A 229,257-nucleotide genomic window follows, 5' to 3' on the forward strand; every position below is an offset into this window, starting at 1 on the left:
CTGAGTTCTATCGAAGCGCGTTGTGGTCGAGGGGGAAAGAGAGAATCTTCGCATATGTGTACATACAAGTTGTCACAGCCATGGCCGTGGATCGAAATAAACGTGACATCGTACGCAGGGACCTCCGACACGACACAAGCTACATACGTTCTCGCGTATGTGCTGCGCGGCGGCGGCGGCGGCGGCTCGTGTGTGGAATGAAGCTACTTTGACTCTCGAACTTGTACGAAGTTTTATTCCTCTTTGGTGTGTGCGTTAAAACGTTGCCATGCTTCTCGCAAGTGCGTACGACTCTTGAATATTAGTTGACGCACGATTTTCGTTTGTTTTCGTTCAGTGCTTTCAGTCTCGGAGTATTTTCGTCGGTGGACTCGTGATCTTCTGACCCGTTGGTTAATGCGATCGGGATTTTAAATGAGATTTTTCTTGCTTCGAACTTTCGTGGATTTTCACGCGAGTGGAAGTTCGAGTTAATTTTTTTTTAATCCATCACAGTTCGAAAATAACAAAATTGCAAATATATAAATTTGTGCTGAGAATTTTTTATTCACTCACGAACCATGTTCGGATTCATCCCCCTTAAAATATGAATCGCCCCAGTCGAAACGTCTCTTCCCAAATGAAATGCAAAAATCGCGATCCCAGTCGCCGGAAATGAGCTGTTGGATTCGTTCAAATAGCCTAGTGCCGGAAGTGAACGGTTTCTATACGAAACAGCATTGCGATGACACCGCTTAGCGATTGGCTCCCAAATACGGTTGAACCTCCGCACTGTCTATTCACCAACAAGCTAATAAGGACACGCGTAACATAAATCTACGAGTGTCTCGATTCTGTACCAGGTTCGTTGACCCTTTGACATGGGCATGGTTAGGAGAGCGAAAAAATCTGGTCATTTCGTACGTCGGTAAACATTTGGAAGTGAATTAATCCCAGAAAATTTTGAGCCTTGGTAGAAACTGGAAAAATTCGCTGATTTCTCGTTTCAAATTTTCATCTTTTCAGTCAGTCAAGTTACTAAAAAAAAAAGCTTCTCGCATGCTTCTGTATGTGAACTTTTCGTGATTATTAAGGGGTCCATCCTGATCAGACGGGCAAAAAAAAAACTTTCCACGATTTTTTTTGACCGGTATAAATTATAAATATGAATATAAATAATGTTAGGCCTAAAAAATACATTCTTAGAATACACAAAAAGTTCTTTTTTTTCTTTCTTTTTTTTAATTTTTATTTTATTCAATTTTCGTACAAAAAAAATGTGTGTGCGCTGTTGATAAAATCTCTGGAATGGATGATCGGAGAGAAAAAACAAAAATGGCTTTAGATTAAAATCTTTCCAAAAACTACGAAAAAGCACGTTTTTTTCATAGTTTTTTGCAAAACAAAAATAGTTCCACTAAAAATTTCAAAATTCAAACGTGGGCAAAATTTTGGTAAGGATCGGGCGGTGCGCATCAGCGCGCTCAGACAGCCACGCATAAACGTCGCTCAAAAGTACACTTGCTCGGATCTTTATAAAATTTTAACATGACTCTTTTAAACATGCATACTTTCGAAAAATGCAATAAAAACATAGATTTTTTGAAAATTCCAATTAGGCTTGAGCCCTTAACGAAATTCAGGATTTTCAACATTTCACATCGAACTTTCTCGCTGCCAAATGCAAGCGCTCCGTGCAAGTCGCGATGTTCCATCGCGCATTTCGTAGGTGGAAAGCTCCGTTGTGTTGCGGAAGTGAGAAATTAATGTAGAGCACATAGCACACGCCGTATAAAGATGAGCAACTGTATGCGAGCCCTGGAAAATTTATTCGCTTTCACGTGCTGCTGCTACGCAACTCTATGCAAACTCGTTGTCCTCTTGTCCATTACCAGAACAGCGATTCCACGATGAACGTGAATAAATTAAACAAGCGGATCAAGCCGATCAAATTTTCCGTGCGGGGCTTTGGAAAGCGCGTTTTCCTTCCTGGGATCGATCGACGAAGGAAAACGATCGGGAAATAGAGAAATCGAAGACGTGGCGGAGAGCGCTAAATCTGCTGAATTTGCGGGAGTAAAACTCGAGAACAGTTCCGTTCGACTGATATTGCAATTTCGCAAAAAACTTCCGCCGTCGTGATTATACAAATAAATTCTCAGAATGATTTTAAAAAAAAGTGAAAATCCTGTAAAGAAGCACTAAAATTCAGCGTTTTCGTGCTGGAAATCGGTTTTGAGTATTCTCCCAGCTCGTTCGCCAGATGAAAAAAGGTGTACGCGCCGCATTAAATATTCATTAAATTACGGTACTTTTTCGCAGTTGATAAAATATATATACGGTATAATTTTCCAATTTACGATCGCGCATCGTCGATGGTGCTTGCCAAGCCGGGAATTTAATTTGCACCCCACAGTTGTGCAACGTACTTTATCTTCATGAATAAAAAGTCGATTAGTATCGATATTAATCGAGTGAAATTTTGCGGGAGTCTCTTGGTGTTGAGAAGAAGAATTTTTTTTCCGTCCACTTTTTTGCATTTTATGATTTACGGGATCGTGTCGGCACTTAAATGCACGTTGACGCGATACTTTTTATTTTTCACTCTCGTGCCTGCGCGGAGGCATCGAGCGTTTTTTATCACGAACTGAAAAAAGCTTGACGGAGTCAAGCGTTTTTGTAATCAAATTACCAACTCGATATTCAATTATTTACCATTTTCCTCGACAAATAAATCGATAAATTTCGTTTTTATTTGCCCTCTTTCGCCTCCTTTTTCGTCTCCACTTCTCCGCGCGCTGGGCGTCCTCGTACATGTGAGCTCTTCGATAGAAACGCCTCACCATAGAAATTGCTGAGTGCGCATTGAAGACTCGAGGATCCGCCTATAAATAACACTCGTTGCATCACGATCATGGGATGATTTACACTGATTTATATACGCATTATTATTCCAAGCGTTTAGCATCGATGATACGGCTGCGTGGTGAGCTCATTTTTTCAGCGCATACCATTCGCTGTGCAGCGAAGACTATCGCTGGCTCTTTTATCCATTCGCCAATTCATCTCTTTTCGTTAGCGCAACCGCAGACTGCTTATAAATTTGTGTCGTTGTTCGAAAAAATCATTCGAAATATTCGTGCACGACTCGATTGGCTTTAATGAGAATGGAAAAAAATAATTCCCAATTCCCCTGACTCTGCAAAGGGGTCGGAATCGAGTGCGGCCTTCTTTCGAGCACAGAATGTTTCTCGCACGCGATAACGAAGTTCGAGCACGCATCGTTTTCTTTGTTTTTTAATAACGAAGAGAATGATCGACGATAAAGTTGTTTTCGTTATAAATTGAAGGATGGACGCACTCCACGAAATAAATAAAGGCGAAAAAAAAAGTTTTTTCTCAATAAATTTTTTAAATTCGTAATAAAAGTTGTAAAGACTCACGATCCGTGTCACAGAGAAACAATAAATATTTACAATAATCGCTTTTTCTAAAGAGCATGCCAAATTATTTTTTAATCATTATCACTGATAAAAAATGATACCGCGATTGATTTTAGGGAGAAGGAAAGTAAAAATGTTTAATTTTAATATATAATTTAATACGTAAAAATAATAAATAAATAAAAAATATAAAAATTAAATTAAAAGTGTGTAAACTTCTCGTTAATTTTGTTTGAAAAATTGCGATATTTTTGTTTTCGCAGACGCGGATCGTACTCATGAGTATTTTAATAATCGTCGTCAGTGAACGTCGGTAAGTTATTTGTCCGAAGCTGAGACAATTTGCAAAATTGCCCCACCGATGATGTTCGGCCGCATGTATACGCATGCATGAGAATGATTATTCATCAAGCGTTTGAAAAGGCCTGCGTGGCGAGTGACTCGATCGGTAGGAAGGACGAGGAGAGACACGGAGGAGGATTTTTCTTCAATGAGATTCAAGCTGGTAAATCGCGCGCGCTGCGTGAAAGGCCGCTCTTCCACATGCACCTTTTTTTTACATATACTTATACACACATAAGTACGCACGTATGTGGTCCCCGTTGCAGTCATTATCGTTATTGTTTGTGCTTGCGTGTGCCGCACGATGCCTCGTTGCGAATGCGTACAAGGGCTTTCCTATAAACGCACGAGGCATTTTGCTTCAGACGCGTCAAAACTCAATGAAAAAACTGCGAATTCCATTATTTTTCCATAAAATTCACGAAATTATGGGCTAAACGTAATTTTCTTCATTTTTTTTCGACAAGAAAATTTCTCAAAATGGCGCAACTCCAGCTGTATTCCAGTAGCACCTTTTTTGAGCATCAGTTGCAGTGGACATGATAACTAAAAAACTATTAATCCGATCCGTATCAAATTTGTAACACTTATTAACTATAGTAGCTTGGGCCTGGACGAAGGATTTTTAAAAAAATTTGACTTAAAAAAAAATGGCGACACTTTTAACAAAAAATTCATTTTTTGAGGTGCTAAATTTTTGGTTTTTTGTTACTATTTTGTTTTTCCAACAAAATATGAAATCCTTCGTCCAGGCCCTAGCTATTATTGTAACAAATAAGTGGTATAAATTTCGTAAGGATCGGATTAATAGTCTTTCAGTAATCGTGTCCACCACAAAGGTATTTTCCAAAAAAGACGATTCTGAGATAATCGGGTTTAAGGAGTTTCGATACAGAAGTCTGAATATTAAGAAATTGATGAAATTTGGTGATAATGCTCTTCAACATCAATTGCGAAAACAGAAATTTTTTCAAAATTTTCTTCTACTTATTTATCGAGTAATTACGCATTAAAGCAGATTTCTTATGCGCGGAATGTATATCTATACATATGAAAACGCTATGCTTATATAGGTGAACTTTAGTGATCGATTACTCGATAACTGTGCAGAAGAAAAATCTTTAAAAATTTGTATTGTCAAATTTTATAAAATTCTGAACTTTTTGAAATTTTTTATGTTTTTAGCATGGTTTAACATGGCAACATTGCATCGCCTGTAGCGAAACTCCTTAAGGAAGTTGAGGCTGTACAGTCATTTTTTTTACCCAAAAGTGATGACCTGTACCTTTCAAAAATTAGGCCAGTTTACAGTTTGGCAATGTCGCATACACTTTAAAGAAAAGTTGGGGAAAAGTAGACGAAAAACTGGTGAAAGCTCAGTCGAAAACACGAACAGTGACGATCCTAGCCTCAAAAAACTGCACGGAAAACAGATTATTATTAATATAATCTCAGCAAATCTCCTAATAAATCTGAAAAAAATTGACATTATTCGGCAAGCCTTGCTCATGTTGCCCAAAAAATTTCATATTTTTAGCATCATTTTTAACGGAGATATCACTGAATGTGTCTTGACTTCCATAAGATTACATGTTATTTGGCCCAAATTGTTATTGATTTTTCTCAGCAACGACGCTCCTAAACTGTCTGAAAATTTAACTGATTTTTTTTTTTACACTTCACTTTATAAGATGCAATCGGTTTAAAAGCGGTGACATCATTTTCATTCTAATGCCTCAACTTCCTTAAGGATTCAAGTATATACGAGACGGCCGCGTGCACCGGGCGATCGGTTGAAATACCCATAGCCACGAATCTAATGCTCCGATCTTTATGAAATTTATTGGTGAGAATAATCTTCAGACATTGTACTTGAAGAACATCTAAAATAAAAGAATGTTGATTTTTTAATTCCATCACAAGTGTATATAAGACCTTAAAGCTTTCTCGAGCCCACTTTTGTTCGTGGATCAATTGAACCTGTGCGAAAATATAACTCTAATCCATTCGATTCGATGTTTGACGAATGAAATTGTCTATCACGAGAAACATTTTTCCTCCGAAACACGAATAATAAGTTTGCAACGTTAAACTGTTGACTTTAAGGAATCTCCGCGTGAAAAAGCTCGTACAAGTGTGCTTGTGACTTTTGCCATTGACGCGTGTAACAGCAGGAAGAAGACCAAAAGAGAGCTATCGGTCCCTTCAACGAAGCTTGAGTAAAATAAATTGCCGAATGACACGAGAGTGTACCTGACTCATCCAGAAGGGCGGAGGAACAGTCATTTTTCTAACTGTCTCTTTTACGATCACGCAATCGAATGTACCACTTTAATGCGGAAGCTTAAAAATGTCGGAGTAAGCTATTTTGGAGTATCGAAGTGGTCGGATATGGAACCTCGTTGATTTCGACCGAGTTGGAACTTGTTTGGAGAACAATTAATCGCTTTGTGAGGACGAAACAATAAAAAATGCATCGAGTCGGATGTTTCTCGAATGCACATCAAATGACTGTTTTGCTGAAATCAATTAACAAAAGCTTGCCAGTGAGCCCCACTCGCTGAACCGTAGTCGCACTTTGCAGTTGCCTCGCATCAGTAATTTCCTTCCAAAGCATATTTCCACGAAAAACCAGCACGCTCGGCCAACTCTCATACAAGTTTAGTGCTCCAGTTGCACCGATGACGGTTCAAACGCGCGCGAGGAAATGATTTGTCGCAGTCCCGGTCCCATCTCCCATGGGCTCGTCCAGCGCAACGTTCGAAACGACATTTTCTCTCTCTTTCTCTTTCACTCCGCTTTTCTCTCTTGTTCAAATGAACTCTCCGGGCCATTGTGTCCATTGCGGAAACGCGTCGTCACTCGATCCACAATTCCCAATCGTTGTTCACTCAGCCATGAAACACCAGCAGAAAACACGTTTCGAACGTTTGTGCTCACTAACAATTATCAGTTTTCTCTCGATGAGCGAGAAATGCATCAAACGAAACGAGCAACAATCGCATTTGTCATTTATACACTTTGATCGACATCCGCTCGCCAGAGGTCCTTTTTACGCTGCGAGCTCACATTCGACCTCGAAACATGGAAAGCCTCTTCGTCTTACCAACGTGAATTTAGTTTCTGCTTTTCAATTTACATGAAAAAATGATAATTGTGTACTTTTAGATGAATAAATAACTGTTCCGCAATGATAATGTTCCTAATTTTGGTGAACACAAGCTTCTTGTTTCATATTTCAAAATATCAAAAATTTTCTTCGACAGCACCAATGCGGGGTTGTGCTTTCAGTTTTTGACTGTTGGCTGTTCTGCTCAAGCTCGAGGACAAGCTCCAAGTCGCACTGTTTATATATAGCTACACGAGAGTGCGTCGACGCGGCGGCGTTGCCGAGTTTGAAGCTGTGTCCGCCAGAAAAGAGAAACAAATTTCGTTTATTACTTTTTCATCCTATAGGATTGACAGGAAAAACGGTTTTTAAGGCTTTTATATAAGACCCAATGTAAAAACTAATTCAATTATGTCAGAAACGGTATGGTCGGACCCGTTGAAATTTTACAAATAGTTTACACACTTTCGAAAATATCAATTTATTGCATAAAAATCCCTCTTTCTTCATGTATGGTAACGTTCCACCTTAAATGAACTCCCGCAAGTTTTTATCTTTATTTATTCATTCAAATCTGAATCACGATCCTTCATAATTTCTCGTGAACGCTTCTCTATACATATTTAGAGGTAAAAACGTTGAAGGTACTTTCGGAGGACTCATTGTGGCTCGGATTACCTTCGTTAGTAACGCAGACCCATGCAAAATCGAGTGGAGTGCCTCTCGCACGGCGTTTATTGCTTAGCTGCACGTGTGTGCGACTCTTTTTACTTTTTTCATTATATTTTTTTTGAATTCTTTTCTGAAAGGCTAAAGTGCCAGCAGTTGGAGACTCGTGAGTTGCTCAGGTTGAAGTATCGTGTCGAGGCACTCCCCAGCAGAGATTTGCATCGAAATTTAGATTTCTTCTGTAAATAAACACGCTTTATGTTTGGCAGAAATTTTAATTCGAATGTCGAGGACTCGAAACGTAGGAAGCTGCTAAAACAATATTTATATTGTATTTAATTACAATGGAGTTCGACAGCGAAGTTGAGGGTTACGTAAAAATTCGCTGGAAATCGATGGCGAAATCTTCGCTTCAAATTAATTATGGGGAAGGAATCTCGTTGTGGGGTTATTTGATGAGTACGGAACGTAATTGATGCTCTTTAAAATGGTTTCGCTCGATAATATCGTCGAGGATAAATTGCTCGCTCCAATCTGCTAGAAGCATCGCCGTTCTAGCAAAATTATTTCTATTAAAAGTATATAAAGAAAATAAAAATACAAATCGAGCTCGTTTTAACATAAAGAGAGTCTTGTTTGCGCTGCGGGCTGGTAAAATCAACAGATTTTTTTCAATCTTTTGATCCTCAAAAGTAGGCTAATATCGTTTCTCTTAAAACCATCACGTGCGAATCTATCGAGGTTGCCAATCACGATGGGAGCACCCCGCGGATGACGAGGAACATTCGAATTCGCACCGCTATTGTAGTTTTTACCACTTGCCACACGTCCCGGTAGCGTAGCAACGTTCCAACGTCTACGAATTTTCACGATTTTCGTTCATCGTTGCCTCGCCTTTTACAAGAATCGATCCATTCGCTTTATTTTTAGTTCCTCATTGAAGCTTCTGCAGATTTAAATTCCCGACATATTCTACTCCGCAATATTCCGCAGGGCACATGAATAATTACGAGATTAAGGAAGTTCATCTGTACTCTCTATACACAGCTGTTATTGACAAAATTTTTCACACGAGTTCATGTCACAATCAGTGGTCAAGCTTTTGGCATCGTTAAAACAACAAAAATGTCAAAAAAAAAAAAAAAAAAAACATGTTTTGATTAATTACATCAGTATTTTCTCACCCGTCCTTAATATTTTATTGCAAGTCCTTAGTGCGCGAGATGTGTCGATCGGAAAACGTATTCTCCGGTCTCAAAAAGCGCGCGGTTGCAACGTTGCCATCGTGAAAGTAAACTATCGGTTGACCTTCCAATATACGCCATTTTTCGATAAAAAAATTATTAATTGCGAACTTTATAAGCATTGAATGGATTTTGCGAAGCTGTAAACATATTCTTCAGATATTTTTCTATCACTTATGGAAGTTTCTGCAAAAACTGTTTGCCAATGGCTGCAAATTTTTTTATCGTATATAAAGATGGGAAAATCACTGCAACCCGGAAGAGACCGTGTTAATTTGGAAAATCCGTTTCAATTTTGTTTCTCACGAACAAAGTATCCTCGGGCCTTGAAATTTGGAGAGGACATTTTTTTATTTTTCATTGCAGTGTTCAAATTTTTAATCGAAATCTCTTCGTCAATTCTATTACCAGATGAACTTCCTTAAACGGAGGTCGGTTTTATATCGAACAGCAGTTTTCTCTTTTTTCTTTGATAACTGTTTCACCATTTTCACCATTTTTCGATTAAAAAATCATCAATTGCGAACTTTATAAGTATTGAATAGATTTTACGAAGCTGTAAACATACGCTTCAGATATTTTTCCATCACTTACGGACGTGTCTGCAAGAGCTGTTTGTCAATGCCTGCAAAATTCATAAATGAAGACGGGAAAACCACACTGAAAAAAGGATCAATAAATTAAAAGAAAATTGAATTATTTCGACCCAAAATTACGATCACGAGTGGCGAAACAAATATGAAATTGTTTCAACTCACCAACTTGATTGATTTTGAAACGACAGATTTTTTAAATTTGCACCCACATTTGATCAACCCAACAAAATATTAAAGAATTTTTATTGTTTAATTTACGCATTTTCGTTCATCGCATTTACTGAGTTAAATTTACCAATTCTTTTTTTCAGTTAAAAAAAAATTGATTGTAACAATCGAAGTGTGATTGGATTGAAAAAATATGAAGTAATTCGTATAAATAAAACCATGTAGTTACATTAACCAAATCGGCTTTATTAGATCAAACCTTACACGTGTTCTCAAGTTTAACTAAATTTGATAAATTTTAACACATTTTTGTTGATCGCATTTGATCAGTCCAATTTGCCAATCTTTTTTTCCAGTGCACTATGACAGGACATTTTTTTATTATTCATTACTGTACTCATACTTTTAAATCGAAATCTCTTTGTTAATTTGATTACCGGGTGGTGAACTTCCTTAAAGATCTCGCAATCGATTCAAGAGTTCCGGCAACAAGAGCGAGTTTCGAAACGTCTCTCAGATGCTACTCGTGACGCCACCTCTCAACGAACTGAGCAAGCCTCTTGAAAACCTGACTTTACCGACTGAGCATCAAAATCGATTTTTCACTGAGGAAAAAAAAACACATTCGCTGAATCGATGCTGCTTTTCAATCCTTCACGGCCAAACTTCATTCAATCGTTGATTAAATCATAACCAAGAAGATCGAGGAAATGAAAGTTCGTCACGAATAATCAGTCGCATTGTAGCATTACACGGGCTTTAATTTATTAAAAAAAAAAAAAAAAAAAAAACCTCATTATGGCATTCTTTCAACTGATGCTGAAGGCCAACAGGCTCGACCGTGCCAGACTCACCTATCAAGACGAGAAGCTACGTTCGATCGAAATATCGAAAGGTGCCAAAGTGCATTACACACTTTCGCAGAAAATTCGACGAAGAAAAATCATGTAATTGAAGCACTTTTAGTTCAGCCGTTGAAAAAATCATTTTCATCGTCAAGACCGAGAGTTCATCGGTTCCCGGAACAATTGTATTGGCCTCAATTAAGATGATGGATCAGTCGGTAATCACACCTCGAATTTTTGAAATTGAAACTCTTTGACATCGTTCGTCCGATTAAAATAATAAAAATGTCATCGTACGCAGCACGATCACAAAAATCCGATGACATTTTTATTTTTTCGATCAGACGAACGATTTGGAAAAATTTCGTTTTCAAAATTTGCAGCTATCTCTCTCGCACTCACGGTTGTGATTACCGACTGATCCATCATCTTAAGGTCGACTGATTGAACGATATCCCGCGCGGTAGTTTTACAGTTTTTGCAAAGACGAAGGAATTTCCAATCGCGAGTTCGCTTCTGCCATAACCGATAAAACGATCCGCGATAAAATCGATTTCATGAAACGTACACTGGAAAAAAAACGGATTTTTGTACCAAAGAATTCATAAGATCGAGAGAAATCTTTGACCCCGGGAGTTTGGTGTCAAAATCATTAAACGGAGATTAACTTCAATCGAGTCAATTCCAGTGGAACGAATCAACGTGACGATCTATAAAGCATTTAATTTGTCCTCGAAATAATAAAAACGAGACTCCAATACTGATTTTTTATCATCGTTAATAAACTTGCTTCAGGTGTAAGAGAAAAATGAGAAACTGCTGCAAGAAATGCATATCCTGTCCGAAGGATTCGTGGTTCCATAAAAAATCGGTGCTGTTAAGAGCCGAAGGATCCTTCGAAAATTTCGTGGTTAAAAGCGTCTTCGGTTTCCTCGGTGGCATGTTTCTGACGTACTTGTTTTTCATGTTCTTCGTCTTCCAATTGAATTTCACGCTCTCTTCGGCGACCATGCTTTGCTCGCTGTTCGGAATAATATTGACTATCGGCCTGGCTTTTTCTTATCGCGCGAGGTAAAATGAAACGCCCCAAAAGAACCGTCGCCCAAATCGTCCGGTTTGGAATCGCTCTGAACAATTGATTCTTGCTGTTTCAGATGCGTCGTTTTCTTGCTGTTGCCACAAATTTTTTCTAAGCGCGGACGTCAAGCTCTCATGGCTTATGCTTTCGTATTGACGCTTACGGGACCTGCGAAAAATACTCTCCACAATACGGGCGTGCTCTCCGAATCCCTGGCGTGTGGACAGGTCCGTTTAACCTTATTCGATAATAAAAGTACAAGGAGAAACGAGGTCACTGTAAATCATGAGAAATTGGAGTTCTGAGACATTGATTTTTATTGTCGAGTAGAAAAACGAGTAGAAAATCATTGTTTTTTTCGTAATTCTGCGAAATTCCAGCAGAGTCTGAAATGTCGTTATTGCATTTGTTTCTTTTTTTTTTTTTTTTAATTGTCTTCGTAACATTACAACGCACAATGAATCCGTAAATTTGTCGTTCATGAAGGAACAACTGAAGGAAGCTGTGCAAGCGATAATTGATCTTGTAAAACGTCCGTTCCATGCGCTGCGCGATGCATTAGCGAAGGTAATTAAATCGGTGAAGGTCGTCGTTGAGAAAATCAAGAAAGCAATACTCGCGATAAAGAGACTGATTCTCAGTATTCGTGAGTATTTAAAAATAAAGCTCTCTTCGTTGCTCGACGAAACTTTACGAAATGATTGTGTGGCCGGTCGAGTTCTCCGTTCGTTTCTCATCCAATTTTTATCAATGGTACGAAAGTTCGGGTTATCAAAGCTGTTTTCGAGTGGCTCGGAAGCGTCATTAACATGTGCAATAAGAAACTGGGAACTCCCTTCGAGAGATGTGAGCGCGCGTTCGACGGAGCCGTTACCGATTGTCACGCGAAGCTTGGACCGATTTTCGGCGCTGTTTGCAGCCTGGCTTACATCGCCGGGGCGGTTTGTTACGTTGTTAAACCTTTGGACTTCATCTGCATGCTCGTGTCGTTCGTCGCCGACGGTGTCGCCAACGCGGTTGGGAAAAGTAATCGAGGATTTTCTCATTTCCTTCGTTTAATCTTCGTTCAACGAGAATCTTTATTTCATTTTTTTTTTAACAGGAATAAAAAGATTCACGAAGCACATGAACGCCATGTTTTACGTCAAACTCAAATTCTCACATTCGTTCAAATTCGAGACCAACAAGAGTCAAACACTCTCGGACGTATCGACGGGAATAGTTACGGAAATAAGATCGAGAACCGACCGATTCTTGACGGTTTTCGATTGGATGAGCATCGTCACTAGTTTCTTCATTTTTATTACTTTGCTCAGGTAACTTCAGGAAATTCTTTTCGAAGCGAACATGGAAATTTTCGTCGAAATCCATCTCTCCAATATTTGACACTCGATTCATCGAAATTTGTTCCAAAAATCATTCAAATTATCGTTAGTGATCAATAAATAAATATGCGGTTACGATATTTTACTAAAATTTCATAATTGCTCGTGACTTTGGAATTTTTATTACAATCATTTTTTTCTCAAAAACTCGACGGTAGATCACGTTTGTTTTTTTTTTTTTTTAATTTGTTCTTCAGAAGATACTCCAGCACTGTGTTTTTTCAATAAAAATCGTAAGAACCGTTTTCGAGTTATTTTGATACACATTTTTTGTTTAACGATTATCACGTTTTCAGATGAATAAACCATAGAGCTTTAACTTGCAATGTCTGAAAAACTGTACGGTAAAACTACTTTTATTTTTTTAAAATCGTTTCGTTAAATTTTTCTGCTCGAAATATATTTTTTTCAAAATTTCCGTAAGAAATGAAGCTTTGGGTATCGAACAACCTTAAATCGAGAGTAGGTTTGCTTCGTTTTGTCATGTGGTTCCTGGAAGACGTGTCCGAATGGTCGAATCATCGAATTATCATTGAACTAATGTAGAAAAAGTATTCGAAAAACGTTTGGCAAAATGACGTTTACCGCGCTTTGAAAGTTTCTCAGATTCGTTGAGTTCCTCTGCAAATTTCCTCTTCTTCTTTCATCACTCGAGTCCAAGTAACTTCTGCGAAGCATTAATGAAAAATATTCTGCGCAGGGTGATTTATTACCGACAAAAGTGGCTGACGAACGAGCGTTTCGACAATCGATACCTGACGAAGGACCTGCGCCAAATAGATTTGATTAGAGCGAAGAACGACAAGGAAACGGTGCTTCCGTTGAACCCACGAGAGAGAAACAAATACATACCGTTGACGTCGATAGCACTAATCAAAGTTGAGAAAGTCCAGTTGGCCAAATCTGCTGTATTTTTGGGGCTGACGACCTTCAAGCTTTGCATCCACATGATGGCCGACTACAGCCTTTATTGGGTCTTGAGTACCATTCGATATCACGGTCGGTTCGAGACCAAAGTACAACGCCACGATTCCGTCAGTGTTTATGTCTCCGGTGACGGTTATCTTGCCGAACTTTATCGCAGTATCGTACGTGCTTTTACTCCGTATGGACCGGAAGTGGAAATGGACACTGTTCCATGCCTCCCGGATCCGATGCCGCCAGATCTTGACAGATACACTCAGATAGTTTCCTTAATTATTTTCTGCTGGATCATGGCCATCTTCGAGCCTTATGGCCTCAGACTCAGACAAGTCGTTATGACGTATTACCATCCCCAGAGAGCTCAGCAGCGAGCTGTTTGGTTGTACAATTACATCATCAGGTAAACCATCACTTTTTCCTGTTGGGGCAACCCCCAATACCATTTTTTCATTTTATGCACTTTTGCTTGGTGCATAAACTAAAACATTCGGACCAACAAAAAGGGGACGGCCAATCAAAATGGGGTCAATGCAACGAAGTATCGGATGAGTTGATTCGTTTGCTCATCCCAGCGATTACAATTTGGAAAATCTAATCCCGCAACGCTTCCAGTTTTCCAAGCGTTCAGTTCCAGTTTCTCACCCCGATGAGTATCATTTTGAAAATCAAATCGCCGAGATCCGGACCTTTCACAAAGTCTGGGTATGGAAATCGACGATTTGTCTTCCACGAAATCATTTGCCTCTGACCATTCCCACTCGATCCATTCTCGTTATGTTTTTTACGATTTCCTCGAATTAACTGGTCTATTCGTCATGAGCACAGAAAAATGTTAAAATGAACGAATTTTTTTACCAGTTCGTGATTTTCTTCTTATCTCGTTGAAACAATCAATTCAAATTTTTCTCCTTACCACCTCGCCTCGTCAGTTGCCCTCTCTTCTTTCAAAACCAGGCTTTTCAAATTTCTCTTTGATTCTGATTTATGCCACTTTTTTTTCTCAGCAGTTTTTTTCACCCCATTTGCTCTCGCTACTAGCTCGTGACATCTTCGCTAATACTCATTAATTGTACACACATTTGTATCGTATATACTTGCCCTGTGCCTTAGCATTGTCTCTTCTATCGCTACGTGGATTAAGGCTGTTACCCCATAAAACTGCATCGGTCAGTAAGCTCGGGGTTCCAACTGCCTAGTTCCATCAAGCAAGGTTAGATTGCACCATAGATACTCCTAAACCAAGAGATAAATTGCTTTAACTCATCGAAATATCGATGTGAATCCGGCGTGTTGAGTTGGCGCTGTGTGAAACCGTGCTTTAGTTATATCAAAAGAAAAGTGAGTACGCATTTGCTTTTCATACTCCAAACGTTGAATCCTTTCAAAGGAAAGCTAATATGATGTTTTAAGGTGTTAGGTGCTAGATTAATTCGTAAATTTTCCTGATTTTACCCCCAAGTACCTGATGCGCGCACCCAACATTCAAAAATTCGTATTTCCCAACAAAAAAAAACTGAAATGCTTCAATGGATTTATAAATTATAAAGTATTTTGAGATTGATGAAGTGAATAATTTTCCTTCAACGTGAAATGGGCCTCGGTCTGGGAGGGTCAATATTAATTAGTCATAAGTATTATCCTTGCTCTGTACTCTTCTTAATTTCTCTCTTCATTAGTTGCTGCATATATTCTCTTTGTTTTATATTATTTTTTGTAATCTCTTGAGTATGTGCCCCAAAGCTCTGCTAGGGCACGAATATATCTAAGCAATGAATCAATTCGTAGACCGATTTCGTTCCGGCTGATTATTTTCGAAATTCTAATAATTTCGAATTTGGGTTACAAGATCGCGAGGAAGTTTTTTGAAGTATGCGAGGCGTCAGTTGCGGAGGCAATTTGGTTTGAACCATGGTAAACCAATCGAGCAAGTTACGTGCAAAGAACGCATGTTCGCAGTTTGCCCGAGTCTCCGATATTGTTTTACGATGCAAGAACGAAATTGTCTGCTTTGCGGAACGGTCGAGCGAGAGAATCAACCGCCCCACGTCAAGTGCCCGACGCCAGGCTGCATCGGTTTATTTTGCACTCAGTGCTTCACCGACTTGCAAAATCTTTGCACGATTTGCATGTCTCCGATGGACTATGGCGATTTGTCGGACATGAGCGAGGAAAAGCAAGTTTCGAATCGAAGACGATTCTCATTTTTACCATCGCGATTATCACACATTTTTTATTTTACTATTTTGATAAATCGCGAATCATAATCCTGTAGAAAAAAAATAAAACGAGAAATGATATTATAAAACGAATGAAAAGTTGGAAAAACGGAAGTTTCATTGATGAGAAATTCAAATATTTCGTGTTACCGAACCTAGAGATTCTTCGGACGATCAGCAAGCCACCGCTCGAAGAAAAGCTCCAACGACGATTGAAATTATCGAGGAAATTGAAGTGACTGATGAATCCGAGCCGGAAGTTAACGAAACGGATAAATTTCTACCGAAAAGTAAAAAAATCGGAAAAGAATTTGTACCGGAAGTTGAAAAGCCGACGAAGCCCAAGTCCCTCCAAAACAACGAAGAGACTGCGGATTTTTCCTCCTCAACAGAGTACAGTCAATGTAAGATTTTGTTATTTTTTTCCACTGATTATTCTTCAACAGCGTCGTTGCTCATGGCAGGAAATGGTTGAACATTGGCGGCTCATACTTTGAGCAATCCTTAGATAATTTAATAAATTTGAACTTTTTTGTCCGAAAATGAAAGCTTATCAGGACGAAGAGCCCGGAGAAATTGATTCGAGGGAAGGAAAACGAGTTCGTTACAGAGACGTCGAAGCTCAGAAGTTGCGGGACGACGTGACGATCCAAGTACACGAATTTTTATTCTTAATCGCTCATGCGTGATTCGCTTCATCGTATCTCGAGGTCGCCGCTGTAATTTAGTCGTGAGTTCTTTTCAATTATTTTTTTTTCTTCTTCATATTGATATGGTTTTTTTGCTCTACTCCTCAAGATCTTTAACGAGCCATTGAAAGGCGACACGACTTCCGGCGACGAGAGCCCAACCTCCTGTTTCCTCGTACGAGCGCACAGAAGACTCAGATCGAGATTAAAACGAAAAAGTCGATCGTCTCCCGGTCGTGATTATTCCTCGAGCTCTCCTTCCGACTCGATCGCACGCACCGAATCATTCCACTCCGGAGGAACCGAAGACGACGATATTACTCATATTAATATCGAAGACGACGACGGTGCAGCTCAACTCGCGCCACGAACGAGAAAAAAAACGAGGAAAAAACGGAACAGCGTCGGAAAAATCGACGATACGTTCGCCAGAGTTCCGTGGCTCAGTCAAACTTCTATAATGGTTTTAATTTTTCTCATGTTTTAATTAAAAAATTTTTTTTTTTTACATCAGAGCAAAGATAATGGTGACGAACACGATCGAGTCCGCGGCCGTCCTCGATCGAAAGAGTCGGAAAAATTTTCGAGGTATCACGAACACTTGGAGAGTTGGAAAAGCGATGGTGAACAGTACGAAGATTGTCTGTGTTCTTCCGAGTCCTTGGAATATTCATCGGAAGATGATTGCGAGTGTCCTTTGATAAAAGGGAGCACCGAAGATTGGGGCGAATCATCGAGTCGGAGACGCGGCGATTCATCACTGAGAAAAGAACGACCACGGGAGGATTACAAGCGTGAATCTAGCTGGGAATATCATCGTCGCAGCGGCGACGATGACGCATCAAGTTTCTCGCAAAACTACGATGGGGACCGATTTTCCAGACGCTTGAGCGCGTTGTCTAGAGACACTCGATACTCGGAAATCAATGAAATTCGCTTGAATAAATTATCCGATGGAAAAAGTTCTCCGGAGACCGGAAGGACCGAGGAGTCCTCGAACATTACAGACTCCGAAGACAAACAAGTAATTTCAATCATATTTTCAATGAAATTCAATTTTTATTCATCTTCAATCTCGGCTTGTTTACAGAAAAAATCCTCCAATTCTGTTAAGGAGGTTGAAGCGTATCTTATGTTAAAACTATTTTCCAACTTTGCACATTGAAATTTTTTAAACAGAAAGCTTAAGACAGTATTAAACTTCTGGCGGGATATGCCGATGATTCACCGTCGTGAAATTGAGATATTTATTGTTGAAATTTGCAATTTTCGTAAATTTCAACAGATTCACGTAAATTTTCAATTCATTAATTTGGAATAATAAAATCTAATGTATTTTTCGTATGATGTCCTATATATATCGCTTCAACTTTCTTGAAGGCTTATTACGTACACTTGTGGTGGACGGGTTATCTCAGAATCGTCTTTTTTGGAAAATCCCTTTGCGGTGGACACGATTACTAAAAAACTATTAATCCGATTCATTCGAAATTTATACCACTTATTTATTATAATAATAGCTAGGGCCTGAACGAAGAATTTTGTATTTTGTTGGAAAACCAAAATGGTAAAAAAAAAACCGAAAATTTAGCACCTCGAAAAATGAATTTTTTGTTAAAACTGTCGCCATTGTTTTTTTAATCAAAATTTTTACAAATCCTTCGTCCAGGGCCAAGCTACTATAGTAAATAAGTGGTACAAATTTGGTATAGATCGGATTAATAGTTTTTTAGTTATCGTGCCCACTGCAACTGATGCTCAAAAAAGGTGCTACTGGAATACAGCTGGAGTTGCGCCATTTTGAGACATTTTTTGATGAAAAAAATTGCACAAATACATGAGCATATGTACTAACGAACGTTGTACACAGTTTTTCAATAAACATTGATTTTATTGTAGAAAAAAAATCAAGAAAATCACGTTTTTTCGCCCGCTGCGAGTGTACGTAAGGCCTTAATTTAGCGAAAAAATGTAAATTTTTCAGAAATTTCCTCCGTAATATTGAAAGCATGCTGGCACTGCGAACACAAAAAAAATAGTTTAATTTAATGAAAAATAAAAATAAAACGAAATCGAAATCCTTTCTTAAATGTTATTTGAAATTTCAGGGCACAAGTTCTGAGTATTCGGGCAAAAGTCAAGAAAATGACGCAGACAGTAATTTTTATTCAGTGGGGATGAGTACAATTAACGAAGATAGTAAAGAATTATCGAGGACGGACAACGAAACGGACGACACCGGGAGTAAGCAGGCGTTTGAAAGAGAGTCTAACGATTACGTGGACGTGACGGGTTTTTCGAGTACCACGAGTGACAGCCCGAAGGAAAAACGAGCAGAAACGAAAAGGCCAATGGCCGTGATGGAAAAAGAGATCGAAAGTTCGCGTCCTGCGGCGCGTAAACGAAGAAAAAAAATTATCAGAAAAATAAGAGAGCAACGAGACGAAGCTGCGAATGTTGCTGACCCGATGGCGGGCTTGGAAATTTATGGTGTTCGTGGGAAAAAGAAGCAAAAAGCAAGGTCTTGGGTGAGGGAAGAAATCGTCGAAATATACGAAGAAGACTCCGGAAAAACTGAAGATGCCGATAAATCTGTGGAAACCGGCGAGTCCGGGGAAACAGAAAAAACTACCGAAACGGAGAACCCCGAAGAGGGAGAAACTTCCATGGAAACGGGAAAATCCGATCAAGTTTTCACCGCATCGGAAAGAATCAGAGGGGGAGGAGTGTTAACGGAAATGGAAAAATGTACGAAAACCGGGAGATTCGAAGATGGAGAAAAATCGAAAGGCGGAAAATTCGAAGAAACTTTAGCAGAAATGGAGACGGAATTTTCGAGGGAAAAAACAGTGAGAGGAAGAATCAAACCGGAAATGGGCCATTCCAAACAGATAAAACCGAGTGAAGTCGGTCCAAATTACGAGGAGTATCGATCGTGCATAAAAAAAAAGAAACAATACGAACGTCGTTATCGACGGGAGAATCGCGAACCAGAGAAGTGCGAAAGACCCAATCGAAGGGAGTCCGAGTCGGATGATCGCTTCCGAAATGAAATTAATCAAGAAGAATGCTTCCACGCTGAACAGCGGAAACTCTGGGAGCAAATGTGTGCCAAAATGGCGGAACATTCTCACCGCTCTGGCTGCCCTAATAAATCGTGCGAGTCTGCGCAAAACTTCCCACACGACGGTTGCACCATTCCTATGTACAATCCCAATCTCTTCCGCCCACCTATTCAAGGTCATACTCGTCCCAGGTGAATCGAGAGTTGAAAGTGATCTTGCTCTTCGTTAAGAGGATGGATCAGTCGACTTATCGCAGCGGTCAGTGCGAGGGAGACAACTGCAAATTTCGAAATCTAAATTCTTTGAGACAGTTTGACCGTTTGAAAGAAGGCTCTGTCAGCCGATTTTGCCATCGTCTTGCGCAGGCTGACAGAGCGTTTTGACAATCGGTCAAACCGCGTCTCAAAGAATTTCGATTTCGAAAATTCCAAGTGAGCTCAGTCGACTGATCCAGACCCTTAAATTCGCGAATAAGTAAAGCAATCGATTAATAAAAACACAATTATTTTTGTAAGAAAGTGTTTATTCTCTTTAGATTTCCACGGAGGGTGTCCAGCCAGGAACAAAGCCGAGAATCCGTTTCTCCGGTGTCGAGAAGAATTTTGCCTTGCAACCAAAGGCCTGACAGCGGTCAAGAACTTGAATTGCACGACAGGGTGAAATTGATCGGGGAACGAGACGAGCGTAGACGAAAATGCGATTGTGAAGAAGAGTCAGGGTCAACGATGGATCGAGATGCATTCAGCAGAGGAATCCTTCCGAGGCCTTCGGTGATAGTCGGCTTTTGAATTAAAGTTTTTCTGCTCACGAGTCAATTCCTGCGATCTCGGAATTATTTAATAATTCAATTATTTATATTCTGTACAGCCTGCTCAACTCACTGGTGTGATTCCCTCTCAGGGAACCGAGAGTTTCGGAAAGCTCGGAAGGGATTACAAAACAGTAATGATTCCCAATAAACCCGAGGAAAGCTCGAGAGAAGGAGACGAAGTCTCCCATTCACTTTTAGTGAATGACAGCGAACCCCTCGTTTCGTCATCAAATTTCAGCAAAAGTGCGAGCCAAATTTTAACACCAGAGCAGCCCAGAAAACGTTCGAGCATTTTGACTCGAATGAGCAGCACAATAGCGTGTGTTTTCAAGGTGAAACATTTCTCTTGTCCATTTGAATCGATGCTACAAACGAATAGAAAATTCAGTTCAATCACTTCAGTAAAGTAAATGTAAAGACTCGAATTATCGGATTATTTATGGAAGCAAATGCGCTGCCAGAGACCCTTTACAGAAGCCATTGCGGTTCTATTTTCGTTATTAATTTTTTTAAGGTAGTTCATGCACGAAACTATTTTCTTGAGAAAGTCTTGAAATTTATACAGAGTTTAGACGAATAGTCGAATGACACGCATATCGAATTTTAAAGGGTTCGTCTTATTGGTTATTGAGACAAAACGTGTTCAAATATGAAGAAAAATGCACATTGCACATGCAGGGTTATAAAAGCTATGCTTAAAAAATCGTTTATCTTTCCATATAGCGAATGAACGCTTTTTACAAAGTTTATGAAAAACGTACACAATAATGATAAAGTTTGGGGAAAAATTCGAGACGATTGTCTTACTAGTTATAAAGATATATTACCTTAAGAGTATGGATCAGTCGACTAACCTCACTTGGAATTTTTGAAATTGAAATTCTCTGACACCGTTTGACTGATTAAAAAAAGGCTCTGTCAGCCTACGCAGAACGATGGCAAAAATCGACTGACAGAGCCTTTTTTTAATCAGTCAAACTGTGTCAAAGAATTTTGATTTCGAAATTCGCAGCTATCTCTCTCGCACTCACGGTTGTGATTACCGACTGATCCATCCTCTTAAGATGATGGATCAGTCGGTAATCACAACCGTGAGTGCGAGAGAGATAGCTGCAAATTTTGAAAAGGAAATTTTTCCACATCGTTCGTCCGATCGAAAAAATAAAAATGTCATCGGATTTTTGCGATCGTGCTGCGTACGATGACATTTTTATTATTTTAATCGGACGAACGATGTCAAAGAGTTTCAATTTCAAAAATTCGAGGTGTGATTACCGACTGATCCATCATCTTAAAGATTGAAATTGGTAATGAGCACCGGTATAACCTTCATATTTGCTTATTTCGGCATTTTGTTTATTCTAGGCTTAGCCCATTCCTGTCATAGCCTTCCGTCTTTTTATTAATCCTTTTTTTTTATCTATTTCCCTTGGCGCTTTCTAATGCAACTTTTTACATAGAAAACTAGAGTATTTTCGCCAGGGACGAACGAAATTTCGGGTTTAGTCAGTGATGGGTCCCCGATTCATTCGCCAAAGATCAGTGGGAAAAATTTATTTATTACAATTTTGAATGAATAACTCTGACATTAATTCAGAGTAAAAATATCTTTAATTGGGGTGTAAAAATCAACTAAATTCAGCTCCGATAAAAGACGATTCTTCATCTACCTTTATTTTTTTGTATATCTGTTGCCAAAATGAAAAATTTGCTCGAGTCCTTCAGAGTGAAGAGAGCAGCAATGCTCCAACGTTTTCTACTGTTTATTTTCATTAGTGTGGTGACGTTTGAAAAAATTCTAGTTACCTTTTTCAATGTACTGTCTCGTGTCGAAGTTTCGGTGATTTTGCAAAACATTGAAGTGTTCATGCGCCAACACTGCAGGAAAATCGATTAGGTTAAAAATAAGAGTGAGCCGAGTGCGCGTCTGCCTAATGATATTCGATCTACGCATTTCTGTGACACTTTAGAAAGCGTTATTTTTTGGGATGAGCTGATGCAAGTTCGTTCACAGGCTGACACATGGAGGAAGCGGAAGGACGCGATTCCGGATGCCAAAATAGCTGACACCGAATCTTCGAGTGAAATGTCATCCATTGACAAAATACTTGTGAAAAGATCCAGTAGAATTTCGTATTCTGAAGAAACTACGGATAACAACGAAACTACCGAGTGAATTGTTCAGTTTGAGTGCACCGAACGATTTTTTCAGAGCCATGCCGAATTTAATAGAGCGACGGAGAATGAAAAGGCGGTCGATAACGATGAGCCAACAACCAGTTTACAATATTTATTACACCGACGCCCAGGCGATTCCACAGTTGCCGAATTTCTCACGCAACCTCCTCCGAACTTATCCCCAGTTGGAACAATCGATTTATCCCCTTCAGAGGCTTCAGGATTCTTTTGCCATCCCTCAAAACAATCGGAATTACATTGCCGCCGATAATAACGGCCAAGAATATTTCAATGCCCCTCGAAGCGATGAAAACGTCAAGAGAACCGAGAAAAAGCCGTTTTTTCCTGAAGAGAGCCAACGTCGATGTAAACTAGCGTTGAAAAACCGATCCGCCGAAACTCCTCGTTGTCTCCATCCACAACCGAGCTCACCGAAGAGCTGTCGGGGCTGTAAATCTTCTACGGAGCGTCGAGACACTTGCTTCGTCACGACGAGCGAATCACGAGGAAGCTGCAATCGCGTAAATTCGAACAGTCCACACATAACACTTCCGGCCCAGGCAATCGGCTCCAATCACGGTTACAGTATGAAGATCCAAGTTCTGACAACTCCCTTCAAGGCTAAAGAAGTTGGTGAAAAAAAACGTTCCAATGGTGTTGAATCAACGAGCGAATTCGACAACGATTCCTATTTCACTAAACAGGAAGTTCCGCTCGAACTTGAGGATAGACAAAATCGAATATGTCCACGTACGAGGGAAGCTAGGAAACGTGATTCCATCCTGTCGAAACTGAAACGTAAAATGAAGAAAAAACGGTCGAGAACGATCGTTGACGATCCAGGTGACAGTTCGAGGTCAAACAGTGCTCTGGAAATCTTGAGCCCCAGGCAGCTCATCGAATCTTCTACGAATGTGTGTTCATCGATTGGAAATTCGCAAATTGAGCCAGAAAACTCGAGCCCCGTGGCTATCAACTTCGAAGAGGCACTGAAAAATCTCGAGGAAACTCTCAAGATCGATACGGAACCGACGGAACTGAAGAAAACATCGAACCATCAGTTCTCAGGCTCGTCGACACCTTTCGTTTGCGAAGCCTGCAAACTCAAAAATCATTTTTACCTTCGAGATCGATCTTCCCTCGGAAGAGTACGAAATTCAAGCAGATCTTTGCACGACCATTTCCAAGAGGTTTCCCACAATTCTGCCCTGCCTCGGAACTCGATTCCTCCTGAAGAAACACTTGACAATCGTTTACTCAATGTTCATTGTAATAAAACGAGACGAGACAAACAACTCTTCAGGGATCATTCACCACCCGAGAGGGACGAACCCACAAGGTCGTTGGGAAAAAGCACTCATTCTCAGGGCGCGAACCATCACAACGGCGCATGTCGTCACTTTCCTGATTCTAATCTTGCCTGTTGTGGACTCGTCATGTATGGCCAAGAACAGCCACTTTTTAAGTACGATTTCAATAAAAAAGAAATCAAATTTCAGGCAATGAATTCCGCTACAGTAACTGTTTTCTCATGTTTCGATCGAAATGAGTTGAAAACCAATGATCATTGATTCTCAACTCGCTCAAAAAAGGCTCCATCACGAGTCAAGTGCTTTGAGGTACTTTTTTTTCATAGGTCAACGAAGGAACAATGTTGTATGAAAACCATTCCTGTCTGCGGCACCGTGAGCCAAGGACTTTCTCCAGGGTTCGATAAAACTGCATTTCCTCTACGACAATTTTCAAATCTTCCAAATTTTACTCTGACCAGTTGAAATATGTTGATTATTCGTTGTAAAGATACGAACTCAACCATTCACCTTCTTATCATAATCGGGAATCCCTGCGTTGTCATCAACGATATCGAAAGAGATTTGATCCTGGAGCACAACACCGACTTCGACGTGATTGCAACAATTGTAGAAATCGGAATGAGCAGAATCTGGAATTCCCAACATCACCGGTTCTCAACACGCTGGCAAAAGCTGCGAATTTGATGCTTACATCGATCTTTGGAAGGACGAAATCCAGCGTGGTTCGTATTTTCAAATCATTCGTTTGATTACAATATTTTATAATTTTTTTTTAAGTTTCGTTGCTTTTTCGAATAAAACAGCATCGTCTCGTTCGTTCTGAATATTTTTCGTTTCCTTTGTTTTTTGTTCATTTATTCATGGGACAAGCGCTGTCAAAGTAACAAGATTCTAAATCATGAGACGGTTAACCTAAAAACCGAAATATTGCGTTGTTTTATTAAATTTTGAGTGTAAAAAATCTCGGATAATTTTCATTGTACTTTCGCAGTGAGTGACGTGTCCATGTTCGATTCTTTCGACAGCACAGGAAAAAGTTAAATCTACAAAATGTTGGTGCCAACGGAGACGAAGAATTTCATGAGAAGAAATCTTCAGTGATGAATCGAGGAAACCGAAAACCCTCGATACGTTAATGTTTGTAATTTTTCGTTGGAAATGTCAAGCGATTCTCGAAAGTTGGCTGGAGTCAAAGAAGCGTGGTTTCGAATGACAAACGACTGAGTTTTATCAGTATAAATTTTTCTCCTGGCAGCCATGTTCAAGCAGCGATTGAAAATAGTGAAGAAACACTGAACGGAATTGAATAATTAACGAAAATTTTCAACACGAACGTTTTCGTTGATATGGTAGACAAAAGTGGGGATAAAAAATCCGATCGAATAAACGAAAAATGGAAAATCTCTGGCGAAAAATACGGAAGACGAAGAAACATCTTGAGATTCTGGCTCGTGCCAACAGATGACGTGGGTCAAATGAAGATAAAAATAACTCGTTATTCGACGAAAGAAGCTTATTTGCTATCGGTCAAGAAGAAATGATGTGCTTCGGCGGAGCATTCAGAAATTCATAGAGAAAAAGGTAGGCGAAATTCCATCAGCAAATGTGTCGTTATCATTTGCAGTATGAGTTCGGAAGAAATCGGAAGCTCCTAATCGTTAAGCTTGTAATCGCGAAGCCAGTCCTCGTGCAACGAGAGAAAAAAGCTTCTACGTTCGAAAGAAAAAATGGGAAAAACGAAAACTGCGCGTCAAGCAAAACGCAGCAGATGCTATGAAACGGATCAACGGCAGATGACAGGAAACGTAAATATTTACATTTGTTCAGAAGCGAACAATAAAACAAATGATTCAGAAACGAGGCCTCAACAGGGGAATCCTTGTGTCGAGGATTACGAAACGGAAACAAACAGTTTTGGACAGTGCAGAACGGAGTCAGATCGATCTTCCGATTCCATGTATGATTCTCTTGAAATGAGTTCGAATCCGGCTCAATGCTCTGATGACATCGATTATCATCGTGGCAATGAACTCTTGTGTTGTCGCGGTACAGACGACGAATTGACTTCGACCGATTCCCCGACACTTTGCAGCAGTAACGGCTATTGTTATGGTAACAATAAGACGCGCAAACTGGATTTTCTCAGGCCAATAAACGGAAAATGTCTCGGTTTGGAAAATCGTTACTATAAAAATTGCAACAGGAACCAGAATCGGTTTATAGCGAGGAATGAGAATTGGAGTTGTCGGAATAAGATGGCACAACCCCAGCAAATCTGCTGTTGCCACAAATATAATCGTTCTCCAGATCGGAATTATAAAACCTGGCCAGAACGACCCTGCCAGCAAGAATCTGGCGTCAATCGATGTTCCCGGGTCACTGAAGAAACAGAAAAAACAGTTCACGCAGATGACAATGAAGTTGAAGAAAATATGGATATTAATGGGGATCAGTTTACCGATGAGGGGCTCATTTGCCAGGAAAAGGAAAAACATGTTGAAGACGAATCTTTAAGATCTGATTGTAGCTCTTTAAAACAAGACCCAGCCGGTGAAGACATGGTTGAGAACGATAATTGTCGACCACGGCAAAAAAAATGTTCGAGATCTGATTCTGGTTCTTCACAAGAAGAAGCGGTCAGTGGAGAAATGGTCGAAAACGAAAATGGTCAACAGGAAGAAAATAATTTTTCGAGATCTGAATCTGGTTCTTTAAAAGAAGAAGCAGTCAGTCGAGAAATGGACGAGAAACAAAATTGCCCACAACTGACTGAGGAGGTTGTTCGAGATTCGAGATCTGAGTCTGGTTCATTAAAACTAGAAGCAGGCAGTCGAGAAATGGTCGAGAAACAAAATTGCCCAGAACTGACTGAGGAAGTTGTTGAAATTTCTTTTGCTCCGATAGAACAAGAAAAATACAGTGATAAAAATTCCGAAAACGAGATTAATCAACAAGAGAGAAAAAAAACTTCAAGATCTGTTTCTCGTTCTTTGAAACAAGAATCAGCAGACGAAAAAATGGTTGAAAACGATAAAGAGCAAGGATGGAGAAAAAGGTTGTCAAGGTCCATTTTTGGTTTCTTAAAACAGAAAACAGCGAGTGAGGAAATGCCCGAGAACCAAAATGGTCAACAGCAAGAAAAAAAGTTCTCAAGATCTATTTCTGGTTTTTTAAAGCCAAAAGTAGTCAGTGGAGAAATGGTCGAAAACGGAAATGGTCAACAGCAAGAAAAAAAGTTTTCAAGACTTTTTTCTGGTTCTTCAAAACAAGAAGCAGTCAGTGCAGGAATGGTTGAAAACGGAAATGGTCAACAAGAAGAAAAAAAGTTCTCAAGATCAACTTCTTATTCATCAAGACAAAAAGCACTCAGTGAGGAAATGATCGAGAACCAGAATGGTCGACAGCAAGAAAAACAGTTCTCAAGATCCATTTCTGATTCTTTAAAACCAGAAGCAGTCAGTCGAGAAATGGTCGTAAATGGAAATGGGCAACGGCAAGAAAAGAAGTCTTCAAGATCTGTTTGTAGTTGTCCAAAACAAGAAGTAGTCAGTGGAGAGAAGGTCGATAACCGAAATGGTCAACATGAAGAAAAAAAGTTCTCAAGATCAACTTCTTATTCATCGAGACAAAAAGCACTCAGTGAGGAAATGATCGAGAACCAGAATGGTCGACAGCAAGAAAAAAAGTTCTCAAGATCTATTTCTGATTCTTTGAAACCAGAAGCAGTCAGTGGAGAAATGGTCGAAAATGGAAATGGTCAACAGCAAAAAAAGAAGTCTTCAAGATCTGTTTCTGGTTCTTCAAAACAAGGAGCAGTCAGTCAAGAACTGGTTGCGAATAACAATGGTCGACAACACGGAAAGAAATCTTCGAGATCTGCTTCTGGTTCTTCAAAACAAGAAGCATTCAGTGGAGAAACGGTCGAAAACGTAAATGGTCGACAGCAAGAAAAGAAGTTTTCAAGATCGATTTCTGGTTCTTTAAAACCAGAAACAGTCAGTGGAGAAATGGTTGAAAACGGAAATGGTCAACAGCAAGAAAAAAAGTTTTCAAGATCTGTTTCTGGTTCTTCAAAAAGAGAAGCAGTCAGTCAAGAAATGGTTGAGAATAACAATGAACGACAACAGAGAAAGAAATCTTCGAGAACTGCTTCTGGTTCTTCAAAACAAGAAGCAGGCAGTGGAGAAATGGTCGAAAATGGAAATAGTCAACAGCAAGAAAAGAAGTTTTCAAGATCTATTTCTGGTTCTTTAAAACCAGAAGCAGTCAATGCAGGAATGGTCGAAAACGGAAATGGTCAACAGCAAGAAAAAAAGTTTTCAAGATCTGTTTCTGGTTCTTCAAAAAGAGAAGCAGTCAGTCAAGAAATGGTTGAGAATAACAATGAACGACAACAGAGAAAGAAATCTTCGAGATCTGCTTCTGGTTCTTCAAAACAAGAAGCAGGCAGTGGAGAAATGGTCGAAAATGGAAATAGTCAACAGCAAGAAAAGAAGTTTTCAAGATCTATTTCTGGTTCTTTAAAACCAGAAGCAGTCAATGCAGGAATGGTCGAAAACGGAAATGGTCAACAGCAAGAAAAAAAGTTCTCAAGATCAACTTCTTATTCATCAAGACAAAAAGCAGTCAGTGAGGAAATGGTCGAAATCGGAAACGGTCAACAGCAAGAAAAAAAGTTCTCAAGATCTATTTCTGGTTATTTAAAACCAAAAGCAGTGCACGGAGATATGGTCGAAAACGGAAATGGTCAACAGCACGAAAAAAAGTTCTCAAGATCGACTTCTAATTCGTCAAGACAAAACGGAGTCAGTGCAGGAATGGTCGAAAACGGAAATGGTCAACAGCAAGATAAAAAGTTCTCAAGATCGACTTCTAATTCGTCAAGACAAAACGCAGTCGGTGCAGGAATGGTCGAAAACGGAAATGGTCAACAGCAAGAAAAAAAGTTCTCAAGATCAACTTCTTATTCATCAAGACAAAAAGCACTTAGTGAGGAAATGGTCGAAATCGGAAATGGTCAACAGCAAGAAAAAAAGTTCTCAAGATCTATTTCTGGTTATTTAAAACCAGAAGCAGTGCATGGAGATATGGTCGAAAACGGAAATGGTCAACAGCAAGAAAAAAAGTTCTCAAGATCGACTTCTAATTCGTCAAGACAAAAAGCAGTCAGTGCAGGAATGGTCGAAATCGGAAATGATCAACAGCAAGAAAAAAAGTTCTCAACATCGACTTCTAATTCGTCAAGACAAAAAGCAGTCGGTGCAGGAATGGTCGAAAACGGAAATGGTCAACAGCAAGAAAAAAAGTTCTCAAGATCAACTTCTTATTCATCAAGACAAAAAGCACTCAGTGAGGAAATGGTCGAAATCGGAAATGGTCAACAGCAAGAAAAGAAGTTTTCAAGATCTATTTCTAGTTCTTTAAGACCAGAAGCAGTCAGTGAAAAAATGGTCGAAAACGGAAATGGTCAACAGCAAGAAAAAAAGTTCTCAAGCTCAACTTCTTATTCATCAAGACAAAAAGCACTCAGTGAGGAAATGGTCGAAATCGGAAATGGTCAACAACAAGAAAAAAAGTTCCCAAGATCTATTTCTGGTTATTTAAAACCAGAAGCAGTGCATGGAGATATGGTCGAAAACGGAAATGGTCAACAGCAAGAAAAAAAGTTCTCAAGATCTTTTTCTGGTTCTTTAAGACCAGAAGCAGTCAGTAAAGAAATGGTCGAAAACGGAAATGGTCAACAGCAAGACAAAAAATTCTCAAGATCAACTTCTTATTCATCAAGACAAAAAGCACTCAGTGAGGAAATGATCGAGAATCAGAATGGTCGACAGCAAGAAAAACAGTTCTCAAGATCCATTTCTGATTCTTTAAAACCAGAAGCAGTCAGTCGAGAAATGGTCGAAAACGGAAATGGTCAACAGCAAGAAAAAAAGTTCTCAAGATCAACTTCTTATTCGTCAAGACAAAAAGCACTCAGTAAAGAAATAATCGGAAACGGAAATGGTCAACACCAAGACAAAAAATTCTCAAGATCAACTTCTTATTCGTCAAGACAAAAAGCACTCAGTGAGGAAATGGTCGAAATCGGAAATGGTCAACAACAAGAAAAAAAGTTCCCAAGATCTATTTCTGGTTATTTAAAACCAGAAGCAGTGCATGGAGATATGGTCGAAAACGGAAATGGTCAACAGCAAGAAAAAAAGTTCTCAAGATCTTTTTCTGGTTCTTTAAGACCAGAAGCAGTCAGTAAAGAAATGGTCGAAAACGGAAATGGTCAACAGCAAGACAAAAAATTCTCAAGATCAACTTCTTATTCATCAAGACAAAAAGCACTCAGTGAGGAAATGATCGAGAATCAGAATGGTCGACAGCAAGAAAAAAAGTTTTCAAGATCTATTTCTGGTTCTTTAAAACCAGATGCAGTCAGTGGAGAAATCGTCAAAAATGGAAATGGTCAACAGCAAGACAAAAATTTCTCAAGATCAACTTCTTATTCGTCAAGACAAAAAGCACTCAGTAAAGAAATAATTGAAAACGGAAATGGTCAACAGCAAGAAAAAAAGTTTTCAAGATCTATTTCTGGTTCTTTAAAACCAGAAGCAGTCAGTGGAGAAATGGTCGAAATCGGAAATGGTCAACAGCAAGAAAAAAAGTTCTCAAGATCTTTTTCTGGTTCTTTAAGACCAGAAGCAGTCAGTGAAGAAATGGTTGAAAACGGAAATGGTCAACAGCAAGACAAAAAATTTTCAAGATCAACTTCTTATTCATCAAGACAAAAAGCATTTAGTGAGGAAATGATCGTGAACCAGAATGGTCAACAGCAAGAAAAAAAGTTCTCAAGGTCTATTTCTGATTCTTTAAAACCAGAAGCAGTCGGTGGAGAAATGTTCGAAATCGGAAATGGTCAACAGCAAGAAAGAAAGTTCTCAAGATCAACTTCCAATTCATCAAGACAAAGAGCACTCAGTGAAGAAACGGTCGAGAAACAAAATAGCCGACATCTGACTGAGGAAGTTGTTAAATTCCCTTCTGTGTCCATGGAACAAGAAGAAGCCAGCAAAAAAATTTCCGAAAACATGAGTGGTCGACAACAGCGAACAAAATCTTCAAAATCCTCTTCTGGTTCATTAAAACAAAAAACAATCGGTGAAACGGAGGAAAAAAAATTCGACATGCAACCGAGCGACAAAAAATTTTCAAGAGTAATAGGTTTGCAAAACCTATTCAGTAGAAATTCTCGAAAATCTTATTGCCGTAAATTTTGTGGATGTGAACATCCTAGCATCCTCGAAGAGGAAAGCAACAATCATGGTGGTGACGAGAAAACACCCGTACGAATATTAATTGCTGTGGTTAATCAGCCTATCCTTGAAAATTACACTTCTCAGTTACATAGAGAGCAATCGGAAAAAAAGCCTTCAAGATTGACTTCTAGTTCAGGAGAACAACAAGCGGTCAGTGAAAGAACAAATTCCATCTTCCAGCGATCTATGAGCAAAGCCATGACTATGGTGAAAATAATGGGAACTGATAACGCAAGAAGTATCTCTCGTGAGGAAAAAAATGAAGAACCGATTCTTGCGGAAAGAAAGCTCAATGAAAATGATAATGATTCAACGAGCTCGAGAAAAGAAAGAAACATTGACGGTTCTACGGAGATGCGGCCATCGTTGATCGCACCTCGTGGAAGTCCAACGATTGCGAGGCCACCGGAAACTTCCGGTTCCACAGCTGACCAATCCTCGTTAGTCCTCAAAAAAATAGGAAAAGTTCCGTGGCATGACACTAAGGAAAGTCGATCCAAAACAAAATTGGCTATAGCCTTAACGCGCAAAAGACATTCAGCAGGAACGAAAAGGTGGCCGCAGAAGGTTCGATCGAGCGAACATGATACGGAGTCAAAAGAGGATCAATCCGATTACGAAACATCGAAACAACGCACCTCATCCGGACTTCTTAAAAGTACAGAAGACTTGACAGAAAGAGATCCTGACGCAGAAGGAGGCGAACCAGAAGCGGAAGAAACAGAAGCAGAAGAAGCGGAAGCAGAAGAAACAGAAGCGGAAGCAGAAGCAACAGAAGCGGAAGCAGAAGAAACAGAAGCAGAAGAAACAGAAGCAGAAGAACCACAAGCAGAAGAAACGGAAGCAGAAGAACCACAAGCAGAAGAAACAGAAACAGAAGAACCACAAACAGAAGAAATAGAAGCAGAAGAACCACAAGCAGAAGAACCACAAGCAGAAGAACCACAAGCAGAAGAAACAGAAGCAGAAGAATCACTAACAGAAGCTCCAAAAGCAGAAGAACTAAAAACAGAAAAACCAAAATCAGAAGAACCAAAAGCAGAAGAACCAAAAGCAGAAGAACCAAAAGCAGAAGAACCAAAAGCAGAAGAACCAAAAGCAGAAGAACCAAAAGCAGAAGAACCAAAAGCAGAAGAACCAAAAGCACCAGAACCAAAAGCAGAAGAACCAAAAGCACCAGAACCAAAAGCAGAAGAACCAAGAGCACCAGAACCAAAAGCAGAAAAACCAAAAGCAGAAGAACCAAAGCTTCCCACTGAATATAAAAGTGCTACGACCGTGCGCCCCAAGATGGAAGAAAATTTCTACCCACAGGGCGGTTTTCGACAGCAAATTTATAATTGCTGTTGTTCAAGAGAGTGTGGAACATCATACCAGATGATGTCGCCAGACTGTCCCTCGCCTTCAAAGATTCAATCATTCCCCACGCCTCAAACCCACACAGTTTGCAACGGAGAAAGACAAAAATCAATGATCTGCGTTTACTGCGACAATTCACGACGAAATTGCGTCTGCAGCGTCCCCATTCGGAAGTGTTCCCAATGTGGCTTTGCAACTGTTAGTAAAGAAAATCTAGCATTTTCCGTAAGCACGTGGAAACCCAGACGAAATGTTGCACAATGTTTTTCAAGGTCACCCGAAATCGTCAATGACTTTTCATGCCAAAATTCCTCTTGTTGGGAAAATCCCCAACCGTGCGGGATGAGCGCACTTCCTTACCAAAATACCAAAGTCTTTTCCATTGTTTTGGACGAACTTGAACAGAAAATCAACGGTCGGGGATACTGCAACGTTTGCAAAAAAGCTCCGTGTCGATGTCCCTGCGACGTGAGACCCTGTCTGAGGTGATTTTTTCATATTTTTCAATTAACCTTTCTTCGTGGTCGCCTCCGAGACTCATTTGATCTCAATTGATGATTTTTTTCCAGTAAACTTTGTAATTGCAAATTCAATATTGACCCCGAAATTTAACAGGACAATCTCGGAACACCATAGTTGCGAACGGTCTCGAGAAAAGTCACGACAAAGATTGAGAAGCCGTTCACCGATCTGTGGACGAGTCTCGAAGAGGATCGCTAGCCGACGAAGGAGTGCGAGAGAATCGAGACGCGTGAAAATTTGTGGCAGGTGTGAAAGCTCCCCTTGTCGATGCGGCAAAACTCGTAAATCATCGGAAAATAATCGACGGTCACAGTTTTGTCGCTGCTCAAGATCGCCCTGCATGTAAGTCATTAAATCGAGACAATGATTCTCCAAAATATACCAATTCGTGCTCCACGAAATGTTACTAAATCAATAGAAATCCGCGAAAACGTACTTTGCCATGAAACCCATGAAATTTTCCAATTTTTAAAGTTTAGTTCGGCCGCGTTCTATGACTTGCCAAGTTTACAACTATTTCACGTTTATTAATTTCAAGTCTAAATTACTGATCAAATTAATTAACACTTTAATTGAGAATATTTTTATCACAAAATTGTAATAAAATGCTTTAAGAATATCATAAAAGATCAAATTTATAAATTCATTTGAATTTGTCAATTCATTAAAAAAAGCGAAGCCACTTTGAAGAATGAAAGCACGTGAGTCAGTCTCAAAAATAAATTTGATGAAATTCGCACGATTCCCGAATTTGCCCGTAGTTCAATCAGCTGTTACCAGCAATCCAACATAAACGGACTGACATTCGCTTTCGACGCGTCAAAAACTCGAGTTTTTTCATGTTTTCTTTCTTAAAAGTCCCGCGTCAGGTAATGTTTTTTTTAAAGAAACGGAATCTGTGATAAATTTTCTTGGCGATACAAACTTTTCCGAAGCTCCAACACCGTAAAATTTTTTCACAAAATATTATTGTGAATTTTTCCATAGGCTAGCGTGTTAAAAACTCAAAATTCTAAATTAAATAATTTGTGTTGATTTTTATCATAATATTTTCTCCAATTGATTGCATTGAGCTCGAGTCATTGTTGTGACGTGCATGCACCATTATCGTTACACAGCTGCAGATCGGTGAACGAAGTCAGGAATTCGCGGCCATTTCGGAGGTGTGATTCATCGAATCGAGGAAGAAAAGATCGTTCGAGGGAGAAAAAAAACAAAAGAAGGATTTACGGCGAGGACAATGTGTATGGCGCTACTGGGTCAAGCCGCTTTGTGTCTAGTCCAGAAAGCCATCGACGAAGTAGGAAAAGCTGTTATCTTCCGAATCGAAATGCCGGCAGATCGAAACCGAGTGAACGATTCCGTTAAGGAAGTTCGCATTATTCATTCTTTCTTCGCTCTTCCGTTATTCCAGCAGGATTTTTATTTCCAATGAAACTTCAAAGCTGCAGTGAATATAGAGTAAAAAATGTAGGAATTTGTAGCGTCGTAATTAAGTGTAATTAAAAAAAGTGTGTTTCAAGTTTATCAAAACTCGTCAACTGAAAATGCTATTAAATCATACGCAAAAGATCGCCCGTGTTCTTACACTTTTTTCACAATCCCACGACTCCGATAGACCGACTGAAATGTGAAGTAGCCAACGCCAATATAATGGAGCCAACTTTTTAACCAATCGTTCGAATCTTCATGCTGGATATTTCTTATCAGTTTATTCTCTCTCCCACATGTAGCATGGTCGTCAAAAATATGGCAGCACTCGTAGAAATTAGTGAGTCGTTCCACAGATCGATGAGTCAACGTTTTCGTGCACGTGGAAACTAGAGCAGGTAATCAAATCGAAGGTCGTTAAAGTCTCAGAGAATTCTGGAAACGAGCTGCGAGCACTGCTCTTCATATTGCTTCACCTACAAAAGAACAGCGCCCCCCGGAACTAGAGTGGAGAAATTTCGGTGAGTGCATCGAGGAAAGTGAGAAGAGAGGGGGAAGGGAACGTTCTCGCAAACGATAATCGTCAGTCTTTGATAGTGCTTTGTACACGAACGTACATAACTTAGACAAAATTCTCTTGAGCAACAACACTTTCCTCCGCGAGGGGGAGAGTAGAAGGGGCTCCTCACTTGCTCGCCTGCCTATAAGATGCTGTGTTACACTCTTGTGCTAGACTTGTACGAACTGTAGACGTGTGAGCACCTTAAGCACTCGCTCTCCGACAACATCCTGTTGCTCTTTCCTGTGACAATCTTTTGTGCGCCTTTTTGTACACGGGAAATCGCAACTGCGAAATCCTAAACATTCAATCCTGCCTGAACGATTCGCCGATCGTGCGAGTTCGCCGAACTTTTGAGACATTCAGAATGGAAGTGTGTAATCGCGATTCGAACACCCTCGAGCGCAACGAACCTCAATCCTCTTTGGTGCATCGAAAAGTTGACAACCTCGACGATCTTATAAAACAACTCCATTGTGCTTTCGCTACCGATTTTGTGGATATCGATCACGTTCGATCGCTCATGGAAGCTTACAGAAGCAGCCCACAGGACTGGAAAAAGTATGCCAAGTTCGATCGTCACAGGTAAACGAGCGACTCACTTTTTCATTCACGTTTTTATCGAACTCTCGATCGAACAACGATTCTTCAAAATATTCGTCAAAAGAAAAACGTGATAATCAAGATTTAAACGGTGCCTAAAGCCCAAAGAATTCGCGTGATAAATCATCGGAAATTGGAGCAGAGATCGAGAAATTTTTTAAATTATATTAAATATTTATTGTCCGGGAAAAAATTTCGTGTCGACAGTAAATGTTTTATCGAGTTGCTCATTTAAATATGTTGTGTCGAGGATCGGGGAAGTGACCGAGAGCAGAGAACAGCGACTTTTTCATTTATTTCGGAATATTTTATGGTTCGATCGTTAAATTTTATCGATCCAAAGCCATCGAAAATTAATACTATTATGATTAATGAGCATAAACATTTTCTTTATCTCATTCGGTCGTCGATTTTTGACGAAGAGATAGAGAAGCATTAATAGTGTTACGAAAATTCGACCGGTGTCATCCCGAGGCGAGGATAAATCGGTAGGGAAAATGACTTTTCAATGATTTATCTTCGCTCGCGAAACGGTGCGATCGAACGAGTCGTTTCAGTCTTCGTTTTCAAGTGCGCCGGGCTTTGTAACCGTTGAACTTTTGCCACGTGTTCGTGCACAGCGAAATAACGGTAGAGTTAAGCGAGATTTACTTCCGAAAAGTTGGAGTAACGCCTTGAAGGTTGGAAAACCAGTTTGAAGGAACAAAGCGTTGGAGAACAATTTTCGGGCTGCGCAATCTCGAGGAGACGAATTTTAATCCGCGCGAGCGACCAAAGGTCGCGAAGGGTTATCACCGCTCGCCGATATATTTCTTATTTTTCCAAATTTCTTAAAGAAAACTAGCACGATCTGGAATGCCAGCAGCTGCGAGATAAATTCGATCGAAAAATTTCGGAGTCACTTTGGTGAAGCACTTATTGCGAATGGGGCGAGAGACTTTGTCAATAACTATATTATGATTAATTTCATTAATGAATATGGACCGAAAGAAGGAAACGGCTGGAATTAAATCGCGTTAAAGTTCTCGACTCTTCTATCGACGAGGTCGTGTGATACGAAGCTTAATTGAACGGTGGGGGGGGGAGGCTCTCAACAACTCGAAAACAAAGCGTAAAAGTGTGGCAATAAACTCTTCGATAACGAACGATCGAAAGAGCGAGAAAGCACGAGTGGAGAATATTATGTTAATGACTCCAGATGAAAACATCAACAGGAGCGACCAATCAGCCAATCAGTGACCTCTTCCATTAAAATATTCTGCAATCCCAGTGGAATTAAGTAAACAATCGATCTATTGACTCGATCGGCGCGAGATCAGAAAACTTCATGATGGCATGATCGGCATGAGATCAGAAAAAATTCGATTGAAAGTCATTGCTCGATTCAATCGTGACGCTTCCGTTCGAAATTTACGAGGGGCAATTTAAAAACATAGTCTCAGTCGGTTTAGCAGTATTATTTTGAAAGAAACGTTGCTTTTTATGGCCCGAACATTCCTTACATTGGAAAATGTTAAAATCCAGCTGACTCGAAGCAGAAAAATACAAAACACTAAAAACGACAGTTCTGTGGGATTTTTAGGGGGAAAAAGTGGTCGAGAACTCGATGACATTCGAGTAGAATTGAAACGAACAATGTTTTTTATCACTCGAAAAAAAAAATCAATTTTCTCGATGAAATTGACGAAGTGATTGTTATTCGAAGAATTATTCCGCGTAAATGAAAAGTGCGTTGAAACTGCGCTGCACGTAGAGCCCGCCGAGTCGAGCGCAGCGAACGTCTTATACGTGGAAACGTTTATTTTTCAATTCCACTATTTCTTCTCCTCTGCCCTCTCTCCGGTTTACTCCACGGCGATATTCCCTTTCTACGCGTAAATTCTAGACCATTCAGAACATCACCTCACTTCGCGCTCATACTGCAAACGAAAGCTGACGAAGAAAATAAAAAAAAGAAAAATAATGCACGAGGTGAAAAAAAAGGAACGAGACGAAATGAGTGAAACTCCACAATTATCCGCGTGTCCGAACACACCGAGACTCGATACTGCTCGAGAAAACTTCGCTCGCAAGAGCACCGAATGCAGCTTCGATTTTAGGTCAATAAGAAATTTCAATTCAATCAATCGAGGGGTCTAATTAGACGAGCAAAAAAAAGACTATTTTCACGAATTTTTAAAATTGGTATAAAATATAAATATGGATACAAAAAGTGTTAGGCCTGGAAAATACACTCTTGAAATACACAAAACAAAATGTTTTATATTTTTTATTTTACTCAGTTTTCGTACAGAAAAATGGAGGAGCAGGCAGCTCCACAAAAAATGCGTGTGCGCTGTTGGATAAAATCTCTGGAATGGATGATCGGAGAAAAAAAAAAAAATGGTTTTAGATTCAATAGGCTGTAGCGCGTGTGATACGATTTTTCATTTTTTTCAAAAATGACAAAGTTACGGGCATCTTTCCAAAAACTACGAAAAAGCACGTTAATAAAAAGCACGATACTCTTAAATATGTAGAATTTCGAAAAAAAGTCGATTTTTTTCAATTCTGATTAGGGCAGACCCCTTAACTGATTCCACTTTTTTGTCAGTTCATCATTTTTATTTTTTCCATTGAAAATCTGATTTTTTCACTTACGAAAGGTTTTCACAGCGCTACATTTCGTCCCACGAAAATTTGTATCAAATTCTCAAATTAATAAGAAAATGAATAGTTTTACTTTGAATTATCGGAATGGATTTTAATATTCAGCTCTTCTGTCGATTCGTTTCAACAGGTACACGAGGAATTTGGTTGACGACGGTAACGGAAGATTCAATCTGATCGTTCTTTGTTGGGGCGAAGGTCACGGCTCTGCTATTCATGACCATGCCAATGCGCATTGCGTTATGAAAGTCCTCCAGGGAGAATTGACCGAGGTAAAGTTTCCAAAGTGATGCAAATAACAAAAAAAAACTGAAATCTTAAAAGCGCGACTTCAGCCGCTCGTTAAATAAAGTAAACTCCTTAAGTTACAGAAACGCATCGAGATTTTCGAATTTTCCTGATTCTTACGAATTTTCCTAGAAAGAAATCAAAATATTTTTTCATTAAATTTCTATGAAAAATCTTTTTTCTCGGACAATCGTTAAAAAAAAAAAATAATAAACATCTGCATTTGGTAAACACAAAAAAACTCTTTTTCTCCATTCTATTACTGCACGATGAGCGTTCGATATCAATTTTCCCGCTACCCATTTGCTAGCTATTTATAAGAAACTTTTACCATGAAATGATAAAAAGAAAATTATTCACCCAACTCTCTCAGTCTTCTTTATAAAAACGATTACAAATATATCATTAAATTTGAATTGACACTCGACGAAGATTGAATGATCAATGATTTATTAATGAAAATCTCGTTGTCAGTTGAATAAATGTTTGCCAACATTTGTGCCACGTTGCCTCTCACAATTTATTCGAATGAAATCATAATTTGTCGCGATTCATAAGACAAAGTTCTAACAACGAAGTTTTCCAGTGCTCGTAAAACGTAGAATTTCTGTGTATAATTGTTTGCGAATTCAACATCAGACTCGATACGCTTGGCCCGACGAAAGTGCGGAACCGAGAGAAGACGGTGATAAGCTTCAGGAAACGAGTAGAAGTACCTTCGGCCTTAATGACGTTTGTTACATAAATGATTCGTTGGGGTTGCACAGAATTGAAAATCCGAGCACGATTAATCCTGCTGTATCGTTACACATCTATTCACCACCTTTCGACATGTGTTCGGTCTTCAACAAACAAACTGGCCAGAAAATACCGTGCAAAGTGACCTTCTGGTCGAAACATGGCGAACGTCGTAATCGGGTAAGTATTTCGTCGTTTTGACCTTTCATGATGTTGATCGATTGTAGGATCTTGAGAATAGAGAAATCTTCGAGGTTAATTAATCGCTCTTTCGTTTGACTCAACAGGAAATCCAAGATTCGCGATCCCCCGAGGACAACTGAGCGACTGAAAAGGAAAAAGCATCGAGTGTTCTTATTCCTTCGTCTCGGAATGAAAAACTTATTTTATTACAATTGTATCCGTAGGTACTTAATTTATGGAAAAACTTGATGAGCGAATGCAAGTTCATCACGCGAGAATATTTGAGAGTACAGCGCACGTTATTGCGGAATGATAATTAAAGAAATCGCACTTTTTAATGTTCGACGGGGTTATCGGATTTATCGCTGGTCCCTCTCGGGTCAAACGAGCTCTCAGATAAATCCAGAAATGTTTATCTCGTCTTTCGACTGTACGAGCGAATCTCATTCTCCGAGTGTTTGCACAGCGCGGCAATAACGATTTGTCGACTCGCCAATTTTTGTCTCGACCACATCCGACCAATTCGCTCCCAGCTGTTCCACCTCCCTTTCTTTATTCCAATAATTCACATTTTCAATAGAAAATGAAGAATTTTCCAAGTTTAACCAACTGTTACGAAACTTCACGGAAAGAGGAATAAATTGTTTTCGGTTACAGCGATGATTGCGCGCAATAACGAAGGCACTTTCGTAACAACGTTTCGTTATTCAACAAATCGTTGAATCTCCGTACATCTAACAACTCCAAACCAACATCGCCATGGGCAGTCTATTTACAATATTTACAACTAAAAATAATGAAACTCGTCGATTCTTGTACGTAGTACGTGAGCTTGGCGCGATTTTAAAATCCCCTTTCCTCAGCCCCCCTAAAACTGTGCCCTAAAAATCCGTTTCTACAGACCTTCCCAAATCGCGAGTAAAGTTTCGAGCTTTTTGTAAAATTCCGCAAGATGTTTTGTTCCTCCCGAATATCATTAGAGCTCCAGCCAATTTTCGGGGCTCGGTTATTCTGTAATCGTGTCCAAAATCCAACGAACGTAATGAGCAACGCTCGTGTAAACGCCGGGGTAACCTTCGACGCCGCAGCCGTGTGGTCCGAAGCTGACAACGCCGTAGAGCACGTAACGCGGCTGTCCGTTATAAACAGCGGGGGCTTGGAGCGGACCGCCGCTGTCTCCGGAGCAAGAATCCTGTCCGTTGAGACCGCCGGCGCAAATTTGTTTCTCCCATATTTTAACCCCTCGAAAGCTGTAGGCCTCGCTGCACGCTTCGGTGTCGACGAGCGGGAGAACAGCTTTGAGCAGACGTTGGCTGCGCGTGGCGAATTCGGTCGAGCCCCAGCCCGTCACTGTGACTTTGTTCGATAAGAAAACCGTGTCGCCCATCGGCAAACATATCGGTCGAACACTCGGCGGCCGCAGGTCTGCTGCTCGTGACAATCGGACCAGTGATATGTCGTTCAACAGCTTACGTCGCATAAACTCGGGGTGAACCTCCACACGATCGACCCCAAAATCTTGATGCTTTGCAGCGCAGTTGTAGCCCCTCCCGTTTTCCCACGACTCGCAATCGACCTCGCTACTCAAATCGTATTCCCCAAGACGAATTGTCCTCAGCGTCAGACCTGAAAGGACAGAAAAATCTTTAGGGGGCGCACTCGCGAAAAATCAGGCCGCTGGAAACTTGGAATTAATCTGGAGTGTGACACTGCACATGCGGGAAATATAACGACGCGGTGCGTGAAAACTGAATATAACCGGTTTCAATCACATTTGCTTCTGGAGAATACTGAAAATTGGAATTTCAAAGTATAAAAGCGTTGCAGAGCTTGGCACTATCTCGACTCGTGTTGAACAAATTGTAAACATTCGCGAAAATGGAACAAAAGCTTTTTCATTTTTTTTCTAATTCACATTTTTCACGAGTCAAAATAACAAAAGTCCAATTCGAACGACGCTAACTTCAAACTCACTTTTACCCATCAATCCTTCCAATTCGTCTCTTTTCGTGTCATACGATCTATTGGGATCTGACATGGAGGCGTGGCTTAAATTTAATTAGTTATATAAATATCGAGGATAGATAATGCTAGTTTTAACAATAAGTTTAACAACTTCTAGTCATCGAAACTTCTTTTTTCTTCTTTTTCTCTTTTTGTTATTTTATTATTATTATTATTATTTTAATTTTTCGCGAGGTGTAAAAGCAACTACTTCCATTTTTTGCTTAATTTTGGGCAAAAACACATTAATGTTAGTTGATATGTTGAGCGATGCACCCCGGTTATAGGTTATAGTTTGAAAATTCTACGCCAGATGTCTCACTAATTTTGTCAGATCCGTCAGATCCGAATCTTGGAGGATGAGGAGCACAAACGAGTCAAATATTTACCTTCCGGAAGCTCAGTAGTGCAATGGGCAGCGGTGACAACGTAACGTTCGCTGATCAACGCTCCTCCGCATCGAAATTCGTCAGTTTTTCCACCCTCGTTGTATCCCAGCATCGCCATCCACGGAAATTCGTAAATTGAGGTTACGTTGCCACCGTAGATACGATTTTCATAAACGGGTCCGCACTCTTCGTCACGAAGAAGCCGACGATTCGGGTGATTGTGAATTGGAAGTAACGGCTTTGGCGCTGCGGTCGTTGTTGTTGTTGTTTCGGTTGTGGGCTCGACGTAGTCGTTATTATGATTTTTATTCTTGTGAGCATTATTACTTACGTCCGAAATACTTCTCAGTGGATATCGTTCCAAGTCCGAGCTGTGAGCGTTCGTTAGACAACAAACCTTTGGATCAAGGCCCTCGAAGCCACACTGAGATTTTCGCAAAATACGTAAAACCGGCGGCAGGATTGGACGCGGTTGCAAAAGTCTTATTAACGGGTTGCACGATTTTATGTTTACACATATTCCCCGCGTGCCCCAGGCTGTGTAACAATACCCTTGGATTTCTCGGGTCAGCGGAGTTATTAATAAAAACATTAAAATCCACTTGAACATTGTGTTTTATTGAGTATTTCGTTCATTTAAGATTTTTAACGAATAAACTTTTTTCATTGGCACATTTGATGGAAATAAAAACTAATTTATTCTGGGTTTTATTTGATTTGAAAATACTTTTTCGACGAGCCGGGACGTTAAATTTCACGCTTTTACGAAGTTCGGACACGACGATCGAAACGTTCCGCTCGAAGGACTGGAAAGAACTCGTTTAAATTCTAGGAATGTTTCAACAGGCCACCGTAAAACCCCATGCTTCGAGCCGCGACTTGCAAGTATTTTCAATGTCCCGTAGAAATAACCTGATTGGTCGATCGATGTGACAGCGAAAGGGATTCGCAGCTATGTAGGGGATTAACGCGAGTTAATTACCTGCGCACCCGTATTGTTTGCTTCCAGGTTCACGCGAGTCGACTGTATCGTTTTTTCTCAGAGTTTATTGTGAATACAAACGAACGATGAGCCTTTTAAGCGGTCTACATTTTCCCAGATGTCATTTCGAAACGATTTTTTGAGTCCTTTGAAACGGATTGCAAAACAGCGATTTATTCAACCGGTAAAATTTTGGGAAAGCATTTTTCGGCAAGCCAATAACTCAGGAAATAAGGGATTTGATTTTGACAGAAGTCCTAACAGATAAAGACAACACACTAAAAATTTCATGTTTCTTTTTTTATTAACAAATTAGAGGGGGAAAAAAATACTTTTTTGATTTTTTACTTAAAAAACGGATACTAATGAAGTTATGAAAAAGCAAAACTCAGAGACGAAATGTAGAGAATAAAAAATGCGAAGAGAATGAGCCCTTGGAACGTCAATATTCGTTTTTCCTTCGAATGTTGAAAAATAGGTAAAAGTTAGGCGAAAACATGAGCAAAGACGGTCGTGCATGAGCAAAAAAGTGCGTTTTTCACTAATTTGTTAATAAAAAAAAGAAACGTGAAATTTTTTGTCCAAAACTCTGAACTCGCGTGACTTTGTAGCTTCTCGTTTCCTGGCCTAAAGCAGCACTACCGAGGAAAGAGCCCGCGTGACAAGGGAGGAAAAAATAGTTCGTCTGCTAAATTTGAAGTTGGACGTTGTTGTGCGATGTCAACAGAGTTGTTCGCACTGAATTGTAGTGAAGAAAACGGTGAATGATAGTGTTGATAAATTGTTGATATTCGAGTTTAAAGATTGTCCTGAAGTAGGTGAAAAAATCATGAAAACATTGTCACACCTGCAACGGGTGAGACTTTTGTACAAAACAATTTTGAGGTTACATCGCGGTATGCCAGCTGAAATAAGAGATTTAGGAAACAACTACGTTCGTGACGAGTTCAAGCGGCACAAGACGTGTAATCCTGCTGAAGCACATGTTTTTATGAACGAATGGACTGTAAGCATTTTCAGAAAAACAAACAATTCTTTTAGATATATACACTGGATTAATGCAACGATCCAGCCATAACCTCGAATTCTCGTTTGTGTATTTCTGTTTCACGACCACTGAACTCTATTATTACTGAAACGCGCACTCCGTGCTTCGAGAGAAATGTCTCTCCAGGCCCAGTGTCTCCGTCGGTACAGTTTACTACAGAAATAAGTTGACAGCAAGAACTAACCACAAATATATGGAAGCGTTGAACGCCGGAGAACCATTTTCTGTTTCAGCTGTACAATGAAATATGCGCGTGCGCACAAGCATGCGCAGATTTCAAAGAGAGAGAGATGGGCTGTCCTCAAGAGCCTTTCGCTGGCATAATAAAACCTAATTGGAGCGCGCGATTCAGTATTATTTTGATTCAATGCTCGTGACTTTTGTCAATTGCTGAATAATTGTGTGGTACGTTCGTCTGATAAGGGATACGCTACATCATTAGCCGAACAACTCGGACTTCGAGGACCACGGACCGCTCAACCACTTGGGGAAAATCTTGAGATTGAAGATTTAAATAAATTAAAGGATGAACAAGTTTACCAACTCTACGAACTTATGATTGCAGCTACAGGGAAAGACGATAAAATAACAAGAAAATAAAATGACGGATTAATAAAAATAAAAATTCTCAATGATTCTTCGTTATATAATTTCGAACGCAATGGTGAGACTTTAGCCAATATTTGTTTGTGTTCGATAGAATGCTTTTTAAACCCTGAAGTCAACGATTGAAAAACGGACAAGTTATCAAGGAATCGTACCTGAAAAATCGTAGTGATTTGTAAAAAAAACCGGCAAAATCACAACTTATGCAACACCTAAATTTTTAGTGCTAAATCTACTTTTATAAGTATTACATCAGAGAAATAAAAAGAGCGCTCTCTCATTTATAAAAAATGAAAGCTTGGAGAGATTCTGCTACTGTCATATTGGCATCTCGTCAAATACAGAAGCGTAATCCCAGTTTATCAAATTCTGTGGTAAATAAATTCTTGAAATATATATTTTAAAAAGAACGATTCTTCATTATAATTATTTAATTGAGAAAATTCAGTTTCAGTATGATTACAAATTGCTGAATTTGAAACGGCACGGACAAGCGTCATTCATGCCAGGAGCATATGTTTTTCCTGGTGGAACTGTGGAGCCGTCGGACGCGGATTTGAAATGGAAGAACTTATTTTCCTCGTTTGGTTTTAATGACAAAAGTTTTGCTTCTCTCTTGAATCCAAATTCCAGTCGACCACCAATTTTTAAACCTCGAAAAAATGAATTGCGAAGAGAAATTTCTCTACGAATCACAGCCATTAGAGAAACTTTTGAAGAATGTGGCATACTCATTTGCAATAAGCCTGGGGACAAAGGAGTTTTAACAGACTGGGCCAAACATCTTGTCATGGACGAAGCTAAAAGTTGGCAGTCTAGAGTACACAACGATCCTATGAAATTTTACAGAATGTGCGAAGACCATCAATGTTATCCTAATATTTGGGCACTCCACGAATGGAGCAATTGGCTCACACCCACGGTTTTTGCAAAACGATTCGACACTGTTTTTTTTTTCGTTTGTATGCAGTCTCAGCCCTTGGCAGAGTTTGAGGAACAGGAGATGGAAGATTTAGTGGTAAAGAAATGACAGAATTTCTACTCATACAGGAGAATTTGACAATGATAATACAAAGTAAATGATAGCAAATTCAAATGGTGATCATTTTTCTAGTGGCTGGATCCAAAGTCGCTTTTATCTTCTTCGAAAGAGTACAGACTCGAAATTCCCCAACTTTATGAATTGGGAAGAATAGCACGATACGAATCCCTCAACAATTTATTAGATTTTACAATTGCTCGAAGCAAGCATGGAATGCATCGAATTTTTCCAGTAAATATTAATAAAGTAACCAGTACATTCTTTTAGAAGGTTAAAAACCAGAAATGATATCAAGCACTTGTACAAATTTACGTCCACAGGTGAGAGTAAGATTATCGGATGGTCATGTGGTCCTACTCCCGGGAGATTGTATGTATCCCAAAAATCCAAGTTACACTGAAAGGCAAGAATTTGACAGGACGACAATGACTATTGCGGAATTTCATGAACAATCCTCAATTAGAAATCGTATAGAAGTTTATAGTCTTGATGTGAAATCGCTCTCAGTCGACAACATGGAAAGTCTCGATGGACATTTACCACCGTTGTGTATTGACAATGTACAAATTAAATCATCAAAATTATAAAAAAAAAGTTTTGAAGGAATAAAAGAATTTTTTTTTATGACTTTACTTTAGTGTCGATAATATGGCGCAGCGTCTAAAATGATTAGAATTTAAACTCCTAATATTTATTCAAGAATAGGTTACTCCAGTCGGTAATATTTATCAATAGACATTTTTGATTCATTTCAACATCGCGTATTTTAAAATAAATATTCAAACATTTTTTGACGAACTTTGTGCAGTGTGGTTGGCAAAATCAGAGAACATTGTAAATCTGTTCCTTGGCGAAATAGTTTAAATTCCGGAAGTATGCGATTCTAACGCCGTGAGTGAAAACTAAAAGAACGAAGTGGTGTAACGGCAGCGTTGCGTCAAGTTGCGTGTCGGTCAGAAATCGAATCACATTTTCATGTACGCTCACATGTCAATCTATTTTAACTTTCACCGTGAATTTCTTGGTTAACTGACGCAAGAAATGTTACATTGCGCTAGGTCAACGATTTTTTTTTCGTAAATAATTTAAATTATTCAAACTAACGCCGGTTGCGGTATTATCTTTAACGAATATTCTTTAAAGTTCTGCTTTTAATATTTAATAATTAGAATAACTTATTCAAGTGAAAGATGGTTGAAACAAAGAGTGACTTAGCTACTGAGGAGAATGCTCCACCAAAAACTGCTAAGCAATTGGAGAAAGAGGCTAAAAAACTTGCTAAACTAGAAAAGTTTAAACAAAAGCAGGACAAGAAAGAGACTAGCTCCGAGGTGACAACTAAACCAAAAGAAAAAATTGAGGTACTATCTTCTTTTGTCTTTCAATAATACCTGACACGATAATGACAGTCGGAAGTCATTCTATTGTCCATATGCTTCTTAATATAATAAAAGTCGTTTATGATCGCAATTACGCATCATTTTTATCATGAACAAAAAATCTTCAATTCGCAAGTTGAAACTGTCATTTCTGATATCATTCAATCGAAAGTTCGTTTTCACTAATAACAGCTATTTTCCAATTAATCGTCAGAAATAAAACGTGTTCAACAATTTGGTTAGTAAATTCGGAGAATATTTTGATAAAAAATTGATTATTATACTGGTATTGATGCAATGATTAATTCAAAGTTTCCATCTACTAGAAAATTGAGAAAAAGAAAGAGGCTAAGGACTCGGCTCTGTATACTATCGAGACTCCGGTGGGCTCTAAGAAAGATGTCTCCTGTTCCATGCCTGATGCTTATAGTCCGCAATATGTCGAAGCAGCCTGGTACTCTTGGTGGGAAAAAGAGGGTTTTTTTAAACCAGAATATGGAGTAAGAATCTCCCTATTATAAGTTGAAGGATGATTGAAAGAATGATCAAAAATTGTTTCAACAACAGACGGCAAAATGCTGTTACAATTTTTTCTTTGATATTTTGCTGTATTAAATTTTGAAGCTCGATTACAACTATTTCATTATTTCTTTGCTATCAAACAAAATTATTAACATAAATGTGTAATTAATTCGAAAAATTCATTCAATTATTTAACAAATATTAAAAAACATTGTTTGTTTAAAAAATATTTTTTTTACGATTATGGATCAATGATGTGCTACGAAAATTCAATAGCATTGATTTTCTAGAGAAAATCGATTTTGGAAGAAAATCCAAAAGGGAAATTTGTCATGGTTATTCCACCGCCCAATGTCACAGGAGCTCTTCATCTTGGTCATGCATTAACAAATGCTGTGGAAGATGCCATAACAAGATGGTAAACTGAGTAAACAACAAAATTGTCAAAACCAAGTGATCAATAATTTCATGAGTTCAAATGAAACCAAGGCTATATTTGTTCTAGGAATCGCATGAAGGGACGCACAACCCTTTGGAATCCGGGTTGCGATCATGCTGGTATTGCTACTCAAGTGGTTGTGGAGAAGAAACTTTGGCTCGAAGAGAAAAAGACGAGACACGATCTTGGGAGGGAAAAGTTTGTTGAAAAAGTCTGGGAATGGAAGAACGAGTGAGTACTTATATTCATCATTTTTTTGAGAGTTGAGCAAGTATTAACCCAAAAAAATGATCTAATGTGAAATCATTCAGAATTATAAATTATAAATTATGAATTCAACAAAATTAAACTGCGGTACAACGAAGGTTGTGAATAATGCTTTCAAATTCTTATTTTTTAAAATATATTTTTAGAAAAGGTGACAGAATTTATCAGCAACTAAGAAAACTGGGAAGTTCTTTCGATTGGGAAAGAGCTTGTTTCACGATGGATCCAAAACTGTGCCGTGCAGTGACAGAAGCATTCGTTCGTTTGCACGACGAGAACGTGATTTACCGTAGCAATCGTTTGGTGAATTGGTCATGCACCTTGAAAAGTGCTATATCGGATATCGAAGTTGACAAAGTTGAGTTGACAGGCAAAACAGCGTTAACGATTCCTGGATATAACGAGAAAATCGTGTTCGGTGTTTTGGTACATTTTGCCTACGAAGTCGAAGATTCTGATGAAAAATTGATCGTCGCTACGACTCGTATTGAAACGATGCTCGGTGACACTGCCGTTGCTGTTCATCCAAAAGATTCTCGCTATTCTCATCTCGTTGGAAAATACGTAAAACATCCATTCTGCGAGAGAAAAATTCCTATTATCGCTGACGATTTTGTTGAAATGGAATTCGGCACCGGGGCTGTGAAAATAACACCTGCCCATGATCCCAATGATTATGAAGTCGGCAAACGCCACGATTTACCTTTCATCACTATTTTCGATGATGATGGAAATATTACCGGAAACTGCGGCAAATTCACGGTTTGGATTTTTTTATGAACGTTTTCTTATAATCATTAAAATTCATTGAATAATTGTCGAGTCCAACTTTTGGAATTTTATTCTTTACGTTCCGAGCATTTGTCTCGTCTCTGGTTGTTGTCGCTATGGGTCTTTATGGCCCCGAAAACTGTGAACCTTTATAACTTTTGTTCATTTTGATCTGAAGCCAAACATAGAAAAAACGTCTAAATTTAAAAAATTAATTACCAGGGTATGAAGCGATTCCATGCGAGAAAGGCTGTATTGGAAGAATTGACAAAACTGAATCTTTTCGTCGAAATAAAAGACAATCCAATGGTAGTGCCAATCTGCAGTCGTTCCAAGGATGTTGTCGAGCCACTGATAAAGCCTCAATGGTACATAAAATGCGATGACATGGCTGCTAATGCAATGGATGCTGTGAATACCAACGAACTTAAAATCATACCGGAACAGTACAAAAAAACTTGGTTCCACTGGATGGAAGGCATTCGAGATTGGTGCATTTCGCGGCAGTTGTGGTGGGGTCATCGTATTCCCGCTTATTACGTTTATTTCAACGATAATGCATGCTTCAATGGCAAAGATGACGATCGCTGGGTTAGTGGGCGTAACGAGAATGAAGCCAAAGAAAAGGCAGCAAAAAAATTCAATGTCGGCGTGGATCAAATAAGCCTCAAACAAGATCCAGACGTTTTGGACACTTGGTTTTCCTCGGCGTTATTCCCATTCTCTATTTTCGGATGGCCAGACAATGTGTGGATATTACATTTATACTTTTATTCAAAAATCAATCTTTCATTTCCTCGTTTGTAATTCTGAAAATGTGGGACTGAATATTTTATAAATTATAGACGGAAGAGCTCAAAGCCTTTTACCCTGGTACTCTGTTGGAAACTGGTCACGACATCCTCTTCTTTTGGGTTGCACGAATGGTATTTTTCGGACAAAAGCTACTCGGAAAATTACCTTTCAAGTAAGGACAACGTAAAATCACTTTTCTTTTCTAAGTTGGAAGTTCGTTATAATTTCCTAGTGAACGTATGATATATATTTTCAATGTTTTTTTTTTATTCCCTGTCTGTGAATTTGTTACAATTTATCTTTGCTGCACCAAGTTTTCCTCCGGCTATTTTCAACCCACTTTTCTTTATAAACGCTGGAACCTGTGAATTTATTTAACGTTTCACAGGGAAGTATATCTTCACGCGATGGTGCGCGATGCACACGGTAGGAAAATGAGTAAATCGCTCGGGAATGTGATTGATCCGATGGACGTGATTCGGGGCATAAGTTTGCAGGTAACGATTTTCCAACATTTCGTTTCGTCCAAGTTTGTTAAATATTTTATTGACACTGCTAAATTTTGAATGAACGAAAACCTTTTACGATTCATTCATTTTCTAAAAATTCTTTTTCAGAATCTTCACAAGCAACTGGAAAATTCGAATCTCGATCCCAAGGAATTGAAACACGCGATCGAAGGACAAAAACGAGATTATCCACAGGGAATTCCCGAATGTGGTAGCGACGCATTGAGATTTGCACTTTGTGCTTACACGAGTCAAGGACGTGACATCAATCTCGATATAATGCGCGTTCAGGGATATCGTTTCTTCTGTAACAAAATTTGGAATGCAACCAAGTTTGCGCTCATGTATCTCGGCGATTTTCAGTACGATGGCGACACTGAGGTGAGAAAGAATTTTAATTTTTCACGAAGTAAAATCATAAAAAATTTATATTATAGCATTCCTTTCGAGTATAATTCAATTTCCGTCAACTTTTTTTTTATCGTTGGTTTCACGAAATATTTACACTTTTCAAATAAAAAAAATAAAATAAAATAAAATAATAAAATAAACAGTGAAATTTCCTTCATAATTCTTTAATAGCAGTAAATAATGTGAAAATTATTTTGAATACGAGAGACACTTTTTTACTCCCATGATGAAAAATTGAATGAAGTTCCTTGTATTCAGTTAAGAGTAACTATTCACAATTAACCATAAGTGTATTGGTATTGCGATAGAGAACAGACTTTATGGAAAAAGAGAATATGAGAGTTGGCAGTAGGGAATGGTATTCGTCAACATTGAGCGAAGCCTTCGTCCAGGAAGCGGTGAACGATTATTTATCGGATTATCCGTATTTGGACGGTTACACGCCGTCACAAGCGGATGTAACGGTGTTCAAAGCTATAAGCAAAATGTCGATTGATTTACGGCATAAGCCGCATTTACGGCGTTGGAAAAATCATATTAGCACGTTTAGCGGCGTTGAAAAAATGGCTTTCCGACCGGATAATGGAGAGTTGTTCTCCCGTTGTTCTGACATTACGAATGGAAAACGCAATGACGATTTTTGCGCATTTCAGGTGGGCAAACTCGGCAATGATGCTTGGGTTCCCCTCTCCATTCGTTTATCACACTTTTTCGTTGATTTTTTCCACGTTTTTCCCATAGTTAGGACAGAATTTTTGCAAGCTTCAAATCCCTAAATAGTTTTTAGTCTCTCTGCGTTCGGTTTTAATTTGTGCTCGTAAGCACTTGATTTTTCATTTCGACAATAAAAATTCCATCAAATGTAATCCAAGATCGATTTTTAAGGACTTTAACAACGTTTACAGCTCACTGGGAACGAAACAAACGTTGACGTGTGGATGTTGTCAAGAGTTAGCCACGCAGCCAAAACTTGCGACGAAGGAATGGCTCAGTACGACTTTACAGCAGCTACGACCGCTTGTTATAATCTTTGGCTCTACGATCTTTGCGACGTTTATTTGGTAAGTTTTTTAATTGGGCATATGCTTGTATTTTTTATAAAAATAAATGAAATAAAATAAAATTACACTTTATATGACCATCATCGCAACCAAATTCTCTATTCGTTTTTTTATTTGTCAGGAATATCTCAAGCCCGTCTTCCAAAATGGTACTCCAGAGCAGAAAATGGCAGCAAAAAGAGTTTTATTCCAGACGTTGGACGTTGGTCTTCGTTTGTTGAGTCCTTTTATGCCTTTCATAACCGAGGAACTGTATCAACGATTGCCACGCACGAAACTCAATTATCCAAGCATTTGCGTGAGTCCTTACCCTGAGGAAAGTGAGGTAAGAATTTTTCACTGTCAGTTCTAAACCAAAAACATTATCCTCGCGATTGGTAAACGTAAAAAATATTGATGAAGTATCAAATTCTTCTGTCACAACCATCGGAGAAAATATTTCATTAAAAAAAGTTTTATTTTATTAGAATTTATTAGAATGAAAAAAAATTCTAGAAATTTTTTTTTTTTTCATTAAAAAAAAAACTCTTCTTGCAGTGTCCTTGGAGAAATTTGGAGATCGAGAAAGACGTCGACTTTGCACAAAAAATAATAAAGAGCATAAGATCGGCGCGATCGACTTACAATTTACCGAACAAGACCAAAACCGAGGCTTACTTCGTGTGCACCGATTCGGCGATTCGAACAAAAGTTGAGAATTATAATTCGTTGATCGGAACTTTGGCATATTCGGTGGTCCATCTGAGCGAGGCTCCTTCCGGTTGCGCAATTATCACAGTCACCGATAAATTGCAAGTTCATTTGGTGCTCAAGGGTCTGATTGACCCGGTAAAAGAACTTGAAAAACTTAGCAAAAAGGAAGATTTGCTCGCTGGAGTTATCGAGAAGTTGAAACAAGCCATGTCGACCGACGATTACGCTACTAAAGTGCCGCTCGACGTGCAGACGAGCAATAAAGAAAAACTCGAAAATAGTGAAGGCGAATTGGAACGATTGACCGAAGCTATGCAAGCTCTACGAACGCTAATTTAGTTCCCAACATCATTTAGTTTCCACAATGATGTATACGTTTTTACGATAATAAAAACATTCATGAATTTACTTATTTTATTAACCTCTTCGCAGTGAGGTGAAAATGGGTTTTTTATAGATTTGTCTTTAATATGCCTCAGTATGAAGGATCGAATCGATGGAGTAGAAATACGTTGTTTTTTAAATACTCCTATACGTGTCAACACAAAAATGGCATGACTTTTTTTTGTCCCTATGCAATAAAGGAGTTAATTATAATTTTTTGGACTATTTTTAAAAGCCTGGTTGATAATGTGACCAGCTGTCCAGCGGATTTCTTCTAAAATGCTTGTCAAATTTGTGGCCTTCGTTTCGATAAATAAGGAAATGTTAAACTTTGGAGGGTTTCAATTGGAACTACGTTTTGGTAAAATCCAAGTGTTTCATTGGGTTGCTATAGTATAACGTTGAATGTTTTTAATTTTTCCACAGTTTTTCTTTAAAAATTCTGTTTTTCATTTTTTTTCTAAGATCACTCATTGTTTTTCAGATATTTTCTGTTTGAAATATATTATTGAAGTATACACTATATTAATTGCAATTATGGTCAAAATAAATCATATCGTGAAACTGTCTTTCATTACCGCATGTAGGTAAAGATGTACTTTATTTGAATGGCGGCTTTCGATCCCGGATCCACGGCGATCAGACTTGCGAATGCTTGCGAACGACGAACACATGTTCGTTTTGTTTGTTGACGAGTGCAGACGAAACAGTGATTGAATTTTCTCACAGATTCTTTCTATTCAGTCTGAATTAAAAAAAAAATAGTGAATTGCACATGAACTTAAATGTGCAATACCATTTGAATAGTATAAAAGATTGTGGGAGCATGAAAACTTGTACCTATAAATCATAACCTACAAACAAGTGCGAAGGTTAAACACAACGAAATTTCTCGATCATGAAGATTTCGAGATTAAAAAAGGTCCAAAAAAACTTAGGTTTTTATGTAAATAATTATAAATTTCGTGAGCCTTATCAAGTGCTTATAGACGGAACATTTTCATTTGCCGCTCTTGAAGTAAGTAACCTGAATCAATTAGACTTTTTATTTTTATTTGAACAGAAACGAAAATACAGGAAATAATAGATCAATGTTTTCACCAAATTTGGTACTTTTACTAAAGTTCAGTGTTTATCTTTTCAGAATAAATTCAGTATACAAGAACAATTACCAAAATATTTTCAAGCTGAGACAAAACTGTTAACAACCCAATGCGTTATACTTGAAACTGAAAAATTGGGACCCAAAGTCTATGGGGCCATGCTCATAGTTAAGCAATTCGCAGTGCATCGATGCGGACATGAAAAAAATCCAACTTCTGGAACAAAATGTTTACTCTCCATGATAGGAAAAGACAATCCTTCAAGGTTTGTGGAAAGCATGTGAAACTCATTCAAGTTTTTCATTAAATTTAATAAGCATACACAATGATTGCTTCTTTTGCATAGATATCTTATAGCAACCCAAGATCGCGAGTTACAAGATCGGTTGAGATCAATACCAGGGGTTCCCTTGTTGTATTTACACGGCAAAGCCCCAACGTTAGATCCACCATCGCATACAAGCAGAAATCATGCAGGTGAACTGTTGAAGAGAATATTTATGAATTCGACGCAGGAAGAGACAATTAAATCATTGAAACAAATATCTGGTTTGGCAACGGAGACGGAGACAAAACCTAAGAAAAAGCGAAAAAAGGGTGGACCGAATCCTTTGAGTGTAAAGAAGAAACAGAAGAAAGTACCGGAGAAGGGTATAGCTCAGAAAAAAACCTCTGGCAAAGTACGAAAAAGAAAAAAGGTGAAAATATCGAGTCATGTAAAGGAAGCACTAAAAATGTCACAAAAGTAAATAAAGTACGATAATGGCTGTATGAAACTTGATTATTTATTATTTATAATACAATGAGTGTTTCTCGTTTTTTTTATATTTTTTTATTTTTCGTTATTTAATTCTTAAAGGAAAAATATTTTCCCCACGTTATCGTCCGCTCGAAATGTCTGCCTCTCATTTACCAAGAATTACGTTGACAAAAAAAAAATAAAGAGAATAATTCGATCATAGCTCATGAACATCACTAAGAATGAAAACGAAATACCAAAAAAATATCAAGAATAACACTGTGTTGCCTATTTTTCCGTATAATTGCTCGACCGAAACCAAAATGTATGTTCACGTTCTACGAAAGAAAACTAAAATAATTAAACGTTCCAATTGGAATGCTAAGTAGCAACATTTTGTTGGAATCAATAATTTATCAACAGTGATAGCAGAGACTTGTCACAATGTTTTTGCAATTGCGAAGTAGACAGAGAAATAATATGAGCGGAGATTATGGCATTGCCAAATACTTTCGTGAAGAAAGTCGTATTACTCGCGTTTGTGTTTTCATTTTTTTTAAATAAAAATATTATCATCTACTAAACCTAATATACACTTGTGTTTTAACATATAGGAAAAGAAGTATGAAGGGAGGGGGGGGGGGGGATGACGATGAAATAAAATCCACGGATGGGGTCGACTTTTGAACTTGCACTAGGTTTCGATTGGCAAATGCAATTTGATGAAAACTATAGTGTGCCAGTCTTTTGACTTGTTGACGATCGACGTTGATTGCCAGCGAGGTCATTGCTTTTTTTTCAATTCGTTCTTCAATCTCTCGGTTTTCTCTAATATTTCTTTTTTTTTCTTACGATATCTTGTAGTCGAATTACGAATCAATCAGTCAAGGATGCGGATTTAGTAAAGCACGAGCCGCCATTCCCAACATTTTCATGCGTTTTGTAGAACGATGGTTTGGATTCGCCGCAACAAATGCCGCGAGTTGGGACTGCAACGTTAATAATACAGTTCCCATATGCTCCCGTGTCACTGGATCGTTCGTGTCCAAATTCAGTATCGCCTCTTCAAGCCACCTGCGATTCAAAGTTTTTTCTCATCAATTTTTCCCTATTTTTCGTTGCGTGCATCTCATTCCTTTTACTTTATGACAAAATTGAGTCGTTCTGATTTCATGTTGCTGATTGCGCGAGTGCACCAGAAATAGCTGCAAATTTTGAAAGTAAAGTTTTTCCACACCGTTCGCCCGATCGAAATAATACAAATGTCAGCCCATTTTTGCCATCGCCCTGCGTGGGCTGACAGAGCCTTTTTTTAATTGGTCAAACTGTGTCGAAAAATTTCAATTTCGAAAATTCTAAGCGAGGTTTGATCGATGGATGATGAATAAAACTTCAATTTGATCCAATTGATTCATGACAGAAAAATCCAAAAATTTATCCTTACCTGTGCTTGAGCTCTGTGCGGTGCCCTAAATCAGCAGAAAGTTGTTGCACGAGCGACAAAATAACTGGCTGTTGCAGCAAACAACGTTGTCCTTGACCCTGTGGCCCTACAGAGCTAGAAAATACTCGAGCCGGTTCAGTCTTCTCGCAAACCAGCACGACGAGTCCTAAATCGCTTGCGCTCAACGCCTGCTGAAAAGCCGCGTTCAGTTGGCCACGTTGAATTAAAGAAAGTACTCGAGATTGAGTATCCGCTACTGCAGGCACAGAAATGCAGGGCGTTGTCGCACGAGACCTAAAAATTGATCATTTCAAATGAAATTTGTGTAAAATTTGACTGCATCTGGTTTGACATCATTTTTCTCTGTCTTAATTAGAACAATCAAATGAAAACTTGCCGAGCTCCAGCTATGTCGATCAATTGTTGGTTAAGATTATCTCTGACGCATTCGCGGATATTCCTCACAGTCTCGTCTTGAAAAGTGGCGAAAGTTTTCATCATTTCGTTTCGTAAATCCTCTCGAACGAGATTCGAAGTACTGGTCAAAAGTTGAAGAGAAGCTTCATTTTGTTGTTCGTTTCGCTGTTGACATTGTTTATCCAACAACGTTTCAACGTTTTGTAAATCTGCAAAGTAAAGAAAACAGTGGGTCATGTCCAGTCTTTTAATATTCAAAAATATTTGAAGTGAGTACACCGAATAGTTGCGAGAGAATAGCTCTAAATTGAATAAAAATTGTTACTCCGTAAACCTTAAAAATATCGGATAAATAAAAAAATTGTTCTTACATTCGTGTGTACCTCTCGCGAAAGCGTCTTGAACCTGCCGAAACATGGATTGACATGCTTTTTCCATTCTGGAGAGTAAAACATTGGCAAAAGCTTCTTTGAAGGCATTTTCAAGAGCGGGTTTGGCAGCGTTGGTAGCGGCAAGAGCGACAGTGTCTCTAATATGAGGGCCTCCTATGAGTTGTGTCAAGTTGTCTCTGACGAGAGCGTCGATTCTGGAGACGTCAGTCCTTAAATGGGCTTTCAACGGTTCAACAACATCGCTGACGACTTGCGGTAGAGCAGTTTCGATTTTATTGGTAATGTTGGTTTGGAGTTCGTCAAGAAAATCGTTCTGTCTTGCAATGCGGGCGTAGAGAGTTTGCTCCATGGAAGCCAATTGTTGTTGAGAGGCGCGAGCAAGAGCAGATTCGACTCTTGTAGCGATAGGAGTATCTTGTCGCAGCCTGGTTACTTCAGCACGAAGTTCCCGAAGTTCTTGTCGTTGTTCTTGCATCGTTTCTAGAATGCTCTCCAACTTTTGGCTCAATTGAGCGATGTTATGGTCAGGAACGACACGAGTTTCCGGAACTTCGACTTCGTCGTCTTCCTCGTCTTCCTCGTTGGCTATTATGTCCGCTGCATCATTTTCTTCCTTCGCGATACTTCCCGGGGCATTCGTTTTTCCCTCCTTTTCTGGGAATTCCTCCGATTCGCGGCCTGATTTTGACGCAGGAGGATGATCTCGTCTCCACGCGTACGGAACTTCCGTCCAATTTTCACGTGGCACTTCCGACCACTCTTCACCTTTCAATTCCGCTCGTGGAGTTTCTTTTTTCGCTTCGTCCTCCGGAAATACGAAATCTTGCAAAGCTCGTGCGCCAACATCCATCAATGAAACTATCGGAATATCGCTCCAATCCAATACTTCTTCCTCTTTTCCCTCTTCCTCCAATCCAGCGAGGAACAAAATTTCACGCACTTCTCGAGATGTGCTGCTGCCACCGCTCGGTGGTGCTTGCTCCAGTTCACTCGTTGCCAAAGGCGGTTCCGTTGCATTGAGAGCTTGTACTGCCTGTGCCAACGACGGACTCGCCGATAGCACCGTACCGAGTTCCGGACTCGCTCGATTAGATTCTGTAAAAAAAAAAAAAAAAAACAAAGGATCGGTTATAATGATACTGGAAATCTCTATTTAAATGGTTCTAGTCAATTCCAGAAGTAATTATTCACTTTTTTGGCGATCGAACATTTCTAAATCTGTTTTTGGTTAGCGTTTTTTCTTTACTAAACTTTTCTCAATAGTTATTTTGAAACAAAAAATTTCGACTGTACCACTGTTTTCTTTTTTAGCTGGTGAACTGAAGGCATCAGGCGTCATAAGATTCAAAGCGCCGTTGACGTTTGTCGCTCCTTCGATAGTGACCGAGCGTTCTTCTTCTTCTTCTTCGCCATTTTCCACCGCAATTCCATTTTGATCGTCGTGTCTAATGTGTTGTTGCAAGTCCTCGTTATAATCGAGAGAATCGTGTGTCAATGTGTCCATTAAACAATTATTCGCCATTTGATGAATCGGCCGAAATGCGATGTGACATTCTTGCAGAGATTTCGGTTGTACGAGGTACATTCTTATGACGAATTGATCCTCGTTCTCGTCTTCGCAAGGACATAGATCTTCCAATGACTCTCCAGTCGGACGAACTTTCCTCAAACCGGCATCGACTATTCCAAAACTCAATATCGGATATGGCAATAAAAATTCCGATATTGTACTCACACAAGCTATCCCATCATCACTGTCCTTTGACAAATACAATATGTACAAGCCTTTGTTACATATGTCCGACAGAAGCAAAAAACTTGCGCTCAAATCCAAACCAGCTTTCAGTACCGGTATTTTCCCACTTATTGGCGATGGATCGAATCGTATCGTTTGCAGGCAAACCCATTTTTCACACGACCAAACTTTCAATTCAGAATTATTGTCACAGCCTGTTATTGCGAATCGCCAAAATTGAGCACTGCAAATTTTTACACAATATTTTATATTTTCAATAATAAAATTGTAAAATGTTATTGAAGTTATTCGTCATTTCAACTTAAAGTCTCATTCTATAATTATAATTTTCTCGAAGTTTGTAAGAAAAAAATGAATAAATTATTCACAGTAGTTTCTTATTGCGTTTTTTCATTCCGCATTTCATTGAGAATATTATGATTTTAGTCAAACAAGAAAAAATCATGACAAAAATGTTGTACTTACTCCGGTTGATAGTTTTTGTGGTCATCGAGGAAGAACATGGATGATATAGGTCTGCCCTCGTGAGGTCGCCATTCATGCAAACAACTCGGTTGTTGAAACGCATTACCATGGATTATCACTTGGAAGAATTTTATTTCACCGTCAAGACTAGCCGTGGCTATTGCTGTGCCGTCAGGACTGAGAATTGCTTCTACTATCGCTCCAGAGTGTTGACAAATTTCTGTCATACCTCCGCAATTACTCACCAACGGATCTGTCAACTAGGAAAAAGAAAAAATTTAATCGCACTGCACTGAATTTCATAAAACTGACGATCTATAGAATAAATGCCTCCTGATACAAAAACTTTCTCTCAAAATTCAAAGGTTTAAAAAAACTTGTTTGAGGATTTCAAATTGGAAAGGTTTTTTGTTCAATTTTGAGAAGAATTACCTTGATGGGTTCCGGTCCTAGCACGCTCGAAACGTTATCAACTGACCAAAGTTCAGCTTTAGAGCCTCTTGTAACGAGTAGAAATTTGGAGACGTCGTCACCCTCGCTGACTTCGTCCTCAGGTATGTACGGACACCAGATGACTCTGTGGATTGTTGGTGAAACTTCTTCCGTCTCCACTTGCAGTATCAGTGTACATACTAGATTGGTGGGCGTGGAATCGATTGTGTGGACAAACAAACATCCTAAATAATCTATGCATGCCAACACAGCCCCAGAAACTCGAGCGAACGCGAGATCTTGTATCGTGCCGCGCATTCCTCTAAGAAGCGCTCTTTGCTCTCGTTCTTTGTATACCACGCGTACAACACCTGCACCGCTTCCAGCTGCAGTTAGAATTAATCGAATTCGTTAAAAACTTTATTCAAGATTATTCAACCTGACATTTGATTAATGTCAATTTGAACATCATGTAATCCAATATTAAATTTCTGAGGGTTCTTAGCCACGTTATTCATATTTGTATATTGAAAATGGTAGACAAGATTAAAAAGTAATAAAATGAAGTCGAAAGTACCTTTGATGCCATAAGCCAAGTATTTGCCGGACATATGAACTGCCAACAGTTGACCCGCATAGAATTGAAATTCCCAAGCAAAGTCAACAATACTTTTGAACTTCACTTTCGAGCTGCCATGATCATTCCCACCAGCAGAGGGAATAATCGTAACATTTTTGCTGACGAGTTCAACCGAGTTTTCGTCATCTTGTCCACTGAATTTTCTGCAGAGTCAAGAGAATGCAAAGTTAAAAAAATAAAAAAATTGTGTTGCATTCTTAACGAGACTCAGGAAATTTTAAAATATTGTAATTGAAAATAAAAAATAAACTAAACGGATCAAACGACACGAAAACGATTAAACAGAATTTCGGAAGCATCGATTTTTACGAAGCGTCGAAATATTGCAGGTGCGAATTGAACTTTGATAACGAAAATCGATTGCTTTGTTCGTACTTACACAGATTGCGGAAAAACCCTAAGGTTTTCTTCCCCGGCTTTGATCATCGTCAAATGATAACGGGCGGTCTCCTAAAATTCGTTGATTATTTTGAAGTCACGAATATCGAGGAAAGAAAGAAAATAATAAAAAGAGAGAGGAAAAGTTGTTGGACCGGGTCCGACAGTGAATTCTAACCTAAAAGAGCCGGTGGCACGCCTGCGAAGGCAGCCTCCCCCCTTTCCTACTCTCTTTTTTTTCTTGTAAAACCACGCAAGTTCCACTGTTATATTTTATTTTTATTTACCTGGAGAAATAGTATTTCTCCGATCCTCGGGAGATCGCTCTTATGAAAAGGAAAATAAATAAATAATAACTGACCGGCCAAATTTATTCGTTCGTTTGACTATCGCGGCATATCGAGGTTTTGCAACCTTTTGTTCAAGAATTTTCTAAACCAAACACTGCACGCACAGCGCACAGACGCACACACATGACACCCACACATTCATACATACATAACTAACAGAAACGAATTTTACGCGCGAGGGGAAGGATTGGAAAAAATGTATATCCACCGAAGAAGGGGAAACGTCGGAGGAAGGGATTAACGAACATCCACTGTGGCCAATTGTGTCAAGTTAGTAAAAAAGTGAAGAATCCGATGAAATAAAAAAAAAACCCTAACCCAACGACGGAAGTCAAAGGGGAGTAGTGGAGATTTTCCACCAATTTCAACACTTCCGATATCCGCTGAAAATGACAAACACAACAAAGGCACAAGATTCACAGATAGATTAATCGTGGTGGCTCTTGGGTAATGGCGGCAAAAGACGCGCCGCTATACCGCAAACACCCGATATTCCCAAGTTTTTAAAACGTTTATTGGACAAAGTTGATAATAATCCCAAATGAATCGATATTTTTTAATAAACATTTGAAAGCATATGAGCGTATAAACAAGTGAAAATGTGATTTTACTATTTCTATGTTTGACCGAAAGTTGACAAACTTCCGGTCAACTTTCGGAAAAAGCATCGGACAGTAAAAGTGTTGCATATATGCTGCATACTCGAATCTTCTGAACGGTTCATTTTTTTAAAAATTCAATGCAAATTAAGATTTCTGTCCTTGATAGTTGAAGAGAGCTGATAAAATCATGCATTTTTGATACTCAGTGACAGGAACTCTCAATAATAAGAGCTATCAGCAAGAAGTTGACAGTGCATTATGTTTAACGTGTATAGTTAACCGGATATTTCTGTTGTTCAATCCATCAAAATTATTATGTGATATTTAATGTGAAGGAAAATTCGACATTTTCAACGCACGTTTTTGAGTTAAATTCATGAAATATGAATATCGTCGACTTTTTCCCCTTCGTGCTCCGTGATCCGTGATTTCTCGTGTCGAACTTGGAAAAATTCGTGTTTTTCGAAACAGTGAAATACGTTCGGCGGCCACGTTCCGAATTGTGCTCAAACGGTACGAGCCTGACCCGACGAGTAGTGCGTTACGAGCGAGCGCTGTACATTGGGACCGCGGTCTGCTGCGAGTGTACAAAACAAAGGTGAGAAATCTGTTTTGCCACGATTTATTGAAAAATCTCGATACACACGAGCTCTAAATATATATAGTTATATCTAAATGAATCGCGTACATGTTTAATAATAATTTTTTTGCTGTCGATCATAGTACACCGCCAATACGCTATATTTACAATATATAATTTGACCAAAAATCATAAGTACGTAATAATAAGGAAAAAAAATGTCGAGAATGTATCGTTACAAGAAAAGTAAGGTTACATTAGCTCGAGTATTTGGGAACAGCCAGGAGGAGAAATTAATATTTTTACGAACTCTTGTGAAAGGTTCGGTTTCACGTTTGTAAATTCTCTTTTTTTTTTTTTCGTTCTTTCGACAAATATTATTTAATCCTCACTGGCCGTCAACCGAACGTGACATTTTCATTGTTTTTCTTTCTTTTCGTGTTCTACTCACATGTTTTTCATTAAGCGTTTGATGAATTCTTCTTAATTAAGGCATGAGGCGCAGTCATGCGTTTTATACTTAGAATTATGATTTTAATGATTGTTAATAGAAAATAAGAGAAACAAAATAATAAAAAAAAAACCCTACAAAGTGCGAAGCGACCACGCCCATTTTATGAAAAATTCTCTCCCAACGAAACTGCTGTCACGTTTTTCGATATTATATGATTACAATACTCGTATGAAAATATTTCTGTCTATCGGCCTCGTCGTTTCGCACGTGGATATTGTCTATATTGTCCTTTAATATTTTTTTTTTATTGATTACGCTTAGTGAGATTATGAGAACATTATTCGAGAGCCTTGTTTGGAGAACGTTGCAAAAACTCGCACAAATAAATTGTTTTAACATCGTAAAAACAATATTTTCAAAGTTTTTTCGATTCGTCGAGAAAACAACTTTTTTTTTTTGCTTTTCCTTTCGTTTTTACGTTATATTCGTACTTTTTGAGCTAACGATCGTTTCAAATTTGATTATCAATGTTTTTCGCTCTTTTTTTTTTTTTACAGAGAATTAACAATGATTGGCGATACTTACGATCGATCATCGTTTTTTTTTTTTTTATTTTTTATTATTATTAAAAGTCGTACTTTTCGAGCCCAAAATCGAGAAATTCGTAGGGCAACCTCTTCTCGTTTGCAACTTAAGTAATTTGAGGAAAAATGACTTTGATTAGAGCTGAAATAGCGAAAAATTGAGTTTGGGGACTAAGCTTTTTGTGGGCGCAACAAATTTTCCCTCACATCCGAGACGCAGACTCGTTGGAGTTCGTAAAAATTACGATAAATGGAGAACCTCTTGATTTTTTCGTTTTCTTTTTTTTTTTTTTCATGAAGGCTCTCTGCTAATTATAAATGAACGTAAACGTCCCGCGTGCTCATCGGAAGGGGTGAAATAAGCGACGGCAGTCGGTGCGTTTGTCGATGTTTCGTCGACGGCGATCGTCCCTGAACGGTACACACGATTGCCGGTTTCGAATTATTTGTTTACTTCTCTAATGTGTTTCCTTCTCTTCGCAGGACAAACCATCCAATCGGTGGCCTTAAAAATGAGCGGGAGAACTGAAAAATCTTGCACTCAGAGTCGGCTGAGCTTGACGAATTATCGAGGACTGCCAGTCGGCGGGTTCGCCCTATTCTCGTATCGACCGCAGGAAAAACGGGGAAAAAACGTGGCGACACGGCCTCTCACTGCCGCCGGAAAATTTGAGACGAGGATCTCGATTCTTGTTGCTGTTGCTGTTCCCTTCCTTTTCGTTCGTATTATATTCATATTTATTTGTTTGGATTTTTGGGCACGGCCCGAGACGCTCCCCCGCGCACCTCTTCCTCCAAGTTTGAAATCCCTTGCAGTAATGTGCAGCTCGAGGATTTGGCCTAATTGATTCTTCCCTTGTGAGTCATGTAATCGATACTGTCCGACAGCAGTTTTTCCCTCGCAGCTCTTCTCATCCGAGAACACACTGCCAGTAACGTTCCTGCCATTATGCAGACGATTCCACAACCCAAACCGACTATCGTGCTGACTAACGTTGACTTTAGGCAGACTCGATCCCCTGTCGGACTCTCCGCTGCGCCTGGAATTGAAGAAATATTTTCATTTTTTCCCCGGAAGCTTATTTTCCTTCGTAAATAATAAAATTTGATTGGCTTTTGACCATTCTTTCTTCGCGAATGTTTCAAGTGAAGGCACTTTTTGAATTCTCTATTTAAAAAATGATTGCAGAACGAACGAATGGAATTACCGTTCTGCGGTGCGACTGTCGAGTTCGGAAACAGCTCGGCCTCGGCTTCACCCTCCTGGAGAACTCTGAGGGATTGGAAGAGGTTGACATTCTCTGATAAACTTGTTGCCGGCGTCGTTGGCCCCCCGATCGCACCGGTCACCGAACGCTTCGCCACGCTTTTCGAGTTCCTCCAATGGCAGGGTTGACTCTGAGCGAACGAGGAAAACGCGGATCAGTCGAACGCATCGCAATGAAGAATTTTACGATTTTTGCCTCGGCTTTCACGAGAAGAAATATCTTCTGGAGACCGAGGTTACGAGAATAAGCGAATTTTGAGCTGGAGACTCACCGGACATCGGCCGTGACACATTCGGACGTCACACTCGATATAAAGTGCCGGAGAACCCGTGAAACGGAAGGTTTTCATGTACGCGAAAACCTGAGTCTCGAAAAGTCCGCTCTCCGACCACGAGCCACGGAATCGACTGATCAATTTGTCGTCAACCGGACATCCGTATTGATCTATCAATTGAATTCTCTTGTTACCACCGTTGTGGGCGTAGCAATCGTTCACCACGATGTCGAAGCCGTCTGTTGAGAGAGAGAGAGAAAAAAATCCCGATCAACCCATCGCCAGAAAGGCCAAATTTCGGTTATACCGAGTTTTTGCACGACTTTGGATCGAAAAACAATATGTTTGCAGTGGTAAATAAAGGAAATATTTGAATTTCAAAACAATTACAATTCTCAATCTATAATTTGTCAAATTGTCGAATTTCACTTAGTTTTTTCAAAGGAAAAATCATTTTTGACCAGCTTTTGATTAAGGAACGACAAGTTTTCATCGATGAATAAGCAAAATTAAATTTTAATTAAGGCGAGCAATCTCCCCTTTAGATTTTTGAAAAAATGGATTTCTTTTTTTTTAATATTTCGAAGGTATAATACCCGAATGAGCAAAGGACAAATCTCGAAACTACTTTTTCAAAAACTGCTCGTGTCGTAGCTCAAAAAGTCATCGACCGATCTGGATGAAATTTTGGGAGGTTCCTCTCAGTAATATTATCGGAAGGTAGCTAAATTTCAAAAGGTAGCAAGTAAATAAATCACTATTTTGGGGTCAAATATGTCGAAAAAATGGTCGAAAATTCAGGCTTTTAGGTAAAAAGGCTCCTAAATGTTCAATTTTGCCTCGGTCATTATTTTTAAGGTACATGCATCCCCTTGACACGTCGGTAAGCGAATGACACTTATTAAATAATTTTTAGATTAATAGTAAAAGAGTGACAACCGGAGCAGTTTTCGATGTCGCGGAAAACGGGCGTCCGAAGACCCTTAATAACCCCGCCATTTTGTTGGTCGTCCCAAAAATAATTATTTTTTTCAACTTGACCGTTACAACAAACTCGTGTCCAAATTTGAAAATGATCAGATTATTCTATCCCCTCTAAAAAAAAAAAAACCCGAAAAATATCTGCCATTTTTACGCTTCTAAAAGGATTGCTCGCCTCAAATTCTCACTTCAGCCAATAAGAATGAAAAACCGTGAGATTTCACTTCGTTCAATCTCTCATCAGTCGAAGAGACCGTTTAATTGTGCGGTGTTTAAGAAGCGTTAAAAAGACTGTTATAAAATGAAAACATAAAAGAATTGGTTTGAGATAGTAATACTACGAAAATAATAGTTCAAAGAGCGTCGGTCGATTCGAGATAAGATTTAATCGTCAATAATGACCATATTTGCTGCGCATATAAATAATGAGTGTCAGAGGATCTCCGACTCGTACGGGTCCTGCAACTCTGGTCCCCGTTGTGCCGTAACCGTATCTGATTTCCATATAACACTCTGGTGGCTGGAGAGTAAATACTACGGGATTTCCGGTTGCAACCCTGAAATCACATGGACAAACGCGTTACGTGAATACGTTGAAAGTAATATAAAAAGAAACAAAGCGAAGTAAAAACTAACTGGCACGGTTAAATCTCGAAAATAACGAGAAACATTTTTATTTTCCCACGATATTATAAGAACTGGGAAAAGGATGGCAATCGTTTGAGGAATTTAGCGACAAAAATGCGGAACTCACTCGACATCCAGAAACGGAAAGGTCACAGTCTTCCAAAAGTCGTAACCGTATTCGCAGGTTACTTTAAAGTGTTCGTCAAATTCTTCCTCTATCATCGGATTGTATTGTACAGTCACTGTGTTCCACATGAGATTTTTCTGCAACCAATCGCCGGAATCTCTCATAAAAACTTATGAAATCGCAGAATTATTCAATTCTCTTGGTTTTTTAAATAAACTTTAAATCAATTATAACAAAATTTGAGAAAAAAAAGCATTATAACGATCTAAAACGTCGCTGCATATCCATTTGCTGTCCAATTTGTGTTGACTGACTTTTCGAAAAGATTGAAGTAATACGAAAATTGGATAAGAAAATGATGAAAATTCTGTCGATGCTCTGATGAATGTCGAAATACCTTGTGTTAGTAAAATACTAAAAAGAATAAATGTTCGCAACATTTCTAACGCAATAATTTTCCTTTTTTTTCTTTGCAGAGGAACAGATGACTTGAAAAACTTACGGTGGGATTTTTCCTGCTGTCCTGGTGATGAGTATTCTCTCCGAGGGTACCGCATCTATTCAGCTGTATGTAAAACTCGTAGTAATCTCTACCGGTACCATTAACGTACATGCAATCGGGATCGTAAGAGTAGCCTGCAATTAAGTATCGCATTGTACGGATTATTACGTCGTTGTAATAATACGAAATAAGAAGAGGTGATCGATATTGATCGTTATTCCTAATAATGTTCGAGACTCGATCCCGCATCGAGGGAACGGCTCCTCCCCCACGTGGCTTTTCATCGACTCGAGATTTTTATTTTTCATTAACTGCTTGTTAGTCCCATTGAAGTTGTATCGTAATTAGTTTCGGACAATAGGAATACACGCGGTGTTCCTATAATCGAAGCTTCTTACCTGCCGAGTATAATAATCCAGCGAAAGACCCATTGAATCCGATTCTAATCTTCATATAATCGTCCTGACACTCGGCCTCGATATCTGAAACATCAATTAATTCCTTTTATCAATATCACATCCGATAAATAACAATTACATTGTAACGAGTATTTCAATGACATTCTTTCAAACATTCTTTTCACTGCTTTTTCATTCCCCGTACGATTCAAACGTGATGCAACATCCTATAACGATCCCGCCCTTCTTGAATGGAAGATTTCCGTTCGAGAATCCCCCCGCGATGCTGCCTTCGGATAGCCACTGAGTGAAAGTGGAAAACGTCGAAAAGCGTAACACTTAGGACTCGAGGATTTTCAAGAGCTGCATCGAACCTCGGGTCATCGTCATTTATTATTTCAATTTTCTGTTTCAGCTTTACACGCACCGCTCTATGTCAGCCAGAAATCAATTATGGAAGGAGGAAAAATTCTCTTGGGATTTATTTCATCGTTATGATCGGTGTTAAATGAAAAGTTTTTTCCACTCGAACGTCAATCTCCCCGTACAATGGCAGCTTTTTGGTAAGTCGAAGAACAATTTTCCGAACAACATTTTTTATTGCACTAATCGCTCCAAATTTTGCCATTGATCAGGCTCTCAAGATCTTCAGAAATAATGAATGGCCGGAAACTTCTAAAAATAAATTGAAAAATCAATTTCTGGCACGTCGCAAGCAGTTTTTCAGCCAAGAAGCAAAAGCACACGATTAATCGTCGTTCGTGTCAATAATCTGCATCGATTGGTATAAATAGTGGAAAAAAGTTCGAATAGAAATTGAAAAATCGATTTTTCGAACCTCTCCGTGAAAGGATTGATTTTCCAAAATATCACAGCCAATCTAGCATCCGGTACAGAACTCACGTCCCCAAAAGAATCGAAATGACGTGATCGATTTTTCTTCTGGATCGAAAAGTTTTTATAACAAGTTTCCGTACGTCGCAATTCACTTGTACATAACGACGTGTCCAAATGAGCGTTAGGCATAGATCGAGACGAGGATATTCACGCTTGGCGAACAGCCCCGCTCGGTATGATACAACAGCGATTCTTGTAACGATTCATTTTCATATATTTACTATTGTTAAAAAGATTTTATTAAATCTTTCGTTGTATAAATACACATTGAAGATGTCGAAAATTGATGCAACGTCGGAAAGAGAATTTTGTGAAATTCTCTTACTAATAAATAGAAAAGATAAATTCGTATGAGAAAGCGAGGATCAGAGACTATTTTCGAAATGGAAAGTGCCTGAGACGATCTCGAGAGGGAATCGCACGTTTATTTACATAAATTTGTGAGCGGAAGGAAAACCCTTTATTGTTAGTATATATTCTTCCTCGATGATGAGCCGTGCTGTAGCGAGTGTAGAAAGAATGAATAGAAAATCTAATTAACGAGATTAAGAAAGCGAAGGGGATTTCTATTTTCGTTATGCTGCGCGAATTAATTGATCTCCATTTGCTTAAGATTAATTGACGTTGGGTACGAAATAAAGTGGTGGGGAACCGTGAGATAAATTAGTCAATGGTATGCAACATAAATAATTAATCGTGTACCCAACGGATCATTCATTTTGTGGGACTGTATCGAGGAATGCGATCCGTAGGAATGTGAATTATCGTGAATTCTATTGTGATGGCAGTCTCAATATTTTTTCAGGGCAAGGTCAAGGGAAAAGTTTTTAGTTTTCCTAGGAGCGATTCTCGATGAATTTTTTCTCGTATTTTCTCTCTTCCTCATTCTGTATACATATATATTTATGGATGGCGCGAGTATACGAGCGTGTAAAACAACTGACGTTAGTAGAGGAGCATTGGAGAGTAGGAATTCGAGTCTCTTCCACCTTCGTAGAGCGATTTATGGGAATCGGCTTCGAGAATGCCGTACCTAGACCTATAATCGTTTGTTCGTTCGCGTAATTGACGATTCCACGGGTGGTGCACGGTGAACGCGCCCGTATTGGCCTTCCGGGGGTCCGTCGTGGTTGCTTCTTCGCGGTATACTAATCTGCTCTTCCACCGCTTCCACAGCTTCAACGACTGTAAGCAGAAAAGCATATTTTCCTTTTTCTTTCATCTTTCTTTCCTCCTTTCTTTTCCCTCTTTTTCTTGATGCGCGCACATTGCAAGCCTTTTCAACGTCGCCCAACATTTTACGCTCTTTTTCTCGTGCACATTCGTCTTTGCCGGAGAAGTTTTCCAACACAGACACAGAGATGCGAGGATGAGCTAGCTCTCCCCGGCAAAAGGAAAAAGGCGACGAAACAAAACGCGATAGAACTAAGTCGATTTTCACGCTGAATCGGTTCCTCATCCTCCGTCTCCTAGAACTTCCGGAACATCTGCGATTTCATTTATCCTCAGCTCTGAGAAAACCGATAAACTTCAAACTCCAACGCCGAAAAACAACGAAACTAAGTACGCAGAGGTCTCGAATCGAGAGCCAAAAATTCACGATTAATTCTCGTGGAATTACAAACTTCTATACCCTTCAACATTAAATACTGTGTTCACTTTCAAATGAAAAAAAAAAAAAAAACAGTATATTGGGAGACGCAACAAATGCTCGGGAACAGCTGCACAAAAAGTGAGACAAAGACGTTGACGCCAGCGATGAAGATGCTCGAGATACAATCGAGATTCAGCGAACGTACGTTTTCATTGAAGCCACTATTCGCAGCAGCTCCTTCATAAATAACTCGAGAAAGAGAGAGAGAGAGAGAGAGAGAGAAAAAACAATCGGTGGGAATATGGGCCCCAGTCGAAACGATCCTCTAATTCATCAAAATTTCATCCTCAACAAAATCATCATTTTGCCACTCGATTAGAAGCAATCACATCTGACAACAATTAGAGACAACGAGAATGAACTTCATCATCACATTATGGAGCATCGAACCTTCCATGTCGGCAGAGTAAAAACCATCCTTTTTACGCCCCTACTCGAAAACAACTCTGCTTTTAAAATCTTTACTCTGAAATTCATAACAACTCGTCGTCTACTCGTGATGAGATTCCTTCTGAAATCATCATGAGTGGGGATTAAATATCACAGTGGAGTAGATATGTTAAGGTGGGCAGACGTTCTCTACGTAGATCCGCAGTTATTAAGGAGGGTGGATCACGAAATAAAAATAATCAGAATTTTATCAAATTTCGTGATAACATTCTTTGGCATCAAGTACGCAAATACAATTTTTTTCAAATTTTTTTGCCACATGGTTATCGCATAATTGAGCGTTAAATCGAAGTTCTTATGCACGAGATGTATAGTAAACTCTATGCTTATGCACGTGAACTTTAATGTTCAATTACTCGAGAGCTATGCGGTAGAAAAATCTAAAAAAATGTATATTGTCTTGTACATTTTTAGAGAATACATTTACCAAATTCTATTAAATTCTTATAATTTTGAAATTCTTTATATTTAACATTCTATCGTCGCGATCCACCCTCCTTAAGAAGTTTCGGTACAGAAGTCTAAATATTAAGAAATTGATGAAATTTGGTGATAATGTTCTTCAAAATCAAGTGCGAAAACACAAATTTTTTCAAAATTTTCTTCTACCTAGTTATCGAGTAATCAGGCATTAAGAGGATGGATCAGTCGGTAATCACACCTCGAATTTTCGAAATTGAAACTCTTTGACATCGTTCGTCCGATTAAAATAATCGTACGCAGCACGATCGCAAAAATCCGATGACATTTTTATTTTTTCGATCAGACGAACGATGTGGAAAAATATCCTTTTCAAAATTTGCAGCTATCTCTCTCGCACTCACGGTTGTGATTACCGACTGATCCATCATCTTAAGAGGATGATGTATCAACAAATTTCGAAATCGAAATTCTTTGATACAGTTCAGCCGATTAAAAAAAGGCTCCGTCAGTCGATTTTTGCCATCGTTCTGCGTAGGCTGACATAGCCTTTTTTTAATCGGTCAAACGGTCTCAGAGAATTTCAATTTCGAAAATTCCAAGTGAGGTTAGTCGACTGATCCATACTCTTAAGATGATGGATCAGTCGGTAATCACAACCGTGAGTGCGAGAGAGATAGCTGCAAATTTTGAAAAGGAAATTTTTCCACATCGTTCGTCCGATCGAAAAAATAAAAATGTCATCGGATTTTTGCGATCGTGCTGCGTACGATGACATTTTTATTATTTTAATCGGACGAACGATGTCAAAGAGTTTCAATTTCAAAAATTCGAGGTGTGATTACCGACTGATCCATCATCTTAAAGCAGATTTCTTACGCTCCGAATGTATACCTACGTATATGGAAACGCAATGCTTATACACGTGAACTTTAGTGATCAATTACTCGATAACTGTGTAGAAGAAAAATCTTTAAAAATTTGTATTGTCAAATTTGTCACCAACTTTTATAAAATTCTCAACTTTTTAAAATTTTTTATGTTTTTAGCAAGGTTTAGCATGGCGACATTGTATCGCCTGTATCGAAACTCCTTAACTAGCAGCTATGCACATCTATATTCATGACAGTTCTACTCGATGACAACTCCGCTCTTTGAACATGTATTTATAGGAGAGCTGTTGTTGAATACATTTAGCGAAAGTAGAATTTTCGTCTTGCTCCAACGTAACTCGACTCTTATGAATCTACTCGATAACATTTCCACTCTAAAGATGTTTATTTTATGCTCTAATACCGTCTCTGCTCTTTAACTTGTCTGGGTGGATAACACAGATTATTAATGACAAAAGAGGATAAAAATTGCATTGTATTGATTTTGCAAATTTGAGAGTAGGGCTGTTTGGAGCAGCGTTGTTCTTGAGTGGAGCCTCGATGTTGAGAAACGATGGAAAGTTATTGAATAAACCGGGGTCCGTATTAGCCCGAATTCCCTGATGTAATACAAGTTTCTTAGCTCCTCGCTCGTAATTCTTCCATCGGCAATTCCTCTTTCGCGGTGTGCTGGGGGGAGCAACGTCGGTATATCGTCACACAGTTTCTTTCTCATTGGCCGTCACGACACCGAGGCTTCCTTCTTTTTATACGCGAGCTAAACCGGTGGTCGTTTTACCCTCGTACACGAGTTGCTCGGTTCGAGAGTCAACAACACAAATATATAATATATAAATTTCTGTATATCGAAGGGCACGATAAGGATAAAACTTTGACACTGAATATCCTCGATGTCAACGAAAGCGACAAGACCTCTCCGGTTGTGCAGCTACAAATAAATGCTCGTGTAATATCCCTGTTTTTTTTTTTTCTTTTTTTTTTTTCTAATTCTCGGATCGATCGAAAGATCTCCCGGTTTGATTCTAACGCAATGTCGCGAAGCAGACCAATCAGACGTCTGCGTCGCATCCTCTCTCGCGTCCCCGCGCACCATCTTTCCCATTATTTTACTCTTTTTCTTGCTTCCTCCTCGTCTCGTTCTTCCGCTTTCAACGCCTTGTCGCGTGGCCAGCAACGGAATAACGTAATGACGTTGCAATCGAGCCTCGTACTTTGCTGTGTGTGTTATTTATATTCGTGAGAGAAAAACCGGGAAATATGGAACTCTCGGGTAAAATGGACCCCTCGAAAGATCACGGCTCCGATGTTTTCGCGTTCTGTGGCAACTTTGACGAGTGCCAGGCCCCTGGACACGTGTCATCCTCATGATCCGTAGCCAAATTTTCTGATTAATAAATTTTCCACGCCGATCCAGCCATCGAGCATCAACCCGGGGTCCATTTTACCCCACTTTTCATCGATATCCATCCACCTATAGCTTTATTACGTATAGTCGCATAAAAGTAAGAGACGTCTGTCAGCGACGTGTGGAAAGAGAGAATATCGCTGCTGCAGTCTCCGCGGCAGTGTCAGATCCCCAGAAGCCGAGCCTCTCGCATACGACTTCCGACGCACCGTTTTAATTGCTCCCGTAACGGTAAAGAGGCATCCCATACGTCAGGATATACGCGTCTCTCATGAAGCAATATTGAAGCCTGAGGATCCACGGGAGAGGGAACGAGGGACAGACTCGGCAGCCTCCGGGGGCGGATTTACGAGAAGCTTGGAATTCGCGTTATAATAAAATGTGCGTACACGATTCAATTAACGCCGCGCGTTGTCAGAGGTCAAGTCTGCGGAGCTCTGATCTCGAATTTCGTCGAGTTTTTACTACTTTTTTGCACTGGGAGACTCTGGAGAAGTGTGGTTTCTCGGTTCATTCAGTGTCCGGGAGGAAAAAACTGCTCGATTGTGTGTTTTCTTTTGATTTGGCGATGAAACGAAAATAATACTCACGCTGCACACGCGTCGTGTTCGGTCTGTATCTTCGGTGCTCGCGGTCCCACGTCTCCGGATGTCTCCCCCATTCCTCGTCGGCTCCGGTGCCTCCGGTACCGCCACCCCCGACTCCACCGCCGCCTCCTCCGGTGCCACCCCCGGCCAAACCCTGCAGACCCTGAAGCGTCTGCAGCGCCTGAAGATTCGGACTGAGAGGTCGACTCTTCAGGGAGGGCACAGGCACGTAGGCGGCTCCTTCGCCCACGTAGACCACCTGGAAATCATTTATTAATGTCGCCGCTTTTTTCGTCTTCGCCCAATCGTTTTCTTATTTTTTTTTTGTTCTTCATCCTCCGCTTTAACCTTCGCACTCGATTCGACTTGGGAACATCTCCGCGGACATGGGACGCGGAATTTATGCGGCTCTTTCATCGACCTTTCCGGGGCTTTGATCACGCGCAACTGGAGATTCGATGAGGGATGGGAATCTGCTCCACTTTCGCGTTAGCAAACGTACTTTTAGCTGGATTTCAAATTCTCTTGGCAATCCGATCGGGAATAATAATAATTCACAAATGGGAAGCTGGAAAAAATTCTTCAGACTGCATAAAAAACGCCCGGAATTATTGGACGGTGTGCTCTGAAAAAGCGGAAAAGTTGAGCACGTTCCGCGGGAAACTGGCACAATAAGAAGGCTTTTTGCCTGCTCGAGTACGAGAAGCGCGGTAAAATAGCGGAAAGGAATACCTCTGGCTCGTCGGCGTGCGGAAAAACTGGGAGAAAAAAGTTGGTCGCATAGCAGCACGCGCACGGGTGCTGAGCCTTTTTCTTCCCTTTTACTCGAAGCACTCTCACGCACGTCCGGGCAACGCGTGTGAAAATGATGAAAAAAGTGTGACGACGTGCGCCCCTCGTGCACCCTTAATTTATCGTCGAAAACGAAATTAATCGAAAAATATGATCGTACCGCGAAGAAACGTAAAAACGTTTCGAAAACGAAAACGATTATGATTTTTTACAATATAATTACATCAAACTTTATTGTTCAAGCTATTCAGCAAAACTCGATGGAATTTTTTGGCAAGTTTGACCAATGATAATATTTATTCGAAAAAGCTGTTGGCATGAAATTTTAGTCCCACGTGAATTTCTGACGTAACTGTTCGTCGAGCTTGTCATAAGTCGACGACTCGTCGACTACTCCTTGCCTAGGTGAGTCGAGCCTGAGGTTAATTTATTGCGCTCGTATAGATATACGGAGGAGGTACGGAGCCGCTTGTAAATTGGAATCGCATCGCCGACTCCCGCGCATTCATGCGTCGATTAACGGTCACGCGGTCGCAGCGTCGAGAGTCATTAGTCGAGTTACGAGATGTATCTCATCCGGATCCCTGGCCCCTCGCTCTCTTCGATATTCTTTACTTGCATTAGGTTTACCGCACCCGGACATATCATCGACGAGAGTTTGATGCAATACGAATCTTTCGCCACTTGTTCGTCTTCGCCATCATTTTTATCGAGCTCTTATAACGTTCGTATTGAAAGGAATGAAAGCCCGCATTTATTCAGTGATTTTTCTTACCATTTCATTCCCGTGTTTTCGCTATTCACTCAATTTTCCTTGACAATTAGTTTTTTAATTCAATTTTTAATTAACCGAGGGTTCGATTGCGGAGGCGAATCTTCGGGACTTGAATTTATTGAAAAATTTGTCGAAAGCGACGATCTGAGTGGGTGAAATTTAACACGAAACATTTCAACAATCGGTTAAGAGGCGAGAAACGCATAATTTTTCCTCACTTTTGAGCTTCGTCGTTCGACGAACTTCGACGGAATAATTTCTGTTACTTCCGTGTTGAAAATAAAAAAAAAAAAGAGAAAAAAAATATTTTTTTTCAATGATTAGATAATTTTGTGGACTTTCCCGAGTATCAATTAAACCATTAAATCGTCTATTGCTCAACTTAATAACTGTTTCTCGTTGAGTGCTCGCGCGGACTCGCAAATGGAGGGTTTTTTGTCGTCGCTGTTGTTGTTGTTGTTGTTGTTTTTTTTCTTCGGTTGAGAGTAAATTTTTATGCGAATTACTGAGGCTGCGCCAACTCGGGCGTAACGACGTTCCTATACCTGCGCCTATCTCTATGAGCGCAGCTCTCGCTCGCAGTCTCCTGCCTCATCTCACGGGTTATATGACTCGATGATCGGCGACGTGAGCTCGGAGAATCTCTCATGCTGTTTTTTCTCCGCTATGTATATATTCGCGTGTACTCGCTTGTTTGTATTCATCGAACAAAGACCAACGGACGAACACAGACGCGATATATTTCACCGTTGATCGATCAAAGGATCGAAAGATCGCCGGTTCTAAAACCGGAAGATAATACGAGACTTGGGAATTTACCGTAGTGATAGAATCCCCCGGAAGTAGTATTTTGGCATATCTTCTTCACGGATCACACGTCCGAACTTTATTTTTACGGATCGAGCATTTCTCGTGTCGAATCATTTTTTTCATGAGTTCAAGGTACATCGTGCCCGAAGGATCGTATTTTATGGGTGTCTAAATTGGACCGATTTTTTACTCCCCAATTAAAGATATCACTTTAAATTAATGTCATAGTTATTCATTCGAAATTTTTTCAACTTGTCTTTTGGCGAATGAAATTATACAAGCTATTAATTAATCGGGGATCCATCACTGACCGAATCCCAAATTTCATTCGTCCCTGGCTAAAATATTGTAGCTTTTCATGTAAAAAATCACATCGGAGAGTGCCAAGGCAAAACACAACGAGAAATGGATCAAGAAGAAAGTATTTATTAATAAAAAGAGAGAAGGCTGGAATGGGCCAAGCCAAGAAGTAACGAAATGTCGAATTAAGGAGATGTGAAGTTACGAGTGCTCTCGTTACCAATTTCGTTCAATCTTTGACGTAACATATCTTTATTACTAGCAAAACAATCGTCTCGAATTTTTTCCCAGATCTTCATTATATACTTCATTTTTATCGTGTACTTTTTTCATAAACTTTGTAAGAAGCGTTCGTTCGTTATATGGAAAGATAAACGATTTTTTAACCATAGTTCCTGTAAACCTGTGTACTTTTCTTCATATTTGAACACGTTTTGTCTCGGTAACGAATAAAAGACGAACCCTTTGAAGTTTGATATGCGTGTGAATCGACTACCCATTTAAGCTCTGTGCGAATTTAAAGGCTTTCTTAAGAAAATCCTTTCGTGGATGAACAACTTCAATATTTTCCTTATTTAACCGAGTGGAAAAAGGGGAAAAAGAATTCTTACAGCATCCTGATCACTGGCTTCGTGCGTCAAAGATTCCCTCGTCTCGTTTCGCAGCGAATCTTCGTCCTCGGGCCCAGAGCCACTTCCGGCCCAATAATCTTCTGTCGCCTCATCCAGGATTGTTTCCACTCCTGTTTTCGCCAATACTTCCGGTGCTTCGATCCTCGTTGACTGTGGTGGAAAGATAAATGTACGAAATTATGACAAATCAATATTCCAATCGGAAAGCCATTTCGCCGAACGTTTCTTCAGACCCCGATCATTTGGTCTTCGATCCAGCAAAAAAGCACGACGAACGATTCGTCGCCAAATATTCAAAGGCGCCGAGAAAAAAAATCATGGAAATTTCGACGAAAATGAGTTTTTTTTCTCAAATTATGGTCTAAATAACTTTCTGGATTTAACGTTCGCTTGAAGATGAGCAAAAGGACTGACCTGATAACCGTTGATGAAGCTCAGAGCAAATACCCATGCCGCAAAGTATCTGTAAATTGAAAAGAACAAAACAAACGTTGAGCATCCGAGTGACGTAAGTCAGGGAAGTAGGAAAGAGAAAAAAGAAGCGTGGGATAGAATGCAAATGGAAATGATGGACGAAGGATGCATCGGTTACGGCCTGCATCGGCGCGTCCGGCATCAGGAGAGTGTAAGATAAAGAAACATTCACAAAACGATAACAAGAGTGTAGCGAAAAAGAAGAAGAAACCGAGTGATCGAGACCATAAATGTGTTTGCGAGTGAAGCGAACTGAGTCCATCGTGCTATCGATTTATAAAGAGTGATTGATCATCCACGAGCAGCACGTTTCCTCCTCGAGTCATTCGCCCCTTTATGCAATCTCTTTCAAACTTCATTCCTTTCTGTTCACCCGCGTCTTGCTCGCCTTTCTCAACTCAATTTTTCTTACTTCTCCTCCTTTTTAAACTCCCGATCCTCTAATTCTTGATGCGTTAACGAGCAAATGTCACGAGCTCTTGTTTCGTCGGTGAAAAAATCGCAAAACTGCCAACTCTGCACGAGACTTTTCGTCCTAACTTTTCACAAGTTCTATTTTCTATTTATTCCCGACTCGCGATTGGATTATCCTTTATCAAAGAATCCCACCTTAGCGTATTTTCACCTGTTTTTTATTGTTGCGAGGATTGCCAGAGAACTTCGTGGATCGTTCGAACTTTCGAAAGGAATTATTTCGGGGGTGGAAACCCTTTACAAAAGCTGGGACGGTTCGGGACCTTCACCTCTACCGAAAAAAGGGAAACTGTCCGGGACTCCGAAAAGCCCAGAGTGGCAATAAAACATGTGCTGCACACTCGCGTTCGTTTTTTTGGGCCGAGCGCGTTTGAAGTGGACTCATAAATTTAAAATCAAATTAGAAGCAACTCTTTATTTTTGGTTTTTTTTTGGCTCTTTTTGCCTCTTAAGCTGAACAATTCGTCTTAAAATCTCAATCCATCTAGGTCTTTTATCTTTTTTTGTTAGGAGCTAGCAGGATGCGACAAATTTCTCTCCCAAGCCCGCTCAGTCGGAAGCTCGACAAACACAGTCATTTCATCCTTGATTTCAAAATCATTTAAAAATCAACAGAAACGTTACTGAGACCCAAAAAAATGTGAACGTTCGGACGCAATAATCGCACCTGAAACGCCGCGTGCTCGAGAGCAATTCATATCGTAATGATCGCGCACATTAAGATAGCCGTGATCGCATTCCCCACCGCTAGACAAGAGTAACGATCGGCAGAGAAAATGAATGAAAACAATAAAAATAGAGTTGAAATACTCGTTCGTGACTTTGACCCAGTCATGATTGGCGAGCAATGTGATTAGAGTTTACGGGATTGCTGTCGATACAGAGAACCCCGGGGGCCCGAGCGTACGCAACCTGCGAGGACACGCCTTAAACATCACGTGCGCCGGTCCCGATCGACCGGTACGAAGGCTCGAACCTCGAGAAACTCTCCGCGTACACGTACAAGCTGATTTATTAATATTTGTGAATATTTCTATGCAGCAAGAGCGTAGAATGTCGCGTGGAGAAATGCACAAAATGAATAGCCAACTCTCCCTCGTGTAAAACACGATTTCCACGTATTTCCAGAACCGGAAGTGCGATAACGCTCCTCGGTGTAGGCCAGTAGATAAAGTGGTCAGACGGTTGCGACGTAGATTTAGTGATGTTTGTGGGAGGACGCGCGACGACTGTGATCTCGATGGAGCAGGAATTCGCTCGGAGCTCATATTCAGAGGGTATTTTTATGAGTTTCGAATTTATGGGACTCGTTTGAATTTTCGTTCGGTGATAAGGTTCGCGGGAAGATTCATTGGAAATGATTTATTTTCAGCCTACAAATCGGGAGAATGTTAATTAATGGTAAAGAGCTTGTCAGGATGTGGCAAAAATTAGTTTCGTTGCTCACGATCGTTAATCATTGGAAACCAATGAAACGGTAATTTTCGTTTATTTAATGATTCGATTGATCGATACTAATATATCTTACTTTTGAATAAAACAAAACTATTATTTTTGCGCTGAGCGCGGAAGAAAACTTCTTCAATCGGAATGTCACTCGCGCAGTTGTTGGCCTAAAAAGATAAACTTTTATTGGGGATAAGAAGTCCATTTTTCTCGGTTCGAAAGTCCTTTCCATGCAGGGCTGGCGTGCAATTTACGCGGGCATCTCCGCCTCTCGCTGCGTTTAATAAATCAGTGGCGATTACCCCGGCTCGTACTCTCGTATAACTAAGTGAAATAAAAAGAGGAGAAAAGAGCGCTAAGAATAATGAATGTTGGCGCGCACTTGACCCAGTAAAGCTAGAGAGCCCAGCGTTAGATAAGGCAGCAGACGTGCCGAGAGTGTCCCTCGCATCAAACACGAGCAGTGAGAGCAGCCTGTTGCCTACCATGCGCATTCGCCGTTGCGATTGTCAGAGCTGTAATTATCGCCGTTATAATATATTTGTGCTTTTTTACGTTTCTCGTTTTTCCGAATCTTCATAAAATCAAATATTTTGCAGTGTGCTTCGCCTGATTCCGGTAACGCATGATTGCGACGAGGGAATCATTGAAAATGGCTCGAGCTAAAATTCCAATCATTTCTGTACACCGAAGCATTCGCGATCATTTTTAAAAATCCGAATGGTCTTCGAAGTGAAAAAGGACTTGGCAACTGAATTGATCGGAGGATGCATTATGCTCAAAATAATACGAAATCGAGGCTGCACCTACACGTTCGTTGTGCAGCAGAGAATCCTCCCGCAATCGCGTTTCTGTTGAGCCATCGGTGCATACTTTGTGTAATGTGCACTTGGCTACATGTGTTATTATGTAATCGTGTAACGAATCGTCGTAGTAGCCACGTACAAGTGCACGATGTAACGTTGAGAAGAAAATAGAAGAAATAGGGGGGAAAGGGAGAGGAGGAAAGGAGAAAATAAATCATGGCGAATTCCACGGAGCCTCTCGTCACGCTCCAGCAATTGTGATATAAGTAATGATTTCGAAGTTTCCATCATGGAAATCGAGGCAAAGTTACTTTTGCGAATATTTACAGATATATAAATAAATTGAATGTTGCGTAAAAGAGGAATAAATTCAAGTATCCATTGGCTCAAAACCTGCCCGCTTCGTCTGTCTTTGCATTGATTAATCCTAGAAGGCATGACTGGGGTGTGAGCACACCCCACGCGAACTTCAAACTACGCTCCCGTCCTAACAAGCGACATTATCGACTGATTATCGACGGATTTTTTTATATATAAATTCAATTGAAATTAGTTTTATCGAACATCATTCTTTTCGTTATAAAAAAACGAAGAAAATGGTGTAGGATAAAGTCAGTTTAGCATCGTAGGACTGGATTTATAAGCAGAAAAAGATTGGGGTGCGTTCAAACCCCGGTCATGAGGTTGAGGGTATGAAAAAAGGCACATGAGGTGTAGGGTTAATTAAACTTCTTACGACATGCGTAATATGCGTAAGCCAATGAGACATATTCCATTGTAACGTAACATCGAAGCTCTTTCAGAGTTTCAAAGTCTCATATATTTTCTGTCCACAAATACTAAATGTAAGACGATGACGCTTTTTCAGTCCGCTAATGACTCGTTTTAATGAGAAGACGCAAGAAGATTGCTCGCCATCTCATTAAAAAACAAATAAGCCACGAGCGGGTTTTAATGAAAACTGCAGACGCGAAGGAGAAAGAGATACGAAACAGTCGAGTGCGAAGCAGGACTTGGTCGCAAAAATTTTTAATTAAACATGGAAAATAAAGCTCGACGTAAAGCTCATAAAAATAAAAACAATCGTTAGATCGACACCGAGATTCAAATGCGATTCAAATGATGAGAGTAAGCAAAGAACCGAGGATGTACAACTGCCACAGGCTGAATTCTAACAAGCTTAATTAACTCGTGGAAGATCGACGTGAACCGTAACCTTGAAATTTCGATGTTAAAGTGTTGCTTTCGTTCCCGGTCTTGGATGAGCCGGTGAGTTCGTACAATGCATTCATAATTAAAACACCTGGTGAGAGGTGATTTTCTCTCTCGAGTGCAAAGCACGCTCGCGCACACAACACACGACCAACAACGGATGATCGTTCTGACCTACTGAGGAGAATTGCCAGGTTGCACGCGACCGTGCGCGTAATAATATGTAACTTCTTTCTTTCTCCCTCCATCGCACCTCTCTCTCTCTCTCTCCTTTTGCTTCTCTTCTCTTTATATAAGTGCGAACTTTAAAAGTCGCGTGGAAGAATTATACACGCGAGTGTGAATACGCGAGGAGCCTCCGAGGCGATCGACTCGGGAGAAAATGAATGAATCCTTAAGGGGATTCCCCTTTCGTGTGCTGCACAATACTCGCAACCTTCTCAAGTACGACTCGAGTCTCTTTCTTTCTCCAATAGGAAGCCAGCGGTCACTGATTGTGCACACACGTTTTATATTTAAGAGAAACGAGAAAAAAAGCAAGATCTCGCCTCTCGCGATATTCAATTATGGCTGTAAATGCACCGAGGCAAAGAAGTTTGCTTGTGTTACCACCTGTTGCCTCTCTTGTTCCTCAGACCGAATGATGACTCTGTGCTTTCTCTCTTTTATATAAAAAGTCCACGAACCCGAGACATCTTATGCTCTCGCGTTGTTAAGGCTGCACGTCCGAACGAATTTATTTTTCAATCGTTCGCTACTCTTTCTGTCACGTTTTACAACATATTTTTTTCATACGTTTTAAAGTTGCTGTCATCAGTTCAATGAACCCGTAACACGCCTAGCAATTTTCCACGCCGGTATCAACCACGAATAAACAACGGAAGGAGAGCATTTATTCGTAATAAATTCATTAATAAAACATACAAACAATCGTTTGAATATTTAATCCAACGAATCGTTCCATCAGGCTCGAAAACCGTTTTCCAAGCTCTTTTCTCGGCTCGAGCACACATGCACTGCGCCAAAGTGCAACGGAAATAATGTGCCAGGCAGAACAAACACGTTCTCAAATTACGTTGGTTATATACGAGCGCAAGAACGACACGAAGTGTGTGAAAAATGGAATACTCGAAGAGGCTTCTTCGCTCCTGTGAAAATGAACGTCTCAATGTCGGCCAGGAACATACACGAACGCGCTCGTGTGGAGTCTTCGCGCGAGAATCGCTTCATTGTACGCGGGCTCCAGTTAATCGGGTATAAAGAAGAATAACGCGCGCGTTATGTAGTTATTACAGAAGGAAATGCTCGAGCGTAACGAGTGACTTCGCCACGAATTCACCGCCCATTATTTTCTCAATTCAATTCCGTTATCAACAATTTAACATAAAAACAAACTAATTAACAAACGTTTGCTGACGAGCGAGCGAGGAGACGTCGATTGAATCGAACTCCGTGCTGGTAAATCCTTGACGTCGAAAATTTTCTTCCGCACTTTCTTGAGGCCATTCGCATCCTCGCGTTGACTCCTCGGCCTCTTTCGCCGAGTCGGTCGAATAGGCCGGAGGACAAAAATATCGACCAACCATTTAATTTATATCGATACGAAAAAAACGTTGCTCCAAACAACGCGCTTTCAGAGCAGATTGGAGGTCGCGGAGCAAAGAAAGAGCCGAAGATGGACGCATCGTCGTAAGATGAGTTTAATTCGAAGTTGTGCAATTTAAGGAAGTTGAGGCATTAGAATGAAAATTATGTCACCGCTTTTAAACTGATTGCATCTTACAAAGTGAAGTGTTAAAAAAAATCAGTTAATTTTTCAGACAGTTTAGGAGCGTCGTTGCTGAGAAAAATCAATAACAATTTGGGCCAAATAACATGTAATCTTATGGAAGTCAAGACACATTCAGTGATATCTCCGTTAAAAATGGTGCTAAAAATATGAAATTTTTTGGGCAACATGAGCTTGCCGAATAATGTCAATTTTTTTCAGATTTATTAGGAGATTTGCTGAGATTATATTAATAATAATCTGTTTTCCGTGCAGTTTTTTGATGCTAGGATCGTCACTGTTCGTGTTTTCGACTGAGCTTTCACCAGTTTTTCGTCTTTTTTCCCCCAACTTTTCTTTAAAGTGTATGCAACATTGCCAAACTGTAAACTGGCCTAACTTTTGAAAGGTACAGGTCATCACTTTTGGGTAAAAAAAATGACTGTACAGCCTCAACTTCCTTAACGAGTATCCCGAAATACAAAGAATCTCAGATTACAGAAACATCGTTCCGAAAGAAATTGTCATATAAAACTATGATTATGAACGAAAACAGAAATTAACAATTAACACTTGCGCCCTTGTGTGCTTAAAATCATCAACCACTTAACATACGAAAATGAATTTTCGCACATAAAAAAGACAACCGAGCCTTGCGCATAACACAACGAAAAGAAATAATAGTTTGAGAATCCCGTGAACGCCATAGATCATCTGGTGAACGGTAACCAAATCCTCTTTCTGACCTAGTGACGCGAGAAAGACAAGACGCGAAGAAGATGCAGCTTACGGTTGCAGCACGCAACCGTTGAGCTCACGTAATAACATCCACATGCGTACATATACCCTCAAACCCAGGTATGTATACGTTTATGTACATACGTACGTAATACGACTGTAAAAATATGTTCCGAGTACTCGTATATACGTGGAATAAGTATATATAGAGATAGTGCATTAGAGGCGAATACAGTCGAGAGTAAGAGAAGAAAATGAATGACCAGTTCCCCCATATATGGATACTGTAACTTGTACCGCGGAGAGACACAAGAGTGCGTGCGGATAAATATATTATACATGCATATGTAACAACCATGGGCGAACACGTCCGAGTACCCTAGTCCAAGGTGAAATTACATATTTATACTTGCGCGTGTCTTTGTGCGTGTGTGTGTGTGTGTGTAAAAGGGAAAAAAGGCAGGGTCGCGAAGTTACGTTATTTCCGCGATACGCGATGAAAATTGGGTCAAAAATTAGCGCTTCTTTCCGAGTCGAGTTTTGCACGAATTTGGAGTGTTTTTTTTTGTTTCGCGGATAGAATCAGGCGTGGGAATGACGGTGAGTTTGTGGAAACGGGGCTGGGAATGGGGAGGCGACAATTTGCGATTCGAAGAAGACGGGAATAGATTGGTTTTTGGAAACCGGTGGTCGGGGCTCGATCGAGTTTTTTGGATGATTTTTCCCCGGAATTGAAATTCGTTTTGTGGATAATTGTTGAATCGTGATTTTTTCAATGTCGATAATCTCCGTGTCTGGTTATACGAATGATGAAATTCGTGCGTGGATTTTTGCCGCGTGCGAGATTAGAGTGGATTTTCACATGAGTGAGTCTCTCGAGCACGATACTCGGTGAGGCTAAGGTCGCGGCGTAATTTGCGCTGTTATTCCCGTTTGGCGGGGATCTCACAGCGAAACTCTCGTGTCTATTAATTAGATTTACGGGGTACAGTTGGCTCTCCTGCACTTGGGCTCGGCTCGGCATTATAAAATATCCGTATACACATGAAACCTGTGCTTTGTAATTTCCTGTGGGGGTTCGCGTGTGACGGAGTTTTACACCCTCGATCATTCTTCGTATTGAATTTCATCGCTTCTGTTTTTCCGTTTCATCTCCCGAGCGTACCCGAACGGAGATGCGAGCCGCGTTCAAGTTTCCTTCCTTTTCTTGTAGTTTTAACCTAGCAGTAATTATTATCCGAATAATTATGGCGCATGAGCTGGCTCCTCGCCCAGAGAAGATTCTCCCCCCGCCTTCAATTCCTTTTCTTCATTTTTTCCTCTCTCTTTCTCTCTCCGCATCTCTCTCATTCGACTCCGCTCCGTTAACCACACTTTTCTTAAGTGCGAGCATATACTCATACGCTCGGAAGATATTTGTACGGCGAGCAGGAAACATTTTTCCGGTAAATTTATTTACCTCGCGGGCGCAACACTAAACCAAGAGTGAAATTGTTGTGCCACAGAGAAGAGAGAGATACCGAGGTGCACACTTTTCAGGTAGATGCTCCTCTGAGCGATCGCGCCTGGAAGGCTCTCGCTCGTTCGATTTTTCATTGAGCGATAACGCGGACAAAAATTCGACAGAGCCACTGAATAGTTGGGATTTCTGTGGCTCATTTTGCTTCCGAATTTTCCTTTGTTCGACGATTCGAAGACTGCAGCCCAGGACAGCAGTGAACAGGCGTTAGCTGATGAAGAAAAGTTCAATAACTATGAAGAAAGAGATCGCGCGAAGTGGCGCTGCAAACGATTCCAAGGCCCTTGTTTCCCCGCTGCCTCTCATGCCGTCAGACTAACGAGAAAGGTCCGTGAAGCCTTATTCGCTAAGTAAAAAAATACTAGTTGTATGATTCTCGATTAATAATGCCCACTCTGTGACGTACCCCGATACATAAAAGCTCAGAGCGCCCTTCTGATGAATACCCGCTCATCAGTCTGCCCGCGCACATAAAGGGCGATAAAAACATGACGAATAAATGCAAATTCCTTGACATATATGCGAGCTCTCGAGGAGACGTTTGAGCGCCCAAGTCCAAGGATTTTTTCTTCACGGTCGATCAGTCGCGTCTCTTTGAGAATTAATACGCGTCACGGTGAGCGAGAGGTCGAGCCGTTACGATTTTTCGTTAGTAACATTGACAGTACTTATGCGAGCCGTCCGCGACGACGTTTAGAAGGAAAAAGAGTCGGTAAGTTCATTACTCATTCCATTAAGCGAGTCGAATGCTAGTTTCTCGTATGGCAGAGGAAAAAATGCAAAAAATATAAGTAAATTGGCGGAGGATGAAGAGGCTGCTGAGGACTCGCATCATCAGCTATTCAAATGAAGATCAGTGTTCACCTGACGCGCGACCTCGGTGGCGATTGATCGTTACTAGCCACAGGCTTCGTATAACGGCCTGCAATCAATGACAGCCGCTCGCGCTCTGTCTATCCGAGCAGTTTTCATCTGTTATCCAAGCAGAACCCCGTAAAATATACTGTTTTATTCCGGAGTTGGATGGGGTGTCCGACGACGAATGAGCGTCTTTCGGGACTTAGACAAAGTCCCAAAGTCGGGGGATGCTTTTTAACGAAACATTGTTTTTATCAGTCCATGAGTTTGCAGGCTTTCTTTTCCTCGCTCATTCTGACTAAACGGTTAGAGATAGAACAAAAGTTCACGAGACCATTTCTGTAGAGGATGAAATCGCCTACAAAAAAGCTTCCTGCAGAATTTTTCTATTTCCAGTAGTTCAGTCTCGAGAGTCGCTAGTGTCCTCGGTTCTTCAAAGGTCAGATTTGTATGGCAAACCCTCTTCGGATGTTCCGTTTATTCGATGATTTTTCTTTCAGTTTCGTCATGAACTGAGCATACATTTCATACGAACGGGTATTTTGGACCGGAGTGCACAAAGATCGCGGGAGCTTGATACGTGTGCGCAGAACTTGACCGTGAATAATGGGACTCGTACATATTTCGCTTTAACGATCCGCACGTACGTGTATTTGGTCTCTCTCTCTCCTTGCGTCTCTTTCCGTAGCAAGAAACTCGAGCAGAAGTGCCCTCGTAGCATGGGAAAAGAGGAGTTGGAAGTTGAGCGTACTTGTGGAGTCGTGCCTGTGGGGCGGGGTCGCGAAGCCACCAAGGGAAGAAAAGGCACGTAATCTGTCATTGTTATCCTTAACCTCAATCATGTCGCTCCGCTATTTCCCCTCTTTATGTTTCCGTGTGTACATTATCGTGGGATAAATTTATCAGGTCGATTATAACTCGCGAACTATGAAGATTACAAATTCATCGTTTAAGAGTATGGATCAGTCGACTAACCTCACTTGGAATTTTTGAAATCGAAATTCTTTGATACAGTTTGATCGATTAAAAAAAGGCTCTGTCAGCCTACGCAGAACGATGGCAAAAATCGACTGACAGAGCCTTTTTTTAATCAGTCAAACTGTGTCAAAAAATTTCGATTTCGAAATTTGCAACTATCTCTCTCGCACTCACGGTTCCGATATACCAACTGATCCATCCTCTTAACCATAATTCGTTGGTTGATATCTCGTGCGTTTATTTCAGCTGAATTCTCAGCTGCTACTCCTTAAGATGATGAATCAGTCGGTAATCACACCTCGAATTTTCGAAATTGAAACTCTTTGGCATCGTTCGTATCCGATTAAAATAATAAAAATGTCATCGTACGCAGCACGATCGCAAAAATCCGATGACATTTTTATTTTTTCGATCGGACGGACGATGTGGAAAAATTTCCTTTTCAAAATTTGCAGCTATCTCTCTCGCACTCACGGTTGTGATTACCGACTGATCCATCATCTTAAGATCATCCTTCTGATATTGGATGAACTTCCGATTGACCTGGGGAGGAAACAATCAATAGAAAAATCCCAATAAACAGCGTGTACGTGGTGCGCACAGCTAATGATTCGATTCCCTCGCGTATTCGCTTACACGTGCTTCGATACAAGGAAGCATATAATACGTAAATATGAGCACACATGTGCGTTCACGTCTGTAGGAAAGATGAAAATGCTCGAGTGTTAGCGGGCCAGGAGACCACAACCGCAACTAATGTACAATCTCGGAGTCGTTGCACGTAGAAGCGCAGTTATATATGCGAAACTGATTCCCTTGAATACAACAGTGGCGTTTTATTCTCTCTCTTTCTCTCTTCATTTCTCTTTCTTCTTGTTTTTTTTTTCTCTCAGAATTTTCGCACGCGTCGCTAAATTTGCATCCAAATGTAATTAAGCTTAGCGTTAACTTTAACGACGACAGCAGATACTGAGGAGGAAAATGCACGTGTAATTAGGTGGCTTTTATTACACGCAGTGGATGCGGAATGATGGAAGAACTGATCTCGGGATCATTCGTTGCTTCCATGCACGAATATCCACTGCCCTCGGGCTTCTTTTTATCTTTCCCAATCTCTTTGCACACGTGTCCACAAATGTGCCCACAGAGGAAACGGATTCGTTTTTTATACCGAGGAATATATTATTTTTCAAGAATTTTCAAAGTATTTAACCGCACCGATTACAAGCAGCATAGTATTTTCTGAATTTTACAATTTTTCCTCCCTCCGATTCTATAAACAGCTTTGTGTCGACAGCAACAAGTGACGCACCTCAGAACTATATTTCGTTTTGTTTTCGAGTCTTATATTCATCGTGTCAGACTAGCACTTACCGATAAGTCGAAATTCATTGTAAATCACAAATTTTCACAGTCAGCATAGTAAATTCGGGTGGGGCTCAATACGTCGAATAACTGAATTGTAAAACGGTCGATATTTCGAAATTTTTAAAGTTGTGATATCAGTTTGAAGAAAAATAAATAATTCGAAATTCTTATTCCCGATCGACTATTCAGCAGATTGCGTGTTTAATCAAAAATTTCTTCTTTGAATTCGTATTTACTCGAAAATATATATTTCGAAAGTTTTCATTTCGAATGCAATTTAAACAGACCATCTGAATATCAAAAGTTCATATTTTCGAATTCAAAATGAAGAGTAATTGTTTTACAGACAGACCAGAATATAGAGTAGCAAAAAATCGAAAGTGAATTTTTCGAGCCTATAAAACTTAGACATGCAGAATAGCGATGGCTCGAAAAGGCGAAAGTTAAAATGGCGATGTTTAAAATTGGAGATCACCGGTCTGAGTAAGTGAGTGAGTGAGACGCGTGTATTAGGAGCTCCGCTGCATTTCTTTATTTTGATCGATCGACTTTCTAACATTTCGCTATTTTGACTATTCGACTTTTTGGTGTTTCAGTATTTCAACCTCAGTAATATTTGATCTTTCGGTATTATATTTTCAAAATTGTAAATTTTTACAGTATCACTGACTGTAGTAATTTATGAATCGAAAGAGTGATAGTCGAATTTTCGAAGAATCGATATTTTAGTCGTCGCGTTCCATGGGCGATTGTTACATTCTATTTCCGCGATGTAAACGTGCTTCGAACCTTGCAGTTTCTGCTTTATTTATTTTCGGCATTCAAAGCTCTAGTCGAATCTACCTGTCTCCATATTATCATTTGAAGTTTATAAACTCGAGATTTTAGCTGTTCGAAATTTTAGTCATTCCTCCAACATTTGATCCTCGCCCGTACTTTCCTCCATAATTTTCGGCCTCGTTTTCTCTCTGTGTGTGTGCACGCATAACTGCACTGCGTATAACTGCACTGCGAAGGAAGGGAAAGAGATGCGCGTGCCGATCGAAAGGAATCGCGATGGGGGTATAAAGAGGTGAGTTTGCCTCGCGCGGCTCTTTATGGAGTGTGTTAAGAAATCTATGCTGCGACGTTTGGAGATCCACCGAAAAGAGACCGGACCCAAAACTCGTAATTCTTTCCCTGGACGATGCTCTCATCGACGAAGACATTTTGTTTCGCTGTTAAAAACTTGTGCCAAATTTTCCTCAGATTTTTCCACTTCGCCCTGGTTTATAGTACAGCTATGGATGTGATGCGCGCACGCGTGTGCGCGTGCAGCGAATTACCGTTGCACCTAAGTGCGCGGCCCGATACGAAGCCAAGATTAGGGATAAAAGGATGGACCGTTTCTTATGGGCGTGCACGAAAGAGTGCGCGCGTATAGAAGTTTGCTAAATAAACGAGTCGGAAATTCATAAGTTAAATATCCTCCGCGTGCGTGATGATCCTCAGATCTCTCGATCGTTCTATTTCGCATCGGTGAAATTGAAGATCGATGTGGAGATGGATGAATCGAAGCCACGACGCGAAGGGGGCACGTCGTAAAAAGTGTACAGCTAAATGGTGCGAGCATTAAATAAACTGGAAAATATAAGAGGAGAATGCGTTGATATACATGCGAAATGTAGCGAAATAAATGTTGCGGAGAGTTTACGATCGAGTAAAGCGATCCCGTAGTTACGGTAAGATTGCGTTTTTCTCGAGGAACCGAGGCTTTTAGCCAGATTCATTGAAAACCCGAGTTGTCCGCCTTCGATTACGCGGACTCTTTATGAGCGAAATCTTATCAATTTTCCGTTACTTATTTTTCGAATTAAAGTATTCTAATCTGCACCGCTCGAGGGTTATGTCAGAAGGATCTGAGCCAGGTTGGAACGCGTCGAGTTTGCGGGCGCTCCGCAAAGAAGCCTCACTTTTTTCGTCATCTGCTCTTTGAGAAAACCGGTGGGACCGGATAAATGAGAAAGGCCGAGTCCGGGGGAGCAAAAATGAGAAGTGATTCGGTACTAAGGATTTCTACACGCGCGCGGTATCTCGCGTGAAGGGAATTTTCAAGCTCAGGTGTTCCTTCCTCGCTCGTTCGATATTTCTTATGCTTTAGTTTCCCCTTATTAGTGGAGCATACCAGAGCGTCGCACCGGAGCGAGGCAAGCAAACGCGAGAGAAAACGAAGCGTTTTATAGATTCCCCTCCTTCCCGGCCCATTACTAACGCACTCGAACACTCAAACATTCCCGATGGAATAAGACGCGTTTTATATACGGAATAATAAATACAACGGGAGGGATCGAAGTCTCCGCAGCCACCATGAGCGCGCGGCACAGCACGAGGAAGAGTTTTGCCGGAGATAGATTGCAAATGGTAGATCCACATTTATATATCTCCGTGTTAAATATGCATATATATGACTCGGTACGTACACGTGTACGTCCGCGAGTGTATTCGCGCAATAGAAAAGAGGCAAAAGACAGAGCGGAAGTGAGCCAAGAGTATATGGTCACGCGTGGTTGCACGGATACTTTGGAACGGGAGCCAGCCCAAGAGTGGAAATACGGTTTCCTCTCGCTTCTGCCACCTATTGGTAATGATGTTTGATTTACGCGTCCTTACATATACTCGTTTTGCCCTTCCTCCCTGCCGTCGCTCCTTCTTTCATAGGCGCGAGAGCTCTCGCGACTTTTGCCTTTTTACACTTCGTTCCATCGGAGAGGCCAAAAAATAAACAGCATCATCAATGCTCGAGGAGATGCGCTCGCGCTTTGTAAAAAAGGCGAATGCGAAATCTATGCAACGATTTTCTTGTCTGATCATCTCGCCACATTTGTCCGGACAATTGCTAGGGGCCCCTTCTTTTTCCTCCAACCGCGCACGAACGAACCTCGAGTATCATCTGCGAGAAATTTGTGTCTTTGTGTGTGCTCGTCCCTCGAGATTCGTCGGATCCGCGGACGCCGTGACCGCAATGAGATGTAGAAACAACCCTTGAAATATTACGATGCGCTTGATACGATGGACGATCGAAAAAGTTTTTCAAGGCTCGATAAAAAGTCCAATATTCGATCTTTTCGTCCTCGATCCTTCGACGTTCGAGCCTTAGAATCATATTGGACAAAAGATTATTTCAATAAATATAGATCGGCAGAATAACAACCGCGTCCTTTTTACGCCTCTACTCGAAAACAACTCTGCTTCTAAAATCTTTACTCCGAAATTCGTAACAACTCGACGTCTACTCATGATGAGATTCCTTCTGAAATCATCATGAGATATCGGGGATTAAATATTACACCGCGGACCAGATACGTTAAGGAAGCTCAGGGCATTAGAAAGAAATAAATGATGTAATCGCTTTATTTAAACCGATCGCATCTTGTAAAGTGAAGTGTAAAAAAAAATCAGTTCAACTTTCAGACAGTTGCGATGTTAAATGATAAAAATGATACTAAAAATTTGAAATTTTTTGGGCAACACGAGCAAAAGGCTTGCTGAATAATGTCAATTTTTTTTCAGATTTATTAAATTTGCTGACATTGTATTATAATAATAATCCGCGTTTCCCGTGCAGTTTTTTGAGCCTACGATCGTCACCGTCCGTGTTTCGACTGAGCTTTCACCAGTTTTTCGTCTTTTTTTCCCGACTCTCCTTCAAAGTGCATGCCAAACTGTAAACTATAAACTAGCCTAACTTTTGAAAGGTCATAACTTTTGGATAAAAAAAATTACTGTACGGCCTCAACTTCCTTAAGGAGGGTAGACGTTCTCTACGTAGATCCGCAGTTATTAAGGAGCGGAGTCGTTATCGAGAATGCTGGCTACCGACAGAGTAGTTAACTAGCAGCTATGTGCAACTATACTCATGACAGCTCTACTCGATAACAACTCCGCTCTTTAAACATGTATTTAGAGGAGAACCGTTGTCGAATACATTTACTGAAAGTAGAATTTTTGACTTTCTGCAACGTAACTCGACTCTTATGAATCCTATACACGATAACATTTCCACTCTAAAGATGTTTATTTTATACACGAATAACGTCTCATCTGCTCTTCAACATGTCCGGGTGGATAACGCAGATTATTAACGACAAAAGAGGAGACAAATTGCATCGTATTGATTTTGCAAATTTGAGAGTAGGGCTGTTTGGAGGAGCGTTGTTTTCGAGTGGATCCGTAAAGAGGACGGTTGTTATTCTGCCAATGGATGCTGAAATTGCATATTCGGAGAAGGAATTGTGCGAATAAAGAGGTATTTTCTTATCGTCAATCATGAAAAATTCTGTGCTATGGATCGGGGTTTCCCATGATTTATTATATCGCCACGCGTTAAAAATCGTGACTTCTCGAGGATCATTAATTTGAGTAAAGTATTGAAAACCACTATGCACAGTGTTGTGAGCTCTGATTAAAATCGCATTATGTTTTTTCGTTCATTAGACATTTCAATGAGACGAGAAGAGCATCCATTATCGCAGCAATCTTAAACTCCTTCGATGTGTTCTCGCGAGATAGTCTTCAACAAAATCCTCCCACTTCCTGTGACATGGAAGCGAAGAATTTACACGACGTTGCCTCGGAGAAGACCGCAGGGACTCGTTCCTCGTTTGTAGGCAGCCGTGCCAAGGGATAATTTGATCATAAAGCTCGTTCGACCGCGATTCGACGACGCTGGCACGTGTAATCTATGCTCTCTCCAACCTACCCACATTCTCTGTTTATTCTCTTTTACTAAATTGCGAATAAGAGCAAAAAATCATCTCGAGTCCGAGAAAGATGTATTTTGACGAGAGAGTTCTTCGCGATCTTGACGATACACGCGAGTAAGAGGATCCAACCTACGTAATCATAACGGCAATACGAGACTCTCTCGTCGATATAAAACGATCCAGTTCTGTGTACGCACATCAATCAACTGCTCCTCCTTGGACCTTTCGTACTTTACTGCTTGTTCGTGCATACGCGTTTATGCATGGCAACGGACACTTTTGATAAAAGAATTATAATTACGACGCTCCTTCGTTCGTCATTGAAACAATAACAAAACGTCCGATAAACTTTCGTTTTTATAATAATAAATTTAAATAATCAAGTGTTAAATGAAACAAAAGTTTTGAGCTTTTAAAGCACACACGCTCACAAGCTTCCCGATCCAAGTTGCGCACGATGGAATTCTCTATTCTCATATCACAATCCGACGATCAAGATTATCGCGCGTTGACACTTGAGAAAAATTGACCTCTAATTGAGTCATTAGAGTGATTGATAGCTCGCCTATGAATGATGCAAAAAAATCGAGAAATTTACTTCGTTTTGTCAAGTTAACGTGTTTTTATCGTGGACGAAATGAGATATAAACGCGATGCCTCGAGATTCCGATCACATAACATCTTCGGTTATGAGCGTCTGCTGTGCGCGTGGAGTGTGTATCGTTAACACAGAAATATAGGATAACGATCCCACGAGACTTTTCCCGTTGATATCCTGTCGACCGAGTGAAACTCATGTTATTCTCCAAGCGATAAATCCTCGTTTGGGAGGAGGATAAAAAGGATAAAAAAGGAGGCGAGGGAGAAGAAGTTGCCGTCGAGTAACGCCCTTTCCTCCGTACCTTTCCGCATCCATCACGTTTCGAAGTTGTCCAGCGAACAAGATTCGTAAGATTCCCACGAAAAAGTAACGTGCTCACTATATGAGAAAGTAATTCTCAGCTATTATAGGATGAGCTCTCGTGTTTACCAGCACGCACGAGTCGCGCGGGCGCGCGCGACTTTTTCCCCGTGCAGCAGCAGGGCTTCCGCAAAAACCGTTAATGAAAAATAAGCGGAATGTAGAGAAATAAAGAGTAGTCAACGAGATGCAGAGAAAATGAGAGAAAAATAAGCGGGAAAATGCAGAAAAATAATGACCCCGGGGAGAAAAACGAGAAACGCGATTAAAGTGCATCATGCGCGAGCCGAGCGGGAGAGTGTGCCATCACTGCCATCGTGCGCATATAATCAGTCCTTGAATATGTTGGCGCGAGAATTAAGAGTCTACGGAAAAGCGCGCTTGGCCGTTATCGCGCCTGCGAAACTCTCGAATTAATTTCCACCGCGTCCTCTTCGTCCCTTCCCGTCGTCCGCCTCGGCGGCTGCATTTTTTGTTATTCCCCTTTTTTTCTTAGCCCAGCACAATCCAGCTCTGTAATCCGCCGCTGCATAATTAGCCTCTTAGCTCATAACTACGTAAGATGTAATACACTCGGCTAAATTATGCGAGTTCCGTGACGCGGATGCTGGGCCGCGATCCTGAGGGGCGGATCATTGATGCGTTTCACCTGTACGACTTATCTTCGTCGAGTGATATTTCATGGATATGTCTGTTCGTGTATTACCGCGCTTCGAAACACACGAGCTAAAGGTAAACAGCAATTTTCCGTCCGAAGCAGAGATTATTCCTTCGCCTCGTTTCTCATTCTTACTTAACATTGTAGCTGTACTTTTACTTTGCACTCGAAGCCCTGTCGAACAGTTTTTCACAAGCTCGTTTTACCAATTAACTCGCAAGTGCAATTATTTACGTAATGTCGAAAAATTGCTTTCCCATTTGTGTGTTTTTCTCCGGTCGAAACGATCCGATGGCACTTTTTAGGACACGCGCGCGTTCGAGTTTCTTGTATACTCGTGCGATCGGATTTCGAGCTGCTTCTCGGAATCGTCGTTTCGTCAATTTTCAACAATTATCCTGTATAATTGTCCAATTTTCTTAACGCTTGTACGTTATTCGACGTATTTACCGAATCGCGGAATAATCCGTTTTATATACTGTCACGACCGTTACTCGACGCAAATGCACTAAAGTACAGCCGCAGAAAAGCTCCCGAAACGGAATAAACGCGCGAAAATGACAATTGTTCCACGCGAGCTCCTCAGCATTTTCATCTTTAACGATCTCATTATGAACCGTACCATAGGAACATTACGTACAAATTATCGCCGCTCTTCATTCATATAATTATTTACATTTCATAAATATTCAAATTGACAGGTAAACGCGAACGAATGAATATGCAAATATAGATTACAAAATAATAGAACAGCGCCGTGGCCATTATTCTGACAAAGAGCTCTTTTCACACTCGCACACGTGGACGTTATACTCGGTACTCGGTAGTGAAAAAGAGCAGTTTTGCGCCGCTACTCCAGTTACCGTTTCCCCAACAGATCGTAAATAATCCTTAAGCTCCGAAGTTCCCCGCTTATGTGCACATCCTCCGCGCATTTATTCGCCGCGCGGCGTCTCGAGTGACCTCGCCCCAAGAGCTCTCAATTACCTTGCCGCATATTATCTGGAGCAGGGGTGCGTTTGAAAAAGGCGGGATAAATCGACGATAACTAAGGCGTCTCTGTAAAAATTGCGAAAGAACGGGCTTAAAGAGAGCAAGCATCCGATCCAGTTGCGATACGCAAACTTCCCAGCACAACCATCAAAGCCTTCGCCCCATTTCCGCATCCTTAAAGCTTCCTTGTCCCATCCATAAGGACGGCGAGTGCAAGCCTCGAGGTCGCCTCGAGACCGGCATCATAAAGCTTCGCGAAGCTGCTCTGGACACGAGGAATGCTCCCGCCGAGACAGCGGAGATATTAGCTACTTCGCTAATGCGAATTACCCAAGATCAAACGCGACTGCAGCTCCTGTGAGAAACTGAGAGTCTCTCAGCTCTAATACTCGCCCGGAGATAATAGATCTGGACTTGCTAAGGAAAGTCGCCGATGAGTCATGCCCACCGGGTTTATTAGCTTCACGAGGCAGAGCCGAATATTACGACGAACCGGGAAGTCGTATCTCGCCGTCTGACAAGGACGGTTCACGCTCCGTTGTAGCTACTCGGACACAAATCTTCGTACGTATGCAAGCTCTGTGTACGCGCACGCATACGAGCGTTCTCGCATCGCGAGGACGCGTCGTCGGAGTCTCTTCCGTGGTGAACGCGTTTCCTTCACGCCCGAGAGAGCTCTCTTTCTCTGTGCATCGCTCATGTTCCTCGGGTGAATATATGCGCTCACCGGAGGCAGTTGCTCTCCCGCATGTTTGTCCGCGATTTTTTCTACGTTTCGGCACACTTGATTCCTTTGATTTTTGCACTTCAAACTTTGGGGCGGACTCGCCGGCGGATAATTTCTCTTCATTTTTCAACGAATCCCATTGAAACTTTGTCATTTTACGAGAAATTGCAGCAGAGCTCGCGATCTTCGGGCTGATCCAGCTCACTTTCCAGCAGCCGTTTCAACTTCGTCAACTCAACTCTGCTCAGCTGCTCGAAGAGTCGCAAGATTTCCGGGGGTTTTTATTAACCAAAAACTCGTCAAAACCTTTCACGAGTCTGAATACTCTATGAATAACTGATTTTAAATAACAGTTAAAGTTAAATTGCATGCGAACAGATTGGCCAAATTTCAGGTCAGGTTATCGAACGTTTAATAAAGAATTAAAACTTCGAAAATCACAGATATACGAAAATTCAAGGAATCCATAGCGACGATAAAAATAAAGGGCAACCCTTAAAGACGTGTTAACGATAAAAGTTGGAAAAGTGTCAGCGCAATCGTGGAATGCGATCGTCACGCGGCAGATGAGCCTCACAGGCTCAAATGTTTATGTAACGATGAAAGAGAGTCGCGACAAAAGTTACAAGATATATCCGAAGATTGAACAGGCGGGGATACGCATGCAGATGCGTCCTCGAGGCGACACCGTTACACGAGGATAAATATGTATCGACATGTGCAGCCGCATTCTCGAAATGCGTCTAGCGTGTCACCCCTAATCCGAGGATTTACCATCACGCGTAAATCATCGGTCACGAATAAAATCGTGGATCAACGTCAGCCAGTAGAAAAAGTCGATTTTTCTGAGAGCATCATCCCGCGAGTACAAAGGTGCAGTGGAGTAAATGTTTGATGAAGGTCGTAAAGGAATGGTATGCAAGAATTAACGATCGGGCGTAAATCACGAGTAAAGTATAAACAGCGGGCGCGCTGTGAGTGAGAAAAATCTTGATATTTCATTATTTTTCGTTAATCGATATGCACCAACGAGTTTTCAGGATGAAAAAGACGCGCGTCTCGAAGCACACGATATTGTTCGGAGATGAATTTTTGTGGAGAATGAAAAACGGGGGATTAATAATTGTGAGCTGTGGTAATAGTCAGTAGATAAATCAAGCGGAACGATAATGGAGGGTTGTAGAGAAAGAAAGGCCGAGGGGGCGAGCGAGCCGGTTGAGATTGGAATACTCAGGGCGTAACTGCCGCGGTTTAATGAGAAAAGGGTTAGGTTCATACCGGCGTTTTGTTTGCTCGAGGTCGATACGCGAATGGCGATGATCGCAGGGCACACGGAAGCTGCATGCACGATCTGAGCTCCAGGGGCTCTTTTGCTCTCTCCCCCCCCTCGTATCTTTCTCCGCGCTCACGTATATCGATATACATCTATATACATAAATAACTGCGCTATAGTTTAATCAAAAGTCAAGCGCACGATCGTCCGGGCATTGTACCGAGGTTGGCAAAGATTTGCCGACGTGTCTGATGTTCGTGTCGCGCGCGCGCGAGAGAGAGAGAGAGACAAAGACGGAGCGAGCTCTCCCGCGCCTCCCGTTTCCTCTCCGGCGCTCGCTCTTTCGCGGTTATAATATACACACTGTTGCGAGGGAACTTAGGGTCAAAAGGGATAGCCGGAGTGGAGCAGAGTAGCGTCGAGGATCAAAGGAAAAGACGCCGCGCGTCCGCGGATGGCCAAGACCCTCGAGTTTGTACGTACGAGGGAGCAGGCTGGGGCGAGATGGCACGCGGCTGAGAAATGAAACGACGATGTTTTTGGAAGGAAGCGAGGTCGAGCCGAATCTTGACGAGGAAACATTTTCTTCGAGTTTATTAAAAGCTGCGAGAAAGCTTGGACTTTGAGCCGACTCTTCGGCCGTGCGCGCGGCCTCACTTCGTCTCGCAGGGGTCCGTTTCGCCCCGTTATCCTCGGGATATAAATACAAGTATACACCGAATGTATACATATAGGAATGCGTCGCACCGAGAGACCGAGGAGATAAAGGATCCGTCTTCAACGAGGAACGCCTCCGCCGAGGAGTTACATTAAGCTCATAGGACGAAAGCGCGCGCGACGACGCGGAGAGCCTGGAAAAGGTCGTGGGAACAAAGACCGGGAGCGAAATAAAAGGGATCGGAGGACTCGGAGGCGTTTATGGCTCAGAAACGAGACGTTAATCGATCGAGGAAGTATTGCGCACGAGAGATCGATCGATTTCACACGGGGCTTGAACACATATGTACGGAGTGTACATCCTTAAGGGGCTGTCTCTCTCACTGCTGCAACAATCACAACCGCACTCCCCCCCTCCTCGGAAATCAATTTCCCCTCGGGGAACAATTGACGCTTCGCACTCCGACGACGCTGACGTGTAGTTCCGTGGCGTCTCACCAGGAGGCGGGCTTCGATACTTTACAACCACCCTCTTTATTCTCTCTATTTCTTTCTTTCTGTGCCGCGGTCCTACGCGGCACTTCTCATGCTTCGTCGAGCGGGAGACACGGACTCTCTTGTGCATTATATATCTAGTACTGGTGGATAGTTATTTTGCAATTTTCATTCTCCTCATACACGACTGTACAGCAATTCCGTGCTCCGACAGTCGTGCATTCGTACGGAAAATACATTTTATTCCTCTCCCGGCGAGACAGGACGCGAGAATGAGGAGAAATACGATAACTCCGTCGTGCTTCTCGCTGCACACACTCCGAGCACAGCAGTTCGAAAAATTATCGTAATGGGAAGGAAATATACGAGAACTAAAAATACCCTGGAAATACCTGACCATTTTAAATTCAATTGGCACTGCTCATAAATGCGATTTATCATTACACCTTCAATGCGGATGTTGTTAACAAAAAATACAGCAACGTGTGTCTTTTTTATTTTCACGTTACGAAGCACCGACTCCTTGCCCATTGGGGCTTTCAGTTTTTGGGGAAAATTCGTTTCTAACTGTTGTCTTGCAAGTTTTCAGGTGTCGTCGCAATCCTCAGTTGACGAATCGATTATTTTCGTTGATACGAAAAATTTGTTTTTCCTCCACTATCACAGCCCAGTTTTCAAGTTATTCGATACTTTCGGTAACCCAGAATAAGCGATAACTGCAAACTATAACAGTGGGCTAAATCAACGAACAGAAATTTGAAGGGAGAACTTGCCACAGCATTTTGCAAAAGTCGCATTCGCGATTAGCGTCGATAGCGCTCCCTCCAAAAAGGGAGTAAAAAGATAAATATTCACAAAATATACAGTATAGCAAAAAATAAAAACATCGAGAGAAGATTTGAAATAAAAACTATTTGCGAAGAAAATATCTCAGAAAGCCGCCTTTCTCGGCACTCCTATTTTGATGCGTCGTCGTCCAATGATCGGTCGCAAAAGTCGCTTTTTTAAAGTGTCAACAAAACTGGCGCGGACGTACGAAGAAAATCGTCATTAAAGCATCCCGATATTTCACTTCGCAGAGAAACGACGATCCCTCGAAAGTCTGACTTCGAGTTAATGACAAAGTTCGTTTGCAGTCTGTCATAAAAAGTGTTGGGCGCGTTAAAAAACGTATAAAAATCGGAATTGTGGTCAGACGGTAAGATCGAGTGCTCGCAGCTCGCAGCCTTGAGAGTGGTCGCTCCATTTTGTATTATTCGTCTGAATCCTGCAATATCGGTGAATGATTCAATAGCAGTTGATCAGGCATGACTGTTCCAGCCGTGCTTCGCCCGTCGTTCCATGACCTACGACGCAGCATCTCCGATAAACCGTGTAACACTGATATATCTATAGATGCATAGGTAGATTGGTGAGTTTTATGATTTCTAAGTCTTAAATAAACCGTACAAATCGAATCAGGTGCGAATAAAATGGATTCACGGTTAACGCGGTCCGCTGATTTTTCAGCGTGCCTGCTTTTTCTATCCTTTTATATTTCCGTGCTCGCGAGACCGAAAGATGTTGCAATCGTTGCGCGCGGTTCCGGCAGGTGGATCATTCTCCACCGATGCATCTAATTTTTCCTTTCGCCCGGATATTGGCACTTCTTTATTTAACACGTCAATCAACCGGGTGTCTTTTTCTTTATTAGAAAAAAAAACAAAAAAACAAAAATGCGTAAGAGAGCTCACGAATTAAGGCGTTTATATATTCATGGAATCTCAGGCGTTAAACGATCAGGAATATCGCCTCCTTTCGTAATTAGCCGAGCTGCCCCGAGGGCGAATGAACCGCCGGAGTTGCGTGTTTCATCTTCGATCAAACACCTTCATACGAGTGGAGAGGAGAAGTTGGGGCAAATCGGGATCTCAGATCCGAATAAAAAGTATTTTCGAATAAAAGTGACTGCGAAAATGCGCTCGCTGAGTTGGAACAAGTATTATTCACGTTTCGCATACTTGCCTTCATTCTTCATGAACTTTTTCTGTTTTTCCGCGGTTCCCCATTCTCAAGCTTGAGTCCCATTTTGCCCCGATCGCTTTGACGTTGTGCGAGAGAGAAACGGTTAATTGACGGCCGTCATGAGGGCGCCGTTAACGTCAATCGCTGTCAAACGCGTTCGTCTCATACGAGAGCAGCGATAGGATGATTTTCATCAATCAAATCGCGAAGAAGGAGAGGCGCGAGGAGCGAGAGAAAGAGAGAGAACGGGAGATGCTTGATCTTGAGAGCCGCTGATCGCAACCGATTCACCGGATGGTGATGTCTCGCGAGTACGGAGAGGCAAACTAGTCGTAAGCCGATATCTTCTCGGCCACGGTCGCATGCAGGATAACGCAACTTTTCTTGTGAATCTATAGTCCGTTTTTCAACATTGTCCGCCTCCGTACGTGTGTGTGTGTGTGTGTGTGTGTGCTCGTACGAAGCGATCGAGAAACATAAGGACGTAATTTGCTTGGATAATAAGGCAGAGCCTCGAAGATTCAAGACCTTAACATTGTTGTTAGTCGATATATTTGCATGCGTGCTCGACCACCGGGTTCGCTAGCTGCCTCCAGAGAAACGGCAGCTTCCAGCTTCAGTTTCAACTCACCAGATGAGTCGTTGTCCTGTTACCTCACGTGTATACATGCGCGAATAAATACACACACACACGTACATTCGTTTGATCCGCCTCGTAGTTTCTCTCCCGATCCCTGCGGGGCAAGACACGACCGTCACGATTTTGCGGGAAGGTCGGCCGTCGATCTCTCTCGTGCCGGGACCGAGGCGTCGACCAATGATTTTCTTATTCACGTACTCCTCCGCGTACCTTTTCGTAAGTAACCAAGAGTTATGACTTCCCCCTCAAAACGGCTTCCCGCGAAGCATATTCAATTTTCCAAACTTTAATTATGTAACCTGCGCGCACAAAGTGAGTACAATTGCCCACAGATTTATCAAGTTTGAAAAATCCTTGTTCCAATTTGCATCTATTCATGTAGATTTATCCTCGGTCTCCTCTCTCTCTCTCTCTCTCTCTCTCATTTCTCCAACTTCTATCATATATACGACCGGATAAAACTCAACGTCGAAATAAATCACGGTTGAGGCGCTCTATACTTCTGGTAAAAAATCGTGATTTATCGCGCGCAGGAGTGCATACATCGTTTGAGATTAATTCGCTTATGTCTTCCAGAAGCAATTAATAGATCGTTAGGAATATACAGTCCAGCGCGGTGGTCTTTTCTCCCTCTCTTTCCCTCCACATTCGACCCCGCTCGCTGGAACGTATGTGCATGCCTCCATTAAAATATCATAGTACGCGATAAAAGAAGCTCGATATACTGTAATGCAAATAATATCAACAATGTCGGAAGAGTTAGGATACGCGTTAACGTATATAATCACGTAAGCGTATTATTAGGTATGGGCAAGGGATCACAAACGCGATCCATTGCCACCTAATAATTATGTCCACGCTTATAATGATATATTTGAGTGTATTCCGAAGATCGGAGAGAGACCGGGCCGTGAAACGATCGGGCTTAATAACAGTAATAACAACAACAACAACAATCGTAACAGCGATAATAATTCAGAGTATTTTTCAATAGTTATAGCTTCGCCAAGTTCAGATACAATTCAGCGCTAAACGGCAGACCGCAGTACGTATATTATTGCCAACTGTGCGTAATGACGCGATCGTAAACGTGGTAGGCAGTAGACGTGACGTAATATATTACGGAGGTCGCGCGTTCGCGTTGCAGAAAGACATAATAAAAATGAAAATAAAAGAGTAAAAACGCGAAGTATTAAACGGGCAAATGGTGTCTCGGAGTAGGACGAAAAATGTTGAACTGTTCCTGGTCGTTGATGAGTCAACGACCGGATGCGTAAGCACATATATAAATCGAGTTTTTCCTCGTTATTCATTATCGGGGATAGGTTTGTGCAAACACGTTAATTATTTTGACTGATTAATCGAGAAAAGAGGAAAGCTTTTCACGCCGTTAGAAAATTACAGAAAATAATCATCGGCGTCAAGGTCGTTCGGGGATTTTTTATGGGATATTTCGAAAGCTTGTTAGACTGGGGAAATTATTTTGAGGACGAAGTCAGAGGGGAGCTGTTCGATTGCACTCGAATTCCTCACGCGAGCGAGAACCCTCTCGTTGGATCGATTAAAAATATATGCTGGAAGATAATATAATTAGTGCGAATGAAACGCGCCAACGAAGTTTTGAGACGATTAAGGTGCACGCGTGTGTGTGTGTGTGTGTGTGGATTATTCTCAGAGGGAAAATAATCCCAGAGATTTTTCTCTCGGCGCGAGTGTTACGTCAAAAAGTAATACCAACGGTATTCACCAACAGCGTGTAACTGTCATTAAACGGATGTTCGCGCTGTTTTATCGTAAATAACGCGAATGAAAGTACCGCGGGAGAGCGGATCTCTCGACAACCGGTTCACGCGACTATATCATCCTCGGGATTTGCAACACTTCTTTTCATCAGACTTGCCCACATGTGTGAACATACACACATGTACGGAAGCGCGTCCATTAAATGCCAACTCGATCAATGGCTTGAATCGAATAAAAGATAATGAGGCTGGCCTCATCAACTTTAATGAAATAAATTAATTTTTTTAAATCATCTTTCCACCTGCTCGCGAGTGTAGTCTCATTTGAGCGCGCGAACCGTTATGCTTCGTTTTATTTTTCAAAATATATTCTTATGAAAAATTGAGCCGGACGGTAAAAATAAATAAAAAAAAAAAAACTCTGACGAAACAGTGGCATTCTTTTCATAAAAAGTCTTACCGTTTTTTTCCTTTTTGCTGTTACTAATTCTTTGTTATAACTGTTACGGAATTTCATTAAAATTCCATCCTCTTGCCGTTCATTCGATTCACCCTCATTTTTATCGTTGCAATACCATTTATTTTTGTATACGCTCTAATTTTTGAGAAACCGTTGTACACTTTCCGTCTGTCGTTTCATAGAAAAATAATCGAAAGATATGACAAAATCATTGGAAACGAGGAGGAAACGGTTTTAAGGAGGATCCTGCTGCTTTAGAAAGTTTTCCGGAATGTTTTCAGGAAGACGCCAATAATTCGCGACAGCAAACTTTTCGGTATAGTTTCAAGGACATTTCATAGTACAAAAACATTTTTTTAATGTGAGAAATAATAATTTTTACATGGTTTGTACGCCGCAAGTCTGATTGTCGAAGTTTCTCAGCTGCGTACACACAATGCGTGGAGATCGTAATTGTTGCTCCGCAACAAAAATTCCAAATTCTTCTTCCATTTTCATGTATTTTTATTGCATATATGAACCTATAAGAATTCGAAAAAATTTCGAAATTCTATATTTGCAGGGCGTTCAAGTGATATTCTTCTTCTTTAGAAGCGTTTTTTTCAAACTCACTAAAAATATAGAATTTCGTAATTTCTTCGGGTTTTTATAGGTTCAAATGGTAGGTAAATATATGAAAATGGGGAAAAAAAAAATTGAAAGTTTTGTTGCAGACCATGATTCCGATCTCCACATTGCTCGGAGCTGTGAAACTTCGACAATCAGACTTTGCGCATAAACCAGTACAAATTAGTAATCCTCGCGTTAAATAAACGTTTTTGTACTTTTGAAACATCCTCGAAGCTATACCGAAAAGTTCGCTATAGCGAGTTGTTCCGTCTATCCAAAAACATTCCCGAAAACAATCGACTTTTTCGACTTTTTATAGCAGGACCCTTAACGTGCATTTACGAATACAATTCGAGCCTGAAACCCAAGAAAATTGTTAACCTTCCAAAGAACGTCTCATAATATCAAGTTCTACCAAAAGCAAAAGAAGAATGACAGCAGCGTGGAGACGTTATGAGGCCGGAGGCTGTCTCGAATCAACGGAAACAGCACACCATAAAATGCAGCGCTTCGCAGCTGCACAGTTGGACATTCGCAATGAGATATAAACATATTTATATCCCATGCATCGTCACACATAAGCACGTGAGTAAGTATATACATAAATAGGCATTAGATGTGTATGTATGCCATACGAATTCCACGAAAGCCGGTCGCCTAGCCACGGGCAAGGTTATTAATTATCACAAATACCTTAAGGCGTCTGCAGGCAACGGTTTTTCTTACATCTCTTTCCCTCTGTGCTGCTGCCTCATTTCGCTCATCTCGACTTTCGCCCATTTAAAATACGGGCTAGATATGATGGTCCTGTCTTATCTTATAGCGTATATCAGAATTTCTGCCCCAACTGGAATAATAATTTATACGAGAAGGTGAACAGGTACGGGTTCGAGTGTTGGTATGTTGTACATTGGCAAGTTTATGTGTGGGTATCGAAGTGGATAAATTGTAACGCTTATAGAGTCTGAACCACCGGGATGCATCAATCTTCGTCTCTTCTTTATTTATTTTCGTCATTTCTTCTCTCTCTCTCTCTCTCTCTCCCTTTCTGTTTTTCTGCTTCTACGATTACCAGAGTGCCACGAGCAAGATGCGATTCTTGCTCGAATCCTCGGTACAATATAATGAGAAAGAAATGAAAAATAATAAAAATCTTAAGAGCGAAAGAGCAGAGAGAGAGAGAGAGAGAGAATACGCGGAGGAGGGACGTTTACTCGGGGCGCCACGTGGAACGGACCGTTACGCGCGAGAACTTTTTGTCCGCGAGCGTTCGCCAGGGCGACCAAGTCTTTGCTCCATAACGCTACATATACATGTATGTGTGTGTGTGTGTAGATAATATTAGAATCTTCCTCAGGCTGCTCCTTTCTCTATCTATCCATCTGCCTACGTCTTCGACTTGGTAGATTCGCTCGCCTGGTCCTTTCTTCCATTGGCCAACAGCCGCAGATAAATACACCACCCGATCGCGAAAGCCCCCGCGGCTTTTACCATATTCCGCATCCACATATCCACTTATCTGCACTTTGAATAAATTCATATCATTTCGAGAGCTTTATGCATACATTCGTAATACGAGCGAGTGTAAGTCCTTTTTCATGGCTCTTTTGATTCCTCTTGGAACGGGGGAGCCCGACTGTTTCCCGTTGGAAAATCATACAAATTCCAGTTTGATATTTTTGAATAATATGACGAGGAGTCGATCGATTCAGGATTTTTTTTTTTTTGTAATTCTGTTCGATCAATAGAGTCCCACCGAGTGGCGAAACAGCCTTAAACCTCTTTTACATATACGCATTTGCGGAGACCGTTCCATCGGAAAATTTTCGCTGCTGGAATCGCGTCCCATTTTTCCCTCTTTACGAGTTCGATTCCGCATTTTACGACGGATTTGAAAAATAAATATCTTCCCGAGGAGTGTCCGTTAGTATAATGTATGAATCAGGCATCATTAAAGAGACTGCTGAGTCAACAAAGACACCTATAAATGTCTTGTGCCCATGTGCTTTTCGAAGAATTATCAAAAGCGAGGCATTAGAATGAAAATTATGTCATCGCTTATTTTAAATCGATTGCATCTTATAAAGTGAAGTGTAAAAAAAAAAAAATCAGTTAAATTTTCAGACAGTTTAGGAGCGTCGTTGCTGAGAAAAATCAATAACAATTTGGACCAAATAACATGTAATCTTTATGGAAGTCAAGACACATTCAGTGACATGTTCGTTAAAAATGATGCTAAAAATATGAAATTTTTTGGGCAACATGAGCAAGGCTTGCTGAACAATGTCAATTTTTTTCAGATTTATTACGAGATTTGCTGAGATTATATTAATAATAATCGACTGAGCTTTCACCAGTTTTTCGTCTTTTTTCCCCAACTTTTCTTTAAAGTGCGTATGCAACATTGCCAAACTGTAAACTGGCCTAATTTTTGGAAGTTACAGGTCATAACTTTTGGGCAAAAAAATGACTGTACAGCCTCAACTTCCTTAACGCCCTGGACACATTCGCAAATCAACGGCCCCGACCATTCACTCCGCTGTCAGTGAACCTTTGAACGGAAAACTGCAAACATGAACTTCCTCCTCGTCAAATCGTATTTCATTATAGATATTGAAAACCCTCGAGAGCAATTCTTCTCTTCTGTTCGATAAAGCACTTTTTTGCGGTAAATGATAGTTCAAGGTCCCCTGATAACGATAAGCACAGTTCCGGGATCTCTTACGCGGCAAAATGTTCAATTATTTCATTTAAAATTTTGAGTTTTTAACACGCTACCCTAGGGAACAACTCACAATAATATTAATTGTGAAAAAATCGTACGGTGTTCGAGCTTCGGAAAAGTTTGTATCGTGAAAAAAATTTATCACAGATTCCGTTTCTTTGAAAAAAAAAGAAAAAAAAAAAAAAAAACATTACCTCACGGGGTTTTTAAAAGAAAGAAAACATGAAAAAACTCTAGTTTTTGACTCGTCGAAAGCGGATGTCAGTCATCACGTCGGACTGCTGGTAACAGCTGGGATCGAACTTCGGGCAAATTCGGGAATCGCGGGAATTTCATCAAATTTATTTTTCAGACTGGCTCACGTGCTTTCATTCGTCTAGTAGCTTCGCTTTTTTAGCATATCGAGCGTTCCTTTTTCTCGGTGTCATTACACCGTTGTAAACTTCATTTCGAGCAATAAAAATGTGTATTTGAAGTGTCGCACCGGTACCGACTCAATCATCAACTATTCCAGTTGAAGCATAAATTTCATCCTTTATGGTATTTTAAAATCTTTTATTACATTTCCGTGATAAAAATATTCTCAATCTTTATGAATTTCATTAATTATTCAGACTTGAATAAAATCAACGTAAAGCAGTTGTGAACTTGATTAGTCACAAACCAACCGAACTTCTTCAAATCAGCCCTCGCATAACTGAAAACTGAAACGCAGTGATCGAAAATTCACTGAAACGATCGCGGAGCCATCTGCGCGGTCCATTTTACCTCCCTGTGCCATCTTGCCTCAGCCTTTTCCACGTAACGAATGTAACACCGCTCGTTGCGGACTTCGGTTTATCGGTATCGAAGGATTCAGAGAAGAGACGAGTCTAATTATCTCGTTGTGGCTGGTCTCACCCCGGAACGTCTCCGGATAATCCTCTATGGGCGTGACGCCCGCTCTTCTCTCGCGCGCGGTACACCGGTATGTTCCGCGTTCCTGGTATACCGGAGAATATCGCTATAGCAGCATGCCCTCGACTATTCTTATACACGTACTACATACAAAAGTATATAAATGTATGTATTCAAGAGGTAGAACGAGCGATTCTCTTGCGAGGAACTTCGAGGCAGTATCGCCAGGTGCAGTAGCAACAAATTGCTCCGTTTGTAGGTCTCTTCTCATTGTCAGACAAAAAGGGAATAAAAACATGAGGAGGAGGGAAGAATTTACGAATCCTCGGATTCCTGTGTGCTCCGAGAACGGAAAGTCTTGGAAACACAGATACTTATTCGTTGAAGAATAGCGCCATTAGTGAGAGAAGATTCTACAAGCGAGTGCCAAGTCAATTTTTACGTAGATTTTTGGTCGAGGAATCGAGGGCGTTCGGTGCTCGCTTTTCTCACTGTTTACCGTTCAAAGGATTACATTTCCTGCTCAATGAATCCTCCAATTATCCAATTACACGATGGAGATCACGATGGTCCTGTTATCCTTCGGCTAACAATGCAATCAGGCCCATTTATTTATTCATTCTCGATCAATCATTTTTCATTCCCTTTCCATAGTCGTTCAACATTCGAATTAATTTCCATTGTAAAGCTCCATTATAAGTTTGAATTTTCATACGCGATCATCAGAACTGCAATCTCCTCGTGTGAGAAAATCTTCATTATCTTCTCTCCCGAGTGATGAACACCGAACGTGAGAGCATCGCGGGGTGACGACACACCGGAAGAAAGGCTCGCGCATGTGTACAGATATGCACATAATACACGTGTGCATGGAAACGATATGTCAGCCGAGCTAATAAGCCAGTGAACTCGAGTCTTCGTCTCTCACATTCCACTGGAAATACACATCGCTCCGTACACGTTGCTCTACTACGATAATCTACGTTCGATCTTAAGTGGGCGTAAGGCTAAGGTGCGTATTAAGGAGTTTGGTATATAGATCGCGGTTCAATGAATGGTTCACATGTGCTTCGTCGGAGCTGTTATAGCTTCCTTCGTTTTCCGTCTCCTTCGCTCGTTCCTTCTTCGTCCTTTTTCTCTTTCGCCTCCCCGTAGCCGTCTACTCGATTCATCGTGAATGAGCGTTTTCTCGAAGCGTATGTATTTCCTCGAGGTTCCGTTGTAAAAATCGAGCAATCTCGCGCCCGGAGAGGCGACTCGAACCTCGCAATTATTCGTGCTCGTGAATCGGCTCGCGCCGAGGCCTTGCGATCTTTTTGTAACCGCGCGGGCACGGCGCGGGCGATCGACGCCCCGAGAATTCGAACGAGACTGTGAGAGATAATATATGGCTCGATGGCAGTCCAAAATGACTACGAGGGCAGCTCCTTTCTTCGCGTGGACCTGCGAATTAACCAAGCCGCTCACCGCGGCCCGAACAATACTCTGCTCTTTTTCTCTACTTCGTCTTGTTCCATTCTCTTATTAAACTCATTTTGGATGAGGGAGAAAAAAAGCGCAGCGGCGGCGTACGTTCCATTCGCAAAACTCATCTACGCGCCGGCACGGAGTAATCAAGGTCAGCGTAATTGATGGCAACACAATCGACCGATCTACTTATTCTTCTCTTTCTTTCGTATACGCGCGCTCCCTACTGCTCGTACGACCGCTTTGCCTTGCGCGGATTGTTCTAAAGCCTCGTCTCGCAATCCGAGCGACTTCTTTCTCAAACTGCCTTCGTTACCACGAAATTACAGTTTAACAAAAAAAAAGCTTCATTAAAGTAACGAGATGTGATCAGTTTTCGAGGGCAACACAATTGACGCTGAATATTATAAACTGGAACGTCGTTTTCCTCAGCAGCGATGCTCGTTCTTCAAACATTTACAGTGTCCCAAGCGTCTTGTTTCAGTTGGAGGATTAAAAAATATTCGAAAATCGCACATTCTTCCGAAATCCCGCATTCAAATCGGATCGTGGGAAATTCAGAGACTGATGAAATCAAAATTTTACTTAATTCCCACTCATCAGGCACGAGGAGACGAAAAATTCTTCGAAATTCCGGCTCTCCGGTAGCGGAACTTTTTTCAGATTAAGCAATTATCGACCGTCGAGCGTGTCTGACCAATACGCGGCTTGTACCACTCGCTACACGAGTTCGTTCGTCTGCTACCGTTCCCGTGCCAAAGCCGCAGAGATGTGATTAAATATGGACTCGAGTGAAGCAGCGCGTAGTCTCATCGTATCGCGAGTTTTCACTGAGCGCGCGAGTATAATCGATTTATCAAATACGCGTGGCCAAATTCAAAGGCCAACCTTCTTTGCGGAGAGAAAAGACGAAGAAAAGGGAAAAATATACGCTTGAGAAAAGCTGCTTTTCGCGCGATTAATCAATTTCAATCGAGTCTACACATCGAGCGTGTGTGAAGCCTATAAGCGCTATAAGCAGAACAGGACCCCATCATCGAGTAGAACACCTGTGCTCGCGGAATCACGAACCGTACCAAGTGCCGTGGCTTTTCGAATTCCTCGTATTTAACCACATACACGCTGCGTAGGTTCGATATTATAGTCCAGATAATGAAGAAGACGAAGAAGAAAAAGGAGGAAGAGAAGCAGCTCCGCCGATGTTCTGTTACCACCAATCTACGATTATTTCTCCTTTATCCAAGTCAGAGGCCACGGGTAGGCGCTAACACAGCTTATCAATGTTATAACGATACCGCGTTTGCAGTTAATCAATGTTGAGGCTTCGCGCAATTGCTATAGTTCGTTAAGTACCAAACCTCCTGGATTTAGCCTCGGATTGAGCGCGTAGGTTAGCGGTTAAATAACAACTAAACTACATAAGAATGTTGATGGATAACAGATGCGAATGTTGCTCGGATTGTGCGAGATTATGCCGATAGGCGAGGGAACTCGATGGCGAAGTGTATCGCAGTGAGCACCTGCTGGCATTCACCACTTTTTTCAACGTCGCGCTCGACTTTTCGCCGCAGCCGCATCTGCATCTTGAACGTAGAGGAGAATGAAGCAGGCCGGGAAAGGTGTGCGAAAAAAATGAGAAATTCCTGTTCACACGTGAAGGACGGTAGTATCAGGTGGAAAATAAATCGACAAATGTTATGAGAAGTTTTGAAACGACGAGGATTCGATTCGCGTTCGAAAGTGTTGATCCATTTAGCACGATTTTCTTAAGCACGGAACAAAAGTTGTGATCGTTAATCTTTAACGCCGCTCCGTTTCGTCGTTACTTCGTTCTGTGTGACCCCTTCCCTCGCCCACTGGCTTACTGCCGCGAGCGCTCCTACCGGCGGCGTCCCTGTAGCTTCGGGAGGACGTGTAATACGCGCCCGGCAAACGACTCTGGCCTCGAGTCTTGGGCGCAAGCCAATTTTGAGTGCTGCTGGAATAATGACACTGCAGATTCTTTGAATACTGCTTTTATACATGTAACTGTGCTTCATTTATACGTTTATGAATAACGCAGGCTCCGAGGCAAAGAGGGAAGCGACTTTTGCATGGAAGTAAAACGTAAAAAAGCGCACGCTCATTTATCCCGGGCTGTATAGGTGATGACGGCTACGTTAACGTCCACCTAATTCTCCCCTCGTTTTCTCGTTCGGTATATTAGTTTCCCCTCTCGTTATTTCTCGATCCCCGGAAAAGGAGTCTTTCTCTCGCAGCCCCGCGAAACGCGGCGCGGTCTTTATAATAATATCGAAATGCAAAAATGAAAAAGGCGGATTTCTCGTAGCCGCAGCGGAGTGTTGTCGTCTCTGGTGCAAAAGGAAGAATCGACAGGAGGAAAAGAGAGGAGCTCGCAGTACTAGGGCCGAGCGAAGACCCGTTAGAAACGACTGGCACGTTCTTCTCCTATACATATACTCATGAAATATATCTCGGATTCACTTTAACCGCAGCCACGATATCGGCCTCTCTTTCTGCATGCCCGGCTCTTCTCACTATCCTCGCCACAGTAAAAACGACCTAATGAATGCATCGCCCATGGCTAAACTACGACTGTAAAACAATTTAAGGGGATAACCGCATGTGCTGTTTCGCGATATTAAATTCAAGCCTCCTCCACTTATCTCACTCCCTTGCACTCCCGTACACCTTCGCGCTTCCAAGGATCCAAGGACTGGACATTTCGTTATGGAATGGAACAATTAAATGTGGCGGTTCGAACTCAATAATGCGCGCATTGAGAGCACAGGGATATGACTATTCATCGCGAACTTGATGCGCAGGAATTGTGCCTTTATCTTCGGACGTCTCGAGAATGAATGCACTTGCAATGAGACGAAAAGTGCACTGAGATAAAAAATGATTGAATTTGAGAGCATGTATTTACTTATTAAATCAAAGTATTGCTTCGATTATTTATTTGTTGAACCAAGCGAGTCACTGTTTATTTGAAAACATATTTTCATGGATCTATTGCTTCATTATATTAAACTCTTATTTAATAGTATCAATTAGATGCATAATAGATTTGATTAAATTTTTATTGATTGGATTTATTACATTTATCGTATCAAAAATATTATTAGATTATTTGAATCTACAACACGACTTCAACACGAAATTGCTTTTTTCGAAAAAATTATTTTCTCGCAATGAATTCATCATTGTTTTGTTTCGAAAAATATTTTTATTCAAATAATTAATCTAATTGTTACTATTAAATAAGAGTTCAATATAATGAAGTGATAGATCCGTGAAAATATGCGTTTTCAAATTAACAGTGATTGTCATGGTTCAACAAATAAATAATCGAAATAATACTTTTCGCAACTTGTATAATTCCTTTTTCAGTTAATATCTAACAATGTCGTGGTAGTCTAGTGGATAGCAAATATGTAGGTAGGTAGGTATCGAATCCCCATGCAGGTAGGAATTTTTCTTCGATTAAAATGGTTTCAGAGATGTACCACAAACTGTGATGACCATCACGGGCAGTGAAAAATAATTTTGCAAATGCATAACATAATATAGTTAAAATACACAAACAATATAATATAGTTAAAATCATGGTTAATAAAAAGAATAAGTGCTTCCTTCAAAAACATGCACGTTTTGAATGATAAAATGTGTTATCGATTCAAACTACATATAACACATAATTGATGAAAAATTGTTAGATTAAAGCAACTACTGTTATTGAAACAAAAATTTGTGAAATTGATCGAAATAAATAAACCAAGTATAAATATATATGAGGGAATGAAAATCTAATATGTTTTGGCGAATAATGAAATAAATAATTATTTCGCTTCAAAACTACGTTTCATTGGTTCTAGTAATATTTTCTCTCAGTGTGCGGTGTGCTGCGGACAAACCGACTCGATATTCGAAGAGAACTCGCGGGAATATTCCACGCAGCCCAAGTTTCTCGCGTACGCGGAGGACCCTCTCCTCAGCCCTTGCACCAAATAAATCCACATTTCTGGTCGCGCGACAAGTGACGTCGTCCATGGCCGTCGGAAGGAACGGTGGGCGGCGAGGCCTGTCCTCGAACCGTTAAGTTCAATGTACAACGGGCGCCGGCGACTGCGAGTACTCTTCCCGAGAAGTAGCGACGAGCCGGTCGCGTTCCTCTTCGGGTACGAGCGTGTACCCGGTGTTTAGGGAAATGTCGATACTCCGAGACGATATCTCGGATTCCCGAATTAAGGAGGCAGAGTCGGAGAATAAAAACGAGGAGGAGGAGGAGGGAGGAACAAAATAAATGAAGAAATCGCACGAGACTGCGGCGTCGTTGACGTCCCTGCCGAAGAGGAGTGCGCTCGGAGGGAGAGAGAAAGAGAGACAGAGAGTGAGATGTAACTCGGAAGGTCGACTCTCTCGCCTTGGGGCCTTGTGTTACTGTTCCCTTGTAAATAGCAACGTCGTGAATCAGCCGTTACGCGTCTTCGAACCGTAAGTAGAAAGAGACGAAGAGGGAAGGACGAAGAGAGCTTTTACAAGAGCAAAATCAGGCTTGAGAGAAAGGAGAGAAAGAGATAGAATGTGAGGATTACATAATGCGAGGGAGGGAGAGACTCCGGTAAACCGCTGAGTGTCCATCGTCTCCTCGCTACCCATCATCTTCACCACTTCGAGAGAATATGAGCATCCTCGCATCATACGAGGCTTTATACAACACTTCACGTGTAACGATACATCCATATGTACTCGTACCCAAAGGTTATGTATACCGTACGGCCTGGTAAAGAGTTTTCCCCGTAATTCGGTCCTCGTCGAGGCCACGTTTGTCGTACTTTTCTCAGGTCAAAGTTCGAGCTGGTCGACAACGACGCACGTTGGAACGGTACGGGGGTCATTTTCCCGAGGGCGACCTTGAGCCGGCGTCGGGAGTTGCATTTTCGTAATTTATCAGGCTCCTCAAGCTATTTTTGAGCAATTTGGCACGTAAGTTCGACGAGCTCGAAGCAGACGTGAGGGAAAAAGGGGTTTGAATATTAATTTAACGATTGTGCTCTCCGTGATGCTCGCTGCGTTCGAAGCTGCACTTGACCGCGCGACTTTTTATTGGCGGTTTCTGGTTTCCAGTTTCCTAGCGATTCCAGCTGGTCCTTAAAGGGCTTTGATCCTCGGAGCGCAAGTTTCGAATCGCTCGCACTTTGAACCAGCTCGGTTGATAATTAGCGAGGAAATTACAGCGAAAGCTGTACAGCCTACACCCTTCGGCGCACTTTTAATGCTGGGTTAAACAGGCTTCTGGAATTACGAAGTTGCGTAAAGAATGCGGCATTACGCGTCTTATATGCCATCGAATATAATCGCGCACGACCTCTCTCATGAAACTGTTCCACGGCGAGCAATGAATTTTCGTAACGATTACCGGCTCTCGTAATAATCGGGCATGGCTTTGTATCTCGACGATGATCCGCTGCATACGCTGCACTTCCGCTCGTCGTGGGGCATCCCGCAACACGCGTCAAGCTCCGTCTGCGGTTAATTTTGAATTCTCTTCACTCTCACGGATTACCACCGGGGTGAGAGCGTTCCTTCGATCAAAATTGTTCGTTCACCCATAGCTGAACGCAAGAGCGAGAGCGATAGGAGAGGCGCGAGCGAGGGGAGAGCGGGGAGACCGTTTAAGCATATTTCCCAAGGCCGGAAATTAGCAAAAATTGCTCCTCAACATTGGAGGAAAAATAATAACTGGCCATATTTTGTAGTCTGTGGTACTGGCAGCTCGCACCCCAACCATGAGATACCGAGATGGAGAACAATCATGGAGAACAATAAGAAAATCCCTGCCAATTAACTTCTCTTTGCAGCTTGAGCCACTCCTCACAAACGAAAGGCCCTCAATGCACTCTACAAATGTTACGAGCTTTGCCTTTCTTATTTCAATCGGAAGAGTCCGCGTGTCTGCGCGTTGCATAGAAGAAACCACACGATGATGAAAACGACACACAGGCGCTCGATGGGCTTGCGGTCCGTGACGCACGAGACCAAAGTGCCTCGTAAAACTTGAAAGTCTTTAATATATGTACCGCTCGCTCTTCTCCCTTGTACTGTGTAATAAAAGCTTCTATTTTTCCACGCGTATATGTATTTCCAAACATCCGTGTTACCTCTCCTAACGTCCTTTTATTAGCAAAACCGCATTTATACGATGGGCTATGACTCCGGATTAGACAGCTGGTCCTCGTCCGGTCGTCTATTGAAATTTTCCTCGGCATTCTCATTAGCGCAGTTTCCTAAGAAAAGTCACATACTTTTTCCTCGTCCGAATGAACGTTTCGGTGACAGGAAGCGTGATTTCAAATTTTCTTGTTCCTTCCATTGGAGAGGTTCGTCACTCGGCTCGTGAGTTTTATTCCCTCCGGGTAAGCGTTTCTTCGAAAGGTGTTTTGAACACGACCGGAAACGAATTTCCCTCATGGAACTCGGTGGTCTCGTTCGGAGATGGAAAAGCGAGAGTGATTACGCGGAGAAGTGAAGCGTTGAAAAAGCTGCTTGGAAAATATTCAGCTACCGTGTGCGTGAGAGTGACGGAGATCGGCCGATCGAAAGTGTGCAGCAACAAAAGGCATGCAGTAAAAAAAACAGATGAGAGCAAGAGTTATGATTGAGAGTAAAAGCTGTTGGATGTTTCACAATTACCATGCCCTTTTAGATTTGGCACAGATATTTTACCATCGCTCGATACAGAGGCTCAGATTCATCGGGAAGGACGATGAAATATTGAAGTTGCTCAGTAAAATGGCTTTCATGAACAATAATTAAGGACTTTGTACAAAGACTCGAACTGGAGAAGCTTCGGTGCCAAAGTAGTGGGTTAATCTCATATAAACGAGAACAGTTTTTCTTTCCACTGATCCGGAATTATCTAAGATTGTCATTCCAAAGAGTTACGAAGGATGCCGACGAAAGGGACGGAAATGATTTGAACTTGTATCCTTTGAAAATGCGGGCAGCACCAAAGTAGAAGCTTCGCACGAAGAGTGGAGGCTGCACGGCTACGCCTCTTCGCGGGAGCAACCCTTCGCCGCGTGGTACACCAATAATCTTGCCTTCTTTTGGCCCCGGATGATGGAGAGTGAGAAAAAGGCGAAAAAATGTTGAGATAGAGACTCTTCCGGTCTCGGGAAGCGCTCTCATCGCGAAATTGTTGTGATGCCGCCGCGTATTCGCGCGGGGGCCGTAAAAGTCCTCCCCGGGAGGCTTTACGAGCGTTCGATTACGCGGTCCTCTTTCTAACTTCTCCTATCCGCGGCGGCCTCAAGTCCTCGTGAGAGAGGAGCATACTCGGATAGGGAGAGCGAGAGATGAATGAACGGAGAGGCTCCGTAGCGAAACGCGGGGAGTATTAGCCTCGCACGGAAAAGAACCGAAGAAATATAATTATCGTGTATATTTATGCTCCTTTTATACTACGTATTACTTCGCTATTTTATATTGCTCGGGGTGTGCTGCTTCAAGATGTATGTCGCTCCCTCTCTTTTACTCCTTCACCCATAAATACAAAAATATATACGTGCTACTTCGAAGCTAATGGTTTCTTCCTGATCTTCTTCTGTGTGCTCTTATTCTCCCAGAAGTAACAGCGTTACCTTTGTTTCTCATTTTTAGTGATAAAAAGTGGAGAAAATGATTAGAAAAAAGAAAACTCAAGAAAAAAGGCCAGCTGTGTTACTACGAAAGTATGCAATACGTTGATGCTCGCTATATTCTTGCTGCTCCTCTCTCTCTCTCTCTCTCTCTTTCCCTCCCATTCGACGACTGTCCCACGTTCTGTCTCCCTTTCTCGCTAATATACACGGGCTCGGCCGCGAATATCCCGCGGAGAGTCTTCCCCGACCCTCCGTGAGTACTCTCTTTTTTTCATCGTTTCTGTATACGGGCCGGCCCAACTACCACAACCCTCTTTATGCACTTTATCCCTTCGCTCGTACTGTCGGGGTCGTAGAGACTATCGGGGAAGCTTCTCGACGTCGATTACTCCTTTATACGAGGCCATTACCGCGCCAAAGCCCTTGAGATATCCTGTGCACTTATAATGTATACATAGATATGTACATTCATCCGCAGATAAACCCTACCTCGGTTAGTAGCCACCCGCGAGCCCTTCTCTTTACTCCTTTGTGGTCCTCGCTTTGTTTCCATTCCCTCCCCCCTCCACTCTCGATCTCGCTCTCTCCTTCGTTTTTTTTCTTCGGGTAGTCTTAAACCCTGAGGAATTGCCATGAGAAACATCTTTATTGTTGGATCGCATCGCTCGCTTCTAAACAGGAATCTTCCTATAATGTTTTCCTCGACTTCCTGGCGGATAATTCACTTCCAGCGAACAAACTGAATAGCCTCGACACTGTGGATCATTTGAATGCCCCCTTTAAAGGGGATTTTGGAAACTCCCCAAGGAGGGACGGTCAACTCTTGTTGTTATTCTGGAAACATACTTCGGAGGATCGCAGCTTCTTTAAGGAAGTTGAGGCTGTACAGTCATTTTTTTTACCCAAAAGTGATTACCTGTACCTTTCAAAAGTTAGGCCAGTTTACAGTTTGACAATGTCGCATACACTTTAAAGAAAATTTGGGGAAAAAAAGACGAAAAACTGGTGAAAGCTCAGTCGAAAACACGAACGGTGACGATCCTAGACTCAAAAAACTGCACGGGAAACAGATTATTATTAATATAATCTCAGCAAATCTCCTAATAAATCTGAAAAAATTGACATTATTTAGCAAGCTTTGCTCATGTTGCCCAAAAAATTTCATATTTTTAGCATCATTTTTAACGGAGATATCACTGAATGTGTCTTGACTTCCATAAGATTACGTGTTATTTGGCCCAAATTGTTATTGATTTTTCTCAGCAACGACGCTCCTAAACTGTCTGAAAATTTAACTGATTTTTTTTTTTTTACACTTCACTTTATAAGATGCAATCGGTTTAAAAGCGGTGACATCATTTTCATTCTAATGCCTCAACTTCCTTAAGGCGGGCTAACGCGACTAGTCGGTGAAACAAATTTTAAGGATTCTTTTAGAGGCTATATAGATATAATACGAATTTAATACGAATATATGAAGAAAATGTCCTGAATTTTTGAAACTCGAATATCAATTGTTAACTCGGTCGTTGGATAAGCACTTGGGAAATAATTTGCTCACCGGTGAACAGTGCGAATCGAAATCTTCTTTAGACAACTGACCAAGCATCTGCGAGAGCTTTTCCAATTTTTCATATTTATCAATTTTACGATAACAAGCAGGCTCATTTTTTAAACGAAAATCAGTGCTTTCACGGTTAAGTGTCACAAAAAGTGGAAATATAATCGAAAAAAAAATCTTGTAAATACCCGGTCAATTGTGTAAGGAAGTACGATGCCAAACAAATGAATTGGTCGAGTAGATTTCGATTTATACCGTTCACTGATGGACAACTTTTTTCCGAAGTGTCTCTGCTGGCGCATCGAGCTGATTATTGACAGTCGGGCGCTATAAATTCAGGAAATATTGTTCACATACCGTAATACGATGTCACCACCAATAAAATTATTTTTTTATTAGCTGTAGAGTCGAAAAAAGTACTTAAAACTGATGGGCTTTTTACACCGAATATACGTTACCCCCCTTAATGTTTGAACTCGATGCAGAAACCTCATTATCGGATCTTACTTTAACGAATTTTTCTTTTCTATTGGAATACATGTTCGCTATTGCAGTTTCACTTGAGTATACACTCGGTAAGATTACCCTTGCACTTTATGCCCACAAACTGGTAGAACCGCATGCCCCTTCGCGAAGTAATCTTTGTTTTTGTAATCTACGTCGATACTCGGTAATCACATTCGATTCTAAATCGAAGTCTTGTTTGTAACGTACGTATCGACGAATCGCTTTAAGGTTTTGATTCTTTTTTTCTTCGTATATATACAGCCGAGCTATCATTGCTGTATTGCCACCATTAATTAAGCTACTAATGGACTTTTCAATCCGCACGTGCGACCCCCTATCGACACAGGCTCCCATTAAAAGATACCCGAGCGCCGCTCGAGTTAACTCTTCTCGCTTTCCATCTTTCTTTCTCCTCTTCTCGTGCTGGTGGCGTACCATCGCGATTATCTTCCGCGGAATCGATCGAGGAGCGAGCGCGCATGTTCGGTGGAGCTCGATTCGCTATTCATAATCTGTATGAAAAGTACATCAAAAGGCATCGCGTTATCTTCAGCGAATGTTCTTTCTTCATTCATTCGTGATAAGAAAAAAACGTTGCCCTATTGCCTTGGTTTTGTCTCGAGATATCGTAAATAAAAATTATTTCTAAAGATGCTGTCGGTAAGGCGAATCTCAAGAGAAATCGAACAGCCAAAAATCGCATTAGTTTGAAGGTGATTTTTTTAGTGGTAAGCACACTTTGATCCAGAGCCCCATAGAATTCAAAATAGGTGCATCTGGACCGTCGTGTGTACCAGTGCGCCACATCCGAGCTTATAAAACGAAGTGACGTTAAACCGGGATTCATGCATATTCGCGATTTTAATAACCCAACGAGGAACGATTATGGTTACCGTTAAAGAAGCACGTTTCAAGAATATAACGACGAAATGAGAGAATGGCAGTTGGTACGACATGTTGTTTAAGTGAACAAGAAAATGGGAGATCCTTCAAAAATCTGTTGAGGTTGATCGTGCCCGAAGGATCGTATTTTATGGGTGTCTAAATTGAACCCGTTTTTTACTCCCTAATTAAAGACATCACTTTAAATTAATGTCACAGTTATTCATTCGAAATTGTAAATACATTTTTTCAACTTATCTTTTGGCGAATGAAATTACAAGCCAAATTTCATTCGTCCCTGGCTAAAGTATTATAGCTTTTCATGTAAAAAATCGCATGGGAGAGTGCCAAGGCAAAACACAACGAGAAATGGATCAAGAAGAAAGTATTAATAAAAAGACAGAAGGTTATGAAAGGAATGGGCCAAGCCAAGGAGTAACGAAATGCCGAAATAAGCAAACGTGAGGTTACGCACGAGTGCTCATCACCAATTTCGTTTAATCTTCAAAACAATATATTTTCATTACCAGTAAGACAATCGTCTCGAATTTTTCCCCAAACCTTCACTGCACACTTCATTGTAATTGGTGTCCGTATTTCATAAACATCGTAAGCAGCCTTCGTTCGTAATACGGAAAGATTTATCTTCCCATTAAAACACGTTTATCTCAATAACCAATAAGACGAACCCTTTAAAATTAAGCTCTGCCCAAGTTTCAAGACTTACTCAAGAAAATCGTTTCGTGGATCAACTGCCCTTACGCTTTTCACCTGATGATTCGGTATTTCGTCCTCATTCAAAGTTAACCGGAAGCGGAAGAATCGGTTGCGCCCCCAACTTGCTCGCACATATCTATCCTTCCACATAAATATAAAGTGAGGCAAAGTTTTCTCGCTACTGGTAACAAACATCGTGGAAGTGTAAAGCGAAAGAAGGGACCAGTTACGGATATAGAATTCTCCACTATATCCCACAGAAAGGATGGTTTATGCTTTCTCAGGAGTTTTATGGGTTGACAGAGAAGCTGCAACTCCATACAGCACCACCCCGGCTGTCAGCGGCATCGAATGGAACGCATAGAAACGGGCGAGAAGCCCGTTTTTCCATTATATACCTATACATAGAGGCGCAAGTACACGGCTCGATCCTTTCTCCTTTTTTCATCTCTTTCTCCCCATTTTCCAGCTCACTATTATTCCACAGAATTCCTATAGATATATTCGTCCGCATCGCCGCGATTCCCGGTAAAGCTTTTATTCGCTCGAGAAGGAAGATACGCTGCTCTCTTATGCCATTTGAAAATTACCGTTGACCGATCGCTCTAGCGCGTCGAAGCTAAGTTTGTTGCGGATTGCATTCGCCCGAGCATCGCCTGCTTCGCCTGCTATTGCATTTTCCGAGGCGCGGAGTCCTGTTTATACACTCGCTTCTTCGTCTACGTGCGAATCTGCTCCTGCGTGTGCGATCCATCAGTGTGCGTGTGCACATAAAAGAGCTCGCGCCAATTGCTCGGTATGTATAACATTCCCCTGCTGCGATGCTTACCAATTCGATGTGTACGCAATGAATATCACGAGAATATGCATCCACTCAGAGTCCCCTCTCGTTACCTGGCACAGCGATCTTCTCGCGGACGCGAACGTTTTTTCTTCTCCGCGAAGAAAAGGAAGAAAGGGAAGCTGAAGCTTCCGGTATAATGCGCTGCATTTGTGCGGTCTGTAACGTTTCGCTAATTGCGTAGGTGGTTTCGCAGGGTTATTCGAGCCCGATATTGTTTTGTCGTTGTCGCAGAATCGCTGTGGAACAGCCCGAGATCGTATCGGCCGGAAATCATTGATTTTTTATTGAATTTGTTAAACGAATTGTCGAGCCTCGCGAAGCCAATTGCGCCCATGCTGATACGAATCGCTTTGACAAATCGCGACAGATCGCGGACCCCCTCGATTACGCTCTTGGCCTCAGAGAGACTCGTGAACTAGCCAATTAATACGAATTCTCGAAATATCGAAATGTCCGAATAAAACACCCGAGGTGCGCCGCGAAGTGCGGGTACGTGCGGAATAACACCTTCGTGCGCGGTGAACGTTAATTGCAATAATTAGTTTCCTATTACGAAGCGAGAGATAGAAAGACAGAGAGACTGCGCGGACGAGGCAGAGCTCGTGCTCAGGCTATTCGTTATACAGCGATACGTTCTGGCTTCGAGAGGAAAAAGCATTTCGTGTCTTCGTGTCGCGCTTCGTCCATAAGTATTACAGTGTATCACAGTGCCACATACATATGCGGGACCATAGAGCCTCAATTAGTTTATTAATATCGCAAATTTTTTAGCCTCCAGTAAATAATAGCTGCAAGCCAAGCGAATAGCGTGTCAAGTGAATTTAATGGTGTTGAAATGCCCCATGTAATTACGCAATCTTTTACGTACAATTATTCAACTGATGGCTCTCGCATGATTTTTCAAGTCATTTTCGTTAACTCTAAAAACAGTTTTAACGGAGTGTAAAACGTTAACGATGCGCGCAATATTCGTGCGAAAAGATTGTCCAAATCATCCGTAAATGCTCGTTGCACCATTCCAATTGGGAATAACAGTGACGAGTACAGTTGGCGCAATGTCGGCCGTTTTTAAGTGATCCATTTTACCCCGCGGAGGTTTGTCCCGCTGCTCTCCTTCGTCATTCGTACTTTATAAGCGCACTGAAACGAATGGCGCAGGTCTCTAGCCGTCAGGCGCCCCACGAAAATGTCTTGTTCTGTTAAGTCGAAAAATGAGTTTAAAAACCTCCGAAAAATGGTAACTCACACGAGTATATATACGCGGAGAGGATTCCTCGTAGAATGTTAACGGAACAAAAATGGGAGGACGAGGGCCGCGCGGAGGATGGCTTTAGTGTTTCCCTGGTGTCGAGCACGGCGTCCCGGCTAGTTGATCGCGTTAATGGCCTTCTCGTGTTAAGTTCGTGACTTCGAAGTCCGAAGTCACGAAGAAGTGCTCGCGAGGGTGAGCGAAGAGCCGCACGGGAGTTGCGGCTTCTCTCTCTTTTCCCCATATTTACAACGAAGTACGTCACAAATGTAACAAAACTCCACATACCTCCATCACATTTTCCTCCACTTATCAACATTCTCAATTCCTTTAAATTCCTCTCAGTTAAATTAAAAAAACAAAAGACCAACAGCTTCGCTGTAAAATTCCGCTAGTCACGATAAATCTACGCGACGATATATAAATACGATGGTGAATTTGGACTTTTTTTTTCATAAGACACTTCGTGACGAACTTAATTGAATAACCGTCAAAACGCTAAAGTCAGAAGCCAAACAGTGTGATATAAGAGAAGCTCCGATATAATAGCGTCCTCGCCGCTGGCTAGCGGACAAAAGAGATTATCCTTCCTCTCTCTCTCTCTCTCTCTCTCTCTCTCTCTCTCCATCTATCCTCTATCCTCTATCTATATGTATACTTTGCTCGCGTAATGTCTTGCGGTGGCATAGACTCCCGATCGTCGTGGGATCATATTTTTCCGTTGGTTTTTCTGTTATTTCCTACAGCGGGAATGTTCCTCGTGTAATCGTCCCAGTATCGCCAACGCCCTCGACGAAGACAACTAATCGTCTGGAACGCGTGGTCGATTCGCTTCGGGCTCTACTATATATACAGATTATATGTACAAGCCCTGACCAAGAATTTATACGAGTATATACAATGGATCAACATAGAGAAAGGGAGAGAAGCGTGGCGGGGGGACTCTTGCGAGATCGAGGAACCACATGGGTTGACGATGACGATGCTTGCAGCGATTGGAAACTGGAGGCTCGCGACGATATTAAGGAAGTTCACGCGGAAATTCCAACTTTGAGAGGTGAAGTTTGAAAATGTGCTAGAAATATAGAGCGTGCATCTATCCTCGGAATTATTATAGGATCTACCGTCCAGTTGTCGAGAAAACAACTAACGAAAATCACATTTTTTTAAGGGTTGTACGCGCAGGCTCTTATGCGGCAGGGACACTCCCTGGGCGACGATTTCGATTTAATGGAATAGGATCCTCCCAACTTTAGAGAGCCGAAAACGAGAATAAGAAAATTTCATGTTTTTAGATATCAATGCGATGTCTTGAGAAGGCCTTGTTACCCAAGTGAAAATCACTTGGGAATGGAAAAATAAGAAAAACACTTGTTTGAGATCAGCGAGTAATGACGACACAAACGGTGGAAGGTTTTACAGCACCATGGGCCAGGTGGTTTGAAACATAGATACTCGTTTAAATATAAAATGGCTGTTGTCGCATTTTGCTTGACGATTTTACTACGAAAGTATTTTAAGGAGTTTCGGTACAGGCGATACAATGTTGCCATGCTAATCCATGCTAAAAAAATTAAAAAATTCAAAAAGTTCAGAATTTTATAAAATTTGGTGAACTCTTTAGTGCCAAATTTGACAATACAAATTTTTTAAGATTTTTCTTCTACACAGTTGTCGAGTAATTGATCACTAAAGTTCACGTGTATAAGCATAGCGTTTCCATATGTATAGGTATACATTCTGGGCATAAGAAATCTGCTTTAATGCGTAATTACTCGATAACTAAGTAGAAGAAAATTTTGAAAAAATTTGTGTTTTCGCACTTGATGTTGAAGAACATTATCACCAAATTTCATCAATTTCTTAACATTTAGACTTTTGTACCGAAACTCCTTAACCGCTATTGTTATATTAAAAATTGTTCAATCTCAAGATATAAGTTGCGGACTGAATGATTGCGAGAATAAAACAGAATCGTTTCTTCGATCATGAAAAGGGCAAAAAAGTTGAGTTGCTTTTTTGGATAAAAAATGACGCATGATCTTCCTTAAATCATTTTAAGATGATCGAGATTCGTGCTTTTCCGTTCTGTGCCACTTTCTTCTCTTTTTTATTTAGTTTTTAAATCAATAAAAGCGTTGCGATTTATTCCAACGTACCTAGCGGCTGTTGACGAAAAAAAATGATAATTGATTAAATTCATTCGCCAGCGGATAGAATCTGCGAGTTTCCTCCAAGTTCTTCATCACGCAATAAACTTTTCACTTCCCTTCTTCGGCTTCCGTTATCGTCGCACCTTCAAACGAGACGTTATGAGCGATTAAACGATTCTCATGTTCGACTCTAAACTTTATCGGATATTCACCACGAGATAATCAAAGCTTTAATGGTCACTAAACCTCGCGCAGGAATGTCCGAGTATGCAAACCCGGTGGATGACTAATCGGCTAATAAATTCTGGCTCCTCCAGCCTCGTTTTTCTCAACCAGTGATATAACGAAATTCTCAAAAACTCGCGCGTCCCCCAAAACAGTTAGAATGGTAGCAGAACCCTTGAAATGATGACAAAAGCGTGCAACCCTTTCCCGATGCATTCGAAACAAAAGTCCTTGTTTCGAACGACAGTTAACATCAATTGCTTCACGCAAAATCAAGGCACTTTCCGGTTAACGGCCCTACGCGCGGTCTTAAATTAGTGGATAACAAGTACACGAGGTGTTGGCCGCAGCGTGTCGGCCCTGAGGGCTCTTCCTCATTTCACGCATGGGCCGACATCAGCACACCTGAACACATTGTAATTTGCTTCGACACTAAAAATGAGTTTTCCGCTATTCCTAAGTGATTCAAACTTCGAATTTTCCTGTCATTGCGCAACCGACGACGTGCACAACAAACGACCAAGTAATAAACTACCATTTTTTCTCTTGTTGTCTCGTTGCTATCGTCTTTTCTGAACCCTTTTACATGACTAATGTTCCATTTACGCCCATTTCTCATATAGCGTTGACTGCATTCCGTTACAACACCTTTAGCAACGTGACGTAGCGTTGATTTTCTCCATTTATGCCACACTTCGACCCAGTAGCGAATGGTTAATCGTTGTTCGAGCGATCTCGAGAACTGGGAAAGAAGATCGAGTGTTAAAACGCACGAATATATCCGTGCGTATGAAGTACGAAGTAAACGCGTCCATTGGTACTCACGCGTATGCATCGGTGAAGCAGCGATCCTGACCGGACGCGAGGGTAGTCGCACGACAGCCGGGAGGCAATGCGCGCGAGAAAGCAACTGTAAATCTTCCTACCAGGATCTCTTTTGCACGAGGCGTTTGCATGTATATACACGAGGAGGAAGATGCTGCGTGTGTATTCTCGAGAATTAATGCGATATTAAAGTACATTCGCTCTTTTGCGCCTTTTTCTTCTCGAATCTCACCGATCCCTGGCCATTTTCGCTCCGTCCAATCACTTTAGCATCAATCTCGTTCCAGGAAATTCCTCATAGGCTCCGCGCGCGCCTCAATATAAATCACGTCCAATTTGACTTCTCGCATAATCACGGCGTAACTCATCGCCATTTTTTCACTCGCGCAAAAAGACGCGCGAGTGGACGCCATTCCCAGTCGGCTTGAGAAACCTGGAGATATGACTAATTTTTCATAGCCTTCTTGCATAGCTCCCCGAAAAAGCAGTAATCTCAACGAGGAGCATTATCGCGAGAGCGATCAAGATCGCGATATCGAACGATCCACAACTCCCGGAAAATAGCTCACTCGGCTCCCCCTGCTGTCGGTGCGGTTAAACTCCAGAATTTGTTAAGTTCGAGAGTCGAACGTGTAATCTGGAAGATACTAAGGAGATACCGCGGACACAAGGGTAGTCGTGCGACACGAGCCCCTTCTGCTTCGTCGGACTAGCTGTAAATCAGCCGCACTCTCGCAACGAGATCCACACACACACACACACACACACACACACACACACACACACACACACACACACACACACACACACACACACGAGATATCAGTCATCGCGTGTGTCGCGTATCCTCTGCCTCTGTTCTCGCTTTCCATCTCTTACCTCATCTTGCCCACGACTCCCTCGCCATCTCTATATCTGTATACGAATCTGTTCTACTGGTAAGTACACACGATGTCAGTACACTCGATCTACCCACGTTACTTGGGATCGAGGGAGACGAAGAAAGAAGAATGAACGACACACGAGCGTGCATGTGTGCCTGTCTGCCTGCCTGCCTGCCTGCTCGTATCCCAGAGAATAGCTCAGACGAGGAACGAGTTAGCATACAGTGGAGAGCAGCCCATATAGACTTGACTGCGGAGAGCGAGGTTCCTCGCTGTGTATATCGTGATGCACTCTATATATATCGGCCACACGGGACCGTTTCCTTTCCTCCGTGCTGCATACCCTCCTCGTATCCTCTCGCTTACGGAGCACGCGAAACCGGTGCATCTTTCTGCGAGGGAGCGAGACACATGAATAGTGAACATGCACAGTGTGTGTGTGTATGTGTGTGTGTGGTTAATGTCCCGTTTGATCGGTCGCCGATCCTACGAGCCCGATCTTCTCCCCTCGATGCGCGAGAGAGAGCTTGCGGCGCTCTCTGCTTCTCCAGTTCTTTTCCCCGTTTTCTCTCCCATTTTTTCCATTCATCTTGCAACGTTTTTATCTTTATTATTCATATGGCAATTTTCAGCGGCGGATAACAACATCATTTCTGCACTCTAACCACCGAGGCTCCGGCGCAATATCGGCCAACACCTTCGGAAATTGAGATCGTAAGCTCTGAACGGTCCACTCACAGCTCTTCGGACGAGAAACTCACGCATCTACTTGTCCCATCATCTTCTAGGAGGCTTTTTATTCGGTTGACTGAAATTTTGCAGGGGGATCTTGAACCATTGGGGCTTGGAATATTCTTAGACACACTTTTCCCTCGTTTTTTATTTCGTGGGCTTTTGTAGGCTTGCTTTTTTAGACTCTCGAATTTCGTATTCGTTGAGGCCAATCGATGGCGTCAATGGATTACGTTAATGGGGCTATGAGTAATCCAGTTTTTCATTAATCGAGTCACGGGCCAACAGAAGTTTCTAACAATCAAGGGAAAGTTACTTATTGGTGTTGATTGAGAAAAAAGACAGTTTTTTCGGTTCTCAATCGTTGGGGTTCTCGAAACGGTCATTCGAATGATCGGTCCGATGATGGAATTGTGGATCGTTACGTTGTGGATTACGTTTTTTTGGAAGACTATTTTTTACCTCACATGTGCGAGTGACGAATGCGAGTGAAAATGTTTCACAACGCAAGAAATGAAAGATGTAGGAAGAGGTTGCTGTTTATTATTGCTTCGAAACGACAAACTTCCTCGTACTTGAGCACAGGGAATAAAAGTTTAACGAATAATTGCATTACTCACGATTTCCAGTTCGGATGTTTTCTTGCTGCGACGATCATGATTCCGACGATAAGCGATGAACAATATCAACGGTTTTCCTCGATTCTTCACAGAGCACTGTCCACGTAGAGTAAGTAAAACAAAAATAACGATACGAAAAACCGGCGCAGTAGTTGAAAAAAAAAACTGTTCCTCAAAGAGTCCTAGATGGAAAAATCACTTGTAAATAATCACGAAAGTGCTCACGGCGACGGTGAAACGTCCTCGACCTTTTCCCCGCAGCTCTCTTTCGTGCGTCCTTGAACCTCGTTCACGATATTTAGCATAAATGAAAATCACCGGTTGAAAAATCGGCGGTCTTTACGTCCCGAACTTTTTCGCGCTCCTGTAAAGGCACTCGGAGAAAATAGAGGATGAAAATAGCGAAAAAAATAATACTGCAAGTCTCGTGTCCACGGAGAACTATACTTGTTGCCGTTGATCTTGCTCTTGCTAGAGTGGGTGTACGAATCCACTCGCGGCGAGGGATATAGTACGAAGTAACGAGCTTGAAACTTCCACCAAGAACGTCGTCGTAGACACGGAGGAGTGTAACGATGAGAAGTGAACGGATGATGACGAGGAGGACGAAGTCGACGACCACGACGAGGACGACGACGAGGATGAAGACGAACCAAGACGACTGTTTTACTAACTCCGTGTGGGGAAAGCCGATGGTGGAGTAGAGAAGGAGTAGGTTCCTCGCAGAGTGGAGCACAACGCCGTAATGACATGGTCTAGGAGATGCCGGTCAGTTTTGTAATAGGTCCCGGTAAAAAGTGAATTTTCCAAGGTGGGGAAACGGCCCCGGAGCCAATCGGACGATGATCCAACGTACCGTCAGCCAACTCCGAGACCCAATCAGAGCGCGACATTCCGGAGCGAATCTTCACCGGATATCCTCTCCTCTCAACCGATCCATCGTCAATTAACTCTTCTCATTTTTATAACGTTGAAATGAAAAATTATGTTTATTACGCGTTACGATTGTACAACGAGATACTCCCTCGTTTTCATTTTTTCGTATTTCCTAATCATGCGTTTTACTGATGGTTCATCCTTCTTCGCAATTCTTTTTTCGTTTTTAATTTTTTTTAAAATTTTGTTTATTTTATAGCAATGGTTTGTATCGCCGCCACGAGACAACGGTTGCTATGTCGGAACAAAATTTTGTGGGCTCGAAAGTTTCTGAAATATTGTTTTTTGTAGAAACTCGGATTGGAGAAGAAAAAAATTTTTTCAATGTGAATGTTTTGTCGAGAATGCTTTGACATAAAAATAATGGTAAATTTTGAGTTTAACGTGATTCGATAACGATTTTCCATGCTTATGGAACAAAAGTTTTGAATTTCGGGAAATAAAGTTGATGGAATAATCTCGAATTTTTCAATGATATTTATTGTTTTTCCAACGTGGAGGTTAATAACCGTGAAATAAGTTGCCACTGCTGGGAGCGTGTGTACGAATAATTTTCGATCCCACAAGAAAAGTTGCAAGTTCAGTTAGCTCCGGAACATTTCTCGTCTCCGTTGTTGTTCTCTCGCGGAGAAACCGTAGTGGAGAATGTCGGGAATCGGTTATTCGTGAATCCGTTGCGTTGTTTGGATGGACAGGTAACCATTACACAACAGCGCGATACGACGGGATTCCTCAAACGATCTAAAGGTACTTTGAATGAACGAAAACGCCGTGTACGCCGTCTACTTTCTCGTGCATCAAAGTTCGAGACAGAAATAAAAAAAGAGCCAATAAAAAAAGGGTTTGTTGTTTGTGGACGTAATTCGCGGAGGCGCGCGTGGTTGGGGCTTCGCGCGAGGGATCGATAAACGCCCGAAGGATTTCCGGGTCTGCACGCGTCTGTAACGGTGAACGGAACGATATTGTATGCAGGGAAAAGGAGAGAGAGAGAGAGAGAGAGAAAGAAAAACAATTCGCGGTTCCGGGACTTGAGGGAAACTTTGGCGGGATCCCGGTCTTTTCTCTTGTTAAACGAATCGCGCAAACTCTTCTCTCCGAGAGAGAGAGAGAGAGAGAGAGAGAGAGCAACCGATCCATCCTCCGGCTATAGTTCATCGTGATCACGGCTACCACCTTTTTTATTTATATTTTTATTCCCAGATTATCTTAGCCTCCGGTGGAGAACGATAGCGCGTTCGATTCCCACAGGGATTCTGCGAGAAAAGCTCTCGGCTGGCCAGGATTTCCTTGAGAGAGAAACGAGCTTAGATGCGCCGAAGATGAATCATGAAACTGCACGAATTTAATGTATACGAACTATGCACATATATATATTCGCGATATATACAAAAAACGTTTTGCCAATTGATGAACGTAGATTTGTATAGACGATTTTGCGGGGGCAATGACTGGCAGAAAACCATAGGAAAAAGAAAATAAAAAGAATGAGAAAACAAATAAGTGTCAGCGCTGCAGTTTCATCGTTTCACATTTGATCGGAACAGTTCGATATTCGAACCAATAATCGATTCCGAGTCACTGGATCGGATGCACAACTCTTCACTTTAGAATCAAAGAAAGTCAACGCAGGAGCAACGAATCGTTCGTTGTTTCATCAAATTTATTGAAAAACGTCAAACAAAACATTTGTTTGATCATGCAATTACGTTCCCGTACACGGAGAAAACCGATTCGTTTTGTATAGTGAGAAAAATATTATTTTTCAAGAATTTTCAAAGTACTTAGCCACCGATTACAAAGCGCATAGTATTTATTGAATTTTACCATTTTTCCTCCCCTCAATTCTAAACAGCTTTATGTCGATAGCAAAAAGTGGTGATGCACCTCAGAATAACCATATTTCGTTTTGTTTTCCAGTGTTATTCAGCGTGTCAGAGACTAGCACTTACTCATAAGTGGAAATGCATTGTAAATCACAAATTTTGACAGCGTAGTAAATTCTATAATAAATTCACGAATGTACACCGAATACGTGTGACATTTTACCATCCAATAGTTTTTTTTCAGGGTTGCCTGAGCATACTTTACAATATAAACATTTGAAGTGACTGAAAACATTTTTTACTATGCTTAAAGAGAAAAAGACTCTTGAGTCTTTTGAATAAAAGGTCTTTTTACTATGGTGGATGGAACAGTTTTTATTACTGCTTTTCTATATTCCTAGTACTTTCCTCTAGAATTTTCGGCCTCGTTTCCTCCTTGTATTCAAGAACGCTTAACAGAGGCATTGATTCACGTGGATCTTGTGAATTATCATTGTATCATGGCGAGCCCTGGACACGTGTGTTACGGGTCTGACTCACACACAGATACCGTGTAGCTTGGGGTAAGATGGCATCGAGGGGCAAAACGACACACGATTTTCTTGAGAAATATTGTTTTGGCAGCTGGAAAAATGAATTAATTGAACTTCAGTTTTCTTGGCATGAAAACGTTGAATTTGTCGTTGACAGTGTCTCGTTTCTTTTCTCCTCCTTTGTTTTTCCTGCGTGGGTCCATATTGCCCCCACGTATTCGAGCTACCTCAGTTGCCTCTCCTGCTCGGCTCTCGAATTAATAATCTCCTCTCCCGTGTATGTTATTCCAGGGAGAATAATAACGCCGCGAGTAGGTGACTAAGGTTTCAAAGAACTTGAGTAAAAAGTTCACATATGCTGCTCCGGAGTGTAATAATCCCCGCAGAGTTTTACTGATGTTGCGGATCATACTGCGTGCCCCACGTATACCGCACGTACGCTCGTCCTTGCCCAAGTGTATCGTCTTTCTTATTTTCTTTCATTCGCAAACGCCCCGTGACGTTTCAGATGGAAAAATGTAGGTGCGCTTATATGCTTGTGGCAAGAATTGTGCTCATGATTTCGAGAGATAGGTTTATGGACTCCCGGGGCTTCTCGCGAGGCACCCCCTACCAGGAGATCCACGAGCCTTTCTTCCTTCCGAAGCTTTTCGCTCACCGAAACATCCTTCCCACTCGTAATCGAAGTTAAAACACAAAAAAAAAATATTATTTCGTCCATCGAATTGAGATCTTGCGATCATTAATGCAAAATTAATTGCAATTACTCGCCGAATCATCGTAGCCTTTCGTTTAATCATTTTCATCGATCTAATTAAAACTGCGTGCCTTTTATTGATCGAGTTGGTCAGAAAAATGAACCCAACTTCCCATTGTGCCATGAGAATGGTCTTCATAAGCCTCCAAGACCTTTTGTCTCTTTAAAATTTCTCTCCATGCACGGTATTTTCGGCTTCGTATCTGCCAGCGATAAGATTCGTGTTGATAAACACTCTTCGGGGCAGGCTGTCTTATCGAAACCGGATGCCTCATAGTTTAAGTTCGTGCATACACACGAAGAATTGAAATTCTTTACACTTTTGAAGGCGCGATGGGGTAAAATGGAGCAGGAGCTTGTCCCATTTCGCTACACTCTTTCAAACGACTTTTCATTCTTCAATTGATCCTGGTTCAATCGTGTTCCATCTAATTCCTATGATCCATAAGAAACAAGCTGAAAAATTGATGCGCGCGCAAGAGGAAGAATGGCTCCGGAGATTCAACACTGCTCGCGATACATCGGCTCCATTATAAATTGCAACAAATAACAAGACTCCGGAAAGAAATATATCTGTATACGACCAGCAGGGTTTTATGGACTGGAGGAACGGCTGGCACCACCGCTTCGATAAAGCTTTGGGGTCAAGGTATGGAAAATCGAGTAGCATTATCTCATAACATTCGAGACGCAAAAGGAAGCGGAAGGAAAAAGTGAGAGGGAAAGAGGTGAGGATGTAGAAACAGAAGAAAGAATGAGTCCTCGTCCCCCTCCCTTATCTATCCTTCTCTCCTTCTCTCCTTCTCACTTCGGCTCCTTCCTCTTGTTCCAAAGTTGTAGTCGGGTAACGCAGATAAAAATTGGCTCGGTGGAGAGCGTGGCGCACGGAATCACGTTCGGCGTGCAGGCTCACTCGACTATAAATAGTAAATGCCTACCAATCGCTGTCAGATGAGTGGAGATTCCATTGGCCTATGCTCTCCTTCCATTAAGTCGAAGGATATCTTCTCGCTTTCCTCGCCCTGTTACAGCACCCGAGATTTCTGCACACGACTCTACACGTATACGTTATATTTCTATATCCATATATGTTATTCTTTTAACATGTATATACAGCAGTAGTAAAATAGAATATATACGGAATGAGCACAGATGCCCTTCCTGTTCCTTTGTTCCCCTTCTGCACCGAGATGCAACAGCTATAAGACTAGTTGGTGCTAATTTGGAGCGTCGTGTTGGTTTCTATCTGTTATCGGGTTAACAAATTCGTAAGGAAGTTCACTGTTTCAATGGCATTTCCACGCCGAAAAATGACGCTCCTAATTTTCGTGGACGATTAATTGCGCGTGCCACGAGGACGTTTCGGATGCCGGCATCCGAATGCGTGCTTCCTCAGCACGTTCGATTATAAAATCGTCTCTGTTGGCTTTGTCACATAAATTCATTCTCTCATACGAGTCTTTTCTCCGCAACAAAACACTCATATGCGTTCATAAAAGACAGATGTGAAATCCGATCCTGAGAAAGACATAAAAATCAGCTGGACTTTGATGGGATCCATATTCTCACCAGCGTAACAATCCATAGCGGAGAATTCTCGCCGCATCCGCTTCCGCACAGCGGGTCCATAGTGTTCGATCTTGCGAAAGACTCGTCCGCGTTTTCGCCCGCTCTATCGGTCCATGGCATAAAGCTCGACTCTTTTCCCGATCACACTGCTGCGCGAGAGAAAGAGTTGCTGTCGAGTCCGCTATACAACGTTCTTTATCTCAGCCTCGCCTGTTCTCTCTCTCTCTCTCTCTCTCTCTCTCTCTCTCTCTCTCTCTCTCTCTCTCTCTCTCTCTCTCTCTCTCTCTCTCTCTCTCTCCAGCACTCTGCGAATCTCTGTTTCTCGCTCAGCGGACTCTGGAGGGATGCGATAGGATGCAGCCGTGTCGATTCCGCGGAGATCCGTGGGAGAACTCGACCAATTTCATGGCCGTTTACTGTCACGGTACGAGCCACGGTTCTTTGTTATTTTCTTCTTCGTGGCACCGTACTAATTGCATTAGTACAAGAGAGCGACTGACAAGATTGAGGGAGTCGGTGTGACTTTTGATTCACAAACATTCAACTTCTCTTATCTCTCCCGGCCAGTCTAAAGATAATCGATAAAGTGCAACCACCAATTACCAACCGCCTTTAAATATCATCATCTCGAATATCCCACTCGAAGAGGGGTTGGAAGGGAAAAGCATAAGATATTGAATTGCAATACACTCGGGGTTGGCCTTTCGTCCGAAGAAAGTGTTGAAAAGATTTGCTCTGATTCCGAGAAGCTCGCATCGACCTCCGACCCCAAAGCGATATCTTTCCTCCGCTGAAGAAAACTAAAATGACGTTCCCCTTAAAGGCAACTCCACCGAGCACCAGATACTAATAGATTCTACAATGAGAAAATGAACAACTTCCCTCGCGGTTACTACCATAAATAAAAAACGCAACAACTCTTCTCGAAGCGTTCCACATTGCAAATTCCGATGATCCGACTCATCTCGACTCATTACCCCACTATTTTCCATCTCACACTCAATAAATTCGCAGTTTTCGGCTTAATTTCACAGAATTTTCAATCTTTCGTACTTCCCGGTGCACCACGATCAGAGATCATCAAAAAAAAAACGATCGGAACACGCGTCCACTTGTTTCAATGCACTTTTTCAAAAACTTGCGAAAAGATTTTAGTTTTATACAAATTGTTGGAATGCCGACTGTGAGCTAATGTACACATTAATCTTATATTACGGTTATTTTACACCCCATAACTATAGGTGTGTTATGTACAGGCTCGTATATATATGGAATGGGCATTGTATACACGTGTGTCATGTGGACTGGATGCCTCTTGGCTATAGTGCAACGGTGCAGCTCCGGTGTATATCAACTACTACATCGATTCTCTTCTTCTCCTTAGAGAACACTTCTCGTGTAATATCGATGATATATTCGAGCTCACGAACGTGGCTTGAAGATCGATACAGTGAGTTCTCTATAGCCGTGGCAAGAAACATTTTCTACGTCTAAATAGTAATTATTAGCGGTAACGTTATTACGAGAAATCCTTTCACAAGTCCGACGATCGTATCGTTATGCGAGAGATTTTTCCATCTTTTCACTTTTTCTTTTTATTCTTATCGATAATTTTCAAACTTCCTGGATGGCATAATAAGCCAGCGGGATGTGCGCACAGAGCAGACCTTTCGAGTACTCTCGCTCGTATGAGTTCTGAGAGGCCTCAAGATTCATGATTTTCAGTAGTTTTCACGAGCGCCACCAGTCTTGTGAGCGCGCGGCAGGAAAATTCTGCTCTACCGAATTTCGTCGGGAATATTGAAAATGTCAAAAAATGTGATTTATCTTATTCCGGCTGTGCTCCGTATGCGGACACCAGATTTTTATCATCAACGCAAAATGAGTAAATGGAACTATGAAGCAGTTTGCGTACGTCATGGCACCTTTTACGCCGGCGTTACAAAGATTACGTTATCATTGAATTGGTCACGCGAGCTCGATGACTCTTAAGATAATTCTGTCGCCACTTCATAAGATTTAATAAAAAAATTGCATGCTGTACTCAAACATTTAATGAAGGACTGTGTAAAATTTCAGGGTCGGTTATCTACCTGATTTCAGAGAAATTAATTATTAAAATTGGGTGGTTTTCGTGAAGGAACTTCAAAACGGCATGCAAAAACCTAACTCCCGGTTGCTATAAAAGGGTATATTTGCATAGAAATCCATGAAATCATCCTAGAAAAAAATTGCATTTCGTATACTTAACAATTGTAGTAATCTAATACTCTCAAAAAAAGTTGCACTATGGTCGCGTAGAAAAAGACGGAGAGAAGCGCTGTTGGCAAACGTAAGCCTAGCCGTACTACGCGAATCGTTGGACTGTCGTTTTTTTTTTTTTCATTTTTATAATTCAGTGCAAACATTCATGGAAAATTTTACTTGCTAGAAATAATTTTTTTCCATATGTCAATAACATTGATTACTTCGAGTCTCAACAATTAGCAATGGCATGACTAGACTGAAGCGGTACCTTAAGGTAACTCCTGTACTGCATGCCAGTCAAATGAGTGCGGTAAATTTTCAAAACGCTTTTAGACCAAGTTTTACGTACCGATTAAATGTATTGTCAGTGGATTTGTATTACAGCATATCTTATTAAGATGTAAAAATATTAAAAACGCTAGTTTTGCAAAACCATCAACGGATAAATGCAAATGTCCACGATGACACATTTTCACTGGTATTTTTCAAAGAATTATCTGCGTTTTTTCACCGATTTTATTGCAACAAGTCTCATGTTGCTCGTCAAGCGGTCCTCTATGAATCCACCATGTAGTTGTTTTTTTAACTTGATCGTTTCACTGTTGCAGCCAATTGTTCATTAAGTGAAAAAACTTTTTCATTCATAATTTCTCTCAGGAATGAATTTAAAGGAAAATCCACGTGGTGAATTCGTAGAGGATCAGTTGAGGAACAAAATGAGACTTGGTGCAATAAAAACGGTTAAAAAATACAGATGATCCTTTGAAAAGTACCTGTGAAAATGTGTCATCATGGAAATTTGCATCTGTCAGTTGATAGTTTTGCGAAACTATCGTTTTAAATATTTTTCACGTTAATGAAATATGCTTGAATACATATCTACTAACAATAAGTTTAATCGGTAGGTTGAACTTGGTCTAAAAGTGTTTTGAAAATTTAGCACTCATTTGACAAGCATGCAGTACAAGAGTTACCTTAAGGTAATTCTATCGCCAGGCTTAGTTCATAAGATTTAAAAAAAAAATTTTATGCTGAACTTGAACCTTTAATAAAGGGCTGTGTAAAATTTCAGGGTCGGTTATCGACCCAATTTCAGAGAAATTAATTATTAAAATTGGTGGTTTTCGCGATGGAATTTCAAAACAGCATACAAAAACCTAACGTCCGGTTGCTACAAAAGGGTATATTTGCCTAGAAATCCATAAAATTCTGGAAAAAAACTGCAATTCGTATACTTAACACTTGTAGTAATCTAATACTCCCAAAAAAAGTTGCCCTTATCGGCCTATTTTTTACGGAATATTAAGTTTAATTTGAACTTCCGGCATTGGATTTTCTACGACTCGCTATGATAAAGAGACATGACAGTAAGGCATCAGCTGTGTGTAGTCCTAACCTCAATTTGACAGATCAGCAGAAAAGAGGTTAAACACTCACGAGTGGTCGAGTAGAAAAAGACGAAGAGAACCGGTGTTGCCAAACGTAAACCTGGGGATACTACGCGAATCGTTGGACTATCTTTTTTTTAATTTTTATAATTCAGTACGAACATTCGTTTAAAGGATTACATATGAAAAATTTTACTTATAAGAAATAATTTTTTTCCGTATGTCAATAATATTAATTACTATAAGTCTCAACTATTAGCAGTGGTATGACTAGACTGAAGCGATAGAATTACCTTAACCGTGTCATGCGACTATTTGGAATTTTGGTCGTTACAGGATCGCCAGTGCCTAAGAGAGGCACCACTCTATGAGTGCTTGGAGTTGGGATTAAAAAGAAGTTAATGTTAAAGAAAAAGTAACTTTTATTCAAAGTTATGTCGAACAAGGATTCCGCATATACTTCTATCCACATATACTTATAGTCTAATGCTATAATAACGCTTATCCTTGGAGGGGATATAGTGTCGTATCATTATAGAGTTTGGGGATCGAGGGTCAAAAGTGTGATGCAGCATGAGTAAGGTTAACCTTTGGATGGATTGTCGAATAAGTAGTTGTAAGCAGTTCTAAAGGAGTTATGTAAAAATGATGCAGACTGTGTGTTGGCAAAATGATTAGATCGCGTCTTACTCGGGATCGCGTTTACGTAGGAAAGTTTAGGCTGCAGGGTAACGGTCAAAGATTAGGCAGCGCCGCCTATATGACAACCGTTTCCATAACAAACGAAGATCGTCCGTCAAAACAATTTTTGACTGCTAACCCACTCCACACCGATCGCAGGCTTATTTATTTTGGCTTTTTCGCATAAATTGATACGTCAAAATTCCTATCGCTAGTCCACACCTGAATGTAACCATTGTGCCTTCGCTCCGTGTATATCTCATTGAAGAAACGCATTGTATTCGGTCCAGCATCCTTGCTGGATATATAGCCGAGATTCTTCGAGATGCTCGTCTCTCGATGGCTCAATGTCGCATCGCGGCTTCAAGATCAGATAGTAATACGACGGTATGTTTACACCCATATAGAAGCGGCTGAGCCTCGTAAATACGCACACGAGACTTGAATAAAGGGAGAAAAAATGTTCTTCTCGGTTCGTCTCTCAAGGCCGAGACGAACCACGTGCTGTGTGCGAGTGTGTGCGATTTGCGTGTGCCTAGTGTGATGTCATGTTACGTCGCCGGGTTGTCGGGTCATCGATGTTGCGCGTACATGTACGTTTTCATCTTCAATTAACCTTCGACTCGCATCGATGCCCCCACAGCTTGATCGCTGCTCCGGATGTCTATGGGTATATATAAATGTTTAACATGCGCAAGATCTCAAGGATACGCGCGCCCACCATCGTCGAGAACAATACCAATCTCCCTCTATCCTTTAATTCTTCGTACTTTTCTTCTTGGACGTCGCGACTTGTTCGTCTTCTTGTGCGCTTCGCCACGCTTGCCACAGCGTGAGCTTGTGAGATCGGTCCGCCCTCTCATCACAGCCCCGATCTCGAAGAAGAGGATCGCAACGTGGCATGATCGCGCGTTACAACCACGAGCCCTCTGCGCAACGCCCTCTGCGCGTAAGCTCTTTTACTAATCCATTAATAATCACTCCCATTGAATCGAGCGGTCCAGATTTGAATGACTGGAGAAAATGACTCGGCTCTGGCTTCGGTACTTGAATCTATATTCTGTAGGAAAAATCGTGCAGGAAATTTGCCAATGCTTCCGAGAGCCAAAGCGATCTTTTGATTTCAAAATTATTTGATGTTCGTAGTAATTGATCACCGCAACATTTCGTCGATTCGATTTCAGGCGGGAAAGCATTGAACGGTTATGGTTCCTGCGGACAATTGCTTTCTGACGACAGCTCCGGTGTCTCTTCCGTTCTTCAGGCCGTTTCTTTCGTCGACTCTTCTCAGGTGGTCCCCAACAGATGGAAGCCGCGAGTAGAAAATGCGATGAAAATATTTCGATGAGAAGAACCGCTCGCTTAGGAGCCTGGAAAATCTCCTCCCTGGAGATTTTTCATCACAAAGTAGAATAGAAAATATACCTCGCGCGTAAAGAGCGAGCGAGAGAAAGAGATTCGAGGACGCAGATCAGCCGAGACGACCACCGAGAACCCGAACGCTCTATACCGACCAACTATTCGTCTGTAATAACATCGCTCCTTGTCCAGGAGGATGGTGACAAACGGATCCGAAGAAATCTCGAGCGGAACGGGGTTAGTAATTTTGCCACGAGAGACGAATAATGGGTGAAAAAGTATTTGCCGCTACCGCGAATGGCTTTTACCGACATTTTATTTACTATTATATTCCTCTCGCGACAACGAAATCATTCACAGATACATTATATTGTCTTTTTCGTTTCCATCCCCTTTTCGTCGCTGGCCTCTCCGAAGGTGTCAGTCGAATGGCCCCTCATCTTATTTTTTTATTCACATTTTTTTACCGTCGCCGAGAACCAACGAACCGTTGAAATGTTTCATCCGACAGATGGAAGTGCCGAGCTGCGAAACGCTTCGAAGCTACGCCAGATTTAACGTTGGCCTCCAACCGGGACGACAATAATCCCCGCTATTATCGATGCAATCTCGGCAAGGTGATGAAAGAATGCGACGAGGCTTCCAGCCGACCGGGGTCAGTGAGACTTTATAAACGTTATTTCCAAAGAAAAATCAAGGTCTTCAAGTTCATTCATTGAACTTTGCTTTTGTGCTGAGGAAATGTTATTGTTCGGGTAATAAATGAGAGAAAAGACTGGAAAGAACCTCGAAACTTTGGTCTCATTTCGTTTCTCCAAAATTCATAAATTTTTTCGACATTTTTCCTCCCAGAGCGCAGTCCCGATTTCCCAACAGTCGTTTAGAGTCGTCGGAAACGTCGATCTCGAATGTTTCAAGCATCGATGAGGGTGAGTTCAGTCTCCAGAAAATGAAGCAACCACTCCTTCGACGAACACCAAATCAATGAAAGTTTCATCAACAGCATTCAACGCTGCGTTACGAGGCGAATTATCTTTCGACGATATGATCCGAATGATTTCCAGCTTGATGCAGGCGCGCTACACCAGAATCAAGACTCTCGCGTTCCTTGCAATCAACGACATCGGAGCGTATTGGAGTGCCACAGGTCGAGCGTAGTTAGCACGATTTTCATGCCAGAATATTAACAGCCAAATTCCTCAAAAAGACTCTGAATAGATTTAAAATAAAAACCAAAAACCAAGGACAAAATGATCTTAGAATTATCCTTTCATTCCAGAGCAGACGGTACGCATTTCCACCGTGCAAAAGTGGTCAACAAATTGATCGGATATTATCTGATCTCAATTGCGATTTACATAATCGAACTATGTTTCTGGACTAATGGAAAATTGTTTCGTCACCTTGTCGACCTGCTTCTGGAGCCGAGGGAGTCAGTACACGATCATTTAGATTTACAGTTAAGGGGTCTACCCTAATTAGACGGGCAAAAAAAGGCTATTTTCACGAATTTTTTTGACCGATATAAATTATAAATATGGATATTAAAATTGCTAGGGCTAAAAAATACTCTCTTGAAGTACACGAAACATTTTATTTTTATTTTTATTTTACTCAGTTTTCGTACAGAAAAATAGAGGAGAAGACAGGTCCAAGAAAAAAGATGGGTTTGCGCTGTTGATAAAATCTCTAGAATTTAAAATTGGAGAAAAAAAATTGGTTTTAGATATAATAAGTAAATGGCTGTCATACGATTTTTAATATTTCCAAAAATTACAAAATGTCGGTCATTTATCCAAAAACTACGAAAAAGCGTGTTTCGTTCATCGTATTTTGCTAAAAAAAAATAGTTTCACTAAAAATTTCAAAATTCGTATAATATGCGCTGTAGCTACGGTCATAAAGAACGCGCGGTCAAATTTTGGTAAGGATCGGTTTAAGGTTGATCCTCTGCGACAGCCCCAACCAAAAGTTATGTACTGTCTGCATATTAAAAGGGTTGATAATTTGTTCGGATCGTAATCGATAACTTTGTAAAGACCCTATATACGTACTCGGTGCCAACAGATATAGTACAAATATCATTTGCTTTCGTAAAATTTATTCTGAAAGTATTTTTGATCCGACATCGTGAGTAAATTTTTTGACGGAACTATCCAGGTTACGCTTCAACACACGGAAAAGGTTGTCTATACAGACGACATTCGCTTGTTCGCTTGCAAAATATATCGTATGCAGCCTAAACCTTCGTACTTCTCGAGGCTATATCTGTCAAACTAGATGGTCAATCACCTTGATTTTTTTTCACAATATCTGTGATATCCTGCTCTAGCTCCTCCTCGTTTTTTATAAACTTCCTAATTTTAGTACTAGCGGTAGAATTAATAATGTGCCGTTTGCTTATACATGGTCCATATGTTACGTGTTAATTGAGTCAACTTCAATTACATATATCTCGGGTTCGGGATGGTGAAAATTGTTAAAATTTTATAGAGGTGTTGTTCATATGTTAAACAATACGTATGCCAAATTTAAATAATTTCCTAATTTAACTGTCTCGTGGAGGAACCACCTTAATAGTTTCGGAGATTTCATCAACGAGCCGTCGAAAAACGTAATTTTGAGAAAAGCGCGTTTGATGAAAGCCAGGTAAAACGTCGCTCAAAAGTGCAGCACACTCAGACTGCTCAGATCATTACAAAATTTTAGTATGACACTTTCAAATCGATTTTTTGAAAATTCTAATTGGAGTAGACCGCCGAAATATTTAGCACAAAAGTATATCCACGATAATTTTATAGCGTCGACAAGAAAAGTTTAGTTTGTCACAACAAAAATCGATCCAACGAACGCTTTCTGATCTCAAACTTACCTTCTCTAATTCCACTCCAAGAGAAACTGTAAAAATTCATACATTTATATACACTAACGTCCAGGAATCATATGATAGAAAAAAGGAAATAATGAAGAGGGCAAAAATATAAAGTCCCAGAGTATAGGGCCAGGTTTCACGCTCCATGCGCACCCTCATTATCCAGTGCAGTCTTCCCTCGCCACATATTCATAAATACAAGTACAAAACTTCACACAAACGTACATATGTACATATAAATGGATGTGTAGTTTCGCGCCTACCACCTTTTCTCTCCTGCGATCATATATTTTCCTTTATCTTCGCATATACATCTTTTATTTCCATTTGTACAGGCGCGCGGGCGCGCGCGCGCTTCCGCGATGCAATAATGATTGCTATCCTGTCCCTGCGTCGCGGAACTTTTCTGTGTACGTACGATGTTTCAATGGGGTCTATGCGAATCGATGGAGATTGAGAAAATTTGTCGAGCAAAGTTTTTCGTGCCTCTGCCATAATTATTCGTTCGCGCGTGATCGACGTTCGACACTAATCCCCGCGGTGCTTTCTCAACGGGAATCAACAGAGCGCAGATCGCTCTGATGAAATAACTCGAATTTCGAGTTCCTTTAGTCCCTTTTTATTGCAGAATTGAATATTCATTTTATTCGATTTCAAGACTCGAGAATTAATCAGTCGATCAATCTTGCAGAAAAACTCAAGTGCTGGTCGCAGTCCTCGTGGCAGCGATCTTTCTCCTCGTCCTCTATCTGCTCGGAGGTGAGGGGAATTTATTCGCATCATCGGTCTGCAGGCACTAGAAGCACGACAGGCGAGTAATACTATAATAAGGACGGAGACATCGACGAGAGGAAGGCAGAGAGAGAGAGAGAGAGCGAGAGAAAAACGTATCGCATTGATCGATTGATCGAGAATCGGAGGCAGCGAAACAGACGCGCGAATCTCTTGGCGTACAGTTCGATCAATCCCCTGACAAATAGATCCTCCCTGGGTGCGCTCCAGAACTTTTGCACCGTGACGCGCGCTCCTCGAGTTCTCTTCTCCCTCTTTACTCCAGGGGGCAAATGAAACTCGATTATTGTATTTACGAACACGCGCACACAACTTTTCTCGTAATACCGCTATCCGATACAGCCGACAATGCGTCTCGGCGTTGTTTTACTGCACATGTAAATCCACAGTAGTAAATAAAACATTTCGTTACCGTGCGTAAAGTACTTGAATTACTAGAATTTTCAAGGCCGAATACGAGTCGATGAACCCGACACGGATGAAAGTATAGATGTATCGATGGAGGATAATAAAAGAAAAGCAATAAACTTTTTACTCGGTTAATAATTCTAACAACTCTTCTGCTCTGAAGATTTTTCTCTCAATTGAAGAATTTCACGATTGTCATCAAAGACGACGATGCCTGAAGATAAGTCTGATGGAAAAAGTTTTGGAATTTTTGAAAAAATTGCATAAACTTTCAAAGCCCTTTCGTACTCCGCTGTTCTCAATCTTTAGGAACAATTGACGAAGCATTATCTCGTGAGTTTCGTATTCCTGTCGAAACGAAAGTGTTGCATTGGTTTTACTTCGTGTTTAGTTCCACTTGGACTTTCCCAAGATGTTTATTGGTCGAGAACACGTGAACCGATAACAAAACCATGATAGTATACTTCACGAAACCAATTAAAATAGTGTTGTTTCGGGATGATTTTTTTTTCAATTTCCTTACCGAGTGAAATCCTATGTACGGAGTTGAAATTCTCGTGTAATGGGTTGTGCAGATGCTTCTCAACAAAGCATAATACACAGTTTATCGATAATCGTAAGGTAGTTTTAGAGACTCGGGCCCGAGAATATCCAGCTGCCTGAAATACCTTGACGATGACATCCTATTTTGTCTATTTTCTTATTCCTTCAACACTTCGCGTGAATACTAATGTTTGTATCTACATACAGAGAGTTGCGTGGGGTAAAATGGACTTGCACGAAAAACAGGCGTTTCTTGCTGCATTGAGAAATATCATAGTTTCATTAAGTTTTTTCTTGCGAACGTGAATTTTTCTTGTAAAAAGTTGCTAAATATGAAATTTTTTAGTGATCAACGGATGATCGTTTTTCTCACCTGTCCATTTTACCCCGTGCTCCATATCGCCCCAAATCTGCTGAGCAGTGGCATTTGTACAATTCAATAGGTAACACCCAGCCGCAGTGCAAAATGGTAGTTTACGAAGGCACGTAAAATATTGTGGGGTAATAGCCAATGCAGGAGCATTCGTGTACGTTGCGTGGTCGTTTTTTATCAAGGGAGATGCAGCACTTTAGCAGTTCCGTAATGCAGATCGTAGGCCATCGAAGAGCGTGCGTTTATTGTGAATTGAAAGTGTAACATTTTCGTCGAGTATCTCGTGCTTAACCAGACGTCATCGAGCAACCTTTTCCAAACGTCAAAACAACGAAATAAAAACATGGGGAAACAAGGATTTGAGTTTGTGAACTATGAGCTCAGTCTTTAATAACACATACTCGAGTCATCACGAAGTTTGCCGCTGAATACGTGAGAGATTACGACTGCACGCGCGCGTGTATTTACCACTGTGTGCAAGCTCCTTCGTATAAGGTTGTTCAGCCTCACCAACCAGTATAATTATCGTAATAAAATACATAGTAGCTACGTTTTCCAACATTCGTACGGTACTGTAACACGCACGCACGTGGTTCGACCTTAACTCTCTTAGGATTGGCAAGAGAAGAGGAGGGAGGTAGAATCAAAGAGTTTAGACTCTTTGTATGAGAGATGAACATGGCAGATGCAGGAAGCTCGTACGATCATGAAATCATCGTCCATCAACGAATCTCGTGACTCTATCGACGTTTCGAGTTGTTTTTTTTTTTTGTTTTTTCTGTTTTTTTTTTTTTACTTTTTAGATCCTCGTAGAACCTCTTGAAAACTCCATTTATTTTATGGTTTTTATTACGCTGCTGTTCCATCGATAATTACATTGCACGTAATTAATTCCACAATCTTATCGATCATAGATGATTCGAATCTTTTTAGGCCACGATAATGATATTCTTCAACTCGTCACGGAAATTCTTGTCTCGTAAATACTTGAGACGAACTCGCAAATTTAATAGGGAACAATGATTTAGATACAATCGTAGTTTCCCACGGAGATTTATGAAAAGTGTACGGGCGTACAGTGTTTGGCTTGTAAAAAATAATAAAATTCTTGCAAACGAGAGAAAAACAGGCAATCAAGAGAGACCATTTTTCTAACATAATTTATTCATCCATAAAAAAGTCCCCGCGAAACAATAATTGTACAAAATAATTAGATACACTAGTAAAAACAAAACATCGGTTTACGCCTCGAAAAAATAGCACAAAATCAAATGCGAATAAAAAAAGAACATTGCAATTTATGCCGGAACATCTTGGATTCTCAGGCCTCGTGAATATTTGCTTCGAATGACTCGACGAAAGGGCGTGCAGAGATGAAGATGAGGAATACGAAGAGAGTAATAACAAAGACACGAGAAAAGACCGGCGCAACCTCGAGGTATAAACACACAGAAAATAATGGGGGAAAATGGACCGCGAAGAAAGAAAATTGAGAGCAGCGCAAGGAACCGATGAAAACGTCAATTCGTCTCTTTCCAAATTCCATCCAATTAATATCATCGTTTTTCTTGCCATTTTATCCCCAGCAGTGTTCAACGCTCCCGTCATCTGCGATTTTCAATAACGCGGTTCATATTGCCCCAAAGTCCCCTTTGCAAAGACACAAGGATCATTAACTCGACGAGGGAAATGTAAAAGCCTGTACGAATAATATTCATGGCTTACGATAAGAGAGGCCAAGTGCGTTCTGATACTGTCAGATCTCCAATGGCCAGTGCGAGAGTCTACTCCAAATGGCTGAATTAACTCGGCTACGAAAAAAAGGATCTAAAAAGAAGGGTAAACGGAGAAGAAAAAGTCTAAGTTGATTTATAAACGTGTGTACCTAACAGAAATGATAAAAGTCCTCGTTGTCGGCTGGACGTGGAGTGTAAACTTGTGAAAGAGCCGAAGAACTCTCCTGCTCGCTGCCACATAATAGATATTATGTACGAGATGCACGAGGATTATGCACCAACGAGCGAGGCAAGGCCACCAGAACTCCGACGAACATGCAGCTATGTCTATACATACGAGGCTTTCGGATCTCAACCACGCTCAGCTCATATTTACATACGCATATACACATTTTCAGCCGCGAAGAACCCGTTTCGTAATAAACGGAAGTGGAGCGTTAAGAGGTTTCAATCAAACGCACTGATCTCTTCTCGCTATTTCCGGGATGAAATACGTTGACCTTACTTTCGGGGAATATTGTTCCGGGCATTTCTGACGTGCAGGGAAGAAAAAAACAATTTAGGGAAACCTTTTTTTCATATTTTTTGTCGCAAAGTATCGAGAGCAATTATAGAATTCGTTCGGCGATTTCTTCACTTTTGCGTTTTACCGAACATACTCGGTTTTATTGGTTTTGACGACTCTTCCGCGGAGATGAAAATATTTTTGTCGTTACTTTGGAGCATTTTCGTATGGGAACTCCGTTGGTGAAACTGCAGGCTTCACGATGATTCTGTCGTTTGGTAACAAGAAGCTTTTTCTATTTACCGATCACTTTTGTCCACGATTGGCCGATTTATCGTTGCAAGAGTTTTTGTTAACAAGACTCGTTTTGATGCTCGGTCTTGACGGAGGAGTCGAAGGGACCGGGGTTTCGAGAGCGTCTTCATTTCTGCCGCTCGATCGTCCCGTGCTTTCGTCCTCGTCCTCGTCGTAGTCGCGATCAGCATCCTCGTCAACGTCACTGTTGTTAAAACTCGATTCTCCACCAGGCTGATTCAATCTCACGATTTTCTCACCGCCCCATCGAGCTCCCGCGATATCCGGTTTGAGCGACGGGTCTTTTGACCGATTTGCGATTACCGATCCGCGGTGATCTTCGAGGTCGTTCCTGCCGATTTTTGAGCTCCCGTAACTGCCGAACTCCTCGAACGCCAACCAAAGCTCACTGATTTTTTCATTCATACGCTTGCCGAGCTCCCGTCGTTGACTCTTCAATTCGGTCCTCACGATCTGCTCCGTTCGCCGAAAATCTTTGGTGCTTGACTCCCGCAAACGCTTCAACAGATTTTCCTCCACCTGGAGTAACGCTTCGTCGCCGAGGAATGAACTGCTTCGCTTTATTTCTGTGCATTTTTCCTTACGACTCCGAACGCTCGTACTCGAATCGCCACTTCTTTTGCTTTCTTCGCACCTGACATCCGAAACCGTGATTAATCGTCGAAGAAGAGCATCACCAACGCTGCGAATGTTATAATTTCCTTACCGAATGTTAACTTCTTGACGAAGTTTCTTCAAATCCTCCTCGTGCAGCTTAACGATCTCGTCCCTCAAGCGGTCCTCCCACTTGTCAATGTGCTTAGACAACGTCGCGTAAGACTTTCTATTTCTTTTCTCAAGGTTCTCCAAGTGCGTTTGAATCTTCTCGTAAACAAGTTTGGCATTGAGCTTCTCTTTATCGTCTCGTGACTTTTCGCGGCTATCGATAACTTCGATGATACTTTTCATGTCCTCCGCTTGCCATTCTTTGAACGTGATTTTCAGGCCCTTAGTTATTTCCTGTGTGAATAATCAAAAATTCAAAGAAACTTTTAAAAATTCTCAAAAAAAAAAGAGACGAATCGAAAGAAAAATATTGCCTGAGAATAAAGATCGCTGATTCTCGAGATTTCTTCGTTGATCCTGAGTCTCTCGCGTTTCTGCCATTCCCCGAGATAGCTTTTGAGTCCATCGTTCAATTTCTTGATCCACGATTCAAGGTCGATTCTAAGGTTTTCTCTCATGAGATTTTGGTCGTCCTCGTAACGTCTCGCGAGTTTGCGACCTCGTAATTTTTCCACGTCGAGCTGATTTTTGAGCTCGTCTATGTCTCTCTCAGATTTGACGAGTCTAGTTTTGAGCCAGTCCAAGATCGTTGCAACATCGTTGAACTCGTGATCGCGACGAGGGTCCGACGAGGCCTCGATTGAGTAGCTGGAAGGTGCAGACTTCGGTCGACGATTCGTTCTAACTTTTTTTCTCGATGATACGAGGGAATTCTCTTCCGCGTCATTGGCAACATTCTCAAGGTCATCATTCCCCGGAGTTTCAAGGGCATTGCCTTGGTAATTTTCTTCGCAGTAATAATCGACGTCGCCGGAAGTGCTTTCACCGCTTACCGAAGAATCCTCCTCCTCCTCCTCGATCTCTTCTTCTTCCTCCTCGTCTTCGCTGTTTCTCTCATTGCTCGTTGTGGCGCTGCTATCGCAGCATTGGCCCTTGTGATCGGAAGTGTTTCTAGCCGTGAGAAATGGCGGACTCTCATCGAGTCTTATTTTATCCTTCGGTATTTCTTCCTCGAGATTGCCAATAAGCTGCTCGTAATCGTTGCGCAAACCAATTCGAATATCGTAAGAATGTTTTTTCAGAGCGGTTACATTCTCGTTATCACGGTTACGTGTGCCACTATCGGCTGAAGTATCGGAGGAATCAGTTTCTTCCTCTATTGGTGAAAGAGCCGGTTTTTCTTTTGTCTGCTTTATTGCCGGTGTGCTGAGTATCGATTTAGTACGTATTCCGAGGTTGTCGTCACAAATATCTGGCGAAATGGTTGAATCTGTGCGGATAAAAATATAGGATTTTCGATCGTTCGGTGACTCAATATAATAACCGGTTAATTGCGAGAAGACCGCGTGAATTATCGTCCGGCCCTTCGAAAGGGGTTAATACGAAAGTCGATTTTTCTTAAAACCTTGCTCTATCCGCTTGTCGAATCTTTCGATAAATGAATGAGCAAAGATCCTAATCGTTGTACGATCGAAGCGAGAGTCGAGGTAAGATAAAAATAAGTCGAAGAATAAGGCGGCCTCTATCGTGGTACCTTTTACACTTACCCATGACCCACGAACAGTTCTCGGCCCTGGCTCGTTAACTTTTCGCTTCCACGTCTGGCCGTATCCCGAATCGAATCTCCCGTGCCCTTTCTTACGCCAAGGAAGAATCTCTCTGCGGGCATCTCTCGCGGGGGCATCGACTTCGACACAGTTGCTTTTGCCTCTTCCTTGGACTTTCCTCTTGTCGTTTCGAGGCCTCTCCCTCTCTCTCTCTCTCGCCGATTCCTTTGAAGAAAGGAAGGAAGGAAGAAAAGGAGACGAGAATTTTTCTCGCGTTAAGAAGGAAGAGATGCCAGGCGAGAGTGAGGCGAATCGTGCTCTCTCGATGCTTAAACGAGTTATTTTTATTGTGTTAAGTGAAAAATAAGTTGTGGAAATGAGGGGCGGGGGGAAGGAGAGGAAAAAACGAAAGGGATGCGCGGAGAATCGACGACGTAGCGAAGAAACCCGCAGAGCTCGAGGCGCAAGAAGCTCTAATGCACCCGCGGGGGAACCCCCTTTCTTCTGATACAAACTTCGACGCGCTGAGGGCGGCACTGTTGCTTCCCTAACCCTATACACAGATGTGTTCCCTTCCGTCACCCTGGCCGTCACAAAAAATCGTGCAATTTTCAATTCCGCTGACTTCGCACGGAAGTACGAGAGCGAAATCTCCTCCAGAATTGAGACGTCTTTCACGCGAATAAGCGAGAGTCACACGTACAGCTTGACGTTTCTGTCACGCAGCAACTCTCTCTTTCTTTCTCTCCTTCTCCCTCGTTCGCCCTTTTCCTCACTCTCGACTTCGTCCTTTTGCCAAGGATTTGACATGGTCAGCTGTTCGACTGTCACGGACGCGCCAATATTTTATTCTCCTTCTTTCTTTCTCGAATAGTCTTAAAATATTGTGAAGAAAAAGAAAAAAAGAAAATGAAACGTACGCCTGCCTCGCTTCGTCCAGCCTTCTCACTCTACCGCTCGCAGTGACGCTCGCGAAAAACTCATTACAGCATCACCACCGCCCAGAGTACGCTCTCGCTCCTCCTCGCCCCCGAGAAATACTACAGCGTTGCGATTTTGTTTCGTGAGAATTTCGCACGCACGAGCTTCCTTTTCTATATATGACTATAATTTTCTTAGCGGAGTCGAGTGAGCGATTTGCCCCTGCGCAGATCGCATCTCAAAAAAATATCCCAAGTTCTCAGTTTTTCAATATTCCCCTGACGCGCCTCGCGCTCGCCGAAGAATCCAACGTTCGCGAATGTTGAGTTATTGTAACGCTGGGCCAATATGACTCGAGGCAGAACAGTCGATCTCCGAAGTCCGAAGTGCTCGTTTTTTCGAATATAATAAAAATGCCGAAATTCGTAGATCCGATTAAGAGAACTTGAAGACGCAACTTTGTTCAACGACTCTGAAGTTTTGGGGGAATAAACGCTCGAAATTTGCGGACTCGTTGAGCGCGTAGACGTTGCGACTTCTTAGCGGGGTCGCCACTCGACCACACGACCCTAAAACTCTTCATTTTTAAGCACCGGAAGACGACGGGGGACAGGTTTTTTTGCGCGTGTGACCTCGCGGAGAAAAAGATCCGCGTGAAAGATGAGAGTGACTGAGCTCGTTATGAAATCCGCGGATAAAAAAGTACGTGCGAGCGAAAGAATTTTCTCACAAAGCCACCGAGCAAAATGATGCGTTTTGCTATCTCTGTAGACGCTTTTTTTACTCTGGAACAACGTGATTAGGAATAACCGCAAACGAGAGTTTGTGAAAAGGGAATTTAAGAAGGAAGACAACGGGTTTTCGCCCTTTTTAATCAGCCCACTCGATCGTGATCCAGCACTTTCTCATTCAAAACCGCGCGATTCTCCGTAGCTTCATTCCCCGATATATCTTAGCGAAAAAGGTTGATTAAAATCGTCGAAAGAAGAGAAGAAGAATTGCAACAAGCCCGGGCGAAAAAAAGAAGAACCCAGTGAAACACGTTGCGGAAGGCAATCGGGGCAGATTAATTTAAAAGATCAGAAGGTAAACGCTTTCGCGTACATCCGCGGCGAGTGAACAAGTTAAGACGCGCGTGAAAAAGCGTTAGAGCGCGGGAGAATATTTTAATTGATGAATGGTCGCGTAGGATGAGGATTGTCTTGTGATACGGCCAAGTATTAAACCGAAAGAGAAAGAGCCAACGGGAGCATCATGACGCTACTATTTACTCCATTTTCCAAGTGCACCGCCGAATAGAATTCGTAATGACAAGAGAAAAAACGAAGGAACAACAATTCCCGCGAACAACGCGCGACTCTTGTTCTCCGCTGTAGGATCGAGCAAGAAAAAAAATAAAGAAGGAAAAAAATGAAAGAGAAAAAAAAGAGCGAGAACGGTAATACACCGAGAAGCAGAGCTCCGACTCCACAGCAGAGAGCGTCGAGATTCACACGGTTATCGCAAACGCGCTCTCTTCTTAGCGGTCCTTCTTACTGTAGCGGTAGATCGGATGCCTCATTTACATACGCGTGGTAACCTCTCTCACTCTCTGCTTACCTTATACATATTATTTCCCCTTTTTCATCATTCTTGTTACGTATGTGTGCACGCGAAACCGTTCATTTACTAAACTTGTCCCAAAAGTCGTCTTCGAGTTCCGCTGAAGGTTCTCGTTATTTTCATTCCGGTTCCCTCGTCCTTGTTTCTCGGTAAGGACGCTGAGGTAACTGATTTTCAGTAGTATTTCTCGATCAACGTTCCCCCAACGAAGATCGGGTTCGGCCCGAAACTTATATTCGATTAAGCAGTGAGGGACTTTTTTCATAAACTGCAGTCGAACCGTTGGAGGAAAACTGTAGGTTATTTTCTCGATCATAAAGAACGGAGCATTAACGTTGGAAGCTTCGGAAGAAAGTGGTAGTAAAATTTACGAAGCCTGAAGAAAAGTCCTCCAGGATTTTTCTTCGGGATGCAAAAATCAGGGAAATTCAGCTCTCGTGTTCTTGACCAAGTTCAAAGATACGCTTACTCCTCGGTTTCCTCTGTAAATCGTACGAAATGCGATCGTCATTACCCCAACGATCGACTTTCCTCCGTTATCCATTCGTAATTTACATTTCTGCTCGCTCTTCGCAATAAAAGTCTCTGCGCAGGTGGCAGCAGCACTCCGCTTGTATTACACAATATTCCAATTCCCGCGTTGTTTACAGTTGGAAGTAATCGAAGTGCAAGGACGAGACCGATACCCTCGTGGGCAATCGATTTTACGGTGTCACGCGGACGCGATGCCGTAAGATCGAAAGCCTTTCATTAGCAGCGAAGAAGACGAGATTTTGCTCTGCGAGACGAGACTCTCTTTGGAAATATAAAAAACAAAAAAATCAACTATGGATAGCGTTCAAGTGGACGACGAGGCCGTGGGATTCATCGATTCGTTTACAACGAACAAGTTTTTAATTTAAATTAACAGTCACGCTCTGTGCGTCTCTGTTTGAACTCCTGTCCGTTACTCTTGACAATTTTGTCACGTCGAAAAGCGTATCGGTGCTGACACTCGATAATTAATCCAGCTAATGAGGATTATCCGTTCGACGATTTTTCATCGTGAAATTATGAAAACTTTTTATCAACGTTTGCGAGTTGCAACCTTAATGGATTGTATCGACAATCTTGGGAGTGATTTTTGGTCAACTGCGTCTTTAGTTTCGAATTTAAGGAAGTTCATCTGGTACCGAGTTAGTTGAAAGAAAAATTATCGCCACTGGTCGAGTAGTCGGTCCAGTGAGTTTGGCAACGCCGCGACTTCGTAACCTGTGCTTTCTATGCAACTGTCATTGACAAAATTTTTCACCTGCGTTCATGTCATAATCAGTGTTCAAACGTCTGGCATCATTGAAACATGACAGAAACGTCTAAAGAAACAAGTTTTTATTAATTACATCAATATTTTCTCACCCTTCCTTCATATTTTGTTGGAAGTTCCTAGTGCGAGCTGCGTCGATCGGAAAACATAGTCTCCGGTTTCAAAAAGCGCGCATTTGCAACGTTGCCATCGTGAATTACCATTTTTCGATAAGAAAATCATTAATTGCGAACTTTATAAGTATTGAATGGATTTTACTTGAATGGATTCAAATGGATTTAAATTGAATGTATAAAGACGGGAAAACCACTGAAACGCGTACGAAACGGTGTTAATTTAGAGAATCGGTTTTAATTTTTATCTCACGAACAAAGTATCCTCAGACCTTAAAATTTGGAGAGGACATTTTTTTATTATTCATTCCTGTATTCAATTTTTTAAATCGAAATGTCTCCGTTAATTCGATTTTACCAGATGAACAACTTTCTCTATTAGGTTTACGCACGAATGGTAAAAAGTCAGCGCTCGTTACAGCACTCGTTACGAAAGGTTTTCCCAAAACTGCAATCCAAGAGCACAAATCTTCGGTCTTTATTTTTCGTAAATCGTCGAATCTTCATCGAAGGAATAGGCGGTCCAATGACGTGCATCCGGTTAATCGATTATGCAATGAGCGAGACGGGCATATTGAACTTTCCGCGGTTGCAATAAATTTTCAATAGCTTCTTTGTTTCCTACCGATCAGTGAGAATAATGGATTTTTTAATGTTTGAGAAGAGACATTTTTCAGGTATCTAAAATCTAATTACCCATTTTAAAAAGTTCGTTAAAAAATAGTGAAATTGTGGATTCAACCGAAACCAAAAAATGTAACTTTTTATGCGTCAAAATTGACACTCGTGAGACCGATGGAAATTCCTCGGTCGTGGCTTAATAACTTTTGCAGGAAAGCCGATCATATCGCGATTTCACGCTCGCGCGATGAACCACGCGAACGTTTGTTTTTTCCCCGAGCGCTGCATTACCATCAGGAAAAACTGGTGATCGAGAATACCGCGGGCTATGCAGTAGCAGCAGCCTCAATGTTTTGTATATACAGAGATCATGAAGTATTTAAGTGCAGCTCGTTAGCATTTAAATGCTAATAAAAACTTTGAATGTTTTTTTTCCTCTCTTTATGGAGCAAAAGGAGAGACAAATTCAGGTTTCGATCCACCGTTTCCTCAACTCATCGCGTTGCATTCCGAGAATAATTACAACAATTCAAAAAGTTGCTCCACTCATCAGTAAATAATACAGATTTAAGGTAGATCCTGCCCAAAGGATCGTATTTTATATGGGTGTCTAAATTAGGTCGATTTTTACTCCCTAATTAAAGATATTATCACTTTAAATTAATGTCAGAGTTATTAATTCGAAATTGTAAATGCATTTATTCAACTTATCTTTTGGCGAATGAAATTACGAGGCCTTAATTAATCGGGGATCCGCATCACTGACCGAACCCGAAATTTCATTCGTCCCTGGCGAAAATACTATAGTTTATTTTTTACATTACTATAGTTACTATAGTTCATGTAAAAAATCGCATTGGAGAGCGCAAACAAAATGCCGAATGTGAGGTTATGCGATTGCTCATTACAAATTTAGTTCAATCTTTAACGTAGTGTATCTTTATTACTAGTAAGACGATCGTCTCGAATTTTTTTCCAGACCTTCATTATATACTACATCGTTATTGTGTACTTTTTCATAAACTTTGTACGAAGCGTTCATTCGTTATATGAAAAGATGGACGATTTTTCAAGCATAGTTTCTATAACCCTGTGTATTTTTCTTCATAACCACGTTTATCTCAATAACCAATAAGACGAGCCCTTTAATTAGATCCTGAGTAAATTTCAAGACTTTCTTAAGGTAGGAGTCGCGCGACAATCGATATTAGACGAACTCGTGATTTTTAAATTATATCATTTTTACGTGATAAACTTTCATATGGCTAAAGGATTTAATAGGTTACCGAAGATTATATCAAGAAATTTACGATCAAAAATAGAAATACAACACGGCATCGTATGAGAAACCCATCCCGCCAACACTATGATTGCAGAATTCATTTCCTTATTGATTAGATATAGTTTATAATAAAATTGCTCCTCATAGATTATATATTATAAAGATTCTAATGTGACCATAAAAATATAGGGGCATCGACTAATTCGAAGAGAATTTTTAAAATAATCTCGATGAAAACTCAGAAAATGGAAGGAGATCGACTGCCATGAAGTGGCTCGATATACTTGGCAACGTTAAAAATGTTGATCTTGTATAAATTTAGACGAATCCAGTTTAAATTGCCCCAAGATTTATTCAATAGAGAAAACCTTTCTTATAACCTATTTTATTTCGACGATTAATAAATAGTCATTCGACCACAGAGTCGCGCGACTCTTAACTTAAGAAAATCGTTTCGTGCACGAACTACCTTAAATGTACTGCTCATTGAATGGGCTCTTAAAAAAAATTTGATTTTACATCTGTTTCAACAACTTTGTATTCCTATTAAAATGTCATCAGATCCGCTGAAATCAAGTCTTTCGAGAAAAAAGAAAATATCAGATTGGCCTTTATATATCGGATTGTTCATAAAAAAAAAATTTCGAAGCCTCAATTTTCCTCATCACATAATTCTGACGCAATAATGTAGAAACCAACGAGGATAAAGCTTTATTGAACGTAAAATATTCTTGAAAAATCAACGTTTACCAGGAAAAGTTGATTCGACGATAAATTTCATCACAAGTGAATGAAAGTGTTTCAAATTCAGAACGTTATTTTAATAAAAAGAGTGAAGAAATGATATTCCGTTCGGAGGCACATCCGTTTCGGGGGAAAAAGGGTAGACCAGTGCGGCACGCAGTTTTTCATCACATGCGAGGTGTCGCATTGAGGCGAAGGCCTCGATGTCACACACACTAGCCGGGCATTTAATTCTTCAAAGATTTGAAAAAAAAAAAAACAAAAAGCATCAAGATTCTCGAAGCCTCGAGGACGTTTCAACCATTTGGACGAAAAACCCCTGGACCTCGGTCACTTCTTGGAGCCTTCGGTACCAAGGTCGAAATGAAGAAAGAACCATGGAACAGAAATGGTAACTACTTTCGCTTGAGGACTCTCGTCTTCACTGCGCGAACGATAAAAAGTACTCGTTGATTGTTCCACAGGACGTTGAATCGGACGGTCTTGCATGCCCGAGCTTTGAGATCTTACCTCGTGATAACGCAGACGAACCGACGTCCAAACAAAACGATAGAAGGACGAGCATGTGGGTGAAGGCTCGTATGGGGGCTCTCCAGGATATGTCGAAAGTGAAACTCAAGGCCTTTTACCAGACATTAAGCGTTTCTTATTATTACACCCATTCCATGATCGTATTTAACACGTATCGAACAAAAATATGGGGCTAAATGGCACATGCGAAGTTTAGTATTCAAATTTCATTTTAATCAACGTCGAAGTTATAAACCGAGCGAGATTTTGTATTTAGGAATTATTGCAAATCAGCTTGGCACTAAGCTTTTTTCGATCGGATCGTTACTAACATGGGCTTTCATAACCCCGGCGGAGCTTCCCCTACTCATAACTTTACAAGAAATAAATGTTTTGAGACAAATTTTATAATCGAATGTCGAAAAAAGGGTAAATCAGAATACGGCTGGGGATACAATGTTGCAATTACTCAAATTTCGAACAGCTAAAATCTCGAGTTTATACACTTTGAATGATAATAATATGGAGACGGATCAATTCGACTAGAGCTTTGAATGTCGAAAATAAATAATGTAGAAACTTCAAGGCTCGAAGCACGTTTACATCGCGGAAACAGAATGTAACAATCGCCCATGGAACGACGACTAAAATATCGTTTTTCCAAAAACTCGACTACCACTCTTTCGATTAATAAATTCTTACAATCAGCAATACTGTGAATATTCACAATTTGGAAAATATAATAACGAAAGAGCAAATATTACTGAGGTTGAAATGCTGAAAGACCAAAAAGTCGAACGGTCGATATGGCGAAACGGTAGAAAGTCGAGCGATCGAAATGAAGAAATGCAGCGGAGCTCAAAATACACACACGCTTCCCCAACCACTCACTCACTTACTCCAACTTCAAACATCGCCATTTTATATATTCAAGATTTCTATATTCACAGGTTCGAAAAATTAACTCTCGATTGGTTGCTACTCTGTATTCTGGTCTGTCCACAAAACAATTACTCTCCATTTTGAGTTCGAAAACATGAACTTTTGACATTCGTATGCTCTGTTAAAATTCCATTCGAAATGAAAACTATCGAAATACATATTTTCGAGTAAATACGAATTCAAAGAAGAAGGGATATTCGGTTAAACACGTAATCTACTAAATAGTCGATCGGAAATAATAACTTCGAATTACTTATATTTCTCGAATCTGCTATTACAACTGTGAAAGTTTCGAAATATACCGACAGTTCTACAATTTGGTTATCCCTAATGTTGAATCCTATCAAGAGACGCGGTAGCGGCTCGACGCCGCAAGTATTAAAAGTAAAAACTGCAGCGCAAAAGAAAAGCCAGCGCGAGCCCTGCCGCTACTCTTATATACGCGAATATGCCGGTTTTATGACGTCACAGAATTTTCAAACGGCCCTCACAAACAAACTATTTTATGAAAGAACCTGAATATTGGTGATGATTTTTTTTCGATTTTTCCCCTTCCATTGGTCTTTGTTGCAAGTAAATCCGTCCAGTCGATCCTGAGATATGTAACGTTAGTGATTTTCCCAGAATACACGAGGATAAAAATTGCATTAAAAAATGCACTAGTATCCCCTAGTTAATTATCGCTTTAAAGTCGTAAAGCTCAAGCCAACTCTCCTCATAATTCCAAACGCATGAATTAACAAGCCAGAAGCCATTAAAATCTTCCCAGTTAATCTACGACTGGTTTTTTCGTCGTGAAAGACACTTTTAAAGGCTCATGACGGAAGGACAATGTCTTCAATCTATGAATATCAACTTGAGTACGTTTTAATCAGCTTTACATGCATGCACTCTCGCTATGTAACGTTACAAAATATGCAGCGAGTAACATCTGCAATGCTCTCATGTACCACGTATGAATTATACCAACGTATATGCGTTTAAAATCTTTACTACCGAACGTGCCTCGTCATTGTTCATTTAGTTTGCAACTTCTTATTCTCGCTGCTCGCGAGCACAGCTTTACGTGCACGCGCTCATTACCAGCAGAAAACTGTTACTTCTGCAAATGCGTGTACAGCATGTACTCGGTATATCCGTAATGCACAATCTCTTATTCTAACTCGGACATGTGTAATATAGATCTTCGCATTATCGTTTATTCGTGAGCTGCATAACCAGCCGCATTTCATTCGTATTAAACTTCTTTCGTGTTCAACGATTCCTTTTTCGACTGGAAAAATGTACAGATGTGGCGTTTCATTCTGAGTCTGTTCTGAAAAATGACTGCGATGCACTGGAAGAACGTGGCAACAAGAATTCTCATTTGACTTTGAAAAGGTGTTGGGAAAAAAAAAAAAAAAAAAAAAAAAAAAAAAAAATTTTGTTAGATTTTTGTGGCGAGGGAAAGAAAGTTAGGTTTTCGAAATTTGAATTATACAGGAATATTAAAAATTGAAGGATTTTCGGGCCTTGAAACGTTTTTGAAAATTGACATTTAGTCTTTCGAAGCCCGGAGATTTTTCAATTTTCAATATTTCTGTATGAGTTTAGTTCTGACGGTAACCGCTGCTTTACAAATAAAAACCCTCATTGATTTTTTCATCTCGGATAAAGCAATCCCCCGGAATCGTGGAGACCGTGGGGAAACATGTGGGTTCCTGTGGAGTAGTTTTACACCGAACTTACTCGAGATATGTGAGAGTTCAAAAATTCTATTGTAGAGTTGAAATACCAATAAGTAAACCCTTCGAGTTTCAAAAGTCTGTTTTTATTCCTCGACGTGAAAAAATCGCGAAGAAACCTCGAAAAATTCGGCTGCCACACGGGGTGACCCCTTAATCAACATTAATTATGAGAATTTTGAAACTTTGAAGTACGACGTTTTACCTTCGACCATTTTTGATGTGTATTTTTTTCTTAATTGTTTAGAAACTCGATTGAAAACCGAACGCGATGTGCTGGAATGAGGGGAAAATCTTTGTTTCGATATAAAACGTAACAAATCAATTTTATTCACAAAAAATTAACGTCGATTTTTCTATCGAGCTTTTTTAGAACCCGATAAAGATTCGTCTCGATTTCGTTCTACGAGGCGCTGGTTTCTCTTCATTATGTTGGGGTTGTAATCTTTTCGTGCTTCTTGGGATTGACGATAAGCCACCGATTGCGTGTACTGAGATATCTTTCAAAGTTTACAAACTCGTTACCCTCTGATAAGCGTCGAATGCAGCTTTTTTTTTTACAAAGAATTAACGACTAACCTGACGATAAAAATTTCCATAACCAACCGCTATGCCACCCGAGATCAAACCGATCAGCCCCGCCAAAAGTGCACGCTGGATTAAAATTTTTCTTTCCTTTCCTAGTGGCATTTCGACTCAGCTGATCAAAAATCGCAGTCCAAAGTTCGAATTCCAAGCTCTTTGAATTAATAGCTTCATCGATTTTTGTATACCCAAGCTCGCGAAACAGAATATCAAATTTTTTTACTTACGATTTTTTGATCGTAGGTGAAAATTTTGCCTTGAATCTTATTGAAATTATTGGAATTCCTGTGTTTTCAATAACCAAAAGCGTACAAAAGATCGTTTGAAATGACTTTAATGAACTAAATATAAAAGAACTTTTTTCTTATTTTTTTGAACTAACCTTCCAACTTTCTTCATAAATTTCCCCTATTTTGTGCAGTGTCTGTTAATCCATGAACACAGTTATTGCCAAATTTTTGTATTTACAAACTAATAGAATCATTTTCTTTTCAAGCAGTCATATAACGTTGCTTTCATTTTTTCGTGTGAAAATTCATAAATACTGAGAGAAAACTTTTCGCATCTTCTTTTCAAGCGTACGAAGAAAAAAGTAGTGACAGGTACTTTATTTGTTTGATTAGCAGTGCCATCTTGCGGAACCATTTGAAGAATCTCAAATATCGACACAAGAGAGGCGCTGCAATCGGCTCGGGAGATTTTCGAACGAAAAATTGGATCAGAGTTCTGAAAAAAATTGTTCTTAAAAACAAAAACCTTTGAACGAGTCATTTTGTCAGTAATCGGAGTACTATTGCACTTGCTCCATAATCATTTTAGGGAGTTTAAATTAACTCCTGTACCGCATGCTAGTCGAATCTTCTAGGCTAAATCTTCAAAACGCTTTTTAACAAAGTTTAACGTGTACGGATTAAATTGACTGTTAATAGATATGCATTAAAGCATGTTTTATTAAAGTGAAAAAATATTAAAAATGATAGTATAAATACAAATTTCCATGATGACACATTTTCACAGGTATTTTTCAAAGAGTTATCTGTAAACCGATTTTATTGCACCAAGTCTCATTTTGTACCTCAACTGATCCTTTGCGAATTCACGACGTGAATTTTTCTTCGAATTCGTTCCTTCAGAAATTACTAATGAAAAAGTTTTTTTCGCTTAATGAACAATTAGCTGAAACAGTGAAACGATTAAGTTAAAAAAGAAACTACATGGTGGATTCGTTGAGGATCAGTTGAGGAACGAAATGAGACTTGTTGCAATAAAATCGGTGAAAAAACGCAGATAATTCTTTGAAAAATACCAGTGAAAATGTGTCATCGTGGAAATTTGCACTTATCAGTTGATGGTTTTGTAAAACTAGTTTTTAATATTTTTACATGTTAATAAGATATGCTGTAATTCACTAACATTGCGTTTAATGGTTTAATCGGTACTTTATAGTTGGTCTAAAAGCGTTTTGGAAATTTAGCACTCATTTGACTAGCATATATGCAGAGTACATACAGCGAGACATTCTTAGGTCAACCTCTCTTTGTCTCTCCGATCTTTACATGTGGTTGCGCACGCGCATTTTGTTATTGTACAGTCTAAATATAAAATCGTTTCCTGATCTGTATGGTTGCTTTACATTTAGTCACATTTAGTGTATAATAAAAAATCATTATTTTTTTGATAGGCTGTACTCGGACAGAGACAACTGTGCACCCACGTTGTCTCTCTTGGAACGCTGCGTGCGCGTGTTCCAATATCAGTAGATTTCAGTGAACCTAACAGCAACGTTGACGGCTGCAAAGTTTCATTTCGGAATACAGCCAAAAAGATATGAAAAAATCAGCTGTTTGTTTCCACGCTTGTGATGTATCGTGCACTCCGGTGCAACCGCACACTTCTTAACTTCTTATTTCTTATTTAGTGGTTCGCAACTCGCAACACCGAAGCAGCGAGGGTAGATTGTTACGTCCGGTTGTTGCGATAGCTTACGAAATATAATATCGGAGAAAATTAAAGAGAGGAAAAAGAACAGACTTAATCACGTGAAAAATACGCAACAGTTAATGACGAATAGCTCAAGAACAAGAAAAATCGCTCAATCAGTAATTCACGACAATGTTTCGGCCAGCGAAAAATTTGGTTTCTACAATACAACGCGTGAAAGACTGTACACCACTTCTAAGATGCACTCGACAACTGTCAGAAGCTTTGGAATATGAATGTAATTTGGATACATAAACACTACCTGCTTAGTTTCTAGGTTATGTTCATTGGAATTTATTAACTTTTATCATTATTTTCTACTCGAATCAATAGCCCCTATCACCGATGAATACAAAAGAGGACCGAGTGAAGGACGGTCTTTGTATCTCGATGCCCAAGCCACCACACCAATGGTAAATTAATAAATTATAAGACAGTTTTTTCTCAAACAACTTCTATACATTTCTACGCAAAGCTTTAAAAATTTGAAAACTTTATTGATTTGTAGTTTCTAAACAGATTGGATAATATCAAATGGAATAAAAATGTAGAAAGCATGAATTTCTTGTACCAAATACTAAAGTTGGTAGAATCGCAAATAATTTGAGAATCGCTTCATTTTTCAGGATCCAAGAGTGGTCGATAAAATGTTGCCGTACATGACAACTTTTCATGGAAACCCTCATTCCAGAACACATATGTATGGTTGGGAGTCAGAGGCAGCTGTCGAACATGCCCGCAAGGTTTAGACTGATTTCTTATCAATTTTTTTGTGAATTTTTCAATGTTCATTAACAGCTCAATAAAAAAAAGTGACTCAAACTTCATACGAGTTTATATTAGCTATGAAAATTATGCTCACTTACTTGTAGCAAATCGCAAACTTGATTGGAGCAGACAAGAAGGAAATTATTTTTACATCCGGAGCAACGGAATCCAATAATATAGCCGTTAAAGGAGTGGCGAGGTTTTATAAAATGAACAAAAAACACATAATCACAACTCAAACAGTAAGAATGACATGTTGCATTACTGAAAAAATTTACGTATGAAATGACATGACCAAATTTTATAATTTTACACAAACCCTGTAGGAACACAAGTGTGTTTTGGATTCATGCAGAGCACTACAAGCTGAAGGTTTTGAGATCACTTATCTTCCGGTCATGCCAAATGGCCTCGTAGATTTGGAGCAACTTGAAGCTGCAATGAGTCCGAACACATCTTTAGTTTCAATAATGGCAGTCAACAACGAAATTGGCGTTAAACAGCCGATAGAAGAAATTGGTGCCCTGTGCAGGTTAGACCAAGTGATAAATTTGTCAAATTTTCATTTTTTTAATACATACAACAGTATTGAAAAAATTGAAAAATAATATCAAAATGTTTATATTCCTCAAATGAATAAGTGCTTGTATACAAACCAAACACTCTGATATAATTTTCGTTCCTATAGAAAGAAGAAAATATTTTTCCACACGGACGCAGCTCAGGCGATTGGAAAAATGGAGATAGACGTTAATAAATCAAATATAGACTTGATGTCAATAAGCGGCCACAAATTGTATGGTCCTAAAGGCGTGGGGGCACTTTACGTTCGTAGAAGGCCGAGAGTACGTGTTGAAGCTATTCAAAGTGGCGGTGGACAAGAAAGAGGAATGCGAAGTGGAACTGTACCATCTCCTCTTGCTGTTGGACTCGGGGAAGCTTGTGAAATCGCTGGTCGAGAGATGGATGTAAGTATTTGAACAAAAATGCATCAGAAAATATTGAGAAAAGTTGGAACTCAGTTCTTCTTCATTCTAAAATCATTTTGGATTTTGAATCATGTGATAATTTAAAAATTTCTGTAATTATTTAATTTCATTTGATAATTTGTTTCTTTCATAATTCAGTACGACTGCAAACACATAAGTTTCCTATCGAATCACCTGATAGCAAAGTTGGAGACGAATCTAACAGACATTGTGCGAAATGGCGATCCTCATTCTTGGTATCCCGGTTGCGTGAATTTTTCGTTCGCTTACGTCGAGGGCGAATCATTATTGATGGCGTTGAAGGACATTGCTCTCAGCAGTGGTTCCGCTTGTACGAGTGCAAGCCTTGAGCCAAGTTACGTTCTTAGAGCGATAGGAGCATCCGAGGATTTGGCTCATTCCAGTATAAGGTTCGACGAATAACTACGATAATGAATTTTCGTTAATATTGATAGACGAAAACGTGTAATTCAGAAGAGTTAGGAAGTTTTTTTTTTTTTATTATGGCAATTTGAAGTCGAGTTCGAACGATTCAGCTTGAAAATAAAAATACCTAGACATGATTCAGAAACGTTTTTCCTACGCAATATTAATTACAATTTTTAGTGCAAAATTAGTAATCGATAAATTTCATTTTTACCATTTAAAGCGGTATTCAATTCGACAAGAATAGACAGCATATAAAAATTATCGTAGCAATATTATTCAGAACGTAAACAATCCTTTGGGAACAAAAATATTACATCGAATATCAATTAATCTATCGCAGATTTGGAATCGGACGTTTTACGACACTCGAAGAAATCGATTACACAGCCCGAAATACAATTCATCATGTAAAACGTCTTCGTGAAATGAGGTAAGAAAATTGTACAGTCGAGGAGTCGTAGAAAGCTAAATAGAGTTTTGTCAATGCGCAGGAACTCTGAACTTCAAAATCCTCAAGACATATAAAAAAATGATTATTTTTCTGTCATAGTCCTCTCTGGGAGATGGTCGAGGATGGAATCGACATTAAAACGATCAAATGGACTCAACACTAGGGTGTATTCGTTTTTTTCTACGAGATCAAATTTGCGGAAAATTTGTAGTTCAATGGTTTTTCAACTGTTGTTGCAAACTACAAAGTATATTTTAGACGATCAACGATGAGATCGACATTGCTGCTTAGCTTTTCAGTTAAAGAAGACATATTCCATCTTTGTAAGAATAAATCATTCATGAAAATTCGGTTCTTTGTTGATTATTTCTCTCCTTCCATCGATAAATATAAAATTCCAAAAACTGTTGGTCACAATAGTGAGCTGCTCCAATTTCAGCACATACATGCTGGATCCGCTGCTTCGTCAATGTAGGATATCTTGAAACGTTCTTCGTCCATATCATGCAGTCCCATTCTTGATCTATTCGCTTCTACCAAATGCTGGGCAATGTCTTCAAACATTTCATTTATTCCTTCACCAGTTTTGCACGAAGTTTTGTATGTTGCTGATATTAGATTATGGCATTGTTCACTATCAACGAGAAAATAGTCATTATACTAAAGATGCTTTTCAAAACCTGAGACGTTTGCTTTTACATAATGCATCTTTTACTATCTCGATCAATGCATTGTGGTGGAAAAAGAAAAAAGGTGACATCCCTAACACATTCATAAATTAATTACAAACATGGGAAATGAGAAAAAATTAACATCACTCCTCGATACTTCTTAGAGAATTAGAAAAAATATACAAGTCTTTTTACCAGAATTGTTCCATTTCTGCATCTGTTACTTGAGGTGTGTTATTATCAGCATCGCTTTTATTGCCACAAAGAAATATCTTTGCGTTCTCAGCGTACGTCACAATGTCCAAAAGATGCTGAGACAGTAGATGAAAGGATGTAGAATTGTCAAGTGCAAATACTAAAATAGCTGCTTCAGCAAATTTGTAGTAACTCGATGTTACAGATGCTACTCTTTCCATACCCCCGGTGTCCCATAATTGTAACTGAATTAGAAGAAAACATTCAATAAAAAATTTCTGTAAGATTAAAGAAAACTTGTTTTTTTATAATTTTAATATTTTTTTACATTTGATAAAAATAAGAACACAACAATATACAGGAAAAGATGAATGAAACGTAAATTACAAAGTTCCTCTGTAATTTTAATATAACAACTAGCATTAACCTTAGAATGGAGGATTCAGATGATATGATAGAATTTGATAAATAGTAGTTGAAGCAAAAAATCATGAGATAATGACTACTGTAATGTTCATTGCCAATTTCAAGTGGTTAAACATTAATTTGACAGTTCAACCTCAAAATTCGATTATTTTAACCTCTAGAGGACCGGAAAACCGATATCGGCTCGCCTTATGATATGAATTTTGTATATAATCGAAACGTCATATCAGACACTGATTTGGGCACTTTTCAAGGGACATTTTAACTCTTAAATCTTAGCCATCTAAAAGTTAAGAACACCAAACAGTCTCGAATCATTTACGTATTCTTAACCTAAATTATCAAGGATAAAAAAGGAAAAGAAGACAAAGAAACTTACGCGAATTCGCTTGTCATCGACGACATATTCCTTGTCAATGTTGTCAAGTCCAAGAGTTGATTTTCTGTCGCTGTTAGCGATGAAAGTATTATTGGCGAAACGTCTGAAAATTGACGTTTTTCCGACACCGTATTCGCCGCACAAAATAACCTTTTGTTCGGTAACTTTAACAGTTGCCATTTTCGTATTAAAAAAGTATCTTTCAAATTATATGGTACATGATTAGAACAGGGAAAACATTTGGCGAAGCACCCCGTCTTTTGGCAAGTCACTAATAGAGTATGCAGCACACGAAATTAAAAAAATGTAAAAAATTACATGGTGGATTTTCGGACACACATGAAGAAGGGCCTCCGCTCACTTTTCACTGTATATATATACATAAAAAAGTCTTGACAGACCCACGCAGTAGTTGCATCTAATCGAGTTACAACGCGATTACGAAAGACTCATTGAATTCTATAGGCTTAACGATTTAACCATTAACGTTACGACTAGTGTTTTATGAGATCATGTTTATTTCGCGTCATTATTTAAAGTCCTCATAATAAGAGATATTAGAAATCCTGTTTAGCGAGATACATATAGTGATGCGGCAAAATACTTGGCGGTAGAAAAAACAAAACAATTTTCGCGATCACGTAAGGGCGAACTTGAATTTGTGACGAATGCATAATTCGTCACCAGAGTGCGCTAATTTCTGTGCAAAAAAGCGCGAATTTGCGAATTCCCATATTATAGCATTTTATAATAATTTAATGAATTGATAATAATTTAATGAATAAGTTATATGATAAACAATAACTGCTAGTCGATAAAAAATATGAACACGTATATTGACGAACCCATTTTTAATTTACATTTATAACAATCCCTATGCGTTGAAAAGTATTAAAATAAGGCTTTTCCTTGGTTCCTTATATAAATAGTTCTAATACGTTACTTTAACCCACTTTTATATTATGATTATTAGACTAAGACACGTATCCATCGCCACACGTCGCAGTATCTGTAATATTTTTTTACTTAAACCAAGTTTCTTTTGCGCGTCGTCTTACACGTGGATCGTAAATCTTTTCGTTTTGAAATGATTGTTCAGATGGAAAGGATTTCAACAACGATTTGCTCTCACAGCAACGAAAGCTGAGAAACCAGAAATCGAATCGTACGTTGTTCTGCTATATCGCTATCGTACTAGCAACCACACTATACTGTTTACTATATTCCATGATTGTATTTTTTGTCATGATAAGGGATTGCTGCTGTTATATTCTCTCAAAATTTATAGATTTAAAAATTAACATAACAAATCAATTAGTCCGTTGTAATTATCAATTATATAAAAAAAAATATAATTATTAGTAAAAATTTGACTAGTTAACTTTTTGATTTGGCAACTTTGTTGTTGGTGGAGAGATATATCTACCTTGCCAACGGTAAACTGATGGCTTGTCACTCACATATGACTTGATACAAATAACCAACAATTTATTTGAATTTGAGGTTACCTCATTATTTGTGATTACAAATATTTTTGTTATCACAATATTTGTATAAATATGAACAAAAAACATTTTTCTATTAATTATACCGAGAAAGTATACACGCCTGTACAGTACCGATACACTAATGTAAGCACGTGTCACAACTAAACACGATATACGTCGATATATACATATATATAAACAGCTGATAGAGCGATGTTGCCGATGTCGTACCGAACCTAGTATTCAACGACTCATCGTGAGCGATAATGGTAGTTAATTTATTATTTCATTCTTAAAGTTTCGGTGACCTGACATTTTTATAACGCCATTAACAAGATAAATGTTCAACGAATACGGATATGATTTAATTTTTTTTTTTCCAGCATTTACGATCCCTTAAATTTGATTGAAAAATCACGATCCATTTACTGCCACTACGATGTCCAATTTTTAATACTTATTTTCTTGCTTAAATGTTCGGTAACCTCCCCTCAATTTTTTTTACCGTCATTTTCGAACATTTTTCTATGCTGTGTAAAAAAATCAGATTTTTCTGCAGATTTTTAAATAGTGGCCATGATCTCATTAAATTTTTTTCTAAGCATCACACAAAATTTATGCAATCGAATTATTTGTTGTGACGATTTAGATTGTTTACGTTTGAATAATCAATTTTTTCAGAAAAATGGATCACTAAAAAAGGGAATTCGATCTGGCCTACGCACCTATCTACAAACGCATTAATACGGACGTAACTCATTGCACTAGGATCGACATTTGAACGAAGCATTAAAAAATGACACATCAAGTTTTAACCAACTTGTTTTTTTTACTCATTTAACTTATTAGCAATATCTCAAATTAAAGTGAAATACTAAAAAAAAAATCATAGGAGTTTGGATTAAAAATATGAATTAAAAAAAACCATGAGGGAGAAAAAATATTTAAAAAAACGTTTTTATTGGTTTCGTTGCTTCAAATTTCTATATTAACTCAACAGAGGACATGTTGTCAAGTTGACCAGGTTCTGACGCTGAATATACAATGAAATAATGAAGCTACAACTACAGTTTAACTTATCATGTGAATACTGTCGAACAAGATAGCTGCTTTCCGCTAAATGGGAAATACATTAAAGCTCCATATCGGATTTTAAATTTCATCATTATTGGTTATGAATTTGAAAGATTATAGAATCCATGGAACCTTAAGCCATCGAAAAGTAGGACAAGGTGATTTTGTTCAGGTGTTAACAAATTAAGCAATAACGTTTACGCATCCCTCTTAGTTCAAAATTGATATATATTTTCTTATTATTATTATTATTATTCAATAAAATTATTCATCATAATTTTGTAATTGCACATGTACTATCGATATAATAACGGAAATTATGAACTATGAATAAAAATGAAACATAGAAATGAATGTGGTTAGATTTATCGGATAAAGTCTGATTAATATTTTAAAATTTATAATTTCTTATAGCATAATTCATGTGTTGAAATGTGAAACAATATTTTGTGACGTGGCTAACGCAACGCTAAACATACTTGACTACTTCTGCTCGTAGTTTGCCTACGAATCGAGAGCACACTTTTTTTTAGATATGGACGTGTATGTTTCATTTGTATGAACGTAAACGACGAAAATTAATGAAAATATTACGACGACACATAGATTCTATAGAATGGATTGAACTGCTGTAAGGAAAAAAGTGGTGCCTCGTTACGAATACAATGACCCAAAATTTTTGAACATTCTTAGGTAAATATTTAGAAAGCAGTTCTCATCTTCGACTTGAACCATTTTGAGATATTTTATTGTGGACATCGCCACGAGTAATTTGATACATAATTATATGGCGTGGTCTCTAATAGTTTCAGAAATATAAGGATTTTTGTGTATATGATATAATATATATCAGAGCGATACGTTATGAATTTAAGGAGGGTGGCTAGCGACGACACAATGTTGCCATGCTAAAGCATGTTAAATACATTAAAAATTTCAAAATGATCAGAATTTTATAAAAATTGGTGAACATATTCTTTAGTGGCAAATTTGACAATACAAATTTTTTAAGATTTTTCTTCTGTACAGTTATCGAGTAATTGATCACTAAAGTTCACGTGTATAATATAAGCATAGCGTTTCCATATATATATAGGTATACATTCCGGGCATAAGAAATCTGCTTTAATGCGTAATTACTCGATAACTAAGCAGAAGAAAATTTTGAAAAAAATTGTGTCTTCGCACTTGATGTTGAAGAACATAATCACTAAATTTGATCAATTTCTTGTCATTTTGACGAATGTAGCCACCCTCCTTAATCGTTTATTTTAGTGACCTTTGGCCAGTCTTATGACTGTAATGAAAGTACCCGTATGAAGAATTTTTTAAAAATTCTAAAAAATAAAATTCTATTTATTAAAATTCTAGAAAGTTTCGTTCTAGTGGGTATAAAAATCGACCAATCTCGAGTAAAGATACACGGCTCGTCTTGACTCGCTCTGCCTACAAAATTCTTGTTTTTAATATTTGGCGTGAAGACGCTACCCGTTTCTAGATACACAAAAGGAACAAATGGTCTCCTACTTTTATAGATTTTATTTTCATATAAAACTATACAAAATTATATATACAAAGTATATAACTGTATGTCAAATTACTAAAGACAATGTCAAGAATAATATTTCAAAACGGTTGGAAACGGAGTTGAGTACTGTTTTCTGAATCTTTACCGAATTGATAACTTTGTTTAGTACTGTTACGTGTACAAGGTTTGAGCACAAGGCTGAATTATTCAAATAATAAGTTCTATGGCAAAGAGAAGGTTTTTGATATCGCTTGCTTTACTGTGCAATAACTTGTGAAGAATTTCCTAACATTCAGCAGTTGTGTCAACAATCACCAGTATAAAATTGCCTACACGATTCGGTACCAGAACTCATTTCTTATGGAATAAGTTGAGGAATACAACGGACCCTGTGCAGACGAATTTCGACAATCCAAGATGTAAGTTCCATTTATAATTACAACAACGAACAAAAAACATTTTGATGCACCATTTCTTAAGGTGGTTAGTTCAGACCATGTTTAGATTCGACCTACCCCATCTTCTTAACATTCTTCTTCTTTTCCGAAAAAAATCAATAGATTTTTTTTTCTTCTCGAAGTTATTGATGGGACTATAGTAAGTAATATTTCGTCGGGGGAGGCTATCAGTGTGTGTGTGTGTGTGCGCGCGCGCCCTGTCCTGTTGTGAACTCTAAAATATTCAAATATACCATATTTCATCATATTTTTCCAATAACTTCAAAACCCTATAACACATGGTTTTTATGGAAAATGTTAGCCTCCCCCGACGAAATATCATCAATGGTAATTAATCGAAGCAATCCATGCTAAAAAAAAAATGTCTTCCGTTGATTTTCGGAAAAGTAGCCAAACTGCATAATTACCCAATATCATAAAGACTCTATCTAGGACCAAAAATCTTCTTCATATTCATAACTGCGATCTTTCCCAATTTTTCACGCATTTCAACAAAACTTTAAGAATACAGGAGCTAAATGAATTCTAGACTTGGATTCAGCGTATCAAAATACATAGAGAACGTACTTTATCTAGGTTGATCAAATTTTAACGATACTCACAACAGTGATTTTTCGCTATTTTCACCCATTCTTAGGGGGATTTTGCCACTTACGCAGACTTTTGCGGGTTTCAGTAAATCTGACTCCAGATTCAAATTTAACGCATTAAAAAACTAAAGGACGTACACCTGATTCAGGTAGATAACATTTTTATCGCGTTCATAACTGCAACTTTTTCGTTATTTTTACGGTTTTTTGGAATATACTAAAAATTTTGAAGGGATATTGGTCAATCAGACCCCGGATTCGGGTCCGGCGCGTCAAAATATATAGAGATAATTGAGTCCGGTCCAAGGTACAGACTACACGAAGAGACTTTTATAGCAAAAATTACTATGTTTTTATAGTAACGTCGGACAACATCGATATTGTGATAATAATCGCTACAGAGTGTGTCAAATAATGCAAAAGTTTGGGGAACCATTACTGTACTATATCAAAAATGAAGACCGAGCGAATTTTTATTAAAAACATAGTAAATAATGAAATGTGTTGCGTGAGGATCTGGTGTTGGTGGGAAAATAAATGACGCAATGCAGGTCGGCGTAAAAAGTGTAACTAGGTGGTGCTTTATTTGATGTCGATGGTAAAATAACAATAAACAACTGTCCCGACAATGAACGATAGGCCCGAAAGATTAGCCCGATGAGAAGGAACACGTGAAAAGTGACCCGGTCGTCGTCGTCGAACACACGTTCGACCAGGCCGAAGGGATAGCCGACGCGTGCTCGCGCTTGCCCGAAAGATAATCCTGAAATATAGGAGGAATCCTTTGTAAAAGGGTCCCGAAAACCGTGTCTAATTGTACCCGATAATGTCCCGAATGCGATGAGCACAATATTTTTAGAATGGCGCCCGAAAGTAAGAGTGAAGAACACGGAGCACGCCAGCACGCTGTACGACCGGATCAAAGACTAATCAATCAATATGGAGATCGATGAAGACGCGCCGTGGGCATGCGCCACACGTCGCGTCGATCGCGCCCGAATTGCGTGTCCGTACGTGCTGACCCCCCGCGAGAGCGTGAGAACTAGAGCACGAAAAGCCCATTGTCTCACGTTTCCCGAATTCCCGAGCCCGCGAGCTAGCGACGTCCGCGGTGGGGCGAGCGCCCGATCCCGAGAGCGCTCGCCGGCACCGAAACCTCGCTAATTCCTGAACAAAATGATTTGATGAAAATTTAGGAGATAACATAGCAGTCGTTTCTCTGTGCTATACGAAAAATTGCATAGTTTCGTATTTTCCCTTTTACCGCACTGAATTTTCATCAATAACATAGCAAAATTCATGCGCCCACCAACTATATGAGGCGTTGCGAGTATAAACATGAAAATTAACCAGCGGCACATAGTAAAATTTCAAGCAATTTGTCCAGTCCAATTCACCAATTTTTAACATTTCGCCAATGACACGAGTGACATTCGTATATCGATGCATCGTTCGATGTAAGAATGTCGCAGACCTAAATTTTGCCTGGCGTATACATAGTAAAATCTAAGAGAACTGCTTTCGGCATCAAAATTACTATGCGTTTTGGTGAAATATAATAGAATGGCGATGTAGAACAGCGCTGCTATAAAACAGAGCAAATTTTTCTAGAAAATTCATCCGAAATATTCGTATAAAAGTCTCTCCGTGCACTTTTTTTTGTTTCGGTCTTATTATTAATGTGTTACTTTGTATATTTTTGGCTACGTAAAATCTGACCCCCCGACAAAATATCCAGTAAAAAAATATCCTCGCAACATCAAAAGGCTCGGTATAGAGTCTTGAGACAAGTACATTGACAGCCCTGCCGTCTGCTGGCCCGAGGCCTCGCCGACATAATATCCTAAATTTTGGTCACTGTTTCATATCGGGGCCGCAGCTGCTTCGAATAGCTCAAATGATTTTATACTACGTCTTATGGGCGCGTTCAGGGAGTCGCTATTTGCGCTAAAAATACAAGATATAGTAATATCATTCAATGATAACGTTAGCGTTTGTAGCGCAAATAGCGACTCCCCGAACGTGCCCTATGAGTCAGTAATGATGGAACAAGAATCATATTTTAAAAATTGGAGCCGTATTTAGATTCTATGAGTCCACGCGGAACGTGCATGATCTATATCTTCCGTCATAAATGTAGGGACCGGGAGAGAAGGGAGAATAATTCGCGGAACTAATAAGTTACTGCAAGGAAACAAAAGTTGCTTTATTAATATTAAAAGAAATAAAAAAACAAATTGAAAGAACGTCGTTTGGTCACTGAGGAACTACCCGTGCTCGCGTCCGTGAGCTAACTGGCCCGTGAGCCTCTCCCTCCCTTCTACTGTCGAGCGTCGAACCAGGGCCGTCGCCCCGATCGCCAGAACCCGACCCTACATAAATATCTGTAATAATAAATATCTCAGCGTTCAAATAACTGTTTATAGGAATAACTGTCTTCATATAACTTTATTCTCATATAAATTATAATTGAAAAAATATTGACGTTCAAAAATATCTATGAGTTCAATCATTTTCATTCATTTTAAGGAGTTTCGGTACAGGCGATACAATGTTGCCATGCTATAAACCATGCTAAAAACATGAAAAATTTCAAAAAGTTCAGAATTTTATAAAATTTGGTGAACCCTTTAGTGCCAAATTTGACAATACAAATTTTTTAAGATTTTTCTTCTACACAGTTATGGAGTAATTGATCACTAAAGTTCACGTGTATAAGAATAGCGTTTCCATATATATATAGATATACATTCCGAGCATAAGAAATCTGCTTCAATGCGTAATTACTCGATAACTAAGTAGAAGAAAATTTTGAAAAAAAATTGTGTTTTCGCACTTGATGTTGAAGAACATTATCACCAAATTTCATCAATTTCTTAATATTTAGACTTCTGTACCGAAACTCCTTAATATGTTTCATTATAAATATTTTTATTCTAAAACATTTGTCCTGAGATATTTAGTAATATATTCGTATTGATATAAATTTTAAATAAATTTCTAAATCTTTTGTTCTAATCCTTTGATGTTTCAGTTATCAACGTACAAGGCATAATTTATTTGAAGGCATAATGCTTTTAAAAATTGTGTTTTATGCTCTCGTTAGCTGTGCGGTAGTTCAGGTAAATATTTTTAATCATTATGCTTATCTTATTTCGTTCTATTCGAAAATGAACTGTTCGAACCTGCGATTATAAATTATTTCGACCTCCTTGAATGAAATGATCGATATAATATGAAGAATAGAGTGGCCGCTATTTTGGCCTAGGTAAAAAAAAATGCTTTTTCATCCTGAAAATATCATCAAGGTATCCAAAAAGAAAATCACTGGAAAGTTTAAAAGGACAGAGTAACATTAATTCGGTGAAAAAAAGGTCCAATTTTGATAATTTTTTTAGATGCTACAGGTAATACAAATTTATTTTATTGATTTTGACATCGTAATAAAATATATGAACAATATTTCCTGAATTTTCAAAACTCAAAAATCAATAATTAACTCGATGTTAACAAAGGCACTTCGGAAAAAAGTTATCCACCGGTGAACAGTTTAAATCGGAATCTCGATATTTCTTTTGAACCATTTGATGATCTGAGTAAGATCATCATCGTCGAAAGCGCTAGTCTAATAAAATGTCCCACTTTTTCAGACGTCTCCAGCGATAAAATATCGAAGATCGACTTCACTTGAGAAATTTAAGAAGGTAAGTACAGAATGACGTAATTTCAGATTCTAATGATAGAAGGGTTTTCACTAATTAGTTTGTTTATTTTCAGCCAAATGGTGGATTCGATGTTAGAACAGGTACACTGGGACAGGTAACTGTTTAGGATAATCAACAGAAGCGAAAGTGTATATTTATCAATGAAATTAGGGGTGGTGCTCCGAATAGAACTATTTGATTTCAGTATCCATCTTTTGCATACGTAGAGGGTTAAAACAAGATCAAACTAAAAGTTTTAGTAGCGAAAAATTATTTTTTCGCTAATAGTAATCGTTTTTATGTGACGGTGGTCGACTAACAATAAAGTGCACAGAGGAGCGAAGATCACGACAATTCTGTATGTAGAGTAGATACAGAATGTGATTATTTTGAAGACAGATGGTATTTCCGATGACCGTCCTCGAAGCTATCACATTGGAAATTCTTCGAAATTCTTACAAAACCTAGGTTGTTTGGTAATGAGACGGAATTTTAGGTCATAATTCAAGGAGTGAAGATTTAAAGGGTTTGAACCCGGTAAACCCCCTTTCTACGTATGCATGAGCTGAATATTGAAATAGATGTATTCTTTTCGCATCAATAGCCGAAATGGAGGTGAAAAATTCTGAATCATTGTTTTCCAAATATCTAGGGATCCCAATTCGACGATCCAGAGGTGAATTTGGATGACTTTACGGCGCTCTACCGTCTAAAATTCCAGGTGATTCTGCCGAAAACTATACTTGCATATGCAATTCAGACACAGCTGAAAAATAACTGGAATGGAAAATAAACGGTCCGTAAAAGAATAACCATGTGATATTGAATTTGCAGGAGCCGCAGGGGGGATTCGATATCGCAACGGGAAATCTAGGAAAGGTAAATTAGCAGCATTTTACCTCAATTACTTTTTTCCCCCTTCTTATTTGATGAATAGACTATTAGATTTTAATACCGATCGTGTGTATTGTCGAAAATTATATACGACAGTTCTATATGTATAGATACAAAGTGCGATTGTTTTGAAGACCGATGGTAGTTCCGATGATCGTCCTCGAAACTATCACGTTGCTAATTCTTCGAAATTCTTGCAAATCCTAGGTTGTTCGGTAATGAGAAGGATTTTTAGGTCATAATTCAAGGAGTAAGGATTTGCAGGGTTTGAACCCAAGAAAACTCCTTTCAACGTATATGCATAAGATGAATATTAAAAAAGATTGCTTTCCAAATATCTAGGGATCCCAACTCCGCGATCCAAAGGTGAATTTGGATGACTTTATGGCGCTCTACCGTCGAAAATTCCAGGTGATTCTGCCGAAAACTATACTTGCATATGCAATTCAGACACAGCTGAAAAATAACTAGAATGGAAAATAAACGGTCCGTAAAAGAATAACCATGTGATATTGAATTTGCAGGTGCCGCAGGGGGGATTCGATATCGCAACGGGAAATCTAGGAAAGGTAAATTAGCAGCACTTTACCTCAATTACTTTTTTCCCCCTTCTTATTTGATGAATAGACTATTGGATTTGAATGAATTCTACTTTAACCTCATTGCGTTCAATATTCCAAAATGTATTAGACTCAAGCAGATGTGCTAAATAGTTTGTTCGAGATTGGATGGCGAATTCAATACGAAAGGCTATTTTACTACTTAGTTTGAGGAGGGTGGCTACACTCGTCAAAATTATAAGAAATTGATCAAATTTGGTGATAATGTTCTTCAACATCAAGTGCGAAGACACCATTTTTTTCAAAATTTTCCTCTGCTTAGTTATCAAGTAATTACGCAATTAAAGCAGATTTTTTATGCCCGGAATGTATACCTATATATATGTATATATATATATGGAAACGCTATGCTTATACACTTGAACTTTAGTGATCAATTACTCAATAACTGTACAGAAGAAAAATCTTAAAAAATTTGTATTGTCAAATTTGGCACTAAAGAATATGTTCACCAAATTTTATTAAATTCTTATCATTTTGAAATTATTAATGTATTTAACATGGTTTAGCGTGGCAACATTGTATCGTCGGTATCCACCCTCCTTAACATCAGCAGATGAGAACATCTGACAATTGTGAGATAATTATCATGTTAGCTAAACATTAAATTCATAAAGGGCTCAAAACCACGAACGATTCCCGACGGTGGCGCTAACAACGGCGGCGACCCCGAAAACAAGAACGACCGCGAAACGACAACGGACTCGAAGACGACAACGGCCCGCGACGACAACAATGGCAACAATGACCGTGAAACGACAACGGACTCGAAGACGAAAACGGCCCGCGACGACAACGGCAACCCCGAAGACAACAACGACCGCGAAACGACAACGGACTCGAAGACGACAACGGCCCGCGACAACGACAACGGCAACAATGACCGTGAAACGACAACGGACTCGAAGACGAAAACGGCCGTGACGACGACGACGGACACGGAGACGAAAACGGCCCGCGACGACGACAACGGCAACAATGACCGTGAAACGACAACGGACTCGAAGACGAAAACGGCCGTGACGACGACGACGGACACGGAGACGAAAACGGCCCGCGACGACGACAACGGCAACAATGACCGTGAAACGACAACGGACTCGAAGACGAAAACGGCCGGCGACGACAACGGCAACCCCGAAGACAACAACGATCGCGAAACGACAACGGACGGCGACGACGACAACGACAACAATGACCGTGAAACGACAACGGACTCGAAGACGAAAACGGCCGTGACGACGACGACGGACACGGAGACGAAAACGGCCCGCGACGACAACGGCAACCCCGAAGACAACAACGACCGCGAAACGACAACGGACTCGAAGACGAAAACGGCCGTGACGACGACGACGGACACGGAGACGAAAACGGCCCGCGACGACGACAACGGCAACAATGACCGTGAAACGACAACGGACTCGAAGACGAAAACGGCCGGCGACGACAACGGCAACCCCGAAGACAACAACGATCGCGAAACGACAACGGACGGCGACGACGACAACGACAACAATGACCGTGAAACGACAACGGACTCGAAGACGAAAACGGCCGTGACGACGACGACGGACACGGAGACGAAAACGGCCCGCGACGACAACGGCAACCCCGAAGACAACAACGACCGCGAAACGACAACGGACTCGAAGACGACAACGGCCCGCGACGACGACAACGGCAACAATGACCGTGAAACGACAACGGACTCGAAGACGAAAACGGCCGTGACAACGACGACGGACACGGAGACGAAAACGGCCGGCGACGACAACGGCAACCCCGAAGACAACAACGATCGCGAAACGACAACGGACTCGAAGACGACAACGGCCCGCGACGACGACAACGGCAACAATGACCGTGAAACCACAACGGACTCGAAGACGAAAACGGCCCGCGACGACAACGGCAACCCCGAAGACAACAACGACCGCAAAACGACAACGGACTCGAAGACGACAACGGCCCGCGACGACGACAACGGCAACAATGACCGTGAAACGACAACGGACTCGAAGACGAAAACGGCCGCGACGACAACGGCGGACACGAAGACGACAACGGCCCCCTACTACGACTACGGTGGCAACTCCGAAGACGACTACGGCGGCGATGACATCAGCGACGAGGTCTACGGCGACGATGGTAACGGCTTTAATGACTACAGCAGCGATGAAAACGGCCTCGAAAACGATGCCAGCCTGCTACGACGAATATGGCAGCCATGACAAACGGCGACGACGACAACAACGACCTCGACGACAACAATGACCCCAAAAACGACAACGGCCCCGAACACGACAACGGCCGCCGCGCACACGAATAACAAGTTCGAAAGCCGTCTTGATATTACCGAATAATGTGCAATGAATTGTCCATAATATCCTGCTAGTGCTAAAAGCTTTGTACCCCTTTGACATTTGATGGTTTAGGAAATTTCATCACTGCTGCCGTTTTGCGTATCCCTGTGTTCGATTTCTGTTGCGAGAAAATTGCATTCGCTCAATTATTTTCAGTTCAATCATTCATTTATTCATTTATTTTTTATTAATTCAACATTGAGTGAGCCAACTACTTGTAGGCACTTTAATCTAGCCAATGAGATTCCTTCGTGTTCAGTGCCTTGCTTTATATCCTCTAATTAGATTTAAAGGCAAAACCTCAAAAAGTCATCAAGCTTATTTGATCTACGTGCTCCATATGTTATATTCAGACATTCTCGAAATTATTCGAGAAAATAAAGATAAAAAGTACTATTAGGAAAAAAAACAAATTAAACGATGAAAAGGAATGCAGCAAAAAAGTATTTAAAAAGACAAGAAACCTTTTTTCTTATAATATCAGAAAATTTCAGAACTTGAATTCAAAAATATAATGAAAAAAACAAAAAAGATTCAATTAAACCATGTTTTCGAAAAACATTAATTAAAAAAACTCCTAACTGTGACATGTTGAAAAAGCATATTAAAAAGAGAGAAAATTCAATTAATACGAGCAACTCCTTCAAAAAAAAAGATCTAGAAAATCATTTCACTTGAGAAAATAATTTCGTTTATTCCTTTCATATTTTTCATTTGTATCACGAAACTTCACGGTTTCAATAGGAAAATGCACCGTCTACCGTTAAACAGTGATCAAACCACGTGTAATGTGAAGCAACCTGAGAACTTTTAATATGTCCTGTTGGTATTTTCTCATTAGCCGGTGTGTAATTTCGCACCATTCACTACTTATACATTAACATTAAAGGTTTTCAGTCGTTTTACTTTTGCTCTTTTAGTATTGCTTTGTTTCATTCTTTTTTTCAAAACACTTATATCGATTTTTATTACACTTTCCATATAACATTTCGTACAATTGTTTTTTATAGTAAGATATATGTTTCTTTATCGCAATAGTTACGTGTGTGTGTAGTTTTTCTGTGTCATGAACAACGTACAATGTGAGGGAAGTGGACAGTGTATTTATAGTATGTGTATACATAATATATTGTATACATTATATATTGAATATGCCATCCATTTGTTTATCATCAGAATAGTTCTCGTTCCATTTGTTCCTTTATCTTCAAATATTTTCTTTCATTTTCCCTTTTTGTGTTTACGTAGGTCCATTCGTGTTAAGTTATACATTCCGAATATACCAAACTGTGTTCGGTGAACAGAAGTATAACTTTTGCATACGTGAATTTATGTATATATAAATATATGTGTGTAGACAGAGGAGTTGACAATTTTTCGTCTTTTTTTTTTAATATCCTGCCAATTCCGCGAAGGTCGAGTCCATTTCGTCCGCCAAGGACTTATATCTGTCCTTGTTGATTCCAAGCTCGTCTGCAATTCAAATAAATATTTATTTACACCATTGGATCTCGATGAACTTCTGAAATATCACTTATAGGAAATCCCCAGGGGGAATTCTTTTACTGGAATTGTTGTAATGAATTTGGAGTTAGACTCAATTCAGAACATTTTTTCCATGATCGTAAAATTCTTATGAATAATGAATTTATGAATAATAATTATCAGTTGAAAATTGACCAATCGATCTTCGATAGTCAATTTTGTAATTGTTTTTCATATATGTGAAATACATTCAAAAATTGAGGAGAACGAGGGTGGCTTGTGTCAGGCAGCCCACTCTTTTTTCGGTATAAATGGCATTGATCAGAAGTATAGCGATATTGAAGTGGTCAACATTCGACATTGCTTAGGATTGGTAGCTTTTGGTATTACAGCTCAAACACGATTTCGATTAGTGCTACGTTTAAGAATTTGATTAGGCAACTGTCGGTCATTAGAGTGAAAAAAAAGTTATTTTTACAGATTTCCTGATTAGCATTACAACACGCGTACAAGCTGTTTTCAAATGCAACACTCAATTGATGTTTCCATAACAGAAAAATTATTCGTACACTTTCAGGCTCTTGTACTGCTCGATTTTTTTTTACCAAATTTCAACGGTTTCAGTAACATCTATTCGATTCTACGAAATTTTATGTGCTGAAGCATTGGTAAATAAAAATATTTAAAAAGTACGATTATTTGAAACGTTTTATTCTATTATCTATTTTTCTACCTTGTCGTTCAATCTTACTGGAAAGGATTCTAAATGAAAAAAAAAAAAAAAAAAAAAAAAAAAAAATCAAAATCTCTCTACGACATACGAAATAAATTGATCAGAGCAAAAGTACCTGAAGTACAAGAACGTCGACGTAGCGAAGCTTTAAGCTCTCTCGTGTTAAAGTATTGGTAATAAATGTGCCACAAAAAATCACGAACAAAACAACATTTATGGGGCAGGGTGTACGCATTCGTTTCTTGAGACTCCATATTTTTTTTTCTGTCACGAGATTGGAACAAAAATTCTTATTATTGTTATATGTTTGTCCTAGAAATTCAATTTTTTATTTGGATTGTTTTTAATAGGCGCTAAGCTCAGCAAATGTCGAATCCAGGTCGTCGCAAATTGCTTTGTGTTTCTCCTTCTGGTTGAACAAGTTGTCTGCAACGATTAATCGGTTTTAAGCACATTAGCAACAATTAATTTCGAATAATCCTTCTGATTTTCACTCCTCCTGTTTGACCATGCATTTACCATTTGTTGCTATCCCCAATACCACAATTTTAATCGTATTTTTATGCAATCAAACGTAAATACATTGCGAGAAAGAATCTCAAGTATTTATTTCATTTGTGTTTCGGTTCGTGCAATTTCCATTAATCGTGTTTGCTTTATTGTTATGTTGCGTTAAATATATTTTTATGTAAAAACAACAGTGTGGTACGAAGAAATAAAATTAATTAATAGAATCGATTCGAGATCTTTGATGTTGGCAACAAAATACTGACCTTCGAGCCTGTCAACCTCCTTCTGCAATTTCTTTACTGTCTTCTCCGCAAATTCGGCACGAGCCTCGGCCTCTTTTAGCTTGACGGTCAGAGTTTTCAACTGCCGTTTGAATTCTTCGACTCTTTGGTTTGCCTGGAACGATGAAAAACGCGGGTTTTTAAACGAGCCATCCAAAAGCCCCATTAAGTGGTAATTTTTCGAAATTGTCGCGTTCGTACCTTTTCTTCCGACACTTCCAAGGATTTCAAGCTGTTACCAACGACCTTGAGTTCCTCTTCCAATTCCATGATCTTACTGCAGATTTCGAAAAACAATTGATTCTTACCGTTACGAAAAAATCGTGCTTTGCCCTTTATTTTTCTACTGTATAATTATTATTATCATCCATTCGAATTAAAACGATAGAAATAAAGTACTGAAAAATTATTGATACTTAATTTCGTGTTATTTTTAAGGAGTGAAGTATAACTTACGCTTCTCCAGACTTAACACGGTCTTCAGCAACCTCGAGTTCGTCCTCAACGAAGGCCAACTTGCGAGAAACTTCGTCGGATTTTCCGTCAGCGTCTTCAGCAAGGAGACGGGCTTCTTTGAGTTGATTCGTCAGCTGATCCATTCGTTCCTCATCTTGCTGAGCACGGTTCTCCAATACTTTGCACATACTGCAATAAACCGGTGTGAAGAATTTGACATTTTTGAGCTTCCATTAATTGTCAAGTACTCTTCAAAGTTTTTCGATTTTTTCGATGAATTTTGACTTGCTTACCGGCTCGACTCATCAGCAGCTTGAGAAGCCTCGGCGAGTTTGGTCGAGGCGGTGTTGGAACGCTCTTCCGAACGCTCAAGATCCTCCTCGATCAGTTGAACTTTTCTGTTCAAAGCAGCGACCTCGGACTCGGCCTAAAAAGTATTGTTGAGTAAAAAAATCAATTCCTCCATCGATCTACTATTTTTGAAAAATTTCTTCTGTTGCAACTATCATTTTTTATCTTAAAATAGTGCATTTGCGATAAAAAAAATCATTTTTCTTGTCTGCATCGATTTCTGTTTCTTTGCAAAGCAACGGTATGGTCATTTTCATGAAATTCAAACAAGTCATATGAAAATCGAGTAAACCTACGTTGGTCAGAGACTTTTCGCGTTCTTCGAGGTCCTTGTTAGCCTGTTCAAGGTTACCCCTGTTGGTGGCAAGATCGGCTTCAACTTGTTGCAACTTTTTGCGCAAATCACCGACTTCCTCCAGAACTTTGTCGGCTCTCATATTCGCCTCTTTCGCCTGACCTTCGCAGGTATCCGCTTTGTCCATCGCATTGTCCTTCTCAAGCTTCATCGCTTGCATCTTCTTCTTGATCGCGTCCATGGTGGCGGCTTTTTTTTTATGACTTTTCTCACGAAACTAACAAGTTTGCTGAAATTCGAAACGATTTTTACTAAACCTCAAGAGTTTTGGGGATCTCGATTGAATCAATCGACGAAAGTATTTATTGGACAGTGTTTTTTTTTGTCTTTATTAATTACACCAATTGATTGGAAAACCTGTGACAAATTTGAGTCAGTTTTATTGGACAGTGTTTTTTTTTGTCTTTATTAATTACACCAATTGATTGGAAAACCTGTGACAAATTTGAGTCAGTTTTAATACCTGTTCGTTCTAAAAAAAATTTCAAACAAACGGAGATGTTAAAATTGTGGGAACTTTTGATCAATAGCGAAACAGTGTTTGTTCATTCTACTTTTTCGAGGTTCGTCAAACAAAAAAAGTTTCATTCGAGATTAAAATGAAAACACATAAATCGTCAGTTGCACACACTTGTTAACGATCAAAATGGAATCCAGTTACACCGTTTACACACCTCATTTGGAACTTTTTCATTCTTCTTATCGTGTTATCAACTTTTAACGTTTAATAGAAAACGTTCGTTTCCTCTTTCGAGGTCTTTCGCAAAGTTTTATTTGCAATTCAAGCGAAGAAAATTTCGTGATTCATCGCAGACTTCGTATCCTCTATATCGAATACCTTAATTTTAGAATGAACGAGGAATTCTCGTGAAGTGGCGGGGGGGGGAGGGGGGGGGGGGCAGCGCATCACAAATCGTATATTTCTGCGTTTATAGCGTCCGCGGTCAAATTTCCATACGCATCGAAGATAAAGGCAGTTGCGTCTCCGTAAACAAAGTAAGTGAAAAATATTAGATTCTCATAATTCCGTCGAAACTCGAAATATTTGGGAGGATTTTTCATCACATTTTTTTTTACTCAAATGAAAAATTCGACGAGCTATTTCAACTAGGAATAACTCGATGAAAGAATTTGAAAAATTCGTCACTCGGAAACGTTTGAACCAGACATTGATGGAAGTGAGCGAAAAATCATTTCCTCAAAATTGATTATCCGGTTAGCGATGAATCGTTTTTTTCGAGACAGAGAAAATAGAGGGAGGGCGGAGGGGGGGAGACGCCACCATAGGAAGCGAGTGTCCACGGAAATAGAATCTACCCAACGTTTTCTATTAATATCGTGTTCCCGAGGTTGGCCAACACCAGAGATTTCTCTGGCTAGGCTGATTTAACTGGAGGAAAGAGCAAGATGGATAGAAACGACGGAGATTTCTTTCTTCGTCTCTCTGCCTTCCCTTCGTAACCCAGAAGTTCGAGCTTTACTTGGCCGCCAACGCCGGCCGACATTCGATCTAAGTGGTCGCTCTCTTTATTTATAGACTTTCCGAAAACTTTGCGAAACAACCCTCGAAAAGCTCGATTCGTTTGAAACGGAATTTCAGACTCCGAGGACTCGACTTTTTTTAAAATCGATCGGAGACTTTAACGCCGAGAAAAAGGTTATTATTCTTTTCTTTTTTTTTTCAAATCAACTCGTAATTTCAAGATGCCGAATAATCTTCGCTCAAATCGTTGCGCGTAATTTTGGGAACGGTGCCAAATTATCGTAACTTTCCAACATCGAATCCTTTTTCGTTGCTCAAAAAAGAGGAGAACAAGAAATAACTACTTTACTTCGTCACCCGGAGCCTCGAGCACGTTGACATTCTTACGACGACCTGTTGACTCCACAAAGACGAAATGTTAATCGGCAATCAAAGCTTTCCGAATGAAAAGAGTTAAAGAATTGTAATATCTTCGAAGAAACACCTTGAACGAACGATTTTGTACAGAGGTCAGGGTGAGCAGAAGGTCCGCTTGTATTTTCAGTTCAAATAGTAAAACTTTGTAACACAACAAAAGTCAGGCAACAAGAAAAGGTCGTAAAACGTAAAAAAATGGTTAAACGTGTTATTTCGTCTACTTACGACATTCTAAAGCATAAAGCGATATAGCCAGACATAATGCACTATTAGTTGCGTATATTTTCACTAAGTTGCTGTTCCAAAGTGAAAACTCGGGTTGTCAAAATCTCCGTTGAACGTTGCAGGGCAGTTGTAAAAAGCTGTAGTCGGCAGCGTTGCAGCAAACAGTTTCCCTCATTGGGAGTCTCGTAGTTTCTTTAAACTCGGGCGAAACACTCGCGTGATATTCGTTTTTCCATATTTGTGTTAGATAAAATAAAAGAGAGAACTTGAACTCTCGTTGATTAGCACCCCTCATCATTGCGGATATCCAAAGTCAGCAGCAGCAACAGTAGCAGGAAAAGCTCAATGTCAGCTCAAACTGGAGACACACGTCAAAAGATTTTCTCTCTCGTTTTTTTTCCTATTTTCTTCATCGTCCATTTCTCGGGAATAAATCGGTGAAATATATCGTGATTTAGAACCTCACTACAAGTGCGCTTTCTCGATGTCCAGAAAAAATGACGAAGAGAAATATTGAAAGTCGAGGAAATAATAATCTCTTGGCTTTCTTGCTTCTTTTCGTACTTGCTGAACAGCCAGAGAGGAAAAACACTTACCTACCCGAGCTAGCAGAGCGACGCGAGACGAGTGCCGTCCTGACTGCTGACGTGACGCCAAGCTCCCAAAAGTCGCGGGTGGGGAACCCAAAAATGGCGAGCCCCGAGCTTTCAAGCACCGCGGATATACTTCCAACGTCGACCTGGGCACGTCATAAGACCGGTCCTAGTTTACAAACCCAGAGCGAGAAGATTAAGAGAAACTGGGGAAATATTTGAGATAAAGAGAGAGAGAGAGAGAGAGAGAGATGAGAGAGTTTTAGAAACGAACGTTGTAAAAGAGGGGAAATATGATTTTACCGTGTTTATTTTTCACCGGTCATTCTTCACGGCATCTCCCAAAATTTTAGCTTTTACGCCAATGCGAGGAGCTTACAGGCTCGTGGAGGGAAAATACTTCCCCTAGCCCCAGCTTCGGCTCGTCGCTTCGAGAAATAAAAACAATAAAATAAGAAACAACAGGCATTTTTCAATCCAGGGTGGGGCGTGGACGTAACTCTTCGATGTTATTTGCAAAGTTTCGTCTTTCCGACCGGAAATACGCTCTGGAGATACAAAAAAGGGTGGATCTGGATGAGCATAAACTAATGGAAATTTTGCACTTGGAAAATGTTCTCTTTCGTTACCTTACATTTTATATTCGAACGAAATTGTTAATGAGACTACGACTTTTGTGCAGACTTTACATAAGCTCGTTATTTTCACATTAAGTTTAAATCGATTAAATCGATTTCGTTCATGAACCAAAAATCAAAAATTACCTATGAATTGATCTTCTCAATAAATGAAAAATCAAACTTCATTAAAAAGCAAAAATTATTTGCAAATCAGCATTGTAAAAAGTTTCACATTCACAATGTTTTTTCTCGCATGAATCAGGCGCATTCGAAATTGCAAGCTCGCTCGACGCTCTCAAAAATTTCTTCTTTTTTCCAACTCGAAGATTTGCATGTGCTTCAATTTAGGGCGGAGATGATTCACCATTGGAAATAAACTCTCGAGAAAATAAGAAACGACCGCGAGCTGGAGAAATTATTGCGGCACGCGATGATCGTTGCAGCGAATATTCGATTATCAAACGATCGAATTTTGCATGAATTTTCCGTAAAAATCGATTATTTTTTCGGATTTAATCCGAAAGATAGTTGATCATGATTCTACCGAGAGTACAAGAAAATTAGAAACTATCACGCCGCGGTCTTAGTAGTGCGACAAAATCTTCACAGATGGCGACACAGTGCACGTTCAGAGATTCCGGAAAATCGGAAAGTTACGAAGTCTTCGGATAAACTTACGTACGGTTCAAATTTATTTCCAGCTTCTTTTTTTTTTTTAAATAATGAAAGAAACTTTATGAGAATGTGAAAGTACAGAAACGTTCGATTTTTCATATCTCTTTGTTGCCTCATCATGTTGATACTAATTCAAATGATCATTAAAAAAATACAATGCCAATGAGGCGCTGCAATCATAACATTTGAAGGAAATATTTATGGAATTTCACAATCGATTCCATACCGAAGTATTTTCGTTAGTTTTCGCAAATTATAAGCATTTTTTCATCCCGGAAACACGTAGAATTGGAATTTCTTTCCCAACCAGAATCTTTTGTGTCGTTTAATACTGGAAAAGGACTTGGTCGATGAGAAATGAAAGTAATTCAAACTCGAAGGATAACAGAGAGAAAACGTTAAAGAAAAATGTCGAGAAATAAAGTATCAAGGGCCACGAGCAACCAATAAGTAAAGAAGAAACCGGCACGAGCCCTGCGAATGCGACTGTTTTCGGGCTTTTTAATTATTACTCAAATGAGTCGCCCAACTTGAGAAAAAGCATTCACTCTTCCTGGTCGTTCACGATTCCAGTCGACCCGCCATAACTTTGTGTCTGAAATACCAATGTTTTTTGTACACACGATCGTGATCCTTGAACTATTAAATATTAATGTTGAACGCAGACTCTGCGGATATGACGCTCGAGGTCCAATTTTGGTTTGTAGCCAATAAGAATCGGCATGCGTATAACATTAGCGGCCTCTTCTCTCTTCGGTTGGCTTTCGCAAGCGCGTATTCCGTTTACCAGGGAAACGTGTCCCTCCCAAGAATAGGATTCGGTATAACGACACGGGAGAATCTATTTATACTCCCGTTTGTTAAACATATCGGATATACATATAGAAAAATAGGGAGAGGTGTAAAGAAACGAAGAAAATAAGCGTCGATGAATTATCGTGGATTTCACATTTTTATTTATCTGCATCTGCTCGGCCAAATAAAAAACTTTCTTAATGACCAGGCATTCACGTCGTTGCAGTAGGAACTAAATGGAAATTTATCTCGACCATTAAGCCACAAACCCAATCAAACGTTGCTCTAACAAATTTCCTTTCCACTCAACCGAGACTCAAATTATTCTCACGAAGGATCGTCCTATTTTATTTCAGTGCCAATATCGTTTGTTCACTTTGTTCGATCAATGATACTAAATTTTCAATGAGGAAACACAGGTCGCAAATGTGTCAAGATGAAAAAAGAAATTTGAATCTAATTCGTCTGAAAGTTTGCGGGCTTTCGTAGCTTTTTGAAGCGGGCAGAATAGACAAAAATTTGACCTTCATTTAAATCCATTTAAAAGCATTTTCAAGATGATTATTGCTTACTCAATTTAATTTTAATTAACGAACATTGTGCGGGATATTTTGGAATATCTGGAAGATATTTTTTATCGATAGTATTCTTGTGAACACGGTTTTGGCTTTTTTGACCCACCGCACTGTTCGAGTGAGACCTCCCAAGCCCCGACTATTGCACGCGGCCGTTCTCTCTTAAGGGGTTTAGAAACTCAAAAAAAATGATTATTTCGAGAAATTTTTTTAGGGTAGACGAAAATAATTCACTATAGCTAACTTTTCGGTATAGTTTCAAGGATATTTAAAAAGTATGAAAACATTTTTTTCATGTGAGAAATACTAATTTGTACATGGTTTATGCGCCAAGTCTGATTGTCGAAGTTTCTCAGCTGAGTACAATGTGAAGATCATAATTATTATTTGTAACAAGAATTCCAATTTTTTTTCCCATTTTCATATATTTTCCTTCCACATGAACCTATAAAAACCCGAAAAAATTGCCAAATTCTATATTTTCAGCACGTTGGAGTGATAGTCTTCTTCTTTAGACGCGTTTTTTTTTCAAACTCGCTAAAATTATAGAATTTCGCAATTTTTTCGGATTCTTATAGGTTCATATGGAAGGAAAATATACGAAAATTAAAAAAAAGTTGGAATTTTCGTTACAGACAATAATTACGATCTTCACATTGTACGTAGCTGAGAAAATTCGACGATCGGATTTTGGGCTTAAACCATGTACAAATTAGAATTCTTCTCATTAAAAAAATCTTTTTGTACTCTTGAAATATCCTTGAAACTATACCGAAAAGTTCACCATGGTGAGTTATTCCCGTCCATCCAAAAACATTCTCGAAAACAATCGATTTCTTTTACTTTTTAAAGCAAGATCCTCCTTAATACTTGACTGTATCGCATTTGTGCGAGGGCCAAAAGCAAACGTAGAAAACTCGATTGACCCAGGTGATTAGATTTTCACTGAGCATTGGCCGATTGCCAATAGTTGATCGCCAGAGTTTTACATTGACCGCGCATTACAGATATCGCTTAACGCAAAAATTAATCCTTTGGCTAGTTTAAACTGACTCGTTTAATTTGTAAAAAAAGTAGTTCAGTACAACCTCGTCGAAAGATAATTCAATATTTATTTGCTCAAATATCTTTGAATATTCGATGCAATTTTGAATGTTACTATTTCTCAACTAACCAAATCTCCGTTACATTATTTCGAAAAATTTAGAAGAAATAATTGGATCGCTGATTTTGACCCGACTCTTTACAAATTGACCACTTTCGCGCAAACTCAGGAGCTTGCCATAGCATCATTGGACTGAGGAAGCATTGAATATGCTCGCATTTCTCACAGTGCCATTCTCAGGATCTGACGCGGAAGTCAGTATTAGTGAAGTTTGGTGTTGCACTTACCTGTCTAGCGGCGCTGTGTATTCATTTTCCGGAGAGTTTCTTCAGTGTGGATCTTGACAATATTTCATAAATAAACAATTCAGTTTATATTTCGTTAACTCGAGAAAACGTGGAACGAAAGAAAAATGAGAATAAATCAATAAGACGACAAGCTTTGAATTTGCTAAATTAAATTCCACGGAGTGAACGAATTTTCCAAACTCCCAGAAATAAATTGCAGTTTGCAGCAACTTTGTGGCGATCGGAAATTTGATTATTTATTTGAAAAATCATCGATTGGACGAATTCGAAATTTTTATCTCCATCTCCCGTCGATATATTTGCTGTCTCCGTGAATTCCAGTTCGGTGTCTTGTAAGTGGGCGTGAAGGAGTTGAAAAGAAATAACAGGTCTAGAGAATTTCTGGCACAGAAATTGAGGCCTGCTCCACTTTCGATTCGAGAGACATTTTTAGTAGGCGAAGATAAAAGAGAGAAAAAAGTAATAATAATAACTCTGAGAGTTGACAAAAGTGCACATTCTTCTGTATTTAAAAATAATAGAGACACAGAATAGTTTTCAATTCCATTAAAAACTGCACCTAAATGTAAAAACAGAATAAAAGTGTTAAAAAAAATTGGTTGCAAGTCGAATTATTCGCATTATTTTTCGACAATAAAATATATCAACGATGTTCAACCAAATTATAACAATTACGCAGATTTTTCGAGTCAATATAACAAACTGCATTATTTCCAAAAAGGGTTTTTTTTTTTCACATGCGATTCAAACAAAAGTATTAAAAGTGAATCAATTTCTATAATTTATTTTCGCCTTTGTATGATCAACATTTGACTTCATTTTAAAAAATCCCAATCTTTACGAAGATTATCGTTCCACCCACAAACATACATGAAAATGCATGTAAATATGCTGCGGCGATATTTCTTGTTTTTTTGTTTCCATGTGTATTAGGCACTCGGCGACAAGGGGGTACAGAGTAAGAATCAAATACGTAAGAAGAACCGTAATATATGTGAGAAATCGTGTGTCTCACCGCCCTAAATTCCTCGTCATTTTTCTGCCCAAAGTTCGAGAATTTGAGCAAAACTTCAACGTTCTCGTTCCACGTGATCAATCGAACTTTTTATTTTTTCGGTATTGGCTGTTTAACGCCGTTACCGTACACTGACGTGAGGAGAGACGTTATTGCATCAATAAATATCGACCTTCGGGATGTGAATGAGGAAAGACGTTATTTTTTCCTCGATTATCGTGATGCTTGTTCACATTTCCAAATTTGGTACTCTATAGCAAGGAGCATCATCACGATTGTTTATTATATTCTGGAGCAGCGAAAAAGAGACAAGATTGGATGGAAACCCAGGATATATAATTGATATTTTCTTATTATAGCGTTAAACAAAAAAATAGCAGTTTCCTTCTTCCTCTTCTAAGCAGGTGTGCTCGATAATAATATTTATATTAATAATAATAATAATAATAGTAATAATAATAATAATACGAATACAAAAGCGGACGACTGAAGAAAATCTCTAATGGATTTATACTTATAAAATTTTTTCGTATCTCGTGAAATCCACGAGGCAAAAATTCTTTTGGCTCTGGAGAATATTAGTTTTATTTTTTGTTTGTTTTTTGCTTTTGTACCCGAAATATACGTCTCTGATTAACTTGTTCTTATGCAAGGGAGAGACGAAGCGAAATAGGCATGTGGAAATTTCCTTTGCACAATATAATTACTTAAAATAAATATTGGAATGAAAGTTTCGTGGCAAAAATTTCTTGTTCTCATGCTTTCTCAGTTTTCTCAATTTTTTCTTTTTTTCTTTTTGCATTTCGAGTCTGTTTTTCTTGTACGATACGATACTGCCCCGAGTGGAAATTTCGTCTTGCTCCCTCGAGGCGAAATTGTGATGAATTGTTTTTTTGCAAGCAGTGAAGTGACGAATGAAGAAAAAAATAATTTGGACAATCGTAATTTCCACTGAGACGCGCATCGACGAGAGTAAGAATTTTTATGGAATTCTTGGACGATGGTGGTGAGATTTTTTTTTTTTAATTTTTGTTTTCAGCGTGAGACGGCAGTGTCGATATTTTTCTCTGAGCGTGTGTACGTTTCATTTTTTTGTCTTTTTTTTTGTGTAAAGCCTTCGACGAGCCTTCTTAATATCCGGCCAGGTCGGCGATTGTTTGATCCATCTCGTCGGCGATCGCTTTGTACTTACTGCGCTCGTTCGTCAGCTCGTCTGCAACGACAAAGGAATGGGGCAAATGTTATTAGTGGGTACGATAAATGTTAGTCGGACAGTGAATGAAAAACGATAAAAGGATGAATGGGATTCTTCTTTATGTGCTCGTGTGAAAAATGCGATTATCTCCATTTTTTTCATAGGTTTCAGGTCAATTGATGGAAGCATGAAAAAAATTAGTACATTTTCAATCACAATTTTACAAGCCTTCGCAGATACTTCTTTTCATCAACAGCGTGAGTGCAAAATCCATCCGTCGGACGGTTAGTCAAGATGTGGATGAATTTAAGTCGAGATATAACAAACGAATTAGCAAAACTTTAAAAAGTTATTCCTCGTCTTAAACCGATCAATAAGACTCCAAATATTTATAATCTTGAAAATTCCTCAAAAATATTCTCATATTCTCTCTATCAACGAGTTTTCGATTCTTGGATAATTTTGAATCACAATTTATTTTATTATTTCAATACTGACCCACCAAATTCAATAGTTTTGAAAGAATCATTAAATTATGAATAATTGTTGTACGATTCCAACAGCTGCTCATCGTTATTGAACTTCAAATAATGTAATACAAACGAAAACCGAGGTGCGACGAATCGAATCAATGTTGCCCTCAAATCAGAATAAAGGAAAACGTGAATATTATTCCCTTTCAATAACCGTAGATATTGCCCTTAAAAAAACTGGATTCAGACAAAAGGAAGGGAAACAGAAATGAACGAAATGAAAACGTCAAGCCTATTCGTTTTTATCGTAGATTAACTTTAATTACATAATAGTACAAGTAAACATTTAACTGGCCCGTATCGGTGGGGCTGGATTTCTTGTGACGCGTGTATGTAGTGTACGATTTGTGGTGTTTGGTATTTTACATAAATATAAATCTGTTGATCAATCGAAGGCAAGAGTTGAATAATGATGGCGAAATTCCGTTTAGCCGACGAGCTCGGTGAAGGTGAGGTCCAGATCGTCGCAGATGTATTTGTACTTCTCTTTCTCGTGGACAAGTTCGTCTGAAATGAGAGCAAGAATAATTAGAAAATTAGTAGATCAACGTGGAGGATTCGTGGTGCATGAAGAAACTCAATAAATTTGACTCATATGTTTTTTTGTCCTCAGATTGAAGAATCTAGACGTCCGTGGGTCATGATTTGCATTAAAAGATTAATAAGCGAAAGCGTGGATTTAACTTACGGAAAAAATTCGTTAGAGTAAGCAAAATCTAACAAAATTTAAAAGCACTCGTCAATAATCGAATGGTCGTCGTTTTTTTTTGTTTCTCGACTGTTTTTGCTCGATCTTAAACTCCGTAGAGTTCTTCGAACGCATTGTCCAATCCATCTCCAATCTCCTTGTACTTCTCCTTCTCGGCGACCATCTCATCTGCAATAAGTTTTCTTATCATTATTCAAAAGCTCGAAACGTTCACACTGTGCTGGAATAAGCCGAGGAAGCTTTTTATCAAAATGGTTGAAAATAAGTCCGAAATCTTGGGCAGCCAATAATATTTTAAGGTAAAAATTTCACGTTATTCTGTTTTAGGTTTTTGTCACTCGAATAAGAATCATCGAAACTCCGTTCGTGACACCAATTTTTTAAACAGATCCATTTCGAAATCCTGAATCCTCATTGCTATTTTCGTCATTCATTTTTTTTCGTGGCTCAAGGAATTAAGGATGTCGACAATAAGGGAAAACGTAGGTAAGGAATCACAGTGTGAGACGCTCAATTAAATTCAACTTAAGCCAAAAAGTACACGCCAATAGTGGGCAAGAATTGCGGGTAAACCCCATTAAAAACTTGGCTAACTTCGATCTTTCACGGTAAAGAGATACGAACTCATTGCTCAAACAAAAATTTCTGCCTCGGATATAATTATACGTTTTTTCCTTTGCATGGAAAAAATGAAGGAATTTCTGGAAAAATTGTGGATCATACATCAGAATATTTACAGCCGCGAATCATTTCGCGAAACGTCTCAGCGACGGTTGAATTTTATCAGAATTTTTATAAAACGTCAAAAAGTGAAATTCTCGTATGACAAATCCATTAAATTTTAAAACTGTTTTTCAAATCTCTATTAAAGTGCGCGTACTTTTAGTATTAAGGTCAATTTGTAAATGGTTAATAAATATTGAGAGGAAACCAACACTTACTCACCGTGGCTTTTGGTATTTATACGTACCATTTGCTGCCTCGTTGCATGCGGTTACACGAAGAAAAACAACAACAACAACAACAACAACGGCAGCGACAAAGAAAACACACACTTTTGGCATTTCGGCGTTATAAGTGTGGGTTACAAAGAAAAATTTTAGCGAGATTATTCGTCATGTTAGATCGAGATAAAGAATGAATTCGAACTAGACAATTGAAACAAAAATAAACACAAACAAACGACACAACACTCGGGTTTACTGGTTTTCATCTTTCTTTTTTTCTTTCTTTCAAATGAAAATATATATTATAAACAGATTTATAATAATAGCAATATATAATTATTATTATTATTACAATGATATTAGTGTTAGTTATCATTCCATTCGTTTTTTCATTAATTATTAAGTAAATTAATCATCTAATTTATTCAACTGAAAATAAATTTATCCTTCTCTTCTCGTATCCTTCCGTTTTTGTTTGTTATTTTTTAAATAATTCCTTCTGTATCTTTCCGCACCAAAAGGAAAACAATAAAAATACATAATCGAAAGGTCGGATCGCGTATTTTGTGCTCGTATTGTATTCACGACGTTTCGGGCTGAGAGGAAAAAGTTTTCTCATCTCGTTAAGACGTTCGAAAATATTTTTGCTCTCAGCCCCGATCTGTATCCTGAATTATTTCCGTCAATGAATACAATCTCATTGCTGATGTAAAAAAAAAAAAAATTCATTACAATCGACAAAGATGACAACGAGTCATGAAATTGCTGGCTGTGTTAATTTTCTTTTCGGCAAAAAAGATGAGGATCGGAAAAGTCAGACTTTACATTCGGATACGGAAAAGAACTCGTAACTCTTGATATATCCATTTACTTGGAAATCGTGAAACGATTATTTTCTCATACTTTTCAGACGAGGGATTCAGGGATTGATAATAATTTAATTAATGTGACATGTTCGATGGAGAACGAGTGCGATTCGATCTGTTTATCATTACTTCCTTCGTGTGACTCGTTTAGGTATTATTTATCGTATCCGTTTCGATTGTTCGTTTTCATCATTGTTTCGTATTGTATTCGATAACTTAAGTGAGACGATGAGTGTTTGAATTGGTCACTCTGAATGCAGAATCATCGAAATGGTACAAATGCTCGATGAGTGTATTTCGAATTGGCATTTTTGGTTTTATTATATTTTTTTGTTCTTTTTGTTTTTTTATTCCCTACATTTCTCTCGATTCTTTCAAGGTTTTGTATTAGTTTGTGCGTTACTCGGAAGACTCGAATCGAATCGCATGTTTTCGAGTTACAGGCGCAAAAGAAACCGATTAATTCGGAAAACAGAGTGCATTCGAAAAAAGCGAATTTGTACTGAGCAAAAATAGCTGTTTGAGCGTAAATTCATTGATAGAATGGCTGTTTCGACTAAAAAATTTAGACACCGTTTGCAGCGGACTGCTCTGCAGCACAATGCTTCGATCTTCCTCTGTAAATTTATTTGTATCCACGTTTACAAAGTGACTCGAAAAATTATAAGGAAAAAAGACCAATGGAAAACGTTTTTTTCGTTTGGAACGTTCGTACAAAAATTATGTTCGCGAAAAAACATGTTTTTTTTGGAATGTCAACGAACTGAGAAAAACACTCGAAAAATAAAAATAAAAATAAAAAAAAAGAAAATGTTTTTCAACATTCCGATGCGAGACGAAAAGCAAAGAGATACTCGATCGAGGATATTTCCTTTTTTGATTCATTTATTCTCGCGAATCTATTGCCCCGTTTGAATTCAGAGATTTGTTCTTTCGTTTGTATTTTTGTTATTCATCGATCGCTCGATGATGTTCACTCACACATTTGATCCATGAAACTCGCAAAACAAGCACACTTTAAGCAGTCATTCGCACAAGAGGGTGGACGGTGGTTTATTAAGGGACTATTCTCGTGAATTTTAATCTTGTTTTTGTTTGTTTAGAGCTAGTTGAGAGACCACATATTCTCGTATTGTTATACAGGCTGCACCACATGAAAGCTTGTCATACGAAGCTTTTTCATATTCTTTCGTATGTCTGTGTTGTTTGTTTTTTGCATTATTGTTCTTTCTTTCTTTCGTATATTCCACCGGAAGTAACGACTTTTGTTTGTACGTTCTACATGTTCTGGATGTCATGCAGCGTCGCTTCCATCTCCTCCTGGAGCAATTTGTTTTTCTCTCTCTCGGCGACGAGGTCGTCTGTAAATTACACTCGTTAAAGGCCACGCACTCGAAAAAAAAGATAAACAACGAACAACACACACACGCACACGTACGCGCGGGCAAACAAACGGCAAAATCTGCTTTGGTTATAAAAAGGGCGTTTTGAGGCTTTTTTAGTTCGCCAAACAAACTTTTGGTCAATTAGACGCGACGCGTTTGTAACTGCAGTTTGTTTTTTCTCCTTCAACCTTTGAGTCAGTGAAAAATCGAGTTTCGTCGCATTATTTATCTCATGTTAGAAAATAAATCGTCCGTTACGCGTTGGTCTCTTGCTTCTCCGATTTCAGGAAACATTCATTGACTTATGAGGATATTTTGAAAAAGTGTTTGAAAAGTTATAAAAATAATGAAAAATCGTAATTCGTTTGAGCCACCACGCTTTAGCCTCATTCTTTCCGGCGAATCATTCTTTTCATTTCACGCTTTGCGCGTACGAGGAAAAATTGTGAATAATTAAATCGTTTACCGCGAGTCTCCGAGTTACCTCGACGCTAAGAGCCATCGAGAATTCTATCTCGCTCTCGCTCGCCTCGTTATTAATAGGCTTTGAGCTTATCGACGTTAATCTACTTCTTTATTCTCTCCCCTTCTTTCAACGTTCCCGCGCCTCTTCGATTGAGCGGAGAGAAGAACGGAACAATGGTGAGATCATTCCGGGAGAGTCGGAAAAGCTTCCAGTTCTTTTTTATCTTTATCAAATCGATGGTTGGCACTTGATGTTTAAAAAAAAAGTCGTGAGAACTCGTGAACAAGGTGAAGTGGAAAATAAGCTGTGCTGGGACGTTTGAAACGAATTTAAAAACGAAGACAAACGGTGAATTGAACTTTTGGCTCTTTGAAAATCAAATTTTTTGTCAGTCTTTTAAATTACAGCAACGAAATGGAAACTTCGGTTTTTTTTCGATGAAACGATCACGGATGCCGACTTTTCCGAAATTTCACTCGGTACAGAACTCGTTCAATAGAAGAAATTCGATATTCGTGAAAAAACGGTGTAAAATTAGTGGTCTGTGCTGTCGTGAATTAATATGAAATAATAGGAAGAAGTATCCTTCAAAATTACGTACCCTCGAGCCTGTCGACCTCCTTCTGGAGCTTTTGCACCGATCTCTCGGCGAATTCAGCGCGGGCCTCAGCCTGTGAAGATTCACAAAACATATTAACCGTGTGTTCTGTATGCAAAATAGTCACAATACGGATTAGAAGCGAATCCACATCAATCACTTTTTTAAACTCAATTATTAAATTCGTGCAATACCAGCTTTTATTGATATTTAGTAAAATCAAACTTGGGAAATGGGTTTGTCTTTAGACACTAAAAAACACTTCACGCTTTCGTACCTTCCGCATCGATGAACATTGTGAAATGAACGATCGTTGAGAGGAAATGACTATTCTCATGAAAACGAGTTAGAAAATGACGTTGATCAACTAATTCCAACGCTTCTTTTTAAAAGGAATCTCGAGGACGTTTTTTCATAATTTTCGTAGAGATACAAATTGCTGAGTGCATTGGAAATGCGTACAAAGAACTTTCATCTCGTTCTTCAAATTTCACCATTTGACATGAAATATTTTTCAAAAAAACTTCTGTAATCGATTAATCATAATTTTTTTACCTCTTTCAACTGGCTGTCGAGAATCTTGACCTGTCCTTCGAAAGTTTCCTCCCTCTGTGTCGCCTGGTTTTAGTCAAACGAACAACAACAACGAAAAAAGAGACAAAAAAGAAAATTCGTTAGTACAAAGCCATCACACAAGCGTTTTGAGACTTCGGAAAGTCCGAGAGACAAATAATGGTTCATTGGTTTTAATATCATCGCAGTTGCAAATATATTCATGAAAATTCGATATTCACTCGCTCTTTTACTTTTGGGTGAGTTAATCGTGTTGGTCAAATTTTTAGTTTGTTGCAAATGGAGGGTTTGGGATCAGAGAAGAAAAAGTCGTTTAAAAAACACGGCAAATCGAGCATAATCGGCACTCCCGAAGGATTTGTACCTCCTTCAGACGGTTGTTGAGGGTCTTAATTTGGTTCTTGTACTCCTCCTCGCGTTGGTTCGCCTACGTACATTGATTCAACATTAAATTTCACTCTTTTCTTTGCTCATGAAAATATCTCTGATTCTACCGAGTCCTGGCACTGATAACGATTGAAATTTGGGATCAATTAAAAGACCAATCTTTTTTTTGCAACGAAATATTTATCGATCGAATAGATACGTGAAAAAACGAGTTTGATTTGGTCCCTTTGGGATAATCCATCTGATAAAGTCGAGTAGCGAATTGATTTACTTTTTAAACAAAAAATTTCGTACCTTCTCCTCGGAGACCTCGAGGGATTTCAAGTTATTGCCAACGACGCGAAGTTCTTCCTCCAGCTCGACGATTTTACTGTAATAAAAAAAGATCGAATTTAAAATCTCGTGCTGCTCATTCTCCGGAAATAATAATTCGCCCTTTGCCACACCATTTTTTTTAATTATTATTCGCAGGAGTTTGGAGCGTGGGATTGGGTTGGAAATATTCTACGCGACAAAAATCATGCTCGAATTATGAAAAAAAAACGGAAAACAAGCACAACAACTTACGATTCGGACAACTCGGCCTTCTCCTCAGCACGCTCGAGGTCCCCTTCCACCATGACTAGCTTCCTGGCGACCTGTGATTAAACAGCCACACGTGTCATGCCAAAGCAAACTTAAAATTTCGTTTTTTATCATTTTTTAAAAAATTTTCTCATGCAAATGCAAAAGTTGTGGTACAAATAAATCAAAACGAAGGACAACATTTTCTCCTTCTGCTCCGGGAGTTTCCAGCTGCTCCATTTCCGGTCCGCAGTAGGTCCATGTCTCGTTGTTGTTACAATAAAACCATTTCTCAACAAAACAAATGAGGTTTAGGGTTAAAAACTGCTCTAAATAATCGATCAAATAAACTGCGCTTGGGTACATTTGGGCTCACGTGCAAGTGTGATTAACTGGATTTTCCTCTTTTCAGGGTAACTATTGGAACGAGGTACGACGACGATTAGCAGCCACGAGAAAACGTAAAACTCGAATCGATCGAAAAATAACGATGCTTACGACTCTCCAGCCTCGGCACGTTCCTCGGCACGCTCGAGATCAGCCTCAACCATGGCCAATTTACGGGCAACCTGTGTCAATGAATATTGAGATGATGATTTTTTATTTTCTTAGCTTCTTCCCATTCAACAAGCTCCACTCAATTATTTTCACTCGTTTTGCAAACTCGATTAAACGTTACTATTCCACAATAACGAAATTTTTTCATCGCTTTAAAACCTCCTCCGATTGGAGTTAACTTTGAGTTAGCAACAAAGATTTTCTTCAATTTCAATCTTTTTTACATACTTTTCAAATATACAACAGATTTTCGCGCATGTGAATGTTCACCGAGCCGCAACTCCAAAGAAAAAGAATTTTTTTTCAGACTTCAATCTAAAAGTTCTCGGTCATTGAAACCGAAAGTGGACGAAACGAGTTGAACAGAATTTGCATTTTGACTGAAATGAGAATTTTGAAAATTCGTGCAACTCGATCATCCATCGGGGAGCAAAACTTCCAGCTGATCGTGAGTATCGTGTTTCCAGTGGGAATAAAAAACTTCGAGAAATCGATAAACTCGATATGAGCTTGAAGAATCGAATGTCGAATGAGACTCGATCGATTTTTTTCCATAAGAAATTCGTTTATCATTTCTCGAGATACAATTTACTTGAAAATCGTCCACGATGCCCAGGATCGGGTATGAGTTTCACAGTGAAAAAAAGCCCACGAGATAGTCCACACTCAGGTTGCTGTTAGAGGAAAAAAACAAACGCACGAAAGCAGGTGACGTCAATTGGAGGATCCTCGTTCTCGAGATCCTGCGATTAAACCAAATCGTTGTAAAATCGAGGAAAAAAAAACATATTAACGAGTCAATCGAGGTCAACAAAAAAAAAAGAAACAAATGAAAAATCACGATGACGAGGCGTTGTTAAACTGGCTGGCACGTTGATTTCCTTTCCTGCTGTACATTTTATCCCCCCAAATTTCCAATTATAATAATCCAAGTATTTTATTCGATCGATCGAATTTTCTATCGCCTTAGCAAAACTACTTGCCTCCGTAGTTTGTTGTCCACTATCATCGGAAGTGCATGAATCGAATGGTTCGTTACGAGTCGATAAGATTTCGAATTATCAATTGATCGAGTTATTTTATCATTTTCATTCCGAGTAAAAAAACGTTGGCTTTGCATCGAAGCCTGACGTAACGGTAATAAATATTTTTTCTTCGGCCTGGTGGTCTTCGATTCGCGGTTATGTAAGAGAAAAAAAATCGAGAAAAAAGTAAAACAGTTTGAGTCACAACGCGAATGAAGCTATTTTTCACGCATTATTCGTTCAACACTCGATAAAATTCAACAAATTTGGCAACTTCGAGAACACTTTTGAACTTCTTTCCTTCACTATTTTTCATCCAACTTTGATTATTTTGATTCTCGTAATTCCCACCGTATTCTATGAACTTTAAAAATCCCTAAAAATTTGCAATATTAAATAAACTTAGTCGAATCGCGATCGAATATTCGAGATTGTCGTTGGGCTCTGTCCGCTCCGGACGACCCTCGCTCGTTGTCGATTGATAAAAATAAACGAAACACAATAAAATTACGTAAATGGAGCAAAGAGGCGAAAACGAACAGCAGAATCCACTAAAATCGTCCAAAAACACGTCAACGATGAAACACGCGTTTGAACTTTTTGTGCACAACCATGAATAGCCCCGAATAACAGTTGAATAATTTCATCGAATAGTCTCGTCGTTCGGTTACCCTTTTTCCCATATTTGTCGCCACAAATTCCCTAATTATTGAACTCGCAGCCTGACCAGTCTGTTCGATCGGATACGAAGAATAAAAACAAGTAAAAAATGAATTTCGCACTTGGAAAAACCACTAGAGCACCACTTTTCTTCGTTTCGTAACCGCTTATTTTTTCTTCCTCGCCTAAAGTGGCTTTACCCCCTTCACTGCCCCTCCGTTTTCCCTCAAATTAAGGGATTGAGCTGATTTTTCGTTTGAAATTTCGCGGTAAAAGCTCTCGTGCACAGCACCAAGCTCCCAAGTCGTTATATTCACACGTGTCGATCACTAATTTTTCCATTATTTCGATTACCAATTTTTCAGCATCGATTTTTCTCTCTTTTCTTAATCAACGCTCGAATATATTTGTTTCTCTATTCGCCTGGAGACGAAAAAATGCCATGTTTTTATGACCGAAAGAAAATTCGTTGCTTTCGGATCGACAACGAGACTCGATGTCACGAGATCCTTAGGTTGCACAGCCGGTTATTGTAATTACGATAATGGTAACGCCCGGTATATTGGAACGACACATTTTCAGCGAGCACACAGCGAGTAGTTAGGGTTAGGCACTTTACTAACGACTAGGAACCATCATCATCATCATCATCATCATTATTATTATCACTGCAGTCACGCTTGGTTCCTTTCTTTATTTCAATATTTTCTTTCGTCGAGGGGTCTCGAACCTCATCGTATTTCTTGTCTGCTTCTTCAGCTAAGAACCGAGCCTCCTTGAGCTGATTCTCAAGAGCGTCCATACGCTCCTCGTCGGCCAAGCTCCGGTTCTCGAGAATCTTGCGGGCTCTTTAATACATGTACAATCGAGAGAAACTTTCGATTAATTTCATTCTTATAAAAAAAGTCAAATAAATAAAGAAACAATGAAAATTCGTTGAAAAACTAAAAACGAAGAAAAAGTATGAAATCCTGATGAGATTCTCTTGATCCAGCGATTTTTCTCGGCTCTGCTGCTCGGCTCGCGGTTCCCCATCTGTCAATATGCTGTAAATATCGTACCCAGTGATCGCACGACGACACGAAAGTTCTCGGTTGGAAAAATCCTTTTTCATCTCAAGGAAAATTTTCGAGGCTATTTTTAACGTTCAATGGATTAAGACAGAAACGTTCAGAGGCAAAAACGAAATAAAACGAGTGATTTTTCGAACCGAGACCATTTCACCATTCGGTCGATCAGCTGATAAAGAATTTCGAGGAATGCGCTCTTTAATATTCGTCGCGGCGTGACCCACCTCCTCGTATTTTTTATCCGCCTCCTCAGCGATCAGCTTAGCTTGTGAGAGTTGTTGCTCCAACGATGAGACCCGATCGTCCTCCATGTTCGTACGATTTTCGAGGGTCTTGCGTATCCTATTGATATCGAACATTTATTTTCTGTCGTTCGTCACATCGAAAAGGCTCGAGATTCAAGAAATTTACGTGGGAAATTAAGATTGCTGAGAAATTGGACGACTTTTTTTTTCATTTCGATATATTTATGTCTTTTAGCTGCAGAACGCCAAAGTATTTCGACGTGAAGTTGAGTTGTGCCGAGGAAAACAAAATTTCTGTGAGTTTCGTTATATTTTATCGATTCGGCTTGACACTCGATCGCCCAAATTCGCTGCAACAATAGCATCTTTCCTCACGAAAACAGACCTCGATGAAATCGAAACTGCAAAAGTGAACTCGAAGCGTTTCAAAGCCAGCGAGTTTTTCAATGTCACGAACGCCGCCATCGAATGACCGGAAACGAGATTGTCGAGTTAACGAGCCTGCGATAAGCTTTCACTCTGGTCAATTAGCCGTGAAAATTCACGGGGATTCAAATCGAAGTTTCATCGCTCTCGCAAACGCTCGTTTCCTCTCGAATCGAGTGAATCCATTTTTTCTCCATTTTTTCAATAATTCGTTCACAATTTTTCTACTATTAATTCTTCGAGCGTATGAAGATTTGATGAAAAAAAAATTCCTCGTCGACGGCACGCCGACTAAATGATTTATCGGATGGAAAAACAATGCGGCGAGACTCGCGCGCAACGTGCACCGATATTAACGACCGGAAGTGGCCGAAGCGCAGCTTCCGGCGTGTCCAAAAAAGCATTCAAAAGAGCGCATGCATTCTGTTTGAATTTATTCTCCGAATGAGAATAAAGAAATTGAAAACATTTCGCTCTCATCGAATCTCCACTCGCTCGATGAAAGTAACTCGATTTCTCGATCGTCGAAAAGCTTGAGGCCTTAAAATTCAACGAATTTGAGCAAATGTAGCGAAAAATATAAAATCGAGAAAAAATCGAATTTTCTTCGTTGCATTATCAGGGCTCAGGCTTTCGACGCCAATTTTTTTCTTTCCACTTCCATTATTTCAACTTCTGACTCACATCAACGAGCAAAAATTCTTGTGAGAAGTAACAACCTCGAATGCAACGAGAACGGAGGAGACAGATAAACCGAGTCTCTTTATTTTCGTGAGTCATTCCGAGCGATAAGAAATCGCGTTAGAAAAAAAAACACGATATCACTGTATTGTTGGTCGTTGAAGGGTTTGATGACTGATAAAGTGAGATTGGTGAAGAATCTTGGCGAGCGAGTTTACCGAGCCGTAGGAACCGGATTTGACAGTTATTGAACGAAATAAACTTTTGTCTAGCCAGGAGCAGGCTCGAAGCAACAAAACCGTAAGAACAATGGCCAAGTTCCAACAAAAAGTTGAAACGTCGCTTCGTTTCCAGATAAAATCGATCGCAAAATAGTTTTCAAATAGCAGCAAAAATCTCGATCTAAAATGGGCTCAAAAATCAGCTCTTTTTGTCCAATCTCCTTGACCAGTTTTTCTTATATATATAAAAAAAAAAAAAGATTGAATCTCAAACGATTGAGGAGCGAGTTAAACTTTGAATTCGCATCGAAACGTGAGTAATCTCGTGGAACATTTATTCCAAACATCTGTCATAGAGATAGAAAAGGAAGAGCAATGAGAGTCGGGAGAGCTGCGATAGAGCTCGTCGTGTCTCGGATTACGAAGACACGTGGGTGCGAAATACGTCGATACGGGGGAACGTAGCTTCGACGTGAATCAGCAGCCTCGCGGCTCGAGTGAGTGAGTGAGTGAGTGAGTAAAGTAACGAAATTGAATACAGAGACGCGTCAGTTGATCGGCGGATTGATCGAGAGGGTCGAGAGCCACAGCCATAGTAGTTCAGTCTTTTATTTCCTGTTGTTGTTTTTCTCTCGCGGAGGGGCGAATAAATTTGGTGACTACTTTCGGCAGCCAGGATGCCTTGCAAATGGCTCCGAATTTCGTTCACAAAAGCGTTGACGGTCGGGGATGAAATGTTAGAATGACTGAAATTTCGAACAGGCAAAATCTCGAGTTTGTAAACTTCGAATGATAACATGGAGACAAATGAATTCGACCAGAGCTTTGAATGTCGAAAATAAATAAAGTACAAGCTTCAAGGTTCGAAGCACGTTTACGTCGAAAATAGAGTGCAATAATCGCCCATTGTACGACGACTACAATATCGTTTTTCCGGAGATTCGACCATCGCTCTTTCGATTCATAAATTACTGCAGTCAACGATACTGTGAATATTAAAAATTTTGAAAATATTATAACGAAAGAGGGAATATTAGTGAGGTTGAAATACTGAAAGGCCAAAAAGTCGAACGGTCAAAATGGCAAAACGCTGGAAAGTCGACCGATCGAAATAAAGAAATGCAGCGGAGCTCGAAATACACGAGCCTCTCTCGCACTCACTCAGACCGGTGATCTCCAACTTCGAACATCGATGACACTGAAGTTTCCAACGTTGGAGTCCAACGAAATGATCTAAAAAAACTCTCAAATACTTCCAGTAAATCTCCAATTTTGTTCCCTGCCGAATTTCCAATTCGTCATTTTTCAAGCTACATCAATAATCCGTGAAATAAAAAAACAATTAATTATGAATATTTTTTTCGTTCAATTCGTTGAACTCCAACGTTGCAAACTTCAGCGTCGTAAACATCGCCATTTTGGCTTTCGCCAAAAGAAGAATTCACTTTCGATTTTTTGCTACTCTCCATTCTGGTCTGTCTATAAAACAACTGCTCTCCATTTTGAATTCGAAAATATGAACTTTTGACTCGTTCGTATGGTCTGTTAAGGATATTTGGTACAGGCGATACAATGTTGCCGTGCTAAACCATGCTAAAAACATAAAAAATTCCAAAATGATGAGAATTTTATAAAATTTGGTGAACATATTCTCTTTAGTGCCAAATTTGACAATACAAATTTTTTAAGATTTTTCTTCTGCACAGTTATCGAGTAATTGATCACTAAAGTTCACGTGTACAAGCATAGCGTTTCCAATAGATATACATTCCGGGCATAAGAAATCTGCTTTAATGCGTAATTACTCGATAACTAAGGAGAAGAAAATTTTGTAAAAAATTGTGTTTTCGTACTTGATGTTGAAGAACATTATGACCAAATTTGATCAATTTGTAATTATTTGGACTTTTGTACCAGACATCCTTAAAATTGCATTCGAAATGAAAACCGTCGAAATATATATTTTCGAGTAAATACGAATTCAAAGAGGGAATATTCGATTAAACGCTAAAATCTGCTAAATAATCGATTGGAAATAAGAATTTCGAATAACTTATTTCTCTCCAATCTGATATTAGAACTTTGAAAATTTCGAAATATCGAGCGTTATAAAATTTGGTTATTTGACAGGTTGAACCCGCATTGACGTTGCTGTCAAATTCTGGACAATCGAAAGCGTCTAGGAAATGAGAGGTTTTTCAAACCGTTTTCGAAAGTCCTTCAGGCTGTTGCTTTGGAAAAAAAAAACAAAACAAGAATTGGCGGATAATTTCCAGGGGTGAAAATCTAAAAGTTAGGTGTGCCTCGAACCACTTCGGCTCCGAAAGTGAGCGTTTTCTGGGCTTCGAGAACCGAGAAAATGTTGGGAAAGAAGAAGTTTCGATGCGAGGTCACTGACTGCACGGACGGGAGACGAAAATTGATCGGTTTCTCGTTCAAGTTCGACGCAGTGTTTAACTCGCTCATCTCCATCGATCCGTCGTTCCTTAATATCTTTTTTTTCTTCCAAAATGAGAGAAAAAAAGAGTTTGAAGGCGAACGAGAAATCCGGCTTCTTACCGTTCGCTCTCATCGGCGGCTTGGGAAGCCTCAGCCAATTTGGCGGTGGCTGTGGCGAGACGTTCCTCGGACCTCTCGAGATCTTCCTCGAGCAACTGGATGCGACGGTTCAGGGCGGCGACCTCGGATTCAGCCTGAAACGAACAAAAAAGTATAAAAAATTAATTTGAGTGATAAAATCCGTAAAACTCGTTCTTTGGACTCGATTTTTTTTCAATAATTTTCCTATTTTCGAAGAGCCAGTAATTTTTAGCTCGCAATTACAGCAGGCGGCGTTTTACGGCCGAACAAATGAAATGCTCCCGTACTTGAACGGCGACCCACCCAAACCTCGTCGAGCGGCAACGCCGCCGTAGTACGTTTCTCCCCATTTTACGCTCAACTCGATTCTTTGCTCGATCGAAACCGAACGCAGACTCGCATGCACGCGTCATCGCTTCCGAATGTTGCAAAGCCGGAAATCCGCTGGAAATTATGCGCCGCACAGTTTCCGCGTGGCTTTTGACGCTCGGTTCCCAGGACTTAAAAAAGCGGGCTCTCTCCCATCGGTCGTAGGTCGCTGGGCTATTTTGCATGAGAATTCGCGAGGGCCCCCCGTCAAATCCAGCGAAAACGCGTAATTCTTCGAGTTTCGAATCGATGAAGCTGACTGAATTTATCCAGTTTTTCAATAAACTTGTAAAGAAAATATTTCATCATTGAAATCACTCGCTTTCCGAAGATTCAAAGATTAGAAAAATCCGCTATTATAATCGCGAACCCAATGCTCTCGGAGCGTGCATCGCTCTGAGCGTTTCTCGTTAAATTCAAATCCGCGCTAAACCGGAAGTGCACGCGATAACGGAGCGAGCCCCCACCGCTGACTCCGTTCAACGCCAATGGTCCATACTGGGCCGCGATCCAGGAAACGAGAGGAGCGATAAAGCCACGAAAGTGTGCTAAAAAATTTGAAAAATACGTTTTTTCCAAATTTTGGGATATTTTTGAAAAAATTTTTATCAACTTTGCTATTCATCGAGGATTTTAAACATTTTTTACATTCCTGAGAGCTCGCGCAGTGTGCAGTGAAATCAATCCCTGAGCGAAGCTCCCAACAAAACGATCCCCGCGATCGATTCAGTGAAAATACCTTAAAATAGCAAAGCACATCACTTTTTTCTCTCTTTAGGTAGCTCCGTGGGAGTGTCATCTAGTTTGTCGCTCATAACGACAGATCACGTAACGCTCCTCTCTCGTATTAATGGCGCAATGATGCTCGTCTGTACACACGAGCATATTACGCGTTGCGCTCTGTAAGCTCACAATTAGAGGTAATTTCCTCGAGAACTCGATGCTCTACGAACACCCTGGAAGTTCAGCCACCTCCAATCGAGTCAGAAGACCAGGTAGGATCGTCAGTCTCAACGAGGCACGATCGGCACGTCGATCAGCTGATCGACGACTGTTTTTCTCATTTTCTTTCCAAGGACCGCACTAGGGTCAATTGCGAATGATTTTTTGGACGAATTTAAGGTAACTCCTTTACTGCATGCTAGTCAAATGAGTGCTAAATTTTCAAAACGCTTTTAGACCAAGCTCAACGTACCGATTAAACTTATTGTTAGCAGATATGTATTCAAGCATATTTTATAAACGTGAAAAAATATTAAAAATGATAGTTTTGCAAAACTATCAACTGATAGATGCAAATTTCCATGATGACACATTTTCGCAGCTATTTTTCAAAGAATCATCTGTATTTTTTAACCGATTTTATTGCACCGAGTCTCATTTTGTTCCTCAAACGATCCTCTACCAATTCACCACGTAGATTTTCCTTTGAACTCATTCCTGAGAGAAATTATGAATGAAAAAGTTTTTTCACTTAATTAACAATTGGCTGCAACTGTGAAACGATCAAGTTAAAAAAACAACTACATGGTGGATTCACAGAGGACCGGTTGAGGAACGGAATGAGACTTGCTGCAATAAAATCGATCAAAAAACGCAGATTATTCTTTGAGAAATAGCTGTGAAAATGTGTCATCATGGAAATTTGCATTTATCGGTTGATGGCTTTGCAAAACTAGCGTTTTTAATATTTTTTCGCGTTAATAAAATATGCTTGAATACATATCTACTAAGAATAAGTTTAATCGGTACTACTTTGAACTTGGTCTAAAAGCGTTTTGAAAATTTAGCACTCATTTGACTAGCATGCAGTACAGGAGTTACCTTAATCCGTGGAATGATCGACGATGAGTATAAACTGATAATTGATTATTAAACTTAAATAAATAAATATTATATAAAAAATAAATAAATCATTAAAGTTGTCGGATAATTTATTATTATTATTAGAAATGATAAAATTTAGATATATTGAGAAACAAATAAAATAATATACTTCGCAATGAAAATCGCTGTCTCCGTCGCTTTCGCTACGATCGAATGTCGAAATAAAATAATTTCGCAATTTTAGGCTGAGTCAGCTCGGAATGTGCTGATGAATCGGGCGTTCGTTGAAAAGACATTGAAAAATATTGAATTTCCGCGTTTCGGCGTGCAGACCGACGGTTGAAAAAATATGGAGAAACGCGGGCTGATAGGGAGCGAGGAACTTGCAACGATTCGTTGTAACTCCGTGCAAAAAAAGGCAAAAGGTAGGAAAACTTGGGGAAGAAAAGGGACGCGGATTCGAAACGTCAGACAGAAAGGAGAAGGGAATAAAAAATGAGGAGAATGGAGAGCGACATTTGAGTTAGAGCAAAATAAAAGCATGAAAAAGAAGTTGAAAAAAATGAGATGAAAGAGACGAGACGAGCAGCGAAGTCTCGCATTTTTCTGTCAAAGATTTGGCGCTCTTCGGAGACCGAGAATGACGAAATAGCGAGAGGGAGAGAGAGACGGAGCTCCCCTTTCCGGAAGCTTTAATCAGTTGCTTCGTAACAGCCAGACTCGTGCATTGAAAAAAATGTTTTTATGACGCTCGAACAAAGTCGCTATTTTCGTAAGGAGCTTTGAAAGAGTCGCGACTCGAGCTTGCAAGCATTCGCCTTTCGTGGCTGTTGAAAAGTAATATTTTCTTCGGAGATCGAAGAAAACGACGCTTGTCACTTTCACCTTGAGAATTGACTTGTAAACATAGAATTCTCGACGGTGAAAACACTCGGTCGTTTCTCAATAATAATGAAAAAAAAAAAAAGAAAAATAAAAAACGTCGTTTCGTGAAGGTGTGACTTTAACGCTCTTCGAGAAGATTCGGTTTCGCGGGCTCAGCTTTGACAACCTTTCATTATTTTCATTCTTCTCACTGAGAAAAACATTTGATTGCATCACTTGAGAAATGATCAATTCACCTAAAATATTTAGTCCCATACGACAAAATTACACAAGATTTTAGATAATGATTCAAATAGACAGCGATTTGGATTTACAAAATTAAGGATTATGTGCCGACAGTGAAGTTTGCAACGTTCGAGTCCAACGAAATGAATGAAAAAAACATTCGTAATTCACCCATTTTTTATTTCACGAAATATCGGCGCAGGTTGAAAAACTACGAATTGCAAATTCGGCAGGGAACGAAATTGGATAACTACTCGAATTATTGGAGGCTTTTTTTTAACATCATTTCGTTGAACTCCAGCCTTGGAAACTTCAGTGTAATATTATGTGACGATATTTGGCTCACTCTAACGTCATATTTCGTTGCTAAAACTTTCTTTCGAGGCAGACATTTGTATAGACAATTGACTCGGTTCGCCATCGATAAGGTTTTGTTGAACTACACGAGGAAAAAGGTCCGACTATCAAAATTATTTGTCATTTTGCACAAATCATATTGGCTAAAGTTTCAATAAAAAAGGGAAAAATCGAAAAAAAATCGTCACCAGTTTTCAAGTTCTTTGATGAAATGGTTTGTTTGTGAGAGCCGTTTGAAAATTCTGTACGACGCAACGTTGGAGTTCAACGAAATGAACGAACAAAAGATTTATAATTCATTATTTTTTTATTTCACGAATTATTGATGTGGCTTGAAAAATGATGAATTGGAAATTCGGCAGGGAACAAAATTGGAGATTTACTGGAATTATTTGAGAGTTTTTTAAGACCATTTCGTTGGACTCCAACGTTGGAAACTTCAGCGTGATAAAACCGGCATATTCGCGTATATTATAAGAGCTTCGACGAATTTAGAGTGATATTTAACCGACCAGTGTGATTCGATTTACAAAATATTTATTATTCTCAACAAAACCACTCAGATGCTTCAGTACTTGATATTCAAATAAATACGTGATAAAAGTGTGTGTGAATTAAGTAGAAATAAACAAATGTTTCGAGTTTTTCGATCCAAAGGTTTGGTTCAACTCGTTTAGTGAATTCACATAAAGCAAAATTTAGTGATTGGTATAAATGTTCCTTATTTATCGCAAGCGAATGTTTGGTCAGATCAAGCAACAAAAATATCAACAAAGGACATTCAGTTGTTGTACCGATTTTTTTCTCAGTGTACTACCCTCATTTTGTGTCGCTGAGACAGAGATGAAAGTGGGGGAATAAAATGGAGTGTGATCGATGGGAAAACGATCGTTCAAACTGGCCACTGAGATGATAAATTTTTGTAGAAATTTCAGAAAATTTTAACCCACGAATATGGCTCGAGAATAATTGCAGTTGGGAAACATTTCATTTTGCTCTTACATGCGACTGTGAGCCAAACGTTCGACTAGAAAAAACAAATTCGTTCGAGGAAGCTTTCGAACGGAAATTTGCCACGAATGCAGACAACTTTATGAGGTTTGGTTAAGGAAAAAAAAAACGATGACTGACTTGCGATGAGATAAATCAGCGATTATCGAAAAAAAAGTTTTTATCGCCTCAGCAGTGCTCGAAATCGTTTCCATTGTAATTAGACAGTCGCCTTCGACTACGGTCATTACGTCAGCTTTTTCACGATTAGAAAAAAGTGAGCTTGAGCCGAGTGAAGAAAAGGGAGATTTGACGTAGTGAGGATCGAGCGGGCTCAAGGTCATTTTTTACCAATTAGCGTGCCCGTACAAACTTCCGCGCGCTCAATAAATCACTCGAGTTTCATGAATTTACAAGTGACGTTTGCTCACTAATTCGAGGGAATTACTTTCTCATATATTTTCAACGAAAACCGACGGAAACCTCGAAGATTGTGAATAGGAACGCGCTCAGCTTGAAAGTACAAAAAAGCTAACGGATTTCCTCGGCTTCGGCGAAGGAGAATCGAGCCCACGCTCGTTCTTTGACAACGCAGCACGTGTGTAACTCTCAAGAATTGCTCGATCCTCAAATCAATATTCTCACTGAGTCACTCGGATCGTTTACCCCCTTTTACCGATGACTCGACTTAAAGATCTATGAAAATCACGAAAAAACAGCAAAATTCTTCGAAATTCACGTGCTCGTAGAATAAACTTTATTTGCGTGTCCAAATGCCTAGAGAAAATCATTTTTTTCAATGAAATAACAAAAAACTTCACAAGATTGTCAAAATTTCATTAGTTTGTCATTGAGAATTCTAACGTTGATGTGTTAAAAAAACATCGTTGTAACGATATTTTCAAAATAAGCTGCAACCGAAATGCAGTTGAAATCGAGCTTCCACTGATAATTAAAAAGTCGGACGTAAGAACGGCTCTCCGCGAATCATTAATTATATTCGTAAAGGGCTGCTACGAGGCGAAGGGACTCTACGAAGAGAGAGAGAGAGAGACGTTCACACGAACGTCACGCAACTGCACGAGAGTTCTTGACATCGTGATTTTATCTGTTTTTTTATAGATGCTTTCGAAGTATTAAAAAGCTCGAAAATAAAGAGCGAAAGAATTTATTAAGTAAATGGGATGTAGGAAAAATTTGACGGTAAAATTGGGCCGGAGAATGCCCAGAAAATAGTAAAAATCAGTAGAAATATAAAAAATAATGAAGAGCAGGGAAAAAAGAAAGATGGGGGAACGAAGAGTCGAGTGAGCGATAAAGAGAGCCGGCTTTTCGGTTGGCGATGTTGGGGGCTCGGGTAAATAGGTAAAAAGAATGCGAAGTCTGGGGAGAGAGAAGAGAGAAAGAAACAGGTGCCCCTCCCGGCTTGACGAAGTCGGAGGCGGGGGAGAAAGCGAGAGAGAGAGACTCCAGCTTGACGACGAGAGTTCTGACACGCACGATCGATGCCTGTAACCGAGAGAGCCGGAGACGCCGGCTTTTTCGAAAAACACGTCTCCGTTTATTATTCCATGAGATGAAAAAAAAATACTCAACATTTTCGTACGTTAAAACAAATAAAGCGACGGTTGTCAGTGATGACGATATATCGGGAGCGAGGGAAGGGGGGAGAGAGAGAAGATTTTTCGTCACAATCGACGTGTCCCCGCGAAGGAACGTGTTTTGCAAGAAAAATCGTCTCGGGAGTAGCAGCCGAGTCGTCGTTGAGCGAGACACGAAATGGATGGTCTTTGAAGCAGCGAAAGAGAGAGAGAGAGAGAGAGATCAAGAGTGGAATGTGCGGTGGAGGCTTTTTTCACGTGCGGTAAATTCCATGTTCGACAAACCCGCGAAAATGTCAGGGAATTCTACTGCTCTTGACAGTATTCACTGAAAAATCATGTCGAGTTTAACGCGACTCAACGCGCAGCCGGGCTTACACGAACCGCATATTTTCGACGGGACTTTTCACCCGCAACACTCTCGTGTCCGATCAAAGGATCTTTTCGTTCAAGGGAAAATGAGAACTGTAGTGTTTTTTTAAGGCAAACTCACTTCCTCGCGTCGCAACGCTTCAACCTGCAACCGCCTCTGATACTCGTCACATTCGTCCTTGTATTTCTCCATTTCCTCCTTAGTCTGACGCATTTTCTTCTTAAGCATATCGAGTATATTGCCCTGTACTTGGGTCGTCATTTTGTGTAGTTTTATCGCGGGTCCTTCTCTTTAATATTTGACACGTTAACAACGTCACTGAACCCTTGTCGCGTTTCTTTTATCTTACGATTCCCACCTCGTCAAAATAAAAGTACAAACGTATATATATATAAATATATGTGTGTATTTGTATGTACAGGAATGTATTGTTGAGAGGAACAAAACAAAACACTAAAATTTGGCAGTTCGAGCCCACGGGGTGTATGGAGGTTTTTGAAAAAAAGCTTTTTTCCGTTCGAACGCGATTGTTGTACACCGTGGATTGTACTCCGAACTGTCGTCACACGAGCGACCACCGACTGCTTCGGCTGCACACGAGAGCAAGATGGCCGCCGAGCAATATACTCCAGTAAGGCCTTAGCGCTCGGTTGAAGCGCATGCGCATTCTTGTCTTTTTACTCGCTCTCTCTCGCTTGATCTCCAGTAAAACGCGAAAGTAGTTCCCTTCTCCTCTCACCCTTTCGTTCTCCTATACGCACCGGCAAATTTTCTCAATTCGGCGCGTAAAATAGTTCCCCCACCGTACGAATACAAATGTCAATTAGGTACGACCAATACGGCAAGTTTGAAAGGCGTGGAAAAAAAACAGCTATGAATGAGGAAGCATCGTTTTGTCAACACGATACGTTGCTCTGTACTCTACATCGAGGCTTTATAAAGGGGGAAATAATGAGAATTACGTTTGTATTCTGTCTCCGGTCGGGAGTGAACTCGCTCTGTACATTTTCGTACTTCACGGCGCTGCCACCCGAGCGCGCTCTGTCGGCTAAATTTGTAGCAACCAATCGAAAAACTCTGTTCGATCTAAAGCCTCCGGAAATACCGCGCCCGTGTTAAAATCCCGCTCCGTCGTTCGAATTACGTTGCCAAACAATTCCACTCATTGTTCCCATCCGAGTTTTCAATCGCGACATACGTTTCGTTTTTTTCACTCGTTACGCCAACATGTTCATCTGGATATATTTATTGCGGGATTGAGAAACTTTAGTATCGGAACGAGCGAAACGAAAACTCAACTTAACCTCAAAAAAATTTCGTTCGCGCTCGTCTCTGCTAATTGTTTTATTGGAATCGATGAATTTGATGAATTCGCATAAACTTCAAAAATAGTACAATCTCTCATAACTAACGATCAATTTAACTGATTAAAAAATTCATTAAAAATTATGGAAAATGCACCATTTTTGTGCATGATCGTTTCAATCCATCGACTAATACTGATTCTGTCGAATTGAATTTTTATGCTGTCAGTTCCATGATCCAGCATCACGGTAAGTTAATAAATCCGTTTCGAAGACCTTGAGATCGGTTTCCACAACTTCAGTCCACTTCATTCCTTTTTTTCAAGTGTAAATAGACGCTGAATTCCTTTTGGTGAATTTGCTCGACGCTGGCCCTCGCTCGCGAGGGTTTACGTCATATTGTATACACGAATAGGCTTTGGAGAATATCCACTACGCGATGAATCACCATTATCGCAATTATATATCGTCAGCTCCCATACTCTTTCTCACATCTCATATGGTGCTCGTGTTCTAAACGCGATAACTCGGTAAATAGAAGCATGTTTTTTTAAAAGACTGTACATATGTAAATATTCGTCATAAATACGCTCATAAATCTGCAAAGAGAGAGCCTATTTGTATTTCTGTTTGTTTGCCCATGAAACTTTGACAAGCATAAAAAATGCGAACTAGGATCCGTATTATGAAAAGTCGATCTAAATCGTCACGAAATCTAACAATGACAATAATTTAAATAAACCGAACTTCACATATTCGAGGAACTCGAATGCAATTCCAAGACTGAGTGACGTATTTCGAAACGGAACAAAAATGCTGTCATTCAAGTCGACTGCGCAAAATGGTCGAAATTTTTTAACGTGACATTTTTTTAGAAGCACCTATCCCAGAACACTCGTTTTCGCTTAAACATAACCTCCATAAGGATACAAAAATACCGTTTAATTCGCTAGCTTCATGACATTTATCTTGACGATCAGTTGTGAAATGAAAGATGATAAATTTTCTGAAAAGCCGATAAAATAAAGGAGAATGGATTTAACATTTAATCTCTCCAGACATCGCAATTTTTGGAGAATCGTTGACGCTTTCGACGCTTCAAAGAAATCGCCCTTCCGAGCCCGTTCTTCGAGGTGTCAAAACGCGTTTACACGTTTCTGTTTATTTTTACTTGAGAAATAATCTGACGCGCTCTTTACGATGTTCGTGATTATTTTTGGGCGCCGTATGCAGCACAGCTGCGCCGAAGTAATAATCGGACGAAACCTAACACTGGAACGGCGCCAGCCATAAAAAGTTCACTTCGCGCATCGACTACACTTCGCAAACTTCGTGCTCGATCGCCGTGCACCGAAGCTCTATTACTTACAAAAATTATCCACTCCGGCAAGGACTAGGGCGGCAAACTTCCGAGGATTATTCGGGAAATCGTCGTTGGAGGGTTCGAGGGTCGCCATCTTTCGAGGACGAATGTGCAACAGGCTCGACAATGCGAGTCAATAACACTGTCGAGTTCAAATGACGAGCAGTCAGCGACACTGAGCAGATTCAATTTGGTTACGAGCAACAGAGAGGGAGAGAGAACGAGAAATGAATAAAGAAATAAAGAGACGGAGAGAGAAAGACGGTCGTTCTAAATTCTTCGTGTCGGGCTCATGAACGTGGGCGTTTGCACTCGTTTCAAATTGTAACATCACGGCAATGCTGGTCGTCGAGAAATGGGGGGGGGGGGGGCCAAACCAATCCCTCCCTCCTTCGCCCCCTTTTATTATGTTGCCGAGGCATCGGAAACACTCGCTTACGCAATTCCTTCGGATATTCGAGTTTGAGTCACTGGATCGCGCGCGGTTTTCGCGTATTTTTAGAATATGCGAGAGTCTGGCAATCGACACGAAGAAGCGTGCCGATTGAGAGAAAAAAGCGAGAGATTAAAAAAAGCATCGGAAATTTGATGAAAGAGAAAAACGAGAATAAGATCGCGATAAATAATCATTGCGTTTGAGTCAAAAATAACCTAGGTGACGTGATCCCAAGCGAGGAACGAAAAAATAACTCCCTAGTTCGACCGAGTGCCGCTCGCCCCTGTGGAGCCACTTGTCAAGTTCAAAGTCTGCAACAGTTCAACGTTTTTCGTTGTTTTTTTTTTCTTCAATTATGGTCTCCCCCTTGTTGTAAACGAATGAAAATAAATGAATCTTCCTGCAGGAACGTTTTTCCTCATACAAAGTTTTTAAATTGAGATGGTCAGTGAGAAACCAACGAATTTCCCGACACTCGGTAATACAGGAATTGAAAAGAACTAGCATTCTTTAGACCGATGCAAAGAGTGCGTAAGAAAAACTGAAAACTGAATGACGGACTTGTTTAAACTGTAAATCGAATACTATACGAGTTGTCCAAACTGGTTCTTTGCATAATTTCCAAGCAACGTTAGAGAAATAAATTCTTTCGATCGTGTCGCGTTGAAGGCATTAGATTCGCATTGATCAGAAATACACTTGGCTATCGTTCCAACGACGTACGCGTCGTGAATGCGAATCTCAATCGAGGTTAGAGTGACAGATGAGAAAACGCGTTTGTAGGTTATGTTGAACGAGAAAAGATCGAATACTAGAAATTCTCGGGAGTTCAGGAAATATGTAAGGTCGGAATAGTTCTCAAAATTCAACGAGAGCGACCGGAAATGACATTTCGTGGGAGAGAAAGAAGCGAAAAATGCAAAGGAACGTATTGCTTTCGGTCAGTAACCTCAAAATTAGCGAATTGAGAGTCGAACAGGCGAGCAATTTGTCGGAGAATGAAAACGGTCGTTAAATCGTATCGATCGACTGGTACGGACCGCAGTACTACCTTAATAAGGTCCTTCGCCTTGCGGAAAGGCAGGCATTCAAGCTCAAGGTCATAACGAAGCACGTGCTGCCCTCGTGTTCTCCCATACAAGCACACTTTCCAAGCATTCGCCCCCGCCCCTCGAAATTCTCATAAATTGCTCAATTGATTCACCGATCGTGATACTGACCCGCTTGAGTTGATTTCCCATTATATTTTTAAGCTCGTTCCTTATAAGACTGAATTTCATCATGGTATCGCTCGAGAATATAGAACTTCCGAAAGCGAGTCCAGGGTAGTCGGCGCATCGTTTGCGTCTTCTGGCTTCTCTTTCGGCTTGTACTTCGGTTCTTTCGCTGGGACACCGTAATTTAGCCAATTCAGCGAGTTCAGGATCTTCCTCGACGTTGGGGGTCTCGTCGTCAGAATTCCCGTCGCCCCTTGCCCTCGCGACCGCGTGCTCAGGCTCGGGGCTGCTACCGTAACAATCCTCTTTCCCTCTTGACCTCAATATCGTTCTGACCGAGTCCCTCGTTACGTGTGATCTCGACTGATTACCGCTGGATATTTTTTTCGGTGAGACTTTTTCAGGGTCATTTATTTTCACGCTATTTATTATTACATTTTTACAATCTTCGTCGACGATTCCTCTTACGTGAGAAACGTCATCATCCTTTCTTACGATCTCGAGATTAGTAAGATCTTGATTGTTATCAACGATAAGGCCACACTGCGCGGGCCTGGGCTGAACGCTCTTATTGGTACGATCCGTCGTTTCACTGTCATCGGATACTACCTCAACGTTCAACTTTGTTATTGTATCGTTTTTAACGTCGTCTCTCGTTCTGTCACCTTCCAACAATGTTTCCTTCGTCCTTACAGCTAATTTTTTATCTAAACCTTCGACCCTCGTTCTCGAGTCTCCAATGTTATTGCTATTTGATCCTCTGCTTTGTTGATAATCCTCATTGTTTTCCTCACTTCTTGTCGAACATATTACAGCCTGTCTCGTGGTAGCTACAGCCGGTTGCTCCTTCGTCGATGTATTCTCATTGAACTGATTACTCGTCAACAATGTTTCGGGGTTCGATATCGCTGATTTAATTGTTCCAGCAGGGCCACACTGCGCGGGTCCTCTGCTGGATACATCAAGACGACGACGTGTAGCGTGTCGCGGATGATGTTGATGACCCCGACGTCTCGTTCCCATTGTTGACGTACTCAATGAATGATCCATTGTCACCGTTTATTTTTATTCTACTAATCGGGTGCGTCCCTTCGTACTCCCTATAACCACCCCTCTTCTAACCTTCTATAAACCCATGAGGGAGCACCCACTAGCGCTCTACTACCCCAGCACTGCTACCACTGCACCAGACACACCGCCATTTTGTCTGTCACTGAGCCTGGATTGCACACGTTTCCTGGCCCCACGACGGAACACACGCCGTTTTTACCCATACCAACTCGTTTCACCATCTCTTCTGCCCCCTCTGCCGCCCTCTCTCTCGCTCTCTCTCTTTCCAAATCTACCCTCTCGTTTCTCCGTCCTTTTCGTTACAATACATTTATAGTCACGTACGACTTCGCTCTACACACACGCGCCTGCTGCCCGAGATCTTAGCTTCTCTCAGTCGCACTCGTTGCGACCGACAGCGATCACTGTTGTACATTTTTGTTTTTCCTTCATTCTCCCACCCCGACTTGTCGCGTGGTGCGCTCTGCCTCCTTTTCTCTCTTCTGCGACTCTTCGCTCCCTCCCCATCCAGCCTTCCCAACATCCCAACGCGTTCGCAGCGCTCCGGTCTAACCCTTGCGTCAACTGCTTCAACTAACTAAATGTCGTGTCTCCTCGACTGACTCGATTCTCTGCGTTCGTCATTACCAAACCAATCGTTCTCTACTCGCGGCTGACCGCACGAATTTATGAAACTTTTGGCCTGATTCTTCCATCGGGATACTCATTTTTAGTTTTTTTAAAATTACTTTGTATCAATGTTCAAGATCGTACACATTCGTAAAAATTTTACGAGTTTGATCGTATTCGGCTTATTTGTTGAAACTGATTCAGCGAGTAGTTCGTGCTCATGCGCAACTCGTTGCGCTGGAATTTTGGCGTTTTAGATTTTTCGTTTCAATGTTCCATCGATATTTTTTATTACCATTTGACTTTTTCGAGACAAAAGATGCAGACTTTGCTTTATTTCACGGGATCGAAAGAAAGAATTGCGAGTTTTTTTTCTAGTTCAGTGAATCCTAACCTATTTGTGCTTCGGAGGGAAGGGGCGAAAAGTGTCCCTGATTTTTGATCGTTGCGATGACTTTCCTACGACGCTGTATACACGCTTCATTCTTGTCGCGCGTTTCATGCTGTTTCAAATAAATAATACACGAACGAGTCATTGGAATTCCTTTCGAAATTCCATACTTAACTTTCTGCGAGCGAATGTTTATTTTATTACTCACAGATCTTTGGCTGGGAACGAACATGCCTTCGGCACAATTTCAGAACGGATTGACACCTCAACAAGGTTTTTTCCACCTCGTCGAAATCATTATTGTTCGCAAGACACATTTTTTGTTTTGTTTCGCGAATGTGACACTTGCCCTCTACAAAGGTCGTTCAAAGAGTCGCATTTTTCACACGTTTTGTAATTCCATCGATGGACATAAACAGCTGTTTTTTGTTTACGCAGCTTTTTAATTCTTGCAAGAATTTCAATATTGGGGAATACTTTTTTCAAAACATTCTCTCTTCCCCTCGGCTCTTTGTTTTTCTTTCGTTGCAAGAAATTCCTGTTACAGATTTATTTCGAAACCTTACGATAAGTTCGTCAACGTAATTGTTGAGTACGGACATTTTTTTCTCTTTATCTCGAAGCTAGAGTGTTTGAAATCTCATATTTGATGATAAGAAAATAATGTACTTAACCTTTCAAGGACGGGGATTTTTACGTTGTGCATAATATCGATGAATTTTTCAAGTGAACCGTCCTTTGAAGGTTAAGAATATCTGTGAAATCGATGGATCTCTCAAATTCTTACTTTTTTTCAGGATCGAATCGAAGACAATTGTTCTCGTGTACGTAAATACGAGAAAATTGAATATTCTTTACATACTGACAGAATATAGCTGCTCATTTTTTCTGGTTGACTTAATTTTTGTTCGTTTTTTTTTTTCAATCAACATCAAACAGTTATTATTAACACGTAAAAATTTCGTCATCGATTCCGCGAGTCGAAGCACATTTCTGTTTGTAAATAATTCGTGCATGAAATTGCAACGGTTTTTTTTTCGCTTCCGCGACAGGGGAAGACAAGGAAGAGCGATCAGTTGAAAATTCTTCTGCGTAAATAGCAAAAAAGAAAAATGAAGTGCGACGTAGAAAACTGGAAAAAGTGACTCACGTTCTGGAGAGCCTTGTCCTTCTCCTCAAGTTTGGTGTTGACTTGCATGAGCGCCTCCTGCGTTTGGTCAAGGTCATTTTCGATGGTTTGGATCTTCTTTTGCAGGGAACGAGCTTCCTCTTCAGCCTAACGAAATAAGAGCGAATGAAAAATCGATTGAACTTTGAGCATCGAAAATGTTGTTACTGATGAATTGAGTCGGTTGCAGCGAAATTTTCATTCTTACTTTTTCTGCGCGGGCATTCGCATCGCGGGCTTGCTGCTCGCAGAGCAATGCGCGGTCCATCGCATTGTCCTTCTCCAGCTTCATTCCCTGCATCTTCTTCTTGATCGCGTCCATCTTGTTTTCTTTTTTTTTCTTTTTAGCTTACGAAGAAAAATCTGTAAAGTTAATTAAGGAGATTACTCAATCGAGAAATTGAACCCTTCGATAGATTCTTTAACTAAAAAAAAATCAATTACGATAATAATCCTAAAATCTTCGAACAATGGCGGCCCGATTAGTCGATGCAATCGCGTTCCATTGTTTAATCTTCCCGTCAAATAATAACGCAACAAATATACATGAAAACTAATGAAATCAACGAACTCCAATCCTCGTTAAATAATCCCGCTCGAAAAATATTTATTCAAAGAATAATAATTCAACGGATTACACGCTCGTGAGACCAGGCTCGGGCTCACGTTCGAGAAACCACGATCGCGCTTCTGGATCGGTGTATAATTAGCGACCTACCAGGGCACCCCTCCCTATTTATAGAGGAAGGTCTTTGCTGAAGTGAGATCGAATCGAATGAGACCCGGGACTACGCCCCGATGAGTTTATCCATTTTTTTGCTTTTTTCCGCTCTTAAGGAGGAGTTCTGCTTTGGAAAGTCAAAAAAATCGGTTGTTTTTGGGAATGTTTTTAGGATAGTCGCAAATAACTCACCATAGCAAACTTTTCGGTGTAGTTTCAAGATATTTAAAGAGTAAAAAAACATTTTTTTTACGTAAGAAATACTAGTTTGTTTGGGTAGAATGTGGAGATCGTAATTATTGTCTGCAACGAAAATTCCAAATTCTTTTTCCATTTTCATATATTTTTCTTCCATTTGAACCTAAAAAAACCCATAAAATTGCGAAATTTTATATTTTAGCACGCTGAAGTGCCATTTTTTTTCTTTAGAAGCCTTTTTTTTCAAACTCGCTAAAAATATTATAGAATTTCGCAATTTTTTCGGGTTCTTATAGGTTCGTATGGAATGAAAATATACGAAAATGGAAAAAAAATTTGGAATTTTCGCTGCAGACGATAATTACGATCTCCACATTGTCCGCAGCTGAGAAACTTCGGCAATCCGACTTTTTGCATAAACCATGTACAAATTAGTATTTCTCGCATTGAAAAAATGTTTTCGTACTGTTGAAACATCCTTGAGACTATACCGAAAAGTTCGCTATCGTCAGTTATTCCCGTCAACCGAAAAACATTCCCGAAAACAATCGATTTTTTGACTTTTTAAAGCAGGACCCCCCCTAAAATTTAAAGAGCGATGAAAAATTCGTATTTTCTCTCCCATTGAGAAACGGTTGTTGGTATTTTTTCACAGACTTTAACAATTTTGTATTAATTTTTGTTTCTTCCCAATGAAATTTAGTCGTGCGAGCTTTCTGTCCCTCTCACGAGTCTCTCGGTCTCAACCGCTTCGTTTCGGAAGCGCAACGCGAATGGAATTCTTCGAGGGATTCGCCACTTGTTCAATGGAAACCTAATCGCGATATTTCCCCCTTAAACTCGTCACCCGATCTCGCGCGCTCCTCATTTCTTTTTATCCTCGAATCCGAGTGTCGCATTCGAACGAATTTTTCGTTTGAATCTCGACGCATAAGCCACAGGCGCTCGAGGATTAAGGGGCTTTGGAATATTAAGGTCCTTCGGAGCTAGTTAATCGCGTAAATGCGCCTAAACGTATCGAGTTCTTGGCCGCATTTTGTTTTCATCCTTTTATTCGTGATATCCGACACTCACAGTGAGTCGTTTTAAACTGAAATATTCAAAATGAATTCGTGAAATACCAATAAATTCAATATTTTCAATGAAGTTTACAAAAAATCGATAAAATATCGGCGCTCTCGATCCGTCCTCGAGACAATCGACATTATTTTCGCAACCGTCAATGCAGCCGTTCAGTTTCTCAACATTCTCGAGCCGATGACGTAAGACGCAAATTTTAAGGGAGTTTACGAGCCGACGACGACGCTTCGATCGCGAGGGTTGGTTATTTTTACTTTGGCGGATCGAGAGAGAGAGAGAGCAAAACTATAAAAAAGAGCGAGGAAGAGCGAGAGAGACGGGGAGAGGGAGAGGGAAAGTCGTTCGGGATCTTGAGCGTCGTCGGACCTTTTCGGGTTGCGCACAGCCGAACGTCGCCGTCGACGACGATGCTCTCGCCAAGTAAAACAGAGCTCGACGGTGTCTCGTTACCCTCGACGAAATTCTTCTCCCTTTCCCGACGTGTCTTCGAGACCATTCGGAAATTGACTTTTTTCGACCGCATTTTTTCGAGTATTTTCACTTTGAAAGAGTGAAAATTCCTCTCAAGTACCACGAAACAAATATTTCGCTTATCGTTTCGTTCTTTTTTTAATGCAACGAAGCTTCGACAGGTCGAAAAAAACTGCTGCTTCACGAATTTAGTCCAAAGACCCAAGATTCGCACTCGCGAATAAAAAGTCCTTTGAATTTTCCATTTTTTGAGTAAAATTGCTCGAAAGGGTGGCCAAAATTCGTGAAACTTGATCGAACACCGACGACCACTTTCCTTTGTTCTATTACGAGTTTCCGTGTGCTAAAAAATCTAAAATATCGTGCCTGCGACGCGCCGAGCTGTCAAACGCCTTCGCCGACAATTTTCCGAAGGCGTCAACAGTATTTCGGAAATCCACTGTAAGCAGCGAGCACCGAAATAGTCGATTGAAAAAAAGGCATCGAGGCTTCGAGAGCTCGGGCTTTGTTGATAAACTAAGGCACCGCGAGGGGGAAATTCCTTCGGGAAATTTGACGTCACCGGGCAAGTTCGATCCTCGATCGATTTACGCAGTGGCGTAGATCGGTATGAAGATTATTATTTTTATTTTTTAACATTCCCCCTCGGCCGGACCGGTTTTGTATGAATGCCGGAGAAATATGAACAATCATAACGAAAAGGAAAACAATTATAACGAGGAGCTTCGTCGCGAGCACGTTCAACCGCTTGCTTCCTCCTCGTATCAAATTTCATTCCACGGAATCGCACAAAGGAGCGTGATACGAAGGCTTATCGGTTCCGGCAAGAAATTCACGAGGAGAAAAGGTCGCTCAATTATCTCCGGACAATGGAAAATAGTTTATTTTGCCACCGATATTTTTTAATTTACGTACGAGCTTAAATCAATGTTTCCAAGATCGATGAAGCTTTGAGAAACTTCGATGAATTAAATTCAATCGATTTTCATCAATATTTCTGTTAACTTATATTTTTTTCAACAATTTTACGATCGTTTATCTCTGCTATTGTTATTCGAACTGGCGAGGGACGTTTACTCACTAAATTGGCAAGCTTCGTTGATCGTCCGTCGAATTGGTGCGTTTAAGTTGCACGTTGAGTCACGACTGGCGGTGTCCGGGAAGCTTTGCCGACGATCTCCCTTTCCTTCCTCGCGCGCACGAGGAACGTTAAAGTCTCGAGAAGAAAACCAACACCGGCTCGCCGCCAATGTGATTTCTTATCCCTACTCTCGAACCTTCGTACGCGCTCTTCGCGTTTCTTCGTCCTCGTCTTCCTCTTCGTATTCTTCTTCCTCCCGCCGCCCCTCCTCCCTCTTTTCTGCCACTGCTTTTGCTCATGTTTCCACAAGCCTGCACGATCGTCGAGATAGCGAACTGCGGGAGAGAGAAAGCGCGGAGAGCTCTGATCCACCGTCGCGACTTACGGAAACGAAAACTTGGGGAATATCTTTAGATTTTAATAGCCGAGATATGACGAAAGGAGAACCTGCCCCCGAACTCGAATCTCACGTAAACAGCGGTGGAACGAGAACGTTCAATTTATCGCAATTTTTCTCATTTCCTCAGATTTTCCACGATTTTTTAAATATTCTTTCAATTTATTGTAAAACTCGCCAATTTTTTTTGAAATTTTAGATTCTCTTCGTCAAGCTCTTTCGAACACGTTGATGAAAAACATAAATTTTCATCAGTTTTTAACGATTCGTTGTTGCAGGTTTCGTTTCTCCGATTAGAAGCCAATGCATCGTCGATCGAATATGGAGAATGGTTGAAAAATAATTTTCCAAGCGGTCGGTCGAGTCGCGTCGAGGATTTTGGTACCGGGACAAGATCCAAAGGTTCGTGTGCGAAGATCGAAGAAAAAATGAACGATTTATCGAGGAAAGTTGTGGAAAATAAACGCATTTGCTTGTATCAGAAAGCGAAAGTGGGTTGCAGCGGTGTCGAGTAACTGGAAATACACCCTGGAAGTTGAGCTTCGGTGCTATATTTTGGCGCCTGAAAATAGAACATCGCTGACTGTGAGTCGTCCGTTCATTCTTACCGTTCGGAAGAGAAAAGAACGACGTAGAAGTAGAAAAAATAGAATGACGGTCTGTTTTCTCAATAGTAATCGGATCCTGCGCGATGAGAAGTTAAACAGCGTTTAAACAGAGATTCAAACGAATCGGAGTCTGCAGTGCGAAGACGTGCCATTTTTAAAGGCCGAATCTACCTGGACCAATTTATTCGTATTCGTTCGACTCTTTTTTTCTGGATCTTTCGATTGAAATAAAAATCTCTTCGACGCACACAAATGACGAACGAAAACCAGCGAAATTGAACAAACGAATGCGTTCCGACGACGGTGCACGAGGTTTTATGAATTGCTCTGAAAAACTGGTCCATCCTGCCCCATTGTACCATTTCCCCTGCGTTCCGTGTGCCGGATAATGGCCTGTGATTCATCATCGACCTATCGATCGCGTCACATGGTTAGCAGGCGTTGGAATCACCGTAAAAAAGAGGAAAAAGATGGTCAAGTAGTGTCTCCGTATCAATATAGAGGAACATGGGGCAAAGTGGCCACATGGGGCAAAGTGGCCACCCACTTTTTTGGGGCATTTTTGAATTCTGGGGCAAAGTGGCCACTCACGCAATTCCGATTTCTGGCGGGGCACAGAATCAGTGAGAATTCTATGTTTTTTGAGAAATTGATAGCTATTTGAGGCAGAGGGTGAGAATCATTTTGCGAATTACTCATAAATGTCTATTTTATTTTAATTGACAAAAATCGTACTTATAATGGACTTCATCTTCATCAACACCTGCGCACAAGGTGTGCGCCCATTTTAGGCATGTTTTCTTTTTTCATGATCTCTTTTTTCTTACTCACTAGATTTGCGCGATACGACAGACTTGTGACAATGGCGGTTTTTCCACGATTTGCCCCCGATAAGAACGGGCTTTTGCCACTGGTAATGGCAAAATTTATCCAAGTATTCCGACTAATTCTTTTTTCATCCCATCGAAGGAGGGTACCTACTATGCCTCGTTTCTTTTCGGTTTATCGCGGCCTTCAATGTTCCATGCAGGAACAGGCTATTACAAACAACGTCTATTTAACCAGAAGTGACAATTATCGATTTTCACCGCATTTGAGAGGGTGGCCAATTTGCCCCAAAAAATTTTCTCGACCAAATGAGGAAAAAGAGGATGAACAAAGAGTTTTAAGACTCAACAATAGTCGAAAGATCATTTATTATCTGATAAAGTGGGCTGGATATTCATTTTCGGCATGAAAAAAAATTTGGCAAAATTTATCGAAGTATTCTGACTAATTTTTTTTTCATCCTATCGAAGGAGGGTTCGTACTATGCCTCGTTTCTTTTCGTTTTATCGCATCCTTCAATGTTCCATGCGAGAACAGTCAATTCCAACGTCTATTTAACCAGAAGTGACAATTATCGATTTTCATCGCATTTGAGGGGGTGGCCACTTTGCCCCAAAATTTTTTTTTTTTTTTAAATTCGAGCAATAATGAGGTGGAATCAGTTTGGCGACATAAAAATAAGTAAATGACCATGTGCTACCTGACAAAACTCGTTAAATTCCTTAAGTGGGCCACTTTGCCCCATACTCCCCTATAAACTTCTCTCGCAGGCTGCGTCGACATATATTCGTGGAAGATTCAAAAGCTATTTTTATCTCGAGATGCTCCTGATTAAGATGGACCATCTAAGGATCGTTTATTTAGAAGTGTGATACACAACTCTCGACTCGAGTTATTCGTGTGCCGGATCAAAATCGAGCGATACGTTACCTTTTTTACAAGCGATTTTTCCAGAGATTTATCGCGCATGATCTCATCGAGTGATACGAGAAAATATGATTAGATGATGGCATCGAGCGAGCCAAGTTCTTCCTTCGATTCGAACAGCTCACTTGCGGCCGTAAGTCGAAATAAATATTGCTGGGAGAAAGTTATTCCAGTTTGTATACTCGCTAAAGTTGCGGAAGGTTTTCCCAAGGCCGTCCACGCATATGTAGCGTCCGATCTATACACGCTTTTTTCTCTTATTATTTTATACTTTGTTACGTTTCGGAATAAACCGGGTCTCTGTACCGAACGATTTTGGCATTCGGGTCAACTTATAGTTGTGACTATATCGCCATTGTGTTCTTTCTCTCCCTCTCTCTCTCTCTCTCTTTCTCTCTCTCTCTCTCGATCTCCTTGAATTGAGATGCGTGTCATGGTCAATGGGCAATGGGTTTGCTCGGTCCTGGTTAGTCAACCTTTTTTTACAGCCTCGATCATCCTCGTACGACTTGGAATAATATGCTCGATCGAGCTGTTATATGTCAAACCTTCATTTTCTGTACCTTAATTGCTCCTCATTTAAGATTTATTAGGATTCATTAGAAGTTTCTTAGTTTGGTTATTTCACTGAGTAACTTTGACGATGTTTTTTGTGCATCGATTGGCGGGGTTCAAAGTTTCGGCGACGAATTACACGAAGCACAAAAGCTTGGGGTTTGTTCAGAATGTTCGATCCGCTGAGAATGCGACGAAAAGTAAAAAATTAGAAACGATTTTCTTGATGAAGTGTTGAAATTTACACAGAGTTTAAATGGGTAATCGACTCAGACGCATATCAAATTTTAAAGGGTTCGTCTTATTCGTTATTGAGATAAACGTGCTTAAATATGAAAAAAAATTCGCAGGGTTACAGGGACTGTGGGTAAAAAATCGTTCCTCTTTCCATATAACGAATGAACGCTTCTTAGGAAGTTTATAAAAAAGTACACAATTACAATGAAGTGTATAACGAAGGTCTGGGAAAAAATTCGAGACGATTGTCTTACTAGCAATAAAGATATATTACGTTAAAGATCGAACAAAATTGGTAACGAGCACTCGAATAACTTCACATTTGCTCATTTTGCATTTTGTTTTTTCTTGGTTTGGCCCATTTCTGTCATAGCCTTCTGTCTTTTTATTAATACTTTTTTCTTGCTCCATTTCCCTTTGCACTCTCTAAAGGGATTTTTTACATAAAAAACTGTAGTATTTTAGCCAGGGACGAATGAAATTTGGGGCTCAGTCAATGATGGATCCTCGATTAATTAACGGCTTGTAATTTCATTCGCCAAAGAATAAGTTAAAAAAATGTATTTACAATTTCGAATTAATGACTCTGACATTAATTTAGAGTGATAATATTTTTAATTATGGAGTAAAAGTCGATCCAATTTAGACACGATCTACCTTAAATTGACTGTTGAAATGCAGGTTCGTTTATCATTATATTGTTTCGGGGGTCGAATAATTTTCTTTTATAAAGTAGAAGTCAAAGAAAACAACCCAAATGACGTGGCTCGACGAGGTCGCCACGAATTTTCGTGAGTTTAAAAATAATCAAAATCAACACGACAAAATAAAAAGAGTGCAATGAGGAGTTATGAAAAAAGTAAAAATCCGCATCACTTTTCCCGTCCAAGTGTCGCGTTAAGCCTTATAAGGCTTTGTGACATTCGCAACATATCCTGATTGGACACCAAATGTCAAGTGACCGTATGCAAGATCAAGTGTTGTGTGTGCGCTCCAGGGCGCCGGCGTGTGAGGCGATAAGTTGCCGAGGTTTTCGATGCCTTTTATGGCGAAACTCGTTGCGGTGGAAAAAATCGAGAGCCTTGACTCATTTAAAAACATGTCTCGTCTCTCTCTAATTTATCGCGATTTTA

General features: G+C 40.2%; 16 protein-coding genes and 3 long non-coding RNA genes across 46 annotated transcripts; 12 read left to right on the plus strand and 7 right to left on the minus strand.

Annotated features, from left to right (window-relative positions):
* The first annotated feature begins 275 nt into the window (after window positions 1–275).
* Window positions 276–5,107, plus strand: LOC122415911 (uncharacterized). Its single transcript, XR_006262020.1, has 3 exons — window positions 276–842; window positions 3,686–3,927; window positions 4,950–5,107. It is a non-coding gene; the product is annotated as an uncharacterized lncRNA (long non-coding RNA).
* A 304-nt stretch (window positions 5,108–5,411) lies between these two features.
* LOC122415912 (uncharacterized) lies at window positions 5,412–6,955 on the plus strand. Its single transcript, XR_006262021.1, has 2 exons — window positions 5,412–5,610; window positions 5,871–6,955. It is a non-coding gene; the product is annotated as an uncharacterized lncRNA (long non-coding RNA).
* A 4,248-nt stretch (window positions 6,956–11,203) lies between these two features.
* On the plus strand, window positions 11,204–22,634 carry LOC122416568 (uncharacterized). The gene is made up of 14 exons (XM_043429634.1): window positions 11,204–11,346; window positions 11,550–11,700; window positions 11,960–12,119; window positions 12,251–12,499; window positions 12,576–12,789; window positions 13,559–14,182; window positions 16,158–16,402; window positions 16,548–16,651; window positions 16,797–17,120; window positions 17,202–17,711; window positions 18,796–19,943; window positions 20,288–20,522; window positions 20,620–20,895; window positions 22,534–22,634. Exons 1-14 carry the CDS (start codon window positions 11,204–11,206, stop codon window positions 22,558–22,560), a joined length of 4,410 nt encoding a protein of 1,469 aa, XP_043285569.1. The 3' UTR covers window positions 22,561–22,634.
* Window positions 22,635–22,739: 105 nt separating this feature from the next.
* Window positions 22,740–34,815, plus strand: LOC122415914 (trichohyalin-like). 3 transcript variants are annotated; one of them, XM_043428505.1, is made up of 5 exons: window positions 22,740–24,776; window positions 25,046–28,738; window positions 28,829–33,205; window positions 33,336–33,584; window positions 34,361–34,815. In XM_043428505.1, the coding sequence occupies exons 2-5, from the start codon at window positions 25,782–25,784 to the stop codon at window positions 34,608–34,610; spliced, it is 7,833 nt and encodes a 2,610-aa protein (XP_043284440.1). In that variant the 5' UTR covers window positions 22,740–24,776; window positions 25,046–25,781; the 3' UTR covers window positions 34,611–34,815. The 3 variants fall into 3 exon arrangements, with proteins under 3 accessions (XP_043284440.1, XP_043284438.1, XP_043284439.1); XM_043428503.1 differs by having other exon boundaries at window positions 22,740–24,206; window positions 24,378–24,776; window positions 25,046–33,205; XM_043428504.1 differs by having other exon boundaries at window positions 25,080–33,205.
* Window positions 34,816–35,290: 475 nt separating this feature from the next.
* LOC122416520 (cysteine dioxygenase type 1) lies at window positions 35,291–40,035 on the plus strand. Of its 2 annotated transcripts, none has more exons than XM_043429553.1 (4): window positions 35,291–35,793; window positions 38,615–38,756; window positions 39,412–39,690; window positions 39,798–40,035. In XM_043429553.1, the coding sequence occupies exons 1-4, from the start codon at window positions 35,600–35,602 to the stop codon at window positions 39,831–39,833; spliced, it is 651 nt and encodes a 216-aa protein (XP_043285488.1). In that variant the 5' UTR covers window positions 35,291–35,599; the 3' UTR covers window positions 39,834–40,035. The 2 variants fall into 2 exon arrangements, with proteins under 2 accessions (XP_043285488.1, XP_043285487.1); XM_043429552.1 differs by having other exon boundaries at window positions 35,296–35,817.
* On the minus strand, window positions 39,905–42,925 carry LOC122416517 (melanization protease 1-like). Its single transcript, XM_043429549.1, has 2 exons — window positions 42,087–42,925; window positions 39,905–41,319 (listed from the first exon to the last, which is right to left on the minus strand). The coding sequence occupies exons 1-2, from the start codon at window positions 42,694–42,696 to the stop codon at window positions 40,700–40,702; spliced, it is 1,230 nt and encodes a 409-aa protein (XP_043285484.1). The 5' UTR covers window positions 42,697–42,925; the 3' UTR covers window positions 39,905–40,699.
* A 1,739-nt stretch (window positions 42,926–44,664) lies between these two features.
* Window positions 44,665–46,396, plus strand: LOC122416518 (nucleoside diphosphate-linked moiety X motif 19). The gene is made up of 5 exons (XM_043429550.1): window positions 44,665–44,780; window positions 44,947–45,096; window positions 45,171–45,740; window positions 45,837–45,995; window positions 46,085–46,396. The coding sequence occupies exons 2-5, from the start codon at window positions 45,013–45,015 to the stop codon at window positions 46,349–46,351; spliced, it is 1,080 nt and encodes a 359-aa protein (XP_043285485.1). The 5' UTR covers window positions 44,665–44,780; window positions 44,947–45,012; the 3' UTR covers window positions 46,352–46,396.
* Window positions 46,397–46,700: 304 nt separating this feature from the next.
* ValRS (Valyl-tRNA synthetase) lies at window positions 46,701–53,019 on the plus strand. Of its 2 annotated transcripts, XM_043429543.1 has the most exons (14): window positions 46,702–46,840; window positions 46,949–47,125; window positions 47,470–47,643; window positions 47,956–48,083; window positions 48,171–48,335; window positions 48,518–49,133; window positions 49,365–49,889; window positions 49,988–50,109; window positions 50,326–50,434; window positions 50,555–50,827; window positions 51,166–51,510; window positions 51,763–51,918; window positions 52,040–52,243; window positions 52,456–53,019. In XM_043429543.1, exons 2-14 carry the CDS (start codon window positions 46,955–46,957, stop codon window positions 52,948–52,950), a joined length of 3,483 nt encoding a protein of 1,160 aa, XP_043285478.1. In that variant the 5' UTR covers window positions 46,702–46,840; window positions 46,949–46,954; the 3' UTR covers window positions 52,951–53,019. The 2 variants fall into 2 exon arrangements, with proteins under 2 accessions (XP_043285479.1, XP_043285478.1); XM_043429544.1 differs by lacking the exon at window positions 51,166–51,510 and having other exon boundaries at window positions 46,701–47,125.
* Window positions 53,020–53,625: 606 nt separating this feature from the next.
* Window positions 53,626–54,869, plus strand: LOC122416519 (rRNA-processing protein UTP23 homolog). Its single transcript, XM_043429551.1, has 3 exons — window positions 53,626–54,013; window positions 54,140–54,363; window positions 54,445–54,869. The coding sequence occupies exons 1-3, from the start codon at window positions 53,894–53,896 to the stop codon at window positions 54,845–54,847; spliced, it is 747 nt and encodes a 248-aa protein (XP_043285486.1). The 5' UTR covers window positions 53,626–53,893; the 3' UTR covers window positions 54,848–54,869.
* On the minus strand, window positions 54,862–61,272 carry Ge-1 (Enhancer of mRNA-decapping protein 4 homolog Ge-1). 2 transcript variants are annotated; one of them, XM_043429545.1, is made up of 10 exons: window positions 61,049–61,272; window positions 60,763–60,833; window positions 60,321–60,526; window positions 59,744–60,129; window positions 59,312–59,571; window positions 58,384–59,069; window positions 57,070–58,185; window positions 56,679–56,907; window positions 56,282–56,575; window positions 54,862–55,911 (listed from the first exon to the last, which is right to left on the minus strand). In XM_043429545.1, the coding sequence occupies exons 2-10, from the start codon at window positions 60,807–60,809 to the stop codon at window positions 55,722–55,724; spliced, it is 3,414 nt and encodes a 1,137-aa protein (XP_043285480.1). In that variant the 5' UTR covers window positions 60,810–60,833; window positions 61,049–61,272; the 3' UTR covers window positions 54,862–55,721. The 2 variants fall into 2 exon arrangements, with proteins under 2 accessions (XP_043285480.1, XP_043285481.1); XM_043429546.1 differs by lacking the exon at window positions 61,049–61,272 and having other exon boundaries at window positions 60,763–60,972.
* Window positions 61,273–61,791: 519 nt separating this feature from the next.
* LOC122416521 (uncharacterized) lies at window positions 61,792–68,690 on the plus strand. Its single transcript, XR_006262122.1, has 6 exons — window positions 61,792–62,311; window positions 63,815–64,050; window positions 64,521–65,226; window positions 67,085–67,175; window positions 67,924–68,071; window positions 68,144–68,690. It is a non-coding gene; the product is annotated as an uncharacterized lncRNA (long non-coding RNA).
* Window positions 62,320–129,387, minus strand: LOC122416516 (uncharacterized). The gene is made up of 11 exons (XM_043429548.1): window positions 128,660–129,387; window positions 77,538–77,586; window positions 77,103–77,273; window positions 73,818–74,073; window positions 67,509–67,592; window positions 67,111–67,244; window positions 66,609–66,745; window positions 66,257–66,411; window positions 64,871–65,112; window positions 64,540–64,729; window positions 62,320–64,371 (listed from the first exon to the last, which is right to left on the minus strand). Exons 1-11 carry the CDS (start codon window positions 128,695–128,697, stop codon window positions 64,172–64,174), a joined length of 1,656 nt encoding a protein of 551 aa, XP_043285483.1. The 5' UTR covers window positions 128,698–129,387; the 3' UTR covers window positions 62,320–64,171.
* A 10,542-nt stretch (window positions 129,388–139,929) lies between these two features.
* LOC122416069 (uncharacterized) lies at window positions 139,930–144,061 on the plus strand. Its single transcript, XM_043428744.1, has 6 exons — window positions 139,930–140,189; window positions 140,464–140,607; window positions 140,805–140,881; window positions 140,956–141,099; window positions 141,237–141,384; window positions 143,516–144,061. The coding sequence occupies exons 1-6, from the start codon at window positions 140,149–140,151 to the stop codon at window positions 143,622–143,624; spliced, it is 663 nt and encodes a 220-aa protein (XP_043284679.1). The 5' UTR covers window positions 139,930–140,148; the 3' UTR covers window positions 143,625–144,061.
* Window positions 144,062–147,487: 3,426 nt separating this feature from the next.
* LOC122416569 (DNA ligase 1-like) lies at window positions 147,488–149,812 on the minus strand. Its single transcript, XM_043429635.1, has 4 exons — window positions 149,809–149,812; window positions 148,576–149,531; window positions 148,203–148,495; window positions 147,488–148,130 (listed from the first exon to the last, which is right to left on the minus strand). Exons 1-4 carry the CDS (start codon window positions 149,810–149,812, stop codon window positions 147,488–147,490), a joined length of 1,896 nt encoding a protein of 631 aa, XP_043285570.1.
* A 12,025-nt stretch (window positions 149,813–161,837) lies between these two features.
* Window positions 161,838–165,122, plus strand: Nfs1 (Nfs1 cysteine desulfurase). Its single transcript, XM_043428572.1, has 9 exons — window positions 161,838–162,373; window positions 162,469–162,548; window positions 162,762–162,878; window positions 163,008–163,145; window positions 163,230–163,435; window positions 163,592–163,871; window positions 164,031–164,302; window positions 164,662–164,751; window positions 164,872–165,122. Exons 1-9 carry the CDS (start codon window positions 162,268–162,270, stop codon window positions 164,933–164,935), a joined length of 1,353 nt encoding a protein of 450 aa, XP_043284507.1. The 5' UTR covers window positions 161,838–162,267; the 3' UTR covers window positions 164,936–165,122.
* On the minus strand, window positions 164,372–167,081 carry RabX6 (RAS oncogene family member RabX6). Its single transcript, XM_043428573.1, has 3 exons — window positions 166,444–167,081; window positions 165,639–165,883; window positions 164,372–165,406 (listed from the first exon to the last, which is right to left on the minus strand). Exons 1-3 carry the CDS (start codon window positions 166,621–166,623, stop codon window positions 165,208–165,210), a joined length of 624 nt encoding a protein of 207 aa, XP_043284508.1. The 5' UTR covers window positions 166,624–167,081; the 3' UTR covers window positions 164,372–165,207.
* A 7,570-nt stretch (window positions 167,082–174,651) lies between these two features.
* LOC122416570 (dentin sialophosphoprotein-like) lies at window positions 174,652–179,032 on the plus strand. The gene is made up of 7 exons (XM_043429636.1): window positions 174,652–174,702; window positions 175,231–175,284; window positions 175,937–176,005; window positions 176,119–176,163; window positions 176,521–176,589; window positions 176,703–176,747; window positions 177,395–179,032. Exons 1-7 carry the CDS (start codon window positions 174,652–174,654, stop codon window positions 179,030–179,032), a joined length of 1,971 nt encoding a protein of 656 aa, XP_043285571.1.
* Window positions 179,033–180,064: 1,032 nt separating this feature from the next.
* On the minus strand, window positions 180,065–186,200 carry Tm2 (tropomyosin 2). 2 transcript variants are annotated; one of them, XM_043428594.1, is made up of 7 exons: window positions 186,061–186,200; window positions 183,277–183,564; window positions 182,923–183,056; window positions 182,630–182,818; window positions 182,375–182,450; window positions 182,156–182,288; window positions 180,065–180,637 (listed from the first exon to the last, which is right to left on the minus strand). In XM_043428594.1, the coding sequence occupies exons 2-7, from the start codon at window positions 183,514–183,516 to the stop codon at window positions 180,555–180,557; spliced, it is 855 nt and encodes a 284-aa protein (XP_043284529.1). In that variant the 5' UTR covers window positions 183,517–183,564; window positions 186,061–186,200; the 3' UTR covers window positions 180,065–180,554. The 2 variants fall into 2 exon arrangements, with proteins under 2 accessions (XP_043284529.1, XP_043284528.1); XM_043428593.1 differs by having other exon boundaries at window positions 186,057–186,199.
* A 4,412-nt stretch (window positions 186,201–190,612) lies between these two features.
* Window positions 190,613–224,730, minus strand: LOC122416452 (tropomyosin). Of its 22 annotated transcripts, none has more exons than XM_043429424.1 (11): window positions 224,573–224,730; window positions 221,230–221,384; window positions 221,004–221,129; window positions 206,815–206,948; window positions 202,343–202,460; window positions 199,868–199,938; window positions 199,100–199,175; window positions 198,783–198,845; window positions 197,849–197,918; window positions 193,563–193,751; window positions 193,110–193,381 (listed from the first exon to the last, which is right to left on the minus strand). In XM_043429424.1, the coding sequence occupies exons 2-10, from the start codon at window positions 221,341–221,343 to the stop codon at window positions 193,669–193,671; spliced, it is 855 nt and encodes a 284-aa protein (XP_043285359.1). In that variant the 5' UTR covers window positions 221,344–221,384; window positions 224,573–224,730; the 3' UTR covers window positions 193,110–193,381; window positions 193,563–193,668. The 22 variants fall into 22 exon arrangements, with proteins under 22 accessions (XP_043285360.1, XP_043285366.1, XP_043285356.1 ...); XM_043429428.1 differs by lacking the exons at window positions 199,868–199,938; window positions 202,343–202,460 and adding exons at window positions 199,373–199,443; window positions 202,907–203,024; XM_043429427.1 differs by lacking the exon at window positions 202,343–202,460 and adding an exon at window positions 202,907–203,024.
* Between the last annotated feature and the right edge of the window lie 4,527 nt (window positions 224,731–229,257).

The sequence above is a fragment of the Venturia canescens genome, chromosome 9, assembly GCF_019457755.1.
Source record: "Venturia canescens isolate UGA chromosome 9, ASM1945775v1, whole genome shotgun sequence".
Lineage (NCBI taxonomy): Eukaryota > Metazoa > Arthropoda > Insecta > Hymenoptera > Ichneumonidae > Venturia > Venturia canescens.

What these genes read in the sequence shown, in the direction of transcription:
- LOC122416568 (XM_043429634.1), top strand. Translation starts at nt 11,204, where the DNA reads ATGAGAAACTGCTGCAAGAAATGCATATCCTGTCCGAAGGATTCGTGG. An exon ending in ATTTTTATTACTTTGCTCAG is followed by an intron (nt 12,790 to 13,558) that starts GTAACTTCAGGA and finishes TATTCTGCGCAG; the next exon opens with GGTGATTTATTACCGACAAA. An exon ending in GGGACGACGTGACGATCCAA is followed by an intron (nt 16,652 to 16,796) that starts GTACACGAATTT and finishes CTACTCCTCAAG; the next exon opens with ATCTTTAACGAGCCATTGAA.
- LOC122415914 (XM_043428504.1), top strand. Translation starts at nt 25,782, where the DNA reads ATGGGAAAAACGAAAACTGCGCGTCAAGCAAAACGCAGCAGATGCTAT. An exon ending in GACGTGAGACCCTGTCTGAG is followed by an intron (nt 33,206 to 33,335) that starts GTGATTTTTTCA and finishes GAAATTTAACAG; the next exon opens with GACAATCTCGGAACACCATA. An exon ending in TGCTCAAGATCGCCCTGCAT is followed by an intron (nt 33,585 to 34,360) that starts GTAAGTCATTAA and finishes ATCGTTACACAG; the next exon opens with CTGCAGATCGGTGAACGAAG.
- LOC122416520 (XM_043429552.1), top strand. Translation starts at nt 35,600, where the DNA reads ATGGAAGTGTGTAATCGCGATTCGAACACCCTCGAGCGCAACGAACCT. An exon ending in GCCAAGTTCGATCGTCACAG is followed by an intron (nt 35,818 to 38,614) that starts GTAAACGAGCGA and finishes TCGTTTCAACAG; the next exon opens with GTACACGAGGAATTTGGTTG. An exon ending in ATGGCGAACGTCGTAATCGG is followed by an intron (nt 39,691 to 39,797) that starts GTAAGTATTTCG and finishes TTGACTCAACAG; the next exon opens with GAAATCCAAGATTCGCGATC.
- LOC122416517 (XM_043429549.1), bottom strand. Translation starts at nt 42,696, where the DNA reads ATGTTCAAGTGGATTTTAATGTTTTTATTAATAACTCCGCTGACCCGA. An exon ending in CACTACTGAGCTTCCGGAAG is followed by an intron (nt 41,320 to 42,086) that starts GTAAATATTTGA and finishes CTGTCCTTTCAG; the next exon opens with GTCTGACGCTGAGGACAATT.
- LOC122416518 (XM_043429550.1), top strand. Translation starts at nt 45,013, where the DNA reads ATGAAAGCTTGGAGAGATTCTGCTACTGTCATATTGGCATCTCGTCAA. An exon ending in AGGAGATGGAAGATTTAGTG is followed by an intron (nt 45,741 to 45,836) that starts GTAAAGAAATGA and finishes TCATTTTTCTAG; the next exon opens with TGGCTGGATCCAAAGTCGCT. An exon ending in GAATGCATCGAATTTTTCCA is followed by an intron (nt 45,996 to 46,084) that starts GTAAATATTAAT and finishes TTACGTCCACAG; the next exon opens with GTGAGAGTAAGATTATCGGA.
- ValRS (XM_043429543.1), top strand. Translation starts at nt 46,955, where the DNA reads ATGGTTGAAACAAAGAGTGACTTAGCTACTGAGGAGAATGCTCCACCA. An exon ending in CTCGGAAAATTACCTTTCAA is followed by an intron (nt 50,110 to 50,325) that starts GTAAGGACAACG and finishes AACGTTTCACAG; the next exon opens with GGAAGTATATCTTCACGCGA. An exon ending in TTCGGGGCATAAGTTTGCAG is followed by an intron (nt 50,435 to 50,554) that starts GTAACGATTTTC and finishes ATTCTTTTTCAG; the next exon opens with AATCTTCACAAGCAACTGGA.
- LOC122416519 (XM_043429551.1), top strand. Translation starts at nt 53,894, where the DNA reads ATGAAGATTTCGAGATTAAAAAAGGTCCAAAAAAACTTAGGTTTTTAT. An exon ending in TTTCATTTGCCGCTCTTGAA is followed by an intron (nt 54,014 to 54,139) that starts GTAAGTAACCTG and finishes TTATCTTTTCAG; the next exon opens with AATAAATTCAGTATACAAGA. An exon ending in GGAAAAGACAATCCTTCAAG is followed by an intron (nt 54,364 to 54,444) that starts GTTTGTGGAAAG and finishes TCTTTTGCATAG; the next exon opens with ATATCTTATAGCAACCCAAG.
- Ge-1 (XM_043429545.1), bottom strand. Translation starts at nt 60,809, where the DNA reads ATGATCAAAGCCGGGGAAGAAAACCTTAGGGTTTTTCCGCAATCTGT. An exon ending in CTTGGCTTATGGCATCAAAG is followed by an intron (nt 60,130 to 60,320) that starts GTACTTTCGACT and finishes TTCTAACTGCAG; the next exon opens with CTGGAAGCGGTGCAGGTGTT. An exon ending in ATCGACATAGCTGGAGCTCG is followed by an intron (nt 56,576 to 56,678) that starts GCAAGTTTTCAT and finishes ATCAATTTTTAG; the next exon opens with GTCTCGTGCGACAACGCCCT.
- LOC122416516 (XM_043429548.1), bottom strand. Translation starts at nt 128,697, where the DNA reads ATGATCGTCGCAGCAAGAAAACATCCGAACTGGAAATC. An exon ending in TGGATTATTATACTCGGCAG is followed by an intron (nt 67,245 to 67,508) that starts GTAAGAAGCTTC and finishes ACTTAATTGCAG; the next exon opens with GCTACTCTTACGATCCCGAT. An exon ending in TTATATGCGCAGCAAATATG is followed by an intron (nt 65,113 to 66,256) that starts GTCATTATTGAC and finishes CTCTCTCAACAG; the next exon opens with ACGGCTTCGACATCGTGGTG.
- LOC122416069 (XM_043428744.1), top strand. Translation starts at nt 140,149, where the DNA reads ATGGTGACAAACGGATCCGAAGAAATCTCGAGCGGAACGGG. An exon ending in GAGGCTTCCAGCCGACCGGG is followed by an intron (nt 140,608 to 140,804) that starts GTCAGTGAGACT and finishes TTTTCCTCCCAG; the next exon opens with AGCGCAGTCCCGATTTCCCA. An exon ending in TGTTTCAAGCATCGATGAGG is followed by an intron (nt 140,882 to 140,955) that starts GTGAGTTCAGTC and finishes TTTCATCAACAG; the next exon opens with CATTCAACGCTGCGTTACGA.
- LOC122416569 (XM_043429635.1), bottom strand. An exon ending in TCAGCGATCTTTATTCTCAG is followed by an intron (nt 148,496 to 148,575) that starts GCAATATTTTTC and finishes TTATTCACACAG; the next exon opens with GAAATAACTAAGGGCCTGAA. An exon ending in CGTCAAGAAGTTAACATTCG is followed by an intron (nt 148,131 to 148,202) that starts GTAAGGAAATTA and finishes TTCGGATGTCAG; the next exon opens with GTGCGAAGAAAGCAAAAGAA.
- Nfs1 (XM_043428572.1), top strand. Translation starts at nt 162,268, where the DNA reads ATGTTTCGGCCAGCGAAAAATTTGGTTTCTACAATACAACGCGTGAAA. An exon ending in AGAAGCTTTGGAATATGAAT is followed by an intron (nt 162,374 to 162,468) that starts GTAATTTGGATA and finishes TCGAATCAATAG; the next exon opens with CCCCTATCACCGATGAATAC. An exon ending in AAACGTCTTCGTGAAATGAG is followed by an intron (nt 164,752 to 164,871) that starts GTAAGAAAATTG and finishes TTTCTGTCATAG; the next exon opens with TCCTCTCTGGGAGATGGTCG.
- RabX6 (XM_043428573.1), bottom strand. Translation starts at nt 166,623, where the DNA reads ATGGCAACTGTTAAAGTTACCGAACAAAAGGTTATTTTGTGCGGCGAA. An exon ending in TCGATGACAAGCGAATTCGC is followed by an intron (nt 165,884 to 166,443) that starts GTAAGTTTCTTT and finishes CTTCTAATTCAG; the next exon opens with TTACAATTATGGGACACCGG. An exon ending in GCAGAAATGGAACAATTCTG is followed by an intron (nt 165,407 to 165,638) that starts GTAAAAAGACTT and finishes TCTCGTTGATAG; the next exon opens with TGAACAATGCCATAATCTAA.
- LOC122416570 (XM_043429636.1), top strand. Translation starts at nt 174,652, where the DNA reads ATGCTTTTAAAAATTGTGTTTTATGCTCTCGTTAGCTGTGCGGTAGTT. An exon ending in CAACGGGAAATCTAGGAAAG is followed by an intron (nt 176,164 to 176,520) that starts GTAAATTAGCAG and finishes CCAAATATCTAG; the next exon opens with GGATCCCAACTCCGCGATCC. An exon ending in CAACGGGAAATCTAGGAAAG is followed by an intron (nt 176,748 to 177,394) that starts GTAAATTAGCAG and finishes TTATCATGTTAG; the next exon opens with CTAAACATTAAATTCATAAA.
- Tm2 (XM_043428594.1), bottom strand. Translation starts at nt 183,516, where the DNA reads ATGGACGCGATCAAGAAGAAGATGCAAGCGATGAAGCTTGAGAAGGAC. An exon ending in TGGAAGTGTCGGAAGAAAAG is followed by an intron (nt 182,289 to 182,374) that starts GTACGAACGCGA and finishes TCATCGTTCCAG; the next exon opens with GCAAACCAAAGAGTCGAAGA. An exon ending in GGAGGTTGACAGGCTCGAAG is followed by an intron (nt 180,638 to 182,155) that starts GTCAGTATTTTG and finishes TTTGAATTGCAG; the next exon opens with ACGAGCTTGGAATCAACAAG.
- LOC122416452 (XM_043429421.1), bottom strand. Translation starts at nt 218,832, where the DNA reads ATGGATCATTCATTGAGTACGTCAACAATGGGAACGAGACGTCGGGGT. An exon ending in TGGGAAATCAACTCAAGCGG is followed by an intron (nt 206,949 to 217,785) that starts GTCAGTATCACG and finishes TGTTCGTTTCAG; the next exon opens with GCTGAATCCGAGGTCGCCGC. An exon ending in CGGATAAAAAATACGAGGAG is followed by an intron (nt 199,444 to 202,906) that starts GTGGGTCACGCC and finishes GTTTAATCACAG; the next exon opens with GTCGCCAGGAAGCTAGTCAT.